The sequence below is a fragment of the Anolis carolinensis genome, chromosome 2 (assembly GCF_035594765.1).
Source record: "Anolis carolinensis isolate JA03-04 chromosome 2, rAnoCar3.1.pri, whole genome shotgun sequence".
NCBI classification, from domain to species: Eukaryota; Metazoa; Chordata; class Lepidosauria; order Squamata; family Dactyloidae; genus Anolis; species Anolis carolinensis.
In genome coordinates this window covers 230,892,061-231,180,418 of record NC_085842.1, presented here as the reverse complement: position 1 = coordinate 231,180,418, position 288,358 = coordinate 230,892,061, and the positions used below count along the sequence as shown (strand labels likewise).

Sequence of the window (288,358 nt, the reverse complement as noted above, 5' to 3'; positions counted from 1 at the left end):
TCTCCATTTCAGGTAACCTAGTTAGCCCGGGTGGCAAAGTGCATTAAAGCACTGAGCTGGAGACCGAAAGGTCCCAGGTTCAAACCCCAGGAGCGGCGTGAGCAGCCACTGTTAACTCAAGCTCCTGGCAACCTAGCAGTTCAAAAACATGCCAATGTGAGTAGATCAATAGGTACCGCTCCGGCGGGAAGGTAACAGCACTCCATGCAGTCATGCTGGCCACATGACCTTGGAGGGGCCTACAGACAATGCCGGCTCTTCGGCGTAGAAATGGAGATGAGCACCAACCCCCAGAGTCAGACATGACTGGACTTAACGTCAGGGGAAACCTTTACCTTTACTATTTAGCTTCTAGATGATATGAATGTTGACTCAGAAGGGAATTTTATAACTAGCTCAGTAGAAGAGTTTGCTCTCTGGATGAAAAAGCACCTGGGTTCAGTTTGTGTCCTGACAAAGCAATTGGAATGTGTATCTCACATATTGGAGAAATAATGAATAGACTCCATGTTTCAAGTCTGTGCCAAAGTACTGAAGCTACTGCTGGAGAGTAGGGTTTAACACCTTCTATAATTTCCTTAATATATGAATTAAAAGCCAGAATAGATTCACTATCCTGCTGACCTGTGAGACAATAGTTACCACTCCATTAAAGGGATTGTGGGGAGGGGAAACAGATGATGGGAAAGATCACTGCCTGAGACTTGCTGCCTGCCCACAGAAACAATACAGTTTGATTCCTGTGTCTGCAAGGGATACACTCCCAGGCTTTTCATGGATACATTTTTTTTATGTCAGGAGCGACTTGAGAAACTGCAAGTTGCTTCTGGTGTGAGAGAATTGACTGTCTGCAAGGATATTGCCCAGGGAACAATGGGATGTTTTGATGTTTTTACCATCCTTGTGGGAGGCTTCTCTCATGTCCCCACATGGAACTGGAGCTGATAAACAGAGCTCATCCGTGCTCTCCTGAGTTGAATTTGAACTGGCAACTTTCAGGTCAGCAACCCAGCCTCAAGTCATCAGTCCTGCTGGCACAATACATGAAACAATGGATGATACATGAAACCATGGATGATACATTGATTATTTTCAATGGGACAGATCATGGAGGCACTGAGAAAACAGTGTACCTTGTACAGAGACCCTAAGCGAATAGGTAAAACCACATTTGTCAATTCCATGAATGTAGGGGCCATACAGTATTTTGAAAGATGGACAAGGAACCTGAGCTAGTAGCATAACAGATCCTATGCTCCCCATTAGGGCTGGCCAAAGATATTTTGCTCTCTCAGTCAGAGCAGCAAATGGTACTCCCTCCTCCCCATGAACCCAAGTCATGGGTTTCAACTCATTTTTACAACATGGAACAGAGTATCCCCAGGGTGTTTCTCCCTCTCAGTGACATTAAAAACCACGACAATATAAAAAAAATTTAAAGTAACAATTGGTTTGTTGTGTGTTTTCTGGGCTGTATGGCCATGTTCCAGAAGCATGGGAGAGAAGGCTTCTGGAAAATGGACATACAGCCCGGAAAAAACACAACAGCCCTGTGATTCTGGCCTTGAAAACCTTCGACAACACAAAGTAACAATTTGTTGCACTTTTAAAACATCCAAAACCTCCCACCTGAGATGGCCACTGCACTGCACTCTAACTCTCATGCTGACCCCATTCTCCATGAAACTTAGTTCAAAGGAAGTGCGCAAAAGAGGCAGGAGCCCGGTCTGCCCCTGCTTCCCTCTCTTCTACACCGCTTTTTGAGAGCTGCAATTTAGCCCTTAATCTGAAATGGCAGACTAAGGATAATTAAGGAGCTTTCTTCTATTTTTATTCAATCATCAGGTAATTCAGAGGGGAATCTCCAACCCTTTCCCCATTACCAGTTAAACGAAATCCCTTTGTCTCAAAGATCAGCTTCCTTTCAGTAAATGACGAGGGGGAGTGCTTAGTCCAAAACAATACCTTTCCCTTCTGAGCCACAGGCAATTATATTTGCCTTCTTATGTGGAATTCAGATTATTCCCATTTCCATGTGAGATCCACAGTACGGTGTAAGAAAACAGACTGTTCGCTGAACCTGTTTCATTGCAACTTCCCATCTGTCACAAAGCAGACTCACCCCTGCTGTTCAGCATCTCAGTAATTTGCTCTTACCGCTAACAAAAAACAACCTTTTAGAAATGTGAAGCTTATACACATATTTAACACTTATTATTTGCATCAATTCTTGGGTAGGCAGTGTGGGGTGGGGGTGAGGAACAATTCCTATGTATGCTGCTAAAAGAGGTGACAATAATAGTGATAAAATACAATGGAAAACCTCTTCCTTCAATGTCTCCTATTATGTCTTAATTACTATAGCTACTATTGGAAAATGAGGATTTGTGAGCCATTATCATACAATATCAATGGATTGAAAAGACTTAACTGCTTCTATAAGATTCACAAGAGGTCGATTTCATTACTGGCTTCTCCTACACATAATTTCCAGATAGTTTGATGATCACTATAATCTAGGTTTTGTCAAACACAGCTCTATTTTCCAAAATGTACACCTTTTTCAAGAGCTATTTAAAAACAGAAAGAGAATAGGAATTATTGGTGATGTATTAGAACATCACTAACTTCCTGGAAACTTCCTAGATACTCGTTTACCTGCATAAAACTTTTTTTCCTTGCTATATTTATGAGCAGATTCTATTTATGATTCTCACAGGTAGGAAATTGGGCACTTTCTTGTTTTGTGATATAAGTATCATACTGTTTCAATATTATCCACATTCCATGCCAAATCTACTCAAAATACAAGTATAAAAGCAATTTTCTTTTTAAAAGATATCTTTTTTATTCCAAAATGACTTGCTCACATATATCTGAACCTAGAAACATCCTTTCCAGAAAACAGACATGGCATAACTTTTAAACACCTATGTAATAACCTGTTAAATACCTTGCCAGGCCTTCCATATGGGCTTTCAGTTTGAAGCTAAGAGAGTCATGAAGCATTCTACAAAGTTAGACTTGAAGAAGTATTTAGTTAAGTACAGATCTCTTGCCAATGATTTTAGTCACATAACTGTTATTCATAGGTATATTGTGTAACTTCCATTCTCAGTTTGCCCTCATTTTAATTTGGCTTTACAATAATCAAGGGTTTTAAAATTTAAAAAGACATATATTTAAAAGGATGCTAGAAATGGTTTCAATACATATATGCTTCACTATTGTGATCTAATTTTCATGGCACAGAGGATATCAAATCCATTGTCTTCACCCTAAGAGATTCTATAGTTGGCCTATTTGTGACCCCAAAGCTTGATATTTTCTGCTCCAGAAAATCAATTGCAAAAATATATGAGAGATATTTCTACACACTAACACTACATGCAATTTGGCATGGAAGTGATAGAGAAGCTGAGTCCCCAGTTGAGAAAACGGGTGGGAAACATATCACCATGCTAAGTACAGGGATGGGCAACCATGCACATTGATGGCGCCCCAGAAATTATGATTTTTGTTTAAGTTGATTCAAAAGATTATTTTCAAATTTGAGAAGGTTGGGAGGAATGATGAAGATGGCTGTGTCTGTGGACACTTTTTGTTGTATCTCAGGTATCTGAGGATTTCCTGCAAATGGAGCAGTGAGCCACCTTGAATCCCACATCAGGAGAAGATATAATATAAGCTCAATAAACAAAACAAAAAAGGTTGAAAGAGTACCATAGAGCTTTGGGAACCACGCTTTTGGGACATTTTCACCACTCCTGCTATTTTAATGTTTGTATTTCTTTTGAATTGTAAAATTATTTGAGTCCCAAATTGCCGTTTTGTTGGTCTATGCCAGTGGTTCTCAACCTGTAGGTCTCCAGATGTTTTGGCCTTCAACTCCCAGAAATCCTAACAGCTGGTAAACTGGCTGGGATTTCTGGGAGTTGTAGGCCAAAACACCTGGGGACACATAAGTTGAGAACCACTGGTCTATGCAATATTCACCCAAGCTTCTCCATCATTATATATGCACCATTCCTCTCAGGAGAATGTAGGTACCACACATTGTCTTATTTATTACAGTATTTCTACCCTGCCCTTCTCACCCAATAAGGGGACTCAGGGCGGCTTACAAATATAAAACACACATATAAACAATTACAATAACATTCCAAGTCAATTTAAAATTAAGTTACATTAAAACTTCATAAAATACGCATATAAATATACATTTAGGTGCATTTTACGTGATGGGGAAGAGATGCAGAAATTCTACAAATTGGCTGCAAATCAATGTATATACAAAAGTAAAGACAAACTCTTATCTGAGCAAAAGCCAATTTTATTTAATCTTGATACACATCAAAGACCCCTACACAGTCAAGGAACAGATGAAAGCGATGCTAAAGCACAGTATGTTGTGATGAGTAATTGTCCTTTACTTTGCAGAGGACAGAGAGGCCAGTAATTTAATTACTACTCCTCTTCTTTGCATGAATAATACAACTATAAAGAGGAAGACTGGTGGGAAAATATGAGATATGCATATTTAAAAGGAGCATGCTTATCCTATCATGTAGTTTTGCATTTATATATTGTTAGCATGGGAAAACATTGCAATGACCCAACCCATTCTTGCATAAACAAAATTAGAACCATCCAGATGTTACTGTTTTATTGCATAAGCTAAACATATTGTCTAATAATTTATATATGATATTCAAATTGAAATTACATTCATTGGTTTTAGGATTCAGTTGTCAGTTAAGCCTTGATTATGGAATGCACTTTTGGCCAGTTTTTGGTGTGTCAATAGCTAGATCTGACTGTGATCAAATCAAACCATGTCCATTAAGCATAGTGAATGATTGGAACAGTGCTGTGATTAAGGAGCATGTGAATATGGTGTATGAACAAAGTTTTAAAGTGTGAGATGTGGTACATGGTTGCATTTACCATCAAGATTAGTATGTTATCAATTTGAGCCAATATTGTTGGGAATGGACGAGCCATTAAGCTCTAATCACCCTCTTATGAGGTAAATTCCCATTAAAATAGCAGAGTAAAAATTGCAGCAGTGGTGAGACTTACGCAGTGTGAGTTTGGAAAGCCTCTGTGTCATCAGGAAGGCAAAGGGATGCAAAGTTAGCTTTAAAGTTTAAAAGCATTTATTGAGGTAAAAAGAAATCCATTGATGGATAGAAAAGGTTTGGAGCTAATTATCTAATCTATCCTGTTCTGATACACATAGACGGATTAAAATAACAAAGCTCTAGATAGCTACATCTTGACTAATAGAGGACAGAGGTGCATCCTCTCTGGAACAAAGCAGGAAGCTGGAATGGCAACCAACCTCGTGGGTCGCTTCTTCTCTAGGGCCATAAACATTCCAAAGGCCAAACTGGGGAAGTTACGTCAAAGCCCTAGGAGAGATCACATTTCTAGAAACATCAAAAGGTGGGCTGACCTAAATAGGACGGGAAGCAGGAAACAATGGTGAATCCTATCTAGGCATGCTTTGGAAATGGGGAAAGGATTCCCTCAATCTAACTCTATCATCTATCTGACTACATTTAGACTTGAGAAGTCCAGGATGAATCCCAACAAATATATTATATGAAACAGTTTTTAATAGTAAAATCTATAATGATATATTTTAAAATTACCTTCTCTCTTATATTCTGCCTTTACATTGGATTCCTGAAATCAGCCATCCAAGGGGCTGCTCAGCTGCAGATTTCCTTAGAACCAGCCATAACTTCTTCAGTTAACATCTTCATCTACACCAGGGGTTCTCAAACTGTGCTCCGTGGAGCCCTTTGGGCTCCATGAGTGATATTGAGGGGTTCGGCAGCGTCATCCTCCTTCCCGCCTCCTCCTCCTCCTGAGAAATGCGGGGAAATTAAAATTTGGAGCTGTCCAAACAGCAGCTTAGCATCCTCCTGGGCCACAGAAGCTTTCTCCCCCATCTTGCTCATTGCCTACATTATTTCCCAGACCCTTCCCCTCCTCGCCTTCTTTGCTTCAAAAACCCTATTTTCCTCCCACCACTCTGGGAATGCTTTGATTGTGTTTTTTCCTGCATGGCAGAAGGGAACTGAACTGGATGGCCCCTGGGGTTTCTGCTATTATTAGTATTACTAGTATTACAAAGGCTGATTGGAGGTACTTTGGTTGTGCTTTTCCTACATGGCTGAATAAAGGGGCTTGAACTGGATGGGTCCTGAGGTTGCTTCTGTTGTTGTTGTTACAAAGGCTTGATGGGCATCTTTTTTTTGGGGGGGGGGAGGTTATTGTGCTTTTACTGGATGGCAGAAGGGAGTTGGACTGGATGTCCCAATGAGTCTTCCACTGAAATACTGTTAAATTTATGTTGGTTAAATTGTTTATTCATTTTAAATATTATATTGTTCTTTCTTTGCACTACAAATGAGATATGAACAATGTCCATAGGAATTTGTTCATTTTTTCCAATTAGTTCACTCAAATACTCTCCATTTATCTGAAACTGGCCCAGCCTGGCTGCCAAATTATAAAACACAGTGTGCCCCTTGTGTTCAAAAGTTTGCTCTCTCTCTCTCTCTCTCTCTGTATATATATACACACACACACACACACACACACACACATACACACATACACACACACACACATTTCTTGGGGCTCCATGAGAAACCTCTGTTTCAAAAGAGGTCTGTGCTGAGAAAGTTTGAGAACCCCTGGTGTAGACCATAGCAAGCAAGGAGAATGTTGAGCATGTCACATCTGCCATATGTATTCGTAAATAAGTTCACTTTGTGTATAAACTGAGGGCAGGTTTTGGGGCCATAATTTATGGATTTTGATATATGTCGAGGGCCATTGCACAGAAGGGGGAAGCACCAAAGAGTCTCCACCACCACCATTTTCCACCCAATCATTCAATAAGACCAGAAGTGGTGTTGCTGTTGTAAGCAAAAAAATCCCAAAACTCTCACTTTCTGGGAGTTTTACCCCAAAAAAGTAAAATCCTCAAGCTCTGCCTCATCCAATGCATTGTTACCACCTTCCCTATCTCTCACACATAGACAGGAGACCCTGGTGGAGCAGTGGGTTAAAGCCTTGTGACTTGAAGGTTGGGTTGCTGACCTGAATGCTGCCGGTTCAAATCCAACCCGGGGAGAGCGTGGAGGAGCTCACTTTATCAGCTCCAGCTTCATGTGGGGACATGAGAGAAGCTGCCCACAAGGATAGTAAAAACTTCAAAACATCTGGGCTTCCCCTGGACTATGTCCTTGCAGACGGCAAATTCTCTCACACCAGAAGCAACTTGCAGTTTCTCAAGTCACTCCTGACAGAAAAGAAGAAGTAGTAGTAGAAGAAGAAGAAGCACATACATACATGCTGCTGACACAACTTCATTTCAAAAACATGTTTATAAGGTAGTATATCTATTAAATGTTTCAAAAATCCATACTCCCATTAGGAAAAATGTTGGTGGTAAATAGAGATGAGAACGAAGTCAAGCAAAACATTGCAATTCTCTTTTGTCCCAGAGATCACTGCATCTGCATAGTTTTAAGATGTGCTTTGCTGTGAGAAGCAGGGGAGGATGTATCACAGTGACAGCATGCCTGATGGTGGATAGAGGTGTCATCCGTTCTCCTCTTACAATGTTTCCCCCCAGGATATAATCTCTCATCTTTTGAAATGCATTTAAATGCAGAGCTGAAACTGTGACATGGTGTACCAGCTTGTCATCTCTCTCCTGCCTGTTTCCCCCATTACTGTATTTTACAAATACATCAGCCTCCAGTTCCACAACCCTGGCAAGCTTATTATGTCCCACTTTGCGTGAGAAATTAACGTGAGCATGGCACTGTGGCAATAATGTGTGCTTTCTGAAAATTCCTTATCAAAAAACAAACTGCCACTCATTTTCACCAACCAGAATTAGTATTTTCCCAAACAATGGAAGGTGATATGTTGATTTTACCTCTGTTAAAGGCAAAGAGTGGGGAAAACAAAATGGCAACAAGAACCATCAACATGGCTGAATACCTTAGGATTCAAAGCCAGATTTTGAAGAGGTAAGAGCTCAAATTCATCCACCTGGATAAATGAATCTGTTTGTGTTACTTTCTTTCACATTCATGTAAAAAAAAAATCTCAGATTTTTCCTATCAATTTTAAAAAGCAATTTCACCATTTTGGTAGGTTTGTGCCAAGAAAGAAAGGAAAGGAGGAAATAAAAAGAAGAAGGAACAACTACAGATAAGCTCTACCTATAACTGTGCCCATTCTTCAAAAAGCCACATCTAGTTACAGTGACACATGCTGTTTGGACATCTGTAACATGCTCTATGTGCAGCTGCCTTTGGAAACTGTTTGAAAACTTCAGCATGCTCAAAATTCTGTCATCTGGCAGAAGTGGTTTCGAGGATTATGTGACACCCCAGCCATTTAAAACAACTTCACTGGCTACCAGTGCATTTCTAGGCACAATCCAAAATGCTGGTTTGTCCTTTAAAGCTCTACATGGCTTGGGTACAGACTATACCCAAGACTGTATGTTCCCCATCCGATGGATGTAGGGCTCTGGATGTAGGGCTCTGTTTCCATGTGCTATGGAAAGGGAGCCCCACAGAGACCATTACATGAGTGTTACCTGACTCCAAACAGCCTTAAGACAGGAAAAAGTGGGGGAAAGAAGGATAAGCTTATGGGATGGCTGACCATCTCTCAAGACAGAGAAAGACGGGAGGAAATGGGGTAAGACACTTCCCTCCACTTTCCCTCACTTTTCCCCATTCCATTTGATGAAGTCCAATGTCTGTGTACTAGCCAACTCCAGTTTTAAGATCTTCATGGGAGGGCTTTGTCTTGTTCCTACCATTTTTGGTTAGACCACAGTGACAGTTTTCTCTGTCACTGCTCTCAGGTTTTAGAATACCCTTCCATAGGAAATTGGACTGGTCCCCACCTACTGTTTCTTAGATTTTAGGGACATTTGTATACCTTTTGGTAAAAATTGGTGACAGTATTTTTTAAAGAAAATAATATGGGAAGCATGGCACTTCAAGAAGTATTTCACCTCATTTTGACTTTAAACTCTTCTCAGTGAAGAGTTTAACATCGAGACAGGATCACTAGGGATGAAAACAGCGACATATGACAGTTCTCTTATGGTTTTATGAAAGGAGGTGGAATATAGCTTAAAAGAAAGCAAAGTTTCTAAAAAGAAAAATGTAATTCTCCCCATCTTTGTGGAACCCTCACTCTAATATGGGAGAAAATGAAACTGATAGATTTATCCATCCAGGCAGGAACTGTTCCTCAGATCATCAGTCTGGGTTTGAAACTCTGTAATTCAAGGAGGGCTGTCAGGCTGAACTGGGGCTACCATCTATATTTTTCTGAGTAGTTTCTCATTTTTAATTGCTGTTTAGAAGGCAGTTGCAACATACTTGTCTCCATGCTATGGAAATGAATTTAGCCAGCACAGATGGGTGGGAATATTCCTTGGTTATGGTTGTTGTTGTTAAGGGCTCACCAAGAATTGCAAATTCCTTCAGAAGTGAGTTGGAAAGACCTTAAGTTCTTTTTCTTCTTCTTATGCCAATGGTAGTAGCAGGGCCGGTCCAACATGGGAAGCCAATTACGCCTTGGCGTTGGGCACACGTCGACGGAGGGCGCTCTTGAGCCTCGTCACCTTCTCGGGCAAAACATGTGCCTTGGCAGCCCTCTGTGCGCTCCGTACCCTCCCATGCCTTTTTCCAGCTGATTTTGACATTTTTGTCCCTGAGCAGGATTCGAACTCGCAGCCTCCTGGTTCTGAGTGTGGTGTGCTCTCTCTGGGAGCCACTAACCGCTCTGTAACAATAGCAATTCGGAACTTATACTTATTCACTCTCTTGCAATCAGTTCCTTTTCCCTCTATCTTCCAAGAATGATAATAATAAAACTTTATTTATTTATTTATTATTACGATATAATACTGATAATAATACAATTTAATAATATTAATTATATATTATATATTAAATGTAATATTACTAATAATATTAAAATGTAATGATTTAGTACAATATAGTAATTTAATACTATTTTTTACTATGCTAATAATATAATGTATTGTATGTGAATGTAATTTGTAAGCCGCTCTGAGTACCCTTTGGGGTGAGAAGGGCAGCATATAAATGTAGTAAATAAATAAATAAATAAATAAATAAATCGAGCTGCCTAGCCTCATCGCCTTCTCTGGCAAAACATGTGCCTTGGCAGCACACCATGCTGGTCAGGTTGTACAGCTAAGGAATGTCTTATTCGAGCTAGGAAAATTTACATCTTGGCTGGAAAATTCTAGGGATTGAGAAAATGGATTTTTCTCACCTCAGGGTCTCATACACATCCAGAGATCAACTTGAAAGCATGCTAGAAGGTAATACTATATTCCTTTGATTTGAAGATGCACTTTCTCCCATATAAACATCCCTAAAATGGGATGCATCTTAGAGTCACAGGTTATATATATATATATATATATATGTGTGTGTGTGTGTGTGTGTGTGTGTGTGTGTGTGTGTATATATAATCAATCACACACATATATAGAACATACACACACAAATAAAGTTTTTTTCTGTTGGCGGTACTGAAATTAGTATGCTTCTCACAATTGATAGCATCTTAGAATCAAGGAAATACAGTATTATACAGCATGCAGGCATTTCTTTACAAAGCCATCTCTCATTCTTACAACAGTTGGGCCTTGTAAGCTAATAGTTACAAAGAAGGGGGTCCAAACCATTCATGGCACCTTCTGCCATCTACAGTGTCTTTGCCTGCGGATGTGCTGGAAGTGCCACACATCAGTTGCAAGTGGGTTGGTTCTTCACTCTCTGCTCAAGGGCTCTCGAGTTCCACACTTGGGCTCCAGCAGGCAGGCATCCTTCCCATATGCGTTTCAAGTGCATTCATAAAAGCAAACACATATCAGAAGTCACGGAGAAAAAGTCGCTCTTTTCATGGAGTGTTATTGCCTGACCTAAATCAGTCTTTGCCTTTGAATCAGTTTATGTTGCTAGTTATTTAGTAGATTGATTGCTGCTATGGCAACTGCACATCCCGCTTGGCAGACATAAGCATTAGTCCTTGATGCGTTCCTGGTGAACGATTCCCTCTCCAAGTGCATTTTGCATTCGCTCAAAATTAGAAAATATTTGGGGAATTAATTTGCTTTGACGTCGCTGATATCAAGCTCATATTGTTTTGCAAAGATAAAAATGAGCCTTGAGGTGTTAACAAAAAAAGAAAGAAAAAGGGGGAAAGCAAGGAGGGGGGGGAGGACTGCTTTTCTTTCCAAACAGCAGCAAGCTATCTGGGTGGAATTGAAAACAAACACTGCCACATCAATTCTCCTTATCTTAGGTTTGCAAAAATTCCAACCAACTGCCAAACTGGGAGTACACTTCAGAGAATCTGGATGAGACAACACTGCTTCTAAAATATCATAAGCAAATACATGTTTCTCTCTCTTTTTTCTCACACTGGGGAAAGCTAATCCAGTTCTCTGCTCCCCTGCACAAGTCCTGCTAATAATTCCGGGTTGTTGTTGCTGATTGGGAAAGTATTTCTAATTGAAGGACTTCAAAACATAAGTTGAAGAAGTCCACTGGCAGGGACCTTAGAAAGCTGTTCCCAACCAGCAATATTGGTCTAGTCTAGAGCTTGGAAAAGTTGGACTCCATGACTGTTCATTCTGGGAAATTACTGGAGTTGTATTCCAAAAGGGCAATTTCTCCAATCTCTGTCCTAATTGAACCAAATGCCCAAGGCAGTGTAAGATGTCCTTGAATGAGAGAACATGGTTCTTCCTAACTTCACAAAAATTCAAAGTCATGCCAGAAGGTCAAATGATAGCTTAGTGAGCTTTTCTCTTTCTAAGAAAGGACATACATAAAGTCGCAGAAGCTACTGAGAATAATGTGAAACATAACCCCATGAAACCTTGGCTAAATATAGGCATTCCCTGATGATTTCGCTGCTGAGATATATCCTTTCCAGATATAGAATGCACATGGATGTCACAATTGGGCTGAAAAGCAAATTTCCCAGTCTGCCTTCCTCTGGCCAGGCTTTGAGCTTCATAAGTGCTGAACAAAGCTTGAGGGAGACTAACGTGAAGTGAGATTCCTGCTGCAAATAGCAAACATTGAGATATTGTGTGTGTGTGTGTGTGTGTGTGTGTGTGTTCTTCAAATTGCCTGTCAACATATGGCAATCTCATGCATTCCATAGGGTTTTCTTAGGTAAGGAATACTCAAAGATAGTTTTTCCAGTTTCTTCTTCTGAAATATAGTCCAACCCACTTAATATTTATTGGTGGTCTCCCATTCAAGTATGTATGTGTTGGTCCTGCTTAGTTTCCAGGATCAGTTGGGATATGTTGCAGTATTTAGGCATGAGATACAGGTTGAGCATCCTTTAGCTGGAATTCCAAAATATTCCAAAATCCAAAATTCTCCAAGTGGCTGGCTGAGAAAGTGACACTTTTGATCTCTCACTTTTGCTTCACACACAAATTGTATGAAATCGCTTTCAGACTATTTGTACAAGATCTAAAATAAATGAATTTCTTGTCCCATCTCCAAGTTATTCCTTTATATGCATCTATGCAAATACAGAAATTTCAAATTTTCAAAACTCTTCTGGTCGCAAGCATTTTGGATAACAGATACTCAACCTGTGAGGTTAAAGGTTAAAGTTTTCCCTTGACATTTAGTCTAGTTGTGTCCAACTCTGGGGGTTGGTGCTCATTTCCATTTCTAAGCCGAAGAACCAGCGTTGTCCTTAGACACCTCCCAGGTCATGTGGCCAGCATGACTGCATGGATATCCTGTATTGGATAGCAAAAGCTAGATCATGCTCTGCAGGATGTTGGAGAGCTCCTTAGTGTGGCTCCCAAGGAAAAAAATATAGTGCTACTGCAGATAGGCAAATTCAGCATGGCAAAACATTTCCATGGCAAATATTTCACCTGCAGGATCTATAAGAAATACAGTATCACCAGCACCATCAGTGAGCTGAGACTAGGCATAGGAACTATGTCTCTGTTACTACGAATGAAGGCTGTACTATCTTATTCTTTGTTTGGAAATATGTGAGCCCAATAGATTCAATAGCAGAGTCAGGCCCTCAGTCCTCTTCCTTGAAGGTGAGAGCTGCATGGGTGTTGCACTTTTATTGAGTAAGCCAATGTGAATATGGAACAGCACATATTATCCCAGTTCATAGATAAAATAGCCCACTGGTGCTGCACAGCCATCATTTATTTTTCCTTCATCTGTCAAGGCCACTAAGGTGAGATGGGAGCAGAAGAAAATGAGATTGAAAAAGGTATGGATAAGCCACGAAGACCGCTGCGTAGTGAGATTATACACTTCATGCATGGCTGTCAGGCTTTTCATCACCGAGTGCAATTTGTTTAGCTCAGAAAACTGCTGTTAATTAAGCTAATTCTAAACACACCTCAAGTGAGCAACACATATGACTAATGGGCGTTTTTCATTATTTCTTTTTCATAAAAATAAATATTCAAGACAAATGGGCTTTCTCCTGCTGCATCAAGAGTTATTTTCAGCAATAACATTTTAAAGTGAGAAGGTCTTTCATTTAGTGTTTTGCTATAAGAAAAAGGATCAGTGCTTATTACAGCTTCCAAAATAGCGCATGAAGAGGAGGGGAGCATCAATTCCCCAAAGGAAGCTGCATTCTGCCTTTTATTTTGATCAAATACACTACATTACACACAGAGAGAGTTGCAAAAACAATGCTTCCGAGAAATGTAATCTCCCAGTAACTTCTGCTCTGTGATTTGTTTTAAGAAGAAAAAGAGAACAAGCTTAGCATGCAACTGCCACATTATAAATAAGCGATGTGGATAATTTCCTAAATAGGATGATGGGACAGGGTGTTCTGTGATCTCTTATTCCTCCATGCAGTTACAGAGGGCTGGATGAAACACACTATGCAAAAATGGCTATGGGTCAATGAGCCTCCCTTAACCCTTGAACTGATACTAGATATGGACTGGGGAGTGGGAGCAGAGGGCAGTTGACCCCAGCACAGTTGAAGACTCTGTTAGGCTTCTGTCAAGGTCCCCTCCCAGCAAAAACCCTCTGGTCATACTGCTTCTCCACATTGTTATGGCATGTTCATTTGTCTTGTCCAAGTGAATAAGTAGGCACAAATCTGACAAGCAGAAACAGCATCTCCTTGTCTAGGTCATTCTACAGGACCCTGTAGAGATTATGCTCAAAGAAAAAAGTGGCCAGAGCTCTGGGGACTGAAGGAACTTTTTATGGGTGAGCGGAATTCTTATTTTTAATTCACTGAGTGGGGGTAATGCCCTCATGTATCCGCCCCCCAGTAGGTAGATTCAATCCCCATATCTTGCTCATTTACACCCACTGTGTGACCTTGGGTAAGTCACACACTCCCATCCCAAGAAAACCCCATGATAGGTTTAAATTAGGTCACCATAGGAGCCCAAGTGGTGAAGTGTGTTAAAGCACTAGCTGCTGAACTTGCAGACCGAAAGGTCCCAGGTTCAAATCCCGGGAGCGGAGTGAGCACCCGCTGTTAGCTCCAGCTTCTGCCAACCTAGCAGTTCGAAAACATGGGAATGTGAGTAGATCAATAGGTACCACTCAGGCGGGAAGTAATGGCACTCCATGCAATTATGCTGGCCACATGACCTTGGAGGTGTCTATGGACAACGCCGGCTCTTCGGCTTAGAAATGGAGATGAGCACCAACCCCCAGAGTCAGACATGACTGGACTTAATGTCAGCGGAAACCTTTACCTTTACTAAGCCAGAAATGGCTTGATGGAACACAGTAATAAAAAGGTATGCCCTTTCCTGGAAGAGACGTGGAATAGTCACCACAGGGAGACCCAACAAGGATCAGTAAGGTGGGGTATACATGTACCCAAATGCTTCTAATGCAGGACATTTACAACTTTGAGAGAAACATATAGAAATGCGGACTGCCTTTCCCCACTTATTATCATTAACTTTTTACCATATGTACCTTTAACAATACAGTATATCTCTGGCAAACTGTAAGATGAAGGCCAAAATACATGACACTTTTAAATCCTCTGTCAGGAGGCAAAATCATCTATCCTTCTGGGAACACCCATCTTTTAGCTTCTTACAGAGGCAGCCATATAGTTGCTTTGCCAGCAGAGCGTGCAAGTGTGCCACAGAATGTGCCTTCAGAGCAAATAGCTTTAGGAGGAGTCAGGCAAGCAAAGATATAAATACTTGTAATATATCAGCTGTCAGATGAGAGTGTGACAGATACAAGACACTGAAATGGCTCAGTTTTGTATACTGGTCTTAGCATTATAGAGTGTTGTGTTTCTACCTGTCTTGCCTTTCTTCCCTTATACCTTATCATCTTAAGGATGCATGCTGTGCAGAGGCAGGTGGTCCTTAGCTATTACATCTGGCAGGTATGGTGGCTGTAATCTCAGTGTGGACCATCATATCCTTGTGGATGAAATTCCGGTTCAAGTTGCCCCAAAAGCATGTCTTATCTCTTAAAGAAGATAGATGCTCTTCTGAGGGCAAACATGGGGGAAACAATAATAGTTCTGATGTGAAAAGACAGGGTTGATCATTTGGCCCACAGCTTCTTGAACACATGTTTAATTTCTACATAAACACACATATAGAGAGGGCTTGAAATTCCTTAATTTAATTTGGATCTTCTGGACCTTAATCTGCACTGCAGTCACAGCTGCTTGAACAAACAACTTTTCAGAGTGATGAGCTACCACCACATTTTTGTCTGAGGCCGCTTATCCCAGCTACTTGGCTCTGCTGAACTACTTGATGGTCAGATATTGCAAGCAGCAAACAAACACCCTTAAGGACACTGCGACAATGTTACAGTGGCACTCCCAAAACTATGAGTTAGAACCACTAGCAAGAACTCTTGCCTGTACTCCTCAGAGGAAGGCCCACTATCACACATGTTAGTAATAACTTGTATACACTGATAGGAACCAATTACAATATATTAAGCAATCAATTAAGTGAGATATTTCATAACAAAATGGGCAACGTAATTCAACATATTTTTAAAACTTGATTGACAAGTTGGACTTTTCAGCATTAAATTAATTGGAAAATTCAGTTATTAATTAAGTTGTTAATTAATTAAATGAGGGACCAAGACATTTTACATTTCTCTGCTGATTCTTTAATATTTATAAATGGCTCTAGGACTGTTCCATTATTTTTGTTCAGAACTGGCGTATGGTAGTTTAGTTAATGCCAAAGTTGAACATTATTTAAACAAACAAGTAATAAGAGCCACTTGAAAAGGATTGTTGTCTTCTTTGCAACCCAGTGGTCCTTCTGTATTCTACATGTGACACCCCAAAGAGGTGGTATCCTAAAAAAAAAAAGGATGTTTAAACTATTAACCCTGGAATACAATTTGGAATCATTCATTATATCAAAATGTGTGGAAGATAAGATGAGATTGTAAGGAACAATGTGGAATAGCAAAGCAAAGCCAAAGTCTTTGGTGGGGTGGGTAGAAAATAACATTAAAAAATTGATATAGCTACTTCCTTCTCCATAAAGCACAAAACAGAGATCGGGTGATGGTGACAAAGCAAATCAAATACAGATTCTTTTAGTTTCATCCTTCTAGAGTTTTTAATGCAAGTATCTAACCCAAACAGAAATTTAGAATCAATAATTCCCACTTAAAAGTATTTGCATTCGATTTTTTATTCAACATCTTAACCTTTTCTTACTAACTTTCCTGTTTCTCCTTAGTATAAAAATGCAGTTATCCACTTCTGAAGAAAGGTAATTTTTTTTTTAACTTCCCTTAAACTTCTTATGAATCTGCTTATTGGGCATATAGCCTGTGGGAGAAGCCTAACTTTGGTTTTGGCAAGGGAATCAAATCAACTCCCAATTCAATTTACTAGCAGGGTGAGTAAGTAATAGAATAATTAAGAATAGTAAGCTGCTTTTGAAATATAACAAGCCAAATATAACAAGCCAGAAGAAAGGAGCAGAATTCAAAACGATCTTGACAATGAAACTACCCTAGTAGCTGATTAAACCCAACAGGGACCTATGAATAACTCAACACAATAAAGTCGTACTTAAGTACTAGTCAAATATCAACCAGAAAAATCTGGATTGAATCATAGAATCATAGAATCATAGAATCATAGAATCATAGAATCATAGAATCATAGAATCATAGAATAGTAGAGTTGGAAGAGACCACATGGGCCATCTAGTCCAACCCCCTGCTAAGAAGCAGGAAATCGCATTCAAAGCACCCCCGACAGATGGCCATCCAGCCTCTGCTTAAAAGCCTCCAAGGAAGGAGCCTCCACCACGGCCCCGGGGAGAGAGTCCCACTGTCGAACAGCTCTCACAGTGAGGAAGTTCTTCCTGATGTTCAGGTGGAATCTCCTTTCCTGTAGTTTGAAGCCATTGTTCCGTGTCCTAGTCTGCAGGGCAGCAGAAAACAAGCTTGCTCCCTCCTCCCTATGACTTCCCCTCACGTATTTGTACATGGCTATCATGTCTCCTCTCAGCCTTCTCTTCTGCAGGCTAAACATGCCCAGCTCTTTAAGCCGCTCCTCATAGGGCTTGTTCTCCAGACCCTTAATCATTTTAGTCGCCCTCCTCTGGACGCTTTCCAGCTTGTCAACATCTCCCTTCAACTGTGGTGCCCAAAGTTGGACACAGTATTCCAGGTGTGGTCTGACCAAGGCAGAATAGAGGGGGAGCATAACTTCCCTGGATCTAGACGCTATTCCCCTATTGATGCAGGCCAGAATCCCGTTGGCTTTTTTAGCAGCCGCATCACATTGTTGGCTCATGTTTAACTTGTTGTCCACGAGGATTCCAAGGTCTTTTTCGCACACACTGCTGTCAAGCCAGGCGTCCCCCATTCTGTATCTTTGATTTCCATTTTTTCTGCCGAAGTGAAGTATCTTGCATTTGTCCCTGTTGAACTTCATTTTGTTAATTTTGGCCCATCTCTCTAGTCTGTCAAGATCGTTTTGAATTCTGCTCCTGTCTTCTGGAGTGTTAGCTATCCCTCCCAGTTTTGTGTCGTCTGCAAACTTGATGATCGTGCCTTCTAACCCTTCGTCTAAGTCGTTAATAAAGATGTTGAACAGAACCGGGCCCAGGACGGAGCCCTGCGGCACTCCACTTGTCACTTCTTTCCATGATGAAGACGACGCATTGGTGAGCACCCTTTGGGTTCGTTCGCTTAGCCAATTACAGATCCACCTAACCGTAGTTTTGTCTAGCCCACATTTTACTAGTTTGTTTGCCAGAAGGTCGTGGGGGACTTTGTCGAAGGCCTTACTGAAATCCAGGTACGCTACATCCACAGCATTCCCTGTATCGACCCAACTCGTAACTCTATCGAAAAAAGAGATCAGATTAGTCTGGCATGACTTGTTTTTGGTAAATCCGTGTTGACTATTAGCAATGACCGCATTTGTTTCTAAGTGTTCGCAGACCACTTCCTTAATGATCTTTTCCAGAATTTTGCCTGGTATTGATGTGAGGCTGACCGGACGGTAATTGTTTGGGTCGTTCTTTTTTCCCTTCTTGAAGATAGGGACCACATTCGCCCTCCTCCAATCTGCTGGGACTTCTCCCGTTCTCCAAGAACTCTCGAAGATAATTGCCAGTGGTTCTGAAATAACTTCCGCTAGTTCCTTCAGTACTCTTGGGTGTAGCTGATCTGGCCCTGGGGACTTGAATTCGTTTAGAGAGGCCAAGTGTTCCTGGACAACTTGTTTCCCTATTTGGGGTTGGATTTCCCCCAATCCTTCGTCCATTCCGTGTTGCTGAGGTTGAAGATGGCTTTCTTTTTCTGAGAAGACCGAGGCAAAGAAGGCATTAAGTAGTTCTGCCTTTTCCCTGTCACCTGTCGCCATCACCCCATCTTCTCCTTGCAATGGCCCTATCGCCTCCTTTTTCTTCCTTTTTCTACCAACGTAAGCAAAAAAGCCTTTTTTGTTGTTTTTTATGTCCCTGGCAAGCCTGAGCTCATTTTGTGCTTTAGCCTTGCGAACCTTTTCCCTACAGGTGTTGGCTATACGTTTGAATTCTTCTTTGGTGATTTCTCCCCTTTTCCACTTCTTGTGCATGTCACTTTTGAGCTTTAGCTCAGTTAGAAGTTCTTTGGACATCCATTCTGGCTTCTTTGCACTTGTCTTATTTTTCTTCTTTGTTGGCACTGTTTGCATTTGCGCCTTGAGTATTTCACTTTTGAAAAACTCCCATCCATCCTTAACTCCCTTGTTTTTTAATATCGGTGTCCATGGAATGGCGCTCAGTAATTCCTTCATTTTTTGGAAGTCAGCTCTCTTAAAGTCCAGAATGCGTGTTTGACTTGTCTTAGTTTCAGCATTCCTTTGTATTGCAAACTGCAGGAGCACATGGTCACTTGCCCCTAAGGATCCAACTACTTCAACTGTATTGATCAGGTCTTCCACATTTGTTAAGATTAGATCAAGAGTTGCTGATCCCCTTGTTGCCTCTTCTACCTTCTGGACCATAAAATTATCTGCAAGGCAAGTGAGGAATTTGTTGGACTTTGTACTCTTGGCTGAGTTTGTTTTCCAGCAGATATCGGGATAATTGAAATCACCCATGACTACTATATCTCTTCTTTGTGCCTGTTTGGTCAGCTGTTGACAGAAGGCTTCATCAAGTCCTTCATCCTGACTTGGAGGTCTGTAGTAGACACCCACGACAAGATCTTTTTGAGTCCCGGTTCCCTTGATTCTTATCCAGATGCTTTCAAGCTGGTTTCCCGGATTACAGTCTTGCATTTCTTCTGCAACGTAACTGTTTTTGACATATAAAGCTACTCCCCCTCCTCTCCCCTTTGTTCTATTTCTGTGAAAGAGGTTATAGCCCTCAATGGTTAAATTCCAGTGATGGGAGTCATCCCACCAGGTTTCAGTGATGCCTATGACATCGTATGTGTGGTGCTGCGCTAGGAGTTGGAGTTCATCTTGCTTATTTCCCATGCTCTGAGCATTAGTGTAAAGACATGTAAGCCCCTGTGACCTCCCCTCGAACTGTTTATTTGGGATTATTGTGCTCTCTGTACTTGGTCCTTGCTGTGTTTGTGCAGCCCTCCGTTTAGCCTTTCGACGGTTCCCTGTGGTCGTGGGTAATATAGTGTTCGCCAGGCTGTTGTTCCCCTCCCCCAGTGGATCTAGTTTAAAGTGCGCCTGATGAGGTTTGTGAGTCTGTGTGCAAAAAGATGTTTTCCTACTTGTGTGAGATGCACCCCATCGCTTGCTAGTAGTCCATCCTCTTGGAAGAGTAGACCATGGTCAAGGAAGCCAAAATGCTCCTCTTGACACCATTTTCTGAGCCAGTTATTGACCTGTACTATTTTTCCGGCCCTTGTAGAGCCGTGTCCTACAACAGGGAGGAGGGATGAAAAGATCACATGTACATTATACAGTTTTAGCTTTGTTCCCAGAGCTCGAAAATCATTTGTGATCTTTTGAAAAGTATGCCTAGCGGTGTCATTGGTACCTACATGAATCAACATAATTGACCTATCCATTGATCAATGTAAGCTCTGTATTTTGACACTTTTATTGTAAAAATGATATAATCTCTGTGAAAGTACAGTCTGTCCCCGGAGACTCTAAAATACCCCAAAAGAAGCACCAACCTCTGTTGTGGTGCCATTTTTGAAAGCCTGGGTGGAAAAATGGCAGCAATGCCATCCAAGGGCAGCTGGTTCCAGTGCCGGCGTTTCTCTCTCTCTGTGGAATGACCCTTGATGTTTCTACAAGTCATATCAAAATCCATAATTTTGACCCCACAGGCTGCCATCAACACAGGTTTGCCATTTTGGTATCCATGTGAAAACAAAGGAATCATTTTATAATCAAAGCTACTCTAGTAAGGGCTCAACAAGTCAAATACCATTCCATTTTGCTCAAAAGATCTGTGGATTTCTATATTAAATGCAAGCGTAAGCCATTCTTCTTACTTGCTTTCTCCAAAACATGTGCATATCTCATGACTCCAATAAACACAAAAAACCCACATTAGCTAACGCAATGAAAAAGCCTTAAGAAGCATAAAGTAATGGAAATGTGGGCAAGTTTAGGACATGCCTGCTGAATTCCATCGAACTCATCATTTGATTAAACATAATAAAATTGAGGATGCAAGATGCGAAAATGTTAATGAAATGCCCTTGCTTTCCCAGTCTTTGCCATCTAATAAAGTTGGCTTGGTCTGTTTGCAAAATAAAGTCAGATTACTTGGGACTCAAGGGTAGTCTTTTGGCTGCAGGAGGTAATCATATTCTAATTTAATAGCAAAATGGCATGCACAGCTAAAATATCTATTATACCAGCTCTCCAGCTTCAAGAAAATTGCATATTGCAAAGGGATGGAGGCATGTCAGAGCTTGTTAAACCGTTGGAATTAACATTTCTAAACTTCATTTACAGTATATGCAATTTGATTCATTCTCTGAGAGCCCATTAACAGAAATAGCTTTTAATGAACACCTTAAATATGTTTCTGGAGAGGAAGGAGAATCTACCAGCCTCCCCTGATGCATATGAAAAATAGAAAGCTCTATAAGTCAATAAGTGATCAGAAGAAATGTATCAACACTGAAGCAATGCTTCTTGACATTTCCAAAATTAAAAATAAAACAAATGCTTCTTTAGACACTCCTACGGTACATCAACTTTGCACTTCAGAGACCATAGGTGCTTCCAAGCAGAGGGCTCTTAATGATACTAAATGGCAACTTTTCTACTTTCTCCTCCTTGACAGATGTCAAGAAAAAACAAAAAACAAAGGAGGATGACAATGGAAGCTAAGATGTCTGGGCATTTTCCATTTCAACTGAAATAAGGAAAGTAATTGATAGTATAAGTCTTGCCTCAAGCAGCCTATGTATGCTTGCTTGTGGAATAACCACACTGGGATTTACCAAGTGAGTAGCTACACTGAGCAGAACATTACATAATCATCCCTAAATGTTTGTGGGAACTAGGGACACGGGTGTGTGTGTGTGTGTGTGTGTGTGTGTGTGTGGGAAACATGAATTATCTAGCTCCTCCTCCAATCATAACCTAAACTCAGGCAGGTAGAGATGGAAGGGGATGGGATGAGGTTATGGGAAGAGAAAGGGCATGTATGAGGGGGGGGGAGGCAATGGAAATGAGGAGGGGGAGAAAAGAATGTGGTTGATGCATCGGTCTTCAGGGCAGATGAAGAGAGCAGGATGTGGGAGAGAAGGAGGAAAGAGCTGGGGTGGGCAGATAGGATGGCAGTGGTAGTGGGAGTAGGGAAGGGAATGGGAAGGGGCTGTGGTAGTTGCTCTTACAGTGGCAGCACTCCTTGCACTAACACCAGCCTGCAGAGATCCACATACCACCCACCTCCTGACTCCCACTCCCATGTCCCATCTCCCCACCCCTGAGTGAGTGAGTGAGTGAAGAAATTTGCATGCAATTTGCATGCAAGGAAGTGGTCTGCAAACACTTAGAAACAGATGCAGTCATTGCTAACAGTCAACACGGATTTACCAAAAACAAGTCATGCCAGACTAATCTGATCTCTTTTTTCGACAGAGTTACGAGTTGGGTTGATACAGGGAATGCCGTGGATGTAGCCTACCTAGATTTCAGTAAGGCCTTCGACAAAGTCCCTCACAACCTTCTGGCAAACAAACTAGTAAAATGTGGGCTAGACAAAACTAGGTGGATCTGTAATTGGCTAAGCAAACGAACCCAAAGGGTGCTCACCAATGCATCGTCTTCATCTTGGAAAGAAGTCACGAGTGGAGTGCCGCAGGGTTCCGTCCTGGGCCCGGTTCTGTTCAACATCTTTATTAACGACTTAGACGAAGGGTTAGAAGGCACGATCATCAAGTTTGCAGACGACACCAAACTGGCAGGGATAGCCAACACTCCAGAAGAAAGGAGCAGAATTCAAAACGATCTTGACAGACTAGAGAGATGGGCTGAAACTAACAAAATGAAGTTCAACAGGGACAAATGCAAGATACTTCACTTCGGCAGAAAAAATGGAATGCAAAGATACAGAATGGGGGACGCCTGGCTCGACAGCAGTACATGTGAAAAAGATCTTGGAGTCCTTGTGGACAACAAGTTAAACATGAGCCAGCAATGTGATGCGGCTGCTAAGAAATCCAACGGGATTCTGGCCTGCATAAATAGGGGTATAGCATCTAGATCCAGGGAAGTCATGCTCCCCCTCTATTCTGCCTTGGTCAGACCACACCTGGAATACTGTGTCCAATTTTGGGCACCGCAGTTGAAGGGAGATGTTGACAAGCTGGAAAGCGTCCAGAGGAGGGCGACTAAAATGATCAAAGGTCTGGAGAACAAGCACTATGAGGAGAGGCTTAAAGAACTGGGTATGTTTCACCTGCAGAAGAGAAGGCTAAGAGGAGACATGATAGCCATGTACAAATATGTGAGGGGAAGTCATAGGGAGGAGGGAGCAAGCTTGTTTTCTAATGCCCTGCAGACTAGGACATGGAACAATGGCTTCAAACTACAGGAAAGGAGATTCCACCTGAACATCAGGAAGAACTTCCTCACTGTGAGAGCTGTTCGACAGTGGAACTCTCTCCCCCGGACTGTGGTGGAGGCTCCTTCTTTGGAGGCTTTTAAACAGAGGCTGGATGGCCATCTGTCGGGGGTGCTTTGAATGCGATTTCCTGCTTCTTGGCAGGGGGTTGGACTGGATGGCCCATGAGGTCTCTTCCAACTCTACGATTCTGTGATTCTATGATTCTATGATTCAAACAGCCATCCATCAATTTCATTTCCTTTCAGTGAGTGCCAGGATTGGTGCTGAAGACAACAATGAAGGTCCTCTCTGCCTGGCGTCGGAGTCTGCAACAGAGTTGGAGCAGCAATCTGATTCTGGAAATACTAGCTCTGCAGAGGTTATTCAGGAGTCTCAAGAGCAGTGGCTCTCAGTCTGTGGATTCCCAGATGTTTTGGCCTTTAACTCCCAGAAATCCTAACAGCTGGTAAACTGTCTGGAATTTCTGGAATTTGTAGGCCAAAACACCTGGGGACCCACAGGTTGAGAACCACTGCTTAAGAGAATAAGAAGGATGAGTCAGAGCAGGATCAAGAACTCTCAGTAGACAAGCTGGAGTTAAGTATCCCAGCTTGGCTGCAGTTGAGGGACAAGGGCATTCAACTGAGAAGATCTTGTTGGTTGGCTCTCAGAGAATCAACAGGTGAGACACTTGGCAAAATGGCATAAAGAGCTGAAGGCTGGACTGGTTCTTTGCTGGGAGTAACTTTTCTTTACTGAACAGCCTGAATTCTTGACGGTGAACTCTTGCCTTGAAACTTGACTCTTGTTGGATTGACTATGATTTGGAAGATGGTTTGGATTTGTTGACGCTGTTTGGCTTGAACCCTGGACTGAACTCTTGACTATTCTTGAGCTTTGCTTCTGCTAAACTGATTAATGTATATGAACCTGGACTGACTGACATTGAAATGGGTGAGCAGCAGTGTTGGCAGGGATTCCTTATACAGATCTTTGACAGTGAGGAAATCAAATATTAAAATATTTTCCCTCCATGATATTTACAAAGATCTCAGAGTGGTCTAGCATAGGCAAAGCCCCAGATGGGTCCAATGACAAGGAGAAATAGAATTGTGGGTAATCGACATACTGATAGTATGTATCCCCCAAATTTCTAATTACATCACCCAGAAATTTAAGCAGTATGGGAAGCAAGACAGAATTTCATGACACCCCACAACTTAATGGCCATGGAACTGAACAGGAATCCTCCAGTGCCCATCTCCGGAACTGTCTTCACAGATAGGATAGGAACCAGTATAACACAGCATGTCCCAATTCCACCTGTCCATTAAGATGACATAATCTATGATCTTGAAAACCAATGAGAGGTCCTAGAAGATCTCTCAGCTGGCATTCAACATCATTGACCCAGAAAAAATTCACAGGGAAACCAAGGTCATTTCGATGTTCGATTCTTTGTTGAAAACAGGCTGAAATGAATGTAGATACAGTAGAGTCTCACTTATCCAAGCCTTGCTTATCCAAGTCTCTTGATTATCCAAGCCATTTTTGTAGTCAATGTTTTCAATATATCGTGATACTTTGGTGCTAAATTCGTAAATACAGTAATTACATCATAACATTACTGCATATTGAACTACTTTTTCTGTCAAATTTGTTGTATAACATGATGTTTTGGTGCTTAATTTGTAAAATCATAACCTAATTCGATATTTAATAGGCTTTTCCTTAATCTCTCCTTATTATCCAAGATATTCGCTTATCCAAGACTCTGCTGGCCCGTTTAGCTTGGATAAGTGAGACTCTACTGTAATCTGTTTTCAAAAACATCTGCCCAGACACCAAAGCTTGTACCAAAGATGATAGTGCAAAGGTCGTCTTTCAAGTCAGCATACACCTCTCCATTATATATTGAGGAATTTATCTACACAAGCAACCCAACTCTGGTAGATTTTACCCAAATCAAGCTTACATGTGGTAGGACAGAGTCAAGTGTTATTCACATAATTAGACTGCACCAACTGAAATTGATTTTTAAAAAAACCCAGACCAAGTACAGCACTGGATATCTCAGTGGGTCTTCAATAACTGTGCTATCAAGTTCCAATTTGTAGTTAAATTTAACTATATAAAAGAAGAATACGGGTAAAGAAGAATAAGATAGCAACATCTCTTCCTCCTTTTTATGCAGAAGATTAACACCCTTTTAAAGATACACACAATATGGTTAGTAAAAGGAAGGTTTGTGGACATTGCCCCTCAATTTTGTTCAGAGACCAATTTAATAATCTTTCTCTGTCTTGATATATACATGGCTAGATAATGTAATCAATACAAATAGAAACCTATAAGAATAATCTCCTTACATAATTCTTCATAATATGATAAAGACACAACACTACTCCAAATACCAATCTACAAAAATGAAGCCAATGTGTCCAATTTCCTGATCTACTATGCAGTTTGCTAGACAAAGATGGGATGATGCCACAATCAACTTAGATGGCTTTAAAAGGGGATATAGGTTAATCCTTGGAGCAAAAGGGTATCAGCTGGTAAACTAGGACCCAAGGCAGTCTGCCTCTGAATACCAGCTAGACAGCAATGGGAGATGGTTATTGAGCTTAACACTGTAAAATACTCAGTTTTTTCCATAAGGTGACTACCTGACTTCCATCTCTTTCTTTCAAGGCCTAGACTGGAGTATTACATGATCCTACCTATGATGAAGCCCTACTAAAGGGTTTCATCCCTTTTGTGGGCTTCATAAAAGACATCCCTCTGTGAGTCAATATGATTATATTTGCAATATCTTTATAAGCTAACCTGCAGCAAGGAGATGATTTCATTTTCACTGTGTTTAAAAGAAAAAGGATAGCCACCCTTGTCAGCATTAATAAATTAACTGCCATTTCCATGTCATTAAGAAATGCGGCAAATCTTATAAAACAAAATAATATGACTAATGCACTCAGTGGTAAGACATAATCTGTCATGTACTTAATTTGATCACAAATTTATTTCCCAACATTTCTAACCCTGGGGCATGCCCAACAAACACCGAATAATTTTGCTCTAAGAAGGGCAGATCTCTTAAAGCAATAATTGACACCTGCATAAATTACATTTAACCTAAGTGGAGTCAAATGCCGTCTACATAGAACCGTATACTAATATGCTGCAAAAATGAATGTGTTAGGTTGACTAAGAAATGTATTACAAAATCCATCCCTCCGTTCCTTTAGGTATTCCCTTTCAATGTTCCATTTGATATTTCTCTCACTGCAACAGAAAAACAAGATGCAGAAACCTCTAATTTCAACCAAACCTGTGTGAATAAATCCTTTAGATGATTCAGCATTGCTTCATAACAACATCGCTTTTTAAACAGCGGATAGAAAAAAATAAAAATAAAACTACTTGCTCTATTTAATTTATATAAGTGCTAGCTCCCACTCTTTCTAACGTTTTCCCATACATTAAGATGCATATGACTCCCTTCTGAATAATGAGGAAGATGCCTGTAATGGAATGTTCAGGAACAAACTCAAAATTCAAGACAATATATCCATTTTCAATGCTGAAATTGCTCCAGCTATGGGAATTTCAATGCATCCATTTAACTAAATCTTGTTTCATTTTTCTCAGATATTTGTTGTGATTCAATGGCACTAAACGCTCCCCCGTTTGGACTACTGAATTCCCAAGATAACAATTGAAGCTTCTCTCCAAGGAATTGAACTGATGTCAGCTTCTATGTTTTAAGCAACTCTATACATATTAGCTATTAGCTCCAGCAGTTCAAAAACATGTCAATGTGAGTAGATCAATAGGTACCGCTCCAGCAGGAAGGTAACGGCGCTCCATGCAGTCATGCCAGCCACATAACCTTGGAGGTGTCTACGGATAACGTTGGCTCATCGGCTTAGAAATGGAGATGAGCACCAACCCCCAGAGTCAGACATGACTGGACTTAACGTCTGGGGAAACCTTTACCTTTTATGCATATTTAAACCTATCCAATCAGATTTGGTAAAGTTTATCATGTGCCCTGAAATATAGGAAAAGATATAAGCATTGACAGTTTAGAGATCTCTGTCATCACTAATAAACTACCAAGGTAGCACCTATTTCTCCAGCTATATGTTCACAAGTGAAAAATGAATAGTGTTTCAGGATGGCTTGGGACTGGCAAGTCTATCTCCCTTTCTATATTTCTTGTTTTTGTCAACCCTAACTTAATTCACATGAGTTTAATGTTTAGTGTGCATGATTTGGAGAGTTTTGAAATGAAAAGTCTTTTATAAATGCTAGAAATAATTTTCAGAAATTCAAGCCGGAGACTTTTTCTTTTCAGACCTACATTGAAGTGGAAGTTAGAGTATAAGAAAAGTCCATCAGAATATCTTTTCCCTTCAGAACTGGTTTTTGATTCCTGCTATCATTTGATTTCTATTTTGCGAGTTACAGTATTGGAATTCCACATGCTCCAGTTGCATCCTATGGAGCCCCTAATGGCAAAATGAGTTAAACGTCTTGTGCTGGCAGGACTGCTGACTTTCATTTCAAAATATATGATGTATTAATTATTTCACATAGACTCAGAGGTTTCTTATTACAGTCATTTGACACACCTACCTACTGCAGCTGATGCACTAATACGTTATGACACGAGAATCAACATACAATTCGTTTTTGGAAAAAGGTATTTAGAAAAATGGGGAGGAACATGAATAGCTCAATTCAACTCTCCCTCCCTGAATCACATTTCATATTTACCTTACAGAATCAACATAAAATGTGTTCAGCTAACCCCCCAAACTCACCCCTTCTTCAATAATGCTTGCATTGCAATTATTTCAGACCAATTAAAATGCATAATTGAGCTGGGGGTAGCATGAATTATTGGTCAAGCAGCTAGCATATCGTTAAATTTTATAGTTAAATTCAGGATTACAGTCCCGCCATAAATATTCATGATTAAACTATACTAGTTAATTTTCATGCATAGTCAGGCTTGGAAACAAGGCAAAAATTTGTGAATCTTTAAGGATGAAAAATGCTACATGACCATGTTGATATTCTCTGCATCATCTCACTAAACAGTATGTCGTTTAAAGGAATATATTCATTCCTACAGTGGGGAACTGATGAAACCAGAATATAATACAAAAAATAGAGATTCATGTATCAATAAAAATAGAGCAGGGACATCCCAAAACATCTTGCTGCCTGAAGTAAAGTACTTGGTAGCAATTTTACCATATCATATAAAAAAGCAGACCAGGCTATTAATTGGATCTTTATTTCAGCACTGGACAGCGTTTTCCACTGATTGAGTTGAGAAGGGGCAATGCAGCTCAGCATCTTCCAATAATCTGTTTCCCTGAACATCTGCCTGCGGTGAATACTTTTCTTAGCCTCATTGTAAAGCCAAACCTAGAGGTGTGCTTGAGGTGGCAGTGAATAGTAAACGTCAACAGCCAAGGACTAAAACAGAATCATTATTAAGGATCTCACCTGCAGTTTTCATGTTGAGCTTCTCTATCTTTTTCTTGTGCACCTTCAAGTTGTGTCCGACTTACGGCAGCCCGAAGGTGAATCTGTCAAGGGGGTTTCAAAGCAAGATCTCTTCCAAGGAAGTCTGCCTTTACATTCACATCTATTACTCTTCATTTTAAAATAAATCCATGAATGGCCTAACCTATCTCCAGTTTTCATAGTATTTTCTCCTCATTGAATATTTCATTTTTACACAAATTGCATTTGCCTTCTTCTCTGGCTGAGGGGATATGACTTGCCCAAGGTCACTTAGTGCACATCCACTCTTGAGTGGGGATTTGAACACTGATCTCTGGAGCTGTAGTTCAGTAGTTGTTATGTGGTAGCCTGAGTTGCACCATGGTACAGTTATGGAGAATGGATAAAATGACCTTGTGGGAGTGACTCTCTTGAATATCCATTGAGTTTTGGTTCCAGGAACCTAAGTAGATACCAAAATCTGTGGATATGAAAGTCCCACTAGATATAATTGGGTAGCAAAATGGTGTCCCTTATATAAAATGTCAAAATAAGGGTTTGTTTTTGGAAATGTTTTTTGAAATATTTTCAAAGCATGGATGTTTAATCCATGGATACAAAGGGCCAACTATACTTCATTTCAAAGAGTGGAATCCATGGCTATCAAATTTTTCCACTCATTCTCCTGAATTGAGACACTACTGATTAGAGGCCCTTCCACACAGCCATATAACCCAGAATATCAAGGTAGAAATCCCACAATATCTGCATTGAACTGGACTATCTGAGTCCACACTGCCATATATCCCAGTTAAAGTAGAAAATGTGGGATTTTATTCAACTGTGTGGAAGGGGCCTAAGTGACAAGGATGACTAAGTTTTCAGAAATCCCACAACCATCCAAACCAATTATTAATCTTAAAAACTGCTGCTCCCTCAACCACTAGGTTTTGAGACTGACTCGAGAGACCATCAGGATTTTGTTTTTCCATTATTTCCATCAGACTGAATCAATGTGTGGTTTCATCCCCACTGGTTGAGTTCCAAAGATGGAAGCCATTATGAATTACTTGATCCACCTTTAGCACAAATTGCCTCCTACTTTGGGTAGGTGGAGGCAGCTAGCAATCCAGTTAGAGATGGAATAAGAACACCAGAGGGCTGTTTCTGAAACTCACTTTCTAGCCAAATCTAAAGGCATTTATTTAGCATTAATGTGCTAAGATGCCTTTACGTATGTTGCACAGAGCTTCAGTAAACTCTGTTTATATTGCAATACTTCCAGCAGCAATATTTGTGGCCTTTAGAAATAATCATATCTGACAAGTGTAGCAGAAATATATGTTCTCTAGTATCAAGCTGCCAACAGCCGTCTGCAAAGTGCGCTTGACCTGAAAAGTTAAATATAAGCTCTTTGGAAACAAAATGCAAGCACAGAGCTTGTGCTTTTGCTCTATTCAAGAAGGCCTCCTGTACATTATAGGAAGAATTGGCACACAGTGAATGATAGAAAGACTTCAGCACATATATTGGAAAACTGATGAACCTATAGGCTGGCTAAAGGATTTGCTAACTTCACTGCCTATCCATAGGACCTAACAAGATCTTTTCACAACATCACTTTTACATAGACAGAATATTTTGAGTACCATGGAAGGGAGCACATAATTTGGTAATAAAATTGTCATGGCTATGCGGTTATTCATTTGCTCATTTTTGTTTTTTTCCCCACTGCCACAAATGGGGAAAATCATTGGTGGGATCTTCTGCCTGAGACACGAAAATAACATGGTTGGCTTGGGGGCTGAGTTGTGTGGGAAGGGGAAACATCTGCTGGTGTGCCTCAGTATCAAAATGTTTGGGGCTAAGCCTGCTTCACTCATGTTAATACATATAGCAATATTGATTTTTAAAAGGTACGAGGGATTTCACAGAAATCAATGGTAGTTAATCCAACTGTGAGGAAAAGTATGGGATTTGTATGCAGAACACCCCAGATCCATGTTGTACCATTTTCAGGCAGAGCTGGGAAAGGTTGGAACCAGAACTTTGGGGGGAGGGGGGACTATGTTTACAAGTCCATAATCTCCCAGGAATCAAGAATGGCTGTTGCCTAGAGAACTCTGGTATAGCCACAAAAGTACGTTTTCCAAGAATTCTGCCTCCACAAATGAAATGTTCATTCAATGCTAACATATTTAGTATTGCAGAGAGAAATAATGAAAACCATGCATATCCAACACTTGTATATTTGCTGTGATTGCATTTTCTTGGCAATTTGGCCTGCTGCTTTTTATTTGGACTATAGTTCCAAATGCTCATCTAATGCTGTAAGTTACTTCAGTGCTAGAAATTTGGGTGTGAAATAAAATTTTATGTGGTGGTGAGCAGAGTTTTTTTAAAGGCAGTGCTCCCACTTTGCCCCACCCTACAGTTACATTCCTAGTCAGTCTTGATATAAAGTCAGCTTACTATACATCTAAGCCACAGTGAGCACTCCTATATTTCAGTGTAGACACAGAGTGAACTTGTGGGTGCAACCATACAAAAGTAGCACGGATCAGAACTCAATCTGGCCATTCTTCCCAGTAGGTATTGTTGGGTTGCAAGTACCAATAGCCCTAGTTACATAGCCAATCTTTAGAAAGGCAAGGAGGTGAAATTTAAGCCACACTTGGAGGTCACTTGATGCCTGGGATGTATGATATGTCCTCCACATACATATTTGTGATTGATCCATTTTGTTTTCTTTTTTAACTCTCCTTCAAATGGGACACTATGGTACATTACTGATAAAACAAAATCAATAGAGTACATTAATTTCACAAACTTACTGAAGCCATTATCACTCCAGAACAGAACCATTCCATTCTTTCAGAAAGTAACAAAGAGCAGGCCTGATAAGCCTCCTAAAAACCATGGAAAAACAGAGGGAGCCTTGTGCCATGAAGGAATGCAAACTCTGAGGATGGCAGCATGAAGATCAAGGCTTCAATCTACATTCAATTACCAGGGAAATGTACTCTCTAGATTCACATGCTGCTTTCTTTTATGTTCAAGTCTATCGAACAAGCATGGTTTCTGTAACTGCTTTCTGAATCTGAATAAGATGTATAACAAAGCTAAACTCAACTCTGCCCTGATGATTGCATTGTGACCTTGTTCTCCTTGCTTAAGACCTTCACAGCCTTGGAAAGATTGATACAACTGTAGTTGATGGGATTTTCATGGAACCTTGGGATTTTCATGGAACCTTGGGATATTTGGTGTACTACTTATAATTCTCTGCTAGAGAGCACTAATTCAGTACATCAACATGCTGTTAGTGGTTTTAGCCTTGGACTACAACTCTTCAAATCCTCAACTTGGCCATAGAAACCCATTGGATGACCTTAGGTAAGTTGCACTCTCTCAGTCTCAGAGAAAGGCAACAGCAAACTTCCTCTGAATAAATCTTGCCAAGAAAACTATCATAGATTGATCTTAGAGTCCTATAAGCTAGAAATGACTGGAAGGCACACAACAACAATAACAACAATGAATTATAGTAAGCAGTAGAACTAATTAGAAAAGAATTCCAAGTACCTCTTAATACCTCAAATCCCAGCATTCCATTGAACAAAACTATAGCATTTAAAGTCATATCCAATTGTCAAAACTACATGGTTCAGATACTCTCCCAGATCTATGGAGCATGCGTTTAGGGTATATAGGAAGGAGAGGATTCATTAAGGAAAACTGCAGAGTTTTTGTCCCCTTTATTTTACTGATGGAAACAACTTCTGTCAAGAATGTGTCCTCACTGGGTAAAGGGAAAATTATAGCCCCATGAAGTCATTGGAAGGCTCCAAAAGTCACTGACACTATGTTTTCCTTCTGGATTAACAGCAGGACATCTTCATTACTGTAAATCTGGTTCAGATATAGGGATGAACAACTACTGACCATTGTTTGTTTCTTGGTTGAGAAAGAGGTTTCCTCATTCTTGAGAAAACCCATTGGAAAGAACACAGGCAACAGATAATAGAGATACAGTTAGTAGAAGTGCAATAAAAAGACTATTAAAGCATCTGATTATATCTATTATATCTCCCTGTAGTGCAGTGTTTCTCAAACTGTGCTCCCCAGGTGTTTTGGACTTCAACTCCCAGAAACCCCAGTCAGCTTACCAGTTGTTAGGAATTGTGGGAGCTGAAGTCCGAAACATCTGGAGGAGCACAGTTTGAGAAACTCTGCTGTAGTGTATTGCGGTATTTGTACTAAGTAATCTGTAAGGTTTATATACGTAGGTTTCTGTTACTGTTATTTTATATACATGACACCTATAGTGTCAAGGAATATAGGCAGTTATAGGGCACCTGCAAGCTTCTTTACATTTCAGCAATATAGGTGTGCCCCGAAACAATGCACAAGGTTCTATGATGAGAACATGTTTTTGCAAAGAAAATATTCTTTCTGCATTTAAAAAACCCTGAATTTTGCACAGAAAATACTGAAACACTTTTTTTTAGCACATTAAAATGTGTTTTCTATAAAAAGAAACCAGGGGTATGTTCAGACTTCAGAAGTATTGTATAGCATTATTCTAATTTAATTACCATAATTCTACTGAATGGCACATTGGGTTAAACCCTTGTGTTGGCTGGACTGCTGATCTGAAGGTTGGGTTGCTGACCTAATGCTGCCAGTTCAAATCTGCAAGATGGGGTGAGCGCTCGTCTGTCAGCTCTAGCTTGCGGGGACATGAGAGAAGTCTCCTGGGCATCCCCTGAACAATGTCTCTATAGATGGCCAATTCTCTCACACAAACTTGCAGTATTGTTCTCAAGTCACTTCTGACACATCATTCTATGGTATCCTGGGGTTTGTAGTCTGATGAAGCGCTAGAGCTCTCTGGCTGAAAATTCAACATGCTCTTGCCTAAACTGCCAATACCAAGATTCCGTAGGATGGAGCTGTGACTGTTAAATCATTACATAATTCTATACCGTGAATGGACACCAGGTGAATGTTTATCTTCTCATTCAGTGGGGAAAACAGAGGAAGAACTATTCATTATTTGTTACAAGGATGATGATTATGAAAATATATATCCCTGTTCAAATCTCACTTCAGAAACTTAAGCCATTCCAAAGAAGGGCAGCTCCAAAGAGTAGTGGGCAAATACTCTACCCCATCTTAAAAGTAAGAAACTTGTTCCCCTATTTACCACCATCAACCGGGAACTAAACTCCAATAACAACAACTACTACTACTACTACTACTACTACTTTATTTTTGTATCCCGCCACTATCTTCCCGGAGGGACTTGGGGCAGCTTACATGGGGATAAGCAAAGACAACACAATAAAATTTACAAATAACAAACATGATAAAAACACAATTATCAGCAAACAATCCACAGCCTAACATAGTGAGCACTTACTCAACTAAAGAGCTAGGCAGGAGCTTGTGGAAAATAGTTGCAAGAACAGTGCTGATGGGAAAGTGCAAAAGCCAGATGATAAGTTTGGGTTAGATGGGCCAAGACATTTTGAGCAAAACAGCTATAGGGCAGGGACAATGGTAAAGTGACTTATGGCTGGAGGGACCACAATTTTCTTGCGAACAGCTTAATCAAAAGCAGAGTAGAACATCCACTTCTTTAATTCTTTATGGAAAATGGACAGGGTGAGTGTTAATCTAATCTCCCTGGGGAGAGAGTTCCAGAGTTGGGGGACCACCACCGATAAGACCCTCTCCATCGTCCCCACCAACTGCACTTGTGACAGGGGCGGGAGCAAGAGAAGATATTAGAGCCCCCACGCGTTCATTGGGGAAAATGCGATCGTGAAGACAGGCAGGACCCGAACCATTTAGGGCTTTGGAGGTAATAACCTGCACCTTGAATTGGGACTGGAAGCTTATCGGCAGCCAGTGGATCTGTTTTAACAGGGGGGTAGACCGCTCCCTGTAATTTGCTCCAGTTAGCAATTCTTCTCATTGCTTGAAGAACAATTTTCACATGTATGAACACATTCTTATATATTAGCTGTGGAGGTTAGGATAGCAGTCCTTACACTACAAGCATCCACCAACCCCTATTCTGCATGTCCCTCTTTTTTTTTTTAAATAATGCTGCAATTTGTCACCAATGTGACAATGCAGCCCATACATCCAGAAATATATCCCTCCTATATCCCATTATTTTTGGTCCTTTTCTCATCAGTGGCTCAAGCCACTCTTTCTTAGCAATCTCCCCGTCTTTCTCACCTCCATGACACACAAAGATAATTATTTCATGCTTTGAAGTACCATGGGATGCTTTCAATGATAGCTCCTATCAACATAGCCAATAGTCTTGGTTAGTGAGCACTATAGTACACATGGGGTGCTGGATGGGGAAGGATTACTGAGTTAAGCTGAAATGCTTTGACTCCTCTTACGCATCATGAGGATATTGGTGTATTTAGTTTCAGTTTAATTTGTGTATTTGCAGCAGCAGAAACAACAATAACAGCATTTATGGAGAAACAGCATTTATGGGGAATGATCACTTATATTTACCACCGGGGAAAAAAACACAGTCCAACAACAACAACAAAATGTCTTGGTAATTTAAGTGTATAACTGGGGTTATTTGGGGGACCGATTCAGAAAAATGCATTTGATAGATCACATTAGCTCTAGTTTCTTAGATAGTTTCTTAGGTATAGTAATCATGATTCTTTATGGGAGAGGAGATGGCTACTGGTATATAGCATATGTTCTGTGTCTCAAAAACTAGAGTTGCTAGGGGAAAAGTGGTGCCATTTTTGGAATCAGCAGGTCAAATATACTCAGAACATGTTCTAACATTTGAAGCAGCAAAATGTGTATTGGCCAGGGACATCTTTCTTGAGGTTGTTCACTCCCTGCCATCCACTAAATAAGAAGAAAAAGCCAGTACTTTTAAAAGCTTAAACTGAGCATACAGCATTTAACACACAAATTCAATTATTCATAAAACCTTGTCAGAATTCAAATTTTTACAGTTTTTAATGTTGGAAGAAAGAGAACTCCATCCAAATACAAGAGCAACTGAGATTTGGACTCATTTTTGAAGAGAAAGAGAAGAAAGAACTCCCACTAGGAATCAAGACAACAAAATGCTTTCTTCAATGCTGAGATTTTCCATTAAACATCATCTACTAGTCTTCAAAGGCAAAAACAATATGGACATGTGAATGGTTGAGTAGAATCTCCTTGGTGTTTTAAATTTTTTAGAGGAGCACAGAATATCATTCTATTACTCCCAACAGTCTCATTTGCACAAGAATTTTGCAGCATGCTGCCAGCAATACTGTGCCCTGAGCTTCTTTATTTGGGATAAGACAAAATTCCAGAATCAATGGATTTCTTCATGTTACTTTAGAATCCCTCATTTCACAGATGCTATTTAGTTCATTTCAAAGCCCCAACAGTTGATCCCTGTTTTGATGCAGTTGATTAACAATTTTGGTATAATGTCTGCTGATTCAATTAACTGGTCCAAGTAAGAAACACTGCCAATGGGAGACAAGATGGAGTACAAAATATTTAAAGCATGGAAGTTTCAATATTGCACAAATTCTATTATTTGGTTATAATTGTCCCAAGGAATTTATCTGAGATGATTAAGTTTAACATACGTAAACTGACAACACCTATTGCACTAAATTTAGAGAAATGCATGAGCTTGAAGATAAATCTGTGTGATAAAATGAACATGATTAAAATTAATGTCATATTTAGAATTGTTTATTATTTATGAAATTCCTTTATCTTGCAAATATTGTCAAAAACTAAATGCCTTATTTTGAAGTTTTTGGGGTGTGGTGGGGCTCATCGTCTTCTCAAATTTCAATGAAAAGTATGCAAATTACAATCAAAGAGAGAGGGTCAATCTTCCAGATCTACTTATAAATCAGCAAGCATTTGCTACGGTCACACTGCTTTGACCCACCTGGAACTATGGGGGAACTATGTAAGGATGCCTTTTGCACACTTTAGTTCTGCGTTCAGTACCATCCTCCCAACAGACTGGTGTCTAAACTCAGATCTGGGATTGTCATATTCAAACTGTTCTTGGATTATGGACTTCTCGTCTGGACGATTCCCTGGATATTAGGTAATCATACCTCTTCAGCTCTCAACCTCAACAGTGGGACACCACAGGGCTGTGTGTTGAGTACTCTCTTTACACTTTGTACACATATAATTGTATTCCTGTCCACCATAGCAATATAATTACCAAATTCACAGATGATACAACTGTGGTGGGGCTTATCTCTGAAGGGGATAAGTCTGCCTGTTGGGATGAGATGGATCAGTTGTTCTCGTGGTGCAGGGACAATAATCTGGTTCTTAACATCAATAAAACCAAGGGGCTCGTAGAGGACTACAGAAAGAATAGACCAGAAATTCAGCCCTTGGTCATAAATGGGGACCAAGTGGAGCAGGTGGCTAGTTTTAAATTCCTGGGTGTCACTGTTAAGGAGGATTTGACCTAGGGCACCCATACAGCAGTGTTGGTTAAGAGGGCCCAGCAGAGACTGCACTACCTGAGACTTCTAAGGAACCAACAGCTGAATGAAAAACTGCTGGTGACTTTCTACACAGTGGCATCGAGTGTGTCCTAACCTACTGCAACTGTGCATGGTTTGGTAACTGCACAGTGACGGATAGTAAGGTACTCCAAAGAGGTCACCACTTCTACGCAGAGAATCATTGGTTGCCCTCCCTCCTCTTTGGGAGAACTTTATAGGTCCCACAGTCTAAAGAGAGCTCAGACTATTCTTGGGAATCCATCTCACCCAACATATTTTGAATTATTACCATCTGGTAGATGATACAGGATGATAAAGGCAAGGACAAACAGACCGAGAGACAGCTTTTATCCTAAAGCTGTAACTACAGTAGAGTCTCACTTATCCAAGCTAAACGGGCAGGCAGAAGCTTGGATAAGCGAATATCTTGGATAATAAGGAGGGATTAAGGAAAAGCCTATTAAACATAAAATTAGGTTATGATTTTACAAATTAAGCACCAAAACATCATGTTATACAACAAATTTGGCAGAAAAAGTAGTTCAATACACAGTAATGTTATGTTGTAAATACTGTATTTATGAATTTAGCACCAAAATATCACACTATATTGAAAACATTGACTACAAAAATGGCTTGGATTATCCAGAAGCTTGGATAAGTGAGGCTTGGATAAGTGAGACTCTACTGTATATTGAACTCCATGGCTTCACATTGATGTGGCATTGGGGGTTGTGTGGTGGTGGTGGGAGTAGAGAGGGATAGGTATGTTGTTTTGTGATGTGTGCTGGGGAAAGCATTTCATTTCATTATAATTCTATCTTGTATTAATTTTTGAATACATTTGCTTAAATTAAGTAATTCACCATGGTCAGCCTAGTAGCCTTTATTTCTGGCACCTCTACTCAATATTTTTGTTAACAAGGACATTGTTTGGCCAACAATTTCAGGAGTTAGAAGCATTTGCAATTTCCAAACTTAGCAGCGGTTCCAAATTTGATCCATACTCTCATGACAAACTGACTTTATGAGAAAGGCAAAGGCAACCCCATTCTGAGAAAATTTGTCAAGGAAACACTGCAAAAGTGTCAACTTAGGGTTGCCATATGTCAGAATTGATTTGAAGGCACACAACAAAAACAACAGAGCTGCTGAGCTATATTTTCTTTCTCATACCAACATGAGTGCACAGAGTCCTGATTCAGCTTAGAATCACCAAAGGAGACACAAACCTTTATCATTCTTTAATTTGTCCCCTTCCGTATCCCAGGACTTTAATAAATTCCACCACCATTGGCAGCAATGGAACTTGCTATCATTGGAAGGGCCTTGATAAAGTATGTGAGGAAAGTGAGAATTTGGGTGTTAGAAACTCTTACTGGCATTGGTGTTTCAGTTCAGGTTGGGCTTACTTCATCTTGAAGGAATGTTAGGTTTCAGACTAGCTTCACAGACTATGTGAAGGGTAAAGAATATATTAGAACCCCTCTCCCTCTAAATATATATCAGGATGTTTTCCTAGGTTTGGAATATTATTATTCGACTTATTGTGCATAAAATATTTCACACTGCTCTCTGTTACTATGTACAGGAAGAACTGAGTTCATCATTCAGGCACTGCACGATCTCACATTTTAGCAGGGCTGCTACATCTGTTAACAGCACATTTGGTTCCTCTCCCCTTGTCACTGCTTTGAAACAGCAATGAAAAAGAAACAAAGATCCTCAGGGCAAAACCCGAAACCAAGGTGCAAATGAGAATCACACCTCCCTGTCTCATTCTGGTATCACTTCCTGTTTTGATAAACAACACTTGGTTTCACTTTCCAACTTGTGGCAAGTAGCTATAGCTAACACTTGCATTTGGGATCAGTCACAACAAATTACAGTTAAATTTCTATGCGTCAGGCAGAGCAAACAAGGAGGCCTCAGCTGGTCTGTGGATTTGGATAAACAGTATTTCTTTTAAGATAGAGAATTTGTCCCTACATGCAACAAGTTGATCTGAAGAGTGATTCTGTAACAAGGAACAGTTTATTATTCTTAACAGCTTTTTTGAGAGGGGAGAATCCTGAGAGCAAATGCTATTTTTAGAGTTTTGCAAACAAAACAGCAAAACCAAGGCCTGAAGTCATCACCGGTGATAAAAACACCTTAAAGGGAAATATATTCACTGTGGCATAAGTTTTTGAGTACCAAAGTAACTGCAAAGTTCATGCAACAATAAATTATTTGGCCTTAAGGATGCCACAACATTTTTGATTGCCTGCAGACACACAGATATTCCCTCACTAACATGGAAGGCACACTGAAGCCACTGATGCACAAATGCTGACAAAGATGGTAAGAAATGGTAAAAAAATAATATTGTCAAGGAAAGACGTGAACTATTGGTTTTCAAACATTAACATTTTAAAATCTGTGCTGATGTAGAAAAAAGCCTGATGTATAAAAAGAAGTTAAGAATTAGATTTGAAACAATATTGTTTTGCAATTCAATCATATAACACTACCTGAACCAAGGAAATGTAAGTCTTAAACATGCTGAAAATAAGTTGTCATCTTGTGGTTCAAACCATAATGCATTAAAATGTAGAGAGTAGAGAAAAATTGTGAGTTCTCACAATGGGGGAATTTAAACTGTAGTGTTTTCCTAGGATCTATATTGGGACTAGTACTTTTTCATGTATGATCTGGAAATGGGCTGGTTAAAATCAAAGCAGATTTCGAAATGATTCGAAACAAACTCCCCAAACTGGGAGAATAGGCATTAAAATAGCAATTATGGTTTATGTGAGATAAGAGAAAAATTACAGAATTTTACACATAAACTCATGGCATCTGAACTACCAATGACCTCCTAGGAAGAGATGCTGACCCAGTCAAAAGTAGTTCCAGAAAGGGAAGCTCGCTGTTGGGATTTATTAGAAAAAAAAATTAAAAATGAATCTGCTAATATTACAGTGCCTTCTGCAAAATGAGAGATGAAACCATACTTGTAATACTGTATAAAGTTCTGTTTGTCACATATTAGTTCAACATGGGAAATAACTTTGTCATTGGTCTATACCAAATTTTTAAAAAACTGACCTGTTGCCATGGTAAGACCACTTTCTGAAATTACTGCATGATTTCTCCCTACATACATATGGAGAAAGGGAAAAAAAGATTCAGATTATCTCCTCCATCAGATTAAAGGAACCCCAGAGTGTTGACTTGTGTGTGGATTTTTTTTGGGTCGTTTGCCTTTAGTTTCTTTGGGTTGTTCGGATGCCCATAACAGCAAGGGCTCAGACGCTGGGTTTTTTTCAACTGAGCCGGACCACGTGGCTGCTGGTTGCAGCTCTTTCTGCTCTATTTGGGAGCATGTGTTGCATGGAGAGGCTGCCATGTGCTTGCACACGATTTCCCTGTGTGAGCCCTACCTGTTGGGCCAGTCAGAATCGAAGAAAGCTGTGACGTGTCCTACGCAAACTGTGTCTATATCTCTAGTGAGAGGTGCTTCAGTCCAATTGCCTTGCCACTCGCTCTCAGCTTTAGCTTTTGGCTTGGCTTGACCTCTCTGTAGAATTGAATCTTTTTGTTTTCCTTTATTTTCTTGATTCTTTACATAGTGGGACTGTGAGTTGAAAAGCGCAGGTTGTGCTTTCCTTTTAGGGAGGCTCTGAGCTTTGAGTCACCCTTTAGCATCTACTATTCCTTTCCCACCTCAACATGAGGGCAGGGAAGCACTTTTCTCCCTTCCAAGTGAAGGGAGAGGCGAGAAAATAGTCCCGTCCGGGACTGTTGTGCGCGGGGTCAGCCAGAGTGTGCTCCTCGTCCACTTCATTCTTTTCTCATCACAAGTTCTCTCTGTTTATATTTCTCTCTATGTTCTCTGCCTTAATTTCATTTAAAAATAATAATTTGGCTGTTGCCACCTAATAATAAAAATGGGCTTCTGTGAAAGCTTTGCCAAGAAGCCAACAGAGCCCATTGTTTCACTCTAACTCCAACCTCCATCAGTACATAAAAGATTATTGTTATTATTACTAATTGTACGATATTCGTAAGAATTGTACCAGCAATATACCACCACCAACCCAGGTCCCATCAGATTTCCACTAATAACAATCCTACCTATTACAATCTGTCTGCCTTCTTAATTTCATACACTTTGGTAGTTGCTTCCTAATAATAACAATAATAATAGAATTTGGCTTTTTAAATTATTTAATTATTAATTTTTTTATTTAATTATTAAAGACAGCTTAATAGTGAGCTGTGTGATGTGGAAATGCATCTTAGATAGTTGGCAGGAAGGAATTATGCCCTGTTGCTGTTCCTGGAGAAGTTACATGGTAGGGCCTTTCCAGGAATTTTTTAAAGGAGATATTATTTAGAGAAAGAAAATAAATTCTAAAAAATCAGGAGATGGCCTAAACGTTATGAAACTTGGTGGGCCAGCAGTGGTAGATGTGCCCTCCAAGTGTGGCAAATTTCATGCTGATAGCCCTAAAAATGACTGTGAAGCCTGTGAAGCCCCCCTCATTTTTGCCAATAGGCCGGATCTAGCCACATTTTCTGGATGCAGACCAAAAATGTCCTTTTCGATACCCGCCCATTTTCGGGAGGGATGTGAAAAGGGATACAGTCTTCCCCCATAACCAGATAGCAGAAATGGCTTGAGGTTCAGCCGAAATGCACAATACAAAGTTGTTTCTATGAAATGGAAGTTTAGATAGCACTGAGAACTTATTTTGCACCCCCTCATAGGACTGTCAAGGCCAGATCTTTGGGATGCTTGGATGTTATTATTTCCTCAAGCAAATGAATCTTTGAGGAACCACTATGACCTTTTTGCAAAGTATTTCAAGGTTAAAATGAGTTGTGTCTACCAAGTTGTGTCTACACTGTCACTCTGGCTGAAGTTGTCAATCTCTCCAACACGATTGAATCTGTTTCAGTACTTGCAGACATAGGTCTGAATATACTTTTGATTGCTGTGTCTTATGCTTATGCAAATGTGTGTTAGAGAGAGGGAGGGAGAGAGGAGGAGGGATTGGTCCATAGTTTATGCAAAAGGCTGGTACCTGCTTCTTTCTAGGAGCGCAGTCCCACCTGAAGAAACTCACGTTGGATCCCAGGGCTCTTGATAGTTCTGCTGTGTCTCCTCTACGAAGAGAATAGAGTCAAGATGGTTATGACAAGATACTTCAAATACTTGTGGAGGGGAGTAATTAATTAGTGATTAACTAGAGACCAATGATGGGAAACAGGGTGCCTTCCACATGTTGCTGGACCACGACATCCAACATTTCTCACAATTGTTCTTGTGTAGAATACTGATTTTCCAGGGTTCTACACAGAATTATACCACAGAGAATTATTTGTCTCCTTTCTTTGGAGTTCAGAGACCTTCTTTGCCACACACACACATACAGAATGAGTGGATTGGATACAAACCTGACTTGCTTATTCATATACTCTCTCCATGTGTTCATCATCATGATAGAATTAATACATTAATACACTTTAACTGCCATGGCTCCATGCCATGGAATCCCAGGAGTTGTCATTTTACCAGTTCTTCAGCCTTCTCTGTCAAAAGAATGGCGGTGCCTCCCCAAATTACAAATCCCAGGATTTTATAGCCATGGCTGTTAATGCTATGGTGTAGATGCAACTCTTGTTTAGCAGTAAGTTTTAGAACACCTCGACAAGGAATAATTTCCACTGAATCTGTCCCTGATTTAAGGATATAAAGAATATTTACAGATTTCTTTCTCATCCTCAATGAGAAATGTTTCAACATATCAAGATACTCTGACCAAAACAATGTCAGCTAATTGCAATATTTATTTACGTAATTACTCCTTTGCTGAAAACTTTATAAAAGAGGGTTTTCTGCAAACATCACTGTACTTTGAACAAAGTAAATTTTCTGCTAATAAAACCTTGTGTTTGTACAAAACACCATTTTTCCATGCACAAAACTGTTTTGCAGACTATATTCAAAACGAATCTCAAAATGTGAAAAGTCATTCCCAAATTAGCAAGAATTCTCAACAATGTTGCCCAGTGAAAAGAAAACATTCATTTATGGTTCTGATATGCAAGAAGAAAATAAATGCCTAGGTTGTATTTAATTTCTGTGGGCTATAATCGCAAAACAAAATGATCAATATAGAAAAACATATATAAAGGGGAAATATTTTCAGCCCATCTTTTTCCCTGAAATGTACACCCTTTCCCCTGGCACAGTCCCTCAAGTTTGAAGTAAAAACGCATGAATTAAGCTAAAGTGAAGAGAGTAAGATTTGGATAGGAAATCTCAGGTAAGGCACTCGTGTTCATGGTTCAGCTGAAATTCCCAGGGTTCTAGAGCTCATAGTTTATATTCAGAATTCCTTTGCTATGCCACCCAATTGTTGTGCACCTACCGAGATAATCATTGATTTTATTTAACCCACTCGTCTTTTATTTGACTGATGGGCAAAGTGTAACAGTGGCAGGGTGGGGAGAAAGGAGTTACTAAAAAGCTAAGTTTCTAGCAATGACTCATTTAAGGTTAGAGGCAAAAGAATTAGCTCTCTGTAAGAAGCCACACAGAGGTTATTTCAGCACATAGCTCAGCAAGTACAACAGCAGGCTTCAAATCTCTAGAAATGTTCACTGAGCTGATGGACCAAGCTGTGTATTTATTTCCAACACATTTGCCAACTGCCAAGCACTTTTCTTATGTTATCTTGAAGACATCCCAGTTTAGAAAACTTCATCTTTTCTTTGTCTTTATGCATACATATGTACATATGTTGAAACAACACACACAATGTCACAATTGCACCTAAGGGTACACTATGTTATAGTTGCAACTGGAACTGTTCCAATGAATTGCTCTCAGCTACAAAAAAAGAACATTCACTACAAGGAGATGCTTTAACAGTGAAATATTAATGCGTCCTTCAGCCATTATAGACTTACTTTTTAAAGTCATTTGCCAACACAACAGAAAGATCCAGGGAAAAGGAAGCTCTTTCGTCCCCATTATTCATCCAAAAATAACCACTCTCTGAGTTCTGTCAGCTCTTAGTAAAAAAGGATGATACAGAGAATTTAACAATGGCCAGATTTCAAATTTCAATTGACCCTATAAAGTACAAACTCCTGAGACGTAGCCACGTTGGTCCGCTTAAAGCAGAAAACACAAGGAGGTAGTCCTGTGATCATTTCCAGTCTTTAAAGGATTTTGAATATGATGTTTTTTCTTCAACATTTCTTAGAGAGGTAGCAAGGATTTGTGACATGCTCATCATCCTTACTTTTTCTGTTTGGTCTCTCATCTCTTATATATTGTGTCTAGTCATGCAAGCATGTGGCTTATTGAGTGGAATCTAAAATACACAATTTGGAATAAAATCCTCTGAACACATGTGTATTTCTGCCTAAATATGCACAGAACCCATGTAGTCCATGTAAAAGATTGCAACAACTGATGGTGAAGAAAATCTGCCAGATCCAGCACATAATGTAGTAGTAGTAGTATCTGGAGTTATGACCATTCTATTCATCATGAGGAAAAGGCTTCAGGCTCTTACACCTGACATTGCATGTTACTCAGACAAAGTTAATTTGGATACAAATTTCATGGTAAACTTGTTAAAATCTTACCTTTGTTAGGAAGGTTGAAGACATTGTTTCTCTTCAGCTTTACACTTTTCTTAATACCTCTATTTTAAGGTTGTCCAAAGTGTTCTGTGAGGGTAGTGAAGTACAGACTCTGCTCTGTAATTATGGCTATTTATTTATGTTTTTTCTATCCCACCAGTCTTCCAAACTACAAGGCTCTCCTAAAATTGTACAGTGTTCACTCCCTTTGATTGTGACTTGTTATCCGACAATTATGGGACTTGGTAGATTGTTGCGCTTGAAGCTTTCTTGTTTCTTTATACCAGAGATATCACGGGAAGTGAGCATAAGCCACTCCTCATTATTAAGATTTTCCTGAACAGTCAGCATACCGGTAGGATTCCACATCTTTATTTTCCTTATGTACGAGACAAATAAGAAAAGTTGAAAATGTGGATGAAGTTGATTCAACATGCCCAAACCAGACGAGGCTGATTTAATGATGACTGACTGCTCGTCTGACATCTGTCAAAGGTATTCACTGGTGTTCCTTGCGTTGCAGTACAGTGCCTGGATTCACAGCTGGCCAAATAAATTTTTTAAATGCTCTCTCAATGTTAAAATACTCACTGCTTGAAAGTAAGATGGATCCAGATTCTGAGCAAAATTTACAATGTTTAGACATTCCTTTTTACTTCACACAGAGAGAATCTGGCTGTCATACCAACTCATGGTTTCTGCTAACCGTGTTAAGAACCTACACAATGATTTGAGCTTTGAGCTGTTTGGGGGGCAAACCCTGGATTAGACCATTTTGGTTACTTTGTCGGGTTTTCTGGCAAGCTCTTTGTTTCAATGAAAAATCTTATTGTCTTACAATAGCACTTTATTTGTTGACAAACAGCAGAATCAACCATCGTATGATATTCTGTTGTCAGAATTGAAAATCCCTAGTTGCTTGTGAGGTAATAAATCATAACCACAACCCTTTATATCACTGTGGGAAGAGGTTCTATTTCCCAGTGATATCAAATCCTGAACAATAAACTTTTATTATTTTCTTCGATTTTCTTTTTATGGTCCCAGCCAAATGGGCCCCTGTATACAGTAATTTGACCTTTGCTCACGTTGACCTTTGTAACATGACTTAAAAGGGGCCACAACATATCATCTGCTCAGGATCTAGCTTCACAAATACAATTCCATTGTCATAGTAAAGCCACATCAAGACCAACGGTCCTTACTGTGGGTAATCAAGTCATATATAACAGAAAACCACAATTAGTGCAAACTTTGATTTGCAACCAGCTTAAAATGGCAAAAGCTACACATTCCAACCAGGGCTTTGAAAATGACATAGTATCAGCCATAACATAAAACCATCTGAGGGTGTTTTTGTCTAGACTGTCACAGACTGGCTTCAGTAGTTCATCTCTTGGAGAATCTAAGTCATTCAAATACACTTCACTTGTTATTCACAATATAGGCAGTCCTGAGTTGTGAAGATCTGACTTACAAATGAATTATGGTTAAGAATGGGGGTTCAACAACAAAGAGTGAGAGACATTACCCCTAGAAGGGGAAATTAACTCCTGAAGGAGTTATTATGGGGAAAATGTGTCTCCACTTAAGCTTTCTCACAAATCCTTGTTTCCATAACAAGCCAAATTTTAAAAATCTAATTATCACAGTGACAGAAAGTGCAGCAAAATCTTCTGAACAGGGGCAGAGACAGCAAAACAAACATCACAGGGGTGTTAACCCTTTCCTATGATATGTATCTTTTCTAACCTACATACAATTTCAACTTAAGAACAAATCTACACAACCTATCTTACTCGTAACCTGTGCCTTTACTTGCATTTTCAGATTACCACTTTTGGACTTTATATATGGAGAAATAAGATGACAGTTCATATACCGGTGGCAGAAACTATATCTGCACTATATGAGGTCATTGTAGAGAAAGAGATGTTTCCCATCACAGGAATATTAAAGCAGCATTCCTTTTTCCATACCTAGTTCAAAGGAAAAGATCTATGTCAACTTTCATAATTTTAAAAATGATTGGAAGATATGGTTAACCATAGGGAAATCCAAACAAGGGGTATATTGGAATGATAATAATTTTCGTAGGATGGGACATATTTTGTACAAAATTCCAATTTTTATGTAGAAAATAACATAAAAATATACATCTGTGTAGCAACAGAATTTCCCATGAGAAAGTCTCAGAAATTCGGTTCAATAAACAGGCAATAAGAGAAAGAGGATCTTCAGGGCTTTTCTGAGTACTACTTTCCCAATGATTTACTCCACAGATTCAGGACTAGTATTGAAAAGGCCCTATTTAATTTACCTATTGACCTGTCAGTCCTTGTAGAGGGAGAAGAGAGAATGATTTTCTTGGAATACCTCAGAGTACACCATAGGTAGAGTTGACCTATACCTTAATAGAAAGCTCTTTATGAATTGCCTGCCATTATATCCAGCTTTGTAGATCAGGCTTAGTGAGTCAGTGTGATGTACTGGTTTGAGCATTTCATTACAGCTTTAGAGCCAGGGTTTGAATCCCTATGGAAACTCACTGGGTGACTTTGGGCAAGTAACATCCTCTCAGCCTCAGAGGAAGTCAAAGGCAAATTTCATCTGGATAAATCTTGCAGAGAAAACCATCTACTCGGTTGTCTAAAGTTGGAAACGACTTGAAGGCAGATCACAAGGTCAGGTCTCCACTAATAGGGTTAAAATGGAGGAGACACTCTGGATTCCCCCATCCAAATACTCTTATGTTGCCTACAATTTGACCACAGTAGAATTCTGGAATGTCCCAAGAATATGAAATAACTTTGAAGTTTTCTCTTAGAAGAATACATTTTTTTTTTTTTGCTAAGTGAAAGCAGAGTCATTATTTCCTGTTACAATTCAACAGCATTTTGTATAAGGCACAAAATGCTGTGTTCCAGTTCCCGAGAAACCAGGATTAAGTGGTTGTGGTTCAAAAGGTTCCAGATAATGAGTTACCTCACACACACACAAATAAAAACTACTAACAGCCACCTTTCTTCCAAAAAAAGGGCAAATGGATCAGAAAAATTAACAGATTTCCTTAAATGTGTGTCATGGAACTAAGGCAGGAAAAAGAAAAATGATGATCCAGTTTTAAGCATGTACCTTTTAAAAAAAACCAATTCTCAATCATTCAGAATTTTCATAAAAAGTTGGATCTAGTAAGAGCACTGTCTTTCATGTGTCCAAGATAGAGGATACACACACACATTAAAAAGTGCCACCTCGATACTTTCCTTCCCTTATGCCCCAACAAAACTCTTCTCCCTTGCTTATCTTTATTTCCACTCATTCTTCTTCTGCTCTCAAAAGGAGTATCCATCTTTCTTTTCCTTGTTCTTTCTCTTTTAAAAGATAAAAAGCATAATGTGGAAGAACTATAGGCCATGATCTACCTACCTCCAAGGACTGAAAAAAGTTACTACTCCTGATTAGATAACACTTGACACCTAGTGGGTGAAAATGCTATTGCAGGCTCTAACATAGTTTTTTAAAAAGTAAAATAAATAATTTTAAATATCAAAAGACCCCAAGATACATGTTTCAATATCTCCTTGGCATCTAAGGCAGGTTTGGTGTCTAGGTTTCATGAGTTTGGAGCTATGGCAGAGATGGACACAATACATTCTTTCACTATTGCAGATTCAAATAGCAAACATTTTTCATTTCATGGAAAAACTCTTTGCTTTATAACCTTCTATTCCTTTCTCCTAGCAATTTACAAACTTATGGTAGAGTCTAATACTAGGCAAGTTTGCTTCCAACAAAGTTCCACTTTTCTCAGTGGGGCTGGACAGTCGATCAGCTGTAGACTTTAGATGTGGCTTCCAAAATAAAGCTTCTTCCATAATCGGGATCTGAGAGTTCCAGCCTTTTGTCCGCACATTGGAATGATATATACTTTCTACATCCTAGATAATCTGCGAAACAAAAACCTTTGTACATCCTGTTGGTTAATTGGTGGAGTTAAAAAAATGTTTAGAGACAGTTTAGATCCAATTCCCACTAAGTCATGAATGTCACTGGAAATCCATGAGTGAGTCACTCTAATGTAGTGATTCCCAAAGTGGGCGCTACCGCCCCCTGGTCGGCACTGCAGCAATCCAGGGGAGCGGTGATGGCTACAGGTACATATATCTTTTTGTTTAATAGCTACTGAATTTTTTTAAAAAATTAATTTCCAGGGTGCTGAGTAATATTTTTTCTGGAAAGGGAGTGGTAATGCATCTCACAGGGTTGTTATGAGACTATACAATGGAAAGGCGTGTCACGTACACCCCTCAGATCACTGAAACATGGGTTATAAAGATAACCAATTACAAATAGATGAAAACCATTCAGGTCTATAGTATACGTGTTATGGGATTATACTGCCCTATCAATTCGGAGGATCGTGAATCCAGGCTACACAAAAAGCTTCAAACAGAAACATTTCCAATATTTAGTAGAGCATGAAGGTGGACAAAGTACATGTCAATGCCTTTAGATGATCACACTGGCTATTTTTGTAACCCTTTAGGCATATGGTTCCATTCTGGGAATTGTAGACCCCCTCTCTTAAATTTCCATGGCAGAATCTTGCAGAGAATTCAAATTACCTCACCAAGATACAGGAGTCTGCAAGACAGTTAACGAAGGAGTAAACTGTTATAATGTTGTAGAACAAATTCTCTCCCAGTCTGCAATTTTAAATCAGATTTTTCCTTCACCAGGATTCTTCAGGGAGGTCTGTAAATTAACCTACCTTGGGTTGGGTTTAGTGTTTCTTCACTCTCTCCCTAAGAGAGCTGCAGTCTAAAGTATAAATTGTGTGTGTGTGTGTGTTCGAGGGTGAGGAACAGACAAAGATTCCAGTTTTCCACTGGCAACTGTCCTCCATAAGTGCTTTTCCCCAATGGGCATAAAAAGCAGCTTGCAGATAATCTTTCTGCCATCCCAATAATTAGATCATTAGAAGGCTGTCTAAACTAATATTTATAAAAAGGAAAATATGCTTTTGCCAAGCACTAGTGAGCAGGGAAAAGAGAGGAAAAGCAAGACTTTTATACCCATAAAAACCATCCAAGTATTCTAGCACTTCAATGTGTCACCTCTTTTTTTCTGCTTGTCCAGTTTCATGGTTTTAACAAATTTATGGCAGTGGTTTCCACAAATAATAATTCTGTGAAAATAGTCACAAAAAAATTGTCACACAGCACCTAAAATGAAAAGTACAGTAAGCCTTCCAAATTTGCTGGGATTAGGGGCACAGGGACCTTGTGAAAATAGAAAAAAAAACACAATAAAGAAAATTGTATTTTTTTATCTGAGGGAACACTTCTTTAGGAATTTCTAGATTATCTGATTTAAGGTGAACCTATCTCAGCGAGATTTGTTTCCAGAGGTGTTTGCCTCTGAAACATTGAGATTTGGCCAGGGCCAACCAGTGGGTTTCCATGGCCAAGCAGAGTTGAACACTGGCCTACTACAGAGCTGGAATCCAATGCTCAAACCACTAGGCCACACTGGCTCTCTCAGCATGTTACTGAATCATAAATACCCTCAACTTCCTTTCTGAGTTTGTCTGAAGGATAAAATTGGATGACATGACATGCCTTACTGTATTTGTTTGTTTGTTTGTTTCTGCCCCATGGGGGACTCAAGGTGGCTTACAGGTTCTGTAAGATTCAATGCCGCTTAAAAACATAATAAAAACACATCCTATCAGTAAAAATCAATTAACATAGTAAGACAATAAAACAAAGAACAACACAGAGTAAAAACAAACGAGGGTTGAATGACAAGTAATGCCTCCAGCTTCGTAACTCCTCAACAGATGGCAGTACTGATATGCGGCAGGTACTGGCTTGTTCAGTAGACTCTCCTCTACAGTTCCATTTGGTGGGAAGCTTTAGCATTGAATGGTTGTTATTAAAGTGCAAAGTATGGAACCCTGCTCAGACAGTCAATGCGACTTAAACAACGTGCAGTCATTGAATTGTTGACAGCAGAAGGTGTCACCCCAAAGGAGATTCATCAGAGAATGCAAGCTGTTTATGGTGATTGTGTTGATGTGAGTACTGTGCGTCGTTAGGTGAGTAAGTTTAAAGATGTTGAGGTGGAAACATCTGACTTGCATGACAAACAAAGAGTTGGACGTCCTGTGATAGCAACCACCGAGTTTCACAAGCAAAAGGTTGACAGATTGATTCAGGACGATCGTCATAATACTCAAAGAAATTTCAAGAATAATTGGCATTTCAAAAGAATGTGTGGGTCACATTATTGCTTTGCTTAGCTATCAGAAGATCTGTGCATGATGGGTACTGTGAGATGTTGGTTGCAGAAACAGAGTGTTGACTTCTTCTGTGATGGCTTCAGAAAACTTGTTCATTGTTGGCAGAAATGTATCCAATTGTCTGATGATTATGTGGAAAAATGAATAGTGGTAACTAAAGAGCACATTCTAAGGATTATTTCTGCGTTTGATTTATTAAAATATTCCAATCTAAACCCAAGTAACAAAGGTGGAGGCATTACTTTTCATTCAACCCTCGTATAAAGTGCATTAATTCAATTTCCATAATCTTTGCTCGTAATTCTTATTCAGATTGTGTCAAAATCCGTAATAGTTTATTCTTCAAATGCTTGAGTGCAAAGCCAAGTTTTTAGTTTTTTCCTAAAAACCAGAAGGGATGGGGCCTGCCCCATGTCGCTGGAGAGGGAGTTCCACAGCCAAGGGGCCACCGCTGAGAAGGCCCTGTCCCTCGTCCCCACCAACCGCACTTGTGAAGGGTGGGATCGAGAGCAAGGCCTCCCCAGCTGATCTTAAAACTCTTGTTGGCTCATAAGAGAAGATGCATTCGGACAGGTAAGTTGGACCAGAGCCATTTAGGGCTTTATAGGTTAAGACCAGCACTTTGAATTTGGCTCAGTAGCAGATGGGCAGCCAGTGGAGCTGATGTAACAGAGGAGTAGTATGCTCTTTGTACGCCACTCCAATTAGAAATCTGACTGCCGCCCATGGGACTAATTTAAGCTTCCAGGCCGTCTTCAGAGGAAACCCCACATAGAGATCTTCAGATATATTATACAACTGTATAATACATCTGAAGTGTTGTAAGCCGCCCTGAGTCCCTTTGGGTGAGAAGGATGGGATATAAATATTGGAAATAAATAAATATGTTAATAAAACTGTGGTCAAATTTCTGAAAAGGTTATCTGTAGCTACTACTGATCTTTCAATCAGTAAGGTTAGCTGATGAACACCTACTGTCATAATCTGTCACCATGGACCAGGCTGGAAGAGGTTCATGAAAAATGAAGATTACAGAAGGCCAAGTTCTCCTTAAATAAAACATATATCAAGATGAGTTATTTATTTTGATCACAGCTGTCTGGTGCCATATCAAAAATATCTTTCAAGATGTGTTGGTCTTGTTGTGTGCCTTCAAGCCATTTCCAATTTATGGCAACCCTAAGGTGAACCTATAATGGAATTTTCCTGAAAATATTTGTTCAGAGGGAATTTGCCTTTACCTTCTCCTGAAGGTTCAAGAGGGTGAATTGTCCATGGTCACCCAGTGGGGATTCAAATCCTGGTCTTCAGATTTATAGTCCAATATAAAATCATTACATAACACTGGTTCTTAAGATATACTGGCAAATGTTTGAGAAGCATAAAGTTGAGTACTGTGTAGGTTGAGGACAGATTCTGAGGGCAAAATGAAGGATTTTGATATGAGGGCAAAGCACCAATGGCAACTCGTATGGACAGCTCCCCTACCTACTACAGTACTTTCCATTTCTCTACATTCAAAAAAGCCAGAAGTGGTACCATAGTGGATATAGTAGATGGGGTTGGTGCTCCTATCAGGTTCTCCTAAAAGGTTTTCCCTAGGTGAAGACTAAGCTCTTCCCTTTCATTACTCAGAGAAGGGGATGGTTACTTTTTTTTGTAGGAGTTAATGTTAACTCATATTAACATTTGGAGAAGTCAATCCAGGTTTTGGGGGTTCATTTTTTTTACTAAAATTTCAAGACTTATATGTGAGTATATAGGGCATTTGAAAGGAATTGAGAGACTGGTACTTTTATTATTTTATGTTTCATTTTATTTGACTAATTTTATATTTAATTTGTATTTAGTTAGGAATTTGAAACAGACAAGGTATAGATAAACATTAAATTCTGCTCTTCCAGCTGTTTTTGATGTGTGTTGAAAAAATTGCTAGGAGAAGACCAAAGATTAATAGCAGAGCAGATCTTCACTTTTATAGGGCTAAATAGAGTAACAATTAAATTATGTGCAAGGCAGATGTACATATTCCCCAAACTGAAAGAAACATACTAATTATGAAGGCTATGCCTATAAGACCAGAAGCCTTTTCACAAAGATTCTTCAAATTATCAATTTTTGTATTCATACATGTATACTGGGAAGTATTTAAAACTGAATCCATGCTTAAATCTAGGACAGATTGAACATATTTTATTCAAAATTCCAAAATCTGGAATACCCCCAAATCCTGAATTATCAACATGGGTGGCTGAGATAGTAACACATTTTGCTTTCTGATGGTTCAATATGCATAGCTTCATGCACATTTGTTAAAAATGTTGCATAATATTATCTGTAGGCTATTATGTATAAGGTGTATATAAAACATAAAACAAATGTTGTGTTTAGACTTGGGTTTCATGTTTGAAATATCTTCACTATGTATGTATATGCAAATACAGTTTTTCATAATTCAAAAAAAATCACAAAATACCTATAAATCCAAACATTTTGAATAGGAGATATTTAATCTCTAATACCCGTTTCTATACAGGAAACAAATCGTTGTAGAAAGCAGTTCACAAATTCATACTTTACAATCTGAATCTACAATCAAGTTTATGATTTGTAACTCGGAAAAATAGTATTCTCACTTATCCAACATAAATGGGCCGGCAGAACGTTGGATAAGCAAAAATGTTGGATAATAAGGGGGATTAAGGAAAAGCCTATTAAATGTCAAATTACGCTATGATTTTACAAATTTAGCACCAAAAACATCATGTTTTACAATGAATTGACAGAAAAAGTAGTCCAAAACACAGTAACGTTATGTAGTAATTACTGCATGAATTTAGCACCAAAACATCATAATATTTGGCTACTAACAAATTGACTACAATAAAGATAGAATTGCATAAAATGAACTTAGAGTAGCAACATTGTTGGAAATTATTCCATAAAAAGTTCAATCCTTGCTGTCTAGAGAAACAGCTGTGGATCAGGGCGGGAGGCAAACTGCATTGCATAATCCAGAAAGTTGGATAAGCAAATATTGGATAAGTGAGACTCTACTGTACCAAGAAAGACTCCACACACAAAGCATGCTGCCCTCTTCAGACTACTGCTCTTTAGATGAAGAGTGATGATAAAGCCAACATGATTAGCTCATTCCCATTTCTCACATATTAATTTAATGGTTATCTTGAATATCACCTCTGGAATCTTTTTAAAGATACCAAATAAGGTGCATGACAACTTTCTATTTTCTAAGTAAAAGCTACCATCAATAGTTGGGAAAACATATTTAGAAGGTCATTCCTGTCACATGTCCGGAACAAAAATATCCGTAGTGTTCATTGTAATTAAAACCAGTCCCTACTAATTAACTAAAGCTTTATATATTAACCTACTGATTAAATGTTGCAGTCCTATTTTCAGAATGTTGCTCAGGGAATTATGTTAAATTGCAAGGAATAGTAGAAAAGGATAAATTCAAGAACTACTCAGATGTCTGAATTCAAGGAGGACACAATAACTGTTTTAATTTAGCACCTTTCTGGAAATGTGTATTATGGTCAAATGTTTATGTTTCAGCATTGCTACCAGTGGCATGTACACAAGCAGAAAGTTCATGTATTTGCTATCCCCTTACAGGGGATCTCCGGCAGAATTTTCAGAGGTGATTATCAGTTTATGCAGGCAATCCTCAACTATATGGACTAATGTTCCGACTTGATATAATGCAGCATTCCATGTCTATAATTACCTTGGATTTTTATGTTACTATGGAGGGGGACAATGCTACCTCACCCCGAAGTACAGTTTGAATATTCCTTATCCAAAATACTTAAGACCTGCTAATGTTTTGGATATCAGGTTTATCTTTGCATTTTGGAATACCTGTACATGCGTACATAATGAGATATTTTGGAGATGGGACCCAAGTATAAATATGAAATTCATTTGTTTCATATACACCTTATATCCACAGCCTGAAGGTACAATATTTTGATAATTTTATGCATGATAAAGAGGAAAGTATCTCAGCCACTCATGTAAACAATTTTGATTTTAGAGTATTTTGGATTTTGGAATTCTTGATTAGGGATATGCACTCTGTCATTGTTTACATCCTTCTTCATTCCACTTTTAACAATACCTTCACATCTAAGAGCCTGGTGAGTTCAGATCTTGGGACATTATTAAGGACTATTCATGCAATGACATGCAGAAGCAACCATCACAAAGCAGTGATGCTCAGACTTTCCACAGCATCATCCTACCACTGCTTAGTGACAGATGACTTTAGTATACTTCTTTAAACTACAGTAGAGTCTCACTTATCCAAGCCTCGCTTATCCAAGCCTCTGGATAATCCAAGCCATTTTTGTAGTCAATGTTTTCAATATATCGTGATATTTTGGTGCTAAATTAGTAAATACAGTAATTACAACAAAGCATTACTGCGTATTGAACTATTTTTTCTGTCAAATTTGTTGTATAACATGAAGTTTTGGTGCTTAATTTGTAAAATCATAACCTAATTTGATGTTCAATATGCTTTTCCTTAATCCCTCCTTATTATCCAAGTTATTCGCTTATCCAAGCTTCTGCCGGCCCATTTAGCTTGGATAAGTGAGACTCTACTGTATTTAGATTTCCAGTCTCTGAAACTCAAGACAGCAATGCCTCAAGCTTCTTCTTTTCTTCCCCAAACTCTTCACACAGACGTAAGGAAGTGAAATGATGGGAGATTTAAGACAGTTAAAAGGAAGTACTTCTTCATACAATATCTAGTTAAAACAGTGAAATTTTTTCTCCTATCCTGCTTGTAGGATTCCTCTGTTCCTGGTTGGCTGTTATGAGAATAGAGTGCTTGATTTCTATGTGTTTCCCTTAAACACAAAAGCACAAGGAAGTGCCAAAAGCCACCCATTTATCATCCGTGCATAAGATTATACCCATCTTTATTTTAAGAAAGGTCAAAGGACATTATATTGAAGAGAGACAGAACCAAGTAGTCTAAAATGGGTACAATTCCCTTCTCCCTAGATGATCATATGCCAAGGTCTACTTTTTACAGAAATCATCAAGCAAGTGGACATTTTTATATTCAGGGCAATTACTGCTACCCTGCAGAAAATGAATGAATTTGTCCTTTCGATCCAATTATTATAAACTCAAATCAGCACTGAATAAATCCACACCCAACTTCTATTAACCTCTGCTATCTAGAAGCTACTCCTCCAGCCACTTTAATACATAGAATGAGATACTGAATAGATATTAAAGAAAAACATCCAATGGACAGCTAGGGAAATTACAAAGGGGGAAATGTAAGCTAGCCATTTCTTTCCTTTCCTATACAAATTGTTCACTTGAGGCCAGAAGTTGCCAGAAAGTTTCATACAGAAAATACAGTTAAACCATATAGTTGGTACTATTGGTTGCCATTGTCAAGATAAGTAAAATATTGTATGTTACCTCTTGCATTTATTGATTTGAATGGTCTGGAACAGGGGTCCTCAAACTTTTTAAGCAGGGGGCTGCTTCACAGTACCTCTGACTGTTGGGGGGTCAGACTATAGTTTGGGGGGGAAAAGCATGAACTGATTCATATCTTATCTGTAGTGCAAAAAAAAAACCCATGAAAGGCAATACAATACAGTAGAGTCTCACTTATCCAACACTCGCTTATCCAACGTTCTGGATTATCCAACACATTTTTGTAGTCAATGTTTTCAATATATCGTGATATTTTGGTGCTAAATTCGTAAATACAGTAATTACTACATAGCATTACTGTGTATTGAACTACTTTTTCTGTCAAATTTGTTGTTAAACATCATGTTTTGGTGCTTAATTTGTAAAATCATAACCTAAATTGATGTTTAATAGACCTTTCCTTAATCTCTCCTTATTATCCAACATATTCGCTTATCCAATGTTCTGCCGGCCCGATTATGTTGGATAAGTGAGACTCTACTGTATTTAAAATGAAGAACAATTTTCACTAACATAAACTTACTCATCTTTCAATGGGAAATGTGGGCTTGCTTTTGGATGATGAAGTTAATTAGGATTGTTGTTGTTGTATGCCTTCAAGTCGTTTCAGACTTAGGACAACTCTAAGTCTAAAGTTTAGGACAGGGGCCAGAAGGGCCACATCTGGCCCACGGGCCTTAGTTTGGAGACCCCTGGTCTGGACGAAATGCTTTAAGAAAATTCTTGGTCAATGGATATCTGGATTAATACAAAACCAATGTCAAAATTTGACAAGCGGAGAGGATAGGGAGAATTTGAGACCACAGGATGACAGTCATGGTTTGTATCCTTTAATTTAAATCACTTTATGATGCTTAAACTGCTTTATAAAAAGCATTATGAATTTATGCCAGAAAGGAAGTGCACTTTTGAGTTTTCAGTCCTAATTTGCAGGGAGGCAGCATTACATAAGCACTTGGCCTAAAAGATAATTATAGAGATGCAGACTGCACACAGTAGAGCTCCTGGCAAAACCCACCTAAATCCAAGTTCACAGTCTGATCCAATGGAAGAAGCATGTCTGGGGAACTATGTAATAATCAAGGCTGGCAAAAGTACTTGGCTAAAGGAAACTCACTGGTCCAACTCTAAGCCAGCCAGTGACTGAGGAACCATGATGTTTTTGAGAATCACTAATTCATGTTACTGTATATTCTCAGGGAAGCACAATGCTAGTGTCTCAGAAATCACCAAACTCAACTCTTTAGCAGCAACATCTCGAACTTTGAAGTTTATTCTGTTTAGTCAGGACAGAGGGGCTTGAATTTAGATACAAGGCTTGTGGATATGATGTCTGGCTTTAAAATTTCCTTTAACCTTTCCCTAACCTCAGCCCCAAGTATTTTTGGATTTCAATTCCCATGATCCCCAGTCTGTACGGTGGATAATCAAAATTGATGGAAGTTGTTCAACAACATCTGGGGACCCAAACTGGATAAAAACTAAAGAGCACGGACAACTACAGTGTTCCCTCACTAATCGCGGGGGTTAGGTTCCAGGACCACCCGCAATAAGCGAAAATCTGTGAAGTAGGGATGCTATATATTTATACATTATTTTAGAAGTTATACACTATTTTAAGTCTTTATCAACAAATCGTGTGTTGATAAATCACCTCCCTCTCCTCCCATAGCAGCTTGGGCTCCCTTTCTCTCCCTTCGGCTTCTCCTTCCTTAGGCTGTAATTTTTTTATGATTTATAGTATTCTTTTAGAGTTTATTGAAAACTGTGAAACAGTGGATCCGCAAAAAGCAAACCACAAAGTAATGAGGAAACACTGTATTTTAGCTCTCTGTCTCCACGGATTCTCCATGCATTGATGATTTTGGCACCTTTGAGGTAATGGAATCAATCAGAGTTAACAAATTTAAATTGGTTGGAAAATGCCTATTGCTACCCTGCTTCAGTATATGTACAGTTACGTACAGAGACTCCAGATTAATAAACAAGAGAATAGACAGAAGCTGTAGTGCACACAGTCACCAAGAGATCTGGAGATCATTTTCTTACTGAAACGAGTCCAGTTTCTGGCATTATACGAGATACAAATTGTTTGCACATTGTATTAAAGACAGAACCATCTTGGTTAAAATTCTATGGGTAAAGTTCTCCATAGCAGAAGTCAAACTGGGATGGCGGAAATGTAGTTTCCTCGGTCTGTTTTATGGCCCCAGGAATAAAACAATTGCCCCAAAATGCTCTCTAGGAGGGCTTTGGAGCCTGTTTGTAATGTTAAGTGGCAGGGAATGCCTTTCTTAAAACCAGGCGTAAACTGGAAGCAACTTTCTGTTTTTAAAAAAAGAGTCCATTGCACTTCCCAACATTTTGCAATAGAGATCTCAGTACAAAACGGTGCAAAAATAGTTTACTATGAAATGTGTATCAAAAAAGCATTAAAATTGTATTCAGTATAATATGATTTTTATAGAGTTAAAAAAACTTTTGATGCATAATGGATTTGTGAAATAACTTATTCAAAACTAATACGGGCCAGAAAGGATTGCGATCAAGTCAAGGTTAAGTTGTTCAACTGCCACATTATTCCTTTAGATTGTACTACAAAATCTTAAAAACAAAATTGAAGTAGCCACATATAATCCATACTTATCCACACTGAAGTCTGTACTAAAAACAGTGTAGATGTTGCTCAAAAACAGAACTTAAATTACAAAAATTAGTATGATACCAAACCCTATGGAATGACAGGTTTAAAAAAGAAATATATGGTGTTCATTTGTCAATCTAAAGGCCCACAGAAGGCTTGTATTATTTGGCCAAAAAGCATGGCCTTTCAGGGTCCATTTCAGCTAACCCCTCATTCTGTTTACTGGGAAATTAGTCGAATTGGGAGGAGGTGTTGCAGTTTTCATTTGGTAAAGATTTGGCCCATTGGCTACAGTGGGAAACTTTAAAGGCTCAATCCTCAATCATTTTATGGCCTGCATGAAACCTACCTCAGTTTTACACCATTTACAACTGCAGGCCTGCCAAGTTTCAGAACAATTAACCAATCTACTGATCATTTAGAATTATTTTAACTTATTACCATAACATTTTTAAAGTAAGACAAACCGTAAGAGAGAGTTCTGGGAATTGTAGTCGTTGGTTGTGTCCATTCTCAGGTAATCAGAGCATGGACACAACCAGGCATTTTATTGGCTGAGAAACAGAGAGAAAAACTTCAACTTCAACCCATGCAAGTGCTGCTGGGAAAGCGAGTTCCCAGCAGGGCCCTCTCTGGAGGAGCAGCCTAGGAAACTTTTCCAAAAGAAATTGACACTGCACTGCTGGGGAGTGAGAAAAAACACTGTGGGTAATCCCATCTTCTCCAGGAGTCCTGCAGCAGACCCCTGCCTCATGTATATTGCAGACTTATCTCCATCTTCTAGCTCTTTTAATCCATTTTGCCCAGCTTCTTGGTTCTCTCTTCCCCATTCTGTTTTCGGGGAGATTACACAAACCGTACCACCAAATATTACAATTCACTTTCGGTCAAACTGATTCAGGCCCAAGCCTCAACCACAGTGTTGTCCCATAGACAGCAACTCACAAGTAAGTAAGTTAAACAGGAATCTCATAACATTAACTTTAATCTGTTTCAGGGTATACACGTGAGTATTGCTGGTGAGATTGAGCATAACTAAATGCTGGTGGATTGCCAAGACTAGCCGTAACTTGTACAAACTTCCTACAAATAATTGTGCCCCACCTGTAGCTTTCTACAATTTCTTTAAACATTGGTCACATACAACACTCAGAAATGTAAGAATTATTTTTTTTCTTTTCTAAATGAAAACCAAGATTTCCAGTAAATACAATTCTGAAAGCATACCTTGCATGTTTTGAAATTTTATAGTGTCACATACCTATCACAAAGGTTTATACCTCAAAGAAGGCCAGAGTTGAAACTTACCTGGAAGAGGTTAGGAAGCAGCTGGGAGGTGAAGAAATCAACAAAGTTGTCTTTTTCTGCCATCTCTTTGTGCTTCGTCCAACCAGGATAAGGGCTTCAAAAACAATACTTAATAATTTATGCTAGATTCAGTTTAAGTGAGCTTCCAGAAAAATATTTGCTGCTTTACCTAAATAGCACATTTTAAATTCCGTAGACCGCATGTTTCCTTTAGTTCCATCTTTAAAAATTCTGATCCATGTGATCACTTCAGACGAGGTCTTCTTATGACCACTCAACTCATAATAAAATCACTTTTTTAATACAGTAAACAAAGGTAAAATAGATATATTTCTATTTCATTGGTTCAACACTATTGGAGTTGCATGCAAATTTTGAATGTTACACAATACCAAATAGAATTGAATTGTCTATGTATTCAGTTAAAAAAAATTCCAAAAAACCAGAAGCTTCCATACATTTTACATTAACATTTTACTTTTCCTTCAAATATCCTGATCATACTTTATACAGTTTGGGACCAATATAGCAAATGGTACATATATTAAGATGAAGAACAATACTTCTCTCTTAATCAAAGCCTCACTTCTGTAAACTACGTAACCCAATAATTTATAGTAAGAAGGCAGATAAGACAGGAAAGGAGGTCACTGCACTGAGGTCACTGAGAGTTCTCTGTGTTAAATGCACAACAAATGAATAACAACAGTTCAAGTGGCAATGAAGTTGGGGTTTAGAGAAGGGTAGGCAACCTTTGGGCTCAATGCAGACTGAGGCAAAAAGGGGATTACTGCAGTCTTTTCCTAGCTTGTATGTTTTCTTTCCCAATATTTTTTTCTCATCTTGACCAGAATCCCCTGTTGCTTAACCACGTGTCCCAGTTTTCATCTCTGAAATGTTGAAGGATATGGCTTATGACCTTCTAGGACAGCACAGAAATTTCAGGTTCAAAAAAATAGCTTCTATGATATGGAGCTACGCATCTGCCATTGGTTTTGGTAAGTATTCCCTGCTGTGAATATGCTCGCCTGTGTAAACCATCAGTGTTATAGCCTTCACATTTTAAAAACCTAACATGGGACCCTTTCGCATAATATAATTACAGAATTTTGAATCCACTTTAACTGCCATGGAAATATCCAATGGAATCATGGGATATGCAATTTTATGGAGGGTGAGGACTAGTACCTCACCAAACGACAATGTTCAGAATTCTATAGGATGCAGCCATGGAAGTTAAAGTGTAATCATGGTGATATCATTGTGTAAATGTGAGAGCACTCCTTATTTAAATGCAAACTTTTAATATAGGGATAGTGAGACTCTAAACACTGTAGGATCATATCTTCCTTCCATTCTAGCACTACCAATGACGAGGGATGCTAGGAACTGCAATACAACAATGACTGGAGGGGTCATAGTTGGTGACTTGTAACTTATAATTTCTTATTGTCATGAGAGTGCTAAATATCAATGCTGATGCATGTAGGTGTACTATCAGGCTTATTTCACACCATAAAACCTGCATGCAAAACTGACATCATGTGACAGAACCTGGATATGGATGGATAATACGCAAATCAAAGTATTTTGTGTTGAGGCAAATCTTGTTTTTGCAATAGGTACCAAGTTTGAACCCATATTTAAAATCTGTAGGGGGAAATATCTCACATCCAAAAAAACGTATTTCAAAAATAAACCAAAGTGCTAAAAGAGCTCTGCACCACACTGTTCTTTCCCTTCAACTTTTGTTTATTGATGTACTGAACATGAAAAAGTACAAAGGATCCAAACACAAAAGAAAACATGTACAGCCTCTTTTAAATACTCAACAGAATATATTTTTTCTACTCCAACAGATGTGAATTAAGTCATACTGTACAACTTCAAATAAATACCAGCCTTACATTTTATTAAGTGCTCTGAGAAACAGTGTAAAGTGAAGCCCAATAGTCATGCCTTCTCATCAATGCCTTTTTTTGTTTGTCTTGCTACAATAGCATATAGTAGCAAAGAATGTAGCTGCTGTTTCCCTGCCCGCACCCCTTCACCGCAATGGATTCTCGTTTTGTTTTCCAATACATAGAAAATTTGTGTTAACCCAAAACAGTTGCTCAACACCAAAAGACAAGTGTTTTCTCTAGGAGGCCAATTGATTTGAGTAGCATTGAATGGGTCTAGCATGAAAAGTCGCTTGACACTTTAGCACACTTTATTCTTCCACAGTATTATGTACTGTACTATACTGAAAATTTATAACTACAGTTTCGTTTAAAAAATAAGAATCAAAAAGCAACTGCAAAGATCATGTACAAGTATGTTATGCATAGCACACTGCTTGTTCTAAGGGGAAGCATTATGAGCATCTCAGTTTATACAAAAAGCAGGACGTAACTATATAGTTGTCAGTGCATCCTGTTGAAGGCACTGCAGCCTTCAGCTTTTTAAAAATTTATTATAAGCTAGATGCTAATCAGAAAATAGTAGTATTTTTTGACCTTAGATTTCTTCCATACATGGTAAAGACTTTATTATTTCCCCAAATAAGTGATTTAAGCATCATACAAAGTTAAATTTCAATAGCATACAGGTATTTATGATTCTGGTATGAAAAATGTAAGGAGTTTGTTCAAAACCTATGGTTATACTCATTTTTTACCACAAACATATTTATAAACAAAAATGTAGCATCACCATAAACAGCTGAAGCTAGACTATCTACAGACAAAATTTGCAACATATCTGATACACTGTAAATTCAAGTCCTCAGGACAACAAAAATGAATAAGCAGACCTCAAGTAACAATCTTAATGCCATTTACAAAGGAAAAAAGGAACATACAAAAACATTCAAAATTTGAACATCACTTGGCATGTTAAGTAAAGGAAACGAAAAATCAGAGGAAAACTCAAAAGTATTAGCTGAAAAGAGGTTCATAAACTAAAGATCTTATTTACATTACACAAAGCTCAGGTGTTAGCCTTAAACGTAACTTTCAAAATACCTTCAAATATATCCAACGCAAGACTGCTTCTTCCCGGTCTGCCACTGTGCAAACCATGTGCAAACATCTTTGTTTTCTTTAAGACAAAACAATTCTTCAAACAATACTGCAAGTACATCACTAAACACCATGAGCTCTATCTGAAGGGAATTCTATAGGAAGAACAGATTTTCCCCCCCATCTCAGTTAATTTAAATTTCTTGCCTGCTCTTAATATACTTTTAATTTTTTTCTTTTGTTTCAAAATCACAAGTTAACGTGAGCCACCTATCACATAGTAACCAGGATGTTCAGAGACTGCACCAACGATTACAAAATCAAAACCAGCAGTGTTTTCCCAGTGATTCCACTTCTTGAGTAACAAAGATCTCTAAAGAATTTCTACATCATAAATCTCTCTAAAGTGTTTTTCCCCCCAACCACTGCAAATTTCCTGGTAAGTTTTAAAAGCTCACTAGGTGTCATATGAAGAGATTTCTCAAAGTATTCAAGTCAAAATATTTGTTCCAGGACCTGTAAAAAGTTTCTCCAAATTTTCTCTTTTTTATAAAAATAGATGCTTTGTTTTTTTAAACCCACATCAAAGAGGCTCTTATCTCTTTGGCAAGGTACTGCTTTACGAAAAGTTCTCCATTAATCTTACAATAAGCTTTTATAATGCACCACCCCCCTTCCCCAACCCAAATAATAATTACAAAATAAATATTTTTAAACTTTATAAATAAAAATGTAAACTTCAAAACACTTTTCTCAAACGGACTAAACAGCAAGGCATTAAATTGTAAATCAAACACAACATAAGACTAATCAACTCAAGAATTGTAACACAAAGCCTCAATATCTACTCACAGGTTCAAGGCAGTCGTGTAAAAGAAATTTCTTCCCTTAGCTCAAACATTTTAAAAGGTCCGCCTTCTTCAAAGAAGGCAATAGAATGCATTGTGACAGGTAAAAACCCTGTACCTTTGTCCATATTCAAACATAAGATATTTAAGAAGTTTTAATTCAAATACTAGCAATAAAAAATCTCGCATATTTCTTAGGATGCTAGTCTGTTATTTCCCCCCCTCCCCATCTCAACACTGACTTACAAAGACATTTACTAATGTATAAAGTTTCTTTTAACTTGCCTTTGTTGAATAGTTTTCAAATATAAATTGGGCTGAGGGCAACTCATTAGGCTTTGTGCGTTTTGTTTGTTTTAAACGAGACCTGCAAAACTCTGTCTCCAAGGCGGTATCCATTCAGGCTGGCTATTGCCATGGCGGCCTCATCATAGTTTGTCATAGTCACAAATCCAAAACCTTTGCACTTGTTTGTGTTGAAGTCGCGGATAACTTTCACATTGGTGACTGCTCCGAAGGGTCCGAACATTTGCCACAGGATGCTCTCGTCCGCATCGGGAGCTAAATTGTACACAAAAATGCACCATCCGGTTCCCGCATGTCCCGGGATATTGATCCCAGCCAAACTGGTCATTCCATCAATAGTCATTGGAGAAAACCTACTGCCCAGCGCAGAAGAAAAAACAAAAACAAGAAAGTTATGTTTAGGAAAAGACTGGATCAGAGTCAGGATTTTAGAATGCAATCTATTTGCACATAATAATTAATGAATGAATTAAACCAAAAGCTCTTCTGCCTAGCTTCTGTATGCATTTGTGGTTAATGTGTTTGTTTCTTCCTTCAAAGTTTGTGGTTTTAGCCAGAGCTACATTATGTTTCTAAGCATACAAAGCCCACATTGCAAATGCCATAGTGCAGTGATTTTCATATAACATGCCAGAATTATTGTTGTGCCTTGTGCTATTGTTGTGCCTAGCAATGCGCTGTGAGCATTGGTGATAGTCCATGCTCATATAACTCTCTCTGTATATTATCTCTTCTCTGACTCTTCTGAAGTCTGACGAGCATGCTGTGTGTGTCCCCAGAATTGGGTATGACTGTTATGTAGACCACTGCTTAATCTGTGGATCTCAAACCCAAATGGGGTCCCTCTAAGTAAATGTTGAGGTCACAAAATATTTCGTAATTGTAAAAGGTTTCTGAATGCCACCCATTTACACTAATGTTAGCAGCAATGTGCAATGTTTACACTGTAGAAAATGTTTTAGCTCTACTCCACAAAAAGGAAAATAAGCCTGTTTAGCAATGCTGATTTCTATACCTATTTCATATACCAATATACTTGGGGTCATGTAAAAAAAAAACTGGGTGGAAAGGGGTTTTCTATCTCCATTGTACCTGAGTAATTACAACTACAAAGGGTTGAAACTCATCAGAACAAACTGCCTAAAAAATCTTCTACTGTATCACAATAGTAGAGTTTTCTGGATGGGTTGTATTCTTGCTTTCCTACCTCAAAAAGGTGTGTTTCCAATTGTAATTAATCATTGCGTTATTTTTTAAAAAATTAAAATATTTTAAAAAGGACAAAATGTAAGCCTTTATTAAAAATATTGTGGGGATGAAATTGGCCAAACATTGGAAGTATTTTACTAATTCCTTTTTGTGATACAGACAAAATTAAGCCACATTGAAAAGTTACTGTTACAAGTTTAGCACAGGTATTCTCTTCTCTCTCACATGCAAACACCTTGCCCCTGTCTTTTTCAAGCAGGCAAGTGTTACAATGCAATGCTAGCCTTCAATTTGAGATTTCTTTTCTGGTTTAGATCCTTTTTTAAACCTTTATAAAATATCAATTGTAATACTTCCTCTGTCTTACAATGTAGTGACAATCTAATCAGGTTCCTCCTACCACTAACCTAGAAAGCCATTAGCAGTGGCACATCTACTGTAATATGTAATTGTTTCAAACACATTCATTTTTAGTTATTCATATCCTGATTTTCTGCAAGAATAATTTAAAACCTCACTGAGGCATACTCAAAAAATGCTTTCATGCAATGGGAAATATATGGTCTGGATTCCTACTTTCTTTCAATTTGATTTCATTTTAAAGAAATGGCTGCATTTTTGCCACATTATCTAAATGATGACCAGTTTCCTATATCAAAAGCAAGAGTAGGCAATGAGACCCTTCTGATGTTACTAATGTGTAAGTCCCCATATTCCTCACCATTGGCAATACTGGCTTGGGTTCATAATAGTTGCATTTCAGCAACAACTTACTAGAGGTTCACATTTTGCCTGTTCTTAAGACTGTATTGTTATTGTTACTGGGTGCCTTCAAATTGTTTCTGACCTTTAGTGATCCTAAGGGCAAACATATCCTGTGTCTGAGAGAATGTGACTTGCACCCAAGCCTGTCTATGGCTGAGTAAGGATATAAATCCTGGTCTCCAGAGTCATAGTCCAAGGCTCAAATCACTACACAATGCTAATTCTTGTATCATTATTAGGCTGCCGTTATCCCTGTATTAAGTTTGTTTCCCCTCACTATCTCCAATACTATTGGCACTGGAAAATGACTTGCTGTGGTACCTCAGTGGCTAAATTGAGCCTTAGTCACCCTAGAACAAAAAGGTCCTAAAATTATTCCAAAACACATAATTCTGACTAAGGAGGCCATACAACATTAAAAGCCAAGAAAACAGTGCACAAGCTACACAGATGAGCAATATTAAAATGCTGGAAACTGATGAACTCATAAAAGTGGTGACATGACAGGTAGTGGTGAATAGATGCACTGAAATAAAACGATGCTAATGTATTCACATGCAAATTAACATAACATCATCTACAGATATTTAAAAGGTACCAATACTCCAAAATGAATTCGAGAGCTATTACAATATTAGCAACGTTAATTATTAGGAACCAAACAATATTCCTCATTACCTCTTCACTCCATAAGCCATATTGAGCAGATTGTCCAACCTGAAAAACACATTTAGTGAAATGTTCAGTCTTTGGATCTTTTACCTTCAAGGGAAAGTTGCTACTTTTGTCTGGGAACGTTTCTCGTCGAAGAGGTTTACAAGGGCTTCTGATGTATGACTAATATATATTACCTGTACTCACCCTGTCCCCCACTTTGCTAGAGAGAGAAGGGAAACTGTACAAGTATTTTCACAAAGCCAACCTTGATTAAATTTCCATTAGGTATTTATGTAAAAGAGCAGCTCAGCCTCAGGAGGATATAAAACAAGACTTTCAATTCAACACTATCAAGACAATTAGGCATTTTTAAAGCAAAAGAACACCTGAATTAGAATAGTTCAGAGAATCAATTTTATACAGAGATGCTTTTCAGAAATCCTTACCCAGCAAGGACTACATTTTGCCTACACTCTCACTCCATTACCAAAAAGCCTATCAGGTTGAAAAAGAATCTCAGTTACTCTGTGTTTTTTCTGTTACTCAGTGGGAAATCCATTCTCTACTCCATTTCTGATAGCAAATTAGATTGGCCTGAATACAGATTTAAATATATTTTGAGCAGACCCGTTGAAATAAAAAAAAAACACATTAGTCACGACCAAATTCAATTCAATGGTCTGTCAAAAGTGTGACTATAATAGGATCCAACCTGTAACCTTCGAATCCATGTTAATTATCTGTGCCACCATTGCAAACACTTATCGTTTTCAAGAAGTAGTCGTGTTAGTCTGTTACAATATGCATTTTATACTACACTAGCTGTGCCCGGCCACGCGTTGCTGTGGCGAAGTATGGTGGTATGGGAAATAAAGTATTGAGGAATTGGTGGTAGTTAAGGTAAAGGGTAAAGGTTTTCCCCAGACATTAAGTCCAGTCATGTCTGACTCTGGGGGTTGGTGCTCATCTCCATTTCTAAGCCGAAGAGCCAGCGTTGTCCGTAGACTCCTCCAAGGTCATGTGGGATGACTACATGGAGCGGCGTTACCTTCCCGCAGGAGCAGTACCTATTGATGCACTCACATTTGCATGTTTTCGAACTTCTGGTTTGGCAGAAGCTGGGGCTAACAGTGGGGGCTCTCTCCGCTCCCCCAATTCAAACCTGTGGCCTTTCGGTCCAGAAGTTCAGCAGCTCAGTGCTTTAACACGCTGCGCCATCAGGGGATATTATTTCCTAAAGGTTGTGAATATACAATATTTCTGATTGGTTTTTTTTGTTTGTTGGAGGCAAGTATGAATGCTGCAATTAGGAAAAATGATTAGGATGTAATGGCCTTGCAGCTTTAAAGCCTGGCTGTTTCCTCCCTAAGTGAATTTTTTGTTGGGAGGTGTTAGCTGGCCCTGATTGTTTCCTGTCTGGAATTCCCTTGTTTTCAGAGTGGTGTTGTTTGCGATATTTTATGTGCTTCTACTGTCTGTGACCCTGAGAAAACAGGATTTGCCAGACTTTGATGATGGGAATACTTCGTTGGGAGGTGTTAGCTGGCCCCGATTGTTTCCTGTGTGGAATTCCCCTGTTTATTTACTGTCCTGGTTTTAGAGATTATATTGTTCTGCATTATTCTATCCCAGTAATTATTTCATATTAAAGAAGAATCTCACTTATCCAACATTCGCTTATACAATGTTCTGGATTATCCAACGCAGACTGCTTTTCATAATCAATGTTTTTGTAGTCAGTGTTTTAAATTCATTGTGATATTTTAGTGGTAAATTTGTAAATACAGTACAATAGAGTCTCACTTATCCAACATAAACGGGCCGGCAGAACGTTGGATAAGCGAATATGTTGGATAATGAGGAATTAAGGATAACCCTATTAAACATCAAATTAAGTTATGATTTTACAAATTAAGCACCAAAACAACATGTTAGACAATAAATTTGTCAGAAAAAGTAGTTCAGTACACAGTAATGCTATATAGTAATTACTGTATTTATGAATTTAGCACCAAAATATCATGATATATTGAAAGCATTGACTACAAAAATGCGTTGGATAATCCAGAACGTTGGATAAGCGAGTGTTGGATAAATGAGACTCTACTGTAAATACTACATAGCATTACTGCGCATAAAACTACTTTTTCTGTCAAATTTGTTGTATAACATGATGTTTTGGTGCTTAATTTGTATAACGATTACCTAATTTGATGTTTAATTGGCTTTTCCTGAATCCCTTCTTATTATCCAACATATTCACTTATCCTGCCGGCCTGTTTATGTTGGATAAGTGAGACTCTACTGTATATTGATAATCTTAAATTATCTGCTTAGAACTGGATTATATGAGGCCCCTTCTTCACAGCTGTATAAAATGCACACTGAAGTGGATTATATGGCAGTGTGGAGTCAAGATAATCCAGTGCAAAGCAGATAATATAAGATTATAAATGGGTTATATAGCTGTGTTGAAGGGCCATGAGTCTACACTGCCATATAATCCAGTGCAAATTAGATAATCTGTGGAAGAAGTCTAAGTGAGGCCTAAATCTGCCTGTCCCCTAACTGAAACCTGGCTGTCCCTTGGTTGCTAGGCAACGAAGTGGGCAGAGATTAGCCCTCTAAACTGGCAGCAATTGGATAAAAACAATTATTGCTCTCCCTCTAATTAGGACTTTATTTTTCTTTTCTTTTTGTTGTATCAACCTTGAGGCGTGGATGATGGGTTGTGTTGTCAAATTTTGAGGTTGGGGGGCCTGTACTTTTGTTGTTTTGTGAATTGCCGTGATGCCATCACTCTTTTATATATATAGATCTATTCTTAATTAAATGTCAGAGGTAAATGGGCAAACTGCAAGTACTTATCAAAATTCTTCCATGTCAGCATATTCTGACCACACAAACCCAAACCTGAACTTAATGCAAAGGTAAAAACTTACATGAAGCAAATAGTTTTCTGCTTGCCCAGATTTTTGGAGTTCCTCACTAACTGTTGTCTAGGAAACAGAATTCAAACTCAAGAACACCATTTCCATCCCATCCAATGTAAACTTAAGTAAAGCATCTTAATCAATGTTAACTGTGATAAACTTTATATAGAAATGTGATTACCACTTTGATCTGTTCTCAAGTTGGAATAGGTTAAGCAGATGAAGCAAATACTTCTAAGACCTCATCTACACTGACCATTTAATGCAGTTCAAAGCTAGCTTCAAACTGCAGTGGCCAGACAACAAACGCCGAGAAAAGCATGCAAAAGAAAACCTCTAATGTGCATCAGCCCTCTGTGGTTTGTATAATCACCATCTGGGCCTCAAACTGTTTCTGGGATTTCCTGTGTAATCATCTGCACAGCAAAAACGTTTTCTCCGATACCGGTTTTGAAACTACTGTAAAAGCTCAGTGTAGATGGGGCCTAATTTTTAAAATCCAAATTAAGAATGAAACAGCACTACTAGTATCCTGTATTAAATTCAAATGGCAGTCAACACAGATTGGACACAACATACACAAACATAGAACAAATATAATACAGGATGAGTATTCCTTATCCAGAATTAAATACTCCAAAATTGTCTACATGGGTGGATGAGGTAGTGCCATTGTTGCTTCCTAATGATTCAGAGAACACAATATTGTGTATAAAATTACTTTCAGGCAACGTGTGTGTGTATGTGATTTCTGTGAAATTTTCCATTTAAGCAACATCTCATTATGTGTATGTAAAGATTCCAAAATCCCCCAAAAATGTAAACTATGGAACATTTCTGATTCCAAGCATTTTGGATACTCAACCCATATTTTTTTCTCATGGAAAGTAATAAAATGTGAACTGTTATCTGGTTACATCCCTTAGCCATTACCAATTCTTTTAGGGAGATCCAGCAAAGATAAGCAAAAAACACCCATCGTTTCAGAATAACAATTTGACCAAAAGCACCTGATAGGATATTGACAACATGAATTAAAATAATTTTGTGAACTGAAACCTTTTCTTCTTTTTGAGTTTTGATTCTTCTGAACAAGGTACTGTATCCATACTATGTAAGTCTAGAGATTTTAGTCCAAAAATCGACTCTTAAAAACCTGGGTCAACTTAACCACGGGTCAATGTTCTGTACATTAATTCTTATAATAAAAAGAACCATCGCCTTCTCAGAGTAGAGCAGTGAAGGGAAAGAGCTTAATTCATCCCAGGAGATTTTGAAAAAGCACAACTTTTGGCCTTTTTGAATGCCTTACTGGGAAAAAGGCAGTGGTAGTCAGGCACAGCTGGCCCCAAGGCAGCTCTGGTGCTTTTTCCTCTCCACAGAATAGCCCTCACTTGATCCATGGATCATATCAAAATCCATAATCTTGACAAGGAAATCTTCCCTCAACTTCTACCTGAGTATACATGGTACCTATGGTGGCTAAATGTACCATCCAGATCATGAAAATCAGAAATAGGAAACTTGCTTACTCTGCCCTGATGCACAAATGATCACAAAATGCTTTAATGTTGAAAGGGTTTTTAATTTGCCTTTGATTTTTGACTGAAATTTATCTGAAAGATAGAGGTTATAAAATTTTATAAAACTAACTGAAAGATGCATTTATGCTGTGGAAGCCCTTTAAACCAAAAAGGCAATAGAGATACATGCACACACTTATACAGAAATAGGATGTGCTATAACAAATGATAACAAAGTGCACCAAATACAATAGAACATGCAGGGCAACACAGATAGCAAGAATGCATTTGACTTCTTAAATCAAAAAGCCTCACTTTGAGTTTTTGTCTTTAATTGTCAAGACGAAAGACAGATTTTTCAACTCAATCATTCTGGAAAACCCGAGGGGAACCATTTCTGCTACATTACAAATCCTTGAAGAGGAAATAATTCATTCATAAATATTGCTTTGGTGGCATTATTAAAAGAGACGTGTTGGTTCCCAATATATGAAGTCATCTCTCCACATTCACTGGGTAGGGGCAGAAAATGCCAGTGAAAGTGAATAACGAATCTACGAATTTTTTAGGTTTTCCAGGATAATTGTATGATCAAATTCTTCTGGAAACTGAATGCAGAATTGTACTGGAGGACCTAGAGATTCCAAGAGAGCTTTCTCTCTAGAAATCTTTAGGTCCTCCAGCATGACTAGATAAAATTAACCATAGTCATAATAGGATCTAGAAATTCTTAGAGAATATTTGTAATCAAATCCGTGAATAATCAAAGTCACAAAAGTCAACGTGGGCCTCAAGATCTTCCGGGGAGGCCCTTCTCTCGCTCCCACCTCTATTCCAAGAGCAGTTGGTGGGGATGAGGGAGAGGGCCTTCTTGGTGGTGGCCCCTCGACTCTGGAACTCTCTCCCCAGAGAGATCAGACTGGCACCTTCATTATCCACCTTCTGGAAGGATTTAAAAACTTGGATGTTCTGATGCGCATTTGAGTGAACAGTCCCGCCAGTTAGGCAGTTTGTTTACAATTTTCAACACACTTTATCTCTGCTCCCATTCTTTTTAGGTTTCCAGTGTCTTGATGAGTTTACTGCTCTTGCCCCTATCCTTGAGTATCCCTGTACCTCCCACGAACACTACTTACAGTCCTGCACTAGTTGCCCTCCACATATGCTGTACTTGCAGCCAGGTTTTAAAGTAATTGCTGTTTTATGTGTTTTATGCTGTTGTATAATTATTGTTTATATTGGTTTAATTCATGTACTGTGTTTTTAACCTATGTTTTGTTGGGCTCGTCCCATGTGAGCCGCCCCGAGTCCCTTTGGGGAGATGGTGGCGGGATATAAGGTGGTGGTTGTTATTATTATCATTATTATTATACCAAAGCAGAGTTCTCTCCTATCTATCTATCTATCTATCTATCTATCTATCTATCTATCTATCTATTTTTCTCCATTATTTTCAATACAATTCTACTTTACAATGAATACAGAATAAAGCAGTCCTTTTTTTTTTTTTAACATTTCTTCACCCACAGTCTTTAATAAGAAATGCTCTATTTTAGGCACAGCTCCCACAATTTTCAAATATCTGCGAGTAATTATGTATGATCAAATTTGCACAATTATAGAAGCAATTTGAATACTATGTTAAACACTTGATGTTATCAGCCTTTGGAATAATTTATTTAATTACAAAAATTATTCCAATGAAAAGAAGCTGTCAATAGGAGGGAAAGAAACCCTTCTTAGCTCCTGAATTTCTGAACATTAGAGGTAGATCTAGTAGTATTACCTTCCATTTGCATACTATGGAAAAAAAGTCTCTGTGGAGGGATTGAGACCAAACATTTTCGAAGAGAACTGAAAATAGCGTAAGAAAATCCTTGATTCCCATGGCCTTACTGTTGCCTATGGTCAAATCAAGTTTTGCAAATCTCTGGACCACACTAAACAGTCTGAGCTTTTCTTATGTTGCCATTGCCACTGGTAAACAAGTTTTAATGTGTTTCCCCCCCAAAAGGAAACGAATAGCAAAACAGGTTTTACCAGAGGCAACCATGGCATAAATGATGTACATCAAGGGCAGCAATACATATTTCAAACAATCTCTTGCAACTCTCATAGATTATTCCCAACGTTTTTCTCTGTGAGGATGTATTTCAGCAAGTATATATGTTATCACTAATGTCCATATAAGGAAAAACTATCGCCAAAAGAATTGTTTGAATGGCCAAAATCATTTACGCATTGAAGTACATAAGATTTCATTATTTGTATAGGCTTCTGATACTGATATTGTAATCTTCAATATTTTTGGTTTGAATTTACATTCAGATATCCACAAAATTCACCTGGGTTTGTCGGTGTGTGAATGACAGCAAGCTCCAGTCTTGGGCATTCTTGGACAACCGAGCAAACGTTTACCAGGAGAATATATAAGGGGAAAATATGCACAAGACTAAGCATTGAATTTGAATTCTTATCCTCTCACAACCACTTTCGTGTCATTTATTTTAAGTCTTACCACCACCACTTTTCTAGAATTGACATAGATGTTTCTTAGCTACACCACATATGTACAGTGCTTGTTTCTTATGCTTTAATTCAAAGCAAGCAATTCATAACAAAAATACAGCTTCTTGCCAATGTCAAATAAAGGATATGGAGGATAAATTCATATATGGAGAACTACTCATCTCTTTTTTGAGTGAACAGCCAATATTCTGAACTCCAGGATTTAGATGAACATGATATCTCAGATTTGTCATGTGATATTTTTATAAACTAGCAAGTAATAATTGAACCCATCAGTGGTGGAAGATTGCCATCAATGTTTTTGATATATATACAGTGAAGTTCTACTAAAAAAACAGGTGACGGTTCCACTTTAATTTATCCTTTATATATTGGAACGACGTACAAGGCAGGGATTACTTGTACCCCATTTCAACCTTTAGCATGTGCCATTAGACCAAATGCCAGGCTCAATAGATTTGTGTATATTGATTTAGAATTTAAAAACATTCTTTTTACAGATGATCTTTTGTTATTCATTTCAAAAGCCCCACCAGTAAATCTCGGTTTTGATGCAGTTGGTTAAAAATTTTAGTAAAATATTTGAGTATTCAATTAACTGGTTAAAGTCAGATTGAATCCATGGACAGAGAACCTAAGGAGACAGAGGGTCAACTATAATTTTTTTACATAGTGGCCAATGGCCAGTTTGGGTCTCGAGATGAACAATTCCCATCACTTTTGATTATCCGCTATGCGGACTGGGGATAACGGGAATTGTAGCCTCATAGAAACTGCAGTTGCAGAAAGGTTAAAGGACATTTTAAATTTAGTCATCATACCCACATGCCTTTTATCTAAATTCAAAGCCCCCTTTGCTGAATAAACAGAACACACAGAAGCCTTCCAGCTGAAACTGTATCATAGCTCCCATCAGCCCTAGTCATGATGTCTAGTAATGAGGAATACAGAAGCTGTAGTCCAGCATCTGGAGGGCCACATGAAGTGACACGGTTGGCCAGATTTGGCCCGTGGGTCTAGAGATTGACACATGTGATCTAGGTTGATCCTGAACAAAAGTAAACAAGCTCAGTCACCTGTAGATGGAAATCTATGGACATATCTACATTGACCATTTAATGTGGTTTGAATAAGGCTTGTCAATGTGGTGGTTATATATGCGTATTCCAACAAAGGAGTTGAAACAAATCCATAGTCTCCATAGCTGTCAAGATGTGGATACTGAGATCCTGGATTCATCTCAAGGCCAGCCTCTGCAGTGGCATGTAAGCACCATCCAGCCCCTGAACTGGTTCCAGGGCTTTCAATGTAATTATCAGCATAAAAATCTTCCTTCTATGCTGGTTTCACCTGGGATTAAGTGGTCCTTTCATTTAACATGCGGCTACAGTGGATCACTTTTGGGCAAACAAATCAGTTGAGATTCATAAGGTTGGGGCTGAAAATATTATACATTAATAGGGGTCAGCATCTTAGTCAAGAAATGTTGTGGGAGTCAGGCAGGAGAAAGACAAAAAGAACACAGTAAAACAGTTAGTTTAGTAAAAGACAGGTCAAGAAAGGATGGGAGCTTTTTCTGTGCGAATTCCAGTATGTATACTGCATCTTCCTTCCCCGTCAAGATTAATCTACTGTCATCAAAACAGTGCATATCATGTAATTTATAAGCTTGTAGGTAATATAGGGGAGAGCTGAAGCACTGTACTTTGAATAAAGATTGCTCAGGGATTTCAAAAAGCCAACCCTGGCATTAGCCATTTCTACAGATGTTTATTTACCTCTTTTCATGCCAGTGCAGCAATTCCCCAATGACCTTACTTCAGGCACAGAATATTCTGGGATTCCTCTTCAGAGCAGTGCTACCTCTGCTCCGGCACTCAGTACTGGAGCAGGCAGTCTGCCTATGGAGAAAGGGCAAGTCTACTTTTATTCAATATTCAGCGGCTCAACAGTTACCTTTTGAAAATAAAACAAAACAACAAAAACCAAAAATTCTCTAAAAAGGTTAGAAAATCCACTGAATACTGAATAAAAACAGCTGCCTCTTCACGGTCTGGGAGAATGGCTTACAAGAGTAAAAATTTTGAGAGAGAATAAGTTACTTGCATAACGTTCAAACAACTTGTTTCAGTTCAATTGCTTAGTTATTCCTGCCACTGGTCACATACCTGAAATGAAAAAATTAACACCCCCCTCTAGTTTTGTTTTTTTTAAAAAAACAAAACTTCTACTTCAGCATTTTTTTGTTTTAAAAGTACCACCAGTCTTTTTGATTTGGCTATTATTCTGCTTTGTACAATTATACCTGTTACCTTCTGTCTTTAAAAAAAAGTAACTTCTTAAAATGGCCTAAACAACAACAGCATCACGTTTAGAGCAAATATACAAGCGCAAGCCTGCAAACACATGCACACACATACAAGCTTTCACAAAACAGCACAAAACTTATATAAAGCTCCAAGGAGTTAACAAATGCAGATCAACACAGTGTTTGTTTCAATTCACACCATCTGTCCTTTTCAGTACACTAAAATATCACAGAGGAAAGCATATGGCTGCAAGCTCTGTGTCACAGGAACAAAGACCCACTCAGAGAAACAGCAAATGTCTCCCCCTCTTTCTCTCTCTCTATGTGTGTATGTGTGTGTATACATACACACACAAGGTTTTTTCAATTGTAAAAAATTGCAGGGTGAACAGTATGATCCAGAACGGCTAACTACAAGGTAGAAGTGAATGTGCACTTCCATGCAGTTAAAAAATTGGTCTGATCTGAAACTACATATCCTACATAACAAAATTAATCCCAAAATCACGATGTAGATTGGAAAGTGTATTTCCTATTGTTCATGTGTTACTAATTAACTGCTTTAACTCCCTCAGTTTACAGCTGCCAACAGATGGCAGTGCCTTTAAAAAGTATTTACTGTTGTTCCTTACAGACACAAAACGTTTCAAAACCCAACAACATATGACAAAACCCAATCCTCCTACAAGGAAAGGATAACCTAGTTCAAAGAAGATTTCAGATTGAAGAGCTCCTTTTGAGACATTATACCATTCCCACTTACCTAAAACGTTGAGCCTGCTGAGCTAGAGGTCCTGGATACCTTCTGTTTGGAGACTGGTACAGTTGAGAAAGGATGGCCTGATTTGTTTTTTGGCTTGGATTGTTGGCAAACTTTACAGTGATTGGCTCCGTGGCACCTGGAGGTTTCTGCCCATTCAAGCCTTTGATCGCTTCTTCTGCCTCAATCCGCTTGTCAAATCGAATGAAGCCCACACCCCTTGATACTCCTGCACAAAAGTAGAAGGCACAGGGCTAATTCACTGTTCACTTCTAAGGCTTGCATGCCAATTTCATCACTCTTCATAAAAAGATTCAATTTTGACAGCGGTACACAAGCAAGTTCATAAGGAAGCAATGTTTCAGCAGTTAAGCTGTGTATATAAGTTGACTTCATGTATAAATCAAGGACAGGTTTGTGGGCCAAAATTACACATTTTGATATGACCTCTGGACATGTTGGAGTTCATTCCATAGAGGGGAAAGCACCAATATTTCAATTTCATTGCAGAATCATTTTAAAAAAGAAAGAAAACCCAGACGTAGTGTCAAGTGAAGATAGATGATCTACTCGTGTTTCTTTTAAGTTCTTCCGGGATATGCTCTTGCTTTTTGCCACTTTACTCAGAGAAGGGGATAGTTCCTTTGTTCTTAAGAGTTAAGAGCACTCACCAATAAGCCATGGCTTAGTCAACCTGGGTTGCTTTTTTTTTTTTTTTACTACAATTGTATGTAGGGTGAGAAATCCCCAAGTTACAAATAACTCATAGTTAGAATGGGGCTGAGACAACACTCGCTTGGAGCCATGTTTGTCTTGTCTTTGTTCTATGTTAAAAGGCATTGAATGTTTGCCTATATGCGTAATGTGATCCGCCCTGAGTCCCCTTCGGGGTGAGAAGGGCGGAATATATATGCTGTAAAAAAATAAAAAATAAAAAAAACAGGCAGTGAGAGAAATCTACCTCTCAGAAAGGAAATTCACACTTGAAAGATCGTGGGGGGAAAGGTGTTACCAATGAAGCTTTCTCACCAATCATTGTTTCCACAACAAACTAATTTTTCTCAAAATCCAATGATTACAGGGGACAGAAAGTGAGGTGAAATCTTCTGAACAGGAGCACAGACAGCAAATCCAACTCGACTGGAGTGTTAACCCTTCCCTATGCTATTCAAAGCTTTGAACAAACCTATAGGACCGATCTTGTTCATAACTTGGGGACTGCCTGTATATGGTTTTTATTTTTTAATAACTCAAATACTAGTTTATAGAAAATGTGTAACAAGGAAGGAATTCAGAGCCAGGTCCAACAAGTGAATGCCAAAATGCTTGTAGATCTAGTAACAAGTGAGTCAGTGTGTTGGTAGTCAGAATGAAGAGCAACACTATTAAACAACATAAGGTAGAAGTGATCAGATGACATTCAATGTATCACTAGTCTTTCTGATTAGGCTACTAGTGGGAAACACGTAACCTTCAGATTATTTTGGTAATTTATATTCCTTGGCCCCTGCAACAACAGCAAAAGGTTTCTGGGAAGAAAAGCAAAAATACTCAGGACCAAAAATTCCTAGATAAAAGACCAAGAAGTGGCATAGTTCACTATTCAAATATATACCTACTTTATATACAGAGGTTCTAAATTTAAGGCCTGGCCTTTGTTAAAGAAGGTAAAGGCTTTCCTCTGACATTAAGTCTAGTTGTGTCCGACTTTGAGGGTTGGTGCTCATCTCCATTTCTAAGATGAAGAGCCGGCGTTGTCGACAGACACCTCCAAGGTCATGTGGCCATGGTCATGATTGCATGGAGGCATTTGTTAGCAAAGCAAGAAAAACGTGTATTTAAAATTTTAATGTATTCCAACCTTACATCCTCTCAAAAAATAACAAGAAGCAGTCTTTAAAAATCATAAATCACACCCAGATATACAATTCCTGTTAAGTAGATCTACTTTTGGGAGTCAAATATTTCCCTTTTGAAACAGAAGGGGAAGATGGAGGAGATACAACCTAAAAAGTATGAGGAGAGGGTCCAGGTCCCTCAAAACTGACCATCTTAACTCTAGAATCAGGGTAGATGGTACTAAACTAGATGGGCTGATGACCTCACTCATTATTATACAAATGTTAGATTGCAGTATGCCACCCACCTACCCTGGCATTTCCAACTTTCTTATATGCATTCATCCTCTCATCATTTAACAGTGCATAGTTAGATCCATTAAAAAATAACCCAAACAGGAAAGGTGGTTTTCAGTATAGCATACTAATAACATGCCAAAGTCACAAGAGTATGGAATTTGAAAGTCTTCTTCAACCTGGTGCAGTCCATATGTTTCTGCTCATAATTCCCATCAACCCCGGTTTATATGGTTAACAGGAATTACTGCAGTTGTAATTACAAACATTAAAAGACACAGAAAAACACAACTGAATTCTTTTTTGGCTTTATCTACTGTGTTCAATATACAATGGAAGAGTACAGTATATCTTTGGAAATTAAGGTTGGGAAATCAGTGGCAGCAATTGCTAACATCTGGTGCAGTGTGTCATATATGTCCCTGCAATGCCACAGAAAATTTCTTCCTTTTGTGTCTACTCCTGGAACCAGTTAGCATTTATAAATGGTTCGAGGCTATTCATCAACTGGATGCGTATCTGCAAAGTATGCTGGAGCTGCTGCTTGAACTACAAAGAAAGAAGCAAGATTGTCACTGTTGACCCCCTTTTGCTGCACCACATATAAGGTGCAAACAGGATACTTCGTGAAAAAGAGGTGTGAGAGAAAGGCTTTTTTTTAAAAACAAAAAGAAGATGCCCATAAGTCCACAACGTTATTTTTGAAGTTTTGTCCAACTCATGAAAGACAAAGTGATCAGGTCTGTGAAGTCCAAAAATTAAACGAGATTCAAATCAGAAACATAAGCTGGGAATACACTTCAGATTTTAAATATGTAAACTCCTGTTTCAAAAGGATGGTCCACACTCCATCCCTTTTAACAGATCTCATTCATACTGATTTTTTACACTGTAGAAAAAAAGTAGAGATGTGTTTGCTAAGTTGGCAGGGCTTGGAAAGCTAAGAATGAGTTTAATAAAAAAGAAACTGTTCAATATTTATGTCTCAAATCAATATGTCTTTCACACCTTCTTTTATTTTTTTAAAACCCTGGAGATTTGTTTCCCTTTGAATCTCACAGTTCATAATTCTTCAGTAGTAGGATAATGCAACTTGTCAAAGTCCTAGTAACAATTTCCAATTTGAGCTTCATCCAGTCTTAGCCTAAGAGAACAGCTGAGCATTTCTGTGTTATATTTTTCTTTTCTTTTTTACCCCTCCCCTTTTTATTAACATTTTTTAAGGAACACGGGGACTATTTTCACTCAGTAGCTTGGAAATGAAGATTATAGTAGCTGTAAATTTATTACAAGGCATGAAACAGGCTTCAAACCTGCACCTTCAAGGTGGAAATGACTCAGGCTGGCTGACTACATTCCACAATCTATTTTTGTCCATGCATATTTATGAACAATTCCAGCAGAAAATTGTATTTTCTGGCCCACATATACCTTTGATATGTTCTGGAAGCAAAACTGCTGTATTGGAAGGTAGAGTATTTCACAATCTGGTGGGTTGAAAAAGTGAAAAACTATGCAGAGCAGCTTTTTACTTACCAGTGACTTGGTCAACTAGAATACGAGAAGTTATAATTCGTCCATACTGGGAGAATAGTTGTTCCAGTTCTTTCTGTGTCATAGTTTTTGGGAGACCGCTGACATATAGATTTGCATCTCTAATGGAAGCTGAGCTTGGTCGAGCATAGGAAACCTGTAGAGTAAGAAAATAAAACATTTTCAGTTCTTCACGCAGATAGCCTTATGAACAAACAGGCTGCTTCAAGCACAGATGGTTGCCTTTGTTTCAAAAATCATGAAGATGTGCAACCAGAATTAAAGATTTTCTCTTAGCAGAACGCTTTGTTTGCACCACAGAAAGGTCCAATCTGCTTAATTTCATTACTATTGCTACATATAAAACTCAAAATATCCTGGTTGTGTTTTCAGCTGAAAGCCACTAATACATTTCTCTTATACTTTTAAGGTCTCCAAACACAATTGTCCATATGGCAGTCATAGGGAAATCTCACAAGCAGCTTCATGAAAACCTTACAAACCATTTCCCAGCTCATGGATGCCCAGGAAATCATGCAAAGCCACTACAAACTATGTGCAACCAGCTGGTCACTGTGTGAGAGAAGGATTTTTATTGTCGTTTTCTAATTACTACTCTATATATGAACAGCTGTGTGAAACCACTTTCCAACTTGGTTGTTTTTCCACAGTAACATCCCTTTGATATATGAAAGATGTCATCAAAACATAACCAGCTAACCAGAAAGCAATGTTACAGCAAGAGAACTGCATATTTCTATGTATAAATTAATAGAAAAATGCTACTTCATCAATAAATAGTTGCCTCTAACTCCTCATTTTAAATCCTTCCGGGTTTTATTATTAACAAACATCACATCAAGCTCTTCTTCAACTATTTTAACAATTGCCTGGCAAGTTCTATCTTGTAGTATTTTATTTATCTTCACTGAAAAGTGTAAGATTAATATAGGAACAGGGCTTGGCATTGCTTGGGTCTCTCTGAAAAGAGTTCTTACCTCATCAAAATTTTATTTACACAGTTACACAACACACTTATACAATACACCAAGGACATGCCATCTTTAGAACACAACTTTGCTTCCACAGCCAAGAGTTTCTTTTTTAAATTGTCCAACATTTCAATCAATATCAAGCCTCAGATTTAAAATTTTGAGCTGTGCAATATACATTGCTATTTCCCCCCTGGCAAACCACAGCCCCTTAAAAACGAGCTCCAAGGAGCTAAAAACCATGCTACTCATTCCGATGGATTGTTGGATATAAAAAGGATCTCCCAAACCAGGACCCACAGCTAGAAAATAATTGGGGAGTAGTCAAGTCAAGTCAACTTGATTTGTATTCCATCCCATCTCCCCTTGGGGACTCTGGGTGGCTAACAACATGTATGGTAGCCCTTCAATGCCACACAAATACACAAAAATACAAATACATAATAAATTAAAAGTAAACAATTAATACAACAATGTATCATAACTAAGACATAATAGCAATCAACGAAACACAGCAGATGTGTAAAAGATAGAGATGATAAAGAAAAAACACAATTTAGTGTGTGACTAGTCTAATAACTAATGGTTAGTTGATCCTCTGTAAGAACATGCTCTCCTATAACCTTTTTATACCTTTACTAAAATTTGAAAATAGGGTACTGTTCTATTATCCGGGTAGACTCCAAAAGAGGATCTAGACCGAGAAGGATAGTACGTTTTAACAGGGGAGGAGTTGTTGAAGGAGGAAAATCACTTCCTCCATTTTGGCTGGTTATTCCCCCTCCCCTCCCCCAATATCACAAATGACAGTTGTTGCGACAACGGTGACATGGGTGGGGGGAATAACAGGAAGATAGGGGAAAATAGTTTTACTCCTTCAACCACCTCCCCCCGAAAGAAAAAGAAAAAAAAACCTGGGGAAAAATGCTCATCCTGGTTTGTGGTTTTGTTTTGGCATTATTGGACTTTTTCTTGGCTTTTGTATCACTAGAAGAGTTACAATCTCTAATCTAGAAAACAGGAGTGTTGTGAAAATGAAGTAAACCATGAACATTTTACTAAACTCTTTTAGGGAAGTAGTTAATAGAAACACAGCCTATCTTTATAACTGTCAGCCTGTGACAAACTATTGATGTGATTGTTCTGCGTGTGCAGAGGAGAAATCTTCAAAGTTCTCCCTTCTCAAGCGGAAGGTTGCATAGAATAACTGAAAAGGTCGGTGCTGGAAGATAAACAGGCATGCTTATAATCACGGCCTCTTCTGTCCTCTTTCTTAACAAACTATTCCAGTTTCAATCCTTTCAGGTTTCTTCTATCTCCATTACTCCACCTTCCATGGCTCAGAGGCAGTCAATCTTCACGGAATGTTTGGGGAAGTCTTTCCATCTCTATCAAAACTCTCCATAGCACTAGAAATACTGAAAAGCTGAAGTTTTGCAATGTAGCAGTACATTCTAAATTGGTTGCTTTCCTTCCTATCAGCATTTTTCACTGTCTTCTATAATCATACATCAAAATTGGAAATACCATGGTCCTCCATTTTGTATTCAGGTATATACCAGGATGTTGTCTAGTTCCTTCATACCTGCCCTTCCAAGTCCTAAGGTGCATCTACACTGCAGTTTGGCACTACCTTAACTGTCTCAGTTCAACTGTATGGAATCATGGGAGTGGTCATTTCGTAAGATGTTTGACCTTCTTTGCCAAAGAGTGCTGGTGCCTCACCAAACTACAACTCCCATGATTCCATGGCATTGGGCCATGGCAATTAAAGTGGTGTCAAACATTATTAATTCTACAGTGTAGATGAATCCCTAGTCTTCTTCTAATTTCCTGATTAATAGCTGAGCCAAAGTATGAAATGTCTTGTTTTAAAGTTCTATAAATAATCTGTCATAATTATATTTGTTTTCTTTGTGTTTAACAGTAATTCCTTGACTTTTCTCAATATTTGTTTCAAGTCCTCGCTGTTTTCTTATAGTAGTATGGTGTCCCATGTACATCTTAAATTGATGGTGTTTATTTTTCACATTTTCATAGCTTCATCCTCCAAGTTTAATCCTGCTTTACATATTATTACATTCCATGAATAAATTAGATAGGATGATAAAATGTTGCCTTGTTTGGCCTCCTTACCAACTGGAAACCATTACATTTAAAATTATTCTGTCCTGGCAATAGCTTCTTGTTCTGGGTACAGATTATGGATCAGAATAATCAAATGTTATGGCATACACATTTCATTAAGAGCACAATAAGTGTACTGCAAAGCATGAATTTTAAATACGCGTCTTGTGTTTAAACTCTGTTCTGTGTGTGTGTGTGTGTGTGTGTGTATATATATTAGAAATATGTTTTTATATGTATTTTTATAGAAATACATTTTAATATGCGTATTTATAGAATTTGTACAATGTTTATGTGTTTTAATTATACTGTAACCTGCCTCGAGCCACGAGAAGAGGAGGGTAAGAAATAAAGTTGTTGTTGTTGTTGTTGTTATTACTACAACCCCATACCCACAAAAGATTTTCTGGATTTACCACAGAAAAAATGAGATCTCTGAAAACAGTGACCCACGGAAATGAACAATTTCCCATAGATGCATACCACAAAATCATGTTGGAGGACCTAGAAAATGCCAAGAGAGAACACTACTTTAGCATTTCTAGGTCCTCCAGAACAACTCTATGGTTAACTTCCAGTTGAGGCATGCTATAAGAGCATCCTAAAAATTGCCTAGGTAGAACATTTTTATCCAGATATGGTTAAGTGAAACCATGGTAATGGTCTGGCAGATTGGGGGGGGGGGGGGGCTATACTGTGATATATTTGGTCCACATGAAAATGCAAAGAAAAAAATATCTAAAATGGTAGTGAGGGTGGGGTATTTTATTTATTTATATTTAAAAAGGACCAAATGAGAAAGAATTATGTTTTTTTCTGATAGCAAGGTGGCTTGGATGCTAAGCTGAAACATTACACAACCAAAGGTGTTATTGCAAATGATGCTGATTGGTGATGTAGAATAGATGAGCATAATATAGTATCACATATAGGAAAAATTAGAAAGAAATACATTAATTTAATTGATTTTATTGCATGCTATGAAATCTTTTGATATTGGGCAAGGTATAAAAATATTTTATTTAAATAATAAATAAATAAATATTAAAATAATGATTTGGCAAATGCACATTATGGTTTAGAATCCAAGGAACACAATTTATTCATGCTGAATGAAAAACAAACCAAGTTTTATGTCCATATGAAATTACATAAACAGAACAGTATTTTTGTGGTTATGTTCACTGACTTAAAACAGTATGTGCCCTGTTGCATATAGATTGAGTGTAGCATCGGATTTTGAGCATCAGTTGAACATTTGCACCAATTACCAGCTACTCTCAGCCTGAACAGAAGTGGAGCATTTTTCTTGCAATGAAAGAACAGCATTATATGCTTGTCTTAATAAATAAATGTATGAGAATGCCATGAGATGGTATAGCAAATATGCCCCCACATTTGTTTTAGCCAGTGCAGCATAACATTTGCCATTCAACAAGAAAGAGTTCTTCTGATAAACAAATCAACTCTGGAAAAGGGAAAGAAAGCTATATTCTTCAATACATGTTATTTTTAAATTAACGAGACTTGTAAAACTTCTTTTGAATCAGGGCCTTTAAGTTATCTAAACAGTGGACAGTTTTCACTATATTTATTAGAATCAGAAATACAATTAACATTATATCCCCCTCGATGGATTGTCACCTTGATGTGGTGAGGGGGCTTGCGTGTTCCAATGTACCTGCGGGCACAACCACAGGAGTCACACACTCCCAGGAGTGGCCACAGGGGAGGTTCCAGACCAAGCACAATCCAAAGACCCAAAGACCTCAACGGCGGAGCAGGCGGAGGATAACATGATACATGTTACAACGGCTGTGAAGGCGGAAGAAGGCTGCAACAGATTGAGAAGCCACTCTCGTTGTGTTAATCACACCATTGCTGGGACCTCAATCTGTGAAGACTGTGTGTTGACCGGCCATGCACCGACCTCCACACATTAAAATAAATCATACACAGGCGTGTTCCGAAGTGGAAGACCATCGTCCTCGAACTACGAGGGATCGCATAAGAGAGAGTAACATTATATATTGCTTTACATGTCAATACATTTTAGGATACCTTATTAAGTATTAAAACAGGGGATTACATTAATTACTTACACAAGACCTAAAACCTATGGTCCTTGAGGTGTTTTTTTCTTCAGCTCCCAGAATTCCTGGCTATTCGAAGAGCTGGCTAGAACTTATGGAAGTTGTAGGCACTGGAGGGCAGCAGCTTGTACAGGCCTGACCTACACTTTCAATTTATGCCACTTGCATGGTATATGTTGTGTTGAGTCCCTGTTTTGCAAGCCCTCACAGCTATGAAAGTAAGCCAAACAAAGAAAATCAATTATTACTGAATAGATCTAAGTACTCCATGACATTCTAGGTTTATTTTTAGAATTTATAAATGAAATGAAAACTAAATGTTTAATTTTTTTAACAACACCACCACCACTGAGAAAGACCTTTTCTTATTCATGGCTAATCAGAAAGATTTTACTGACTTCTCATGTACACAAATCTCCTTCAAAGCTAGAAAGTTGAGATTGCCATTTTGCAGTTCCAGCCACTAAGACTGGATGAGGAAAAACTAATTGAGACTAAATCCAGACAAAGCAGAGGTGCTTGCCATCAAGGGTCCTAATCAGGTGATGGAGGTGTGTCAACCAGTTCTGGATGGGGTTACACTCTCCCGAAAGACTGTGTTCGCAGCTTGGGAGTGCTCCTGGATCCGTCCCTCCAATGTCAGCCCAGGTAGATGCAATGGTTAAGAGTGCTTAAGTCACTATCAACTTCGGCTGATCCGCCAGCTGCACCCCTTTCTAGATTTGGAGGACCTAAATATGGTAGTGCACGCACTGGTAATCTCAAAGTTGGATTTCTGCAATGCGCTTTACATTGGGCTACCGTTGTACCAAGTTCAGAAACTACATTTGGTTCAAAATACGGCAGCCATGATGAAGAAAAAAAGAATTACAGTTCACAATTGCTGGTGGCTTGTGAACAGATTGTGAAACAGTGAAAATAAGCAGATAATTCAGGTGTATTTCAAGGGATTCTGGACCTTGTGCATAATAGAAAACTAACTGAGCATATTTATGGAGAAATTGTTATATTCCTGGCAATATCTGAATAAGCATGGAGATCTCTGGGATATCTTACTGGAGTGCTTTACTGGAAAAATAGGGAGCTAGACTGTTTAATTGATGACCTCTAGAACAATAGTATAATTAGAACAGGATGGACTCAACACTGGTATTTTCATTAAGACATCCTAGTCTATTTATTTGTAGAAATGCTCTGACTCACTGCCTGCATATTATAATTTATTATGCTTTATTTTATTTAATAAAAGAACATTCCTAAAATAAAAAAGCGATACAACAGACCATAGGATAATTCTGCCTGAAATGCAGGCATTTATATTCTACCATCTAAGGAAATACATGAAAAATATTCTTAATGTACTAAAAAGCAAAAATATACTATTCTAGGAGTAAGAACATGATTTATTACTAGCCTTTAATGAAATATAGACTTATCATAAATGCACGTTATATTATTCTTCTATATCTCTCTGTTAACCAAATGATGACATACTGCTTGGAAATCCTGACTATTAGTATTACTACTACTACTATTATTATTATTATTTTATTTTCCAGTTGTCGTACTGGAACAACAATGATTGTTTAGTTTAACTATAATAGTTTTTGGCAGTTCTCTGTTAGAACATTACCAATGTCAGCGGCCTCTAACCTAGTGATTTTATTTGAAGTGTTTAATGCCAGTGTTAATGCTTTTTGCTTTTTGGTGTATTTCTTTGCCAAGTACTTTTGCATTTTTATATCGCAATTTGTTCAGATTTTTTTCTTTTTTATATAAATATGGACATTTTAGCTTTGTTTTTGGTTTTTTTTTCTCTCTCTCCCTCTCAGTTTTCCTACTTTCTATACAATCAAATGTTCTCACTCTTTCGATGTTAATTTACTCTATCTTATGAGGTAAAACTTCAATAAAAATATATTTTAAAAAAAGAAAAAAAAGAAAAAAAAGAATAGTAAAAAACATCATAAACATCCTTGCCCATGGCCAATGTTCTCACACCAAAAGCAACTTGCAGTTTCTAAAGTCACTCCTGACATGAAAAAATGGCATTCATGATATTCAAGGATATGTTTTTGACCTTGAATACACACAGATTTAAGTTACTGCAATAGAAAAAAAAATACGGCAGCCTACAGCAGTGGTTCTCAACCTGTGGGTCCCCAGATGTTTTGGCCTAGAACTCCCAGAAATCCCAGCCAGTTTACCAGCTGTTAGGATTTCTAGGAGTTGGAGGCCAAAGCATCTGGAGATCCACAGGTTGTGAACCACTAGGTTACAGGAACATCCAGGAGTGAGCATATTACAGTATAGCTATCCTAAAGTCACTCCACTAGCTGCCAATTAGTTTCTGGGCAAAGTATAAGGTGTTGGTTTTGACCTTTAAAGACCTACATGGATTGTGTCCAGGTTACCTACAGGATTGGGTGACTGAGATAGTGACACCTTTATGTTCTAAAATTCTGTTTATTAAAATATTGTTTATAAAATTATCTTCACATTACGTACGTAAGATATATATTAAACATAAATAACCTGTGTTTAGACTTGAATTCTATCTACAAGCTATTATACATATATTACATACACCTTAACTTAAGTGTTTAATTTATTCTGTGACTTGAGCTCTTAACTCAAAACACACTTTATCTCAAAGCAAATTTTCCCACTGAAATGCTATTACTCCATTCTGGGCTGCCAACTCGCATCCCCCCCCCCGCCCGCCAATTTCTTTGTTGTGTGTTTTTAAATAAGAAAATGTACTTTATAAATAACAAATAATGTACAAAAGCACATTCAAATGGAACAATAAAAATGAAAGATCAACTTGAAAATGGTAGAAGCACAGTTATAGCAAGGCAAAGTGAATAGCTAAAGACATCTTTTTTTATATACTAGGCTCATTTCAGCCTCCCTCCTTCTCTTGTTATCTTCTCTCTCTCTCTCTCTCTCTCTCTCTCTCTCTCTCTCTCTCTCTCTCTCTCTCTCTCTCTCTCATCATTAAGCCAAACATACAAGGAACAAAAACCACATAAAAGCAACTAACCCAAAGTTCCTCAAAGTGGACATGAGCAAAGCAGACAGTAATCTCCCAATGTGGACAAGGGCATGAGACACGGAGGCTGCTCCCTTGAAGCCTTAAATCCCTGCTCTTAAGCAGAGGTTTCCACTGTATATATGTATACACGCACATGCATACACACACACACACACACAAATGTAGGTATTCCAAAAAAAAAATAATTAAAAATCTGAAATCCAAAACATTTTGGATAGTAATACGCAATCTGTATCTTGAACTCTAATAGAAATGTCTATTACGGAAGTGTACAAATTTGAGCTCTGTAGCTTTCTTAGATAATAACACTACTCACTGAAAAGTTATAGGCGCCCCCGATGGCACAGTGGGTTAAACCTTTGTGCTGGTAGGACTGAAAGGTTGGTGGGGTGAGCTCCTGTCTGTCTGCTCCAGCATCCCATGTGGGGACATGAGATAAGCCTCCCACAGAAACATCTGGGTGTCCCCTGGACAACGTCTTTGCAGACAGCCAATTCTCTCACACCAGAAGCAACTTGCAGTTTCTCAAGTCGCTCCTGACATGGAAAAAAAACTGAAAAGTTGGACACATTTTTTAATTTAAAGATATGGTAAGACAACCTATTCTGTTTGCCTTTTTTTTTAAAAAAAAGAAGACTATGGAAGAATTTAACATGAACGATAAAACATGGAAAAGACATGAATACACAACCTTAAATATTTTTGTACAATTAGAAAGTCTGACCAAAAGATTTATTCTAAATCTTTTCTATTCTGTTGTTCAAATAAGACTTCACAGCGATTTAATAAAGTTAACACAATATCCACAAAGTCAACCAATAAAACAACAAATAACATGTTCCTTTTTCCCTTTAAAAATAATCCTCTGTAGACATTTTTAAAAGGGAAAGCACCTTTCTTTTGTCCCAACACAAATTGTTATTCTACCTCACATCTGCAGAAGCACTTCACTTTATCTTGAGAGTACAGTCCTGTGGTATTTAATTACCCTGTCAAGAGCACTAAATGGTTTGGCACCAAGCCCTTTCCTTCAATCTCTGCTGATTGATAGCATCAATAAAATCCACTCACTTTAATTAAACCTCCAAATAGGATCTCCTTTTGCCACTCACTAGGATCAATGTTCTTTAATATGGAAAGAACAGAACACAGAGGTTGTGAGGGTACTTCTTCCTCACCTTCACAGTTCATTTCCTTCAGATGTTCTAAAGGGATTTTACACAATGCATACATATTTTGCAGTTCTCTTGACATGTTAGCTAATGGGAAAGATCACTATTAAAAACTGTCGTTTGGAAAATATTGCTTCCTACAGATATGGAGACTTTTTTGCAAATATATATGCTAAAACAGAAAGTATCCTTTCTTTCATTTTTGCAAAACCATTTGTAGAGATTTTACCCCACTTATCCCATTCTATAAAAATGTTCATATACAGGTAGATTGAAAATTTCAATAAATATGATTGCTTTTTTAAAAAGTTATATGATCATATTCATTTTGAACTAACTGCTGCTCTACACCTAGTGATGCTAAAGAATTGACTGATATGGTGTATTTTAAGACAGAATGTCTAAGCGATTCCCAAACTTTTTAAACCATGGAACCTTCAGAAGACTCCCACCACCACCCCTGGAACCTTAACTCTGTCCTTTATTTTCTTGCAGAACCATAACTCTGTCCCAAAGCATTGTGAATCCACAAAGTTCTTCTTTTTTTTCTTCTACTCCTTGTTGCCTTCTGTTTTGAATAATGTAGGTTTTGAAATTTTGTTTTTAAAACAGAGGTACATTGAATTTCAAAAAGGTCTTCATATTGTGTTTCACTTTGGCTCCATTTCTTCCTAGAGGAGTATCCCAGAAGGTGGTGCTAGAGGACTCCTATTTGAACTCTTGGCCATTGTCCTGTGGGGTTCCTCAGGGTTCCGTTTTTTCCCCTATGCTGTTTAACATATACATAAAACCGCTGGGAGAGGTCATTCTGAGTTTTGGAGTTTGGTGCCACCTATATGCAGATGACCCCCAACTCTACTACTCTTTCCCACCTAAAGCCAAGGAAGCTGTCCTAAACCAGTGTCTGTCATCAGTAATAGACTGAATGAGGGTAAATTAATTTAAACTTAACCCAGACAAGAGAGAGGTACTCCTGGACAGTCAGAAAGCAGATCAGGGAATAGGGTACCAGCCCCACTGAAGACACAGGGCTGCAGTTTGGGGATACTCTAGAAGTCAGAGTTGAATCTAGAGGGCCAGGTATCTGCAGAGGTCAGGAGGACCTTTGCACAACTAAAACTTGTGTCCCAGCCGTGCCCATTCCTTGAGAAGCTGGATCTGGCCATGATGGTACATACCTTAGTTACATTCCCTCTGCAGTACTGTATCATGCTCTGCATGGGGCTGCCTTTAAAGAGTATTTAGAAACTTCAGCTGGTACAAAGAGTTGCGGTCAGGTTGCTCACTGGGGCTGGCTACAGGGAGCAGACAATCCCCTTGTTGCAACCCTGTTGCAGCGGCTCTACTGGCTGCCAGTTTCGTTCTGGGCACAATTCAAAGTGCTGTTTTTGACATTTAAAGTCCTATGACTGAGGTGCAGGCTATTTGGCTGACCACATCTCATATAAGCCTGCCTTGGCCCTGAGATCTTCAGGAGAGAACTTTATCTCAGTTCCACTTCCATCACAAGCTTACAGTAGTTGGTGGAATGAGAGAGTGGGTCTCCTCTTTCAGCGGCTGCCCCTTGAATCTGGAACTCTCTTCGTCACAGGGAAGCCAGAATGACCTTTTCCCTGTTGTCCGTCCATCCATTGGAAAACTAAAATGTTTTTATTCAAGGCAGGCTTTTGAATAAGGTTTTAAAGACCAAGTCAGGGGGTGGGTGCTGTGGTTTTCAGCTTTGATTATGTTTTTATGGATTTTAATACCATTTATGTTTAACTCTATTTTAATGTTTGTGAATTTGTAGATTTTAAATTGTATTTAAATGCTTTTAATGTAAGCCTCTTTGAGTCTCCTTGTGGAGAAAAAAACGGGGTATAAACAAACATAATAATAATACTCTGCCACAGGCTTTTAAAATAAGTTTTAGGGGTTTTTTTTGTTTTGTTTTTTTGCAGAACCCATACTATGCTTTTGTGGAACTCTAGGGTTTTGCAGAACACCGTTTAGGAACCAGTGGTCCAAGTATCATGCAATCATGTATAAGTGACCCCATGTATAAGGTGAGGGTAGGTTTAGGGAAAAACATTTTCGATTTTGAAATGACACTGGATAAGTCAAGGGTCATTCTGTAGAGTGGGGCAAACATCAATGCCATCTCAGAGCACCAGCTGTCTCTGACCACTGGTCCCATTTCTCCACATTCAATAAGGTCAGAAGTAGTGTCACAGAAAAGAGGAGACAGGGCAGGTGCTTCTTTTAGGTTCTTTCAAGATGGACTTGCCACTCAGAGCGTTACTTTTTTAAGAGCTGAGGTATAGTACTCACACTGACTTGTAGATAAGTCAACACAGCTTATTTGGGCTGAATGTTGGGCTACAATTTCTAGACTTACACATAAATATATAGGGTATGTGTGTTCTTTTATGTTCCTTATTTTTTTAACTTCACTTCAAAATAAGGTTGCATGTTGAGTAAAATAGGTCATATTTATTTATTTAGGTGATTTCTATGCTGCCTTTCTACACTTAAGGACCCAAGGCAGCTAACAGCATTAATAAAATAAAATACAAACATTAAAAACAATAAATAACAAAACCAAATATTTTACATTGCTGAAGAACGTTAAAACTTGTATAATAAAATAAACTATAAAATCCTAAAATCAAGGGTTCCTAGAAGCCATCCAGGTGTCAACATCTAATTTCAATAGATCCAATCAGCTTTCTTGGAAAAGAATGTTTTAAGACGTTTTCTGAAGCCCAGCAATGTATGGGCAGATCTGATCTCCCCTGGGAGGGTATTCCACTTTAGGGGTGCAGCCCCAGCAAAGGAACCTTCCCTCGAAAGCCTGATGTGAACATTGGAAGAGGCTATTGTCAACACCAGAATCTCCTTGCTGGACCTAAGAGATCTCCTAGGGATGTAACGGGGAACATGCTGTCTCAGGTAGCCTGGACCGAGGCCGTGTAGGGCTTTAAAGATTAAAACCAGAACTCTGAATTGGGCCCAGAAACTGATGGGCAGCCAGTAGAAATGTTTTAGCAGCCGAATAGTGAGATCTCTTACATCTGCTCTGTTAACTGCTTGTCTGCTGTTTTCTGAATGAATTGTAGTTTCCAAACTGCCTTGAAGGGCAGCCCCATGTACAGTGTGTTACAGTCGTCCAATCAGGATGTCACCAAAGCATGTATCACAGTGGCCAGGCCTGATTTCTCCAGGAATGGGTACAGTTGGCGATCATGTTTTAATTGGACAAAGGCGGTCCTAATCACCTCTGCCACCTGAGCTTCCAGATTTAAGGAGGAGTCCAGGATCACCCCCAAACTGCGGACCTGGACTTTCAGGAGGAGTGTAAAACCGTCTAGCTCAAGTTGTGACCCTATTCCCGGATTCATTCTACGCGAGACCTGTAGTACTTCCGTTTTATCTGGATTAAGTTTCAATTTGTTCACCGTCATCTAGCCCATTACTGCCTCCATGCAATGGTTCAGACGTGAAGCAGCTTCCTTGGAGTCTGGTGCAAAGGAGTAGTAGAGTTGGACATCACCTGCATACAGGCAATATCAAACCCCAAAACTCTGGATGATTTCTCCCAGCGGTTTCATGTAGATGTCAAATAACATCAGGGACAGTGATGAGCCCTGCAGGACTCCACACTCTAGTGGCCATAGGGTAGAGCAGGACTCCCCCAACACCTTCTGACTATGACTAGAGAGAAAGGACCAGAACTACAGCAAAATCATGCCTGTCAACCCCATACCTTTGAGATACTCCAGGAGGATACCATGATCGACGGTATCAAAAGCTGAGAGATTCAAGAGAACCTAGAGGTAACACTTCCTCTATCTACTTCTCGGCGTAGATCATCCACCAAGGTGACCAAAGCTGTTTCTGTTCCATGACCCGGCCTGAAGTCAGATTGAAATGGATCTAGAAAATCAGCTTCATCCAGAAACATTTCATCCACAGAAACTTTTTAAATGTAAAAGTGACTTGCCTCAACTGCTGCATTTTTTAAAAAGTCTATAAATTTCTAATCTGAATTTAATTCTTTACATTAGGGTGCTAAATTAAGAAAACCTGGATTGTTTTCTAAGAAGGTATAGGAATTATAACTTTTTATAATTAGACAATCCTAATAAATAGAACTTATTAACTCTTTGAAGTGGAAGGAGACGATGCAAAAAATTTTGAACTCCTGCTGCTAATTCCTTCACAATGACAAATCATCTATAACTTTTCAATATTACAGAGTACAAAGAAAATCTAAAAGCTTAATTTGAATATTTTTTTAGAAAAAAATCTATACTCCCCTGACAGGTAATAATTATACATAAACACATTAACAGTCAACTTAAAAGTGACAGGTTAAGGAATTATCTATACAAAAAAGAAGGCATACTTAGCCACTGTTTGCTCTGGGAAAAAGAAAGGAGCATGCAATATGAATTGAAAAACATGGTGTGGTATTTGTATTGGCTCACATACACATGTACGTACAGGAAGATCTATACGAAAGATATGGGGAACTTCAAGTCTATACCTTCCACTAAATAAGGTTTCCACAAGTTTATGCTATGGGCATTACATCAATTTATGGAAATTTCCAACCTGATTTTCATATTTATTGCATGTTGTTTGTTTTATTTAAAACTGATTACTAGGGGTGTACAATTTGGTTAAATCTTGTTCTGTTTTCGTTATACGGATTTCAGCAGACCCCCAGATTAGTTTTTCGGGAGCCTCCCAAGTTTGGTTGGGAAAAGAAAATCTGTTTTTCGATCCGGTGAGTGAAAGATCCGGGAATATCCGGCCAATTGGTGGCAATTGAGAACTTACGAGGCTCCCTTTTCTTGATTTGAGAGATGATTGGCAAGGTTACATGTAGTATGACAAAGGGAAAGTGAATGTGGATTTTAAAAATCATTAAGTTAGACACACTCTATTATGAATATGGGAGAGAAATAAATTATTCCTATGTCCAAAGATGCCAATGTGGTTATCTGCGCAAGAAGAATTTTGTAGAAAAAAAGACACAAGGCAAGAAGAAATGGATATCAAGATCTCCTAGAAAATGTACAAGGAGAACATAGAATTAAAACAGGAGAACAATTTATTGCAGAGGGTTTTGGTTTTCAGTGATTTTCTTATTTATAGTTACTGGAGAGATTTAGGCAAGCAATTAGTTGGTTTTGAACTGAATAAATCAGAATTTGAGTTACAATTATGTGTTAATGATGAACATTTAATTATTAAAATGTATAATACATTGCCCTCTTGGTGCAGCGGGTTGAACTGCTGAGCTTGCTAACCGAAAGGTTGGTGGTTCAAATCTGAGGAGCGGGGTGAGCTCCTGTTGTTAGACCCAGCTTCTGCCAACCTAGCAGTTCAAAAACATGCAAATGTAAGTAATCAATAAGTACCGCTTCTGTGGGAAGGTAAAGGCACTCCATGCAGTCATTCTGGCCACATGACCTTGGAGTTGTCTACAGACAACGCTGGCTCTTTGGCTTAGAAATGGAGATGAGCACCAACCCCGAGTCGGACACGACTAGACTTAATAACTAAGGAAACCTTCACCTTTTTTATAATACATAATTGAAATTGAAATGGTAAATGGCAGACAAACATGTTAAAGATTGCTCTGCATGCAAAAATGAAAGAATTCAGCAGCACCAACAACAGAGGATTGGATGGTAAAAATGAAGGGCTTAAATGGACAAATTAACCTGTTTACTAAAAGAAGAGACTATGGGGTTGTTGGGTTTTTTGTTTTGTTTTTTTTGGGGGGGGGTTGAAATACTGGAAGCCTTTTGTTCACTTTTTGCACCAGGATGAGGACTTGCCAATTTTGTGATTTGAAGAATAATTTAAGGGGAGGTTTGTGGTTTGAGAAAGGAGTCAACATTGGGAGGCCTAGAGGGTGAGGGACAGGTTGCTTACCTGTAACTGTGTCATGCCTCCCTGTTCTTTCACACCTGAAATGTGAAAGCCTGGCAATGGGAGCAAGAGCCTACTATGTGGTCTTACAGACCAGACATTTAGAATGTCTGTCTGAGTCTGTTATTTGCTATTGCACTGAGTGCACTGCTTAAACCTCATGTTCAACATGTTGAAGAGATGTCAGCAAAGTTGTGGAGAATCACGAAAAACACGCAGTGGAAGCTAATCAAAAGAGTTACTAACTAAATATAAAGAATTGGAAATAAAATTCTTATTAAAATGGTATAGGACCCCAGCTCAACTTTCATATATGATAAAGGAAATAAGTGTTGGCATTGTGGCGTATACCCATTTGTGGTGAAAATGTTCAAAAGTCAATTTTTTGGAAAAAGAATTTAAATTTTTTTTTTAAAAAAAAAACTATTTAAAATACCACTAAAAGTAAACGTAGAATTTATATGAATGGGAGTGTTAGAGAATAACAAGATTAAAACAAAAGGACAAGAACTGTTCAAAACGATGATTCAAGCAGGACAAGCTGTAATAGCCTGGGGTTGGAAAAACAAAAGAAAATGGACTATAGTAAATTGGAATAATTGTATTTACGATCTGGTCCAATCTGAAATTATAGCATATGGGTACACAGAACAAGAAAAAAGAAGAAATTAAAAATAAATGGAAGACATATATAGAATGTATAGAAAGAGGCGAAGTCAATGTAAATATTGTACAGAAATTGAAGAAGATAAAGATATAGGTAAATATGTGGTTGGGGGGAAGGGTGATGGGGGTGGGGATGAAGGGTGTTAACAATAAAAATGTTACTGAAGAGAAGGATGTATTAAAAAAGAAGGTTCAGACAAAAAATGTTACATGAAAATGCAGTGTGTAGATGTATGAGCACCAATGGAAACTTAGTGTAAGCAAGATTTTGTAACAAGAAAAATATTGAGGAAAAAAAGAAGAGCTACTAACTGCAGGGGGAAAGGAACCGAGGAGCCTGCCAGCGAGAGGGGACCTTTATGCTTGTGGGAGAGCGGTGGGGTTACTGTCAAAATTCAAAACACGCAAGTTTTTGGAAATTCTGTTAGGGTACTGCACAGGTGAAGTATAACCCAGCTGTGTGATCACGGAGACCATGAAGAAGCAGCTTATGTTGTATTCTTTTGGCCAGATGAAGATACTTTTTATTTTCTTCTTTCTTTTTATTTTCTTTCTCTTTTTTCTTGGCATTTTTGTGTTTCTATTCTACGTTTCTTTTCTTGATTCGCTTTTTAGACTTTTAATGTAACTTTTAAAACTTTTAAAAAAATAAAGTTAATAAAACTCAGAACAGCTGGGCACCATCCCACATATTCTTCTCCACTGCCCCCTCTACCAGGAACTAAGATCAAACTTGCTACTGCATAGATTTTATGAAACACCAATCAGAGCCAGACAAAGTAATCATGCTTTTAAAATTCCGGAGATTTTAACTGCTACCTCACAGTGGCAAGGTTTCTAAACAAAGTCTGCAAATTGAATGTTTGACAAACGTTAAGTTTTTCTATTGTTTTTCTATTATATAATATACTCTGCATTTTACACTGTCTTGATATACATATTTGCCAATAAAGGCTTATTGGAAATTGAAAAAATAAATAATAAATAAATAAACCACATGTAGTTTGTCTCTAACAATGTGACAAGCTTGAATCTTAAATTAACTTGGCTAAAAGAAACCTAATTTCCTATTATTTAGTCCACTCACTATACAGAGCTCTGAAAAACTGAGTTTCTACAGAACTTCTTCAGTGAACGTTTTTCACACAACTCAAACACATTTGGCTCCAAAGTCATAAGGGAACATTTTCCAGAAAACCAATTGAGAATAATGACACACATTTATGGAGGACGCACCTTAGACTAACATAATGTAAAACGCCAAAAATTATTTTAGTATGCTTGCAAATATCTATTCATCATGGAGTTCAATTCTTTCCTTATACAAACCTGTAGTATAATCCCAAAGATTCAAAGCCCATAGCTTCTAAATAGTCAAAAGCTGGGCCTAAATACTCTAAAGGCAACAGATCCTGTCTGATCTTGGAAAATAAGATAGGGTGGCCCCAGTTAATTTTTGGATGGGAGACTTTAAGGAATACCAGGTGCTGTAGGCTATATTTCAGAGGAATGTACTGACAAAACCACCTCTGACTATTCCATGCGTAAGAAAACTCAGTGAAATTCATGGTGCTACCATAAATGAACTGATAATATGAAGACACCTACACACACATTTCAAAATTTAGACAATCTCTGAAAATAAGACTGAATATTCATAACCAGCTACTTCAATAAAATGCTTGCATTTTTTTTCCTTTTAAATATCTACCTACTTTTATAGTTTTGGTTTGGAGTCTCAATCCATTCAGTGTATTAATAGCCTTTTCAGCATCTTTAGGGTCAATGTAGTTCACAAATCCATATCCCAAGCTCTGCCCTGATGAGAAAAAAGAGAAAGTATTAATAAAACAGCAAAGAAAGCTAAAATATTTTGACTTAACATTTTATTAATGGAAGCTCATTCGATTATTTTGCATTGAAAAAAGAGCCAGTCACTAATGTGATTTTCAGTTATTTGCACACTGAATCGCTCTATTAGATGCATCCTGAAAATAGTAAGAACACGATATTTTAATATTATAAGCAATTGTATGACAATTTGGAGAACAACTATTAAGCAACTATAAAGCTCCCAACATTTAATAAATTTACTTTGATTCAGAGGATGAATATAGACTACGTAGCTCTCTACTACTCAGTAAAGGCCAAGTTGAGGGAAGAATGGGATTGCATTTCAACAACACCTAGAGGACCCTATATTCTTCATCCCTATTCAACCGAGTCAGTTTTTGATATTTCATTCAGGGGGCCTTCCTAAGAGTTGGCAGGAATGCTTAAGTTTTTTTAAAAAAAAATCATTGACTAAAATATGCTGTTTTAAAGTTACTCCTCAGATGCAGCTGCTCTTGCCAACTTCATAAGAATTTGGATACTAACTTCCTCCAGATTAAACAAAGCAGATAGATAATTTACATCTATTATCATTTTCCCCTGAACAATCTGCTCCAAAACATCAAGGGGGGCTCTTCTGAATAGTACAGGGGATTTAAAGAGAGGAATGTGCCCCCCTTTATCCTCTGTTGGATTACAAGTCACTTCCATGAACAGAAGATATACATTTGCAAATCACGATGCATGTGAAAGGACAAGAACGTAACATCAAATTTAGTAGTACAGTATTATGAAAGTTGGATATATAAAATAATTTATGTAAAAATAAAGCATTTTCAATGTGATGAATACAGAGATAAAAGTCCTGTAGACTCCCATCCCACAAAACCAATACCACAGTTCACCTACCCACAAAGTATGTCCTCTTTGGGAATTTTTTCTATGATATGCATCCACCAAAAGGTACCGCAAAATTATGCTAGCAAATTCATAGACTCTCTAGGAATTTTCCAGGTCCTCCAGCACAACTGTTTGGTAACTTCCAGTGGAAGTCATTATTTCTACAAGGTTGACTGTCATCTGGTTTCGTGATAGTAAGTTCAGGAACATATCTACTACAAATGCTAGGGTTGTACTGTATGGTTAGCAATAGTGTCATTATATTTTGTATAGTTTGTTCTAACATCTGCTGAGGTAACCAAAACAGTAAGCAAGTTCTAGTAGTGCAAGGAGGTAAAAATGGAACAGGTGGATTGACACTACATTCCACTCATACTCCTCATGAAAAAGCATCAATGTAATATCATAGCGTTCAAGATGAGATGTAAAGCATTTTCATTCCTGCTTGCTGCCACGATTATTATTCCCACCCTCTCTTCTGAAAAAGCTGAAATACTTCTAATCTTGCGAAATGGCTGTACATAGTGGCTAAAGCAAAGTCCCTGGAATGACGCTCAACTGCACTCATTACACAAGCCCACAAAGACAAGGTCTGGGACAAGAAAAATGACTTTTGAAAATTCGAGTAGACAAAGTTTGAAATCTAAAGCAAGTTAAAAGCTTCTTCAAAGAGAACAAGAATGAAGCAGTCAGGTAATCTTCCCTTATACGATTAAAGGATTTTAACCATTGAGAGGATTTTGATTAAATTTAATCATTGCCATGTGAAGTCTGAATTTAGAGTCTTTAATCCTACTGTAGAATCAATCCTTTTTCAAGGAATCACAGATAAGAATGAATAAGGATAGTGTAAAGCAAAGTCTCAAAAGTAGTTGATCTTTTGCAAACTTCTTGATCTTTTGCTTTTACTAGCTAGAGTATTCCTAGAGCGAATTCATCCAAGGATGGCTCCAAGCAGTTCTCCTTTCTTCCTTCATATTCAGCTCTCAAATCATACGACTTTCTCCTTCTTGGCTGCACGCCGCAAATCAAGCCAGCAACCTGTATTAGTGTGGAGATCAAAACCCAAATGCACTGGCATTTTTACAAGGAATCTCAGAAGAATAGACACAGCAGTGCAACCGGAAAGTGTACATCATTTTGAAATATACCTAGAATAAATTTGCTTGCCATAAATCTTAACTAGGTTTTATTTAAATTTGCAATAAATTGTATTTTCTAAGAAATTACATCTTGTTGTAATTATAAAAATATAGTAAAATGTAATCAGATACACTAAAATAAAAACCAAATAAAAATAGCAGGTAAATATTAATAAATAGAAAAACAACCAAGTAAAATAAATTACCTAAGATTTACCATCTTAGGGAACCAGAAGCCAGTCAAAACAAAATGACTTTGCTTGTCAACAGAAGGTCATGAGAAACAGAGATATTCTCTCTTGGCAGGGAATGCAGTAACAGTTTCTAAGACACTCCCCCACAAAATCATTTAGCTTCACAAGTTACTTCACAAGTTAGTGCACAGAAAGGACCTCTCTTAAAATCCACTTAGACTTGCTTGGGGCTGAGATAACTGAGTTTTTCATATAATCTGTCCCCAAGATCTGACTGAAGCATTCTGTATCATATACTCTCTCACACAGAGTATATTACAGCTGCTTAGACAAAACGTAATTAATGTGTAAATCAAGATTATCATGTTCAACATTTCCAAAGGCAATATATGAGCGTGCTAGTGTTACCACCCTTAGTACTGCCAAAATCAATCTTCTGAGTACAGCTTTTAATTCCAAAGTATACTCAAGCTATGAGCTTGGTATTCAAGGAAAGTGCAATCTAAGATAAATTAAACTGCTATTCTCTGATTGCCTTAAATTAGGATGATCTACCTCACTTGTATTAAAATTGTGCTTACTGATCCCCTTCGAAGTCCATTATAAAAACCTGAAATGGAGTCAGGTGGCACTTGCGGAGAACAATGAAAATTTGGAAGTAATGGCAAGAGTACAGCAGACATGTCATGCACATGAGTTTATTGAACATGGAACAAGAATACGAAGAAAGAGGCAAGCAATATGTGGAAAGAAAATGCCCATAAATCCTGTACTGCAAGAGTTTGCCTTCCCTAATTCTTCTAATATTTGACAGCTTTAGTATACTCAGGAATTGAAGTTTTGTGTCTTTTGTAGTAAGGCTATACTTTTTTATGTATTCTCCTATTTTTGCCGCTTTTTGAAGTAGACACAATACATTCTACAGAGGACTATATGGACAGAATGAGATGTTTGATATAGTATAGTAGAGTCTCAATTATCCAACATTCACTTATCCAACATTCTGGATTACCCAACTAAGTCTGCCTCCCACCTGGATCCACAGCTGTGTCTCTGGGCACCATGGAGTGAACTTTTTTACTTTTTATTTGTTACTGTAAGCTCATTTTATGCACTTCTATCTTTATTTGTAGTCAATTTGTAAGCAGCCAATGTTTTTGTAGTCAATGTTTTCAATACATTGCGATGTTTTGGTGCTAAATTTGTAAATACAGTAATTACAGTGGAATCTCACTTATCCAAGCCTCGCTTATCCAAGCTTCTGGATTATCCAAGCCATTTTTGTAGTCAGTGTTTTCAATATATCATGATATTTTGGTGCTAAATTCGTAAATATAGTAATTACAACATAACTGCGTATTGAACTACTTTTTCTGTCAAATTTGTTGAATAACATGTTTTGGTGCTTAATTTGTAAAATCATATCCTAATTTGATGTTTAATAGGCTTTTCTTTAATCCCTCTTTAATATCCAAGATAGTCGCTTATCCCAAGCTTCTGCCGGCCCTTTTAGCTTGGATAAGTGAGACTCTACTGTACTACATAACGATACCATGTATTGAACTGCCTTTTCTGTTGATATGTTGTAAAACATGTTTTGGTGCTTAATTTTTAAAATCATAGCGTAATTCGGCGTTTATGCTTTTCCTTAATCTATCCTTATTATCCAACATTTTCGATTATCCAACGTTCTGTTGGCCCATTTATGTTGGATATATGAAACTCTACTGTATGTAGAAATCAATAGGATAGTATTTTGATGCCTGGACAATTACAGCCAGATTTATGTTTTCAGAAACCATTGTTTCTTTTTCTCAAAATCCTAGACATAATCCAAACATTAAATTACTATCTCTGACAATTTCATCCAGTCCGCTATCCCCAATTGATAATGGATTTAAAATAAAGACCATGTGGCAGCATATTACTAATTTTTGGACCGTTCAAACATGTCCTGGTTTTTATAGCTCATACCATGATTAATTTCTGGCCAATTTTAAATTTTACACACTTTTCCGACATACAGTAGAGTCTCACTTATCCAACATAAACAGGCCGACAGAACGTTGGATAAGCAAAAATGTTGGATAATAAGGAGAGATTAAGGAAAAGCCTATTAAACATCAAATTACATTATGATTTTACAAATTAAGCACCAAAACATTGGGTTTTACAACAAATTGACAGAAAAAGCAGTTCAATACACAGTAATTACTATATATATAATTACTGTATTTACGAATTTAGCACCAAAACTTCACAATGTATTGAAAAATTGACTGCAAAAACACTGACTACTAAAAGGTAAACTGCGTTGGATAATACAGAATGTTGGATAAGCGAATGTTGGATAAGCGAGACTCTACTGTATTGGTATTCCATATTTAAAAGAAGCATTATCTAATTATGAATATTGATTTTCCGACTCTTAGACTACCACATCTATGTTTGCTGTTGTTCAAAAGAAGGACTGGAAATTGGAAGCCACCAGCAAGTGTGATTCTATTATTTTTAGGAAAAAAACTATTTTCATCACATACAGCTGTATCACTTATTGTTTTTGGGAATGACCAAAATTGTTACTTTTTATATATTTAAGCTTTAGTCAGAATGTCAGAGAATTTTATGACCATTTCGGTCACACACATGAACTGAGTTCAGTATTTCATGCATCTGATGAAATGATTGGCAGCTCATATAAAAGCTAAAGCAATAATGAACCTTTATATTGCCTTTAGGTCTTTAAAATGACATAAGAATTTCTGCCACATTTGCTGCAACAAGCTAATATGGATACTGCTCTGGAAGTTAGGGTAATAAGATACTAACAGAAGAGACAAACTAGAGAAGATGTCATAGAATTAAAATATTAGGAACATAAACAAAAGGGGAGAATTGTGTACCATATAAAAATTAGAGTAATTATAAGAAAAAGAGAAAAGAAAACTGAAGCAAGAATTATTGTTCGATAAAAATACAAAACCAGCATTTGCTCAGCCGTAAGGGAAAAGTCAGAGACATAATGCCAGTGAAAATATCTGCTATTGTAAGTGAAATTGTCTACTGACAGGGGAAGACTACTTGCAGCATTCAGAGGACAATGCAGCTTGAGGCAAGGCATTATTGTATATTCAAGGAGCTTAATTAAAACGACAAATGCTCTGCTTTGCACCCATGGGCAACAAATGACATTAGAAACACTGAAAGGATTTTTCTAAAAACCAATATTGAGCCCATTACTCACATAACTCCACCCATGGAAGAAGCAGATGGTAGAGATACTGTAAAGGTAAATTGGCGCATATGTAAAACTGGAACATTTGTTTAGCATGTTATTGAACTTAGTTTATATACAGAAGTAACCAAGGCAAGCAACCATTGGCAGGTTTCTCATCAACTTTTTAAAATGCTGAGTTCAAATTAACTTTCAATTTTGATAGAATAATCTTATACATACATAGTATTTTGCTCCATGATGGAAGGCTTCTTACCCAACACAAACACTACACAAGTGTCAACACTTTCTAATTTCCTCTGTTCAAAAAATGAAAAAAAAGAAGAGGTGTTGCCCTTTAGCAGAAACAAGATTAGAAAATCGGAAGCCCTCCCACCTAGGCTTTATGGACTCACAAAAATCCATAAGGACTCCACCCCGCTCAGACCCATTGTGAGTGCCATTGTATCCCCCACACACGACCTGGCAAAATTTCTGGCTGCACAGCTACAAACCCATATTTGGCTCACCACACACTACATCAAGGACTCATTCCACTTCATAGAAACAATCAGCAACCTCAAGCTCAGAACCAATAACATACTGATCAGCTTCGATGTGGTGTCCTTATTTACTAAGGTCCCGGTAACAAACACCATCTCACTAATCAAACAGAATTTCCCAGAAAACATCACAGCCCAGTTTCACCATTGCCTCACCACAAGCTACTTTCACTGGGACAATGAATTCTATGAACAGAAAGATGGAGTAGCCATGGGGAGACCTCTCAGCCCAGTCAAAACAAGCCCTAGAAACAGCACCAAAAAAGCCCACTATATGGTTCAGATATGTGGATGACACCTTTACCGTTTGGAGCCATGGAGAAGAAAAACTCAACAAGTTCCTGGACCACTTCAAAAGCATCCACCCAAACATCCAATTCACCATGGAAAAAGAAAACGAAGGAAAACTGCCATTTCTAGATGTTCTAGTCATCCGCAAACCCAATCAACAATTGGGCCACACAGTTTACAGAAAACCTACACACACAGATAGATACCTCCATAAGAACTCCATCCATTACCCAAGTCAAAAAAGAAACACAAAGCCCTGACAAACCGTACACAAAGAATCTGCGAACCCCACCTCCTCTAAGGTGAACTGAACCACTCCATCACAGACATCAGAAAAGCTGTAAGGCCAAGAACAAGCCATGAAACTAAAGACAAAGAACCACCCAGAGGAAAAGTATTTTTACCATACATCAAGGGAACCACTGACTGCATAGGCAAGCTTATGAAGAAACACAACCTACAAACTATCTACAGACTCACTAAGAAAATCCAACAAATCCTACCTTCAGCAAAGGACAAGAGGGATCCTCTCACCTCTCCAGGAGTCTACCATATACCATGTAGCTGTGGACAAGGACCACCAAACACAGCATTGCCCGACACGAATCAAGAAACATGAAAGGAACTGCAGACTAACTCAACCAGAGAAGTCAGCCATAGCAGAGCATTTGAAGAAGCAACCTGGACACAGTATATTATTTGAGAACACAGAAATGTTGGACCACTATAACCACTATCATGTAAGACTACACAGAGAAGCCATTGAAATCCACAAGCATGTGGACTATTTCAACAGAAAGGTGGAAACCATGAAAATGAACAAAATCTGGCTACCAGTAATAAAAAAAACTCTAGAATCAGAACAGTAAATAAGGAACAGCACTCTGAAAACAAAGGAATTCCAGACATGAATCAATCTGGGGCAGCTAACACCTCCGAACAAAGAATTCCCCCAGGCAAGAAGAAGCCATGATATGAAGCTGGCAAGGCTATTAATGTTAATCAAGGTGAATAATTACAACATTCAACACTGCCCTCCACCAGACAAAAATTCTTTCTCCCATCCTGGACCTTCCACAGATAAATAAACCTTGCTTAGTTTTTCCAATATACCTCACAACCTCTGAGGATGCCTGCCACAGATGTGGGCGAAACGTCAGGAGAGAATGCTTCTGGAACATAGCCATACAGCCTGGAAAACAATCCTAAGTTTAGAAAATACATGTATAAAACACAAGGATGAAAAAGCCTTACAAATAGAACAAGTATAATAATGCATCAGTAATAAGACACAGGAGCCCCCGGTGGCACAGTGGGTTAAATCACTGACGTACAGAACTTGCTGACCAAAAGGTTGGCTGTTTGAATTCGGGGAGCAGGGTGAGCTCCCGCTGTTACCCCCAGCTTCTGCCAACCTAGCCGTTCGAAAACATGAAAATGTGAATAGATCAATAGGTACCGCTCTGGTGGGAAGGTAATGGTGCTCCATGTAATCATGCTGGCCACATGACCTTGGAGATGTCTACGGACAACGCCAGCTCTTTGGCTTAGAAATGGAGATGAGCACCAGCCCCGAGAGTTGGACATGACTAGACTTAATGTCAGAGGAAAACCTTTACCAATAACACACAAGACAAAGAGCAACATTAAACTCATACACAAATGCCTAACAAAATAAAAATGTACTGAATATTTTTCAAAAGGCTAAGAAGGACAAAGAGGAGCAAGTCAACTGAGCAGGATTTGGCCATAATCTTGGTGTCACTACTACAAAGATGTTACTTTGTGCTCCCAGCCAAGCTTGTGGATGATGGCAAATGAAGAGAAGAGCCTCAGGCAGTAATTTCAATGTGTGAGCAGACTCCTATACAAAAAGATTATCTTTCAAATAACCCAGCCCCAAACCATAAGTGACTTCAAAATGAAAAGGAGTGCAACCTAATTTATTGTTTTGATTAACCACTATTTCAAAGTTTTCAACGTTCTTTTTCTCCCACTACACAAAGCACTAGAGAACAGGCATAGCCACAAGCAGTCAACATCTTCTGAGCTGTGGTTTACATTTTCTACATAGATTTCATCTAAAAGAATTTCTTATTTCAGCCAATCAAGGTCTGCATTCTGTGTTGTGTGTTCAGGGCAAATTCCCCTTCACAATACTAAGAATTCAACATACACAACATAAAAAGTGGGGAGACCACTACTTCATTTGTTACAGCTGTAAATAGGGTTAACGCAATGACATGAGTCCTGGAACCATGCACTGACCAACCAGGCTGTTGACTGATGAACCCGATATCGCAGCCCACTGCTGAAACCTCTAGGATGACAGGAAAAAAACCATGTAGACCTAAGCCCCCCTGCGATAGCTTCCCCTGCCAACAAGGGGTCTGTTTAAAGGCACCTGCCCCCGACACCATGCAAACCTACCTCCACCAAACACTCCCAGAGTCCTATAAGGCACAAGTCAAACGCAAGGTCCTGTGGACCAAATCCAGTAGTCTCCACATGTTCATAGAGATTCACATTTGCCAAATGGATATGACATCATATTTTTCATTTCCAATAAGGTTATGATTGCCATTTTCCCCCCAAAAGGTTATGTGCCCAAAGAGTGGGTGCAGTTATTTCCAAAAGATCTGGGACTCCAACTTCAAGAGGATATGAAGTCCACAACCCTTTCCTTCCAAGTAAAAACACTGCAATAGCATTTAATATTTTAGAAGTGCACTGTGTCAAGGTATCTTATCTACATGTTTCTCTGGTTACTGCCTTTAAATATGAAAAATATCCTCAGGACTCATGCATATTAGAAATCTAGTGTAGATCAAGAAACATTTTCTAATATTGGATTCTCAATTTCAAAATTTAACACAAAGTAGTCTGCAAGGGTATTTCCAGAACTGAATAAAAGACAAAGAAAATATTACTTGGCAAAGAAGTGTTAATCTGTTGCTGCCTACTCTTTTCTACATAAATCATGTCTTGTCAGCCAATTTTACCCTCACTTTCATTCACACAAATCATAATAAAGATATCCTCTTTTCAGAAATGGTTACATGGTTTAAAAATAGAATATATTACAGAATAACTTTAGTATCCCTAATATGTTTTTTTTAAACATCCTAACAACATGCAATAAAATTTATTCCTTAGATCACAAATTCAATTCTACATTTCACAACTATTGAGATAAAGCCTAGTCTGTCTAATCAGATACTCTAACCTTTTTTCAAACTATGCATCGCCAAATATTTTTGGTAGGAGAAATTATGGTAAGAGACTTGTTTGGATCTTAAGATGGCACTTAATTTCACCTCCAGTAACCAATTGAAGGAGCTCCTGGTGGTGCAACAGATTAAACTACTGAGCTTCTAAACTTGCTGACCAAAAGGTGGCGGTTTGAATCCGGGGAGCGGGGCGAGTTCCCATTTTTAGCCCCAGCTTCTACCAACCTCGTAGTTCGAAAACATGCAAATGTGAGTAGATCAATAGGTACCACTCCGGCAGGAAGATAACGGTGTTCCATGTAGTCACTTCAAATGAGGAGAACCCTGATGCTTGGAAAAATGTAACATTTAGAAAGAGGAAGAGAACCAGGCATCATTCTGTGAATTCTTCTATTAATCTGGAGTTACACAATCGATTTCAAGTTCTCTCATCGGTAACAGATGGTGAGGAAATACAACACCTTGGGAAATATAAGAGGGTCTTAGATACAACTGAGTGGACTGTCCTTGATAAATGCATGGGGGATGTCTTTGGGGAGAAGGACAATTCACAAACATGGAATTTGCAGTCACACAATGAAGCAGAGGCTCTTTTCCCAATCATAGATGAGGCAGAGGAAGAACACATTAGGCAGAATGAGTGACTTTTGGACATATCTGACTGGATTGTCTTTTGAGAATGCAGGAAGGGGGTGTCTCTGAGGAGGCCAGTTTACAGCTACACAATCCAGTTCAAGATCACGGTCAGTTTTCAGGAGATCTACAGAACACCCTAGAGCAGTGGTTCTCAACCAGTAGTCCCCAGATGTTTACCAGCTGTTACAATTTTTGGGAGTTGAAGACCAAAAACATCTGGGGGTCCCAGGTTGAGAACCGCTGCCCTAGAGGGAAGGGTCAGTCCTCAAAGGAGATGGGTGTTGGTCATAGGCAACCCCCTCCTGAAAGGAACAGAAGTGGTGATTTGTAAACCTGATAGGATGCCTAGAAAAATATATTGCCTCCCTGGGGCAAAAATCCACCACATAATTCAGCAGCTAACAAGACTCATCAAGCCCATTGACCCTTCTCCCTTTCATGTTGGTTCATGTGGGAACCAACAATAATGCAAGACATAGCCTTCAAAAGATCAGAAAGAATTTTCAAACTCTTGGAAGAAAGCTAAAAGATCTTAATGCACAGGTGGTCTTTTCCTCTCTCCTCCCCATTGTACAATGGGGGCCAGGAAGAGTAAGATAAATAGTAGTGATGAATAACTGGCTCTATAGATGGTGTCAGGAAGAACAATTTGGCTTCCTGGACCATGGTCTGCTTTTCCAAGAAGATGGCCTATTGCCACGGGGTGGGGGTTGCATCTCACAGAAGTAGGAAGGAATGTTTTTGCTCAGAAACTGAAAATCCTGATCAGATGGGCTTTAAATTAGGTTGTATGGGGGAGGGTGACATCATCCTTGGGAACAGTAGTTTATCAAGGCCCAGAGTGAATGAAGAAAAGGCTAATAAGAGGGTTGGACAAACACAACAAGTACCAAGCAGTGGGGGGACAATAATCTCAAACAAATAGCTAAGGTGAATGTCCTAAAGGCTAAGATGTCTTTACACTAATGTCCAAAGCATGGGAAATAAACAAGATGAGCTGGTACGCTTAGTACAACAAAACAGTTACACTGTAATAGGCATAACTGGATCCAGGTGGACAGAATCCTATGATTGAAATGTAGCAATTGAGGGGTATAACCTATTTCAGAGAAATAGACCAATCAGGAGAAGGAGTGGAGTAGCATTACATGCCAAAAATATTTACACATGTGAAGAGATGCAAAACTTCTGGATAAGAATTAAGGGAACAAGGACTGTAAAAGATGTAATTGTGGGGGTTTACTAAAGACCTCCAAGCCAGACAGAAGAACTGGATGAAGTCTTCCTTGACCAAACATGCAGAAAGAAGAGATATAGTAATAATGGGGGATTTCAACTACTCCGATATTTGTTGGAACTTTGCCAAGAGTACAAGGTCCAATAAATTCCTCACTTGCCTTGCAGACAATTTTATTGTCCAGAAGCTAGAAAAAGCAACAAGGGGGATCAGCTGTTCTGGATCTGATCCTATCCTATGCAAGAGTGAGGATCTGGTCAATGTAGTGGAAATGGTGGGATCCTTAGGTGGGAGTGACCATATGCTCTTGGAATTTGTGATAGAAAGGAAGGGTCAGACAAAGAGAAGGCAAACATGCATTCTAAATTTTAGGAGATGACTTCGGGAAATTAAAAGAAATACTGAGTGTTATTCCATGGACAGGAGTACTAAAAGAGAAGGGAGATAATGATGGATTGGTGTTTCTTAAAACACAATTGCACAATTGCAAACAGTGCCAGCAAGGAGAAAAAATAAGAGAAGTGTAAAACATCCAGAATGGGTGTCCAAAGAACATTTAACTGAGTTTAGAATTTAAAAAGACATGCACAAGAAATGGAAGAGGGGGAAATCACTAAAGAGGAGTTCAAACAAATAAGCAACCCATGCAGGGAAAAGATTCATAAGGTGAAGGCACAAAATGAGCTCAGGCTTGCCAGAGAGATTGCTGTTATTTATTCGTTCAGTCGCTTCCAACTCTTCGTGACCTCATGGACCAGCCCACGCCAGAGCTTCCTGTCAGTGGTCACCACCCCCAGTTCCTTCAAGGTCAAGCCAGTCACTTCAAGGATACCATCCATCCATCATGCCCTTGGCCAGCCACTCTTCCTTTTTCCTTCCATTTTCCCCAGCATAAATCTCTTCTCTAAGCTTTCCTGTCTTCTCATTATGTGGCCAAAGTACTTTATCTTTGCCTCTAATATCCTTCCCTCCAGTAAGCAGCCAGGCATTATTTCCTGGAGTATGGACTGGCTGGATCTTCTTGCGGTCCAAGGCACTCTCAGAATTTTCCTCTAACACCACAGTTCAAAAGTATCTATCTTTCTTCGCGCAGCCTTCCTTATGGTCCAGCTCTCACATCCATAGGTTACTATTGGGAATACCATTGCTTTCATTATGCGGACCTTCATTGCCAGTGTAATGTCTCTACTCTTCACAATTTTATCGAGGTGCTAGAGAGATTAAAAACAATTAAAAGGAGTTATTTGGTTATATCAGTAGAAAAAGGGGGGAAAGGAAACAGTAGGGCCTCTGTGTTCAGAAGGTAGTGAAATCCTAAGAGCGGATAAGCAAAAAGCAGAGACTCTGACTCAGTCTTCTCCCAAATGGAGATTGGTGTTCAACCTGAACAGAATGAAGCCAAAGAGGTAATAGGGAAAAATGCAGTAAAGAAGGTAAAGAAGTAGTCCAGGAATACTGACTTCTCTAAATGAATTCAAGTCTCAGGGGCCAGATGAACTACATCCAAGAGTACTGAAGGAACTAGCAGAAGTCATTTCAGAATCACTATCAGTAATTTTTGAGAATTATTGGAGAACAGAAATAGTTCCAGCAAATTGGAGGAGGGGAAATGTTGTCCCTATATTCAAGAAGGGGAAAAAAGAACTCAAACCATTACGGTACTGTCAGCCTGACATCAATACAACGAAAGATTCTGAAGCAGGTTATTAAGGAGGTAGTCAAAACTAACAAAGTGAATGTCAACAAAGACAAATGTAAAATACTACACTTGGGTAGAAAAAAGGAAATGCAAAGATACAAAATGGGTGATGCCTGGCTCGACAACAGTCCATGTGAAAAAGATCTTGGAATCTTCCTGGACAAGAAGTTAAACATGAGCCAATAGTGTGATGCAGCAGCTAAATCAGCCAATGGGATTTTGGGCTGCATCAAAAGGAGTATTGTGTCTAGATACAAAGAAGTAATGGTACCTCTCGATTCTGCTTTAGTTAGACCTCACCTAGAATACTGTGTCCAACTCTGGGCACCACAGATCAAAAGAGATCTTGATAAGCTGGAAGGTATCCAGAGGAGGGAAACTAAAATGATCAAAGGTCTGGAGACCATGCCCTATGAGGAGTATCTTAAAGAGTTCTTAAAGAGGTGGCCATGTTTAGTCTGCAGAAGAGAAGTTTGAGGAAACATGATGACCATGTATATAAATATGTGAAAGGATGCCATAAGGAAGAGGGAGCAGGCTTGTTTTCTGCTGCTCTGGAAACTAGGACTCAGAGCAATGGGTTCAATTACATGAAAGGAGATTCTACCTGAACATTAGGAAGAAATTCCTGACTGTAAGAGCTTTTCAGCAGTGGAACTCTCTGCCTCGGAGTGTGGTGGAAGCTTTTAAAAAGAGGCTGGATGGCCATCTGTCAGGGGTACTTTAATTGTGCTTTTCCTGCATGGCAGGGGGTTGGACTCGATAGCCTACGTCAGGGGGTTGGACTAGATGGCCCTCTTCCAACTCTATTATTCTATGACTCTATGACCACTAACAAAAGATCCTTCTGTATTTCTCTCCATATTAAAGCCTGGTACAATCTAGCAAGAAACATTAAAGCCTTTCCTACATGTAGGAAAAGAATTGTTGTACGGCTTCCATATTCAAATGTACCTCAAGATGACATGTTCAAGATGTGCATGGCATCTTGAGGCCCCTCAAGCCACCCTGCTTGTATAAAGCAAATACCCACTACAGAATCAACCTACACTTTTCAGGGTTGAAACAGACCTTAGAACATTAAGATTGAAATTCATTTTTAGTGTTAAATACTAGATTGGAAAATTAGTTAACTGTCTTAAATACCAATATTTGTAATTTAAGCATTTGAATTATAGTTAATTAATTCACTGATCTATAATACTGTGCCAGGCCAGTATAAACAATGTTATGGATGTTGGAAATGTAGAATTTAGGAGGAAGCACATCTTTTTGATTCATAGCTTCTTTTTGAAAAGTTGCTCTTCTTCAACCTGCGTATTTCTTTCCAAATGGGCAACAAAATCCATACTATGACTGTTGCTTGAGAATGGCTAAATTTAAACATGTCTTCAAACTCCCATGTTGTCCCAAAGCATAGAATCTCATCTTACAACCTTTTCAATTACATATGTCAATCACCTGCATCTCTTTTCTTTTCACTTTCACCAACATGTACACAGCTTATTCTTCAAATGCCTTTTTTGTTACAGTTTAATAAGAAGGTATTCACTTCAATTAAAAATATGTATTGCAAGTAATGCAATAAATTGATATTTTCAAAGATTAGTCACTGATTCAAGGGAAGAAAATTCACATTTTGTTAAGTCACTCAGTAAATTGATGGTAAGCATCTACTGACGATAACAAATACTATAGAACTTTATCTAAATTGACCAAACCAAATTGAACGTTTTAGTATATTTCTCTATTTTCACACTTCATGGAAAAATTACAAATCAGCATTTACTCACGTTTGCTTCTTTAAATTAATATTTCCCCATTCAGAAACAATTCTATTTTTATTATTTGTGATATCAATTTATTATTTGCCATTTTTGAGCTCTGTCACAGTACCCTATATACTCATGTATAAATCTAGAAATTTCACTCAAAAATCAATTTTAAAAACATGGGTCGACTTTATTTATTCATACACAGTTCACATGGGCTATACCTTAACTCTAATAAAAATGGAATCATTCCTTTCTCTAAGCTCTTGTGAAAGGCAAGAGTTTAGTGTGTCCCAGAAGAACCTTTATAAAATGCCAAAACCTTGTTGGCGAAATGGTGGTAACAGAGGCCGGCGAGGAAAAAGATGACCCTTTTTCCTCTTGCCACCAAATGTTCCTCAACTTATCTGTGGGTCGTATCAAAATCCATAAATAATTTTCTGCTAATTAAATGTTTTGTATTTTGTAATTGCATTGTTACACAATCTATTTCCAGATCTATACTCTAAAATATGCCCTTGACTTATACATGCATATATATGGCAAACAATAAACATAAATGAGTACATGTGCTCTGAGAGGTTACCTTTAACAATATGCATAGAACACACACATCCATGCCAATATCTCACAGATTTGGGAATTAAGAAAATACCAGCCTTTGACAACTAAAAAAACAAGGACATCATTCAGAATGTCAACTATGATGAGTCAAATACATTGATTTAAACAGAAAATAGACGTTTGCATACTGTTAAATGTCACCTTTAAGCATATGTTAACCTAATCTCTCAAGGCAAAGCATAGTTTTTAAATTTCATCTGTGCAATTTGTTTATTCTAAAGGTAAACACCGCCTATATAGGCAACAGGAGGCAGGTAAGATCACAGCAGAAAATTAATGTGTCAAAATGGTGCTGACTGAGAAGTAAGCACAAGCTCTCTGGTTGATCAATTGCCTTCCCCAAGACTGCAAAAAGCTCTTTCTCTGGAAACCCCTTCAAAGGGAACTCAAGCAGAACTCTGAAGCACTACTTTTTAAGTTACTGTGTTAGGCTTAGCACAGAGTAAAAGTAATTTCTTTCTTTCTTTTTTCCTTAGAAGGCATTTTAAAAGCAACATGGTTACAGTTTTTGTTAGTCGCACATCACTTTTAAATTAAATGCCTCCCTATAAAATATAAAAATGAAAAAATACTTATAAAATATCTTCCACAAGACAACATGTTAAAGTAACAACTAATATTTCAAAGCATAATACTGTTGCTGTTGTGACGCTATGAATTGACAAAATTGGCACCTATATTTTAAAAAAGAAGACAGCTCAGTCATTGTGTTACTTTGTGTTGCTTCCAAACTCCATATGGGGAGGAAACGGGAAAGTGAATGCTCAAAGATGAAAAGACATTGTGATCATCCTCTTTTCCCCATGTGTCCAGTGATGATGTTACTCCCATTTTTTTATCTTAATCTGCTCTTGACTAATGACTAATGCAAAGGAAAAAATAAAATTTAATGCACCATAAACGTTAAAGCAACCAAGCTTTATGGGTGGTCTCAACTCTCTTTGGCTGGGCCAGTGGGAGAGAACTCTGAGTGCGAGTGCTAACAGGGGCCAGAGCTCTGTTTGGGGCAAAGGAGGGGGGCAGCCAGCAGGAGAAAGGGGTCGTATATGTATTTGTAGAGGGTTTATGCCTGTGGGACCCCTTACTTAACAACTGTGCTGCATGGACTCAGGTTTTCTGTAAAAGAACCCCACACATGTATAGATATGTATACATAGGAGTTAGATAAATGGATAGGATAATCAAGAGCAGGGGTCCCCAAACTTTTTAAACAGGGGGCCATTTCACTGTCCCTCAGACCTTTGGAGGGCCGGACTATAATTGACCACTGAGCAATAATAATAATAATAATAATAATAATAATAATAATAATAATAATAATAATAATAATAATAATAATATAATGAGGGTTGGAAGAGACCCCTTGGGCCATTTGGTCCAACTGCCTTCTGCCTTTGTGCACCAAAAGCACAAGAAAAGTTCCCCTGACAGATGGCCACCCAGCCTCAATGTTAATAATCATAATAAATTGGGTTGGAAGTGACCCCTTGAACCATTTAGCCCAACCCCGTTCTGCCTGTGTGCACCCAAAGCACAACCAAAGCATCCCTTAATAATTAGTTAATTAATTAAATAAAAATTAAAATATGATAAAAAGCACAAGCAAAGCATTGGAAGGCGCAAACTGGGCACCGCCGCCACGGGGGCCGGATAAATGGTTTCAAGGGGCCACATGTGGCAAGCAGGCCTTAGTTTGGGGACCCCTGATCAAGAGGTTAGGAAGACCTCTTAGTTGTGGAATCCACAATGGACTTTTAGTCCTGTAGTTTGTTTCTAAGTTACAAGGTCTGCAATGATCTTGCTTTCTGTCTCAAAAGTAAAAAGAACCTTAGAGCACATACAGCAAAGACAGTACAGGTATAATTGGGCTTTGACGTTTCAGATGATTGAAATGCTATGATCAAAGTCTTACTGGTTATGCAGATATAACAAGCGTCTTTCTGGACTGGTTGAAGGTTAGGTCCGATGAATTCTAATTAAGTATCACTGAGACTAATAATGTAAAATCGTCTGGAGAAACTGAAATCATAGAATATTTCTTTTTGAGGCTTCTTACACAAGTAAAAAGTCTTTTTCAGAAGATTTGTGGAGAACGTGGCAGTAGTTATCTTTTAAAAACTGGAAATCAACTTATTGCCTTAGGAACATAAAATGTAATTTTAAAAATGCACACCATATAATTTGGTGCAAAACAATCATGTCTGGTCAATTAAAAAAAACAATACAGGCTGGCAATAGTCACAAAATAAACTTTCTTTAAAAACTTTGTTACAAAAGGAGATCTGAAATGTGAGACATCACTTAGGTTTTATTACTTTTACTGATAATAGGGGGGGAAATGAAAACAGAAGAAAATATTAGTAAAACAGAAAATTATTTTATCTCAATTTTGTTTCTAACTTTCTATATTGTCAAGCAGCCATAACATCTTAATTACCATTAAAATGGAAAGGAAAACAAGACCAGGAAATTCAGTGAGTGACCAGGCACTGTCTACTGATTTACAAAGAGCTCTTCTTATCAGAGAGTGATGGAATCATAGAGCTGGAAGAGGCATCATTGAGCCCCGTCTCCTGCTCGATGTAGACTGTCCAACTAAAGCATCACCAGCATGCTGCTCTACAGCATTTTTTTTTCTCAAGTCCAGAGAAGGAGACTCCAACACCTCTCTAGGTAATTGATTCAAGTGATGAGTGTCTCTTACTGTCATGCATTTTCTTCCAATGCTCAATTGAAATCCACTTTACTGTAACTATTAGACCTCTGGGACAACAGAGAACAGATCTGCCTCCCCTCCTCTTTGACAATAAAAGAGCACAAGTCTGTTACCTGTCAGTTTTCTTTTCACCGAGGTCTTATAAATTTAGGCAGGAAATAAAATATATAAACACCTCTTCATAGATATATTATCTGCCATACAAAACAAAAACAAAAAACAGAAGAAAATGAAAATTTTTGTCTTTGATTGCCAAATTTCTGGTGAGAGGGGAAAGGGGAGAAAAGCTGGGGGGGTGCTTTTACAACTGTAATGTAGACAGTTTCTTCTGAACTCACTCATCTTTTTTGGTCTATATGAGTAAAAGGTATCATACTGTCAATGTGAATGAATGCTTTATTCTGCTAGGGACATCAAATAAAAAATTTCGATAACAGCATTAAGTATATGTTCCCTGCTATGAAGGGAATGGACCTATTTGTTTTACATTCTTCAAATATGGAAGGATATAAATAACTGTTCAAACTTTCAAACATTTTGGCTATTGATAGTTCTTTCTTCATTTGCTTAGTTTCAAGTAGGACAGCTTTCGGTATTTTGTCATCAGGTGCTACAAAAGGGGAACTAGATAGTCTAGGTAAAATTCTATGTCTAGGGCCCAGTTTTTAAGCCAGCAAATTCCTAGATTAGAGTTTACACCTTATTTTATTTTATTGGCCTTTTAATATTTAATATTTCTTTTACTTAAATTATATTTGTCTTAACTATTCTGATGTAACACAAATCCTATGTAAAATCATATTACATATTTTTTAACATTAATATTGAAATCTGAAATATATACAGAAAGTCTGTGTGTGTGTGTTTTATTCTAACCACAATCTGGTTTTTTTTCTTTATTTACGTTGGGTTTACACCCAAGGAATAAATTTGTTAGGATGGCTAGAGTCTGCCATTAAAAAAAGAACATAAAATCTGTGCCAACTATGTCTCCACCTAAGACATTCACAGACTCATTCCACTTAAAAGAACATGTAACATCCACTTGTCAATTTCATACTTGCGCCAGGGGATTTCTCTGGTGAAACTTCTGTGCAAATGTGTTACTAAATAAATACAGCATTAGAAATTACATGCCAACAGTTTTCCATTGGAATACTTTTCCTTCTAGAAGTATCAGCCTACAAGTCACCTGGCACTTGTGTGCTAAATTTTATAATAATAATAAGAAGAATATAAAACTTTATTTATATACCGCCCTATCTCCCGGATGGGACTCAGGGCAGTTTACAGTCATAAAAGCAACACAAACATTACATAACAACATAATACACATTATTAAACAAAGTAAAATAATACAATTATAACAATAAATCACACTTTCATGACCAGATCAAGGGGACGGGAACCATAAACCCAATATATTAAAATGTATCATTTTAGGCTAGGGAAATCTTGTGCAATATATTCAGGCTCAGAAATCGGCGGTAGTCCAATATAATTACTCAAAAACCTGCCGACACCACAAGGTCTTCAGTTCCTTATGGAAATTGGATAATGTAGGGGACATAGGAATTCTTTTTATTTGCTATATAGGTGTGTGTGTGTTTTATATTATTTTAATGGTATTAAGAGTTGAATTACATTTTAAGAACAATATTTTGTATGCTCTTTCTAAAAACCTGTGTAATTCCAAAAGCCTTCTTGAGTCCGAGTTCTGAAGGGGAGAGGCGTAATATGACCCATGGATACATCGGACCACTATCTACAGTTTCGTCTACCTGCATCTGGCAAAATATTCCACTTTAGGTATATCCTATGTCCTTCAACATAACTCTATGGCATGTTTCTGCTGGATATTGATCACAAACTCATGCTGGAGGACCTGCAATGTGCTTTCACCAGAAATCATTCATTCAATATTAATTCACTATTAATACGTGATTTTTTCCTAACAACATAAAGTACGGGAATGTATTTACTGTGGATACGGGAGTCATATTGTATAAAGTCAACAACAATAACAACACAATTCCTTTGAAGTATTTGCATTTGATAGAGAAACCGTATCACTTGACAACAAGTGTTGTTGTTTTTAGTGATGTATCGGCATCGAATTGTTGCCAATTGTACGCCGCCCTGAGTCCCTCCGGGTGAGAAGGGCGGGATAGAAATATTTGAAATAAATAAATAAATAAACAACCACAGGGTGACTTTCTACTATGAGCACTCAGAAATAAACACCTTCCAACACGCAGTTGGAGATAGTTTAGTGGAGCACTGTAAAAATAACATAGGCAGCTAGATGAGTCAAGACAAGCTGATGGTTTCGGTGACTTCTTTTAAACCAGCGGAAACACTGAGGACAGGATGTCAAGGAATCAAGGTTCAAATATTTAGCTACAAAACTAAGTAAATACTTCTGCTGTGTCTGCACCCTTAAGTCAACTTTGGGAACAAATATGAAACCAAAACCCAAGATAAAAATCCTTCCTCTCCAATACGTATTTATATAGAGCAGACATTCACGAATTGTTGGAATGTCTATCCTTTCAGATAGACTGGTCTTTACTGGCATGAGTTTTGGGAACAAATGGAACAATACTCTCCCTTTAGTTAGACTTCATCAGGAATACTGTGTCCAATTCTGGACACCACAATTCAAGAAGGATATTTACAAGCTGGGATGTGTCCAGAAAGGAAACCAAGCTTTATGAGGAATAGCTTAAGGAGCTGGGTATGTTTAGATTGGAAAAAAGAAGGCTGAGCCGGTTACATATTTGAAAGGATGTCACATTGAGGGGAGGGCAAGCTTGTTTTCTTCTGCTCTGGACATGGAGCAATGGATTCACATTATAGGAAAAAGATACTGCCAAAACATTGGGAAGAACTTCCTGACAGTAGTGGAATATGCCGTGGAATATGCAGCTTCACCCTGGATAGAGGTTCCTTCTCTGGAGGTTTTTAAGCAGAGGCTGGATGGCCATCAGGGGTGCTTTGATTCTGGGTTCCTGCATGGCAGAATGAGGTTGGACTAGATGGCCTTTATGGCCTCTTCCAACTCTATGATTCTAATATCTGGTGGCCCAGAGGTTCCCAAGCAATTATACAAAGTTATCTGAGGATGAAAAGGCAGGTGGAGAGAGAAGGAGCAGCTATTGTTAAGACTTTCCACCCCTGGTTGCCAGGAGGAAACCTCTACTTGCAATTACCTCCAAGTTTGATCTATGCTAGAAAAATGGGTCATCTGTTTAGTTTTCAGATTATGTATGCACAGGCAGGATTATACAATTTGGACAGTGACCTAGTTAGCTGCCAACATTTGCAAAGGTTCTGCGTACCTGGCTTTCAAATACAGGTCTTGTTCAGTGCTCGGAGGTGGTGGGCAATTTGTATTCCCTGCAAGAATAGCATGTGAGCGAGGATGCATTAATTATCCTGTGCAGGGTTCATTTTGGAGCAAAAACATAAGCTCTATCTGTAGCTATGCTGGGTAATAAATTATCTCCCTCTAATGGTGAACAAAACAGAAATCACTATATTCTCTATAATAAAATTAGATGTAGTTCATAGAATCATACCATATATACTCATGGATAGGTCGACCTCATGTGTAAGGCATCAGGTCAAAAAAAAAAGATTTTGATACAATTAGTGGGTAAGTTGAGAGTCATTCCACAGACAGGGGAAAACACCAATGTTGGTTAGGGGAGCAGTTGCCCCTGGCGCTGCTTCAATTTCCTTGCTTAGGCTTTCAAAAAGGCTAGAAGTATTGCAGGGGAGAGGAGAGGGGGGTCAGCATTTCTTTTAAGTTCTCCCAGGCAGGATGGAATAAATTCTTGCCTTTCGCCCCTCTACTCAGAAATGGGAATGGTTAATTTCTGATAACTGGTGAATTAGTCAACCCAAGTTTTTTGGGTTGGTATTTTTACTAAATTTACTAGACTTATAAATAAGTACATAGAAAAAGCATTCCTGAGAGAGATGACAATTAAACTTCTGCTTAAATGCCTCCTATGAAGGAGAAGCCATCACTTTTGAGGCACTCCATGTCTGGGGAAAAAAATCTAGCTTCTCTAACTTCTGAGAGAGTAACAAACCTTCACATTCAGTTATGGCAAGTGAAATTATTTGGAATGACAGCAACCCAGATTACATACAGTCCATAATGGAATTTCGGACAAGCTGCTTCCCCCACCGCCCTCCATCCCTTTCTAGAGACCTCTGCTGCATTTTCCCCAACAAAGATGCTGCTCCTAAGTGATCTGCTAGTGATCGGAGAAAATGGCTACCAACTGTGCAAACAGGCCGGTGGGCGTAAACTTTACACAATGCCGCACTGCCAGCCAGAACATAACACAGACATTGCCACTTAACAAATGGAAAGGGAAAGAGTTGCCTCTATAAATCTTTATTGTCTCTGTTCCTCAAAATTGAGAGACAGAAATTGTACCGAATTCTTCTAAAAAACAAGTTTTGTAACATAATTTCTTTTTATTCAAATAAGTTCAGCCCTACTGTTTAAGATCCCCAAAAGGCTTGGAAATATCTGTAATAATAAGGCAGCCCCTGCCATCTGGAAATACAATCTAAAAGAAATAATACACAAGAAAAGAAGGACAGAGAAAGGAGAAGACTAAAAATTAAGCTTGGGTATCCATTCTTAAAGATTCTATTCTTGTAACATTTTGGGACATTAACAATACAGGCAACCTTATAGAAAATTATCACTGGACGACTGCAAAGATTTCTTATGTGTCAGCCAGCAACATTCTTCCATACGGGTACTTGTAATGTTTCCTTCCTAACTGGATATTATAGGAACAGTAGTTCCCCCTCTGCCCATTCAATTCATCCTGTGTTTTAAGTTCAACAGGATAAAAGCAGACAATATAAGTACTCCTAATGTTGTGTACAGTTTGGAAAGGAAAGATGAGGAGATGCTGGAGGAAGCTGAGCTGGAGCCCAGCAAACTCCCTCAGCCAAGCTTTGAAGTAGTATTCATGGAAGAAGCTATTACTTCTCAGCCTGCAGAACAAGTGCAAACAAGTTCCTCTGAGTAGGTTAAGGAAGAGTTTACTGTTACAGCTTTCATGGACCTGCAAAGAGAGAAGTCTCAGCTACGCAGGTCCTTGAGATTAGCTGTGAAGCGAGCCAGCAACAAGTAACATCTGTGGATCTAGGATTTAAAGAATCCTGTGTCCCCTGAAGGGTGAGAAGAGCAGGATATAAATGAAGTAAATAAACAAATAAAAATTAAGGAGATCATGGATGGCACCTTGTTGCTGGCTGCAATGTCAGTTCTAAAAGCTACAGCCTCAGACTCTTGCTATCTTGTATTCCTGAACTTTGGACTTCACCTTGGCTTGCAGATTCCAATTTCAACCTTTCACCCTAGACTCTCTGGCATTTGGTTTATGACCTGGAATAGATGCCTGGTTTATCTATGTTATCCCGCTACTAGGCTTGAGCGATCCATGAAAAAATTGATTCTAAACTCGTTTCAAAAGTAGGGGGCGCTAGCGTTTCGTTTCTGATGTCATTTCCGAATTTTGCCCTCAAAAATTTTCAAAATTTAACTAAAATTCGTTAGTTTCAAAAGTAATTCGTTAATGGCGGACGCGCATGCGCAGTAGCAAAAAAACAGCACGAGGGGAGACTTTACAGGACTCTCCCACCCTCATTTTTGAGCTATCTTCTTCAAACTTGGTACAGTGGTAGAACACATTTAACACTGATAGCTCACCAAAATTTGGAAAGTTTCCCTTATCCTCTGATTTTTGGCGAATTTTCATAGCTTTTATAATAAACCATTTTTTAATAATTGCAGAAATCTGTTCCTGGTTTGAAAGTCTTATTTCCTGTTTCATTGGGTTGTCTTTACTGTGAAAGTCATTGTTCTACTTCAGAAACTTTGTTTTTGTGGCTGAACTTTGTTAAATTGGTGGACCAAACCATAATATGTTCCATCCATGTCGCTTGCACAAAGTTCAGGCAGTGTCATAGATTTTGCCATGTTTCTATGACAGAACCAATTAGGAAATGACATTTATCACCCAGGAACAGAAATCATAGTACACCATCAAATCATTCCTGACAGATGGCCATCAGCCTCTGAATAAGGAAATCAGTTCCTGGTTTGAAAGTGCTATTTCCTGTTTCATTGGCTTTTCTGGGCTGAGAGTGTGTGACTTGCCCAAGTGGGTGGCTGAGTGGGGAATCAAGCCACAATTGGAGTCCAAAATTCAAACCTCTCCCTCCCTCCTTCTCTCTAAACTTCTCATACCTTCCAAGAATTCACATACTGTATGAAAGTTTGGTCAAGATGGTCAGAGGAGGGCAACTAAAATGATCTAGGGTCTGGAGAACAAGCCCTATGAGGAGCGGCTTGAAGAACTGGGCATGTTTAGCCTGCAGAAAAGAAGGCTGAGAGGAGACATGGTGTATAAGTATGTGAGGGGAAGTCATAGAGAGGAGGGAGCAAGCTTGTTTTCTGCTGCCCTGCAGACTAGGACACGGAACAATGGCTTCAAACTACAGGAAAGGAGATTTCACCTGAACATTAGGAAGAACTTCCTCACTGTGAGCTGTTCAGCTGTGGAACTCTCTCCCCCGGGCTGTGGTGGAGGCTCCTTCTTTGGAGGCTTTTAAGCAGAGGCTGGATGGCCATCTGTTGGGAGGGATTGGATGGTGTCTTCCTGCCTGGCAGAAGGGGTTGGGCTGGATGGCCCACGAGGTCTCTTCCAACTCTACTGTTCAATGACTCTATGATTCTAAGTGAGGACAAAAGGGGGTGGGGAATGTTAAGAGGAGAGAGGGCCTGGAACACCTGGGAATTGTAGTTTTAAAGTGGGCATAGTACTATTGGAGAAACGTTTGCTTCAGCCCAATGCTTTTATAAATGGTCAAAATTCAGAGGCTTCGTTCTCCTGCATTTTGAAAGCTATTATGATGAAATTTGCCAGAATAGAAGCAAAAATTAACCACTCTTTGCCTATCAAGTTTCATAATGTTTGACCCATCCACTGATTTTTGGGGATTTTTGAAGCAACATTTTTTTAAAATGCTAGCAGATCGATGGCCACGCCTCTCCCTCCCTCTCTCTTCCGCTCTGATTGGCTGAGAGGCATGCCAACATGGCTTCTCCTCTCAGAGGGGCTACAGCTACATCCGAAGACATCAGAAACAAACGAAAAGGTATTTTTTTATTCAAATTCGTAATATTTGTAAGGCAGTGAGCAGATGTTTCAAATATCAATTCAAAAGTACTTTCGAAACAAATTTTTAATGAATTTAACGAACTAACGACAAATTTGCTCAAGCCTACCCGCTATTGTTTGCCTCTCTGTTGAATTAATGGCTTGACTTTGGACTGTTGATTAGTGCTCTGCTAGTATTTGGAGGCTGAAACTTCTAAACCTAACCTATAAGCACACACCTAAGATTCTGCCCCAATCTAGCAAACCAAATACATAGTGTATTAGAGTACACAGGTATCCCAGAATGCACTTCCTCACTTTCTACCATATTTTTTTCGTATCAGGAGCGACCTGAGAAACTGCAAGTCGCTTCTGGTGTGAGAGAATTGGCCATCTGCAAGGATGTTGCCCAGGGGACGCCCAGGTGTTTTTAAAAATGTTTTTACCATCCTTGTGGGAGGCTTCTCTCATGTCCCCGCATGGAACTGGAGCTGATAAAGGGAGCTCATCTGCGCTCTCTCCGCGTTGGATTCGAACCTAGCAGCCTTCGAGTCAGCAGCCCAACCTTCAAGTCACAAGGCTTTAACCCACTAGGCCACCGAGATCTCCTACTTTCTACCATATAAATGTATGCTTCTGCCTGGAGACAGCATTCATTTTATTTGAAAAAGGATTATGCATCAATATTTATAAGCATTTCAAGATGTTGTACAGGCTTAAAAATCAATTCCTGGAGAAAAAAAGCAGCAAAAATATAGGAGATATTACTCAAGATAAATAAGAATGCAATGCTTCAGAAAAATTCAAAACTACTAATCTTATTAGGTTCAGAAACAATATTCTAATGCAGCAGTCTCAAAATAGATGAAGGCTCCTATTGCTTTCCAAAGTTCACTGAAATCTGAAAGCTATAAGACCATGATAGCAGTATGCAGATCTCCTAATCATTCATGAATTGCTGATGTAGAGCATGGGCCAAAATTACATTCCGACTGCTTAGGAACCTTTCAGCATGTTCCCATTTATTGTTATAATACATAACTCTTCATCCTTCATACACACCTGAGAAGTAATCACGGCATGCACTGCGCACGAGCTCATAAAAGTAACTGCAATACTGAGTGAACAGTTTTGCAAATGCATCTGCTGGGTTCACTCAGCTTTGTAGGAATCAACCTTAAAGTTACAAACAGACTAGTAGCTATTGCTTGAGTACGTTTTAATGTATTATATGTTTTATGATTTTATGTTTATATGATTTAAATGTATGTATGTGATTGTATTTTATTGTGTATTGCTGGGCTTGGTCCCCATGTGAGCCGTTGTTGTTGTTGTTGTTGTTGTTATAGCTCTCTGTATCCATGGATTTTGTATGCAGGGATTCAACCATACATGGCTTGAAAATATTCCCCTTCAAAAGTCCAAAAAAACCATGATTTTGTCATTTTATATAAGGGACACCATTCTAATTAGACTTGAATATCTATAGAGTTTTGCTTACACTGGAACACTGGAACCAATCCCAATGGATACCAAGTGAAAATTCAAGTCTCACTTTTCATATATGACTTTAATATCCACAGATGTTGACATCTTTTGGGGGTACTGGAGTCAATCCCCACTGGATACCAAGGGTCACAATATCTTTATAGCCGCTTTGAAAAATGGAGAAGTTAGGAGGCTGTAATTGTGACAAGAATGTTGTTTGATAGGTGTAACTGAGGGGCAAGCAAGACAGCTCAATCTAGAGGCATCTTGTTAGAGAAGGAGTCACTGTTAATTGCATATTCTCTGATATCCTTAAGTAAATGAACTCAGGTAGGAAGATTAAGAAAGATCACGGGCCTTGGAAGAATAGGTACTTTGACTACTTGTAGTACAACTCAGATTAAGACAAGGAAAGCCTTCCAGGTGGTTCCTTGGAAAACCCAATACATGTTTTCAGTTTTTTGAAGGATTATATTTTATAAACAATGAATTGCCACAACTAAGAAGAATTTTCGATGGAAGGTACTTTTCTGCAGGAATAAATCTAGATTCCTTTACTTACCAGATATAATCATGTATAAGAAATTGACCTTACGGTTTAAGTTAAGGGAAGATTTTGGTTCCAAAATTATGGATTTTAATATGACCAATGGATAAGTTGAGGGTTGTTCTGCAGAGATAGGAGAGTACTAATGCTACCTTAGGGAGCCAGCCACCCTTGGCCACTGCCGCTATTTTCCTGCCCAGACATTCAAAAAGGCCAGAAGCAACACCATGACAGAGAGAGTGCTTCTTTTAGGTTCTCCCGAAACAGACCAAAGCTCTTGTCTTTCACCTCTAATCAGAGAAAGAGATGGTTCCCTTTTTGATAAGAGTTAAGGTACAGTACTTACTGACTCCTGAAAAAAACTGACCCAGATATGTTGGGCTAACTTTTTGACTGAAATTTGTCGACTAATGTGTATTAGGATATTAGCATTCAGTAATCACACACGCAGCCCTGCCCACCTCTCTCTCCTGCAGTCCAATGCCAAAGGACATTTCTTTCAATAACAGATATCAACTTGGCTTTGGAAAAGGAATGGGTGTGACCCCGAACATTCCCAATTCTTCTACTACTTATGCATTTCAAATGACTGGACAGATCACTACTTAAAAACATTTTGAAAATGCATCTGTGTAACCATGTGTGATGCAGCTTTAAAATGTAAGAAAGAAACAAAACTGACAGGTTAGAAAGTATCAAATGATTGAGCTGGAAAATGCTTCTTAAAAATCATATGGAACTCTGTTTTTGCCTAAATTGAAAAGCATAAATGTGCTGAGTGTTTAATAAAGAGTGAGCTAAAAAAGAACATCGTACAAATGCTATGAGGATGCAAGCTGAACAAAATACCCTAGATATTTCCTACATATTTTAATTAAAAGATAACAGATTAAGTACAAAAAATTATGTCACCATTTAATTCCTGGCAGGATATAATTACATTTTGGAGAACCAAAAAACAACTATACTTGCTTATTTTAGTTAAGAAAAACAAAAAAAGCCAATTAGAATTTTTTTTTCACTTTTCCTCTAGCTAATACCATAGTATTTTTTTTTAAAAAAATAAGCCAATTATTCCTTGAAGAGCTGTCAACATTTTCTTGATTGAAGGTGGATATTTTGATGCCCTATTAATATTAATGTGATTTGCCACCAATCATGTACAATGTTTAGGATGGGAAAGTTTTTTAAATGAAGTACAAACTTGAATCTAGTGGAGAAGTTCATTTTCCTTTGTTTAAAAAAATCACTTTGCAAAACCAGCTATAGAAACCAAGCAAGACCTAGTCAAAATGCAATAGAAATATTAAAGGCTTTGTCTGGAACGTTAACCATAGTGCATATACGCAAATGTAGAACATACATGTAATGGCAAAATCACCAGGAAAGTCATATTCATAAATCATATTTCATTTCAAAAGAGGAAAATTATTTTAAAATAATATCAAAAATGAATAAAAGTTCATTTAAAGGAACTTGAAAAAAACTTCAAGACTGTACGATATATTGTAAATCAGAAAAGAAGATGCCAGTTGATTCATGAGTAAAATAAACTAAAGAAGCTACTTAGAAGCAAAAAAAAGAGGCTTCCTATAGAAATTCCAGAAGAACAGAAACATTAGCCAAAAAAAAGTGGAAACAGACGAGTTTTTAAAAAAGAATTTGAGAATCATGCTGTTAAAAACATTTGCATCAAAAATACAAAATACTTCAAATATTGTTGAAGGTTTTACTGACCAGAATCACTGGGGTGTTGTACGGTTACCATACATAGCCATAGAGCCCAGAAACCACACAAAACTCCTACTTCAAATATATTAGCACCAAACTAATTGGAGAGACAGTCACATAAGGCAATGAAAAAGTGTATTAACTAAGCCAATGTGATATAGTGGGTTGAGTACTGGACTGTAACTCGAAATCAGAGAATGTAGCCCTACACAACCATTGAAACTCACTGGGTGTAGTCTTGTGTATTTGTATAAAATCGCTACCCATTTCTGTTTGTTCCACTCGTATAGCCCCGTTTCTGTGTCCGTCTGCCGCTTCCAAAACCAGCGCCCATCCGAACAAGTTCTTTCGTTTCACCATCCAAATATACAAATGCATTTGTCCCACTAGCAGCAATCAACAGGCTACCCAGGATCCCCTTCTGCTCAGTTTTAAGGCTAGAGAGGCGAAATCAACACACATGGAGGACATATCTACCACTTTTAGTCCTCCAACTCTTACAAAGTTTGGGCCATCCCCTGCATTTTAGGGATTTTTTTTCTTTCTATAAATAAAATCTCCTTTAAAACATTCTCTCTTTCCCCATGGGTCCCGCCCTTTAACCTAAGTGCTTAAGATAGTAATGATTCTGAGAGATCTCCCTCTTGATCTGCCTGCAGAGGAGACCTGAGGTTCAAGAATAAGCAGGCTGCAAGGCAGGCACTGAGGATGGCAAAGGGCAACAAACACAGCAGGCAGAGGAAGGAACAGCAGCACAGCAAATGGTTTTGTGCTGCTTTCACTTTCGTTTCACTGCTTTATCCGTGTGGAGTGGGGTCTGTCATATCATGCAATATGAATGAACGGTACGGTACAAAAGCGCAAATGAGACAAATGAAACACACACTGGGACCTACTCTAACTGGGTGAACTTGGGCAAATCATGCTCTCCCAGCCCTTGAGGAAAGCAAAGACAAATCCTCCAAGGAAACCCAATGTTGGTGTTACTTTAGGGTTGTCATAAGATGAAAAGACAACCACATCAGTAATGAAAAAAGATTCAAAAGATGAATCAACCTAAACATGTAAAGAAATTTCCCTGGACACAACACTCTCAAACGAAGTGGTATTTTCACAAATCACTGAGATTTTTTTGTTAAGGTAATAGTCAAATTGAGTATTCACACATTTGCAAGGCTGACAGAGGGTTTTCAAAAAGAAAACAGTGTACACAAAACACTGCACATATTTTAAAATTCCAACAGTTAAAATGTTTATGATTAAGAGGGGGAAATACAGTTTAGTTAATGGGTAAAAGTTGCACAAATTAGAAAAGCTGTGCAAATGCATGCATAGGTAAAGTTAATAGCTTCCCCCTGATATTAAGTCTAGTCATGTCCGACTCTGGGGGTTGGTGCTCACCTCCATTTCTAAGCTATGGAGCCTCCGGTGGCGAAATGGGTTAAAGCCTTGTAACTTGAAGGTTGGGTTGCTGACCTGAAGGCTGCCAGGTTCGAATCCCACCCGGGGAGAGCGTGGGTGAGCTCCCTCTATCAGCTCCAGCTCCATGTGGAGACATGAGAGAAGCCTCCCACAAGGATGGTAAAAACATGTAAACATCCGGGCGTCCCCTGGGCAACGTTCTTACAGACGGCCAATTCTCTCACACCAGAAACGACTTGCAGTTTCTCAAGTTGCTACTGATACGGAAAAAAAAAAATCTAAGATGAAAAGCCAGCGTTGTTCGTAGACACTTCCACCCCTGGGGGTTGGTGCTCATCTCCATTTCTAAGGTAAAGAGCCAGCATTGTCCATAGACACTTCCAAGGTTATGTGGCCGGCATGACTGCATGGAGCACCGTTACCTTCCTGCCAGAGCAGTACCTACTGATCTACTCACATTTGCATGTTTTTGAACTGCTAGGTTGGCAGAAGCTGGTGGTAACACCAGGAGCTCACCTCGCTCCCTGGATTCAAACCACCAACGTTTTGGTTCAGCACTTCAGCAGTTTAACCAACTGCACCACCGGAGGCTCCAATGCATACATAAATGAATAAAAATGCATGAGACCTTTTCCACCAATGTCACTCAAGAAAAAAAATGAAATCTCACGACCTGATATAAAAAAAAGACAAAAAAAATGTAAAATTGGAAAAGGGCAACCAAAACAATGAGAGCACTCCCTAAAGTTACAATGCTTACAGTGTCCCAAGGTTAGAATGTTTGGAAGCTTTCAGTTTATAAAAAGGCAAGCATTAAATTTAAAAACTGTTTAGAATAATGATTCATGCAGTAGTATAACCCCAACAAAAGATCCCAGCATTGTCCAATCAAACTGTAAAGTGGAAGAGTCAATGACAAAATTAGACATGTACAATATAGCACATAGTTAAACCATATCTCCTGCTAAAAATTGTGACAATGGCCATCAATTGTTGTGAGCCACTCCGAGTTCCCTCGGGGAGATGGGGCGGGATACAAATAATGTATATTATTAAGTTTATTATCAATGCAATGTCTAAAAGAGGGAATTAAATAAATTCACGGAAGAGAAGGCTTAGTACAAATAAAAGGAATCAAAGGAACTGTATGACACCCAACAGTATTACTCAAATGAAGCATATTAAACAGCTTAGAAAATCAATATATATGGGTGTCCCTGTTCTCTAAATGTCTCCCTGAGGATTAAAATACGTAGGAGTCTTGTGTCCACTAGTTATGGCATGTGGGAGGAAGAGGGTCATCCGCACCTTTGGCATCCATATTGGATAACACTAGTTTCATTACAGCATGAAGTAAAAACATGGCTTTTTATTGGGACTGATCTAAATCTGCACACACAGAAGGATTACAGTTTTGTGTAACAAATCAACTCATTTTTGTCACTGGGGTATATTTTAGCTTCACTCAGTGTAATGTATTGAGACCAAAATGTCACATCAAACCACGATATAGCAAAGCAAAAGTAATGTGCTGATTTCATTCAAGGCAAATTGGGAGAATACTGGATCCCATGGGAACAAGAGATAACCTGACTTCGTATGGAACTAACTGAGTATTTCCTAGATCTGAATATCTGAATAGAACACGATTGCACACATCTGGAAAACCAGAAATAGATTAGAATGTACAACCTAATCTGAAGATACTGTACTCATAAAATACACATTTTTAATGGTAGTGCATGAGGGTCAAGAGAGTGTTTTGTAAAGTATCCACAGTTACTGCCTAACTATTTATGCACATATGCACACTAAAATCATCCCATCACTTGCCACAGCATGCCATTTCTGAATACAGCTGCATTTAAATAAGAGGATATGCATTATTATTTCCTACCCGCATAAATTTTCAGCATGCGAAAATTTCAGATCAGATCTTTTTTAAAAAAAATCCACCAAGTATCTTTAATACTCTGTGCACTATAACACCGTCTGGCTGCCATTTACAACTTGCATCTGTGCAAGCATATGATTTGACATAAATGCATCTGCTGCAACTGAAGTTCAAGTCGAAAGCAGAATATGAGCAATACAAGTACACCACAGCCACAAAAATTTAAACAAGTTGTGCCAGGATGTCTCAGAACAGGATGGCGAGAGTAAATTGCTTTTAGTTAACCTAAAAACAGATTTGTAGTAGTGCTGTATCAAGCATAAACTTGAACAAGGACAAGGAAGCTTTCAATCTCCTAGCAAAATATTGTCTCTAACGTATTGCTCCTTATACATAAGCTGATATAAAAACAGCAGCTGTTCCCTATCATGCTGTGAGTTATTTGAGAAAGCAGTTGTTAGACTGCTAGAAGAAGTAAATGTCCGTTACATCCCAAGCCCACTTCAGCTGACTATTACATGGAAGGATCCAAAGAGGTGATTCGGCACTCCCCCATCATCCTTCTATTAGACTCTGAAGCTTTATTACACACAAAATAACTCTACACCATGCTGGTCAACTGCTTTTTTACCACCAAACCAAAGTGTGACTAGAGTTTTGGAGATCCCTCTGTCCACTAATAAACAAAACCATATTCTTATTAAGTACCGTACTGGCAAGAAAGAATTTAACTCTTTGGGAAGACATTTAAGAAGAACAGAAGTAGTCAGCAGGGGAACTTGGGGGGGGGGGGGGTCAATCTAAAACTACCACAGACTGTTTTATCACAAGGGAAGCACTCAATCTACACAAGTCTTTTGGCTTTACTTATGTAAGCCATCAGATTAACAGTTGTTCCCTACAAGATTCTGATCTGAGTGCTCCAAATGAGAAGGGGAACAAAGGCTTAATCCCTAATTGCTCAACAGACAAGTAAGATATGAATCTGTCCATTTTTTTTCTCTAGAGAAAAGGAGAAAGAGATGTCAGATGTCCATTTTATCAGAGCAGAGCCAAGGCCACACAATCACCTAGCCATAAAGAAAGAGCATGGAGAAAAACAGGGTCTTAACTACATTACTAAAAACACATGAGGATGAAAACTAAAGTGTTTTTCTGCAGGTAACAGAGAGAAAATATAGCCGAGTTCTCCACTCACAGACTTTTTACAAGTTGTGACTTAACAGACAACTTTTCCTGCAGAGGGTCTTATTTTTTAAAAAATCATCAGCATTCACCATTAACACTGATGTTCACGGGTAAGTATTTTGGCCCAACTAGTGAATAAAATACACCATGGCTTCTGTTATGAAATGACTGGCAATACGACTTGGCCATTATAGAAACATCTACAATTCTCCGATTACATTCTCAGGCATCTTCATATAGTATATTCAGGACAAGTTATTATGGTATTTCTGATAAAGGCTCTAGGCCAGTGATTCCCAAAGTGGGCGCTACCGCCCCCCGGTGGGCGCTGGAGAGATCCAGGGGTGCGGTGATTGTACCTATTAGGACACAGGGGCGGGTCCAGAGGAGGGGCGGGGCCTTTTCCCAAGTGCCAGAGACAGGGCTGAGCACCTGAGACGCCTGTTAGGATACACAGGGAGTGGAGCTAGGGAAGGGAGCGGGGCCTCCTTCCAAGAGCCCAAGACAGGGCTGAGCCTCTATACCTCTCCTGAGAGGCCTTTTAGGACTAAAGGGTGGGGCTAAGGGTGAGGGTGGGGCCTCTTTCCAAGAGCGCAAGACAGGGCTGAGCCTCTGTATACCTCCCCTGAGGCGCTTGTTAGAACACGGGGGCGGGGTATAGAGGTTCAGCCCCATCAGGCACTTAGGAAGAGGCCCGGCTCCCTCCTCTAGCCCCACCTCCTGTGTCCTGGCAGGCACCATAGGACAGGGATAGAAGCTCAACCCTTCCTCAGAGCTCGTAACTCTGCCCATCCCAGTCCTGGCCGCCCATTTGTGGCCCCACCCACCTCCCCTCGCAGCCCTGCATCTTGGACTAGGGGAGAGGCTCAGCCCCACTCTCTTGAGCAGGAGCCACACCCACCCCTCTAAGCTATATCCACCTTTCCAGGGGGCGCTGGGTAGTATTTTTTTTAAAGGGGGCGGTAGGCCAAATAAGTTTGGGAACCACTGCTCTAGGCATCTGAGGTTCACAAAACACTAAGGAAAAGGGTAATCAAGACCTAGTACTAAATTACTATGTCAGGTTTACTAAATTTAAAGCTAGTTCTGGTACACATAACAAATCCCTGAGGTCAGTAATCTTCTTTAGTATCTGACTATAATATATCTCAGGGTTCTCACTAGCCTGAAATCTGTCTACCCCAGATGTTTATCAGAGGTATTATAATGTTTTCACTGTATGAAGAATTTTTTTTTTAGAAAAGGGCAAATGCACCTGGATGATCTACCATGTTACCATAGCATTCCATGTGGGAAAGAGGCTATTTCATCACTTTATTTTGCAATGGTCAGCAAGTCTGAGAATTTGGAACACTAAAACAAACTGAACAGATCTTTGGAAAGTGACATTATCTAGGTATGTTAGTGAGTTGTTAGAAGACTGACTCTGTACTATTACAGGCATTTTGGAAAGGCATATCCACCATTCTTAACCACAGAGAGCATTAAGCCAAGCCAAGCCTGAAAACCACTTAAGTAGAGAAACCCACTAATACCTTCTAAATCAGGGGTCCCCAATCTTTTTAAACAGGGGGCCAGTTCACGATCCTTCGGACCGTTGGAGGGCCGGACTATAGTTGGCCACCAAACAATAATAATAACAACAACAACAAAAAGAGCGTTGGAAGAGACCCTTTGGGCCATTTAGCCCGACCCCCTTTTGCCTTTGTGCACCAAAAGCACAAGCAAAGCACCCCTGACAGATGGCCTCCCAGCCTCAATGATAATAATAATAATAATAATAATAATAATAATAATAATAATAATAATAATAGAGGGTTGGAAGAGACCCTTTGGGCCATCGAATCCAATCCCCTTCTGCCTTTGTGCAACGAAAGCACATTCAAAGCACCCCTGACAGATGGCCACCCAGCCTCAATGTTAATAGCAATAATAATAATAATAATAATAATAATAATAATAATAATAATAATAATAAATAGGGCTGGAAGAGACCATTTGGGCCATTGAGTCCAATCCCCTCCTGCCTTTGTGCACCAAAAGCACAAGCAAAGCACCCCCGAAAGATGGCCACCCAGCCTCAATGTTAATGATGATGATGATGATGATGATGATGATGATGGTTGTAAGAGAAGAAGAGACCCCTTGGGTCATTTAGCCCAACCCCCTTCTGCCCTTGTGCTGTGGGGGCCGGGTAAATGGCTTCGATGGGCCGCATCCGGCCCCCGGGCCTTAGTTTGGGGACCCCTGTTCTAAATTGCTAATTATCCAAACTGACTTTCAACCATAAGTGTAATTCAATTGAAGTACTGGGCTTTTTTTTACAACGTTTTAAGATTCTCTATTGCCTTTTAAACCTGAAAGCTTGGGAAAGTTGCCAATATCCAAGTGTCAGTATAGTATCCAGGTTTTGAATAGTGATAAATGAGAACAAAAAAGGGGGCAAGATGAAATGCAGTACTGGGAAGCTGCCAAGGGGATAATGCAAATACAAAAAAAAAAAGAAATCAAACTAAGGCAGAAGAGACTGGCTCCCCTCAGATGACTTAATATGCAAGGTTTATAATATTCTAGAAGTACACAAATTTAGATGTTTTACTGCAGAAGTGCAACTATCAATGACTCCCAAAATTGGACAGATCCCATCTCTAAAATCCAAGATCACTGAAAAAATGATAATTTCAGTGAAAACCATTGATGGAGCAGAAAAGCTTTTCCCTTTAAACACATCATTATCTTGAAAGACTCTGTATTCTTCTTCACTGAGATGAGGGGCCGGGCTGTGGCACAGCTGGCTAGTAACCAGCTGCTATAAATCACTACTGACCGAGACGTCATGAGTTCGAAGCCCGGGTCGGGCTAAGCCTCCGACCATAAAAAAAAAAAAAATAGCCCCGGCTTGCTGTTGACCTAGCAGCCCCGAAAGACAAGTTGCATCTGTCAAGTAGGGAAAATTTAGGTACGCTTTATGTGGGAGGCTAATTTAACTAATCTACAACACCATAAAACTGCTCACGAGGAAAAGAAGAAGAAGAACAGCCACCAATGGACGGTGAAGCAACAGCTCCCCCTGTGGCCGGAATCGTGAAGCTGGAAAGATGTTAAAAATGCCTCTGTGTCTGTCTAAAACTGAATGTTGTTTGTTTGTTGGCATTGAATGTTTGCCATATATATGTTCATTGTAATCCGCCCTGAGTCCCCTTCGGGGTGAGAAGGGCGGAATATAAATACTGTAAATAAATAAATAAATAAATATGTTTATCTCTGGCCTTGATTTCTCCAGCTCATACCAGCTTTAGCTCTTCAACCACAAAAGGATTGTGGTTACCGTTGTTGTTAGTGTTGTTTCAAAGAAACCTATTTCCGCTTCTACACTTTTATGATCTAAAAGACTAAGAGATACAATAAGATTAATATGCAGCCCTATGAACTATTTGCTGGAAGCAAGACCCAGTGAATTCAATGGTCCAAGGCTGCATCCTAAATGTATTAGTTTTGATCTTTTTGCTCATTAAATTTTATGTGAATTGCAAACAATGCCATCAAAAGGGGAGGACAGCCTCAAGTTTGTATTATTTATAAAAATTCACCCTTGTTGTCTTCAATCCTAAAATGAAAATTGAACTAAAACAGGCCATTCTAGAATCCTTGTTGAGTCTCAATATTTCTTTGTGAAAATTAAAAATTAAGTAGATGAATACGATATTTTCAATTAATATATTTTCTCCAAAAGCATCTAAAATATCCATGAGATATTTATATCCTGGAGAACTTATTAAGCCTCTTCTAGGTTGAGAGAAAGGCTGATCCACCTTCCAAACGAATGCCACGTCATCTTTCCGTCATTTGCAAATAATGCTATTCAAACTGTTTAAAATAGTGGCATCCACGTGCTATGAATATATAGGAAAGAGCTTACATACCTGTTATTTTGTCCCTTACAAGTTTGCAGGATTCTATCTCGCCAATGCTCCCAAAAAGACTTTTGAGCTCCTCTTGTGTCATATTCTGAGGAAGATAGTTGACTATTAAATTGGTTTTGCTGTCCTCCGTGTTCCCAGAATCAACTGGCGATGAGCAGTTGTTGTTTATGGTAGTAGGACCATTGGCTGTGTTATTGCAAGTTGGCCCATTAGACAGTTGTGTTTCCATGGCAGCAATTACCTGCTAAAAACAGAGAAAATGAGAAGTGTCAGAATTCATATTTCAGAATGTATTAGTGAATCTAGCCAAGAATGTAAAGCTTTGTCACTATGCAAGCACACCCAATTGTCAGGGCTATAATGATGTTTTTGCAATAAACGCAAAGCAGTTTAATTCTCATGCAATAGAAACTATTAGAAGTTTTAAAATAGCAAAGGTTTTATTGAAAGATTTTCTAAGTCATATATGGGAGAAAAATCCCAGGAAATGTTTTTGATAGCAAGAATTTAAAATATTGCAACTGAGAGCCAAGTAACATCAAATATGAACTATTAATACTAAATTTATGAAAAGCGTCAAAGTTTTTAAACTGAAGAAGTCATATTTAAGAAGAGTTGATAATTACTGCAAAGGCTGAATTGACAATTACAAGTAGTAACAAACTTCATGAAATGCATTAGCAAAAATAATGTACTGTTTTGGTTACTTTTCTGTATTTAAGAGTTGGCCACATTGCTGGCAAAATGCAAATTTTGTTTTTTCAATATGTTTACAGTTGATGAAGATTAAGTAATGTAATGACTATGGGAGACCTTCTTTGTGGTGACTCTAAGGCAAGAAAAGCTTTACCATCAATTACTGTGCCAATATTTTGCTCAATGCTACAAAGTAGAGCATCTAGGACTGCATATATCCATCTCTTGTTGAACTTAACTGATCTAAAGAAATATCTATCAGAAAAACGGAGGTTGCTCAAGTGAAACACCTAACCAAACAACATGGGATATCCTGAACAAAAATCTATTCTTAGTGCAGACATTCATTCCAGCTTGTGTGTGTCACTATGTGGTAGGTGCTAACTACTGCTGAATACAAGATTTATTATTTTTTTCTGACAATTTCCTGATTAAAAGCCAGAGAATCTACATTATAATCAAATTTACCAATACAAAACTCTATCGAGGTATCATCAACTACACCAATGTACCATACTGCACAAATAAAGCTGTTCTCTAAGCTAAACTCATAGGCAGACCTCAACATCAATTCAGCAACTGGCCTATTAGTTAAGATATATTCATTATTTGAAAGTTTCAGAAAGACTACTTTACTATCTTGATGAAAATGTAAGTCAGTACTGGAATTTGCAAGATTTTTACTCCCCTCCAAGAAGAGGAAGAATATTTATTATGGATTACCCAGATGACTGGGTTCCCCCACACCCAAAAAAGTCGAAATCTCGTCAAAATGTGTTTTAAAAGTTCCACGTATCTGTTGATGATCAAACCTTCCATTTCATCCAACCTATGATGACAAATTTGTTTCCTAGGATATTAAAACAAGGCTAGTTGTCCATGCAAAGTGAAGGAAACAACTATTCAGTTTTTTCTTGAAGTACAAAACTGCTGGGATACAATACCAAATCCAAATTGAAGCTCCCTATGAAGACTTCATTTTTAAGAGTTCATTATTGGGGTTTTTTAAGGGGCAACTATAATCCATCTTCACATTTCTTCTCATTTTTTTCATGCTGAGATGGCAAGAGTAAAATCCTAACCAACATTCCAAGGAACAGCTGTAAAAATCTGTATATTTTGGAATTACAGTGTTTCAGTGACAGGACCATCTGCTACTCTGAAAAAGGCAATGCTAATAATCCTGTATTTTAAGCAAACAGTTCCTATCCCATTGATTACAATTTTTAAAAGCAAAGTTAGCCGTTCACCTGATGCCAATCAGGGTTCCCAGCAACTTCTAGAGTTTAATTTTGTTTCTTGGCCAAATGATTCATAACTTGAATGGAATTCTGTGATTTCTTTAGTAACCAAAAAAATACATAATGCAAATTATTTTCCAAAGTTACGGTTATTCAGCATTCAGACCATACCAAAAGAGCTTTTTCTTTTAAAAAAATACATAGTACTAAAGAGATAATGAATTACTATGATGGAAGTCACATAGCATTTCTATGTTTAGAGGCTTTCTTGAGCTCTGCCCCAAACTAGACACATTCTGATTCCTACACCAGAACATATTAAGAAAGTATACAAAATTAAGCTAAATATAATTTTCTAAAGTGTTTGGTATGGCCCGAAAACTACTGTAACAAATTAAAAACAGCCTACAGAATTTAAGAAAAATCCCACAGACCCCAGTCCAAGGCTCTGCTGCCCACGAACCACTTCTAAGCAGAGAAGCCACATCACACAGTCTGACTGCCATGTTAGTTTGGAGTTGCCGTCTGCAATATGGACACAAAAAGTACCGTATGTTAGATTAGCAAGATAACGCAACAAATCAGTTCGTACAAATTTACAGTAATTGTATTTATATTCCCAGCACGTCCATGCAGTGTGGCTTAATAGAATTTCAGGCAATTCCAATCTAATCTTTCCAGATTCATTTAACATGACTTTTTCCCCCTTGTATAAATTAAGACACTTTTTAGAAGCCTGATTTAAAAGGTGCAAGCTAGTTATTCTGCATCCAACCTTAAACCTATCTTGAATGTTTGGTTGCCACTACCAACAAATGTCTGCAAGAACTTTTATCACAGGAAAATGAAAGTCGACATAGCGACACTTGGGGTGAGGTGGTGATGGGTAGAAAAGAACGCATATCAATCATTTAAGATTAAGAAAATGTGCCCATGGATTAATGCACCAATATTCCCTTCATGTTTCCTTAATTACCTGTCATCTGAACTCTAACTCAGATGGACTGTAACCCATTCATAATATCTCAAATATCTATTGCATTTTCTTTGTTCAACTGAATGTTACAACAGCCGTCTCATTCAGAAAATGTTTACAAGAAAAAAATTAAGTGAGTCAGGCAGCTCTACTGTGATGGAATAACCAACATTCCATTTCAATATACAGAAATGGTTTCGATGATGCATTACCCCTAGATATACAGAACATTTAAAGCCACTTACAATTGTAGCCAGAGAATGACAAATACAGTGTATGTGCCATTTACAACTAATTACAGCCCATATTTTAAAAATGAATAGACCATCACCACAATAAATCAAAACAGGCCAGGAATAGTTACTGCAACAAACACACTAAATTACCCTGGTCGTTGCTTCCTGCTATATTTTTGTCAGTCTAACACAGCTATATTAAACCACATATAGATCCATGAATGTGCATGTGCACGTGAGCATGCAAGCACATGTACACAGATTGAGAAGGATATATTTTCAGTGAAAATGTATTCCTAAGCATTATTTTTGTCCTCAACTATATACACAGACTTTAACGCAAGATCTGCAAACATAAATGGCTAAAACTCATAAACGTTTTATTAATACAGTTGCTCCTCCATTCCCATGGATTCCACCATCCATAGTTTAAATAGTTTTCTTTCTCCCTCCCAATTTTTTTTTTTAAAAAACAAACTCTGATTTTGCCATTTTATCTAAGGGATGCCATTTAACTGCCTCATTCTATATAATAGGACTTGAGCAATAGATTTTAGTATTCTTGGAAGGTCATGGAACCAAACCTCAGTAGATACCAAGGGCCAGTGAATGTTGTTCTAGATAGCTCCGCAAGACGTTTCTCGCGAATGTATGAATCTACAAACACCAGTACAGGCAGACGAAGTTACAAACAAGATAGGTTCCGTAGGTTTGTTCTTACGTTGGATTTGTAAAATCAAAACAGGTACTTTTTAAATTGTAACTCCAGCCAAAGTTTCTTTTGCTGTCTATGTCCCTGTTTGGAAGATTTCACCTCATTTTCTATCCCAGTGAGAATTGGATTTTGAAAAAAAATGTCTTGTGGAAACAAATACTGATGAGAAAGCTTCAGTGGAGACACCTTTTCCCCATGATAACTTTTTCAGGAATGAATTTCCCTTCCAAGGGGTAGATTTCACTCACTTCCTCTTGTCTCACCCCCGTTCTTAACTATGAGTCATTTATAAATCGGATGTTTATAACTCAGGGACAGCTTGCAGTTATACGGAAAATAAAACCAAGCCCATTCAGTAGGCTAATACATTTGTGGCATATTAAAATTAAAAAAGTTTATCTTGCCATTAGTAAAATAATTTTCTTGCTAGTATATCTGGCTCACAATGCATATGAACATTTGCAAGGGGGGCTTGGAACTCTCTTTGATCGAAGCTCCAAATATAGCTTTCTAAAGTTAAGTGTATTAATTGGTAGAAGTTCAACAGTACTACTTATAGACTCAAATTAAGTGGTTAAATGCCTAGCTGCAAAATTGTCTCTTTCCATGGCAATGCACACATTCTACTGTAAAACAGTGAATCTCCAAGGACAGAATTATCAAGTTACAAGTTGAATATGAATGAGATAAGCTGGGGAGAAATTCAACATGAGATGGAACACATACTGAACAGGACTGACATTTATTAACTGTTCATGTAATACCTTGACAAATCTGATAAAAGCAGTGGTACAGGATACACTTAGTGTCATGTCACTGTACACATTCACTAGCTGACATACTGTACTTCACTATATCATCAGAACTGTATTTTTCCAGAGGAATAAAAGGTATCAGTAGCTTCATTGCCACTATGATCTTAGCTGCCATGTGAAGCTAGGTAGAGCAATTATGCTTTTACTGAACTTTGACACTTCCAATGGGAGGGGAATCATGTAGAACCTGTTCTTATAACCTGGCAAGTGCTTAAGCCATTGTAACTACCTCTGCCTTTCTGAATGTTTTCCCAACCCACAGTATAAATATGGTATTATTAAAACCTAAGTCTCTGACACACTATATTTCACAGTAAATAAAACCCCTAAAAACCTTACAAGTTTCTTTCACTGCTGTAAAATGGGAAAGATTTGAGACTTCAACAACCTAATCTGACGTACAACCTTTTAATTTAACAAATAGTCTTGAGAATGTTGTTTTGCTGTTAAAAAATCCCCATTATAGCACTCAAATCCTCAAATCCCCCTAATGATGTAGTAAAATCAAAAAGTAACATACTAAGAGTTTTGTGATGTGGTTAAAAATGCATTAGGAAATAAAGCAATAAATAGTTATTGGAAGATGATAGCAGAACTTGAAAATGCATTTGACTGATTAATTAGACTGGCAAACATATTTTGGTGCCTCAAATGTTAATAATATATAATAATAATAATAATAATAATAATAATAATAATAATAATAATAATAAACTTAATTTGCATTCCACTCTATCTCCTCAAGGGGGCTCGGCATGGATACCCACATACAATGGCTAACATTCAAAGCCTCCATAAAACAAACCGATAGTGACCTAAAATCCCGGAAAACCCCACACATGAAAATAATATTAAGATCTAACATCATATTGAAACCTAATATCAGTAAATTAAACCTAACATTAATAATTTAAACTACATGTAGACAAAATTATAGGACATAAAAATCTGAACAAAACGGATGTTAGACCTGTTTCTAGATATATCTGCCCTGCTGATTCCAAAAATGGCACGAGTTCTCTCCTATCAGCTCTAGTTTTTTGAGATACAGAACATATGCCATCTACCAGTCATCATCTGCTCACCCATAGAAAACCATAGTACCTAAGAAACTCGAGCTGAACCCCAAATAACTCTAGAAACAGGCCTAAAAATCAACACACACACACACATACATCTATCTATCTATATACACATTGTAACTAACTTGTTAATGGATAGATGGAATTTATATAATAATAATAATAATAACAACAACAACAACAATAAATTATAATAAAACTTTATTTACATCCTGCCCTATCTCCCCGTGGGGACTCAGGCCAGTTTACAACAAGTTGCAGCAAACATTCAATGTCTTACAATATTAAACAAAAAATAAACTAACCGAAACTACCCAAATCCCAAATCATACCACAAATCCCAAATCATACCCATCTTTCTTTCTCACATTTTATTTCACTATGAATATTTCAGATGTACTTCAAAGAAAAAAGGTGAATAACCCAGGGAAAATCCCTTTTGGATGAAGAAATTAATTTCTTCTTGCTATCGCCATTGCTAATATTTCTCTATTCAACTAGTGATAGTATCCTTCCAAACATTTCTCCCCCCACCTGGCCAATATTTTGTAATCATTGAAGAAATTGTAAGTAGCTTATTAGTGACAAATAATGAGCAGGTTTAAGTTAAAAGAATGTTAGAGCTATGGCTGAAAAATACAACTCACTCATGACAAGGGCCATGTTGTGAATGAGTCTTCTGAGGCTGTGAGTGATAATGGAGAGATCAGGAGAGGAAGGAAGAACCCTCAAGAGGAGGGCTGCTGGAAGATTTACACAGGAAGAGAATCAGGGAGATTGATGGGGAGTCTTCCGAGGAGGATTCATGTGGGGACTTGGGAGGGGATCTTGTGGTGGAAATGGATGCTGAGGAACTGGTGGTGACAGAGGAAGTTGGCATAGATTGTGTTGTGACTGCGCCTTCGGGGATTATGGTTGACGGTGATGGGATTCGAAGAGGAAGAAAAAACCCTCGTGATGAGGGTTCACTGGAGGAGTTGCGCAGGAAGCGACTTAGAGAGCAATATGGGGGATCTTCTGAGGAAGAATCAGATGGGGAGTTTGGGGAAATGGATGCTGAGGAACAAGTGGTGGCTGGGGAAGTGGGCACTGAATGAGCACAGCCACCGGAGATGTCTAGGGATTTGGGGCCTATGGATACTACTGAACCTGAGGTTTCTGCAGGAGCTGATCCCACTTGGGATGCTTGGAGAAGGGAGGATGGTTCTTTAAGTGTTCATGGGGCTAAGTGTGGGCAGGATGATTGGGACTCCGACGAATTGCTAGGTACTCCGGATCCACGAGCTCTAGCTGTGTGGAGTTCGGACTCTGAGTAGATTTGAGACACCTGGTGTTTGGGTGTGAGTGTTTGGTCACCCAGGAGGAAGGGAATAAAATGGGAATGTTTGGCCACTGCACTTTGCGTGTGGCAAGGTGTTGCTGAGGCGCCATTGGGATCTCTGTGTTTCCGTGAAGACTGGACTTGGACTGTGATTCGGATGTAAGTTATCTGGGACTGCTCTGCAGCAGAGGGATGGAACTGTGTGGGTTTCCCTGGACTGCATTCTGATTACTATTTCTAGCTGCTGATACCATCTGGCTTGGCTCTCGCTGTGTCTTATCGTGGACCTGGTTTGGATGACTGCACTCTCTTCGGACTTTGGATTGAATTTGACCTGGCGTCTGTCTACGCCCTCTGACTGACAACTACTCCCGGATTCTGACTACTGGTTTGCCTTTCGTAATTTGCTGCTGCCTCCTGACCTGACCTTGGATTCTCCTGACGACGGCTATTCATCATCTTTGAAGCTTTCGGCTTTATCTGCACCGTGGAAGCAGTTTACTGCTCTTCTAGTTTGTTTTCAAACCAGTTTGCTGTTTTTCTTTTGGGAACTGTCCCTTTAAATCCGTAGAGCCGGCTATCTGTTTTCAGAAACGGTTTGGAGCCAAAAGAGGCTTTTGCACTTTCAGTTATACTCTGCAGCTTCTGGAAGGTTTCTAGCCTTCGTTTATTTTGCATATTTTCTTGCAGTCAACTCTATTTGTTCTCCAAAGCTGAATTGAAGCGTCTTTTAGTTTTTATTGAATGCCAGCATGGGAAAATAGCGTGGCTTGTTTTTGAGTTATTTTTGTCCAAACTACTCTTGAAACACTGATAAGTGAAGTGTTCCAAGGATACTTTCTGTGTTTATGTTATTTTTGGCTTATCTTCGGAATAAACTCTGTTTTGTTAACTGGCGTCTGACTCTTGACAGATTGGGCACGGGCTCCAGAGGATCTTGGGGAGGAATCTGGGTCCATGGATGCTGTAGATGCTGGAGAGGCTTGGGTATCTTCAGAAGCAGATTCCACATGGTCTGCCTTGAGGAATGAGGGTAGTTCCACAGGTGTGGACCGAGTTGGGTGTGGGCAGGATGATGTTGATTCTGATGAGGAGTTTGGGATGGCTGATCCAAGAGTTGGCTGTTTGGAGCTCAGATTCTGATGAGGAACTTGGGACACCTGACCCTAGGAACACCCAAGGAAACCTAAATAAACTGGGGATTTTTGGCCACTATTCTTTGCGTGTGGCAAGGTGTTGCTGGTACGTGATTCTGAAGACTGGCTTGGGACTTTGCAACAGATGTAAGTTTGCTCCGGGTTATTCTTCAATGGAGGGCTGGAATTGTGTGGGTTTTCCTGGACTGCACTGTTATTACTATTTTGCATTAGCTGCTGTTCGCCTTCGTTGTCTTGGCTTTTTGTGCCATCCCTCGATGCGGGCCTTCTTGTGACGACTTCACCCTTTGGACCTTGGACTGAATCTCGACTTGGCTTATCTCTTCGCTCCCTAATTCGGCTTGGCATCATTCTCATCTCTGTGGCTGTCTACCGTTGCTGACTGCTGGCTTCGTTCCCGACCCTGATGCTGTTCCCTTATCCCAACTTCGGATCAGCTTGACTTCGCTACAACACTTTGGCTCCTGGCCTGGCTTCCGTCTCTGCAGCGGCTTGCCGCTAACTCCTCAGCGTTTTTCAGTTGTGTTTGTTTGTGCTGCTTTCAGCGAAGAGCTTTTAACCCGGTTTGGGTTTTTGCCTCAGTTTGGAATCGCTACTGTACTCCTGGGTTTTGGGGCTTTGCGGTGATTTACCTTTGTTTGTTTTGCCATTTTTAGCCCGTTTTGTGTCTTTGGGCTGAGTTTAAGTACTTTATGTTAAATCCGGATTATATCTCTGGTTAATCCGGATTATATGCCAGTTCATGTTTTTGGCGTTTTTTTTTGTTTTGACTGCTTAATAACACTGAAGATTAAGTGTTTTAAGCCTCTGACAATTTACTGAGTTATTTTTGAGTTGTTATTTAAATAAACTATATTTTGCTCTCAGTTGGCATTTGACCTTTGACAGACCATGTATCATAAACTAGGAATACCAAGATTTTTTCAACAGATCCAAACCACAATGTATGCATTGGAAAGTATTATATACTTGTATATACATGTGTTTTTCTCCTACACCAAAAAACATTTCCCATACAGAAAACATGCTTTTTGTACACATGCTTTTAACGAAGAAGCCAATTTAAAATGCATAAAAAACACATGCATTTTTGCACAGATGGGCAGCTCTTGACGTGCAGATCTTCTCCCTGTATTCTTTTGGAGACTTCTTTCACAACCAAAAAATGAATAAATACTGAACATACATGGTAATCCCACAGAAATAATGGGGAATCTCCATCATTATATACTCAATTTTACCTAAACAGGTTCCGACACTCTGTTGACTGATTGACATTGATCAAAGCAGGGAATTGAGAGAACAGCCCAAATCTAATATTGTGCATTATTTAAACCCAAGAATCAGATTTAAAAACACCAGCAAAGAAAAATATTACATATATTACAGATGGAAGAGGGGAGGAATAGCACAATAGCCAATTATGCACTGATCCAATCAAATAAATTGTCTAATATAGCAATCCAAATTGTCATAACAGCCATCTCTAACTATTTTTAACCAGTAAAACATCACTATATCTTTTTATGAATTCTAAACATGTTTATAGCAATGGTAGACTTTAAGATACTGAAAGTCTATTTTCGGAAAACCGAGTGAGAGACAAAGACATGCTGCTACAGCTATTTTGTTTTAAGCATGATGCTTCCCAGGCGACAGCTAATATATAAGGCAGTAGCTCAGTGGAAGAGTGCATGCAATGGATGGAAAAATCCCAGTTACAACCTCCCTGTAGTACTGAGAGGCTTATCTGAAAAAAGTTTCACTTAGTAAAAGGCAGGTTCCTCTGTCCACAAGATACTACTTAAAATTGACAAAGATATAACATGTTTGAATCTGTATGAAAACCTACAAATCTTCTATTTCTTACTTATATTCATCCTCCATACATATCACTAAAGATACAATAAGAGAAGAAACAGTATTTTACGTATTCCAGGTGTCTTATCTTATTTTGAGTTGTAGTCTTCCAACTACATGCGGATTATGCTTCAAGTCCTGACATTTTAAACGAGGGTAAGGAACCACATACAGACCATCGACATGGGCAACCTACCAACAGGTCCCCATTCTTCAAAGAAAAATGTACACAGAATGACCTCTATCAACTTCTAGAACATGTAAGAATCAAAATCATCAGATTTTAGCCGCTGGGATGCTTTGAGACTAGGTAGAACTCTCCCACCCCATTCCAAACTGGGATGTTGTGTAAAGTCATTTCCAGTTTTTTTTAAAAGCGAGCTTCTTTTTTTATTCAAAAAAAATTATTTAAGATACTGTTTTGGTATGGGAGGGCCACATTCCACCTATCCCTGCTTTAAACCTTATCAAAAAGCTTGCTGTTGCTACATAAGAAAACCCTGAACTATCATCATGACAACTCCACCAATGAGTATACAGTACAACAGGCATTCACGGTTTCATTGAGCCATATGTAACAAAATATAACCTCTCTAGGCCTTTTAGGTGCTCTAGCATTACTCCATGATATTTCTGGGCCACAGGTTCTTCATTCTATAGGGTTTACCTTTATAACTTGTTTCACATATCCACACAAAGGATCCAAGGGTTGCACTGCATTACAAGTTTCAGGGATGTGAGTAACAGCTACAAAATCAAAGACAATGAAGTCTTATATTCCCATATCACAATTACCTCCTCACCTCCACGCCAAAAGGACATTGAAGCTTTCCTTGTCACTAGTGAAACCCGAGGTAGAAAGTGTACCATTAACCAGGATCATTCCCAGACTAAGTGTCACTAACAAATACAAATGTTATTTTATGACAGCTGTATACATAATAAATAAACGTTACCAAGGATTTCTGAGCAGCACCCTAGCTACAAGAACTTAAGAAAATAACCTTGGAAGCACTACTAAACCTGCTTATGCAACTAGAGATAGGTAATTCCAATCTCTTCCTCTCCCTCCCCAGCTGCAGAACAAAAATAGTGAAGTGTTATTGTAAAGGTATACTATGAATTCATGAAAACCATTTTAAATATCCATGAAGAGCACTACATGTGGCAGGTATTCTGACTACTATTGTTTGTTTGTTTTCAATATTTATTTTTCATCCTTCAACTAAAAAGGCCCCAGATTTGCTTATAAATTGCTCATACCACAATCCCACAATGTGCTTTCAAGACACTAAATGACAGCAACAGGGATTTTAATTGCTTTTAAGTGCTTGAAAACCTGGCACAGACTGAAAAAGCTTTGAAGATCTACATACAGCAGTCGCGCTTATCCAACATAAACGGGCCAGCAGAATGTTGGATAAGCGAAAATGTTGAATAATAAGGAGGGATTACGGAAAGGTCTATTACACCCCAAATTACGTTATGATTTTACAAATTAAGCACCAAAAAATCATGTTTTACAATAGTTGTTCCCAAATTGGGCGCTACCGCCCCCTGGTGGGCGCTGCAGCGATCCAGGGGAGCAGTGATGGCACCTATTAGGACACTGGGCGGAGCTAGAAGAATGGGTGTGGCTTCTTCCCAAGAGCCCGAGACAGAGCTGAGAATCTATACCTCTCCTGAGGTGCTTGTTGGGACACAGAGGGCGGAGCTAGGGAAAAGGGTGGGCCCTCCTTCCAAGAGCCCGAGACAGGGCTGAGCCTCTGTACCTCTCCTGAGAGGCCTTTTAGGACTAAAGGGCGGGGCTAGGGGTGGGGGTGGGGCCTCTTCCCAAGAGCGCGAGACAGGGCTGACCCTCTGTATACCTCCCCTGAGGTGCTTGTTGGGACACAGAGGGCGGAGCTAGGGAAAAGGGTGGGCCCTCCTTCCAAGAGCCCGAGACAGGGCTGAGCCTCTGTACCTCTCCTGAGAGGCCTTTTAGGACTAAAGGGTGGGGCTAGGGGTGGGGGTGGGGCCTCTTCCCAAGAGCGCGAGACAGGGCTGACCCTCTGTATACCTCCCCTGAGGTGCTTGTTAGAACACGGGGGCGGGGTATAGAGGTTCAGCCCCGTCAGGCACTTGGGAAGAGGGCTTTCCCTCCTCTAGCCCCCTGTGTCCTGGCAGGCGCCGGAGGACAGGGATAGAAGCTCAGCCCTGCCTCAGAGCTCGTAATTCCGCCCATCCCAGTCCTGGCCAACCATTTGTAGCCCCGTCCACATCCCCCTCCCAGCCCTTCATCTTGGACTAGGGGAGAGGCTCAGCCCCGCCCTCTTGAGCAGGAGCCACGCCCCCCTTTCCAGGGAGCTCTGACTAAAAAATTTTCTGGAAAGGGGGCGGTAGGCCAAATAAGTTTGGGAACGACTGTTTTACAACAAATCAACAGAAAAAGCAGTTCAATTACACAGTAACGTTATGTAGTAAGTGTATTTACAAATTTAACACCAAAACATTAAAAACACTGACTACAAAAACACTGACAACTAAAACATTGACTACAAATAAAGATAGAATTGCATAAAATTAACTTACAGTAACATTGTTGGAAGTTAAATCTGTAAAAAGTTCAGCCCTGTGATGATTTTTTAAAAAAAATCTGTGGTTTTTGCCTGCCTAGAGAAACAGCTGTGGATCCGGACGGAAGGCAGACTGCGCTGGATAATACAGAATGTTGGATGAGTGAAGGTTAGATAAGCGAGACTCTATTGTATATGTCACAGAGGCTGGAGAGAGAGATATGATTAGTGGTGTCTCCAAACGGCTACCAAAGCTACTAGAGGTTTGTAATCCACTGACAATGAAAATGAGCTACCCTAAACGTTAAATTTCCTCAGTTAGGAAACAGATGTGCACTGAAAAGAAGTTTCTTACTTCTTCCGTAATATCTCATCGTCTGGATGAGAGGATAGAAAGCTTGGGGGGGGGGGGGGAGAGACACCTTTTCCAAGATGAGTAGTCCAAATTCCATCTGTGCTTTCTCTAGATCAGGCATGCTCAAAGTAAGGGCCGGGGGCCAAATGTGGCCTCCAGGGTGTTTGCCTCACGGCCTCCTCCTTTACCCTGTCCTTTTGGCATAAGGACACAGCAGCCAGCAGCCGTTCAGAGCCCTTTGGAGATCTCTCAGCCACCGTGAGTCTCACCCTCCTCCCAGCATAAAGATGGTGTGAGTGGCCCCATCCTTATGCCAGGAAGACAGCTCAAGGAAGGCATGTGGCAGCTGAGAGCCCTCCGGAACACTCTCAGCCACCGCCTGTCTTGCCTTCCTCCTGGCATAATGTTAAAAGGACAGCCGAAGGATAGGGGAGGAGGATCGGGGCAATCGCCACATGCCCCTTTCCTCCTGGCATAAAGATGGGGCAAGCAGCCCTGTCCTTATGCTGTGAAGACAACCTGAGGATGACCAAGACCCTGTCCTGCCCCCGCCCTCTCCCGGGTCCTAACCCTCATGGGACCGCCCCACCCAACGTGCAAACAACCCCACTCCCTCCTGGCCCGACCCTCTCAGTTGGGCCCACAATGTGGCCCAAGGCAAAAAAGTTTGCCCATGTCTGGTCTAGATCCTGTATAAAATGAACTGCCCAAGCAGGCATGCATAGCATTTCTTACTATTACAGTAGAGTCTCACTTATTCAACATAAACAGGCCAGCAGAACGTTGGATAAGCGAATATATTCGGATAATAAGGAGGGATTAAGGAAAAGCCTATTAAACACAAATTAGGTTATGATTTTACAAATTAAGCACCAAAACATCATGTTATACAACAAATTTGACAGAAAAAGTAGTTCAATACCCGGTGGCGAAGTGCATTAAAGCACTGAGCTGGAGACCGAAAGCTCCCAGGTTCAAACCCCGGGAGCGGAGGGAGCAGCCGCTGTTAGCTCCAGCTCCTGCCAACTTAGCAGTTCAAAAACATGCCAATGTGAGTAGATCAATAGGTACCGCTCCGGCAGGAAGGTAACGGCCTCCATGCAGACATGCCGGCCACATGACCTTGGAGGTGTCTACGGCTTAGAAATGGAGATGAGCACCAACCCCCAGAGTCAGACATGACTGGACTTAACGTCAGGGGAAACCTTTACCTTTACTTACGCAGTAATGCTATGTAGTAATTACGGTATTTACGAATTAAGCACCAAAATATCATGATGTACTGAAAACATTGACCACAAAAATGCGTTGGATAAGCAAGTGTTGGATAAGTGAGACTCTACTGTACATGTAATTGGCATAAAGCAACATACAATTTTTGACTAGATAACAGGTTTCTCAGGTTTGGCAAAAAAGAAAAAAAAAGGAGACTAAAAAGCAAGATTCTAGCATCATATCATAAACTAACATGTGTGTGTCAAATAAAATGAGATGTAGAAATGTTGGACTCTGAGGTCACAAGACACCCTCTCCCACTGCCCTCAGCTAAGGGTCATTGCCTATTTTCGGAATCATGATTTGTAGCAGGGTTCTTTGCACTATTTAGCATTTTAAAATATTTATGTAAAGTAAAAGTGGACTTGTGACTACTTTGGAGTGTTTTGGGGGAGATGACATGGGGGATGGCAGTCTGAAGAGCCCTTAGAGCAGTGGAACTCAACCTTTGGGTCCCCAGGTTACCAGCTGTTAGGATTTCTGGGATTTGGAAGGCTAAAACATCTGGGGACCCACAGGTTGAGAACCACTGCCTTAGAGAATCCCTAGGGAGGAAATTATCCCACCATAGTTGCCCATCTCAACCTCAATAGACAGCAATCATGTGGTAGAAAGAACATTGGAATCCTTCAAGAAAGGAGTAGGTAAGACAGAAATATTCCTTCTAAAACGTGACGTTGTGTAAAAAGATAGCATCGACTATTCACAATGCTTTACTACTACATTCTCTATAAGCCCAGGGACCTTCTTTTTTAAAGAAGAGATTTTAACTAAAACCATTCTTACATATTTAATTATCTAACCAGAAGGGAATTACAGTGAATTTCAGGAAATAAAACTGTTCAATGCCCACAGACATAATAGGATAGGGAAACAGCAGCAAGCTGAGGAGCCAGTTTCCTGATCCTGCTCTGTGGGGCCACACATTGGCCAAAACCAAACCTGAAGATTTTCGATTTTAAGAATTCTGGTATTGTTTATGTTAACTAGAGACGGAAGACGGGTGCAGCAGCTTCTGAAGACTACCAAGGGAAGCAATTCACTTTTTCTCCCTAGCCACAAAAAATACCATTTGGAGGAGTTGAGAGCTCCCCAAAGAGTCTGGAGAGCCATATGAAGACCAAAGCTAGCACTTTGTCAGCACTTGGTGCATAATAACCATTATTATACAATACGCAGACATAAACAGCCCAAAAACATGTGTACACAAGAAGTGGAATATTTGCTTTCCAAAGATGGCAGATACTCTCTTCTGCCAAAAAGAAACAGTCAACATAACTTCTATTTCAGAAAAACAGCATCACTGTTATTTCTAACGATAAAAAACAACAAAAATACATTTGAAAGGCACACAGACATCAACCAGGGAGAAAACAGTTGTATTTATCTTCAGAAGGAGCTAACATGAATGCTATCATAAACATAATTTTCTAACTCAATAATGAAATAGCTGTTGCAGATGAAGATGAAAGAGCATTCTTTGTGACAGCCACTTTTCTGGAAACTAGAGCATTACATTGGGAGGCTGCAGAAGTCGCTGCAAGCAAATTCCACTGATTTTCCTAACAGTGTTCTACTGCAAAAGCAATGGGCAAGGGATATAGCTCATTCTGTTGATTGGTGCTGAAATGACTTAGGTTTTCTCTTTCCAACTTTCTGCTGGTATAAGACCTGCCTTCTACACTTCTTCCAACGTGAAAATGAGGGTCAATTACAGTTGTCCCTCCACATTTGTGGTTTTTACTTTTGTGGTTTTGATTACTTACAGATTTGATTTAAATGGTATGTCTAGAATACACAGGTCTTCCACTGTGATTCTATGGTCAATTTCCTCAGGTAATGCTGGAATACTTAGATTTCCTCTCTATGAATATTTAAGTGCTTCAATGCAATTCTGTGGTCAGTTTTCAGTGGCAGACCATAGAGCTGGGCTGGAAGACCTAGAAATCCCTAGAGATATTCTCACTTTCTCACGGGTCCTGTGCTCAAAACCTCAATGAATGTGAAAGGATGACTAGTGTAATCACTTTCCAACCTAATTAGGCTTCCTGTAACGTACCAGGCTGCCTGACCATGTAAATGTCCCACTGTAGAAGAAGCAATATATTGAACTGGGTGGTACACACTGCAGAAATACAACACATAACATATGGCATACCTGTAAGGCACATACAATTAAAACACCTCTAAATTCATTTGGACGTTCATCATATTTTAATATGATCTTTCTGTATGCATATTTTAATATATTCAGTGAACATGGTACTGGCCTTCACAGTTACGTGCACAAAATGCATTCAGTTTAATTGTTGTTCCAAAGTGGCAACATCCTGAGAATAGAATTCTTCCACGGTTTCATAGTGTACACCAGTGGTTCCCAAACTTATTTGGCCTACTGCTCCCTTTCCAGAAAAAAAATTACTTAGCACCCCCTAGAAAGGAGGGCGTGGCTTAGAGGAGTGGGCGTGGCTCCTGCTCAAGAGGGCGGGGCTGAGCCTCTCCCCTAGTCCAAGATGCAAGGCTGCGAGGGGGAAGGGGGTGGGGCCACAAATGGGTGGCCAGGACTGGGATGGGTGGAGTTACGAGCTCTGAGGCAGGGTTGAGCTTCTATCCCTGTCCTGAGGTGCCTGCTAGGACACATGGGGCAGGGCATCTCCCCAAGTTCCTGACAGGACTGAACCTCTATACCCTGCCCCCATGTTCCAACAAGCACCTCGGGGGAGGTATACAGAGGCTCAGCCCTGTCTCGTGCTCTTGGGAAGAGGCCCAGCCCGTGCTCCTAGCCCCGCCCTTTAGTCCTAAAAGGCCTCTCAGGAGAGGTATACAGGCTCAGCCCTGTCTCGGGCTCTTGGAAGGAGGCCCCACCCCCTTCTCTAGCTCTGCCCTCTGTGTCCTAACAGGCGCCTCAGGACAGGTATAGATTCTCAGCCCTGTCTCTGGCTCTTGGGAAGAAGCCACGCCCACTCCTCTAGCTCCACCCGCTGTGTCCTAACAGGTACCTCAGGTACTCAGCCCTGTCTCCGGCACTTGGAAAGAAGCCCCGCCCCCTCTGGCCCCACCCCCATCTCCTAAAAGGCGCCATCACCGCCCCCCTGGATCGCTGCAGCGCCCACCAGGGGGTGGTAGTGCCCACTTTGGGAATCGCTGGTGTATACAATACACCTCCACTTGTAGCAGTAAATCAACATATGCCTTCAGGTCAGTGATATCATAAGACTGTCACACCTTGGCTTTGGTATGGTTCTCTACTACCATGCTCCAAATAAATAACTTTATATGAGGAGGAGTTCAAACGTTTCTAATATTGTTTCTTTGTTCGTGGTCTTCTTTGGCCCTGGATGCTCCCCCAAAAAAACTCTTAACTGCTCAGTAGATGTCTGTACAAGTGGATTTAAGTTTCCGTCCCTCTCATGATCTCTACTTCCAAGTTGCTTCTCCATAAGTGAAACAATTTTTTGTGCCAATATGCTTTTTAGAAACTAAATGGGATAGATTTCTAATGACATGCTGTCATATTTTAAAGTTTCATAGCCTTTCCATTGATTTTAATGTTTTAATGTCTAGGGTTTTAACTGTATAGATTGATGAATTGCTTTTATAATAACTTTTATATTTATACTTTTATATCAAAAATTTATATAGTTGCTTATCTGCATGGCTTGAGTTTAGCTTTAGACACGTTTTTAGTCACCCATTATTGGGAGAAAGGCAAGATGATGATGATGATGACATATCACGTTTCTACAACAAAATGGTAAGGGACATTTTTCATCACAAAATATTACAATGCGTGGGAAATATGCAATGGATTTGCTGAGATAACCTCCCCCCCCCCCCCCAATGCTCATGATAGGTGGCTAACATTTGAAGGAATTGCTTATAACTCTTTGGATGACGGATAAAATGTCTTCTTTGAATGTCTAATTCTATGTGAATCTTACAACAAAACCAAAATGTTCATCTAAGACCATGAAAGTTGATATCCTGACTTGCGAAATGTATAGCGATTATAAATCCTATTAGGAAATATAGTCAGTGGTGAAGAATGCTGGGAAAAACAGTTCAACAGAAACTGGAGGGTCATACCACCTCACCTCCACTTAAAATGAATCAGACAGAAACCATTTCCTAAATGAATGCTGAGAAAGGAAAATTATTTGAAAGATATTTTCCAAGTATCTCTTATGTGATCTTATCGGCATAAGAGTCATCTGTAATCTATAGTTCAGTACAGTTCATGAATCATAATTTATCATGTCTGTTTTTCTTTCCTTTGACTAATTTAATTTATGAAAAGCCATTTCTTTCCTTCACAATTCTTAAACAAGAATCTAACAAAATAAAGATGCATCAATACTGACTGACTAAAATGCATAGCCACCCTTTTTCCAAAATTCATAAGGCATCCAACTAACAATAAGGCTCTCCCAGTAAGATTTTCAAAAAGCATTTTGATGGCTGCATACAATTCTTTTTGTGCTAAAACAGATTTAAAGCAGTTGGCTCCTATATAAGAAAGAAAATATAATAGAAATTTAGATTCAAGACAAGCCTGACAGTGTACTGGTAATGGCCAAATCTGAAATGTTGCAAGCAACTGAATAAGAAGATGTACTGCCCAACAGAAAAAAAGAAACAGCATATTATTGCCAAATATAACTTAGGTAATGATGGTACATCCATTCATATTGTTGACAGGGAAAGATAGCTTTGCTGCAGGACGAGGAATGCTAACTTAATCTTCTCCTTCCCCAAAATTATACTTGAGAAATTAGCACAGGGGAAAAATCAGCAGCAAGTATTTGGCAAACCTATTTTCAATACTTCAGGACCAGTGCTTTCAAGAACTTGACCTCTTTTAACTGCATGATGCACATACATCTCTAAACTAGTTAGCTAAGGAACAAATTATTAAGAAGCACCAGAACACAACAGTTCTTCTCCCAAAGGGAAGATCCACCCATCAATGTTATCTAAAAATTCTTCTCTCTAGAGTACATTAGCTACAATCTTTCCCGAGTTTCTCCCCCTCTGTGATGACTCATGGGCCATGTAGTCCTGTTCCTAGTACTGTTGTGACAGATGAAGAGGAAAACTTGGGTTTCCCACCGTTTCTGCCAGATTTGGAGCCCTTGCAGCTGCAAGATGTTTGCCCACAAGAAGTCAGCCAAACAAGCCTTGAGCAGAAATCTCCCCCATTTTCTCGCCGGCTTTATTATAATCAAGATAGAAGCGCTCGGGAGGCGACTCGCCGGAGCGCCAGGATAGCTGCCAGACAATTAGATGATTAAGTCTGTTTCCCTTGGGAAAGTTTAAGGAGTCATGCATCTGGACACAGTATAGGTTTCGTTTCTTGTTCCCCAGAGAAAATGTTCCTTGGCGGGAAAACAAGATCCTATATAGGTGTTTGCCCGCAAAGGAATCCTTGCGGAGTCAATTCGTCGGCTTGAGGAGTGAGATCGTGTGTAGACTTCGTACTCCAGTTCCCAGTTCCCAGATAAAGTTACCTGCCCAGCCTTGTACCGTGGACTTCTATGGACCCAGTTCTAGATTCATGTTTGCCTTGTTTCCAGTTTGATCTTGCCAAGTTTCAAGTCTTGCCTTCCCTTGCGTTTTAAACCACGGACCTTGCTTCCCAGTCTCAAGCCTTGTTTTCCAGTTTCCTTCGGATTTACTTTAAGCCTCAAAGACTATGGACAGTTCCCCACACTATTGCTTGCCAAATAGTGTGTGTTTCGGTGAAGTGGATTATAACTTTGGACTTTAATATCACATATTGGACATTGTTTTCCTGGACTATATTTGACCTTTCCTGAAAGGTCTACTTCTGAACTATATTCTACACTTATTTTTATTGACTTTATACATTTCCTTAATAAAGATATTAGATAGATTCTGGTCTCTGCACATGGTTATTGGTGTTCTGCAGCCTGGGTCCTGACACCCTCCAGCATCCTACCATTCAGGCAAACAGATTACTTGTGTAAGCAGTTAAATAAATGAGATCACTAGCTGTGGTAATTATGTGCCAACTGGCTGAAAGTCAAAGGGGAGGCGGAAGAGCAAGGCGTGCTTTTCAGGAGGTAGAAAAAGAGAAAGCGCAGCAGAATACTTGTCAGCTTAAGATCTAGGGTATTTACCAAAGGTGTTCTTAATGTCACCCCACAAAAGGACAGTGGATCTGTGTTCCCTACGCTGTGCCCAATTAACACACAGAAAATGAAACCTAAAAAATGTGAAGTGCAGAGGCAACCCATCTGTGTTTGCAAAGACACCATGCAGATAGGTTTCATGATTATATGTCCTTCGATAACACTGGTCAGGATGGCTTACAAACCCCTAGAACTGAAATAGAAAACCAAAAAAAAAAGGTAACAGCAACAGAATTCCATTATCAAATTTCAAGTTAATTGTCTATTGAAATAATTAAACAAATAAGATTCTGGAACCATATTGCCACTGATCTTAAGATAATCTAAACCACTTAGAAATTCTTGTTGTGTGAGACATGAATATTAAGAAATATGTAGAAATCAAATATCACCTGCCCAATACCTTATAGGTTTTCTTGAGAGCATTCAATGGGGCATCATTCAGATGACATACATCTGTTTCCAATCAGCATTACTCAGGACCTTAGTACTCCAGGAAGACACTGTGAGAATTTTTGTTAACTCCTAAAATTAAATTTTCAGCTTGGTGATTTCAAGAGATGGCCAAGCAATCTTGTGTCTGTGCGTTTGTCTTCCTCCATATTTACCCAAGAGCAAGCTACCACTTTCAGCCCAATGCATCAAGTGTCAATTTTTAAATAGCATTAGGAATACCACTGGCCTAGCAGGGCTCACAACAGTGCTATTTAAGGGTACAATTATTTTGATAGCCACTCATCTTCTCAGGGCAGAGACCTATCCAGATTTGATATTTTAAAACACATGGGGGTGTGTGATTACTTGACCACCTCAAAGTACTCCAATCTGAATTCCTTGCACTAACATGCACATCTCAAGTGCTTACCTACATCTCTATAAATTTTCCACTGTTTCATATTTTGTTAGATTGTTGTCTATATGTCAAGGTGAGATCCCAATACAGTAGAGTCTCACTTAGTCAACATAAACAGGCCAGTGTAATGTTGGATAAGCAAAAATGTTGGATAATAAAGGAGGGATTAAGGAAAAGCCTATTAAACGCCAAATTATGTTATGATTTTACAAATTAAGTACCAAAACATCATATTTTACAACAAATGGACAGAAAAAGCAGTTCAATACATGGTAATGTTATGTAGTAATTATTGTATTTACAAATTTAGCACCAAAACATTGCAATGTATTGAAAACATTGACTACAAAAACATTGACTACTAAAAATTTGATTACAAATGAAGATAGAATTGCATACAATGAACCTGAAGTAACTACCGGTACATTGTTGGAAGTTAAATCCTTGCCTACCTAGAGAAACAGCTGTGGATCCGAGTGGAAGGCAGACTGCGTTGGATAATACAGAATGTTGGATGAACGAAGGGTTGAAAAGCAAGACTCTACTGTATTTACAACCACTTCTGGTTATAATAGATAACTGGGATCCAATTTCCTTTCTGGTGAGAATCTACACTTAGTCCGCTGCATATGTAACATGAATCTGTTACCAACTACATGCAGTAAATGGTTTGCTGCCACTTGAGGCTGCAAACCAAACATGCCAACATAGAATGAAAAATGTTGAAGGTGCTCTATGTCAACTATTGAGCCAAGAGTTAACTCTTTGTGTAAATATAAACAAGCACATCCATCTCAATAATAAGCACATTTGCTTTCATCTTTAATAAATGGTAAATTATAGATACACCAAAGATTTTTAAAAATAAATTTCTTTATTATTTGTTATCAGTAAATGTTTGATTTCGATACCTATTTTATATGCCTATATACCAAGGGTCATGTAAAAATGTCTTGGGCAAAAAGGGATCACAACTGTAAAAAGTTTAGCCATGGAATTTTTTGGCACTTTTATTTCTTGTAGCTCTCTCCCCAATAGACAAAGTAGTTTAGTAGTTTGAGCATTGGACTACAAACTCTTGAGACAAGGATTCAAATCCTTACACAAACATGGAAATCTACAGGGTGACCTTGGGTAAATCTCATCCTTAGACCAAGGCAAGGCACACACACCCTGAACAAATCTTTGCAAAAAAAAAAAAGCCGTTTGTGATAGGCTAATCAAAAGTGGAAAATGATTAAAGGACACGTAACAGCAGTTCTCTTTTTAAGAATTTTGGTATTTCAGTGAGGTTTTTGAAACAGAGAGTGGGTTGTAAGAACTCTTTCTAGGAAATACAAACCCTCTGTTCAGTTAGCTCTTTAACCTACCCGTAAGAGCTCCTCCACTTTTCAGCTCTTATTTTAAAAGCCTCTTGTTTGTGCCAGCATTGAAACAGGCAACATACAATGAGTCTGAATGAAATACAGAAATTATCGGAAGCTATAAAAGCAGAACAGCAATCTGATGGAAAAATGTCAATCATTTAACTCATTTACTGAGATACAGATTTCTCTGAATTAACCAGAATTTATTCCCATATGAACACAAAAGAGCTTGGTGACAAATTTGTTGAGCCAGTGCTGAAAAAATGTTTCCTCCCCAAAGTGGCACTGAAGTTGTGTTTTTAAAAAAACCAAGGACCTAAATAAAATACAACTAAAACACAAAACAAGTTCAAACTATAAAAGTGGTGTCACATTTTAAGAAAAACTTCCATAAATAAAGTATAGCATTTTGAAAAAAGGACTTTCCTACCAAAAGGACTGGCAAAAAGATTATATGTAGAAGATTGACCTAGCTTCCCTCAGAAGAGTGTCCCAGAGCCTAGGAGGAGTCAACAAGAAAAAAAGGTTTGTGAAACAAAGTGCTCAACTCCAAAACCTCATCACAGAGAGAAAGGAATCAATCATCGCCATCCATGGTCTCCATACAGATTCACTTATTAATTTCTTTGAGTTTTACCAACACAAATCTTACATAGGCACTTCTCTGCTTACCTGGACTTAGTACAATAGTTAGTGGTGACCCAAAACCTGTAATTTGCAACTAATTTCCACTACAAGTTTACTTTCCTAAAAACAACTATGAAGTCAAGTTGGATTTCAGTGTCCATGCCCTATGTTTTGTCTTCCTATACAACTAACAGAGGTCCATGAGAATGCTTGTTATTTTTTTTAAATTATTATTATTATTGGGGGGGGGGGGAGGCGACCATCATCTGCTTGCCTTCAATATTAATCGCTGATGAATATCACCTCAATGTTAATTTAATACATGCAAATATGTGCTCATAACAAATAGGATGGTTACAGAGAAAACACATTGAATAGTGTTTCTAAACATTCTTTCTGAAAGATTTGAACTATTCAATACATACTCATATATCAAATTTCTTTACAAGCATTTGAACTGACTGTTGCCAATGAAAATCAGTGGCGAGGATGAGCCTGGAAAGAAATGCTTCAAATAGTAGAATGAAAACCTGAATCCATCGAAAATTAGAACTCTATTCTATCAATATCTGATTAGAGAAGGATGACACATTATCAGTTTGATCGAAAAGAGTGCAGGAGAGTTTTGATCACTAGCAATTAGGGCCATTGAAGTTATAACCCAAGACTACTATTTCAGTTTAACCATAATCTATCTGATATCACAGCTTTTTTAAAAATCACCTGTCCCTTTTTTGTAATTGCTGAGCATAAATGTATGTTCAGATACCCACTCATCCATTACTTTGCTTCAGAAGTAGGAAACATGTTTTCCCCACTGAGGTTATACATCTATGGGAGTTATAAGTAGGAGTAAAGCTTACCCCGCCACTCTATTCTCTAGACCAGTGGTTCTCAACCTGTGAGTCCCCAGGTGTTTTGGTCTACAATTCCCAGAAATCCCAGCCAGTTTACCAGCTGCTGGGACTTTTTGGGAGTTGAAGGCAAAACCATCTGGGGACCAACATGTTGAGAACCACTACCCTAAACAGAGAGAAAATCTGGTAATGATTTCCACTTAAAATTATCATCACCCAAGCACACACATTCATTTAATGACTCAAAGATACCCTGATTTCAATAGAGTCCCACAATCATCCCAAGCACATCTGGTGAGGATATGAAAAAATGCCTTCTTGGTGACTACTCAAAAGTTGTCAAACTACCTTCCCCAGAATGTCTGGCTGACCTCTTTCCTGCTCTTTTTTTTCTGCCAGCAAATAGAAGTCTTATTTAAGAAAACTTTTTAATTACTCACCAGGTAGTTAAGGCATCCACCTGGCAGCCAAAACTGTGTTATTCTGCATGACATTCAAGAAGGACTTAATAAATGATGGAGTAGGAATATCACATTGTTCAAGTGATCTATCTCACTCTAACACAGATGTCAAGGCAATAATGAGGTGACCAGGAAAATGAAGTACTTTGGTTATTTTCCCAACAAATAAGCTAACAAGGAGCTACAAGGAAAGGAAGGTAAGAAATTACATCATCATCATCATCATTAGCATGTGGCAACATTACTTTTGTTACTTTTGAGAAATAGGGAAATGAGGTTTTTATTATATTTTGGAACATTTCTAAATTAATACATATTTACTAGGCTTAGAACTAGAATGGTAGTGGAGAGGCCAACATGAGTGCTGTGTTATGTTTCTTGGAGATCTTGGTTTCAATCTTTGCTTACCCATGAAAACCCACAGGGTGACTTTGTGCAACTTAGACTCCGCCAACCTTAAGAGACAACAACATATTAGAATAAACCGTACCAAGAAAGCCCCATGATAGGTCAGCACAGATCAGAATGGACCTAAAAGCACACAGCAACCCAAACTCTGCTCAATGATCTTCCACACTTTAATTACTAAAAGGTTTCTAAAAATAAGGGTTTAGTTTGTACTTTCCTAAAATATGTGCTTTCCTAAAACAGCTTCAAAGAGCTACAAAAACCACACATAAAGGCAGATCAAGCAATTCAAACTGATTCAGCTTGACTAGCCAGTATGGGCAAGGGTGACAAAAGACTCACCCATGCAAGCTTTCTCCAATTTTGTTGAAGACAAGGCATTCTCTTTACAATACTGCAATTGAAAATTATGTTTTGTACCTACATAATATACTGATTTCGCAAATAAAAAATTTAAAAGACAAAAGCTGATTTCAAGAAATCTCTTTGTGAATACAACCTTAAAAAAACAGACTATCCTACTAGGCAACAATAAGTATTATTCTATAAAGAAAAACATATAAAAGCATTTTGCTATGCCATTTTCTTCTGAAATTTTGTTTGGAAAATATGCCCTTTTCTACTCAGCTTGCATTTGCACTCCATTTTGCTTGCCATCCATCAATTCAGAACTTTTATGTCACTACTATATTTCTCAGGAGTCACATATATAAGCACTGTTTACCACAGTATCAATTTTTGGTGATAAAATACAATTATTGTAACACCAAATTTAAACCATCTTCTACTTTATTTATTTATTTATTTAAAGCATTTATATTCTGCCCTTTTCACCCCAAAGGGGACTCAGGGTGGATCATACTGCATACATAAAGGCAAACATTCAATGCTATAACATAGAACAGAGGCAGAGACAAGACGCAGGCGCGGGCTTGCCTCGAACTCATGACCTCTTGGTCAGAGTGATTTGTTGCAGCTGGCTTGCTATTCAGCCTGCGCCACAGCCCGTGGTTATTGCAGTTGTGTGCTTTCAAAGTCATCTTCTACTTAACATCCAAAAGTTCAAACCACTATAACACAATGATTTTAAATACACCGGCTATATCGTGTATATTTTTACATAATCCTGATATGTAAATTTGGGTATATTACTGAGTATATAATTTGTTTAATAAAAAACCTATAAACAGCTAGTGTTGGAGATTGCAAGCTGATGCAATATGAAATGCTTGCACATTTATCTTTTCAAATGGGGGATGGGATGAGATGAACTCAAGAAGTGACTCAGTATTTACTGAAGAAAAGCTAGATTATTTGGATTTAGAACTACTTCACTACCCATATCTCAAAATGACAAAGGGAAGGGTCCTTTTCAGGTTCTTACTTTTGTTGTTATCAAACAAGTGAAAACCCAAACACTTTTTATGAAGTAATATCTTACAGACCAGAGTGACAGTATTTTGAAACATTAGTATTACAGCCAACTAAACTGATAACTTCCTGTGATTTCAATTTCTGGTTACCCTATGAGTGAGAGACCTCCGTGTCATCTTGTCATCAACAGGCCTCCTCAAGATTTGCAGATGCATTCCCAATTGATACTCAGTTTGCAAGCTTCCTTTTTCCCTACTTCCTTCTACTTTACTAAGAATTATTGTATTTTCAAATGAGTCATGCCTTCTCACGATAAGTTCAAAGTATTGTAAACAGTAGCTAGAACTATATATATATCATTGGACAAGCCCTATTCTGAATTATTTCCTAAATCTGCCTAACAAATAGTAATTTACTTATTCCAGGGACAAATGCAAGATACTTCACTTTGGCAGAAAAAATGGAATGCAAAGATACAGAATGGGGGACGCCTGGCTAGACAGTAGTACATGTGAAAAAGATCTTGGAGTCCTTGTGGACAACAAGTTAAACATGAGCCAGCAATGTGATGTGGCTGCTAAGAAAGCCAACGGGATTTTGGCCTGCATCAATAGGGGTATAGCGTCTAGATCCAGGGAAGTCATGCTACCCCTCTATTCTGCCTTGGTCAGACCACACCTGGAGTACCGTGTCCAATTCTGGGCACCGCCGTTGAAGGGAGATGTTGACAAGCTGGAAAGCGTCCAGAGGAGGGCAACTAAAATTATCAAAGGTCTGGAGAACAAGCCCTATGAGGAGCGGCTTAAAGAACTGGGCATGTTTAGCCTGCAGAAGAGAAGGCTAAGAAGAGACATGATAGCCATGTACAAATATGTGAGGGGGAGTCATAGGGAGGAGGGAGCAAGCTTGTTTTCTGCTGCCCTGCAGACTAGGACATGGAACAATGGCTTCAAACTACAGGAAAGGAGATTCCACCTGAACATCAGGAAGAACTTCCTCACTGTGAGGGCTGTTCGGCAGTGGAACTCTCTGCCCTGGACTGTGGTGGATGCTCCTTCCTTGGAGGCTTTTAAGCAGAGGCTGGACGGCCATTTGTCGGGGGTGCTTTGAATGCGATTTCCTGCTTCTTGGCAGGGGATTGGACTGGATGGCCCATGAGGTCTCTTCCAACTCTACTATTCTACGATTATATGATTATTCCTAGCTAGAAATGCTTCTGACTTCTCAGTTGCCTTTGGATTCATATAAAATGCTGAGAGCTAATGAATGTCTCATAACACATTCTGTAAGGTAGGAGAGATAATCTTTATCTTTCAAAATACTATATATTTTTTTATTTTTCACTTGTTTCTTTTAAAAACAAATGTTATATTAAATCGTATCACAAACACTTGCTAAACCCATGTGGTTCTGTCATACACACAGAGAGATACACTGAGTACCTATACTAATAATGCACCAAACAAGAAAATGTGTATTCCTTCAGTCTATAAATGAAAGTAACAATGAGAGTATGGTAAGTAAGATCTAGCTGTTAAAATGTTTAGAGCGATACAGATTTATCTGCAATTGGAATAAAAAGTAAAAACTTTAAAAGTACAGTGGCCAAATCTTTTAACCTCTAGCCTTCAGGCAATGATCCACTACCATTTATATCAATTTCACTCTAGTTTCTTCTGCAATTGCTGTCATCTCATATACCTATATTGTCCACAGATAGTTGCGTAAGTGCTATTTCAGCATGTATTTGAATTTAATAACATGTATCACCAAGTGATGATATAGTAGCGTATATGAAACCTTTGAGTTGATTACTAACTAGTTGGGAGATATAACTATCTGGCTGGAACAGTGTGTGTATGCCATATACGTAGGAGAGTACAATATGCAGAAAATTGGTTATCATTATTCAGTGAGTCAGAAAGGCTACTGACAGATACACAAAGCTCTGTATTATTTATATATATATATTCATGCATGGGTCTAGAAATTTTATTCAAAAAAGCAATCCCAAAACCCTGGATCAATTCATCTATAGGTCAATGTGAGTACTCTTTATTAAAAAAAAAAACTATCCCCTTCTCTAAGTGGAGTGGCAAAAGCCAAGAGTGGTTCTCAAACTATGCCCCCCCCCCACCCCAGATATTTTGGCCTCCAACTCCCAGAAATCCCAGCCAGTTTATGAGTTAATAAGATTTCTGGAAGTTGCAGGCCAAAACATTTGGGAACCCACAGGTTGGGAACCACTGGCTTAGTTGGTCCCAAGAGGAACTGAAAGAAGACCCAACACACATACGTACACATACACACACTCTGTTCTTTCCACTTTTTCACAATTCCTGGGAAGCGAAGTGGTGGTGGTGACCAGGGACAAGTGACCCCCTTGAGACGGCACTGGTGCTTTCCCCTTTCCATAGAATGATCCTATATATATCCAGGGGTCATATAAAAATGCATAATTTTGGCTACAAAACCTGCCCTCTATTTATACATGAGGAAGATTTATACATGAGTATGTATGGTCATATTCTCGTAACCATTTCCAAAGGCTGTATCAGTCCACTATAGCAAAAACAACCACAAATCCAGTGGCACTTAAAAAACTTAACAAACTTAACATGAACTTTTATCACCAATAGCCCACTTCATCGAAAGTATGTAACATTTACCCAAGATTTCAAGTATAAATACAGGTCACACAGTCTGCTGTGGAATTGGGATTGTGCACAGACAGGTCAGAGGGAAATTAAATGTGTGACGTACTGATGGTGACAGTTTAAATATGAAAAAATGGCTGTTCATAAAAAATTTATAACACAAATCATCCTGACAAAAAGTGAAGATATTAACATATGCACAGAACTGTTAATAGTCTTAGGCGTGCTATAGTATGGGGGAAGAGCCAAAAAAGCAAATACATGTACAAATTTGCATATTTCTTCATGATAAACAGAGGTGTTGGAAAAGGTCAGCAGTCCAGTAGAAAAAGTCTGCCCAATGTTATCCACTCCCCATACTGCTGCTGCCAAGCTAGGAAAGATTTTTCCCAATTCCCCAGTAAAATAGCTTGTATTACTCATGCTGTCTCTTTCCCCTACAGTAGGGATATGTACAAATATGTAAATTCTAGCCCCGGAGAACTTTATTTGAACAAAAACTCAAATCCGAAAAAGTTAATTGTGGAGGGCCAACTGTATCTAGACCGGAACCTGAGTGCTATTGACAATTGATGGAGATTATTTCCTAAAAGGTTAGAATAGTTGATATAGATGTACATCTGACTGCTAATTGTTACTTGTAGACTGGGCAAACCATCTTAAACAGAGATGCTCCATTTGTTTCATCTATAACAGTGGTTCTCAACCTGTGGGTGCCCAGATAAATGTTTTGGTCTTGAAATCCTAACAGTGGCAAACTGGCTGGAATTTCTGGAAGTTGTAGGGCAAAACAACTGGGGATCCATAGGTTGAGAACTACTGTTATAGCTGAAACAAATGGAGTATCTCTGTAGCTATAAGATTACACTACTCCTTAGATTTGTTACTGATTCCGTTATTTTTTCCTAATACCAATTGTAGGAGGACAGACATTACAGACATCTCCAAAGCAACTAGTGCCAGGACCAAAGAACACAATGATCCTGGCTATAAATATGCAGTATACCATTTCAGTTCTAATATATGCCATGGAGGAAACACCCCAATGATATGTTCATTGTTTGTGCTATGTCTCCCCATATTTCTTCTATGTCTTCCCATATTTGTTTAAAGAAAGCAGGAAATTGGTACATTAGAAACTGTAAAATCATGAAATGAAATACATTTCTAAAAAGCGGGGGGGGGGGGGGGGGGGCTCTGTTAAAAGCCCATACACAGTAAAAAACAAAACGATTCTATCCAAGGGGAATCCTTCTTAAACGTTTGTTAGTGAGTACTGTAAAATCAAGTATATTATTTAGGCCAAATGGTCTGCCTCATTAAGTTACATAGAATTGACAAGTCATATAGCCTATGAGTAACAACCCTATTTCCCTGAAAATAAGACAGTGTCTTTTTGCTACCAAAGATGCGCTAGGTCTTATTTTCAGGGGAGGTCTTATTTTTCCATGAAGAAGAATTCACATTTACTGCTGAACAAAAAAAATGAACATTTATTATATACTGTACAGTAGTTGTCATCACAAGCCAGCATGACCAAACTATGAATCCTATCAAGAATTTCTTGTTACTACCATTATTTCCATATGCAACCATCTATAGTACGTACATTTACCAATCCTGCATGCTCTGGTGTTCTGTTCAGCAGGCATGCTTCCAAACAAAAACTCTGCTTGGGGGAGGCCTTATGTTTAGCAATTCAGCAAAACCTCTACTAGGTCTTATTTTCAGGGGATGTCTTATTTTCGGGGAACAAGGTATGTAGGTCACTATACATGCCGATTTCAACTAATGCCTTCCTATGAGAGTCGCCCTGTAAGTCGCCTGTCATCAACAGCCCTTCTCAGATGTTGCAAACTAAGGGCTTTGGCTTCTTTGATTAAGTCTATCCACCTGTATCATCTCTTCCTGCTGCCTTCTACGCTGCTAAGAACTGTGTCTTTTCTATATGTATATGAATTATGTGAATCAGCTACAAATATTATTGGTACTATAAAGGTATGCCTAAAACAAATGGAAAATGGCTGCTTAAGATGAAATGATAGTATCAGTTCAGTTACTTCAGCTTCTAAGGAGAGTTCAGGCTTGATTTGCTCTAGAGCTCATTAATTTCTCCTTCTAGAAGTCCAAGATATCTGCATAATTGTCCTCCAGCACCAGCACGTTTCAAATTAATTATCTCCCCATCTGCTTTTTTTACTGTGTAGTTTTCAAATCTCTTCATACAAATGAGAAATGTCCTGGCATGAACAACCCTTAGAATAGAATGATATATCTTTATACTTCATGATCTTCTCTGGTTCTTTCATAACTGCCCTTCCAAGTCCTGATCTTTTTCTGATTTCTGGACTTTAAATGCCATTTTGATTAATGACTAAGGCAAGATATATGAAAGTTCTGGAAACTTTAATTTTAAGTACATCAGCTATGGTTATTATTTTTGTTTTCTTAATGTTCGGCTGTAAACTTACCTTTGAACTTTCTCCCTTAACTTTCTTTATTGGTCATTCCAAGTCTGTTACTTTCTGTTAGTACTTATGTGTCATCTGAATATCTTAAGTTGATTTTCCATCTTCAGTTTTTTAAAACTCTTTCTCCAAGTGTAATCCACCTTTGCATACAATCTTTTCATATGTCATCCAGTGAGGATTTTATTTCTTTTTTGTCTGCAGTGTCCATAGTTTCAGTCCACAGTGTTTCTGGATTTCGTTCAATTTGTCTTTACATTGCAAGTCAGTTTTTACATTTTATTTTGAATTCTACAGGATGTTCTTTAGGTTGTATTTTGGCAGAATGATTGATTTTAGCTTTTATTTATATTAGTAGTTCATTATTTGTGCTACAATCTACTCCGAATCTTGTTACTACAAAGACAATTGATATTTTCCATCTTCTGCTTCAGTACTTCTTCTGCTCAGAACTAATAACCATTAGCTATGGTGCCACTTTCATTGTCTCTGAGAGATCGCCCACCAGAATCATTCCCCATTACTACTGCTGCCTAGTAGAAGTTAGGCATTTCATCTGGTTCTTCAGCTAAAACTCTTGTCTGCCATGGAAGACTGTATCAGCAGCACGGCTGCCAACACCATAGCTTCTTGCCTTAGAGGAGCATGAAATCCCACTGCCATGAAAAATAGCACAGTTCACTATGGCTAAGACAGGGCCATGGTGATGGCAGGTCAAGCTGGTAAAAGCAACACATTTACTAAGAGTTCAAGTATTCCTTTGCAGTTCAGGTTTTCAGACTCCCATTAATTAAAAAAACCCAATTTTCTAAGAAAAATTTGTATTATTATAAATTTGTACTATTTTCTGGAAAAAAAGTAATACATCAATCTGGACACTCGTATATCAAGCCAGTTCTATATAATGTATTTTATGTTACCAAAGTGACTTCCAATCTATACAAATTGCTAATAATAATTTTAAAAACTTGCATTTTAAAGTAAAAATTAGTTTTTCTGTTGCTTCAAAAAAAATTGAAGTTTTACCATATGCATTCTTTGCTGCACATTTCTGTAACAGTCATAGATGCTCTCCTCTTTCAGTCCTTATATTTAAATTGAATTTGAATAGATCTTATCGTATTCCATAGACTTGACATATTCTAGTACAGTGGACTGCTGGGTGATATTTGGATCCAGGATCCCTTATGGATACCACAATCCATGGGTACTCAAGCTTATTTACATACAATAGTGTAGTAAAATTGTATTCCCTTTTAAACCTTTGATATAAGACATCCTTTTGCTTTTGGGTATTATAATTCTTCCTCCTCTTCTTCCTCCTTTTCCTCCACTTCTTCTTGAACATATTCAGGCTGTAGATGGATGGATGCAGGGATACAGAATTTGTGGCTACACAGGGTTGACACGATACCAAGAGGATTCTTCTGAGCTGCTTAAACATCTACACTCAGCAGTGTATTATCAACCTTCAATCAATTTTAAAAGTTGATTTGAAACCCACAAAGCAATTAATAACAATTAGAAAAAGATCTGTTCTAGGAGCATGCTGACAACCATCTCTCCTACACAAAAAATAATAGACAGCCCTTGTTTTTTGACTGACTACTGGGGCAACTGTTCTCCATGGCCTTCCATTTTATTTCCTCTCTGTATGGGAACATTTTATACTCAGCCAAGCTCACCATAGATCCTTTTCCTTGCCTTACTAGGACAATTCACAATGATGAAGTTAAAGAACCCCTATGCACTATTCTGATCAAACATTTCTTTTCTTCCTTATGTGCAGTCTTCTCCCTCAAGGCTGTTCTCCTGTGACAGTTTCCTTATCAGAAGGAGGCAGGCATGACGCAGCATGTCTCTCCTCAAAAATCTGAAACAGATTCATCATTACAGGAAATAGCTAAAGGATTAGGGGGAACAGATGTTAAAAACACTGCAGCAACACAATCTGGTTTTGCTAGATTGTGAACAGGGAGAGAGAGGGAAGGAGAAGCAATTACCAAGATTCACTTACAAACAGATACCTCGATCATGAGACCCTTAGGATGCTAGTGAACTCCCTAAACTAGGAACAGATTCTGAAGAATAGAAAAGTAGGATTATGGTAGCCAGACTGAATTAAGGTTTCTATAAAAATGGGATTCACATAAACAAACAAAAAAGGTAAGAAAAATGCAAAATAGGAATCTACAGCATCAGTGTGAATCTGGAAAGGCATGTAAACAGGTATTGTCCAATGCTTTTTCTTCCCAAATACTAGCTAAAAGATTAACAGAAAAACCATGAGTGTGGAGTTCTATCTTTATGACACCAATCTAGTTGAAAAATACCTAATTAAACATTCTGCTTTTTGCCCATAGGTAAAGGTAAAGGTTTCCCCTACGTTAAGTCCAGTCATGTCTGACTCTGGAGGTTGGTGCTCATCTCCATTTCTAAGCCGAAGAGCCGGCGTTGTCCGTAGACACCTCCAAGGTCATGTGGCCGGCATGACTGCATGGAGTGCCGTTACCTTCCCGCCGGAGCGGTACCTATTGATCTACTCACATTGGCATGTTTTCGAACTGCTAGGTTGGCAGAAACTGGAGCTCACGGCGGGAGCACACTCCGCTCCGCAGAATCGAACCGCCAACCTTTCTGTCAGCAAGTTCAGCAGCTCAGCGGTTTAACCCACTGCACCACCGGAGGCTCCTTTTTGCCCATGCATCCCATAAATGTAACTAAGAGAGGTTTCAACTCTCGAAAGTCACTGCTTATTAAGTCTTCAAATGTACCACACTCTGAAGTCTTCTATTTTACTCACCAGGACAGGCTCAGCCTTAGAACACATGAACTTGCTTACTTTTTCAGCTAACTTTCCTTTCCAGAATAATCATTTGTGTCCTTAAAAAATAGACATTGGCCTGTAGTTTTTGCAAAGCTTTCTTATATAGATGCCTATAACCAAGTCTTACTTGCCATGGGCAAGTAGATACATGGTTATTTATAGAACAGGTCCTCAGAACGTCCTCTAAGCATTCTCCTTCTCCCTAGTACTCTCCCTTAAATTAATAATTTCTTTAAAAAATTATTGAGTCTCGATGTATTCTGTCATTATACTGTGGCACAAAACAGCAATGCGGAAACTGTTTGGAGACATTATCTTTTGGAGAGCAAAACATAACCAGATGGATACCAAAGGGCACCTTTCCTAGAAAGTGTTAACAGAAGGCAGAAAGAATGTGTCAGCCAATTCAGACATTAACAGCAGAACTTGTTATACAATAAACTTTGAAGGCCAAGGCTAGTGAGTCAGCAATCTGACATTCTACCAGTATTACTGGTTATAGATCAGCATATGGTCTGTGGCAGTGATTAGTAAACCTACATATCTTAAGTCCCACCAATGACTCTGTCGAAGAACTTGGGTTTTAACACAATAGAAACAAAAAGCCCACCTTATCTGAGAAGAACATTTAGAGGTTTACAGGTTATTGATCACTCATGATGATTCTTGAATATATAAAAATGCAGTGCAGTGGAGGGGCTTGGTTCCAGATATCTCTGGATGCTAAAGACCAACTATATAATATATCTCAGTGTAATAAAATTGTTTCTATTATATAAAATGGTCAAATTAAGGTTTGCTTTCTGTGTTTTTAAATGTATTGTCAAGCTATAGCTTATAGATCTATGAATGCAGAATCTGCTGATATGGAGTCTGCTGTATATGCCAACTATTTATTTCATTAGTTGTAAAAAAAGATGTAGTTACATTGTTAAGCATACATTTTACTGCTAAAGTCACTGTAAAACACAAACACAAATAAAATATTACAGTAGTTATCGTTTGGTGTAGTTTTTATTGCTATGACTAAATCCTGTGTCTCACACAGACAAGTTCTATGGCTTGGCTGTTAACCACTAGTTAACAGAGTTGGCAATCTTATTTTTTATAATAAATAACAGCAGCTATTTTTACAATTATGCACTGTATGTGTCTATTTTATTTATTAATTAGCTTTATTTATTTTAGGAAAGCTAGGATACAAGCTTAAGTCTCACACATGGCTTTCTTTCTCCTCACTTTCTCTCCCCAGTGACATTATTGTGTACATCAGTTCTAGACAAGAGACAAGGGTGAACTCAATGAGTTAAATTGCTCTGTAGAGACTAAACCCTGACTCTCCCATTTTCTACCTAACCCATATTGAAAATATCTCAATCATAGACCAAATATTGTCTTGTAAAGGGTAAGTAATCACTAAAGGTTAGAAGGTGTACCAAGGTATAATGCTGTGAACATTAGACTAGAACATTGGTTTTAATCTCTATAGCAAGTCACATTCTCTCAATCCCAGAGGAAAGCAAAGCCAAACTCCTTCTAAAAAAAACTTGCCAAGAAAACCTCGTGATAGATTCACTTTAAGTCAGAAGTGGCTTGAAGGCAGAAAGATAGCAGTCACTGAAAGACTGGGTCACACAACAGAGATTGTGACCCAAACACTTTTTCAAAGACCTTGAATTCTGGTAAAAAAGAAATGAACTATGAAGGATAGGTATATCTTATGTAGTATTAAGAAACAGAAGTAGCAAAAATCCTGGCAAATATTTCAAGATTCAAACAAAGGAACAGCAGATAACAATATTCTCAACTGTGTGCTTGCCTGAGGCTTTTAAGCAACCCAGACAGTTGGCTCCTTGATTTCTAGTACATTGTTATGCCTTAACCTAAGAGAAAGCTTATAACTTTGTCATCACATTGAACTAATGATGAAACCGTTTTGGACTCCAGGTTACCTTGATGATTAAGTACTATAACTGTCCAGCAGAACTGTCATTACTTGAGGCATTTTTACTCTCATCAGTTCACATGACCCGTAAGACATTTTGATTGTCCAAAGACAAAATTCACCTGGAGAGAAGTATAAAAATAATGATATTGCTTCAATAGTCAGCCTGCAGCAGTGGCGACACCTAAGAGTGTCTCCAGATTTGGTTGGTACACCTTTCCTTTAAGGGGGAAAGCATTATTTATGCCATAATAATATCCAGGTATAATTAGTATAACAGAGTCTAAACTGAGTGGCTTTAACAGAATATACAGGAAGTATCTGCTTATCCGAGAGGTTAGGGACCGCAGCAATGTGGAATTGGTTGAAAAGTGAAACCCTGGTGCGTTTTTTTAGCTTACAATTGCATTTTGGCTGCCAAAAAACATAAATAACACACTACAATATATTGTAAAGCGTGTTTAAGATGTTCCAAGTGAATGTCACGAGCAAGAAGAACTGATGAAAAATCAAATCTCTCTTCAATTTAAAGCAGTAGTTCCCAACCTGTGGGTCGTGAGACCTAAAATAAGGTCCACAGCTCTAGATTATTAAATATGGTTTTCTGTGGGCAAGCAGATGGCAACTACTGGACAGAATATGTTTTGTATCAAAAACTAGAGCTGATGTGGTCTATCCAATGCAATTTTCTGAATCAGCACCCCAAACAACCAAACCAAATCTAAAGCTGACCAAAAACTGATTCATAACCCTTTTGATACTAATGTTGGAGAGTGGTCCCTGGTCAAATAAAGATTGGGAACCACTGAGTTAAAGGAATTTGCTTGTCGTTTGCAAGCATTGAAAGAGCAAGTCTTCCAAAAGTGAAGCATTTAAAAGAAGGAAGAAATCTGTACTGGAATCTTGATTGGTTTTAGAATATGGCTGCCCTGTTCTTAAGTGGAGTAAGCAATCATAACATTTTGTATTACACTTGCTACTTAGCAGCTTGCTTCCATACGGAGTACAAAATGATGGTAATAAAGAGCTGTCTCAGATGAATTGTCCATCTAGCCCAGGACTGATAACCAGGATTCTTTCTTAACCCCATTTGGAGACCCCTGGTATTGCCAGGTAGTCTAACATCCAATAATATGTCAGATATGACCCGATTTAGCTTTCAAAATCATGCAAGACAAGGTGTATTATTCAGGTCTGTATGCTTTCCTGTTTTAACTACCCCTTGCCTCCTTACATAACACAAGCACACAGACAAAACTAACCTTCTATCTCACAAAGAGCTTTAAACAGCCTAATATTTTAAGATTCACCTGTTTCCATGTAAATCTTAAGACTGCATATTGGGGACTTATTTGGGAGATAATAGCTTTGAATCCCCACTCAGCCATGAAAATCCACTGAGAGACCTCAGGCAAGTCACAATCTCTTAAGTCTAAGAAAAAGGCAATTGCATACCTGCACAGAATAAATCTTGCAAAGAAAATTCTATGACAGTGTTGCCATAAGTTTCAGTCAATGTGAAAGAACAAACAAGAACACATTTAATCTAAAAATGAAGGAGAAAGATGACAGACATTCCTGCGGATTCTCAAAGCAAAATAATGCCACCTAGCCTCATGATTGCTAGCCTGTAGGCAACCAATGAAGATACTTCTCTTACAACTATTATTTTCATGATTATTTACCGTTTTACTGTTTTCTCAATTCAATTTTTTATAAGCATGTTATTTTAACTCTTGCCTCCTTTCTGAAATATGTTTGTGTGTATGTAAAACTGACAGATAGAAATGCATACATACAGTAGAATGAAAATTTGAAAGACAGTTCTCCACACAGAGAACCAGTGGGGGAAAATTCAAAGTCCTAGATATGGCACCAAATAAAGACTATCCTCTATTAACTGTTTTCCCACAAAGCATCATTGCCCATTCTAGTTCCGAAGCCAAAAAGTATGGAATCAGAACATGTACATCCAGCAGCAAATATACAAATAAGTAGTGATTTTTTCCCCAGTTGCAGATAGATTTGGCTGAAGATGAGCATAATACAGTTCCAAAATCAAAAACTTTATCACCATGTCAAGAAATGCCATTCCTAGAGAAACTAATGCTGCACCCTGGTGATCTCTTCAAAACATTTTCCAATCTATAAAACAACAAACCAGCTCAGCTAGGTACATGGAGACTAATTTAATACAGGAATAAGATTTCTAAAGGGGAATATATGATCTTCACTAGCTGCCGGGCTTGAATCATCCCTCATTTTAATTGGCCCATGCACACTTTCTACACCAAGTCCTATGGTAGCCAAAAAATGCTAAGTGATGCACCAGGTAGAAATTCCTATGCTCTGCATGCAGTCTAAGAGTTCATGCTTCTTTCAGCAGTAAAGTAGATTAGTTGATCCAGGTTGAGAAAATCTGTAGGCCTTGTCTAAAAAAATGGAGATAGCAAAAGGATGTACCAAACATATGTCCCTATCCTTAACAGTTAATGCAATAATCATGGCCAATTATCATGAAGTATGTATACTACAACAGATTATACGACAAATTAGACAAAAAAGAAAAGCAAGTCATGGGACACAAGCTCCTTTAATTTTAGGAGACATATTAATAATGACAGAAAAAACCAATACTGTATATACTCATTTGGAAGTCTAGAAATGTCCATCAAAGATCAACCCCCAAAATCTGGGTTAATTTATCCACAGGTCAATGTAAGTACTATGTATTATGTCTTATCAAAAAATAGCCATTCCCTTCTCTGTGTAAAGTGGGAAAAAGGGAGAACTTAGTCTATCCTGGGAGATCCTAAAAGAAGCAATGATCCCCTCTACTCTCTCCACTATGGAAATGTTTGTAGTCTTTCTTAATATGGGAGAGGGTATGGGTGTGGAGGGGGTAACAACACTAAGCAGGAATGGCTGCCCTTCCTTGATGCAGAGCTAGCGCTTTTTCTTCTCCACATCCTCAGGTCATACCAAAATCTATTTTGGACCCAAAACTTGCCCTTGACTTACATATTCCAGGGGGAAGCTTTATTTAATTAATAATAAGTGAGTACTTTCTAAGCTTATACTCATCTGCCAATGTAGATGCTGTGGGCAAAAAAGGATGAGGGGCAGAGAAAGAAGAGAGAGAAAGAGATGGAAATAAAGGTTTATACACTGGTGGACCACTGCATAAACCAGTGGTTCCCAACCTGTGGGCCGCAGACCACTGGTGGGTCGCGAGATATATGAGGAAAATTGCTGCCATTGGAGGAGAGTGAGAGAGAGGAGAGGGAGAGAAGAATGGCAGGAAGGAAGGGGTGTGTTGCCCTTGCCAGCGCTTCCTTGATCTTGGGAGGCTTTCCAGGCTAGGGTGGGGAAGACTCACCCGGTGGCAATTTTCTGCAATGCAACTTTCTGCATCAACACTCCAAATAACCAAACCGAATCTAAAGTAGACCAAAAACTGATTCATAACCCTTTTGGTACTAGTACTGGAGAATGGTCTCTGATCAAAATAGTCCCTGGTTAAAGTGGTCCCCGGTCAAAAAAAAGTTGGGAACCACTGGCATACACAGACCCATAAAGATGAATGGAGATAGCATATTCTTTTCCTAAGCACAGCAGGTTGTTCATTAATATCACTGTGAATATGCCACACAACCCACTGAAATAAAGACACTCCTGTTATAACCATAGCATTCTTTTTAAAAAACAAATACATTCTCAATCTGATGTCTTTAGTTGCAGACTTGTAATCTGCATTCTCAGTGCAGCAATTCAAGTTCCCTTGTACCCCAACAAATAGCAGCTAACTATGAGAAATTTGAAATTAAACAATGGTAGTATGTATACTAAAACCGAACAGTTAAATAAAGCATCAGCAACAGAGAAGCAGTCAAATCTTGAAGAATATTCATCATGGTAAGTTATAGCAAGAGAAGCTTCCAATCTTCTAGAAAGCACACAATGCTCAAAAGGAGGCAACACTTTAAAGCAGCGTTCTCTAACCCAGTGACCTTCAAATGTCTTTCACTACAACTCTCATCAGCCCCAATCATCAACAGCCACAATGACCTGGAGTAAATGAAACTTCAATATGATAAATATCGAGGGCACTTAATATTGGTTTGGAAAAAACTTATGTGGGAACAGGAAACTCTGACCAAAAATACTTCGCACAGAAGACACTAAGTTTGCAAGAAATGCATTAAAGTGTCTTAAAACCTTCCTGTTCAAAGAGGCCTTTGGGGGATCATAATTCAATGATACTAAATGGATTGGAAGGCCTATGGCAGTGGTTCTCAACCTGTGGGTCCCCAGATTTTTGGCAATCCATGGTTTATAAAATTACTGGGAATCTCTAGGGCATGGAAATAAATGAAAGTCACCTTGTTATTTCAGGAACATATTATGTTTTTAAAAAACAGAGGAAATGCTCAGCACTGATAAAATAAAAGAAATTTTTTGTCTCTTCTAGACCTCCATAATGGACACATGAAGCATTTATTCCCACAAATTAACAGGGAAAAAGGCACAAAGACAAGGAACTGGAATATGATGCTGTACATAGTCTTACATAAACACCTTTCCGCTATATTTTTAAACAAATAATTTTAGGAGATTTCTTGAAAAAAAGGCTTCAATAAAAAAAGGAAAGAAAACAATCTTTCTTCAAAAATCATTTTGGTTCCCTCTAGGCCTCTGTATCTCTTATTATAACTCCTCTCAAAATAAATAAATAAATGTCAGATTGACTGTAAAATGTAAATTACCATTCACTATATTCCTAAGCATCATTACTGCATTTTTACATTTCTTTTCTTCCCTAAAACTAAGCAATGCAGACTCTTGTATGGCTTTCTTAAAGTGCATCAAAGAAAACAGCTTGCACACAGCATTTGCAATAAAAGGCAACCAGTAAAGATATGCATCAATGTTGTCTTACAGATCACCAAATTCCTACATGTGCCTTTGTATATGAAATAACCTTTAAGGATTTAATAAATCCACTTTAAGAAAGCAATCTATGTACATTGGTACTCACTAGGTAAGTCAACTACATCATATGAGAAGTGCCTTGTAGAGATTAAAGCTTGTTAAGACTATTAAAATCATTTCGCCTTGGCTGTGTAACTGAAATGTCATCAGGGTCTACACATCCCACTCTGACAAAGACAAAGATAGCTTCTGTTCAGTATAGCTCTCAACTGAAAATTTTGTTTGTGCTGGAAGAAGAGGCGAAGAAACAATGAAGAGAGCAATACTGTTTGCATGGCAAAGCAGTCAATCACCAATTTTACATACAGAATCAAAAGAGTGTAGTACAGAGCACCAGTTAACAGTCAGGCATTACAATAGGGTCTGCTGGTCTGTTTACTAGTCCACTACATACGCAGATAACAGATAGTCAAGGTATAATGTAAATCCTGAGCCAGCAAGAGATGCTGGTGATATATCATGTAAGTCAGTGGTTCTCAACCTGTGGATCCCCAGATGTTTTGGCCTTCAACTCCGAGAAATCCTAGCAGCTGGTAAACTGGCTGGGATTTCTGCGAGTTGTTGACAAAACACCTGGGGACCCACAGGTTGAGAACCACTGATGTAAGTAGTGCAATCTAAAGAAAAAACTTGAAGACATCAGATACAGCACTTTAAGTAGGAGAACTTATACTTTCTGAGACACTTAGACACATTTATACATGATAAGATCAAAATCAGTACAAACATTTTAGTGCCTGTAATACCAGCCATGTGTTTTATGCCACTCAATGTATATGTAACAAATATGGCTGGGAAATAATAACAAACACAAAAATAATAATAATTTATTTCTTACCAACCTCTTGAGGCAGGGTACACAGTAGTTAAAATATGTAAATATAAACAAAAAAATCATTAAAATGTCTATATTAAAAGTCATAAGACTAAAATACATTAAAGTAATTCATACCAGTAAAATGCCAATTTAAAATTGACTGGATAGGCCAGCTAGAGAGGGCTTTAAATCTGTTTTAAACTCTGACAGCTTCTTTAGTTGCCAAATCTTTTCCAGCAGGTCATTCCACAGTCTTGGAGCAGCCAATAAAAAGGTCCTTTGGGTGACAGTTGCCAATCGAGTTCTGGCTGACTGAAATAAATGTCCCCCAGTGTATCTGAGTGTACAGAGTGGAATACATGTGAGAAGGCAATCTTGGAGGTAACCTTGACACAACATCTTGTGCTACAAATCCCAACATTGCTTAGCACTGAGCCATGGCAATTAAATTACAGATACTGTAGCATCCCTCAAACAGGAGCTCCAGGTGCAGTTCCTGAAATAGCTTCCTCTTTTGCTTTGGCTCAGCGCTAAGATTACCATATTAAGCTAATCTAATGTACAACCTAATTTTGGGGAAGTCGTTTAGCCAAAAAGGGTGAGGAATAGATTTGAGTAAATACAGTTAATAAATTAAATTGAACAGTACTGTATTTATATTATTAGTGGAGCGCTTTATGAAGGCCAACTTTGTGGCTGAAACATTTTGAGCTTTTCAAAACAAAGCAAGAAACCATCGAGCTGTGACTCCTTATTTGCCTTGACTTTTCATATGTGCTCATCAGTTCTTTTATTTGAACTTTTATTAGACACACCACATTCTGCACAATTCTAGCTTACTGAATAGCTTTCCTATTATGAGAAAAGTTCCAAGTACCTATACAACATCAAGTCAATACTGATATGGCAGATTTTGGGACCACAGGGGGCCAGACATTCTTCATCACCTGCTGCCCTTTTCCCATCCAAGGATTCAAAAAGTACAGAAAAAGCACTATGATGAAGAGGGAGGGTGCTTCTTAAGATACATTACTCACATTGACCTGAGGATAACTACACCCAGTTTTTGGAATTGATTTTTTACCAAAAATCCGTGACATACACATATGTATGAAGGGTATCTATCTAGAGTTGGACAACCCTTTTTATCTCCAGAGGCTTTTTCACCTGGGGGATGCATGCTGGCCAACTAAGAGAGAAAACAGACATGAAATACAATGACAATAGTTTGTGTGTACACCTGGAAAATGAGAGTGTTTGAGGGTTTGAAGTTAAGGTTATCATCTCATGATATGCTTGAAATTACACTTACAGAAATGGTTCCCAACCAATCTGGCAGCAAATCTTGCTTCCCAAAATATGTCTGATCAGCATTTATCTGAAGAAGAGGAATGGTTAGCTTTCACTTATTGTTCCTTACACCTATACTCTTTCCTCTGGAAGGCTCTGCAGAATAGTGTGGAAACTACAGTAGAGTCTCACTTATCCAAGCTAAACGGGCCGGCAGAAGCTTGGATAAGCGAATATCTTGGATAAAAAGGATAGAAAAAGTAGTTCAATATGCAGTAATGTTATGTTGTAATTACTGTATTTACGAATTTAGCACCAAAATATCACGATATATTGAAAACATTGACTACAAAAATGGCTTGGATTATCCAGAGGCTTGGATAAGCGAGGCTTGGATAAGTGAGACTCTACTGTATTCGTAAATGACAGTAACAAATTCTATTCTGTGTTGGCTAGAGAAACAGCAGCAAAAACTGTCATTTCTGTACAAAAAAAGTTGGAATTTGCTTGGGGCTTTTTGCACAATTACAAATACTCTTTGCTTTTCAACAAAACATAAAACTATGCCAAAAAATCTTTTAATTTAAAAAAAATTAATTTTAAAACTACTAAAATGTTTTAAAAAAGCACAAAAAGGGAAATCTTGCCTAGCAGAAACAAAACTCAAACTTTTTCATTTAAGTATGGAAGAACAAAATATTTGTAAATGGAAATCCTTAGGCCTAAATCCAATTGTTAGTCCAAAATTCAATTTAAAAAGTAACATGAAAGAAGGGTGACCAAAAGGGCCTTTTCATGTAAAAAAAAACCCTCAACATTTAATATCCATTCAGATTAAAACATTTCTGTTAACTTTCCTTCTAATCTTTTCTCAAGATTTACAAAACCATTTCAATATGAAAGCAAGTATTAGGTAATGCAGATAAAGAAATGCACAACATTAGGACAAGGTGCTTTGCACTTCTTGCTGTGGCTTACTGCCGGTCATTGATGTCATCACCGCATAAGCTGCATTCAAAAAAAAATGTGCTAAAAGGGATGGGAGGGTCTTTTTAAATAGCTGAAACAGTGTAAGCACCAACTATCAGATCTGTGGGGAGAAAGGCAGCAACAGACAAGCTTCTAACCATGCGTTTTGTGCAAGTTGTGGAAATGAATGGGTAGAGGCATCAGACAGGAAAAGGTAATCAACACAAGGGACCTAGCACAGTTTTAAGGCTTTGTGTCATACGGAATCTAGTTTCAAGTAAGGATGAATAACATCCTACAATGGCCTAGTGTTCACTAAGTTCTTTCCAGGAAAACCAAACAACATATACTTTTAATAATATGTATATAAAAAACTAGCAGTATCACCATACTACACATGGTGCACTCAAATAATGGGTCGTCTAAGACCACCTACAAGTTTTAACCAGATACGTTCCTTGCTTTTCTTTTTAATCATGTCAGAAGTGATTTGAGAACATATTGCAAGTTGCTTCTGATGTGAAAGAATTGACCGTCTACAGAGACGTTGCCCAGGGGATGCCCGGATGTGTTACCATCCTGCTGGGAGGCTTCTCTCATGTTCCTGCAAGCTAGAGCTGACAGACGGGACCTCATTCTGTCTCGCAGATTCAAACCGGCAACCTTCAGTTCAACAACCCAACCTTCAGGTCAACAGTCCAGCCAGCACAAAGGCACAAGGGTTTAAAACCCACTGTACCACCACGTCCTTGCTCATGATCTTAAATTGTTAAACTATACCAGATCTCAGCTCCATCCATTTGAATACACCTCATGCATTTCATGGTTTAAAATGTCACAGTAATAAATAGGCTGACGTTGGCTAGTGTTTCAGAGAGAAATTTTCAATTTTTAATTGAAACCAAGTCATCTTGGGAGTCTACATGTATGTGTCTTCAAGTCACCTGCCAACTTATAGCAATCCCATTAATTTAATTGTGTTTTCTCACTCAAGAAATATTCAGAAGTGGTTCTGCCATTGTCTTTTTATGAAACATAGCCTACAGAACCTGGTTTCATTAGTGACCTACCATCCAAACACTAAAGAGGACAGGCTCTGCTTAGCTTCCAAAATCAGAAAGGATCTGGAACCCTTAGGGCATTCAGGTAAATTAAACTTGACCCTCCACATTAGTCTTCTCAATACTTGGTCACCAGTAGCTTCACAATGAGATTCCAGTGTGCCATCTAGTGTCCAAAAATTGAATCTCACCTTTCCTGTAGCAGGTGTTTAAATAATGTGTTGTATAAAAATATTACCAGCCATGGACAAACCGCAGCTTTGAGATTTAAAGTGGATAAACTGGCATGGAGGAAAGAAGATTAAACAGTTTCCAGTCTTGCTTCCTAAACATCTCACACATTGCAAGCCTATGCTATGCCCAGATTTTATTAAAGATATACAAAGCAACACAAGAAACTTCCACAGCAAATCTAGGAAGACACAATAAACATTCTCAGTGTTTATTTTCCATATCCGGTCCCTTTTTCATGGTCAGTATCATTTGTACTACTTTTTCTTCTCCCTCATGTTTCATTTGGAGTTAAACCCATAGGTCAGAAACAGCCTGAAGACACTCAAAAACAATGTAAATCCAGTGCTATATAACCAACCAGTAGTCCCAATTGGAGCACAATAATTCAAGTGAATAAGGCTGACATAAGCACTGAATCCTTTCTATGATATTCCAGTCATCTTCTGGGAATAAAACAGCATGGAGGGGTGAAATTGTTCCCCATGTCCCTAGAAGGTGCAAGCAGACATTTTTTTGTAAAATAAATTCAGAAAGGTTTGACGGTCATAATTCGGCAATTAAAGTATTTCTTTCTTTCTAGTCCCCTAATATCACACTCTGAAAACAGGAAATGGTGAGCCAAGAGACAGGCAAAGTGAGGAAATCAAGAAGCAAGATTTAGAGGACAAAGAAAATGCACAGGCCACACCAGCATCATCCAACCATACATATTTGGCTGAAGTACACCACATACAACTTATGCATCATTAAATATAAAGATTATAAGATGACTTTTCTATTATAGTCTATGTTTGTGTAAAGTGTATATGGAACACCTGGGCAGACACATTCTGGTAAATTAACATCTTGTTAATTACTTATAGTCTGACTTTTTTGTTTGTCTAAGCAGGGGTCCCTAAACTAAGGCCCGTGGCAGGATGCAACCCACCAAGGCCATTTACCCGGGCCCCACCCTAAACCTCAAATTTAGAGTCGCTCTAAGTCTGAAACGACTTGAAGGCACATAGCAACAATTATAATTTACGACTATCTCATCTACCAAAAGCAGGCCCACGCTTTTCATTGAAATACTGGTAAGTTTATGTTGGTTAAAACTGTCATTCATTTCAAATACAGCATTGTTCCTTCCTGCTTTTTTGCGCTACAAATAAAATATGTGCAGTGTGCATAGGAATTTGTTCACTTTTTTTCAAACTATAGTGCCCCCCCCAGTCCGAAGGACGGCAAACTGGCCCTCTATTTAAGAACTTTGAGGACCCCCTGGTCTAAATGTACTATAAAAATGGAAACACTAGACACTTCTTCTGCAGTAAAGGTAAAGGTTTCCCCTTGACATTGAGTCTAGTCATGTCCAACCCTGGGGGTTGGTGCTCATCTCCATTTCTAAGGTAAAAAGCCAGCATTGTCCATAGACACTTCCAAGGTCATGTGGCTGGCATGAATGCATGGAGCACCGTTACCTTCCTGCCAGAGCGGTACCTATTGGTCTACTCACATTTGCATGTTTTCGAACTGCTAGGTTGGCAGAAGCTGGGGCTAACAGCGGGAGCTCGCCCTATTCCCTAGATTCAAACCGGTGACCTTTCAGTCAGAAAGTACAGCAGCTCAGCAGTTTAACCTCCTGCACCAATGAGAGCTCCACACTTCTTCTGTACATAAATGTAAATCCAATTTCATTGCAGATACAAGACTGAATATGGAATATCAAAAAATATTTCCGCTACAATTTCATAAGTTTCCTAAGGTAGTAAAAGGACAGGTCAACAAATCCGAAGTAATTTTATTAATATCATTTTGATCTATCCTAAAAAGAAACTTTTGCATATTAATACATTTTACACAGAACAGGTTGCAAGAAAAAAACTTGTCAACAGTTAATTGCTTTTACCTCTGCTGTTTATAAACATGTCAAAAGCAAGGACTAGATACTGACTGTCTGCATTTCCCCCTGAAGACACTGCCTTCATAGCTGATCATCACTCCAGTCACTGAAATTTTGACAATATAAACAAGACAACATTCAAGAATGACAGCTATGAATACTAGTGAACACATGGCTATTGAATATTAATATCTAAATCCAAAAGAAATCTTCTTAGCGATTTATAGATCAGAAATCAAATGAAGTAATGAGGACAACTTTAAGGTTAAGTTAACTGTCCAAAAACTGCTGATTTGGCCAACTAGGAAAATGTTGCCACTACAGGCAGTCTCCAAGTAACATCTATATATATAAATGAGTGATGGCATCACGGTGACCAACAAAACAAAAAAACTACAGGCCCCCCAACCTCGAAATTTGACAACACAACCCATCATCCACGCCTTTAGGTTGATACAACAAAAAGAAAAGAAAAATAAAGTCCTAATTAGAGGGAAAGGAATAATTGTTTTTATCCAATTGCTGCCAGTTTAGAGGGCTAATCTCTGCCCACTTGGTCTCCTAGCAACCAAATCAGCACAGGGGACAGGCAGACTTAGGCCTCAGGCTTCTTCCACAGATTATCTAATTTGCACTGGATTATATGGCAGTGTAGACTCAAGGCCCTTCCACACAGCTATATAACCCATTTATAATCTTATATTATCTGCTTTGCACTGGATTATCTTGACTCCACACTACCATATAATCCACTTCAGTGTGCATTTTATACAGCTGTGAAGAAGGGGCCTCATATAATCCAGTTCTAAGCAGATAATGTAAGATTATCAATATACAGTAGAGTCTCACTTATCCAACACCACCAATTCCTCAATACTTTATTTCCCATACCACCATACTTCGCCACAGCAACGCGTGGCTGGGCACAGCTAATAGCTTCTATAGGTTTATTCTTAAGTTAAAATTGCTTTGTGCATAAGTAGAAACAGGTACATTTTAAGTGGAAAACCATCCATATATATATAAGCTTTGGATAGCATAGGGAAAGGTTAACATCCCTGTGGTGTTTGTTTTGCTATCTGTGCTCCTGTTCAGAAGATTTCACCTCATTTTCTATCCCTGTGTTCATTGGATGTTTAAAAAATTGGCTTGTTGTGGAAACAAGGATTGGTGAGAAAGCTTCAGTTGGAACATCTTTCCGCCATGATAACTCTTTCAGGACTGAATTTCCCTTCCAAGGATAAGATTTCTCTCACTTTCTGTTGTCTCACCCCCTATGAGTCGTTTGTTAGTCCGGTCTTTGTAACTTGGGGACTGCCTGGATTCTCCCCCTGCCCATGGTTCTTGGATCACATGAACAAAATGAAGAGATGTCTGGCATGGTCTTACACTTCCACAAAAGCTACAGGCTGTATTTTCCCTTCTTTCTTGGTTGTAGGAAAATTATAAAGGGGGTGGGGGGCTCACCTTTCCTCTATGGAGAGCAGAATGTTTGCCTGTGCTTTTGCAGAAAGCATTTGAAGCATACTGAAAAAACAATGGTTCCCAAGCTTTGGTCCTTCAACTGTTTTGGACTTCAACTCCATGAAACCTTAGAAGTCTTGAATAATGAACAAAGATTCTGGGAGCTGAAATCCAAAACATCTGGAGGACCAAAGCTTGGGAAATACTGGTATGATAGAATGATAAGCAATCACCCCTTGGACCCAAATGCCGCCAGAACATAGGAATTGTGTCTTTTCTTTTTTTGTTAGGATTGTGCCGGAGTGGCAACAGTAGTGGCATCAAGGAACTTTAAAATGAATAGAAACCACTTGTCTTTTCTTTCTCATTCTCTGTGAAAAAACCAAAACACATGACTTTGCTTCCACATACTGGATTGAGACACCCCTCATCCCTATCATGCCTTGTCAATGGTTTGTGCAAAACTGAAAAAGAAAAAAACCCAGAGAGGAATCAAAACTCTTCTTTCCTCCACTTTTCCTTTCAAGTTCTTATAGGAAATGGCTATGAAAATGGCAAGTATTTCCATCCAAATTCCAGTTTCGAGAAATAAGCTTTCTCTTCCAGCTATCCCCATTCTGTATAGAGAAATAAAAGAAAACTTCATTTCTAAGAGATGAGTTTTTGGATAAAGCACCATCTTGTGGCTGGTTCCAAACATGACATATCCTCTCCAAGGAAGGGAGTTGCTTCTGCCCCTTCAAATGTTTTTTGGGGACACAAAAAAAAAGGCCAATGTGGGGAAGAGACAATATTCTTCTCATAAAATAGAAAATTAAAACTGACATTATTTAATGCAAGCTAGACTCTGGATGGAAACACAACATTGTGCACCCTATCCAAGAAGGGCCCGTGGCACCAATGGGAAGGCAAGAAGATATGCGTTTGCCTATTGGGATGCACAGTCCAGTTGCATTTTAAAGCACAGACTGGGTTCAGCTGTAACAGGCATCAGAGGAATGGATCTTTCCCATTTCCGTGACATTTCCAATTAAAATGTGCTTAGAACGTCATCCTTGGCATACACTGTTCAAATAGAAGTCTCTCAGAATAGCTGCTTGGCCTGCACTTATGATTCACATCCATTTACCACCGTATTCTTGCTTCTGCTTAAATTTCCCCAGAGGATGCCAAATATTTACCTCTAATCTCACCACAAAGAGCTTTGTGTGCTGTATACTGCTTTGTGTTGACAGCTCGCCCCTGTACACACAAAGCCATTTATGCTCCACACCCTTAACAAGGTCAGACCAAAGCAGTGCCACTTGAGCCAAGGACCCTCTGTGCAGATCTTCACTAGGTCCCAAGGTTGTTTCATCCTTTTAAAGGAGTTGCATTCGTTTATCTAGCTGATCAATACAGCAAGGTCAATAGGTGTTCCTCAGGTTGCCAGCTTGCTAATGCTGCCACCTAGCTTCTTATTCCATTAAGAGTCTGTTTTAGACTATTAGCATAAGAGACTATGATGTGATTTAAGGTTGTTTCAAACATGTAACTGTCTTCCTATAATAAAGACGGTAAAAAAGGAAAACAAGGATACTGTGTGTTAATCTGTTAAATATGAAATGGTTATAAAGTGAATTTGTTGGTCTGTGTTCAATTATCTGATTGTCTTTGTTGCTTGTGTAAATGTAAATTGGGTTTTTAATGTTTGCCTCTGTCTATACGTTGCAAGCCGCCGAGTTCCCAACTGGGAAGATAGGACGGGATAGAAATAAAGTCTCATTCATCATTCATTAGAAGTGAAAACGTAAGCGCTATAGCTTAATCAGTCAAAAATATCTTGCTTTTGTAAAAGTCCAGCTTTTTGTAGAATTAAAAAGGAATAATGTAGCATCCTATTTCCATGCTCTAACATAATTCCAACCACTATTCATTCTTCCTTCAACAGGCAACCCAAACAGCCAGAATTCATGCCTCTCCTTTCCTACTATCTTTGCTTATGACATGCATTCACAGCATATTATAAGATAAAATGATCAAAACAGATTTATTGGAAGGTAGAGTAGGAGGGTCATCTGTATTCTCCCTCAGGAAACAGCAGCTACCCTGTTTCCCCTAAAATAAGACATCCCCAGAAAATAAGACCTAGTAGAGGTTTTGCTGAATTGTTAAATATAAGGCCTCCCCCGAAAGTAAGACCTAGCAAAGTTTTTGTTTGGAATTATGCCCGCCCAACAGAACACCAGAGCATGCAGGATCGGTAAATGTACGTACCATAAAGTGTTGTACATGGAAATATTGGTAGTAACAAGAAATTTTTGATAGGATTCAGTTTGTCTGGTTATGCTGGTTTGTGATGACAACTACTGTACAGTATATCATAAATGTTCATTTTTTTTTTGTTCAACAATAAATGTGACTTCTTCTTTATGGAAAAATAAGACATCCCCTGAAAATAAGACCTAGAGCACCTTTGGGAGCAAAAATTAATATAAGACACTGTCATATTTTCGGGGAAACACGGTATGTGCTGCCCTGCTATATTAGCAAGGCTACTTCCTGTGCATGGTAGTTTAGTCTATTGTTAAAATACCAAAAAGGGGGAACTGGAACTTGCTGAATCCCTAATAGTGACTAGTCTTGTCTATTGTTTATTTGGGGGGGGGGGTGCTGAGCTGATACTATCCTGTGGTTTGTTATCCTTATTTTCTGACATAAATGTGAAATCATAATTAGTTAAAAATAGAAGCAAAACCTTCTGAAAAAGCTTCTGGTTGCTGTGAGTTTTCAGGGCTTCTGATAACCACTTTGCGACTACGCCAGAAGATAGCAGCTTTACATGCAGGACTGACTAAACTTGAAAAGCACAGGTGATCGGCAGGTCAAAAGAAGACTCTTGTTCCAATAGTAGTCTCTTGCTACTTCTAGTAAGCCAGAACAAAAAAAAATGAGCATATCCTTTCCTACTTCATACTGAACTCTGGGGATGGCCCACCTGTCAGTTAGAATAAATCAGAAAGAATTGCTGATCCTTACTAAAAAGTGAAGTGGAAAGCAAGTTGCAATTTTTGCACTTGATTTTGGGAGGATTTCACAGACTCCAGAATATAGTGGTGACTCTCCTTACAAGTTCTGTTTTTACATTAGTATCATCATTAAGTTAATGGTTACTATATAAAATTACAACCGAAGACAAGTGGATTAAAAAGGAAACACTCCTCATGCATTTTAAATCCTCACATTAAAGTAAGAATCTTGTGCTTTCTGAAATTACTTCAGCAAAAGCAGCAAAGGAATGATGGCCCCATGGGAAATAATCACATAGGCTACCACCCCAGTGCAATACTAAAATCTCTAAATTATTAATACAGCATAGGAGACATCTTTGTTGGTATGGCAGGAGCAACTTGGTTATAGGTAACACTTCACACAAGTATCATGTGAAAAAATTATAATTGCTTTTTCTAGGAACCCCTGGTGGTGCAGTGCCGGAAGGACTGCTGACTTGAAGGTTGGGTTGCTGATCTGAAGGTTGCCGATTCGAATCCAACCCAGGGAGAACATGGGTGAGCTCCCTCTATCAGCTTCAGCTCCATGCGGGGACATGAGAGAAGCCTCCCACAAGGATGATAAAATATCAAAACATCTGGGCTTCCCCAAGCAATGTCCTTGTAGACGGCCAATTCTCTCACACCGGAAGCGACTTGCAGTTTCTCAAGTCGCTCCTGACACACACAAAACTTATGGCAGCTTTGGCCATTTACATACTGTTGAACTAAACCTCTGATTATCTTTGAGCATTGGCTATGTCAGCTGAGACTGATGGGAGTTCTAGTGTAATATACCTGGAAGAAGGATGCTTGTGCAGTGCGCCAAAGAAGCACAGATCTACAGGTTTGTTTTTTTTAAAAAGTAAAAAACAATGCTATTTAGGTAATCTCAATATAACTGCATGGTTAAAGGTAGCAAAAGAGAGCACACAGATGCTGCACTAACAATTTATCATTACAGCATCACACAATGAATCTAACACACCTAAGCACCTGTTCACCTATTATAGTAAAGCTCATCACACTTGTGTCTAGCTACAACCTTAGGGGCTTCAAAATACTTGTTTTAAACAGAGAAGAACAGCAGCTTACCGATTTCTTCCCTAGCATAGATTTTCCTTTATACATTCTTACTATACTGAAGTGCCTAGGGACAAAAGAGAACTTCTGAGAAGGGTGCTTGCTTCCACTGGCAATCTCCCTCCTCTCAACCACTTGTTGTCATCAGCTGTAGCAGCCAGCAAAGTGGGTAAAAGGAAAGGGGCAAGGGTGCTTACAAACAGGAGATATAGATGTTAACCAATTCAGATTCACTCAAACAGACAAAGCTATTTTCCAGTTTCTTGGAAAATAGCTTGACTTATATCTGAATCAAAGGGAGGACAGTTTGCAAACATATACATAATGGCAGTCAGGCTTATGCATGCCGAATGCATGGCTAAACCTTTTAATGAACGTTTGTAAAGCCTTCATTAAATAATTCCAACTACTAAAGAATTACGACACATGTACAATTTCTCCTCCTTTAACCATTTCAAAAACTTAATAGATTTAATATTCCTTTATCCAAAATCCTTGGGACCAGAAGTACTTTTGATTTTGGATTTTATTTTTTGAATTTTAGAATATCTATGGTATATTTGCATATACACAAACAAAGAGATATCTCTGAGCAGGAAATTCATTTATCTTTCATATACAACTTGCACACATAGCTTGAAGGTAATGTTATACACAATATTTTAATAATTTTGCACATGAAACGAAGTTTGTGTATACTGAACCATCAGAAAGCAAAAGTGTCCTTTGCTCAGACTAAAACCCCATTGGACAATTTCAGATCTTGGGAGTACTTCCAATTTTGGAACTCCTGATAAAGGATGCTCAAACTACTACAACTCATGGAATTGATTCACTGGGATTCCTTCTATGGTTATCTATATCATCCACTAGCAAAATTAAATGGCATATAGCACTAAAATAAACAACATGTCAAAGATATTTATAGTACAAACAAACTCAGTAGTGCTATTTGTTCAAACAAAATTGCCAACTTGTTTCACTTTTTGAAACCTAAAGCACAAATTCATCGATTTAGCCTCTTGGTTGTTTATTCTATACTAATATAGAGCAAAATATAAAGGAATGCTAGTGATCTTATCAAGTAAATGACAGCAGACTGCAAGAACAACTGCTCATGGCAATAAAACTGAATATTTCAGGCTTGCAGAGTCACTCACCTATATATCAAGCTGAAATTATTGTCAAGCCAGTGCTGATTCAAGTGTCATTTATTCATAACAAATTTAAGTCAAATGTCCAACTCCTTAAAGTAGAAGTAATTAAACTTGTTTGCACATATCCAGAATAGTACTTAAAAGCATTTCTAAGCCAATATAGCATCCTTTCTTTTGTATTATAAATAAAAGCAAATATTTTCCTTTATAATACGAACAATGAGTTTGCGTCCTTGTTGCATTTAAGACTGGGCACATCAAATGAAATTTTCAACTGCAATTGAAAATCAGTAAGTATGACTGAATTCAATAAGTCTTATGACTGAATAGCCATGTCCAGTAACAGAAACTATATAAAATAAACAATTAAGAGTTTGCATTAAAATTCCTCCAAAATAATAGTATTAAGTTACTTCTTAGAGGAGACAGTGCCAACACATTCCATATTTCCAAGAATCATGTCACTGAAGTTCAGTACCAGAGCTATACAAGATGCTATAGGTTTTACCAAAGTTGACATAAACATTTAACAAGATATGTTGGTATGAATCAATTAAGAGCTGTTTTAGTTGTCTTACAAAATTACAATGAAGCTCAATGGGCCGTGGTCCTCAGAGCTCATCCACTTCTACCAGAAACACTTTGAGAGAACAAATTTTCCTATGCCCCCTCCCATATACCCTGCCACTAGTAAATACCCACAGGCCTACAAAGTAGTAGCAAAGTTTCCAAGGCAAACAGCATGCAGAATTTTTGAGCCCTAACATTTTCCTTAGGAATGATGCCCTACCATGAAGTCTAGACTCACAGAATTAGAGTAGAGTCTCACTTATCCAAGCTAAACGGGCCGGCAGAACCTTGGATAAGCGAGTATCTTGGATAATAAGGAGGGATTAAGGAAAAGCCTATTAAACATCAAATTAGGTTATGATTTTACAAATTAAGCACCAAAACATGTTATACAACAAATTTGACAGAAAAAGTAGTTCAATGCGCAGTAATGTTATGTTGTAATTACTGTATTTACGAATTTAGCACCAAAATATCACGACGCATTGAAAACATTGACTACAAAAATGGATTGGATAATCCAGAACCTTGGATAAGTGAGTCTTGGACACGTGAGACTCTACTGTACCTAGGTACAAAGAGAACCATGTATGCCACCTTCAGCTGGCTGGATGAAAGCCTGGGCATAAATTTAAGTAAATATTCTCCAAGTAATGTTTTATTCTTATACAAAGAAATTTAAGGAGGGATGAATAATTGCAAATAGTCTACTCCATCCAATTGGGGATTACAAATTCTACACAACTAGTTATGTAATCCTACATGGCCATGTGCCAAATTAATAATTTCACTATCAGGTGTTCACTAAATGCAAATGCTTATAGGAATCTTGGGTTATTTAAAATAATGTTAAACATATAGCTTAGTTATTTACATATTTGAAATATTTTAAGACAAAGATATTGAGCCAACATGGTGCAGTAGTTTGAGTGTTGGACTGAATTCTGGGAGACCAGGGCTCAAGTCCCCACCTGGCCACGAAAACCCAACAGATGGTATAGGGCAAATTACACTCTCCCAGCCTCAGAGGGAAAGCAATGGCAAAACCTTCTGAGGAAACAACACTTGCAAAAAAAACCATGATGCCCTTGCCTTAGGGATGCCATAGATAGAAACAACTTTAAAGGAAACAGTAAACTACTGTTTCCATGTGGGAAAACAATAAGCTAAAGCACAAAGAGAGCTAAAGCACATGCTTTGCCCTCACAAGGGAGGGCAAAGCATGAAAGGTGTTTTGGGTAGGATGGGTAGAGATTTAGTTTTTCCAAACTGTGCAGCAGGTTCCTTTAAACTGCAAACCTAGCCTGGAGAGGGAATAAACACATAGGCGGAAATTTTCACTTTCCTTCTTAGTGTGACAAAAAGAATTAAATGTCAACTTAAAATAAGCTCATTAAAATGTCCCTTTTTCAGGGTAAATATAATTGAATTAGATAATTCAAGCATTTTGCTGAGAAATATAATAATAGTCCTTCGCACTTTCTTTCTCACCTCTAGACCTATTATCCTGTGAAGCAGCAGTTCCCAAACTTTTTCAGCTATGATACCCTTCGAAAGACTTATCATGGAACCTTAATTCTACCCTAGATTTTCCCATAGAACCAGATTCTTTCACTAAGCATAGGGAATCCACAAAGTTCTTCCTTCTTTCATCTACTTCTATTGCATGGGTGTTTTGTATAATGTAGTAAAGGTTTGGAAATAAAAAGAAGACATTTTAAAAACAACCACAAAGCTTTATTTTGGTACAAGAAAATATTGGATTCACACCTAAAGTGAATGAAATTGTTTCATTTTTGTAGTTTTAAAATTGGAAGTTATGTTTGATAGGTGAATATGTACCAACTTATTCCTAAATTTGGTTTTGGTTTAAGCATAAGTTCAAAAGCCCGATTCACACTGAAAGGTGGACATGAAGGGGAGCATTGCTCTGATCGTTTTTCCAACAGCTGATGTTTCAAGTCCTATCCAATAGGGGTGGAAATATTGTCAAGTCAGGATGGTGGAATCCATGGATACATAGCTGCCTGTTAATAACATAAAACATAAAACATACACAAGCTATATTTTATTGTTATGAAACAGAAACACAGAAAGCCTCAGAACCGTTTGTCCCTACCAAACACAACCTATGTGCCACTTTGGAAGGACTTATTTCCATTTAATCAACATCAACCCATCAAATAAAGTACAGCTGATTATAACTATAGTTTGTTGAAACAAATCAACTTCCGGTTAGGAAATGAAGCTGGCTTGCTTCAATAAACTAAAGTGAAAGTTTGACATAGTTTAGGGTTCAGAGGCAATGTATTATTGTAGAAATAAAGGAGAAAGAAACAGCTTGTTCTCCTAGTGATACAAATGTTAAGTTCTTGTTACGTCTCAATACACTTTCCTAACAGAAACTGAAATGATCTCAGACTAACCCAGGTGTGATCCAATTAACTGAAACACAACTGGGAAGTGTAAAGATCTAGCTATAGATGCCAACCTTCCTTTTAACAACAAGAGTGGACTCTTGAGCACTGGACTGTCTTGTGCTTCCCACACTGCACGTCTATGCATAAAGCTGAAATCTTTAATTCTGTTAACATTTTAGATTTAAGAACCTACCTCTGCGTTTTGAGAGAAACTCAAAAGTAATGGTAGGTATTATCAAAATATGGTGATCTGTTTATGATCTGAATATCAATGTTCCATTTGTACTATTGATGAGAAATCTGAGATGCATTCCAGTTTACCTCTACCAAGCTTCTCTGTCAAGCTGTTCAAACATTCATTTTTCAAATGTGAGCAGAAGCATTTACAATTATCATTTTTGTTCAGTCATTAATATACTTTCTTTGTTTATGCAAGAGCTACAGAACCTTTAAAATTTCTGAAAGGATGATTTGGGATATTAATGTTTACAAAGTTCTGTTTAATAAGGGAAGCTTCCAAATGCTATAATTTAGGAAATGAGAAAATGAACCTATTATTTCTTTGTAATGTGTTAGTTATAAATTATTAACAGGTGCAGACTGTTAATTTGAGCCTGTGGTGATTTAAGATTCTGGGGGGAAAGGCTCTCATTAGCAAAGGTAACAATCCTTGCCTCCTACCTTTGAATTGGATATGTTTTCAGATTCAAAATTCAATGTGATTGGTGCATACAGGGAGGAAAGCAAGCTGATTTTCAGTCTTGTTATTGGAACATTTAAGATGTTTTGTTATTTATTTTTTTAAAAAAACCCCAAAAATATTATTCCACTGCTCACCACTATGTGGCAAACTATTTAACTACTAAAGTAAGCCAGTGACCTTCAGTGGGACTTGATTCCAAGGGAACTTGACAAGATTGGCTTGTCAAACGTTCCACATGCCAAAGCACTTTTGACACAGCTATTATTTTCATGATCTTTACAGGCTATAATGCCAACTAGAGTTTCAATTTCTTTTTCTCCAACTCTAATGGTCTTCTGGCTTAGCTAAGTACACATAAACACAAGATGAAGTGCTTCCCGATCCATCACAGTACAGTATTTAAACCAGACAGAGCCATATTCCTCTGGAATGAGAGCCCTTCTAGTTAGCTTCAATAAGCAAACTATTCTAAGATTTCATCTTTTTTGTGTGTCAGGAGCGACTTGAGAAACTGCAAGTCGCATCTGGTGTGAGAGAACTGGCCGTCTGCAAGGACGTTGCCCAGGGGGACGCCCAGATGTTTTGATGTTTTTATCATCCTTGTGGGAGGCTTCTCTCATGTCCCCGGATAGAGCTGACAGAGGGAGCTCATCCACACTTTCCCCAGTTGGATTCGAACCAGCAACCTTCAAGTCAGCAACCCAATCTTCAAATCATCAGTCCTGCCAGCACAAGGAATCAACCCGCTGCACCACCAGGGCTCCCTTTAGGTGAATGCACTAACACAACAGGACACAGCCTAGTATCGATGTCAAACATATATATGCTCACATTACCCAATGATCTAACGGTTTTTGTTTCATTGTAAATGAGCAAAGAACCACATTAATCAGAGTAATTATAGACAGAAATACTGATTTAGAAATATAAAATTATATATCAACATTCTATAGTTCTAACCAATTCTAGCTTGCATATAAATGTAGACTGAAGTAAGCAACCATGCACATGTACATTTCCAAAAAAAAATCAATGTCAAACAGAAATATTTCTTTGGGAGGGGGTGATCAATACTTATTCATAGCAAGTCTAAGTATTACACTTGAGCATACTAGGTTTCTTCCTTTCAAGAAAATCAGGAAGGTGAACTATAGAAATTACAAGTGACTTTTAAGAGGAAAACAATAATAATGTAATAGTAACTCAAAACTATTTTATTGGAGGACAGTGAAAGGCCTGAGAGCACCAGATGTCCTAGCACTGTTAAAGTAGGAGGAAACTTTCATTATTCCTTTGAACACAAGACGTTTTGGAGACCAATGCAAGAAGAGGATATTAACATTTTTTAAAATGTCTTCATTAATTTATTCTAGAATTCAAAATTTTAACAAGATATTGTTTATGATAAAAAAAAATTCTGAAGAAAAGGTTAATTTTAGCACTAAATTGTTTTAGTTTCAAAAGAAAATTTCATGGCTTTCAAGAATCCTTGCACAATTCAATAATATCTAATCGACTGTTGTAGCTACACAAGAATTGAACTCTTTCCTAGAAGTGAAGATGACAAAACCGCGCCTTTTCATACTTGGGAGATATCATGGAATAACATGGAAAATACAATTATTCTTGATGAAAGTAGTTAAAAAGGGATACACTATAGGTGGATTGACTCCAATTATGGAAACAAGTTTGCAAGAACCGAACAGGGCAGTTGAAGATAGGGGCTCTGCGAGATCTCCCATACATAAGGTCACCATAAATCAAAGTTGACTGGAAGGCAAATATCCACCACGACAAAGCACACAAGATCATCTGCGTAAGATGATTAGTGAATTCTTCTGCAAAATTGGTGCTGCACACAAAGAAAACCCTTAAATCACAGAGACTAGGAAGATGCCATAAGAGTATATACTGTTGTTCAAGAAAAGGAAACAATAGGTTTTTAAGACAAGAACTGCAGCTAGACTGAAAAATCTTAAACAGGGTGTTCAGTTTTGTTCTCACCACTGGTATCTGTCCTGCTTTACAATTCTTTTGAAAATGAGAAAGTCCATGAGGGTTTAAAATTGCTTAACTGTTCGGATGATAACAGCTTGATCTCACTATAGGATTAAAATCTAAGACACTAATAGTTGTCATGAGGTCTTGACTGTGCCTGACAAACCGTATGGTTATCAAGCTAATACAGGTTGAGCATCCCTTATCCAAAATAAATGGCATCAGAAATGCTTCACATTTTGGATTTTGGAATATTTGTATTTGCATATACCTACATAATAAAGGAGCCCTGGTGGCGAAGTGTTAAAGCACTGAGCTGCTGAACTTGCAGACCGAAAGGTCCCAGGTTCAAATCCCAGGAGCGGAGTGAGCGCCCACTGTTGCTCCAGCTTCTGCCAACCTAGCAGTTCAAAAACATGCCAATGTGAGTAGATCAATAGGTACTGCTCCGGCGGGAAGGTAACGGCGCTCCATGCAGTCATGCCGGCCACATGACCTTGGAGGTGTCTACGGACAATGCCAGCTCTTCGGCTTAGAAATGGAGATGAGCACCAACCCCCAGAGTCAGAAATGACTGGACTTAACATCAGGGGAAACCTTTACCTTTTACATAATAAAGTCTCCCAAATCTAAATCCAAATCTAAATACAAAACTCATTTATGTTCCTTATACACATATCTTGAAGGTAATTTTATACTTTATTTTTAATAGTTTAGAGCATGAAACAAAGTTTCTGTACATAGAAAAGCAAAGGTGTTAATTAGCTTAGTCAGCCTCGTGGAAAATTACAGATTTTAGAATTCCAGACAAGGAAGGCTCAACCTGTAGAAATGCCCTATGGTTCATTCACTATCACCTACATGTTTGAAACAAAACACACACACTCACATAAAGGAAAACAAACAAAAACAGGACCTAATTATAAATTTTATTAAACTATGTGACACTACATTTAGAAGTCTTAAACAGCTTGATCCAGGCCATATTTAAGTAAAGGTAAATGTTTTCCCCTGACATTAAGTCCCATCGTGTCCGACATTTCTAAGCCGAAGAGCCGGTTTTATCTATAGACAACTGAAAAGGTCATGTGGACAGCATGACTGCATGGAGCGCCTTTACTTTCCCAACTGAGCGGTATCTATTGATCTACTCATATTTGCATGGTTTCGAATTGCTAGGTTGGCAGAAGCTGAAGCTAACAGCAGATTCAAACAGTCAACAAATTCAGCAGCTCAGCAGTTTAACCCACTACGCCACCAGGGGCCATATTTACTAAAAGGAAAATAACACATTAAAAATATATGTAGGTAGGCTTTGGATGGTCATCTTAGTAGGAATTATCTTGCCAAAAATCTGAGCAAACTTTTAAGAAAAGCTTTTATCAATACAGATGTTTTATTTAGTATCAGCATATTTCAGCATGTACTCTGTGGTTCACAGTTATCACCCACACAGTAACACCGACAATATTGTGTGGGATTCTGACACAGTTCCTTTACTAGCAGCCTTAAGATTAACTCCAATTATAACTTTCACAGACTTGAGCGTTAAAACAATTTTAACACTTCAGTTTTAACATCACATGTCAAAGTGGAAAGAAAAGGGAGAAATGGAATGAGGGGTTTTCAAGGTAATTAATAAAATGTTTCATCTTCTAAAAAAAACAACACTAGTGTAATGATGTACAGAATTTAATACACATGTGCACACACTGCTTTGCAAAATACAAGTCATACTTTATGATTTTGACCACTTTTTAAACCACTGTACCTTTGTACCATGTTAAAGAACATGTAAAAGAACACTTCCAGCTGGATTTTATTATGCTTATATCTCACCTATTCTACAGACTCTTGGCAGCAAATTAAGGGCCTTATTGCCTTTTTATTTAAAAAAAGGTGTCATATTGAGATGAGAGAACATATGTTTGGAATCACATAATAGGTCCACATTCAGAGAAATGGTACTGGCTGCTTTCAGGTGGCTGCCTTTAGGTGTACAACTGAATAACGTGCTGCTTTTAGTTATATACCACCATGAGCATGCTGCCATGTAATATGTTTAAACTGGACCCATTAACACAATGTTGAATGCTTCAAAGCAGTAAAACTCAGGAGAAAAGGATTCAATCTGTGCACTAGGAAAAAAATAGAACTCAACAGAAATGCAGTAAATGTGCCCTGCTTCCTGTTGAAAGGACTATCAAAATGCAATCAAGGCACCAAATTACTTTATCATTTTGAAAATATTCACTTCAATCAGTTGTGAGAACTAATATGAGGTACTAGCAATTCCCCCCTTTGCCTAGCACTCTATTTGTAGCCATTGATAAACATTTTGTTTCTAGGACACTCACAAGGAACAAGGATTGGAATCAACACAGGTTCAGGGATCAATACTTTGAGTAGTGTCAAAATAGCCAGTAATCCTAACTACGGCTGAAAGGAGTGGTGGTCTTCCAATATCCAGGGAGCTGCACATTGCCGCCCCTTGGTAAAGATACCCTAGCACAGAATGGGGGGCACCTGGCTTGAAAGTCCATGCAAAAGGGATCTAGGACTCTTATTAGACCTCAAGCTGAATCTGAGTCAAGAGTTTCACGTGAAGGGGCACCTGCCACAAATGGGATTTGTTGGAGTACCCAAAGAATTATATTAAGAATTAAGCTACCACACACTTGGTCCCATGCTGTTCATGGATTGTATTGAGTAGTTTGAATAATGCCAGGGAATGGACTAGATCGCATCTGTCAAACCCAAGGTCCGCAGGCCAAATCCAATCCACCATGGTATTTTATGTGGCCCTCCATATGCTGAACTACAACTCCAGTATTCCTCATCATTAGACATCATGACTAGAGCTGATAGGAGTTGCAATATAGGAACATCTAGAAGACTGTGGTTTGTTCTGTTTAGTCAGGACAGTGGGATTTGAATGTAGATACAAGGCTTGGATATGGTGCCTGATACTAAAATATCGTTAGAGCCAAAAGTGCTGTTGGGTTGCAATTTCTATCATTCCCAGTCTGTATAGTAACAGGAGTTGTCATTTAATTATATATGCTGACGCAAACTGGGTAAAAACTAAAGAGCATCAACCACTACGTTAAAAAATTATAGTTGGCCCTCTGTATCCTCAGATTCTCTGTCGATGGATTCAACAATCCTCTGAAGGTAACTATAAGGTTGATGTGGCCCTTGATGAAAATGAGTTTGGAAAATGATGGAGTGAGGACAGCAATCTATACTGGTACCAGTAGCATGGGGAAACATGCTGTCTTGAAAGCCAAACTGAAGATTTACGGAGAGGAGACTGAAAGACATAATTAACAAGTTACCTTTCTCTGAAATACTACCATCCACAGATGGTAAACAAGCAGAGCCAAGGTAGAAGAAACAGAGGTACAAGAAAGACGAATTAAGTCTAGTAATCAAAGAACATCCTGGGACTATGGGGTGCTATAGAAGAGACAGAGAGAGCCCGTGAGATGAAGTCGAATTCCACAGAACTGGAATAAAGAAGAGCATATTGCAGATAGTGTTACAGATGGGAGTATCAAACAAACCAGAAATCATAAAAAAAACTGTATTCCTTTAATGAACCTCTTCAGATAAGAATACGATGCCACATCAGTTTGTACAAGAGACATACTACCATTCCCTTGATCAAAATGTTCAGTGATCTTAAACAAAATCAGGGAAGCATCCAAATGAGAAAGTGTTGCATAAAGAGCAATTGCAATCAGACTGACAAAGAATTAATATATTCCGACCACAAAGAGGTAGATAAGACAATCTTGAAGCCCAGAGGAAGAAGATAGGGAGGCAATGTTTTCCCAGACTACAAACATTTTGAGAAAATTGAAACCTGCGCAATTCTGAACAATGGAGCTATTTTGAGTGGTCAGAGGCCTATTACAGACAGGTCCTCAAAAGGAAAATGCTGACCACTCAACAATCCGCTATGAAGAATTTGTACGCACTCCAACATGGATGCTGTTGTTGATACAGTTCCAGCAGATGTAACCTTGGCTCCTGCTTGTCCAATGTTAATTGATACTTTTGAATTTGTGCAGTTTAAGAATATGGACAAAATCCTTAGAGAGGTGAGAGCCATTACATGTGTTCTAGATCCTTGCCTTTCATGGCTGATCAAACAGGCCAGAAGGGGACTGGCAGAGTGGGTGAAGGCAGTGATCAATGCCTCCTTGGAATAAGGTAGAATTCCAACTTGCCTAAAGGAGACAAGTTGTGAAGCCCATATATTAATCTTTAATCTGAATGTTGAACATATCTAATATATGTGCAGGAATTGTCTATTTACGAATTCTGTTGTCTTTCCCACAAATCTTCATGCTATATTTATTTATTTACTGTATTTATATCCCGCCCTTTTCACGCCGAAGGGGATTCACAGCGGCCTTACAAAAGGCAGTAATTTGATGCCATATCAACAACAATAAAATAAACATATATATTAAAACAAAAAATTAAAAGCAATATAAACATTAAAACACATAATTAAATTCACACAAATCAAGGACATAGTCAAAAGACATTCCGGTCATTATTGTATTTAATTCCACTTCACTAATTGCACTGCACTATTGGTCAAAGGCTTGGCCCCCGACCCAAGTGTTTAGTTTCTTTTTAAAGGGCAGGGGGGAGGGGACTGACCTGATTTCGCTGGGGAATGAGTTCCATAGCTGAGGGGCCACCACTAAGAAGGCCCTGTCCCTCATCGCCACCAACCGTGCCTGCGAAGGAGGTGGGACCGAGAGGAGAGCCTCCCCAGATGATCTTAATCCCCAAGACGGTTCGTAGATGGAGATACACTCAGAAAGATAAGCTGGGCCAGAACCATTTAGGGCTATATTGTCTAAAGCAGGGGTCCTCAAACTTTTTAAGTGGAGGGCCGGTTCATGGTCCCTCAGATTGTTGAGGGACCAAATTATCATTTGAAAAAAAAACTGAACAAATTCCTATGCACACTGCACATATCTTATTTGTACTGTAAAGGCCCCCCCCCACAACAATTATTTATTTATTTATTTGCTACATTTATACCCCACCCTTTCTCACCCCGAAGGGGACTCAGAGCAGCTTACAAGTTGTATGTACATACAATATATTATATTATTAGCAAAGTACAATATTAGCATTATATATTAATATACTGTACTATACCACTATACCGTAATATTATTAGTAATATTACATTTAATATATAATATATAATTTATATTATTATACAATATTATTATATTGTATTATTATTATTAGCCGCCCTGAGTCCCCTATTGGGTGAGAAGGGCGGGGGTAGAAATACTGTAATAAATAAATAAATAAGTTATTATCAATATTATATGTATACACAATATATTATATTATTACCATAGCACAATATTAGTAAATGAAAGAATACAATATTTAAAAATAAAAACAGTTTTAACCAACATACTGTAAATCTTTCAGGATTTCAATGGGAAGTGTGGGCCTGCTTCTGGCCAATGAGATAGTCAAGTTAAGTAGGATTTTTGTTGTGTGCCTTCAAGTCATTTCAGACTTTGGGCGAGCCTAAGTCTAAAACTGAGGGCGGGAGCCAGGTAAATGACCTTGGAGGGCCGTATCCGGCCCCCGGGCCTTAGTTTGGGGACCCCTGGTCTAAAGCCAGCTCTTTGAATTGTGCTTGGTAGCAGACGGGCAGCCAGTGGAGCTGACGTAACAGGGGGGGGGTGTGCTCCCTGTACACTGCTCCAGTGAGAAATCTGGCTGCCGCCCACTGGACCACTTGAAGCTTCCAAACAGTCTTCAAAGGCAACCTCATGTAGAGCGCTTTGCAGTAGTCTATTCAGGATGTAACAAGAACATGGACCACACTGGCCAAGTCTATACAGTTCCTGACATTCTGAGTAAAACCTTTTATTTTAGAACGCAGTAATTTATACACAAGTAAATTACTACTCAGGAAGTCCAAAAAATGCAAAATTTCTCATAAAATTTGGGTTTGCTAAAAAGAAAGCAGAAATAAAAAAATACAACAGTGCTCAACAATGCCAAAGTATTAGTATTATCCAAAACCACAAAAGAAACAGTGGTTCTCGGTTTGGTCCTCTTGGTAATATTGGACCTAGCTTCCAAAAGACCCAGCCAATTTGACAAATTGTGGGAGTTGAATTTCAAAACACGTAAGAGGAAAATAACTTTGGGGTCATTAACCTAGAACAGTGTGGTCCGACACGCGGCCCAACAATTCATTTTTGTTGGCCCTTGCCCTTCTTACTAGAAAAATATTTTAATTTAACATTTAGAAAAAAATAGTTTACCCTTTTTACTAATTTAAGTTTTTAAGAATTCGTTTTCTGGAATGTCTCTGGCCCCCACATTCCTATACTAAAGTTTGATTTGGCCCTCGGGTAACTAAAGGTTGGACCACACTGAACTAGAATATATAATACACATCAAAAATGCTAAGAGATTCTGTCTTCAACGCCGAAAATAAGATCACAGCAGATTATCTGATAAATGAAAACCACAGATTACCAAATCCTGTTAATCTCCATTTTAGATTGACAAAAAAAATGCTAGCATAAGGGGCAATCTGGTGAACACAGGACATTATCTGGACATCTATAAGGCTTTTGGCAAATCACCAAAGAGCTGCCTAAATACCCAAATCCTGTCTGATATTAGAAATTAAGCAGGGTGACCTCTACGTAATACTTGAATGGGGTACTACTAACTAATGCCAGGTGCTACAGGCAATACTTCGAAGGAAGGACCTGGCAGAACCTCAGTATTCCTTGCCTAAGAAAACTCCATGGAATTTGTAAGTTGACATATAGATATACACATACAAAGGGTTTTGTGAAAGCCTAGTAATTATGGGTTAAGAAAAAATAAATGCCTTAGCACCTAAACTATACAGGCCACAATTCTAATCAAATTGGCCACTGAATACAAGATATTCCCAACTAAAAAGAGTTCCGATCAAAATGTGTTTCTAGGTAACACAATAAGCAGCCCAAAATATCAGACCTTGCCTCATTTAACATTCCCCTCTATGTAACTTCAGTCAGTCAACCCCCTTAAGTTCAGGTATCCCCTTTCCATACATCTAATCACACTTGTAGGTATACATAATAATCATCTATCTATTCCAGGTATATCCTGCAGAACAAAGGAAGACTAGACTAAAAAACACCAAAAATTATAATTTAAGAACAGTTTTATTGCAATTACATAATAACCCGTAATAACTTCCAAAGCAGACTGGTACGTGAACATTTTGATTGTGAGCTCAACCACTACCTACTTCAATGGGAACTGATATGTCACCTGATCACTTTTTTCGTGTCAGGCGCGACTTCAGAAACTGCAAGTCGCTTTTGGTGTGAGAGAATTGGCCGTCTGCAAGGACATTGCCCAGGGGACGCCTGGATGTTTTGATGTTTTTACCATCCTTGTGGGAGGCTCGTCATGTCGCCACATAGAACTGGAGCTGATAGAGGGAGCTCATCCGCGCCATCCCCGGGTTGGATTCGAACCTGGCAGCCTTCAGGTCAGCAACCCAACCTTCAAGTCACAAGGCTTTAACCCACTACACCACCGGGAGCTCGTACCTGACCACTGAAAGTTGGAATGTCAACAAGTTTCATGTCTTCATACAAACACATATATGTGCCTCAGGAAACTTTAATAACCATTACAGCAGAACCTTTAACTTAACCTAATCAGATGTAACAGCTATCATTTCTTCTGGAACATTATTCAGATACTTGAAACAGAAAATATAAAATGTTAACACATTTTAGGACAAATATCTCTGCAGGAATATCTGCAACTACTTTCTCCACATATAAATGAAACACCTTTAGAGCTTCCAAACTATCTGTAATGATTAATGCTCACCAGCTCCCCCTCCACTGCGCTGTTGACAATGCACACCTACAAGGAAAAGAAATCCTGTTGGGGTTTACTCCAAGCAGCAGCCCAAACCTCAATGTTTAAACCAGCTGTATCGGGCAAAGTAGAATAGTTAATCTGCACTTGTTTTCTACCTGCATAATTTGGCAGATAATAAAGAAAAGCTCCCATTGTAATCCATTAGATGCTGAAGTCCCTGCAATTTGACAGTGCCTGCTGGACTACTAATACTGCCTAATCTTCCAATACTGGCAGCGTTTTCCAAATTTTTATCTGCAAAATGGAGTAAAAATAATCTTTTCCCACTCTACTACGTCCATACCCGCACTTGCCCATCCATTGTTTTTAGTATGGGCAACAGATGTATTTCATATTTAAAAGGGTTTCCCTTTTGCCTCTATTCAGTATTTATTGAGAGAGCTGCAGATCACATTTAGAGCAAACTAAGAACATAATCTAAACCAGCCAGTAAGTAATAATAGATATTTCATTCCATGAAAAATATAGTATCGAATTTATAATATAAGTCCAGGACCTTTCTTTCAAAATACTTTACACAGGATTAAACACACAGAAGGGCATACACAGCTAATACACAGCTAAATTGCAGGAAGCTGTGAAATAGTTCCTTCCACCCCGGAGAATAACAATTCACATTTAATAATTTTGGGCAAATAAAAATATTAATTGGGGGAAAGAGACATATGTACTTTTAAAAGAAGAAAGCAAGTAAAACCATCTGTCAACTGTACTTTCCCCACAAGGAGAGATAGGCAAAGATTTTGAAAAAAAATCATTAGCAGGCAAATCAGCAAAGCATTACTCTATCTACGTGCAATATTTTAGCATCATGATGGATGGCATAGAATGTGCAAACATGATTGCTAGTCCTAGTCCTACAGTTCTGAAGTACAAATGATTATTTTATGAAGAGGCCAAAACAAAGCAGAATCTCCAAGTTCACATGTCATTCTTTCAAACTGAGATCTTAATGGGAGTTGAAGAAATGCTTTTTGATGAATTCTCATTTAAAGGGGGGGGGGGGTGGAAGCCACAACCAAAGAACAATATATGCAACAAATTTCTTACTTGTCACTGTCTCAGAATCGACCTGGCAACTGATATTTCTGGTTATGCTTTACTATGGAGAAATGAGATCACTGTAAATCCAAATACAAGAGCAAAGGTACAAAACAAGGAATCAAGCACAGAAGTTGGCTTCCTGATCACAGCAGGAGACACATTCAGGAGATAGAAATCTGCAAGTGTCCCACTTCTTCCATTTACAAGAGCTATTCCTGGAATGTAGCACTAACTTGAAAGTGTGAGCTACCATACCGTTATTTTTAAGCAGACTAGCAAAAGACTATGTTCTACTTGCAAAGCTGAAACAGAATTAGTCACTGAAATGGCCTGGCGAGCTCATCTCCACTGGCTCTTTTTTTGTATTGGACATTTTTGCCTTTTCAAACTCTACTCCCTGACTGCTCGCTTTCTTTGCAACATGGCATTTTCCATTTTTGCTCACTGCCATGCCAATAACCTCTCCTCTGTGATTCATTTCTCTAAAACAGGACTGTAGGAGTGGTTGAGGGTAATGAGTCAAAGTCTCAGCAGTATGCATTAGCAAAGCTGAGCCACTTAACAGGCAAAGGAAGATATCATTCAGATCTTTCCCCACTTACACTAAAAGTTATAATGGCATTTATTTGGGTTTGTTATGGATATGAATACACTGTCCTGCTGAGCTCTAAAGTTGCAATTAGATATGAATATCCACGAGAAGCCTCAGGAATTGCGCTAAGCAGAGTTAAACCACAAAATAGTTTGCTTCCAGCAATACTCACGCTCCCCATGTTCTACCTCGTCCTTTCTGAGCTTTTCATCTTCTGCTTTCAGGCCTACACCATTTACAGTACACCAATTCAAATGCAGTCCACCAAATGCACTGCCCTGAATCATCAATTATTAGCTTAATAGGGAAAGACCAGCCACCCCTGAAACTATGGGACTGTATTCAGCTCCATTGCTCATAAGCATTATGAGTTATTTTACAGCTTCTTCTCAATGCTGTGGAGACTGCTTGTTATAAATATATAATGCCACCATTTTAAAGTCATATATAGATTTTCATTAAATATACAAGAGGGATTCTATATTCTTTGAATTAATGAACAATGGCCACAGAAAAGCTGTTTCAGATAATTTTATCCTAGCCCATTAAGTGAATATTAGTCCTGTGTGTCAACACTATACCAAAACTTTGATGAAAATGGTATCCACAATATTTCTAACTAATGTTGAGTGCTTTGTCCCCAAGAACTAATGTGCAAAGGGAAAATCTGTTGATTGAAAGACTTAGTTGAAATAAACAACACATACTATACAAAAAGTGAATAAGACCCCAAAAAATTAAGACGAATTCAGCAGCCCAAATTTCTTCTCAATACAAAGGAAGCGTGCAACTGCAAATAGGCAGTAGTTCCTGAGGACCATATACAGCACCACTGAACTCAAATTATGCACCTGCAAGCCCCACTGTTTTCACTGAGAAATTAATGCAGTGCCTGTTTAGCTCAGTAGGACTTAAATATAACTTCTAGCAGGAGTGTGCCCTTCATTTATCTAGTTCTGGAAAAGACAACATCAATTTTGTGTCAATGCATTTTAACACATTTCCACATTCGTGCTGCAGACTTGTAAAGACATACCATTTTTCAAATGCTTCTCCTCATTCTCACTGGCGCCTACACCCACACAACCCTCAGCTTCTGCTGACATTAGGAAAACCAGTCTCTTTCCCCTGCAATCTCAGTCTATCTGCTGCCTTGGGCTTCTGATTTGTATTAAAGTGGATGTCACTCTGCTTTATGGAGAGAAACCTCTGTTCCATGACCATCACTAGGTTTTACACCTTTTATCAAAGCCAAAAACTCAAATGACCCCAGATTCTTGAGTCATTGTTCCTTAAAGTACAAGATTTGTCAGCTGCCTGAGCAATCTTCTGTAACCTCATTAATGTGTATTAATTTGGCTTGAAAGCTAGGTTGGATTCTGGAATACCTTTAGCAAAATGGTACACAGGCAATGGAATAGCAAATGCACAGAAGCAAACGTACTATTAGAAACAGACTACTTGGATCTCCTTCAACCTTCAGCTATTACTTTAAAAGATGGCTCAGTCTTCAAAAGTAAGAGAAATATACAGAGAGTATTTTATCCTTCAGTAAAATGTAACACGGGTCCTGGCTTCCAATATTTATAATCAGTAAAACATAAAAGGTATTGGGATGATGGAGAAGCACTTACTTTGGTATCCTTACGCTGCAATCTCAATGAATATTTATACTCAGACCAGTCCCAAGGAACTGAATAGGACTAACTCCACAAAAATGTGCATGTTACTGCTGTCCTAATGCCATTACGATGCTAAATTATATTTGTGTTCATCCAGATTGAGAATGATATACAGTAGCCTCGCTTATTCAACCTTCACTTATCCAATGTTCTGTATTATCCAACGCAGTCTGCCTCCGACGCAGATCCATAGCTGTTTCTCTAGGCAGCAACGCGCAACAGGCCAACATGCCCAACAACCACAGAAGTTCAGCCATGCTCTCAAACAAGTGACAGACTTGTTGTAAAACATGGTGCTTTGGTGCTTAATTTGTAAAATCATAACGTCATTTGATGTTTAATAGGCTCTTCCTTAATTCCGCCTTATTATCCAACATTTTCGCTTATCCAACGTTCTGCCAGCCCGTTTATGTTGGATAAGCAAGACTCTACTGTACCATACAGAGCTTTCAACCATTTTTTTTATTTTTTGGGGGGGCTATGAACTTGCATTTATACCAGTGGTTCTCAACCTGTGGGTTCCCAGGTGTTTTGGCCTACAGCTCCCAGAAATCCCAGCCAGTTTACCAGCTGTTAGGATTTCTGGGATTTGAAGGCCAAACCATCTGGGGACCCACAAGTTGAGAACCACTGAACTATGCTCTCCACACAGTTACACACATATCCACAGTTACACACATTCAGACCCCTAAACTGGCTCTATTGCACTTTCAATCAAAACCCATTAATTTACTTCCTCACATTCTTGGACAACATGGGAGTCTTAGTTTTCTACGTATCTTCTTTAAAATGATGCTCTCCTTCCAATACAAACAAAACACTTTAAAACAAAGCTTCGGGATCCCTTTTCTGGTATTTTTAAATCTGAAAAATTTCAAAATCGTGCACATGGGGGGGGGCTGATATAGTGACACCTCTGCTTTCTGATGGTCCAATGCATACAAACGTTATTTCAGGTACAAAATTGCTATTAAAAAATTTAAATATTGTACATAAAGCTACAGTAGGCTATGTGTATAAGGTATACAGTGTTCCCCCACTTATCGCAGGGGTTACGTTCCAGGACCACCCGCAATAAGTGAAAATCTGCAAAGTAGAGATGCTAGGCTTGTCCCTAGGAAGTAGAAAGAGAGAGGGAGTGAGGGAGGGAGGTAAGAAAGAGGCAGGGGTACATGGCACCGCCTCCTTCACCCACTGCCATTTGGGCTCCTTCTCCGTCCCACTGCCTGCACCCGACTGAGACCACCACCACTGTAAATCATACTTTTATATGATTTCTATTATTATTTTAGTGTTTTATTTTTTTAAAAAACGCAAAAGAGCAAGTCTGCGAAAAGCAAACCATGAAGTAGTGAGGGAACACTGTATACGAAAAATGAATTTAGTATTTAGACTTGGGTCCCACTCAAAGATATCTCATTGTGTACACATGTAAGAGAATCCCTTATCCAGAATCCAAAATATTCCAAAATCTGAAATTGTCCAAATGGGTGGCTGAAATGGCGACACCTTTGCCTTCTGTAGATATAACTTTCAGGTAAAATTAATTGAAATGTTGTCTATAAAATTATCACAGTGGTATATGTATATGAAACACAGATGAATTTGATGTTTCAACTGAAGTCCTATCTCCATGATATCTCAATATGTATACAGAAGTATTTCAAAATCTTTAAATAATCCAGAACACAGAACACTTCTGGTCTCAAAGTTTTGGATAAGTGATACTCAACCTGTATAAAGAGAAAAACCTAAGCTGTTTTATACCAAAACTAATAATAAATGAACTTACAAGTATCTCCACAATATCTCATAATGCATATATGGGTATTCCAAAATAATTTTTAAAATTCAAAATATAGAATACTTTCTCATTTTGGATAAGGGATAATCAATTTGCATAGTGAGAGAAAGAGAAACACCTGATGAATTTGCTTTCATACTAATTACACCTCAGGCACACCTGCTTTATTTACTAAGCAATTGATGAAGGCCAGTGGAAATGAAATACAGTAGACTCTCAGGGCCCATATATCCTAGAATATCAAGGCAGAAAATCCCACAATATTTGCTTTGATATCTGAGTCCACACTGCCATATATTCTAATTCAAAGTAGAAAATGTGGGATTTTATTCAGCTTTGTGGAAGGGGCCCCAGTTTGTGGTTGTTTAGGAATAATTATTCAAAAGAGGCCTAGGTAAAATTGTACTCCATGCTAAACCACACCTTAAATTCGGTATTGGCTAGATATTAATACTGAAATACAATAATTAAAAGCAAATAAAGACAACTTATTGTAACAGTTTTTACTGTATTATACATGTAATTTTATTTTTATTTACAGTGTTATTTATTTTGGGGGTTTTTACCGGTTGCTTGAGAGTTTTGGTTGCTTGAGAGTCTACTGTCTGTGAATTGTGTGTTTGGACTTTGGTCTTATCTCCTCAATATGTCACTATGTCTATGCGAATATTTTTTTAAAATCCGAAATACAGAACATATCTAGCATTGCATATATGCAAGTCTTCCAAAATAACCACCAAAAAATTCCTAAATTGGTATTGTGTATAAGGGATACTCTAACTGCACCAAGAGAAACACCTGTTTCCATACCAACTATGCCTAAGGAACACCTGGGTTACCAAGCCATTGATGAAGGCTGATCGAAATGGAATACATTAGAGTCTCAGTTAAGTGGAACTCAATCAAGTGGCCATTGTTGGGGTTTTTTTAACAGAATTGCATAAAGTATTCACATAGCTGTTTTTATAACACAGCAAAACTGTGTTATAGTTTTGTCGAAGGCTTTCATGGCAGGAATTACTGGGTTGCTGTGAGTTTTCTGGGCTGTATGGCCATGTTCCAGAAGCATTCTCTCCCAACGTTTCTCCCATATCTATGGCAGGCATTCTCCGAGGTTGTGAGGTCTGTGGGAAACTAGGCCATTCAATGCTAATCAAGCTGGCCAATTGCACCATTCACATTTGCCTCAAACAGTCAAGAGTTCTTTTTCCCAACCTACACTTTCCACAGATATATAAACCCCAGCTTGCTTAGTTTCCAACAGACCTCACAACCTCTGAGGACGCCTGGCATAGATGTGGGCAAAACTTCAGGAGAGAATGATTCAGGAACATGGCCATGCAGCCCAAAAAACTCTCAGAAATCCGGTGTCTAAGTTTGTCAGAATTTGCTTTTTGAGTACTGTATTTCAATATTAATATCAAGCCAATAGTTTATGGCAGTGGTTCACAACCTGTGGGTCCCCAGATGTTTTGGCCTTCAACTCCCAGAAATCCGAACTGCTAGTAAACTGGCTGAGATTTCTGGGAGTTGTGGGCCAAAACATCTGGGGACCCACAGGTTGAGAACCATTGGTTTATGGCAAAGTATGGGTACAAATTAGGCCCATTTTAATAGTAATTCTCAGCACTCTTCCACACAGTCCTTTATCCCAGAATATCAAGGCAGAAAATCCCATATTATCTGAGTGTGGACTCAGATAACCCAGTTCAATGCAGATATTGTGGAATTTTCTGCCTTGATAGTCTGGGATATAGGGCTGTGTGGAAGGACCCCCAAGCAATCAGGAACTATGGTTATCCAACATTCAGCAATTCACATGGGTTCTGGTTAAGTGGGAGCCTATTGTATATAGGAAAGACTTGCTCTCCCATCTTATCTGGAACCTGCTTGCAAAAGGCAGCAGCAAAGGGTCCTTCCACACATCCTAACCCAGAATATCAAGGCAGAAAATCCCACAATATCTGCTTTGAACTGGAATATATGATAATGTGGACTCAGATAACCCAGTTCAAAGCAGATATTGTGGATTATTCTGCCATGATATTCTGGGTTAGGATGGCTGTGTGAAAGGTCCCAAAATTACCCATCTAATCTGGAAAGGTGACAGTAGAGAAGCAATAAATACTGGATGGGGTTTTTTTTTGGGGGGGGGGGGGGTAGATATTCTCTGATCTCTGGACTCCAAGCAGTAACCCGAATGCAAATGACCTTCTTCTGATCTGTTCTGTTCTCTGCAAGCCCTGTTTTAGGCTGCACGCGGCCCAGGAAAGACCACCTGCGCGCGCGGGCAGCAGGGAGCAATCAGCGGCCCCAAGCCCCGCCCACCACAAGCACGCGACCTCCGCGCGCAACTCGGTGCAACTTCCAAGGCCCAGCAACCATACTTTTCGTTCTTTGCCCCTCCCCCCCCCCTTTTTTTTTTTCACACATCAAGAGAAAAAGGCGACTAAGAACTTTTAGGAGCCTTCCTTAAGAACCGAAAAGTGAGAGCACGAGAACTCCCAGGATTGTCATGGCGGGTAAAGTGGTGTCGAACTGCTTTCATTCGTCAGCACAGATAGATGCACCCGAGGTTGCAGGGAAACCAACAGGCCTCCTTTGCAAGGAACTCAACGCGGGCGTTAAAAGTCACACGTTCACAGCTACGTAGCTAAATGCGAGTTTAACTGAGGTCCCTTCCACGCAGCTGAATAAAATCCCACATTTGAACTGGATTATATGGCAGTGTGGACTCAGATAACTCAAGGCCCTTCCACATAGCCATAGAACCCAGAATATCAAAGAAACCCCCACAATGTGCTTTGAACTGAGTCCACACTGCCATAAAATCCAGTTCAAAGCAGAAAATGTAGGATTTTATTCAGCTGTATGGTGGAAGGGGCCTTAATGTCTGTATGCATGTGTTTGCAAGCCAATTTAAGGCGACCCCATGAATTTCATAGGGTTTTCTTGTGCAAGAGGTAGTTTGGCCAGTCTGCAACAGCAGCTTTACATTGACAATCTCCCAATCAATTATATGTGTGTGTGTGTGTGTGTGTGTGTGTGTGTGTGTGTGTGTGTATATAATCAGAAAACTAATCAGGATAGAACCTGTATTTGCAAAATGCTAAAATAAACATTGCAAGCTAAATAAACATAACAGACATACAAACACAGACACCCGGGGAGTCACCAGCTCCCCGTGGGTCAACTGCTTCTTTTGCTTTGCTTGCAATACGCACACCCATGCTATATGCAAGCCAAGATAACAAATATGTGTGTCTCACGGGTCTAGGATGCTATATATCTATAATAGAAGCAAAGTAAAGGTAACACAAACGTAAATACTAACCCCAGGTCAGTCACCAACCAAACTTCCTTCAAAGCAATCCTCTGTCTCCCAGCCAAGTCTTCACCAGAACTCATTCTGCTTAACTTCCCTTATATAGAGATATAGATATACACACACACACATGCTCGCTTTATAGAGATAGCTATATATAGCAAGGTAAGTATATATATATATATATATACTGTATATATACACACACACGCTTAGTTTGCTCTGAGTATATACTGCAAGCTAAGTAAAGATAACATAGGTGCATATACACCTATGTATGTGTGTGTATATATGTGTGTGTATATATACCCACACACACGAATACCTGTGTCTGTGTATGTATGTGTACACACACACACACACATTATGAAACCCAGGGCAGTTACCAACCAAATAAAATTTCTCTTAACTCACTTCACAGCCAAGTAACCAGGGCTCGCTGTACTTAACTTACTATGTGTATACACACATAAACAGTTAACTATAGTATAATGTGTGTGTATATATGTGTGTGTATATATATATATATATTAAACTGTATAAGTGTGTGTATATCTATATGTATATAATACCAAATATTATAGTGTGCATATATTATATAGTAAGCTATGCACAGAAAGCTGTTTTATTACATACATACACGTATGCATATAGTAAACTGTAGTGTATATGTTTTATACATATATATATACACACACACACACATTATAGTATATGTAATACACACACACACGTTATAGTATATGTATATATATTGTAAGCCAATACACTCATATTGCAAGCTAAGTAAAGATAACCTCTCTATATATGTGTATACACACAAATACATATACGCACATTGCAAACTAAGTAGAAATAACCTACCTGCCCCCAATGTACACACACGGCGCCGCGGCCAGTTCCCAACCTCGGCAGATTTTCCCCAAACCCACCTTGCAGAACCCTCCTCCTCTCCGGCCTCGTGGCTTTCAGCCCCTCGCGCACAGCTGCTCTCGGGCCCTCGTCTCCTCGCGCCGCACCGAAGAGTGGCGGGAAACAGAGGAGCCCGCCCCGTCCAACTGTTCCCAGCACAAGGCGCGCCCCAATGCGCCTGCGCGGAGCCAGAAGGGAGGCGGAGTCAAGGGCCCAGGCCAAAGCGAGCCTCCGCCCCTGTTTCGCGTTGAAGGCAGAAACGTTGGGGGGCATTTCCCTTTTTAGACTTCCTCGTACTGCAGAATAATAAATCCAGTTTGGCACCATTTGAACTGCCATAGTTCAATCCCATAGGATTTGTAGTTTAACAAGGGCTTGAGCCTTCTCTGCCCAAGAGTTCTGGTGCCTCACCAAACTATAAAATCCAGACTTCCACTGAACTGAGCCATGACAATTATTATTTACTATTATATTTATTTATACCTAATTTATTATGATTATGCCTTTATCTCCACAAGAAGACCCAAAGGGGTGTCAAAACTGCATTCATTCTGCAGTGTAGATGCATCCCCAAAGACTAGGGCCCTTTCCACACAGCTGAATAAAGTCCCACATTTTCTGCTTTGAACTGGGGGACCTTCCAGACAGGTCCTATATCCCAGGATATGATTCCAGGTTTTCTGTTTATCCCAGATTATCTGGCAGTGCGGACTCAAAGCAGAAGACCTGGGATCATATCTTGGGATATAGGGCCTGTCTGGAAGGGCCCTGGGTTATATGGCAGTGTGGACTCAGAGAACCCAGTTCAAAGCAGATATTGTAGGATCATCTGACTTGATATTTTGGGTTATATGGCTGTATGGAAGGGCCCCAGAGCTCTCCAGGGAGTCAGCATTTCATGTATATAGACTTTCTGAAAGACTCTACAACCCCTTTACACCATGGTTTTGCAAAGTAATTGGTAAATTAAAAGCTGTAGCTTCACCTCTTAGTGAGTGGAATTCAAGCTCCTTCCACACTATATCCCAGGATCTGATCCCAGGATATCTGCTTATCCCAGATTATCTGGCAGTGTAGACTAAGGGCCCTTCCACACAGCCATATAACCCAGACTATCAAGGCAGATATTCCACAATATCTGCTCAGAGGCCCCTTCCTCACAGCTGAATAAAACCCCACATTATCTGCTTTAAACTGGAATATATGACAGTGTGGGATTTCTGGGAAATAGGGCTGTGTGGAAGGGCCCTGGGTTCACACTGCCATATAATACAGTTCAAAGCAGATATTGTGGGGTTTTATACAGCTGTGTGGAGGGGGCCTAAAGCACACATTCTGTTGGCAATTTGGAGCCTAGGTCTGCAGTCCTGGTGCAAACCTAAGCACCCCAATATCACCCAAGTTTTAAAGGAAGTGAATCCCACTGAAATGAGTGTATGTATGGCTGTGGGCCCTTCCACACAGCCCTATATCCCAGAATATCAAGGCAGAAAATCCCATATTATCTGAGTGTGGACTCAGATAACCCAATTCAAAGCAGATTTTGTGGATTTTCTGCCTGGATATTCTGGGATATAGGGCTGTGTGAAAGGGCCCTCTGTCTACATTGTAGAATTAATGCAATTTGACAACACTGTAACTGCCATGGTTCAGTGCTATGGAATCATGGGAGCTGTTGTTTGTTAGGATCTTCTGCCTTTTCTGCCACAGAGTGCTGATGTCTCATCAAACTTCCAGGATTCTGTACCCTTGAGACATGGCAGTTAAAGTGGTGTCAAACTGCATTAATTCTACAGTGTAGTTGCACCCTTTATGTGCCTTCAAGTTGCCTGTTGACTTAGGGCAACCCCATACATTCCACAGGGCTTTCTTAGGCAAGGAATAACTCACAATATGTTTTGCCAGCTTCTTCCTCTGAACTGTTGCTTTGCCTGGTCTTTGTCTTCCATCCAAGTACTAGCCAGGGCTGACCCTGCTTACATCAAAGTTCTTATGGGAACTAGTGTCTTAAGTGTTTTTAAGCCCTACTCAGAAACAATTCCTTTTGCTTTCTTTAGAAATCCTAATACACTGGTAAAACTACCAGAATGGGGGCCTCATCTACACTGACCACTTAAATCAGTTTCAAATTGGTATTGAAGGAGGTTGCTTCCAGATGAGGTCAGTGTGCCCTCCAACTGCGTTGATATTCAGGGACAGTCCCAGTTAATTCTATGTCTTCCTACTTTTCCAGTCTCTTTCAAAATATTGCAGCTTCTCTATTTTATATCTTTGTTCTCTGCTTTCTTCAGTTGCAGCAAACTGCTTTCAAAATGCCAAAAGTAGTACTCTACTAATGGGAGAAGATTATGGGTCAGAATTTTGTGCTTTCCAGTAAGTTCAAGCAAAAGCAAATCACTGCAGCCTCTCCTAGCTTGTGTGGTCCTCCTCATCAATAGGTTTTGCCTTCTTGAGCCCCATCTACATTGACCATTTAATGCAGTTTGAAGCTAGTTCTAAACTGTGCTGGTCAGTCAACAAACTCCCACAAAAGTGCATGAAAGAAAGACCTTAATGCCCACTGGAGCTCTGTGGTTTCTGTCCTCACCATCTGGGCCTCAAACTGGATCCAGAATTTCCCATGTAATCATCTCCACAATTAAACCACTTTCTTCAGTACTGACTTGAAACTGCATTAAATGTAGTTGCTTGGCCACAAGTATCTGCCAGGCATATCTGATTTTGATCTCTAAAATGCTGAAGGATGTGCCATATTAATCCAAATCAAATGCTCACCTTTTTGGGCTATACTGCCCTGCCAAAATTAGAGTGAGCATTACATTAGCATAATAACTTAGTGCTAAGCCAAAGGGAAAGCTGCTTTAGGAGCCCCTGGAACTCCTATTTGAGGGATGTCGTCTGTAATGTAATGGTCATGATTCAATGCTATGCAATACTGGGATGTGTAGTTTGGTGAGGCTTCAGCAATCTTTGGTAAAGAAGGCTCAAGACCTTGTAAAATGACAGCCCATAGCATTGTACCAGAGCAGTTAAAGTGGACTCATTCTACAGCATAGATTCACCACAAGGTTTTCCTTTCCATTGCTGAAAGTTTTAGTGCTCTAAAACTTTTGTGCATTAAAGAAGGAATCCTAAGTAGGCAGCAACTGTAATGGCCCTTATTACAATTAAATGTCTCAGCAAATACTTTTTTTGTGGTTTTGAAAATTGAGATGTGCTTTAGATTTGATGGTGCATTAGACTCAAGTATATGTCTTGGGTAGCAACTCCTATCACTCTTAGCCTACATAGCCAAAGATGTGAGGAATCACAAAAGTTGCAGTCTAACATCTAAAAGGCTATCTTATTCCTCCCTGCTGTTATATGAGGTTTACTCTTGAGTTAGTTCTGCCTGGGATTGCAAGAGCATTATACACAACTACTACAAAGTTAACACCATGAAAAACTAATGGTTTTATATCCTGGGGTGCATCTGCAATGCTGAATTAATGCAGTTTAACACTGCTTTAACTATCATGGCTGAGTGTCATGGGCATTGTAGTTTGGTGAAGCCTCCTGAGCATTATTTGACAGGAAAGGCTACAGCTCTAAGGATTAGATAGCACTGGGTCATGGCAGTTAAAGTCGTGTCAAACTGCCCTTCAGCCTCTTTCTTCCATAAGTTTCTTCTGTCGGAAAAAAGTCTGATTGAACTCAGCAGACCACACCTAGAATATTATGTCCAATTCCACAATTTAAGAGAGATGTTGACAAGCTGGAATGTGTCCAGAGGAGGGCAACTAAAATGATAAAGGGTCTGGAGAACAAGCCCCATGAGGAGCGGCTTAAAGAACTAGGCATGTTTATCCTGTAGAAAAGAAGGTTGAGCAGTAGTAGCCATGTGTGAGGGGAAGTTATAGGGAGGAGGGAGCAAGCTTGTTTTCTGCTGCCTTGGAGACTAGGACACAGAACAATGGCTTCAAAGTACAGGAAAGGAGATTCCACCTGAACATTAATAATAATAATAATAATAATAATAATAATAATAATAATAATAATAATAATTTTATTCTTATACCCCGCTCCATCTCCCCAAAGGGACTGGGGCGGCTTACATGGGGCCATGCCCAAACACAATATAAAAGCAAGCAAAACAATAAAGCAAATCACTCAACAATAAAAACAACAATATCGATAAAACGGTCATAAAAGGTTAGGAAGAACTTAGGAAGAACTTCCTCACTGTAAGACCTGTTCATCAGTGGAACTCTCTGCCCCAGAGTGTGATGTAGCCTCCTTCTTTGAAGGCTTTTAAACAGAGCCTGGATGGCCATTTATGGGCTGCCTTGAATGTGAGTTTCCTACTTCTTGGCAGTGGGTTGGACTGGATGCCCCATGAGGTCTCTTCCAATGCCATAACAGGAAGGGATTGGTTTTTTAGCCTGCCTTGTGGATTGTATCCAGCCCTTAGTAAACATCCAGGTGATTCCATTGGTTTACTCAGAAGGAAATACATTAGAACTTGCTTACAGGTGTGTCTAGTTAGGATTGCTAAAGGGGTGCGCACTCTTGTAACAGTCCTAACCAGACACACCTGCAAGCAAGGCCTAATGAATCCTGAAAGTCAGGAGTTGTAGTTGAAGCTTGACACCAGCTAACTGCCATGGCTTAATGCTAGAGAATACTGGGAGTTGTAGTTTGGTGGGACACCAGCACTCTTTGGTAAAGGAAGCTACACCTTTGCATTGAGCCATGGCAGTAAAAGTGGTGTCAAACTGGATTAAATCTGCAGTGCAGATGTTTCCTTGCTCGGCAGCATTACTGTTTGGAATCCGCTCTAGTTGGCTGTAATCCATAAAGCCTCTTAACTCGGGAAACATTTCGTTAAATATTCATGGCAGAAGAAGGAAATCAGTTCGTGGTGCTCCTCCACCAAACTCTTGTCGTGCCAAAATGTTCCTATTTAAGCGGAATTGCCCCCGTTATTCCAAGCCCCATCTATGCTGACCATTTAATGGAGTTTCAAGCCGGGGCTGAAGGAAGTGGTTTCGCTGTGCAGATGATTCCAGAGGAAATCCTGGAACCAGTTTGAGGACCACACTGCACCGGTGCGCATTAAGGGCTTTCTTGTGTTTTCTGGCCGCAGCAGTTCGGAGCTAGCTTCGAACTGTATTGAATGATCAATGTAGATGGGGCCTGAAAGGGGGGAAAGGGGGAGTCCACTGCCTCCCAATCCACTCTACTGCCTGCGGCTTCAAACAGAATTAAGTGCTTCCTAAAGAGCTACGATTTGGGCCCTTAACTTGCCAACTGCTTCTAAGGAGCGGAGAGGGACGTTTCAACACAACCCTTGCTTCCTTCGGTTGCTGTGAGTTTTCCGGACTGTATGGCCATGTTCCAGAAGCATTCTCTCCTGACGTTTCGCCTACACCTATGGCAGGCATCCTCAGAGGTTGTGGGGTCTGTTGGAAAACTATGCAAGTGAGGTTTATATATCTGTGGAAGGTCCAGGGTGGGAGAAAGAACTCTTGTCTGCTTGAAGCAAGTGTGAATGGTGCAATTCGCCAGCTTGATTAGCATTAAAATGCTTTGCAGCTTCAAGGCCTGGCTGATTCCTGTTGTCGGGTGTTAACTGGCCCTGACTGTTTCATATCTGGAAAGAATTCGTATGTTTCCAGAGTGTTGCTCTTTATTTATTGTCCTGATTCTAGAGGGTTTTTTAAAATCCTGGTAGCCGGAGTTTGTTCATTTTCATGGTTTTCTCCTCTGTTGAAATTGTCCACATGCTTGTGGATTTCAGTGGCTTCTGTGTAGTCTGACGTGGCGGTTGTTAGAGTGGTCCAGCATTTCTGTGTTCTCAGTTAACATGCTGTGTTCATCAGGGGCTCTGCTATAGCTGACTTCTCTAGTTGGATTAGTCTGCAGTGCCTTGCATGTTCCTTAATTCATGTTTGGGCAATGCTGCGTTTGGTGGGCCCTATGCTGACTTGTCCACAGCTTGTACTCTATTGACTCCTGCAGAGGTGAGAGAATCCCTCTTGTCCACCACACGCAGCATTGCCCAGACACGACTCAAGGAACATGAAAGGCACTGCAGACTAATCCAACCAGAGAGGTCAGCCATAGCAGAGCACTTGATGAACCAACCTGGACACAGCATGTTGTTTGAGAACACAGAAATGCTGGACCACTCTAACACAACCACTATGTCAGACTACATAGAGAAGCCATGGAAATCCACAAACATGTGGACAATTTCAACAGAAAGAAGGAAACCATGAAAATGAACCAAATCTGCCTACCAGTATTAAAAAACCTCTAAATCAGGACAGTAGATAAAGAACAACACTCTGAAAACAGAGGAATTCCAGAATAAAACAATCAAGGCCAGCTAACACTCCCAGCAAAGGATTCCCCCAGGCAGGGATCAGCCAGGATTTGAAGCTGCAAGGGCATTCAATGCTAATCAAAGTGGCCAATTGCAACATTCACACTTGCCTAAACAAGACAAGAGATCCTTCCACAGATATATAAACCCCACTTGCCTAGTTTCCAACAGAACTCACAACCTCTGAAGATGCCCGCCATAGATGTGGGCGAAACAACAGGAGAGAATGCTTCTGGAACATGGCCATACAGCCAGGAAAACTCACAGAAACCAACTCACGCTCCCTCCCTCCCTTCCTTCCTTCAAGGGCATTAGAGGTCCTTCTTCAATCTACAACGGCCCGCTTGATTCGGAACAAGCACCACGCCTCAAATCCAGCAAGCCTCAGATGCCATTATCTGAGGTGCATCTAGAAAAAGAGCTTTCCTAACCTTCACACATGTCTAGCATAAGTCATTTGTGGAGTATTAGCAGCTGCCAAAAAAGATAGAGAGCAGTTTTCGGTGTATCAATTTTCGCCTATTGAGAGCGATTCACCTTGGGTGCAGAATGAATGCCGTTTGACGCCACTTTAATTGTCTTGGCTCAATGGGAGTTGTAATTTTACTAGGAATTTAACTTTCTCGCACAAAGAGCGCTGGAGACTCGCCAAAACTACAACTCCCCCCCCCCCCCCCCATTCCATAAGCGTGGTGGCGTCAATCTGTATTCCTTCTACAGTCTAGAATATGTATCCTATGAACAGGACGGCGGGCACAACTGTGAATCCCATCCTGGAGGCAGCTGAAAGCGAAGACTTTGCATTTCCTTCCTCTCCAGACTCTAAAAGAAGCCTCTTTTTCGCTACCTTCACCAAACAATGAGGTTTTGCACAGGAACAAAGACAAGAAGGGGCCGAAGAGAGAGGGAGGGAAACCCAGGAACTGGGGGAAGAGGAAAGGGAGCTTTGCTGCCTACGCCAGTTTTTCAGCGCAAGCAAGGCTCAATACAAGCAAGGCGGCCTCTCCTTAGCCCCAAGGGCAAGAGAGTTTGGGAGGGGGGATCCTCCAGCAGCCTCCTTTTTATTGGTTGCCAAGAGAGGACGCGCAAGAGTGGAGCCTGGTTCACTTAAGAGGGCACTTAAGAGGGGGTTGCTTTGGCGTGGACCCCTCCTTTGCCATCTTCCCATTCTAGCTTGGATCAAAAAGAGGGGCTTTCAACCCTAGGGGAGCCCATAACACAGCACTAAAAAAGAGGGTCCTTCGACTTAGGGATACCCATATCACAGCCCTAAAAAAAAGGTCAATGTGTTCTCGAAGGTTTCATGGCCGGAATCACTGGGTTGCTGTGAGTCTTCCGGGCTCTATGGCCATGTTCCAGAAGCATTCTCTCCTGATGTTACACCTACATCTATGGCAGGCATTCTCGGAGGTTGTGAGGTCTGTTGGAAGCTAGGTAAGTGGGGTTTATATATCTGTGGAATGTCCAGGGTGGGAGAAAGAACTATCTGTCTGTGGCAAGTGTGAATGTTGCAACTGATCAGCTTGATTAGCATTGAATAGCATTGCAGCTTCAAAGCTTGGCTATTTCCTGCCTGGAGGAATCCTTTATTGGGAGGTGTTAGGTGGCTATGATTATTTCATGTCTGTAATTCCCCTATTTTCAGAGTGTTTTTCTTTATTTACTGTCCAAATTTTAGAGTTATTTTTAAAATACTGGTAGCCAGATTTTGTACAGTTTCATAGTTTCCTCTTTTTTTGTTGAAATTGTCTACATCAGTGGTTCTCAACCTGTGGGTCCCCATATGTTTTGGCCTTCCACTCCCAGAAATCCTAACTGCTGGTAAACTGGCTGGGATTTCTGGAGCTGTAGGCCAAAGCACCCAGGGACCCACAGGTTGAGAACCACCGGTCTACATGCTTGGGGATTCCAATGGCTTTTCTGTGTAGTCTGACATGGTGGTTGTGAGAGCCTTGTCCAGCCTTTCTGTGTTCTCCAACAATATGCTGTGTCCAGGTTGGTTCATCAATTGCTCTGCTATGGCTGACTTCTCTGATTGAGTTAGTCTGCAGTGCCTTTCATGTTTCTTGATTTGTATTTGGACTCTACCACTATATCAGACAACACAGAGAAGCCACTGAAATCCACAAGCATGTAGACAATTTCGACAATTTCAACCATGAAAATGAATAAAATCTGGCTACCAGTATTTAAGAACTCTAAAATCAGGACAGAAAATAAAGAACAACATTCTGAATGCATGAGACTTCCAGACAGGAAACAATTAGGGCCAGCTAACACTTCCCAACAAAGGATTCCTCCAGGAGGAAGCAGCCAAGCTTTGAAGCTGCAAGGCTATTCAATGCTAATCAAGGTGATCAGTTGCAATATTCACACTTGCCTCCAACAGGCAAGAGCCCTTTCTCCCACCCTGGACCTTTCACAGTTATATAAACCTCATTTGCTTAGTTTCCCACAAACCTTATAACCTCTGGGGATGCCTGCCATAGATGTGGGCGAAATGTCAGGAAAGAATGCTTCTGGAACATGGCTACACAGCCCGAAAAACTCACAAAAACCCTTCCTTCCTTCCTTTCTGTTGAAATTGTCCACATGCTTGTGGATTTCAATGGCTTCTCTGTGCATTCTGACACAGTCGTTGTTAGATTGGTTCCAAAAAAGAGGGTCCTTCAGCTTTGGGGTGTCGTTATTACAGCATTGAAAAAGAGGGTCTTTCAAACTAGGGGCGCCCGCGTTACCGTAAGAAAAAGGGGTTCTTTCAACCAATATTATATCTTTCACCCTATGGGTGCCCAATGATAAGAGGTTTGTCAACTTAGGGGTGCCCATATTACAGGCACAAGAAGAGGGGCTTTCGATCTGGGGATACTCCTAACACAACGAAGGGACGTGGGGGAGATCCACGCACCCCTCTTAGGAAAGGGCTTTCTCTTAACATCCTCATAATTAAGGATGTCGGCGCCAACAGCCTTGGGAGTTTGGCTTGTGCTGGTGGCGAGAGGAGTGGACAACTTGCCCACTCTGTAGGGAAAGCCTGGCGTGACCCCAAACGGACGAAAAGCCCCCCGAGTTTGCTCAGGAGCGGAGAGGAAACGTGCGTGGCCGCGCTTTTGCCTTTTGGCTCCGCAAGCGCCTTCCTCGCCGCCTCACACGCCCCCTTTCCATTTTCCTCCCAAACGCCGCGCTTGTGAAAAAGGGGGGAATGGCGAAGGGCCCTTCTTTGTCCCTCGGTGGGGAGCAGGACAGTGCCCAGCCCTGATCCAGAGGAATCCCGCGATTCTCTCCGATCCACCCGACGATCACGGGCTCAGGGTTGCAGCCTGACACTTCCTAGGCAAGGATAACCCAGCGCCCTGGCTTTGGGCAGTGCATCTCTCTATAGGATCGACACAGAGCGCCTTAGTTTGGCTTAACCTTGAAAACGATCAACTAGATCTGGGTTGCTGTGAGTTTTCCGGGTGTATAACCGTGTTTCAGAAGCATTCTTTCCTGACGTTTCGCCCACAACTATGGCAGGCATCCTCAGAGGTTAGAAACTAGGCAAGTGAGGTTTTTATATCTGTGGAAGGTCTAGCGTCGGAGAAAGAACTCTGGTCTGTTGGAGGCATGTGTGAATGCTGCAATTAATCACCTTGATCAGCACTGAATAGCCTTTCAGCTTCAAGGTCTGGATGCTTCCTGCCTGGGGGAATCCTTTGTTGGGAGGTATTAGCTGGCCCTGATTGTTTCATGTCTGCAATTCCCCTATTTTCAGAGTGTTGTTCTTTATTTACTGACCTGATTTTAGAGTTTTTTTAGTACTGGTAGCCAGATTTTGTTCAGTTTCATCGTTTCCTCCTTTTTATTGAAATCAGCCAGGCCTTGAAGCTGCAAGGCTTTTCAATGCTGATCAAGGTGATTAATTGCTGCGATCATCCTTGCCTCCAACAGACGAGCGTTCTTTCTCCCACCCTGAACCTTCCACAGATAAACTTGCATAGTTTTCCAACAGACCTGACAACCTCTGAGGATGTCTGCCATAGATGTGGGTAAAACGTCAGGAGATAATGTTTCTGGAAATACAGAAGCAACATGCCATACAGCCCGGAAAACTCACAGCAACGCAGTGATTCCGGCCATGAAAGCCTTGACAACAGATCGACAAGATCCCCAGAAAGAGAACCCCGGAATTAGGTAAGGCTCCCTCTACTTCATCTTAAAGCCACTAACGAGAAAGCTTATTACTCTCCATGCGCGTGGGTTTTTAGGCTCTTTTCTATTCCAAGGAGAGAGAAAGCTTGAGCTAGTCTCCCTCTCTTCCTCTCTCTCTTCACACCCCAAGGCTCCTCAGAGGTGAGTAACGTAATAACGTGCTGAGTATACACGAGGAGGCACCCCAGCAAAGCCTCTCGAAGGATGAGGAGGAAGGCAGGCAGGCAGGCAGGCAGAAAGAGGCGTGCGTCGAAGAGAGGCGATCGCCCGAAACCCACCCGCATTTGCTTCCTTCAAGCTTTTCTTCCCCGAGTTGAAAATCCCCCACCGTAAACACACCTCCCCTGCCTCCCTCCATGTCTCTCATATCGCTTGGAACAAAAGGAGGCGAAGGGTGTGGGTAGCTAGCTAGCCATCCTCTCCAAAAATGCTGACAACAGGGAAACCGGAGGGAGACGGAGACGGGGAAAGGAAAGGACCTCGGTTTAGGATCGCCTCCCTCTCCTCCGCGGGGGAACGATTCCGTTCAAAAATGGGGTTCCGTGGGAGGGCTGGCTGTTGGCTAAGATGAGGCACCGGTTTGGGTTTTGGGGGGATTGATTTTTTCCCAGGCGGTGGGTTTGAACACGCCCCCCCCCATCTGCTCTCGAAAGCGCGCCGCCGTTTTCAGCACCAAGGACAGCGCCTCGGATTCGCCTCCGTTCATCTGCTCTCCAAAGCGGCCCGCCTGTTTCAGCACCAAGGACAGCATCTCGGACTCCCCTTCCTTCTCCAAACACACACTCAAAACAGAAACGCCTGTGTAGCGCGATCTGAAGCCGGGTTTGGGTGGGTTAAAAAACCTCCTCCCCGATCGCTTCCTCAGAACAAAGAAAACGGTGTGTCTGCCGGATATCTATATCTAAAGAAAGAAAGCCTATTGGAAGGAGAGGAAGGTGTTTGGAGGTGGCTGCCAGTCAGCCACCCGCCTCTCCCCCCTTTTGAGATTGAGAAAGGCGTCTCTTCGGGCAACCTTGTGGTTTGTAGACCCGCGTGGAGATAGGTTTCACGCCGCGGCGGCTCCTCTCCTTCCCCACCCGCGGCAGCCAAGCAGGCAGGCAGGCAGGCTCAGCCCAATGCTATTTGGCTAATGCAATTAGAGCGGGCGGGTTGATCCCTTCTGATCCGCAAACGGCGGCGTTAAGCGCTTCAAAGCGGCACTCATCCCCGAGACGCCTTTCCCGGGTGGGTGGGAGAGTGGCTGGTGGGTGTGGGGCCGCGAACTTTGCCCCTCCGGGGTTCCTAATCGGAGCTCATCTGCCTCGTGGTCGGGGAGAAGCCAAGAAAAGCTTTTTCTCTATCATAAGGATCATCATCATACATCTGTATCACCTTTCTGATGCTGAGATAATCCCATTCCCAGGCAGTACTCCTAACCCTGAACCAGTGTCTTCAACTCCATTGCCTCCCGCATGCATGCATTTCCTTCCTCTTTGTACCCCTTCCCACTATAAAAGCCTTCATATATTCATACATATATACATACATACACACATATATTAGAAAGCACACTTACCTTTCTCGCCTCGGTTCAAAAAATAAAAAGAGGGTCTCAATCTTCCCAGAAAGAGCTGCTCAAGAGGATGGTGGTGATGATGGTGAGGTCTCGAGGCAACACCACAACCACCCCCAAAAAAAGAATATGAATATATATATATATATATATATATATATATAAATTGCGGCGGGACAAGTTGCAAGAAAATTAAAAATGGAGAAAAAGGGGATTTTTTTTAAAAAAAATTGATTATTTTGGGGAATTTATTCAAAAATGGGAAAACTTTAAAAATAAATTAAAAATAAGGGACGGTGTCAAGAGAAGGGAGGCAACTCAATAAATAAAAATATATAAAGGGGGAGGGGGAAGAGGAATAAAAAGGTAGGAACAAAGGAAAAGAAAAGGGATGAAAGGAAGGAAGGGTGTTTTTTCTCTCTCTTTCTTTTCTTGCAAGGCAAGCCTCCCGAGCCTCCTCCTGCCGCTTTTTTTTTCTTTTTGCTAGCAGCTCCCAATCGGAGTCAGCTGCAGCAGCATCGCTGGACTGAGGACGGGCAAAAGGGGGGAGGACGCCTTAAATGGGAGGCGAGCGAGCGAGCGGCGGCGCAGATTTATAGCGACCGGATCACCCTCTGCGTCCGCACACGGAGGAGGAGGAGGAGGAGAAGGCAAGGTGCGCGCGCCAGACTCGCGCCAAGCCCCGCCGGCTTCTCCCGCCCAGCCCCAGCGCCACGCGCGGAAGTATACGCCGGAGCCCGGGACAACCTAAACTGCTCGCAGGCTTTTCCCGCGCCGCCATTGGGCCGCGCCGCTTGGTCTCGCCCCACCCCTAAGAAGCAGTCAAATCCGATTGGCTGCCGTGCGGTGTCACTCTCCAGACCGGCTCGATGGAGTGCCTTCCCCTTACCCCTCCCATCCGCGGCGCAAGGTGCGTTGCGCCGCAGCATGCCACAGAAAGGCAGAGGGAGAATAGAAAAGCATTGGCAAGTGGCAGAGAAGTTGCGGAGCATATACAGCAGGCACGGGCAAACTTCGGCCCTCCAGGTGTTGTGGACTCCTACTCCCACAATTCCTAACAGCCGGTAGGCTATTAGGTATTGTGGGAGTTGGAGTCCAAAACACCTGGAGGGCCGAAGTTTGCCCATGCCTGATATATACACACCCTCGCCTCCTTTATAGAATCATAGAGTTGGAAGAGACCTCGTAGGCCATCCAGTCCAACCGTCTGTCAAGAAGCAGGAAAATCGCATTCAAAGCACCCCCGACAGATGGCCACCCAGCCCTTGCTTAAAAGCCTCCCAAGAAGGGGTCTCCAACACTCTCTGGGGCGGAGAGTTCAACTGCTGAACAGTTCCCACAGTGAGAAAGCTCTTCTTAATGTTCAGGTGGAATCTCCTTTCCTGTAGTTTGAAGGCCTTGTTCTGTGTCCTGGTTTCCAGGGCAGCAGAAAACAAGCTTGCTCCCTCCTCCCTATGATTTCCCCTCACATATTGACATATAGTCCCCATCATATCTCCTCTCATCCTTCTCTTCTGCAGGCTAAACATACCCTGCTCTTTAAGCCGCTCCTCATGGGGCTTGTTCTCCAGACCCTTGACCACTGTAGTCGCCCTTTTCTGGACACATTCCAGCTTGTCAACATTTCCTTTCAATTGTGATGTCCAGAATTGGACACAATATTCCAGGTGTGGCCTAACCACAAACACACACACACACACACACTTCTTTAGAGGTTGTTAAGTAGAGGCAGGATGGTGCTTTGTGTGTTTTTCCTGCATGGCAGAATGGGGTTGGACTGTCTGGACCTTGTGTCCCTTCTAACTCTATCATTATATGATTGTATGATGCTATGTTTCTCAGTTTGTTTCTTCCTTCCATCAGATCTTTGCAGATCAGGATTGGCACCTATGGCAAGGTTTCTTAGCTGTTCATTGAAACAACCTCTCTCCTTGGTTGCTGTAAGTTTCCCGGGCTGTTTGGCCATGTTCCAGAAGCATTCTCTCCTGACGTCTCACCCATATTTATGGCAGGCGTCCTCAGAGGTTGTGAGGTCTGTTGGAAACGAGGCAAGTGGGGTTTATACCTCTGTGGATGGCCCAGGGTGGGATTTATATATAAAAACCTTTCGTGCCTAATTTCCAACAAACTTCACAACCTCTGAGGATGCCTGCCATAGATGTGGGTGAAACGCCAGGAGAGAATGCTTCTGGAACATGGCCATACAGCCCGGAAAACTCACAGCAACCCAGGAGAGAGGTTGTTTCAATGAACAGCTAAGAAACCTTGCCATAGCCTCATCTGCCCAGTCCAGCGTAACATGAAACCCTTGGACAACGCAACCTCTCTCCTCATGTTGAGTCTTTTTATGGAACTTTCTTCTACTAGACAACGAGGGAGCTGGGTATATTTAACTTGGAGAAAAGAAAGTTGAGAGAAGTGGACATGAGAGACATGTTGAAAGGATGTCACATTGAGAAGGGGGCGAGTTTGCTTCCTGCTGCTCTAGGACACAATGGAGCAACGGATTCAAGCCGCAGGAAAAGAGACCCCACCCAAACATTAGGAAGATCTTCCTGACAGGGAGAGCTGTTTGCCAGCGGAATAGGCTGCCTCCAGTGAGGTGGAATCTCCCACTCTGGAGGAGTTCAAGCACAGGCTGGGTGGCCATCTGTCGGGAGTGCTTTGATTGTGTGCATTACAGAATGGGTTCAGACTGGATGGCCCTTGGGTGGCGCCTGGGAACTCTTCCAACTCTGGGATTCTGTGGTCCCTTCCACACAGCTGAATAAAATCTCACATTTTCTGCTTTGCACTGGAATATATGTCAGCGTGAACTCAGATAACCCAGATATTGTGGGATTTTCTGCCTTGATATTCTGGGTTATATGGCTGTGTGGAAGGGCCCTATGACAGTTGAAGTCAGGCAAGGGATCCTGGCACACAAACACACACAGAGAGACCCCTTGGTCTACTCCAGGAGAAAGAGGAGGGAAAAGGAAGAGCAAGAAGAAGCAGCAGCGAGGACGAAGTAGGAAACAAAGGTGAAGCATGGAACTATCTTCAGTATTAAGGAAGTAGAAGGGGACATGAAATATCTTCAGTGACAAGGAAATAGAGGGCAATATCAACTATCTCCAGAGCAAGGAGTCAAGGGTTGAGCAGACTCTTACCTAGGGAATTTAAGAGCAAAGAAGTGATCCCCATCCAATGGCAATGGCATGCCCAAAGGCACCAAAATGAACTGCGATGTGTATCATCACCATCACCACCACCACATACATCATCATCATCGTAATCGTCATCACTTATTTATATATTGCGTGCCTCCATTTTTCTCCCCAAGGAGAAAGGCTCTGCCACACTTTAGGGTTGCAGATTTGCTTCCACGACTTCCCATCACGTAGCCATGCTCTCCTCCAAAGTGACTTGCAGTCATCCCAGATCCCAAGGCTGGAGGGGATGAGCGATAGGGATGGGAAGGCAAGGCAAGGCGCTCCTCTTCCCCCTCTCCGATTGCTCTGACTGATTTATGCTCCGGGAAGACAATTAATTCATCAGTGGCGAGGTTTTCCGCGCCCGCCGCCGAGGCTTTCCCTCGCTTTGCCCTTCCCTTGTCCTTCCCGCTTTCTCTCTGGAGTTGGAAACGCTTGGAAGGATATCTTCCGGAGGAGGAGGAGGAGGAGGAGGAGGAGGAGGGAACCGCGGTGTTTTTAAGGTGCCACAAGCAAACTCTCCTCAGTGTACACCCTTTGGATATAATGCCCCCCCCCCCAACCATATCAATTTCCCTTTAGTGGAAGAAGCTGTTTGCATTAGAAGAGGCGGTAAAGGACAGGACAAGCAGTGCCCGGCGTCCAGCTGAGGTCGAGAATTTATAATTTGCTCTGGATTCAAACGGGTGCCACAGCCCAAAAGGGAAAAGCTGGGTGGGAGAGGAATAGCACAGGGCAATATGGGCTTTACAATGCGTTTGTCTATGGGAATAAATGAATCCATAGCTCGCATCTCCTTCTCAAAGGAAATTCTTTGCTGAAATCTCTCGCCGGTTGGCTTCGGTGGCAGGAGTTAGACCCCTTAAACTCACGTGTGGAAAAAGTATGGAGGTGTTGTCGAAGGCTTTTATGGCCAGAATCATTGGGTTGCTGTGAGTTTTCTAGGATTTATGACCATGTTCCAGAAGCATTCTCTCCTGACGTTTCGCCTACATCTATGGCAGGAATCTTCAGAGGTTGTGAGGTCTGTTGGAAACTAGGCAAGTGGGGTTTATATATAGGTGGAATACCCAGGGTGGAAGACAGAAGTCTTGTCTGTTGGAAGCAAGTGTGAATGTTGCAACTGGCCAGCTTGATTAGCATTGAATGCCCTTGCATCTTCAAAGCCTGGCTGCTTTCTACTTGGGGGAATCCTTTTTTTGGGAAGTGTTAGCTGTCCCTGATTGTTTCATGTTTGGAATTCCTCTGTTTTCAGAGTGTTATTCTTTATTTACTGTCCTGATTTTAGAGTTTTTAAATAGAAGTAGCCAGATTTTAGAGGTTTTTTTTAATACTGGTAGGCAGATTTGGTTCATTTTCATGGTTTCCTTCTTTCTGTTGAAATTGCCCACATGCTTGTGGATTTCCATGGCTTCTCTGTGTAGTCTGACATGGTGGTTGTTAGAGTGGTCCAGCATTCCTGTGTTCTCAAATAATAGGCTGTGTCCAGGTTGGTTCATCAAGCACTTTGCTATGGCTGACTTCTCTAGTTGGATTAGTCTGCAGTGCCTTTCATGTTCCTTGGTTCGTGTCTGGGCAATGCTGCATTTGGTGGTCTCACTGTAGACTTGTCCACTGCTGTATGGTATACGGTAGACTCCTGGAGAGGTGAGAGGATTCCTATTGTCCTTTGCTGAAGCTAGGATTTGTTGGATTTTCTTAGAGGGGCTGTAGATAGTTTGTAAGTTGTGTTTCTTCATCAGCTTCCCTATGCGGTCAGTGGTTGTATGGTGAGAACACTTATTGAATGATAAGAACACTTTTCCTCTGGGTGGATCTTTGTCTTTACTCTCCTGGCGTGTTCTTGGCCTTGCAGCTCTTCTGATGACTGGTCTCTACATTGGCCTGTAGAGCCCAGTTTAGCTGGTTCAGTACACCCTGGAGGAGGTGGGGTTGGCCGTTTCTTTTTGCACGGTCTGCCAGGGCTTTAATTGTGCTTTTTTTTTTTTTTTACTTGGGTGATGGATGAAGTTTTTATGTTGGTATGTATTAATGTGTGTAGGTTTTCTTTGCTGTGGACCACAGTGCAGAGGTGTTTTAAAAGCAAGAGATTTCAGCACCAAGGACAGCTGCCCCGAAAGGAAACGCCTATTTCCAAGCATGCCCTAAGCCCCAAGCCCCCCCCCCCCCCGCGCGAACTTGACATTTGAGGCCCCCAATGATGGTGTAAAGAAGAGAGCCCCCTCCCCACCCTTTCTTTCCAGACTTTTCAGGCAATGCCAACCTCAAAAGTTTTGCTTTCAGACGCACATCACAGGAACCCCCTTACCCCTTTCTGTACCTTCTTTTGGATAGTTGTGCCACAAATCCGCCTTTGAAGGCTAAAAGGAGTGAGGAACAGCTAGTCAGACAAAACCAACAGGGAATTCCTTGCTACTAATCTTTTTAGCCCAAAAAGGCTACTTCAGGAGAACTTCTAAGGACCCTCTTTGAAGCCACAAAGGAAAGAGGCTCCAGCCTTGTTTCCAGCCTTTAGCCAACGGTCCTGCCATCTTCAATCATGTGGCTAAAGAAACAACAACAACCAACTTCTAACCAAGTTTTTTTTTATTTTCCTTTATTTTTCCTTTCATTAAAAACAACCCCAAGTATTTTTTCTCTCTCTCCTTTCATTGTCCCACCTCTTCCCCTTTCTTTCCTCTTGGTTTGCTTTGCTTGAAATGAAGACATGACGGTTGTCAACTTTCCCCAGGGACCAAATGGGGGATTTTAGAAATCCTCTAAAGAGAACAAAATGCAAGGACAAGGTCTTATTTTCGGATGACCTGAATAGATTAAAAATAAGACTCCAACACAGAAATGCTGGACCAATCTAACAACCACTATATCAGACAACACAGAGAAGCCACTGAAATCCACAAGCATGTGGACAATTTGAACAGAAAGGAGAAAACCATGAAAATGAACAAAATCTGGTTACCAGTATTTTAAAAATCTAAAATCAGGGCAGTAAATAAAGAACACTCAGAAGACAGGGGAATTCCAATCAGAATCAGCTAACACCTTCCAACAAAGGATTCCCCCAGGCAGGAAGCAGTCAGGCTTTGAAACTGCAAGGCTATTAAATGCTAATCAATGTGATTAATTATAACATTCACACTTGTCTCCAACAGACAAAAGTTCTTTCTCCCACCCTGGACTTTCCACAGATATATAAACCCCACTTGCCTACTCTCCAACAGATCTTACAACCTCTCAGGAAGCCTGCCATAGATGGAGGCGATACTCACGACAGAATGCTTCTGGAACATGGTCATACAGCCCGGAAAACTCACAGCAACCCACTAACATAAAACCTTTTTTTTTTTCAAAATACAATACACATTGTAGCCAATGGTATTAAGCAAGGCGGTTAGCTAAAGTATCCAGGAACGCCTTATTGCTGTCCCTGGATCGTCTTTAGGCGAATGTTTTGAGGATGTTTCTAGGTGTTTGTTCCCCCTCTTTTAACATTTGTGTGGGTTCGGCCTTTTTGCACACCCACTTCCCTCAGGAAATCCCATTCCCAAAAAGAAAGATTCACAGCCACAGATGAAGAAAGCGAGTCTTCTCTCTCAATTCCAGTTAAGAATGTGACAAGTGAAGGGAAAACGTCAAACGGACGGTTCAGGAGAAGCCAAAGCAACCTCTCTGGATACCAGCCACGTGGCTGAGAGCAGAGGGGATTGCTCCACAAACACACATTTGCACAACAATGGAAACAAACGCACCACAATTTCATAGAGCACACTTGCAAAGTGAGGAAAGTAGAGAGGATAGTGGTAAACACACAGAGGTGGAGCAGCAGTCTTGGTTAAAAAGCAGTCTTCCTATTTCAGAGGAAGAAACTGGCCAAAGCAACTTATCCAAGAAAACCCTATGGGGTTCAGTGACTTGTATTTATATATGTGTGTGTGTGTGTGTGTGTGTGTGTGTGTGTGTGTATGTACATATTAGGGAAGACACAAATACAGCCCAAGAAGCAGGCAAACGTTTCACGCTGAGACTATTTCAGGACCCTGGACAGCGGCGCACCCCAACCTTCTCCAAGTAGATTCATTCAACACGCTGCCTTTTTCTTCCCAGCTCTCTTTGCAGACTTCGGAACGCTCAAAAAAGTCTCTCTTATTACTTTTTAAAGTTGAGTTGTTTTTTAAAAAAACAAACTGTTCTTTTCAACAGCAGAATATCGCTTAGTATAAGCCTTCTCTTCGTTCAGATATCTGATATGTAGCTAGCTAAGGATCTAATTGTGTTCTAAAGGCATATTTGGGCAGCAAGCCAAATTCTTTGGAAATTTATCTCTTAAGGTGTTGTCGAAGACTTTTATGGCCGGAAACACTGGGTTGCTGTGAGTTTTCCGGGCTGCATGACCATGTTCCAGAAGCATTCTTTCCTGACATTTCGCCTGCATCTATGGCAGGCATCCTCAGAGGTAATGAGATATAGGGTTTATAATTTATGGGGTTTATATATCTGTGGAACCTTCAGGGTGGGAGAAATAACTCTTGTCTGTTTGAGACAGGTGTGAATGTTTCAACTGGCCACCTTGATTAGCATTGAATAGCTCTTCAGCTTCAAGGTCTGGCTGCTTACTGCCTGGGGGAATCCTTTGTTGGGAACACAGAAATGCTGGACCACTCTAACAGCTACCATGTCAGACTACACAGGGAAACCACTGAAATCCACAAGCATGTGGGCAATTTCAACAGAAAGGATGAAACCATGAAAATGAACAAAATTTGGCTACCAGTATTTTTTTAAAAAAACCTTTAAAATAAGGACAGTAAATAAAGAACAACACTCAATATAGGGGAATTCCAGACAAGAAACAATCAGGGCCAGTTAATACCTCCCAACAAAGGAGTCCCCCAGGCAGGATGCAGACAGTCTTTGAAGCTGCAAGGCCATTCAGTGCTAATCAATGTAGCCAATTGCAACATTCACACTTGTCTCCAACAGACAAGAGTTCTTTCTCCCACCCTGGACCTTCCACAGATGTATAAACCCCACTTGTCTAGTTTCCAACAGACCTCACATTTTCTGAGGATGTCTGCCATAGATGCAGATGAAGCGTCAGGGGAGAATGTTCCTGGAACATGGCCATATAGTACGGAAAAGTCACAGCAACCCACTGGTTAAGAACTGTTCCTAAGTTGAATAAGCTTCCTCTGAGCATGGTGGAGTCTCTTTCTCTGGAGGTTTTTAAGCAGAGGATGGATGGGCCCTCTGTTGGGGATGCTTTGATTGTGTCTTCCTGCATAGCAAGGGGTTGGACTGAATGGCTTCTGGAGTCTCAGTGATTCTACGATTTTGGAGTAATAGTTGAGCATGTTGAATATGGTAATTGGTGGTTGTTAAGCAAATCCTGTAATTTTTTTTGGAGGGGCAAACCCTAAAGCTTAAACTCATGCTTAGACTAAGTCGGATTGAACTCTGTGGGACTTCCCTTCGAATTTCACACCACCCAACAGCTGCAGACAAGTCCTAACCAAAAGGCGTGCAAAGGAAAGCAAGTTGAGGAATTCCGCCTAAGTGAGCCAAGGCTTCCTCTATTTATTTATTTATTTATTTATAAAATGACAAAATATGTCAGGCTCTGAATGAGTCTGGTCTCCACGCTTCCCCTGACCATTGTAATGAATGCCAGACAAGGACAAAATAAAAAGGAGGGGGAGGAGGGGGAGGAGGGGGAAGTCATAGGGAGGAGGAAGCAAGCTTGTTCTTCTGCTCTGGAGACTAGGATGCCTAACAATGGCTTTAAACTACAGGAAAGGAGATTCCACCTGAACATTAGGAAGAACTTCCTCACTGTGAGACCTGTTCGGCAATGAATGGAGGCTTCTTCTTTGGAGGCTTTTAAGCAGAGGCTGGATGGCCATCTGTCGGGGTGCTTTAAATGTGATTTTCCTGCTTCTTGGCAGGGGGTTGGACTGGATGGCCCGTGAGATCTCTTCCAACTCTATAATTCTATGAGAGTAAAGAGGGACGAAAAAAACAGCAGGAAGAGCAGCCAAGGGGTGGCTGCTGAAACCCTTCATTTCCAAGCGAAGACAGGAGAAAAACCCCTGAAAGGAAAGGAAAATGGTCGTTTCTTGGAGTCCGGTCGGAGGAAACCATCTGAGAGATTAAAAGCAATTCGAAGGCGGAGAAGAAAAAGGAGGGTTAAAGGATTTTGCCCCTGCACTCTTGGCGAGGGGGCTCTTTTCCTTTCCAAGAGGGGTTGGAGTGAGTGCCTTCTCTCTCTCTCCCCCTCTCTCTTTCTTCTTTCCACGTCTCTATCAGTTGGGGGATCTGTGAGAGACAGAAGCCTCCCTCCCTCCCTCCTTTCTTTCTTCCCTCCGCTTTGCACACTCACTCACACCAAGCCTCCTGCCCCCTCCGTGCGCTTTTGTGCTCCTCGCCAATGACAGCCCCGGACCCGAGGAACAAAGCCCCGGTTTGTCCCCAAAAGGCCGGCCGAGGCCCGGAGAGACACGGCGGAGGCGCAGCAGCTGCCTTATCAGCGCCCGACAGAGAGCCTGGCCAGGGATGGAGCTCCCCGGCAGATAAGGGCTTTGAATGGGGCCGGCTGCTGGTGGCGCTGGTGGCGGGCGGGTGCCTATTCAGCCACACTTTGGCCTCCAGAAGGTCGAAAGCTCAGGGAACAGCAGCCTTAGGCACAGCCCTATTCTGATTTTTTTTAAAAAATAACACTACTATGTACATTACAAAGCTGAAAGGAGGCAACAGCTTCTAGCTCCTAGCACAAAGGGACTCTGAAAAAACCTAGGGAGGCAGCCCTGCTTCTCACAGCAAAGAAACATTGTTGGAAATCATCCTGGACTCCACAAGTCTCAAGTCCTCAATGAGTAATTAGACTAGAGACCAGGATGAGAATGAGGGAACCCTCTCTCTATTCCCATGCATGCCTAGAAGGGGCCTTCCCTGTCTCTACTCTTCTTTTCTTGTTTACCATCGCGGCCTCCTTTGTTGTTGTAGCAATGTGATCTCTTTGAGGTATGAGGCAACTTCCTCTCTATTGGGATGTTCATTGCCCCAAGGCTTTGACCACATGGTCAGCCCCCATTTTGGTCTCTTCTGCCTTTTGTTTCCTAACTGAGAGGACACATTTTGCCATTCTCCAGGCAAAATGTAGCTATTTAATATATTTTCGTTATTTTTAACCTTTTACCTTTCTTAGAAGCTAGCCTAGAGAGCTAGTTAGCTCCAAGAAACTTTTCTATCTACAATGGACTTCTTTTTATCACAACAAATGTCTTTAATCTATAATTGAGACTCTGCAATCCTTTGCTATCCTAAGGAAGAAAGGCTTCTCCCAGCTCACCACACGTAACTTTCTACTGTTTATGAAGTGTGCTGTATTTTTGTGGAATCACCCCAAGAGAGGGTTTTTTTTTAGTCTAATCGCTCAATAGATTTCCAACAAACAGGCATTCCCCAAAACAGATAGAAAGGTAGATCAAATATAAACTGTGGAAACTCTTGAATCCAAGGCAATAGAGTCTGGAGAGAAACCACAAGAGCCATCCAGCCCAGCCCCCTTCTGCCATGCAGGAATACACAACCAAGCACCCAAGACAGCCTCTGTTCAAACACCTCCAGAGGAGACTCCATTTTATTTATTTATTTATTTGCTATATTTATATCCCGCCTTTCTCAACCCCTGGAGGGATTCAAGTCAGCTTACAAATGGCATAAAACATAGAGCATAAAACATGAGAAAGTTACATTAAAATTAAAATAAGCATACATAAAAACATATTTAAATACAATCCAATGTTTAGACACAGCATCCAAAAAGCAAGATCTAAGGCCAATCCAGAGTTTCAAGTAAACATATTACACAACTACTTCTCAAAGCCAGGTTTTAGCTCTCTTTCTGAAAGCCAGGAGGGAGGAGGCTGACTTGACATCACACTCCATCACATTCCCAAGCAGCATATTCCTCCCTCAAACAGGGTTTGCCATGCTAATATTGTTTGTTTGGTTGCATACCAGTTGCTTCTGGTTAAGAGAGAATCAGCAGTCTACATCAGTGGCTCTCAACCTGTGGGTCCCCAGGTGTTTTGGCCTACAACTCCCAGTTTACCAGCAGTTAGGATTTCTGGGAGTTGAAGGCCAAAACACCTCAGATTGAGAACCACTGGTTACATCTACCTTGCCCAGGAGACATCTGGATGTGCTACAATCCTGCCCCCTCCCCCACCCTGCTTGAAAGGCAGCAGATTATAGGAGCTGTTTTCATAGATCTGTCAGCAGCTTATGACACTGTCAATCATCCCCTTCTCCTGAGAAAAACTTATAATATCACAAAAGACTACCACTTCACCCACTTCATAGGAAATCTGCTACAAAACAGGAGCTTTTTGTTGAATTCTAGGACCAGAGAAGTAGATGGAGAAAACAGAGGAACAATCTGCCTCAGGACAGCGTGCTTGCGCCATCAATGTTTAACATTTACAGAAATGACCAGCCACTGCCAGAAGGAACAGAGAGTTTCATCTATGTTGATGATCGTGCAATCACTACCCAAGCAGGGAGCTTTGAAATGGTTGTACAGAAGCTCTCTGAAGCTTTTAGGTGCTCTTACTGTCTATTACAGGGAAAACCAGCTGAGCCCTAACCCATCTAAAACACAGATATGTGCTTTTCACCTTAAGAACAGACAAGCATCTCAAGCGCTGAGGATTACCTGGGAAGGAATCCCACTGAAACATTGCAGCATACTAAAATACTTGGGAGTTATGCTGAACCGTGTTCTGATTTATAAGAAGCACTGCTTGACTATCAAGCAAAAAGTATGTGCTATAAATAATATCATACGAAAGCTGACTGACACAACCTGGGGATCACAACCAGACACAGTGAAGACATTTGCCCTTGCGCTTTTCTACTCTGCTGCTGAAACGCATGCCCAGTGTGAAACACATCTCACCACATTAAAACAGTCGATGTGGCTCTTAATAAGACATGCTGCATTATATCAGGATGTCTGAGAAGTTATACTGTTTCGCTGGTATTGCACCACCTGACATCCATCGGTAAGTAGCAAGCAGTAATGAAAGGACCAAGACATTGACATCTCTGGCCCATCCTCTGTTTGGATATCAGCAAGCACGCCAATGCCTTAAATCAAGAAATAGTTTTCTAAGATCTACAGAGATACCCACAAGAACATCTGGCAGGCTAAAACTCAAAACCTCAGACCATGGCTGATACTGAATGAGAAACTTCCTTCTGGGCACACAGAGGACTGGGCGACTTGAAAGGAACTGAACAGACTGTGGTCTGGCACCACAAGATGCAGACCCAATCTTAAGAAATTGGGCCACAAGGTGGTGTCTATGACATGTGAGTGTGGAGAAGAGCAAACCACAGACCACCTATTACAATGCAGTCTGAGCCCTGCCACATGCACAATGCAGGGCCTTTTTATAGCAACACCAGAGGAACTCTAAGTGGCCAGCTACTGGTCAAAGGACATTTAGTATAAGGCCAAGTTTTTAACTTTGTTTGTGTTTTTAAATACATTACAACTGTACCCTCAGTTCGCATCTGACATGGTAAATAAATATCTTAATATTTAGGTGGAATCTCTTTTCCTGCAACTGGAATTCCAGAGCAGCAGAAAACAAGCTTGACATTTGACAAACTCCTCAGTATGACATCCTTTCAAATATTTGAACATGGCTTTCATGTCTCCTTTCAACCTTCTCTTCTCCAAGCTAAACATACCCACCTCCCTTAGTCACTCCTCATGGAGCTTGATCTCAACTAGGCTCCATTCCAGCAAGCTGCAAATGCCTACTTTAAACTGTTCTTCCTGCAGAGCCTACCTTTTGCAGCTTGAGAGAATGATGAATACAACAACAACAACAACAACAACAACAACAACAACTTTATTTCTTACTCAACACTGGAAGCAGAATACAACACAAATCCAATATGTAGATTAAAAACATAAGACCATCTAAATACATATATTAAAAGTCATAGACAACACATAAAATAGTTGACAGCTGCCTATTTGTTCTGCTTGGATGAAGTAAATGTCTTTCAGAGGCCCTGAGTGTAACATGGACTCAACCACCTAGACCTTGGTTTGTACTTTGCTCAGAAACCAACTGGCAACCATTGTCGTTTACATAAAATATGTTCACTCCTAAATGTTCCTGTAACCAATCCAGCCCCCATATTTGGAGTTTTTGAACCTGGTACACAAACATATGTACAGACAATTTTCTATGTACCCAGGACTTGGGTTTTGACTTCCCTTCTCTCCTAATTTTTATACCAATCCTATCCAGTAGGTAGGGAAAATTAAAAGTTAGTAACGTATCAATGGCCCCGCTAATAGGTAAATGGACTCAGTGTGCCATTCAGTCACTTTGCACTCTCTCAGACTCTGTGGAAGGCAAAGGTAAGGCGCTTCTTAACAAAGAAGTCAGAAAAACCACGAAGGCCGTGATAAAATAATTGGTACAATCCAGTTCTGCATTTGAGTTCAGGTTGCAGATCTATAACCCAGCATTCTGCCTTCTGGCTGTTTTGGGTTACATCTCACACTCCTATTAAAGACACTGGTTGAATCCTTAGGGAGTTGTAGGGTAAGTCAGGAGGTCAAGCCAGGCTGGAGCAGCAACCTACTGATATCAATGGGATTTATTTCTAAGTAGATGGTGTGGAGGACTGAGCTGTTAGCATTGCTTAAAAAAAAACATAAGGAAATGAAAGAAGGCAGGAAGCTCATGTTTCGTGTCCCTAAATGACACTTATGTTAGGAAGGCAGAATCAGATCCTACGTTCAGCTGGAGAAAAAACTCTTAGTGGCAACAAAATTCATTGCTGCGACTGAGCTGGGAGTCCACACATACACAACTCATTCCTTCAAAAGACAAATGAAATTGCATTTTGAAAAGGCCATCTGTATAAATAAATTGTAAAAGTCCCCCAACGTATGATTGGGGAGAAGACGGCCCCTCTCTGTGTATATCCACACAAACAGACACATATACACACATCCCTTAGAGATCATAAATTAGCAAAGTCATCTCCAAAAGGGGGAGGGGAACCTGACTAATGAGCTTTGGAATAATTACTGAATTGGTGTAAGACAAATGAGCCATCTATTTGCGCAAGCCGCAAATCCTGTTCAAAAGGCTAATGGTGTCAGGGACAGGGTTCCTCCCTGCTTTAGGAGGAAAAGGGTTCCTGTTTGTTTAGTTGAAATGGTGGAAAGGCTTCGAGAGACAGAATGAAACTTGGCATGAGCATGGTGCCAAAGGGAATATCCTACAAGCAAACCAACAAAATAAAATATAATATCTCTACTTCAAACCACAGCCTCTGCTTTTTGCATTTCCCTACAGCTACCAATTATCTTAGAGGCACAAAATCCCATCTGATTTTAGAGTCAAGCATGATCAGCCTAGGTTAGCATTTGGATGGGAGACCACCAGCAATACCAGGTGCTGTACATTATATTTCAGAAAAGGGAACTGGCCAAATCACCTCTGAGTATTCCTTGCCTAAGAAAATCTTATGAAATTAATGGAGTTGTTCTAAGTCATTTTGAAAATGCACACACTCAGACCTGGCTAAAACCCTCTCCCTACTCTTAATAGGTAAGCGGGGATAAAAGGACAGGTGAGTTGTAAGCCTTAGTGAGAAACTTTTATAGAGCATGCCTTACTGATTTGGAACAGAAAAGTAAGATAGGAGGTTAATCAGGTATTCAAGGCAGCTTGTGATTTCTTAGCATTTTTGAGCTTCTGATATTCCCATATTTCTAAACAAAGACGTTAGATGCTCACCAGAAAGCCACTGCGATTTACAGGATGTATATATCTCATCTTTCCTCTATAAGTACTCAAGGTAACAAAGAGCGGCACTCAGATATATGCACATCCACAAACAATACAAATCACCTTAATTAAAATAAAGTGGCAATGTCTCAGCAGTTCAGACCAACGGGATAGGACAAATTAAAAACATATTGGTGGGATTTATGCAGGGGATGAAATTACATTTGTTATCTTCAAAACCTCCCTAAGCAGGATAAAGAGGTAGAAGCCAAGCCTGCTTCTGGAAATAACCTGAGTGTAGCCACTGATGGGCCCCTGGTGGCACAGTGTGTTAAAGCGCTGAGCTGCTGAACTTGCAGACCAAAAGGTCCTGGGTTCAAATCCTGGGAGCGGAATGAGCGCCCGCTGTTAGCCCCCGCTCCTGCCAACCTAGCAGTTCGAAAACATGCAAATGTGAGTAGATCAATAGGTACCACTCCGGTGGGAAGGTAACGGTGCTCTATGCAGTCATGCCGGCTACAGGACCTTGGAGGTGTCTACAGACAACGCCGGCTCTTTGGCTTAGAAATGGAGATGAGCACCAACCCACAGAGTCGGTCACGACTGGACTTAACGTCAGGGGAAACCTTTACCTTTACCTTAGCCACTGAAAAGTTCTTCTCCTGCTTCATATTAGGTGTACTTTTTAGGGATAGTGCAGCACACAGTAAGATAATGTAACCAATCTAATACAATATATGTGGTTTTTCATCTGGTGGTTGGACTAGAGGAATTGCTATCAAAAGATAAAAATCTACTGGTGAGTTTCGCAGCCAGTATCTGGAAGCCATCAAAGTAATGCCTCCTTTTCCATACCACAATGGAGCATTGTGATATAACTTTAACTGCCATGACTGCATCCCATGAAATCCTGGGATCTGGGCTCTCCAGTTTGAATAGTATTTCTCAATGTAAACTAGTTTGGGATTATGAGGCCCTTTTGATTGTATTAAACAATAATTTAGATAATTCTACCAAGCTGACTATGGAGAAAACCAGGCTGAACTACTAGTAGTGGAAGGAAAGATCAAGAATATCCACAAATGTAAAAACAAAACTTATATAAATAATGTTATTGTTATGTGCCTTCAAGTCATTTATGACTTATGACAATCTTAAAGTGACCCTATCACAGGGACTTCTTAGTAAGATTTGTTCAGAAGAGGTTTGATTTGCCTTCCCTTGGGGCTGAGAGTATGTGTCTGACTTGCTCAAGGGCACCCAATGGGTTTCATGGCCAAGCATGGATTTGAACCCTGGTCTCCAGGGTCATAATCCAATATTCAAATCATTACATCATACTGGATCTCTTTATATACAATTATAAGTCCAGTTATATACAAATATGATTTGATTTTTTGGTATATGCCTGATCTTTTCTGATCACTCACTTAAATACAAGGGTGGAATAAATGGTTCATTACATGTGAACAGCTAAAACAGCTAAAACAAATGCTTTGCATTGAGATAGTAAAAGACTCTTGTCCGAAATTCTGGAAAGTCATGTCACTGGGTACAAACAAGAACTGAGAAGAGCTGAGAAAATTACTTTTTTTGAAAGAGAGCTCCCAGAATCCTCCAGCCAGCATGCATTCATGCAATTAGTTAAATAAGAAAAAAGTATGCATTGCCCAAAAGTATCACTCTAATGCAGTAACTGTGCTGTTAGTAATAGAGTGCTTCAAAAATAATGGATATTGTCCATTATTATTATCTTGCTGGTTGGGATATTCTGAGTGCTGTGGTCTAAAAGAGAACATTTAAGGTACTGAGCAGTGAGGTAGACAGATTAGCATGGAGGGGTTTTAAAAGCCAACTTTCTATATACATTTTTTAAATAATTAAAATGCTCAAAGTTAGATTGATATGAGTTATCATTACTTCCAACATCTGCTTAATACTGCTAAGAATTTTCAGAAAATATATTGACACATTCTGAACTTCCTGGCAAGTAGAATCCACACATCTTAATAGTTTGTACCAACTTGTCAACACCTGGGAGAAGTATTGGCATAGGGTATATTGGATATTGCAATAGTTAGAAGGAGTCTATCCTACAAAAAGCCAAAAGGAGTTACAAATGTCACTTTCCAGAATGTGAGTTTTATGTTTTTGTCCTATTTGCTAAGGAAGTCAAAAGAACCAGGTTTGTGTTAAAATATCACTCTTCTGAAATACCCTTTCTAATGGATGTTGACCACATCTGATCACTACCCCTTCTAAGGATGCATCCATACAGTAAAATTAATGCAATTTGATCTTCTTCTTCTTCTTTACTCATTCAGTCGTTTTCGACTCTTCGTGACCTCATGGACCAGTCCACGCCAGAGCTCCCTGTTGGCTGTCGCTGCCCCCAGTTCCTTCAAGGTCAAGCCAGTCACTTCAAGGATACCGTCCATCCATCTTACCCTTGGTTGGCCTCTCTTCCTTTTTTCTTCCATTTTCCCCAGCATCATGATTTTTTCTAATCTTTCCTGTCTTCTCATGATGTGTCAAACCACATTTATTTTACAGCATAAATTCACCCTATGACTTCCTAGACCCCTTCCTAGAATTCCCGCTAAGCTTTCCTGTCTTCTCATGATGTGGCCAAAATACTTCAGCTTTGCCTCTAGTATCCAGTTTGATACCATGGCTCAATGCTATGGACTCATGGAAGTAATGGTTTTTCAAATTATTTTTCTTTCTTTGATGCCACACTAAACTGCAAAACCCAGGATAGAGCGTGTTGCAGTAATCTATAAAAGATGTAACAAGAGCGTAGACCACAGTGACCAAGTTGGAGTAGGATGAGTTTCCCATAGTTGCAGTCATAGATCTTCATATGGCCAAATACATATGCGCATAACAGCAATCCTCAGCAATGACAATATATAACATTCCTATTGCTTTATTATTTGTTATCATATCTTGGAGGTTATGTGCTTGTTCAGATTATATCAGTAATGATATTAAGACAAAAGACGTATAACCTCTAGAAACAAATACAGGTTGGGTATCCCTTATCAAGAATTACAAAATCTGAAATAATCTTAAATCCAAAATTATTCCCATGAGTGGTTGAGTGATAAATAAATAGTCCCATCTCCAAGATATCTCATTATAGGGAACATTTCTGCTCCCAAGCAATTTGAATAAAGGATACTCTATCTGTATCATTTCTGTAATTATCCGATATGATAATGTTGGGTCCTTAAGATTATCTGAAATGCATTCAGATGCTTCAGATTATACTCAGTAATCCATACAGCACTGCTATCAAGAAGAACAGAACGTATTGAATATAATATAATACATAATATAATAGAACGTAGGAAGTGACAAAAAGCTGAGACACAAACCAGATCAATGTATCTTAAGCTATATGTGGAGACCAGCTGGGTTTTTTGGTCACTGAGCCAGAGACTGGCACCCTATTTGTGCCCATTTACTATAACTGTTTATTTCTTTCCTGGGAGCTCACTGAAGGCTGGCAGTCAACAGATCATAAAAGATTCAGAAAAACCCACTATAAGTAACACTCAAGTAGACAAAGGCGAGTATGTACTTCCACTGAATTTTCATGCTTCTGCTAGAATCATCTATTAACTCTTTTCTGCTTTCCTGTTGTCTAGAAACCTGCACTGGAGTGCTGAGAATCTGGCACTGATTACTGTTAGATGTTGGTCCTCCAGACGTCTTTGAGCAACACCGCTGGTTGAGCTGTATGAGGTTATGAGAGTTGTATTTAAACACAATACAGGGTGTTTGAAAGAAAAACCTCTCTAGTTTTAGTATAAATTAAATGGTGACTAGGGAGGTCTTTTTCAAACACCCTATATATCAATGAATACTAAAATTAGGATTGTCCATGTCATTGTATTTCCCATTTCTATGTACGATTGAGATAGCTGGAGAATGAATAAAGCTGATAGGAATAGAATCAACTGATTTGAAATGTGAATCTGGAAGAGAGTTCTAGAGATACTGTGGATTGCAAAAAACAAAACAAAAAAACCCCACCTAAATAAATGGGTCCTATAAAAAACCAAGCCTGAACTCACCCTAGAAGTCAAGAGAACTGAAATTAGGCTACTACATTTTGGCCAGATCATAACTCACTAGAAAAGATAATAAAGGATGGGAAGGTAGAGGGCAGTATGAAAAGAGGAAGACTGCATTCCATGTTGATAAACTCAATGAAGAAAGTCATGGTCTGGAGTCTACAAGACCTGAGCTGGACTATTGAGGGGAGAGTAACATTCATAGATCACTAGTAGTCCATAGGAGTCAAAGTCAAAAAAGTAACTTTTGCAAGGTCTTTTACAGTTTTACCAACAGTGAATTATGGTTGCAATATCTGCTGAAAATGCATAGAAAAATACAGCTGTATAGAAAATTCTATTCTTTATTCCCAGTGTATTTTGGAGATATACACCTTGATTCTCTGTGTATTTATTCAAAAGTAGGTTGCATTTTGTTCAGTGAAGCTTGTTCCTAGGAAAATGTATATGGTGTTTCCAGGGACATAGATTCAGAATAAGGCAGCTGAATTATTTCACATTCTCAATAATGATGGACATATATCTGAAGTTAAAGCTATAAAGTCTTCTTAAACTCAGTTTAATGTGCAGACAGAGACTCATTCTGTCCCATACAATGTATGTTTCTTGCAAACAAGGTAAAGGTAAAGGTTTCCCCCTGACATTAAGTCTAGTCGTGCATGACTCTGAGGGTTGGTGCTCATCTCCATTTCTAAGCCGAAGAGACAGCATTGTCCATAGGCACCTCCAAGGTCATGTGGCTGGCATGACTGCATGGAGCACCATTACCTTCCCGCCGGAGCAGTACCTATCGATCTACTCACATTTGCATGTTTTTGATCTGCTAGGTTAGCAGAAGCTGGGGCTAACAGCTGGAGCTCACCCTGCTCCCTGGATTTGAGCCAGTGACCTTTTGGTCAGCAAGTTCAGTAGCTCAGCAGTTTAAACCACTGTGCCACCGGGGGCTGTTTCTTGCAAACAAAATCCCACTGAAATCAATGGGGGCTGCTTCTGAAAGAGGATAAAGCTTTAAAGTGCAACCAGTATGCATCTGTCGACAAGCAAGCCCCATTTAGCTCAGTGGAACTTATTTTCAGGGACTGCTAAATATTTTTGTGATTAAAGTTAGTACATTGACACGATGCTACACAAACATACTTTTCAGCCCCTCTCTTTGCTTCCCAACAACACAAAATTACTTTTTTTAGATTTTGCAGCAATCAGTTCTGGTTGGAACTCAGCAATTGCAAGGAAAATCCTATTGATTATAAGAGGATATGATTATTATACCAGTCTTCAATAATTATGGTGCAGTGTTGTTTTTGTATCATGTCCCTATGGATTAGACCATCAATTCCAGGGATTAGTGAAGATCCTAGTGGTTTTCACTTTCTTCAGTTTCATGCAACAGTGGCAAAGAAAGGCAAACAAAATCTTCTGACAGAAATGACCTCTTTGCCCCATACCTTACTTCCTTTACATCCTAACATCTCTCTCTGTTCCAATGCAGTGTAGCAGCGCAGTGCACCAACAAGATTCTAAACTCCTCAGGTTGTGCAGTCAAATACTACTTCTGCATTCATGTGCACAACACTCACAATCACCTTTGTAACCTTGGCAGTGGGCAGAATGGAGAATCAAAAACCCAATCTTACATAATTTTGTAACTAGCAATAAAACTTTATTCAACTGTACTCATTATGCACACTCAGCTCACTCTAAGGAAAAAAAACTGCATGAGCAAACCGCCCTTTTAAAAACAGTTGCTGTTAACTTTCTGTGAGTAATTTGCTCATAGGATGGAACACCCTATCATACTAGAGCCAAAGGCGGCTGATTTATATGCAGAAGACATTGTCACCCCATTAACATTATTTGGATGCAAAATTATGATGATGGTGATGAAAATGTGTTTGTTGGTTTCTAAAAGGAGAAGGCATAGCGTATTAAGTAGGTAAGAACAATGACCAAGATCCTGCACTGGAAGATGCATCTACACTGATGTAGCTACCCTGTTTCCCCAAACATACGAGGTTTTGCTGAATTGCTAAATATAAGGCCTCCCCTGAAAGTAAGACCTAGCAAAGTTTTTGTTTGGAAGCATGCCTGCCAAACAGAACACCAGAGTATGCGGGATTGGTAAATCTATAAACCACAGAGTGTTGTACATGGAAATAATGGTAATAACAAGAAATTCTTGATAGGATTCACAGTTTGTTTGGTTATGCTGGTTTGTGATGACAACTATTGTATAGTATATAATATATGTTTTTTTGTTCAACAATAAATGTGAATTCTTCATGGAAAAATAAGACATCCCCTGAAAATAAGACCTAGCACATCTTTGGGAGCAAAAATTAATATAAGACACTGTCATATTTTCGGGGAAACACAGTATAATCCATTTCTTGACAGTATCCCTTAAAACTTTATAAGCCTGACAGCCACAGCAACGGAAGGAGTTCTGTGGCACTGGTGAATAGACTGATGGGGACTGATATGTCCACCAGACCGCTCTCTCCAGCAAGGAGTTATGCACAAAGAAGAGCAGGGGTGCTTCAAAATGTGGGTGTTTCAAAGCACAATATTTCTAGATGGTTGTATTTAGAATCTTTTGTCACATCGTGGCTCAGTAATGGGAGGGCAATATGTGCCATTCTTCAGCACTCTGCTTACCAGCACAGAACTCCTTTGGATGATACAGTTTCTTGGCTTTTAAGGTGGACTTTAGGGGTATTTATTATCATGGTAATTATGCCATGATAATAAATGTGAATATGAGTACATGCAGTCTCCGAGTTACAAACATCTGATCTTACAAACGACTCACAAGAATGGGGGTGAGACAACAGGACGTGAGAGAAATCTACCCCTCAGAAAGGAAATTCACTCCTGAAAGATATCATGGGGAAGAGGTGTTTCAAATGAAGCTTTATTACCAATCCTTGTTTCCACAACAAGCCAGCTTTTTCAAAATCCAATTATCACAGGAACAGAAAGTCACGTGAAATCTTCTGAACAGGTATACAAACAGCAGAACAAACACCACAGGGGTGTTAACCTTTCCCTATGCTATCCAAATACACACACACACACACACACACACAAAACACACAAACACACATACAGTATAAAAGCTTTGGAGTACACTTAAAAATATACATGTTCCAGCTTACATACAATTTAAGTACAAATCTACAGAACCTATTGTGTCCATAATTTCGTGACTGCCTGTACTTAAATTTACGATCATAAGTCCAGCTTATGACATCATAAAATTTGTAAATCTAGTTTATGACATCATAAATGCCAAAAAGGATGGCAGCTAGTTTATCTATGAAAAGAGGTGGTGTTGTGTAGTGGTTAGTATGATAGACTATGTCTTGAAAAATCTAGTTCTTGTTCCCACTGAGTCATGAAACTCACAAGTGTTCCTTTTCAGCCTGATGTACTTCATAAGATTGCCATAAGGATAAAATAGCTTGGGGGGAGAATCACATGTGCTACTTTGATCTCATTAAAGGAAAGTCAAGATATAAATGTAAGCAGCAACAACAAAAACTTGATTATAAAGCTATACTTTCAAGAATAAGAAAACACAAAGATAATTTCAGTGCCAATATTTATAAATGGGTAAATTACATACCATCAAAATATCTAAAAATCAAGTATTTCTAAAATATCACTGCTGTTCATCATTTTGCTACAAGAAATTTCTGAAGATTTTAAATAATCACCCTGGATTTTGTTGTGGCGATAAGGAATCTTGAGAAGAACTAAATGAGATCCACTGAGGAGAATGAAATCTCAGTATGATTAAAATACTTGCTGTTGTTGGACAGTTTGATAGATGTGCAACCATGGGTTGGTGTATTTATGTTTCATTGGCTTCCTAACAAGCAGTGCTCTTCACATCTTAAAACACAGATTTTCAAAATGTCATATTTATAAAGCTAAAAGTTTGTGCTCAGATAAGAAGACATTTTAGCTTTTCTAGTAATAAATAACAGCTAAGCCGACTGGAAATTGTGTCGTCGAATGCTTTCATGGCCAAAATCACAGGGTTATTGTGAGTTTTCCGGGCTGTATGACCATGTTCCAGAAGTATTCTCTCCTGATGTTTCACCCACATCTATGGCAGGCATCCATATGGCTATGCCTGCCATAGATGTGGGCAAAGTGTCAGGAGATAATACTCCAGGGACATGGCCATACAGCCCGGAAAACTCACGACAACCCAGTGATTGAAAATTGTCAAATGAAATTGTTCTCAAATGGCAGACGTCCAGATGCTTGTACTTCAGATCCCAGAACCAAGAGAATGCATCCAATTGTGATGAATTCTAGGAACTGAAGTAAGAAAAAGTGTGGAGGGTCATCTGAGAAACATTGATCAAAGCCCCATTTACATTGACCATTTAATGCAGCTTCAAGTAGACTTCACAATGTGGTGGCTAGACAATGTACACTGAAAGCTCTGAGCAGCATGCTTTAAGGACTTTAAACCAACATAAACAAAGTCAGGATAAAGTCAGAAAGAAAGTCATTAGTGCACATCAGCACATTGTAGTACAAACCACATTGCACAGTGGAAGGGACATCTGAAACATACAGAGGGAGGCGTTTTAAAAATCTGTATTCTCAGTGGTTGACAAGCCATAGATATTGCGCATCCTAGAACTGGTTCAAGTCTGGCTTCTATGATTTTTGTAATCCTCTTCTTCAATGGAGCCCCCGATGGCGTAGTGGATTAAAGCCTTGTGACTTGAAGGTTAGGTTGCTGATCTGAAAGCTGCCAGGTTCGAATCCCACTCAGGGAGAGCGCGGATGAGCTCCCTCTGTCAGCTTCAGCTCCATGCGGGGACATGAGAGAAGCCTCCCACAATGATGATAAAAACATCAAAACATCCGGGAGTCCCCTGGGCAACGTCCTTGCAGACAGCCAATTCTCTCACTCCAGAAGCGACTTGCAGTTTCTCAAGTTGCTCCTGACACAATTTTTTTCATCTTCAAATTAGTTCCAAGATTTGCAAAGTAATCATCTGCAGAGCAAAAACGTTTTCTTCAAAACTGGTTTGAAACTAACCTAAGTGGTCAGTGCAGATGTGCCCCTAGTTTGCAATGCTGCTAATAGAAAATTATGTCCCAGTATATATTTTTTATATTCAGAGCCTCCCTCTTGTACATGTTTGAATGTTTCAGTGAGTGTGTGTTGGGGAGACAAATCTGTACTTACATGTTTAGCTTTTCTGACCTCTGTATAAAAGGTTCTTTGTTACTTGTGGCATTTTTAACTAGACCAGAGATACGCAGGTTGAATCTTATGCCACCAAGATTGCCATTTTTCAAAAACTTCAGATTTTTCAAACTAGAAAATCTGATGCAAATGCGCATTATTAGGATTAAAGAATTCTGAGCCTATGAATTTGTACTGAATAATAAAATGAAACAAAGCTCCCCGGTCTTATACAATTCTCTTCTGGTTTCTCACCCAGTCTCCCCTATTTATTTATTTCAATATGATAGTTATGATAGTATAATTAGGAGAGGGAAAGACTCATTTTGCAGTTTTGTTTAAACAAGCTGGGCCAGAAACCTTTGGCCAGGTGCTGAAAATCACACAGTAGTATAGCTAGCTAGGCAATTTTAGAATCAGAATTAAATGGCCATGTACATTTATCTTTAGAGGGGTATGCTGAAAGACATTCATTTCTTTGCTCCTCCTGCTGTTTCCATCACTACAATTTTAGAGAAGTTTGGGGGATGAAAAAATTGAAAAAATGTGTGCGGTTTGGTTTTTGGGGAGAGGTGTTCAGGATTGCAATTCGGGGACCAAAGGGTGGTTCCCGCCCCCCCCCCCCCCGTGAATTAAACTAGCACTGCCACAACTTTGTGTTAACCACAATGAATGTATATACACATTTTCACAGACCTCTGGAAAGTTATTCCATTTGGACAACAGCTACCACAGTCTGCAATTACTTTGCCACTTTCCAAGCTTTACATTTTAAATGCCTATAAATCACAGCACTTTTACAACAACAAGAATAAAACAGTTTGCTTCTCCAACCAAAAACATTGATTTGGGAATGAGCAACATTTTGTTGCAGAAAAGTTTTTTTTCTAAGTAAATCAAATAAAATGAGCATCTATAACAATTTGGGAATTGGGTTGCAGTGGGTTTCTGGGCATATATGGCCATGTTCCAGAAGCATTCTCTCCTGACATTTCACCCACATCTATGGCAGGCATCCTCAGAGGTTGTGAGGTCTGTTGGAAACTAGGCAAGTGAGGTTTATATATCTGTGGAACGTCTAGGGTGGGAGAAGGAACTCTTGTCTGATTGAGGCAAGTGTGAATGTTGCAATTGGCCAGCTTGATTAGCATTGTATGGCCTTGTAGCTTCCTGCCTGGGGGAATCCTTTGTTGGGAGGTGTTAGCTGACCCTGATTCCTCCCAGCAAAGGATTCCCCCAGTCAAGAATCAGCCAGGCTTTGAAGCTGCAATGCTATTCAATGCTAATCAAGGTGGCCAACTGCAAGATTCACACCTGCCTCAAACAGACTAGTGTTCATTCTCTCATCCTGGGCATTCCACAGATATATAAACCTCACTTGCCTAGTTTCCAACAGACCTCACAACCTCTGAGGATGCCTGCCATAGATGTGGGTGAAACATCAAGAGAGAATGATTCTGGAACATGGCCATACAGCCTGGAAAATTCAAAGCAACCCAGTGATTCTGGCCATGAAAGTCTTTGACAACGCAATTTGGGAATTCACTTTAAAAAATAAGAAGAAAGAACGAAAGTTGGAGTAATCAGTATCAACAAAATCTGCGGATGGCATCAATACTGGACAATTATAGTGCTTTGATACTACTTTCTTTTCTTGCCTTCATCCTACAGAATCCTATGATGTATAGACTGTTAAGTAAGGTTCTTCACTTCTCTAGTGCCCTCCCCTGAACTACAGCAGAGACTACAACTCCCAAATTCCATGAGATAAAGCCATTGACTTTGAAATGGTGTCAAAATGCTATAATTATGCAGTGGATTCACTCCATGTCTAATTGCTGATGCCTGCAGCATCAGCAAACAATATAAAAGAGTAACAGGCACAAAAGCTGAAATGCTAAACAGCAAAGTTTTTTTTAAAAAAAATACCATTGCCTCATGCCTCTGAGCATGTTATAAGGTCTTGTTCTCTACTAATTTCTTGATTAACGGTCACCTTGCCCTCAAAGATGGTGGGGAACAAATCTTCCAGGTAGATTTGTGTTATGAGACTTCTTGTTTTAGACATCAAACCAATTAGAATAACAGCAATTTCAGTACACACCAAAGATAACCATGTGGCAGCTTGTGCTGTGGGCTTGATTACACAAGCAATTGTGATGGCTTTTCAAGTCAATTAGGCACCAGCCAAAAGAGTCTTGTGATTTCAGTATACCAAAACACTGACTGATGTTGACATGAGAGTACTGGAATGGGAGCTGACTTTTTTTAAAAAGGGCTTATCGTGGACATCCAGGATCATAGCTTGTGTGCCTCCAGTAAGCACCTTAAATATGCTGACATGGGTAGTTTGGTTGATGAGCAGTAGTAAAGATGAATCCGTCAAATTCTGTGATATTATTTTTTAAAATTATTTTGCTGTAGTCTCATTTGAGGGCTTTTGAAAGAAGATCGACCTACAACTTGATGGATAAATGATGTATCTATGTACCACTTTTGAGGATACAGAGCAACTGAATTAAGTTGGTGCCATCTGAAACAATGAAAATACAAATACAGGCAGTCCCCAAGTTATGAGCAAGATCAGTTCTGTAGGTTTGTTCTTAAGCTGAATTTGTATGTAAGTTGGAACAGGTAATTTTTAAGTGTGACTCCAGCCAAATATATATATGTGTGTGTGTGAGAGAGAAAGAGATAGCATAAGGAAGGGTTAACACCCCTGTAGTGTTTGTTTTGCCATCTGTGCCCCTGTTGAGAAGATTTCACTTCACTTTCTGTCCCTGTGATGATAGGATTTTGAAAAATTTAGCTTGTTGTGGAAACAAGGATAGGTGAGAAAGCTTCAGTTGAAGCATCTTGTTCCCATGATATCTTTGACCCCTTCTACACAGCTGAATAAAATCCACATTATCTGCTTTGAACTGGATTATATGCAGCAGAACTGCTGAGCTGTTGAACTTGTTGACCAAAAGGTTGGCAGTTCGAATCCAGGGAGCGGGGCGAGCTCCCGCTGTTAGCCCCAGCTTCTGCCAACTTAGCAGTTCGAAAACATGTAAATGTGGGTAGATCAATAGGTACAACTTCAGCAAGAAGGTAACAGCTCTCTATGCAGTCATGCTGGCCACATGACCTTTGAGGCGTCTACGGACAATGCCGGCTCTTTGACTCAGAAATGGAGATGAACACCACCCTCCAGAGTTGGACTCGACTAGACTTAATGTCAAGGGGAAACCTTTACCTTTATCTTAGACTAAGATAATCCAGTATGGATTATCTGCTTTGATAACCTGGCTTATTTGGTAGTGTAGAAGGGTCCTCTTTGTACAAGAGATATACATTTATTTATTGGATTTTTCCTCCTTATGCAACAACTGTGCAGCCTTTGAAGGCCTGAAAAAAATTCCTGGTTAATGGATAGACTATATAAATCTCAATCTTTTTGTTTAAATTCTTAAGAGTTAGAGTTTATAGCTCCAACTTCCATCCATCCTAGCTAAGTATAATATTGGGGGTGGGGGTGGGGGGGTGTTGACATCTATGGAGCTAAATACTGTTGTATATCTAAATCTAAAAGGATTTCAGGTACCAAAATTAAGATGCCACTTAAAGAATAGTGGGGACCACTAAGTTGTTGCTCTCGGATGCCCTCAAATCATATCTGACTTATGGTGGCCCTAATACTAACTTGTCATGTGGGTTTCTTGGCAAGATTTGTTCAGAGCGGGTTTCCATTGCCTTTTTCTGAGGCCAAGAAAGTGTGATTGTCCCAGGCCAACCAATGGGTTTCCATGCCTGAGCAGGGGTTCAAACCCAGGTCTCATATATCCTAGTTCAACACAAAAAATCACTACACTAAGTTGGCTCTTTTTTACCTTTCACTTACTGAAACCTTCACTTTTGTTTAACCTGTGGTGAAATATATACTTGATCCTTTTCAGGATTAAATAGTTCATGCTATTTTGAACTGCTATGCAATGCAGGAGCGGGAACCACAAGGTCCTCCAAATATTGTTGGACTATGATTCCTTATGTTAACCACTACTAGTTGTGATGGCTAGGCCTGTTGGGACTTTACAATACAACATCAGGAGAGCCAGATGCTTCCTAAAGTTGCACTAATACAGTGGTTCTCAACCTGTGGGTCCCAAGATGTTTTGGCCTTCAACTCCCAGAAATCCTAACAGCTGGTTAACTGGCTGGGATTTCTGGGAGTTGTAAGCCAAAAGACCTGGGGATCCACAGGTCAAGAATCACAGCATTAATATGTAAATTCTCCCAAGAGGGAAAGGGAGAGAGAGACATTGAAGAGAAGCAGCTAGGAAGTTTTACTGGTTTGGGATGAGAACTTCCATTCAGGTTGTTCTCATCCCAAAGGTTTGGAGATAGGAAGATAGAGATATATGTGTCTCTATTTTTTGAGTATCTATGGGGATTGGATAGACAGTCAGGGCCCTTCCACACAGCCATATAACTCAAAACATCAAAGCATATAATCCACAATATCTGCTTTGAGCTGGGTTTTCTGAGTCCACACTGCCAAATAATCCAGTTCAATGTGCATTTTATACAATTGTTTGGAAATGGCCTTAGAGTGTCCATATCTTTTGTGGGCCGGAGCTATTGATGCTTCCAAGGAATAACATTAACGGTAGTATTGAGAGTGTAGATCACTGCTCCCTCCTGGCCTATCTACACAGCACCCTTGTTCTGGCTGCATTGTCTTGTGAAATTACTTATTTTCTGTTCTTAAACCCACCTCAGTAAGCCAGTTATGGTATGGCTATTGCCATGTAAGAAAAAAAAATCAGTGAAGGAATAAATCCTTGCTTTACAAAACGGGAGACCATCCTTGTTACAGAACTAACAGGACTTGTCTCCCAGGGAGCTGAAAGCCCTGCTTTACCGATCTCCTTGACAGGCAATCTTGGGCTTATGAAAAGGTAATGCGGCATTAGCCAGTCTGAAGGAGAAAGGTATAAGATAAATGGGAGTGCCCAATGGTATAACTTGTCTACAGTACAGAAAGGATTTGGTAGGGAGAAGGAATGCATACAGAGTGTGTTGTAGCACAAAGATAGAAGAGGCTTTTTATTTAACAGAGCTGGAAATATTTGGAAAGATCTTGCATTCTAGAAGGCACCCAGGTCTCTGCCAATATTAGTTCAATTTAATTAGGATGATGCGGAAGATCCTATATCAATATTACTTTTATGAGCAATATAACACCAGCAGAGCCATAGCCAGAGATTTTGTGATGAGGAAGTCTGATTGGGATTGGGGGTTGGAGAGGAAAGAGAGAAATAATTGCAGAAGAGCCAAACTATTTTTGCGCTGCATAGTTGCATTTAACATGTCCTGCATTCTTTCAATTGTATCTCCAGGAATAGACAAACTATAGAACTACATTGAATGCTTGGTATCCACAGGGATTTGGTCCCAGAACTGCTCTGTAGATACCAAAATCCACCAATGCTTACGTTCCATTATAGTAAAATGATGTCCTTTAAATAAAATTGCAAAATCAAGGTTCACTTGTTGGATTTTTGGGGGAGGAATAGTTTCAAGTTGTGGATGAGGAGATCCATGGATGCAGAATTAATGTACACAGAGGGTCAACTGTAATGCAAAATATTACATATGCCAGACAAAACTCCAGCATGGATTCATTGTCTCGGCCACAGTTGCCACCTGCAGAATATTTCAACCCATGTAGCTTTCCCTAGCCCTGCTATTCAATGTAGCTTTCCTTAGCCCTGCTCTTGGCAGTCCGCCTTCTCTACTCCATGACTATGAAGTCTTAAAAGAATGGCTTATAAGATCACACTCTTGCTTTTTAAAAACAAAACCTCAAGATTCTTTTTAGCGATCCTGGAATGAGGGCAGGAGTTCCTATAGTTATAGCCTCAGACTGCCATAGGGTGATCAGATATAAGGGATGGAGGATTTCTACAGGTACACAACAAATTCTGTAAGTATTGAAGTACTTCCATGGAATTCTCATCTAATACCTTTGAACAGCTGTTGACTGTTCATGGTTTCTTTCAGGGCTTCTAGCCATCATTTTAAATTTCCCATAATCCTTCATGCTGGGGGGATTTAAAATGACAGTTTGTTTTTACTTCCCATTACCACTGCCAGGCAAACTTATAAGCCCATGAACACAACGAATGGGCCCTCAAGTCTAGAAATGAAATTGTAAGTTCCTAGTAACTGGTCATACGTCTGCCATTGTAGTGAGTTTATAGAAGAGAATGTCTGGTGGCTCTAATGTCAGTGGTTTTACTCTGAACATGAAAGGTGATATGCAAGATGCTAAACTATTATCCTTAAAGTAGAATCAAAGAGTTGGAAAAGACCTCAAGGGCCATCCAGTCCAACCCCCATAAATTTGGTTCCTCAGATACCTCCTTTAAGGTTTAGGCTAAAACCCAGTTTAGATTAATTGCCACACTCACAGTTACTGTCTGGAGGATATGTTATTCAGTACAACTTTCCTCATCTGTGTTAACAAAAAATATCTCCTAACAACTCATCCCTTCTTCCACATGAAGTCTCATAGTCCTTATAGGGAACTAGTCACACTGAGCTAGGGAGTTTCAAAGCTTAGTTCTGCAGATGTAATTGTGGTCCATCTCTATGAATCCCTGACCATTGACCATGTTGCTAAGGCATCTGGGAGCTGAAGTCACAACAATATCTGGGGTCCTAAGCTTTGGGGGGCCACAGTGGCTGGAACCAAAGTGGCTGCTTTATCTTATTGCTATGGCTTTGAAACCTTAAATAGAAGTTTGTCATAATAAAGCATAGCATCCAAGGAGTCCCTCCTTGTTGACCTCAACACCACTCCATACTAAGAAAATAATTTGAGTTCTGGTTACCACAATATCTGGAGAGCACAACCAGACACAGTGAAGACATCTACCCATGCGCTTTGCTACTTTGTTGCTGAATACACATGCCCACTGCGGAATACATCTCACCGTGTTAAAACAGTGGATGTGGCTCTTAATGAGACATGTCACATTATCACAGGATGTCTACGCCCCACACCATTGGAGAAATTATACTGTTTAACTGGCATTGCACCACCTTACATCCACTGGGAAGTAGCAGCCAGCAATGAAAGGACCAAGGCATTGACATCTCTGGCTCATCCCCTGTTCGGATATCAGCCAGCATGCCAACATCTTAAAGCAAGAAATAGTTTTCTCAGGTCTAGAGAGATACTTGCAGGAACACCTCAGCAAGCAAGAGTCAGAAAATGGCAGGCTAAAACCCGGAACCTCAATTAGTGGCTGATGCCAGATAAGAGACACACAGAAGACTGGGCGACTTGGAAGGTACTGAACAGACTGTGCTCTGGCACCATGAGATGCAGAATCAACTTTAAGAAATGGGGCTACAAAGTGGAGCCCACGACATGTGAGTGTGGAGAAGAGCAAACCACAGACCACCTACTAGAATGCAGTCTGAGCCCTGCCACATGCACAATGGAGGACGATCTAATAGCAATACCAGAGGCACTCCAAGTGGCCAGCTACTGGTCAAAGGACATTTAGTATAATGCCAAGGTTTTTTTTAAACTTTGTGTTTTCAAATACATTACAACCTGTACCCTCGGATCATTTCTGACACGATAGATAAATAAATAAACCACAATGTCATTTAAACCAGTGGTTCATGGGCTATTGGATGTGAGGAACTCACAGGTTTCTTTTCACAACATGCCAGGGTTCAGGACCATATTTGTGCCTATTGACTTTACCTAGTTCTTCCTATCCTGGAAATTGACAGCTAATAGCTTGTGGACCAGCACTGATCCAGTATCACATTAAAGCACTAGAGCAGAAGTGGCATGAGAAATGGCAACTAGAGCTTAGGGTTTTTTTTTTTGTTTTTTTTTAGCAGGGTGGAACTATAACTAGCATTTCCCCAAAGAAATACCACTGGGAAAATGCTAGCTGTATTTTCCCCACTTCAAATCAAACAAAAAGAAACAAGCAGAAAACAACCCAATAACAAAACAATGTATTAGCCTTAGATAGAGGTGGCTCTTAAGTATCTGAGGTTTGGTGTCACAAAAGGGCAGCAAATTGTGAATAATTTAATCTTTATTGCATTTTATTTTTGCTGACAGAAAATGGGGAGAAGTGCTTTTTGGTTATTATCATATTGCTTTAGTAACTTGCAAAGAATCCTCCTAAAACACACAAAACATAACCCCACCTTGGCTGGCCTTCAGTCCTGTGCAACTTGACTTTGGAACAGGGTGCCAATGGTTGCCCTGCCTCAGGCGGCAAAATGCTTTGGGCCAGTCCCAGGTGTCAGCTATGTCTTTGAAAAATTAAGCAGTAACTGTATTCTCTGCCCATCTGCCGGGCATTTCACGCTGATGAATTATTAAGTTATCACCTCCCTATTTGAAAAAAAGTCTGCCCCCCACTGTACACCCTTCATCAATCCTGGAACTGAAATTTGGCCAGACGGGAACAAGGAAGCATGCTTGTTCTCAACTGTTCTTGAATCAAAGCACTGGCCTTGCCAGCCTCCTCCATTCCTTTTTCTCGGTAGACTCCCGCCCTGAGCTGCTTACTGTAATAATATAACTTCCAGCAGAGCGGATAGGCAGGGAGACATGTTGCGAAACAGCTGTCAGTCGGCTATCACAAACATATCCACCAGGATAGGTTTAACACTTCAGCACTCACTCCTTCCTTCCCTTCCCATCTCTTCCTGAGAGGCTGGAAATGTGTCTGTCTTGCAATATTCGTCACTGCCTATATTCCAAGCTGACTCAGGGTTGCTGGACTTACTCCTGGGAAGATAACTAGGCTATAGGATCCATCCACACCTCTGAATAGCCTCAAAATCCCCGTTAGCTCCATCAAAGCCATGTTTGAATAACCAAACTGCCTTCCCTGAACTACACTTGCCATTTCTCCCCCTTGCTTCATAGCAAGATAAAATAGGGATAATTACGAAGGGGATGAGCAGGTTTAATGAAAGCCAGTTTCTTTTTGGTATATTCCTGAAGCAGCAATCATCATCCGTTTAGCTTTTGAAGAGCAACAATTATAATCACTTAAAACCCCCCAAGGGGAACAAAAATAGAATTTAGATTAGCATATAAAATATACAGCTGGATTGGGCAAGCCTGCTTTTTAAAAAAAGGGGGTGACAAGAAAAAAGGAAACAAGAAATTCGGGAAGATCATTCTCATTTGGGTGCTATTGAATTTCCGAAACAAAACAAGTTCAAAAAGGTTGTACGTGCTTCTTTCTCCTTTTAATAAAAAAAGTACACAAGGTTTGAAAGATTTTCCTTAAAACATACACACCACACACACAGAGGTTCTGCAAACTAGCTGATGCTGCAAAACAGACTTGAAGGCAGCAAGAGCACAGCAAAATAGTTCAGCAATAAATGCTATAAGGTCCAAGGTTCAGTCCTCAACATTTCCAAGCAAGGACTGGGGAAAAAAGAGATTATTCTCTAAACCTTTGACGTCTCCTGGTGAGTGTAGCCCAGAGATGTGGATCATGAATATCACCACATGTGTTTGGACTACAAATCCTATCAGCCCTAATCAGCAATGGCCAAGGATGATGGTAGTTGTAGTCTAATATCATTGGGAAGTCCTCAAGTTCACTACTGTAAAGCTGGGAAACATGCACTGCTCTAGACGTTTGTTTGTTTGTTTGTTTGTTTACAGTATTTATATTCTTCCCTTCTCACCCCGAAGGTGACTCAGGGTAGATCCCAATGCACATATACATGGCAAACATTCAATGCCATTAGCAGACATACGACATTTATAGACAGACACAGAGGCAATTTAACATTCCAGCTTCCGGCTTCATGAGGGTATGCTTGATTCCGGCCATGGGGGGAGCTGCTGCTTCGCCGTAAACTTGTGACACCGATTCCTTGATGACGTACTTCCTCATTCTTCCACATGCTGCTGGAAGGTTTTATGGTGTCACAAATTAGTTAAATTAGCCTCCCCGTATAAAGTGGTACCTAAATTTCCTACTCGAAAGAGGCAACTGTCTTTCGGGCTGCATAGGTCAATAGCAAGCTAGACTATTAATAGTTGGAAGCTTACTCTGACCTGGGCTGGCTTTGAACTCATGACCTCTCGGTCAGTGGTGATTTATTGCAGCTGGCTACTAACCAGCGGCGCCACAGCCCAGTAGACATTGGTTGGCTATGTGTCCTATCACAGACAATGACCAAGAATAATGAAAGCGACAGTCTTAAGAACTTCAAGATACTTGCAGGTTTCCCAGCCAAACCCAACAGGCTATTAGTCTGACCACAGCTGAGCCACAACAGCAGCACTACTCCCGTGTAAATCTATAGTTTTTATAAAGATCATATGGTAAAGTATGTAGGTCTTCACCAAATGCATATTCAGTCTAAAGATGTGATAGGGTTAAAGGCTACTGGTGTAGACAAGACTCAACTAGTTGGACCAAGGATCCACTGGGAATTTTATGTTCTAACTAAATTTCACTGGGGTTTGGGGTGGGGAGATGTATAATATCTCACAGCTACAAAACCTTACAGTCATAATAGACATTGCCATTTCCTCTGGGATAGGAAATAGATGCAGCAGATAGCCTGAGCCAGGAGATGAAATTTGGACGGAAATAGTCCATAGATGAAGCGTATTTTTTGGTTTTTCTTTCTTGATACCAAATATATAAAGCCCTTAGCTTTATAAACTATCTAAGCATGCAGAGATAATATGTGTATGTATAGATACACAAAACTATGTACATATACATACACATAGATACACATATGTTTTAATGATGGTTTACATGTTTTTATGTAGTTGTGCATTTTATGTAAATGTATTTTATGATGTTGTATTTTAATTTTTGTTTCACTGGGCTTGGACCCCATGTAAGCAGCCCCGAGTCCCTATGGGGAGATGGGGCGGGATATAAGAATAAGGTTACTATTGTATTATATTATATTATATATATTTACCTGTGTGCGCACACAAATAAAGTATATACAACTGCATGAAAACCTATTTGCTCATTTAGGGGTCAGATTATGTTTTGTTTCTTTTGTCATAAGATGCCTTTCAATAATACATGCAAGTTCAGCAAGTGGGAGGAAAGCCCTAAGTTCTAAATATTTTAGAAACATTAGGAAGATTCACATTACACTATTGCTCTCGTAGCCAGTTTATGTGTTGATATTCCTACCTATCATTTATCTCCCTGGAAAACTGCAACCTCCTCTTTCCTTCTTAAAGTTGCAAAGGGCTTTTCATAATTTTTTAAAAACATGAAATCCAAATGCTGTGTTTGTGCTTTCAAAATGCCTATTTAAAAAGCACTTAGCCACTGTCTCCTTAACGTTAAGGTCACATTAGAAAGGGCACAGCAGGTTCCCTCTTTCGCTGGGCTCACTTGGCCATCTGCTCCGTATCTTGCGTGCACCGAGCAAGACAATGCACTGGTGTGTGCAAAACCCCATCAATGCTTGTTCCGTTTTAATGTGAGATCTAATTGCCTGCTTGCTCAGAAACAAACAAGGAAGAAAAAAAGAAAGGCAAGAAACATTTGGTGCCAGCAAAGTAGAGATCAAGGAAATTCAGGATATTTATTATATTATATTGTATATTATTATCTAATATATATCAAAAAGCGCATGTCTCCAAACAGCATGATTAACATTGATAACACGGCTTGCGCTTGCTACATTAAAGACACTGATGCATTCTTACAATGCGCCCACCAGGAAGTCAAAGCTGAGCATATTTTTAGAAGGAAATGCTTAACTTGCTAACAAATGGCAGTCTAAAATAGATTTCCCCCTCCTTCCCCTCACAACAAGCCTAACATTCTCACCAGCAAGCAAATCCTTCAGAAGTACAAAGACCCCAATTGACTGATCTGCTTCTCGCATAGGCTGACAGTGACTGGGATCAAGTCTGCCAGGCAGAAGGACTCCTATGTCTTTAAGAGCTAGGAAGAAAAGAGAATTTTGGCCACCTTATATCATGGTGTGTGTGTGAGAGAGTGAAGGAAAACTGGGCCTGCTAACTAGTCTTCTTTGCTACACATTTTTTTTCTTTTGCCTTTAGCTTCCATAATAATTATGCAGACCCCCGGTGGCGTAGTGTGTTAAAGCCCTGAGCTGCTGAACTTGCAGACCGAAAGGTAGCAAGTTCGAATCCAGGGAGCGGAGTGAGTGCCCGCTGTTAGCTCCAGCTTCTGCCAACCTAGCACCTCAAAAACATGCCAATGTGAGTAGAACAATAGGTACCGCTCCGGCGAGAAGGTAACAGTGCTCCATGCAGTCATGCTGGCCACATGACCTTGGAGGTGTCTACGGACAACGCCGGTTCTTCAGCTTAGAAATGGAGATGAGCACCAACCCCCAGAGTCGGACACAACTGGACTTAACGTCAGGGGAAACATTTACCCTTTACCCTACCTAGATCCTTTGGGAGACCTGGGCTTGTGTAGTGGTTTGAGCATTGTACTACTTTTCTGAAGACAAACATTGTATTTGCATCCAGCCATGAAATCCAACTAGGTGATCTTAAGCAAGTCACACACTCTCAGCTTCAGCAGAAGGCAAAGTCCCTCTGAACAAATTGTGTAAAGGAAACACCATGATAGGTTCATCTCCGAGTCGCCATAAGTCAAAACAACATGAAGGCACACAACAACAACAACATATTTTGGTAGACAAGGGGTATCTGCGTGTGACCAGCATGTTCTCCACAAGACCATAGAAGACCACACCAGACTGATGATGTTCATAGGTATATAAGTTTGTTCAATAAACAAGTAAAGGGTAGTGTCTAATCTCCACCTTCCATACATTACTATAATGAAAGGGATGAACAACTTTTCTGAACAACAGTTTGATCTTTGGGTTGCTGTGAGTTTTCCAGGCTGTATGCCACATTCCAGAAGCGTTATCTCTTGACATTTCACCCACATCTATGGCAAGCATCCTCAGAGGTTGCCTGTCATAGATGTGGGCAAAATGTCAGGAGATAATGCTTCTGAAGCATGGCCATACAGCTCAGAAAACTCACAGAAACCCAGTGATTTCAGCAATGAAAGCCTTCAACACGTCAGATCTTTGCTCATTTCTTGTCATACACACTCCAGATAGTAGCCACAAGACATTTCCTTCTATTGAGAAAGTTGACTCAAGTTGAACATCCCTTATCTGAAATATTTGGGACAGGAAGTGTTTTCGATTTGCAGTGTTGTGTGGTTTCTGGGCTGTATGACTGAGTTCTACCAGTACTTTCTCCTGATGTTTCACCTGCATCTGTGGTGAGAATATGCTGCTAGAACATGGCCATGCAACAGAAATTCACAAAACACCCCAGTGATTCTGGCTATGAAAGCCTTCAACAATACATTGTTTTGGATTTGTTCATATTTTGGAGTAACAGTATTTGCATACACATATATAATGAGATGTTTTGAAAATGGGATCCAATTCTAAACATGAAATTCATTTATTTTTGTATACACCTTATGTACAGACTGTAGTTAATTTTATACACAACGTTTTTAATATTTTTGTGCCTGAAACAAAGTTTGTGTACAACGAATGATCAGCCCATGATGGGGACAATTTTGGATTTAGGAATATTTCAGAATTCCGGGTAAAGGGTGCTGAGCCTATATTGGGGCAACATCTAGCAAAAAAAAAAAAAAAAAGTTTGATGTTTCCCCAGTTGCTCAAACATTGCGATTTTTTAACCAAGCAATGATTGCTCATCTAACTGATCAGTCCTAAGTATATCTTGAGGTCAACAAGATTTACATGGTTTGCATTTAAAATGACAGTTCCTGAGAATAGTTTTCAAATTGCAGTCATCTATATAGAATAGTGGAAAAAACAGATCTGAGAGAACACATCTCCAGAAAAACCTAGGTCCTCCAGTGTGACTCCACTGCCAACTTAGATCATAGAGTGGCATTGGAAAACCTAGAAATTCCTAGGGAGGTATTCTCTCCAGGTATCTTTAGATCTTCCAGTGCGACTTTATGGTCAGCTTTCACCAGAAGGACCTGGGGATTTCTAGAGTGAACATTTTAAATCAAATCTGTGAATAATCAAACTCAAAAGTCAAACCCTCAAATGTAGGGACCTGACTACACTTGGGATCTTGTTATTGGGGAAAGTAGTCTGATGCACAGAAAGAGAATCTGCCCATACTTCTATGGGAACCACATGGGACCATTCATAGCCCAATGCTTTCTTTTTTGCCATTTCTTTTTAGATAGGCCTAATTGGTTTAGCTTAGTGGTTCTCAACCTGGGGTCCCCAGATGTTTTTGGCCTATAACTCCCAGAAATCCCAGCCAGTTTACCAGCTGACATCTGGGGACCCCCAGGTTGAGAACCACTGTTTTAGCTAAATCATTCCATTGGCTCTTTTCCTTCTCTTTAAAGCAGGGATGAGGAAATGCAGCCTGCAAATGGATATGGTGGTGTATTGTTGTGGTCCCAAAGGGACATGGCATCCCCATTTGCTAGAAAAACAATTTCATCCCCTTCTCTCCCTCCAAAATTGGCCTTAAGTCACGTCTCTTGAACATGTCCTCCCCTGGGCCTAAAACTTGATACATTTGCTACCCAAGAATTTATTCTTATCAGACCTGTGAGGAGAAAAGTCCTGTGTGGTTCAGATACTCAGGGCACTTCTCAGATTTATGGTAGAACTAGGGGTTGTTTTCAGGTGTCTGCTTTTAACCACAGATTTATCTACAGACACAAGTAGATATATTATCCCGAGAAGAATAAATTTTGATGGTCAAAGGAATGTAAAATTTGTTTTCCCCTGCAACAACACATAGGTAGGTAGAATTGTACAATTTGAACAATTCGGGATTTCCCATTCCTTCATTTATTGGATTTTTTTTCTGATGAAACAACTGTGAAGCCTTTGAAGGCCTAAACAAATTCCTGGTTAATGGATGGATTGTACGAATCTCAATCTTTTCATTTAAATTCTTAAGAGTTAAAGCTTGTAATTATATATATATATATATATATATATATATATATATATATATAATTATATTATTATATAATGCAATGCAATTCTCTCTCTCTTCCACTGAGAGTGCAGCACTTTCCCTGCTCCATCATCCCTTAGTATATTAGCAATAAAGGCATTTGGCAGAGTTTAAAGAGGCACGCCCTGCAGATGCAGTCATTTTCCCCATGATGACTGGAAATGCTCTGAGTTTCCATTCAAACATTAAAGGAGCCATTCATACTTCTGAATCCTAGCCTTCAAGTGGATCCAACACCTTGGACAACTTCTTTACATTTCAGATTTAAAGCCTAACAAATTCACCACTCCGTGACACAAAAGTTCCCATATGCTATCAATTTTTTCACTTCTGAATATATTTCTACTTCTTTGCAGCCATGTCATACATCAGAATGAAAACTCATCTCATGCTTCTTCTCCATCCGGTTCTGTTCAACATCTTTATTAACGACTTAGACGAAGGGTTAGAAGGCACGATCATCAAGTTTGCAGACGACACAAAACTGGGAGGGATAGCTAACACTCCAGAAGACAGGAGCAGAATTCAAAACGATCTTGACAGACTAGAGAGATGGGCCAAAACTAACAAAATGAAGTTCAACAGGGACAAATGCAAGATACTTCACTTCGGCAGAAAAAATGGAAATCAAAGATACAGAATGGGGGACGCCTGGCTTGACAGCAGTGTGTGCGAAAAAGACCTTGGAGTCCTTGTGGACAACAAGTTAAACATGAGCCAACAATGTGATGCGGCTGCTAAAAAAGCCAATGGGATTCTGGCCTGCATCAATAGGGGAATAGCGTCTAGATCCAGGGAAGTTATGCTCCCCCTCTATTCTGCCTTGGTCAGACCACACCTGGAATACTGTGTCCAATTTTGGGCACCACAGTTGAAGGGAGATGTTGACAAGCTGGAAAGCGTCCAGAGGAGGGCGACTAAAATGATTAAGGGTCTGGAGAACAAGCCCTATGAGGAGCGGCTTAAAGAGCTGGGCATGTTTAGCCTGCAGAAGAGAAGGCTGAGAGGAGACATGATAGCCATGTACAAATATGTGAAGGGAAGTCATAGGGAAGAGGGAGCAAGCTTGTTTTCTGCTGCCCTGCAGACTAGGACACGGAACAATGGCTTCAAACTACAGGAAAGGAGATTCCTCCTGAACATCAGGAAGAACTTCCTCACTGTGAGAGCTGTTCGACAGTGGAACTCTCTCCCCCGGACTGTGGTGGAGGCTCCTTCCTTGGAGGCTTTTAAGCAGAGGCTGGATGGCCATCTGTCGGGGGTGCTTTGAATGCGATTTCCTGCTTCTTAGCAGGGGGTTGGACTAGATGGCCCATGTGGTCTCTTCCAACTCTACTATTCTATGATTCTATGATTCTATGATCCCACTTATCAAAGAAACACAAGTCCTATACTACAACTGTTGTGTTCTGAGATTACTGGGTTTCTTCTTCAAATCCTATTAGCTTAATTTACACAAACTCAATTTATTTAGACCTTATGTAGGACAACAGTGAGCAAAATGATGACTGGACCTAATAACTTGGCTCAAGGAAAGGGATTCTTTTGTTATTTTTACTGAACAAATGTCCTGTGGATCTAGGCTGTCTTTGTTATTCAGCATTATCTGTTGCTCCAGAAATAAATAATACTCCCTTCCCTGCCTTTTAGGTCAAAAACTATTTACCTGAAGGACAATAATTGTTTGGATTGGATCCATGTGCAGACAGATCGAAATGGTCTTGCAGAACAAAACACCCAGTCCCCATTCTCTCTATAGCAGCCTCTCGCCGAAATGTTACACACAGGATGAGAGGGATACTCTGACAAACTGGGGTAAGTTGTGGCAAAAGAAGGATGATTTCTCTAAGCAGAAATTAGGCAGTATAGTCAATGACCAGCAGCCTAATATGCAATCTAACTCCTATATATGTGGGACTGGTATTCCCAGGGTCCTTCCACACAGCCCTATATCCCAGAATATCAAGGTAGAAAATGCCACATTATCTGAGTGTGGATTCAGATAACTCAATTTAAAGCAGATATTGTGGGATTTTTTGCCTTGATACTCTGGGATACAGGGCTGTTTGGAAGGGTCCCCAGTCTCATTTATCCATGTGTGACAAAAAATACCCATCCTCTAAAGCCATTTTCTATGTCCTCCATCAAAACTCTATAGTATTTGGAAGTCAGAAGTCCTTCGTTTCAACAATATTTCCTTTTATCTGCAGTTTTGCATATGCCTGCAAAGTCTGGAAAAATATCCCACATGGATAAGGTAATCATACTACATTGTGGAGCCCTTCTAGACAGCCATATAACCCAGAATATCAAGGCAAATAATCCACAATACCTGCTTTGAGTTGGGTTATCCGAGTCCACACTGCCATATAATCCAGTTCAATGTGGATTTTATACAGCTGTGTGGAAGGGGTCATGGTTGTGCTATCGTTCATGCCAGAGCAATTATACATGGAAGCCACTGCTTGATGTTATAATTATCAAGTGAACAAGATCTGTGGCAGAGTAGCCATGCGACATACATGCATTGCACAAGTTCATGTGGACCAGACCATATCCATTAGCTCTTGATGAAATATGTTCTCTTTCTCCTACACTGTTGCATATTCCATCCAGGCTGAATCTACACTGCTCTGTATCCCAGGATCTGATCCCAGATTATCTGATTTGAGCTGGATAATATGAATCTACAATGCCAGATAATCTGGGATAAATCATCTGGGATCATATCCTGGGATATAGGGCAGTGTGGAAGGAGCCTCTGTAGATACTTAAGATACTTCTCTCTCCCCAATCAGTGGGGCTGAAGGGATGCTGTGGCCTAGAGAGGATTTGAACGTCTTTTCTAGACTGGTCAGCTCCACACACATCTACATCTGGATCCAGCCTTCATGCAGTATGACCCTCTGTATCTCTGGAATTAGTATCCACAGTTTTATTTAACTTTGTCCAAGAAAATATGTCCTCTATAAACCTTTTCCAGGTCCTCCAGCATTATTCTATTTTATTCTTGTTTCAGAAATCCTTCATTTCAATAAAGCTTACTATTACCAATGGTTTAATGTGCCCATATAGATACTGGGGTCATACTATGTTTCAAGACTTATAGACTTTGCTTCCTATTTTCTATCTATTTAAAATTTCAAGAGGCACACTATCTCTAACTTGGGAAGATTTGACCAAATTTCCTGTCTCAAGGCATGGCCTCCAGATATCATCAAAATACAATGAGGTGTACCTGTTGGATTTCTGCTTGCCAAGGTTTTCTAAGCTTTCTGTTGGTAACTTACCATGTTCATTTGGAGATTCAGAGTGTATTTCTTCCATCTCATTGACATGCTTTGCCTATCATTTTTGAATGAATATGGCAACAATCTTACTTGAAGTGGTATTTCCACACATATTAGAATTATCTTTACTAAATATTTGTTTTCCGATTTAATGTAGGATTTGCTTCCTATTTATTTGAAATAGGATTGTCGACTTTTTCTTGTAGGTTGTTAATATGGCAGAGGAGTTAACATAGGCCCCATCTACACTGTCATATAATTCAGTTTTTTCTGTGTCAGGAGTGACATGAGAAACTGCAAGTTGCTTCTGGTGTGAGAGAATTGGCCATCTGCAAAGACGTTGCCCAGGGGACGCCCAGATATTTGCTGTTTTACCATCCTTGTGGGAGGCTTCTCTCATGTCCCCACATGGGGAGCTGGAGCTGACAGAGGGAGCTCATCTGCGCTCTCCGGGAATTGGATTCGAACTGTCAGCCTTCAAGTCAGCAACCCAACCTTCAAGATGTCTGCCAGCACAAGGGTTTAACCCATTGCTTCACCGGGGGCTCCATATAATCCAGGTAATCAAAGCAAACAATCCACATTATCTGCTTTAAACTAGATATATATGAGTCTACATTGCCATATAATCCAGTTCAAAGCAGATAATCTGAATTGTATATGGCAGTGTAGAAGTGGCCACAGTTGTGGGAATCATGCAGCTCACCAGATATTTTTGAACTGCAAATCCCAGCATTCCTCACCATTGGCTATGCTGGTTGTGGCTGTCAGGACTTGTAGGCTGGCATTGGCTCTCTAACCACTATGCTATACTGCTTTTATTCATAACCCCTTTGTCTCCAGCCAGATTTCCTGTTAACTTAGATGCTTTCTGAATGCACATTTTTGAGCAACTTGATTTTATTCTATATTTTAATTTCCACCACACATTACATTCATTTCAGTGAGACTCAGGGCATTGGAGAGTGTGAAGATCACTTTGCTGGGTCAAAACACAGCTAATGATTACAACGGAAAGTATTGCCAGTTATCTGCTTTTCACTGAAAATAATTAGGTTTATTAACAGCAGGCTACATTCCTAGAAACAACAATTCAACAATATGTTGTTTTGTTGGTCCAACAAATAAGTCAGAGAGTAGGTTAACAGGATTGCCGTACATTCCTTTCATGTGCAAAGTTCAAAGAGAGGTTAAACAGAGGATTTTATTCTCTACCAACAATGGAGATATCAGACAATGGTGAGGATTAATTTTAGGGCTGTAGCCATAAGCACATTGAACTCCTTAGATTTAGGCTGAAAATCAAGACTGGAAGAAGGGATGTGTTTCGGAAGCAAATATGTTGAAGTGTGTCAATATTGTTAGAAGTTTCCTTCCACACTGAAACGGTTTTAAAATCGTCAACAATCAAATCAGCTGACTGTAAAACCAACAACAATAATTGTGTTAAGTGTGTCACTACAGACCATATAAGTGTATAATCAGAGGCAGACTATCTGATAGAGCTTTGCAGATAGATTATTGCAAAACATGAGTCCAAAACTGGGTTTCCTAGCCTATCTGTTCACACATGTCTGGCACAGTCATTTGTACAGCATCAACAGCTTAAAAAGAAAGAGCAGTTTCCAGAGTGTCAATTTTTGCCTATTGAGAGCTATTTGCAAACCTTGGCTGCATCAACACTGTGGAATGAATGCAGTTTGACACCACTTTAATAAACACCGTGGCTCCATGCGACAAAATAATAGGAGTTGTAGTTTGGTGAGTAACCAACACTCTTTGGCAGAGAACACTAAATACTTTGTAGGATTTCATAACATTAGTCCAGGGCTGTTAAAGTAGTGTCTTGTTTAGCTGCATTAATTCTATAATGTAGAGAAATGGTTCCCAACCTTTTTTTTTGTTTGTTTGTTTTTGACCAGGAACCATTTGACCAGGGAGCACTTTTCAACATTAGTACCAAAAGGGTTACAAATAAGTTTCTGTCCAACTTTAGATTTGGTTTGGTTATTTGGGGTGCTGATTCAGAAAATTGCATTGAATAGCCCACATCAGCTCTAGTTTCTGATACAGAACATATGCCATCCAGTAGTCACCATCTGCTCACTCACAGAAAACTATATTTAATAATCTAGAGCTGATCTTCCCTGCATGTCTCATGGACCTTATTTTAGGTCCCTGGGCTGCGGCCCACAGGTTGGGAACCACTGGTGTAGATGTAACGATGGCGGAGTAAGGAAGGGTGGGACAGTAAGATCAAACCTGGCAGTGACATCCCACTGTAAACCAGTGTAAACATTAGAAGTAATGCGTTACATATAAACACTTGTAACAACTATCTTTTTGAAATAACTAAAAGAGATCAGCTACACCATGATTATAGTTTCATTAGGGATAAATTAAATCTATTGGCGCTGTATCTATAACTTGAAGCTATGGATAGAGCATACTTTACAGCAGTGGTTCCCAAACTTATTTTGCCTGCCGCCCCCTTTCCAGAAAAAATATGACTCAGCGCCTCCTGGAAAGGGGGGGGGGGTGGCTCCTGCTCAAGAGGGCAGGGCTGAGCCTCTCCCCTAGTCCAAGATGCAGGGCCGCGAGGGGAGGGGGGCAGGGCCACAAATGGGCGGCCAGGACTGGGATGGGTGGAGTTAGGAGCTCTGAGGTAGGGCTGAGCTTTTATCCCTGTCCTGTGGTACCTGCCAGGACACAGGAGGCAGGGCTAGAGGAGGGGGCAGGGCCTCTTCCCAAGTGCCTGACGGGGTTGAACCTCTATACCTCGTCCCCATGTTCTAACAAGCGCCTCAGGGGAGGTATACAGAGGCTCAGGCCTGTCTTGCGCTCTTGGAAAGAGGCCCCGCCCCCACCCCTAGCCCCGCCCTTTAGTCCTAAAAGGCCTCTCAGGAGAGGTATAGAGGCTCAGCCCTGTCTCAGGCTCTTGGAAGGAGGCTCCGCCCCCTTCCCTAGCTCTGCCTTCTGTGTCCCAACAAGGCCTCAGGAGAGGAATAGATTCTCAGACCTGTCTCAGGCTCTTGGGACGAAGCCACGCCCACTCCTCTAGCTCCACCTCCTGTGTGTCCTAACAGGCGCCTCAGATGCTCAGCCCTGTCTCTGGCACTTGGGAAGAGGCCCCACCCCTCCTCTGGCCCCGCCCCATGTCCTAATAGGTGCCATCACCGCCCCCCTGGATTGCTCCAGGGCCCACCGGGGGGCGGTAGCGCCCACTTTGGGAATCACTGCTTTACAGGGATAGTTGAGTCTCACTTATCCAACATTCTGGATTATCCAATGCATTTTTGTAGTCAATGTTTTCAATACATCGTAAATTCGTAAATACAGTAATTACTACATAGCATTACTGCATATTGAACTACTTTTTCTGTCAAATTTGTTGTATAACATGATGTTTTGGTGCTTAATTCATAAAATCATAACCTAATTTGATGTTTAATAGGCTTCTCCTTAATCTCTCCTTATTATCCAACATATTCACGTATCCAACATTATGCCAGCCCGTTTATGTTGGATAAGTGAGACTCTACTGTACTTACTAACTGGTGTGGAGAAATATCAAAGTGTGGGCAGAGGCCCTTCAAACTTGAGACACCTCAGGCAAAGTTGGCAAAGTTATGGGATCGCAGGAAGTGGTCTAAAACTTTTGAAGGCTAAGGCTCAGTGCTCCTGTTGTGAAGGTTGTCACCCTGGCATGCTGGGCTATCTGTGACCCCTTCTACACTGCCATATAAAATCAAGAACTGGATTATATGTCAGTGTAGACTAATATAATCCAGTTTAAATCAGATAATGTGGATTATTTGCTTTGATAATCTGGATTATATGGCAGTGTAAAAGGGGCCTGAGATGCGCTGTACTTCTTGTTGTGCGTCTTCAAGTGTTTTCCATCATATGACAACCCTAAGGCAAACCTATAGTGAGGTTTTCTTGGCAAGATTTTTTGAGAGAGGACTTGCCTTTTTTGCTTTCCCCTGAGGTTGAGAATATGTGACTCATCCAAGGTCACCCAGTGGGTTTCCATGGCCATGTATGGATGCAAACCCTGGTCTCCAGGGTAGTAATCCATATTTGGAGTGATATCTCTCTCCAAAACAAAAGGAATTTCTAAATGGGACACTTCCATGGTTAATTGCAGGTATAAAATTAGGAAATTTCAATGTAAAGTCAACCAAGTTGTTTGATGTGTGAACTCAAAACATAAGAAAATTATGCAAATCTCTACCATATGTCATCTCTAAAGAAATAATAGTTGACGTATTTCTGCTATCATCTTAATAAATGTTGGGCTGTGCATTCATAGTTTTTAATAATGCATGTGTTTGAAAAGTTTGGAATAATGGTAGAAAATAGTAGAAAAACATGCCACCACATCATTCAAATGAAGAGGGTTTATTGGTGAGCAAAGTACCAGGTCAAATGGATAAGCCTTTTAATTCAGGCCCCTTCCACACAGCTAAATAAAATCCCACATTTTCTGCTTTGAACTGGAATATATGGCAGTGTGGACACAGATAATCTAGTTCAAAGCAGATATTGTGGGATTTTCTGCTTTGATATTCTGGGTTAGATGGCTGTGTGGAAGGGCCCTGGGATATATGGCTGTGTAGAAGGGCTCTCAGTTTCCAAATATTCAAATGGAAGGAAAGCAGGTTTCACCCCCAAATTTTGTGTATGTAATAGCTGTAGTAGAGGCAGCCATTCAACAGGCAAGGCATTGCCCTCTACTGAAGGCTTGCCTGAAATGAAGCAACTGAAGACACAGGGACTTCTCCGTATGTGTTTTAAAAGCAGAAATCTTATTGTTTGGTCCTCAATTTGGATTGAAAAGCTGTCCATCCTGTGAACACAGAGAGCTTCTTTATTATCTTTTTAAAAAGCAACTCTGGAGGAAAGTCAAGGAAACACACAACGTTGGAAACTAGGCAAGTGAGGTTTACATATCTGTGGAGAGTCCAGAGTGGGAGAAAGAACTCTTGTCTGTTGGAGGCAAGTGGGAATGTTGCAATTAATTGCCTTGATTAGCACTGAAAAGCCTTGTGGCTTTGAGGCCTGGCTGATTCCTGCCTGGGGGAATCCCTTGTTGGGAGGTGTTAGCTGGCCCTGGTTGTTTCCTGTTTGGACTTCCCATGTTTTCAGAGTGTTGTTCTTTATGTACTGTCCTGATTTTAGAGATTTTTTTTTAAATATTGGTAGCCAGATTTTGTTCATTTTCATGGTTCAACAGAAAGGTGAAAACCATGAAAATGAACAAATTCTTGCTGCCAGTATTAAAAAAACCCCTCTAAAATCAGGACAGTAAATAAAGAATACTCTGAAAACAGAGTAATTCTAGACATGAAACAATCAGTGCCAGCTAACACATCCTAACAAAGGACTCTCTCAGGCAGGAATCAGTCAGGCCTTGAAGCTTCAAGGCTGTTCAATGCTAATCAAGGTGATTACTTGGAGCATTTACACTTGCCTCAAGCAGACAAGAGTTCCTTCTCCCACCCTGGACCTTCCACAGATACATAAATCCCACTTGCCTAGTTTCCAATATACCTCACAATCTCTGAGGATGCCTGCCATAGATGTGGTTGAAACGTCAGCTCCTGGGACATGGCCATACAGCCCGGAAAACTCACAGCAACCCAGTGATTCCGGGCCCGTGAAAGCCTTCGACAACACAAGGCTACAGACCTTGCAGGAGGACAACTCCCAATGGTTCTATATAGCCTTGAGACATGAGAGTTGAAGTGGTGCCCAAACTGGATTAATTCCACACCACTTAAGCCAAGACTTGGGAAGGAAAGAGGAGGGTCAAGGGCAGGGCTGTAGTCAAGGGGGGGGGGGGGTTTAGGGGTTCAACCCCCCCCCCCGAAATATTTCAAGTTTTTTTTTTAAAAAACTGGTTTCTCATAAATTTCAAACTAGTTAACTAAATCCCCATGCGTGCCCACTGAAGTTTATCTGTCTTGAGTGTCCAGTGAAGGGACAGATTCAGACGCGTTTCCGAAGGAGAAGCCACTTCCATTGTTCTTGCCGAAGGCGAGAGAGATGGTTACTTTCCTTTCCAATCCATCTCTTCTCTGCTTTGTTTTGTTGTTTTTGGGGAAGGCATTTACAGTGCAACCTGGAAGCGGAGTCTCTGATTCTGGGAAACTTCAGGTCTAGCTTTTCTTGTCAAATGCCCAAGTGACAATAAGTGGTCTACAACGCCGTCTATATTGTTGAACGAATGCAGTTGGATCCCACTTGGACTCGATAGCATCCTGGCAGATTTCGTTTGGCACTGTGAGTTTGCAAACCTACAATGCCCAGGATCCCATGATCTTAAAGTGGTGACAAACTGCAGGGTAGAAGATGCACCCAAGGCGTGAAGTTCCAACTTCCACCTGGTGCCACCTCCTCCCTCTCCTCCCCCAAAATATACGTGGCAATTAATACCGCGACCCAACAAGGGAGGAGGGGTGTGAACCTGCCGGGAGGAGGAGGAGGAAAACCTAAGAAGGTAAAGGCGCTTACTTACCATTGCAAGCGAGTAGCCACGCTTTGCCTCCAGGTTGGCATTCAAAAACCCAAAGCAGCCGCCTTCTGGGTGTTCAGCTCGAGGGATGTTGGGCGTGAGTGAGTGGACCATGGGAAGAAGAAGTCGTGGGGGGAGGCGAGAGATCTGGGCTGGAAAGTCAAGGCTGTGATCGCCTCCAAAACAAAAGGAGGGACGCTTGGCCAATCAGGAGGGGAGAATCAGACCACCCCTCCGGTTTGTCTCCTCTTCGTTCCCTCCCTACTCTGGGAGGGAAGGAAGGAAGGGAAAAAAGAGCTAGCCAAGGAGACCATGGGGAAGACCCACATCCAAGCGGACCCTCATCCTAGGAAAGAAAGGAGGAAAGGCTCGAATTGGGAGAAAGGAGGCATTGCCATGCCCACTCGCTTTGTGTCCATCACCAAAAAGCCCATCTGAGTCCCAGGGCTCTGCCTTGGCTTCCCAGTGATGGATGAGTTGCCATTAGCAAAACCTGTTTCTGCAGGGAAGACTGCCTTCTCATTCTGTCTGGGTAAAAGAAAAAGAGAAAGCTGACAGTCCACTCAGCAGTAGAGTCTGGCTTATCCAACCATCGCTTATCCAACATTCTGTATTATCCAACACAGTCTGCCTTTTAGTAGTCAATGTTTTCAATACATTGCAATGTTTTGATGCTTAATTTGTAAATACAGTAATTACAGTAGAGTCTCACTTATCCAACATAAACAGGCCGGCAGAATGTTGGATAAGCGAATATGTTGGATAATAAGGAGAGATTAAGGAAAAGCCTATTGCACATCAAATTAGGTTATGATTTTACAAATTAACCACCAAAACATCATGTTTAACAACAAATTTGACAGAAAAAGTAGTTCAATAAGCAGTAATACTATGTAGTAATTACTGTATTTACGAATTTAGCACCAAAATATCACGATGTATTGAAAGTATTGACTACAAAAATGTGTTGGATAATCCAGAACGTTGGATAAGCAAGTGTTGGATAAGTGAGACTCTACTGTACTACAGAATGTTATCATGTAGTAAGGTAAAGGTTTCCCCTGACGTTAAGTCCAGTCATGTCTGACTCTGGGGGTTGGTGCTCAGCTCCATTTCTAAGCCGAAGAGCCGGCGTTACCTTCCTACTGGAGCGGTACCTATTGATCTACTCACATTGGCATGTTTTCGAACTGCCATCACCAAAAAGCCCATCTGGGTCCCAGGGCTCTGCCTTGGCTTCCCAGTGATGGATGAGTTGCCATTAGCAAAACCTGTTTCTGCAGGGAAGACTGCCTTCTCATTCTGTCTGGGTAAAAGAAAAAGAGAAAGCTGACAGTCCACTCAGCAGTAGAGTCTCGCTTATCCAACCTTCACTTATCCAACATTCTGTATTATCCAACACAGTCTGCCTTTTAGTAGTCAATGTTTTCAATACATTGCAATGTTTTGATGCTTAATTCGTAAATACAGTAATTACTACATAATGTTATCATGTAGTAAGGTAAAGGTTTCCCCTGACGTTAAGTCCAAAGTCCAGTCGTGTCTGACTCTGGGGGTTGGTGCTCATCTCCATTTCTAGGCGTTGTCTGTAGACACCTCCAAGGTCATGTGGCCAGCATGACTGCATGGAGTGCCGTTACCTTCCCGCTGGAGCGATACATATTGATCTACTCACATTGGCATGTTTTCAGACTGCTAAGTTGGCAGAAGCTAGAGCTAACAGCGGCTGCTCACGCCGCTCCTGGGGTTTGAACCTGGGACCTTTCGGTCTGCAAGTTCAGTAGCTCAGTGCTTTAACACACTTCACCACCAGGGCTCCTTTGTTATCATGTATTGAACTGCTTTTTCTATCAGTTTGTTGTAAAACATGATATTTTGGTGCTTAATTTGTAAAATCATAACGTAATTTGATGTTTAATAGGCTTTTCCTTAATCTCTCCTTATTATCCAACATTTTCACTTATCCAACGTTCTGCCGGCTCGTTTATGTTGGATAACCAAGACTCTACTGTATTTATTTATTGATTGATTGATTTACCATATTTATATCCTTCCCTTCTCAACCCCAAAGAGGACTCAAGGCAGCTTGCACATAGGCAACTATTTGATGCCTTAGACCAGTGGTTCTCAACCTTCCTAAAGCTGCAGCGCCTTGACACAGTTCTTCATGTTATGGTTGTTGGATGTTGTAGATGTAAATGAATACAGTAGAGTCTCGCTTATCCAACCTTCACGCATCCAATGTTGTCTATTATCCAACTCAGTCTGCCTCCCTCCCAGATCCACAGCTGTTTCCCTAGGCAGCAACGCGCAGTGGGCCAACACGCCCAACAACAACACAAGTTCAGCCACGCTCCCAAACAAGTGGCAGACCATGATGATTTGGTGCATGATTTGTAAAATTATAATGTAATTTGATGTCTAATAGGCTTTTCCTTAATCCCTCCAACATTTTCACTTAGCCAGCGTTCTTCCGGCCTCGTTTATATTGGATAAGCGAGACTGTACTGTAGAAGCTTTACCATGGCTTCTGAACCAAAGTGTACCCTGCAGTGTTATAACGTACCACTCAGGTTTGTGAAATAAGTAACAGTAACTTTACTTCAGTTCAATAGGTCAAACAGAGCAATAATAGATACAGTAGTCTCTCTGACTTCTTGCAGAGAACAGAGGGAATAAACAATCCTTTTAAAACAGTCTTTAAATATGTCTTAGAAGTGATCAGGCTTTAGAGAGTCGGCAGCTATTAATTCCCTAGCTGTTACCTCTTCACTCTCTGAGGTAAAAGTGCCTGCTCAAACCATTTTTCTCAGCAGCAAGCCAGAGACAGTAGCCAATCAGAATGTTGGCTCCTGGCATGCTTAGCCAATCAGCTGCTGACACATGTCTTTCCAGTCAACCCATTACATCATGGTGCCTTTTACAAATCTCCACAATGGTGACCCCCAACAATAAAATTATTTTCATTGCTACTTCATAACTGTACAACGCCCCTATTAAAACAGCTTCACTGGCTGCCAATAAGTTACTGGGTAGAAATCAAGGTGCAGGTTTGCATTGAATGAGATTTTCCTGCTTCTTGCAGGGGGTTTGACTGGATGGCCCATGAGGTCTCTTCCAACTCTATGATTCTATGATTCTATAATTCTATGATTCTTATGAGCTTACCTGTCTGAACGTATCTCCTTCTATGTACCATCATGGAGGTTAAGATGTTGTGGGGAGGCCCTGCATGTTCAGCAGCTCAGCAGGTTAATCCACTGCACCACCGGGGGCTCCCAATGCATACATACATGTATATGTGTATAAACAACCATTTTTGTTGCTAAGGGTTTCAATCAATCTCATCTTCCATCTTCCACTCAAGCAAAAAATAAACCAAATAAATAAACAAACAGAAGAGGAAGATGATAGGCTGAAAGACTAAAGAAAAGTTTTCTCCACTCCTGCTATTTAGTCATGTTAACAATCTGTTGGCAATAAAATTGTGCAATTGTCCTAAGGCAAACCTACCATGGGGTTGCCCCGAAAAGAAGGGGTTTACCTTTGCCTCCATCTAAGAATGAGCAAGTGAGACTTCCTGTGGCCACCTGATACATTTCCAGAGTTGGAGCCACCCTCTAAAATTATATAGATATACACACATTTATGTTATTTTTCAAAGGAGCTATTTTATCAGTACATGTTAGTAATGCATTGCAAATACATTTCTTTTTTATTACTAGAATTAATTAATCCAGTAATTTCATTACCCTTAGTTAAAAATATGAAAAATGTGGTTGTCACAACCAATAATTTCCCCAAATCAACATCGTAATTAAACCAGTACATGTCACTTACAATTTCTCCCCAGCAACAACCTTGTAAGTCACTGCCGTATTCTGCTGTAATAACATTGCTGTCCCACATTACCCCCAAAACGAACACTACATATAGCCATCGAAATGCTACCTCATATACATAACTAAATAATCTCTCTACTTGATCACAGAAAACCACTGGGTGACCTTGGGTAAGTCACACACTTTCTGCCCTAGAAAGTCGCATCTTAGCATCAGCATAAGTCAGAAATGACTTGAAGACACACAACAAAAAACACTACATTTTGAATCTGTTACGGCAATACAGAATGCCATTACCTGTACCACATTACTTCCAAGATTGAAGAGTCATTTCTTCCTATATCAATCTAGTGCCAGTTACAAGTGCTAAATCTAGGTGTTTACTTCCATTAGGCCACATTAGGAAGCGAGGTCTGTGAGCAGAACCTTTACCACTTTGGTCCCTTGGTTCAAAAATGTTCTAATCATTAAACGAAAGAAATTCTGTATGCCTTGACTATATGATGACTCTGGTGAGTCTACTCATTATTCCAATGACTGTTATAAGGCTTTATTTTATTTTAATTATTATCATTGTTATGTTGTTGTTATTGTTGTTGTGTGCCTTCAAGTCATTTCTGACTTATGGTGACCTTAAGGTAACTCTATCAGGAGGTCTTGGGGGGCTGAGAGTGGGTGAGTCACCCAGTGAGTTTCCATGGTTGAGCGGGGAATCGAATCTTGGTCTCCAGGGTTGTAGTCTAACGCTCAGATCATTGAACATATTGAAGTTTTGGCCTAGAAGTCTATTGATTTTACCAATTAAATTGCTAATTAACTGGCCAATTAACAAAAATCCCTATTCTACAGGGACTTTACTTGAGTACATATCAGACATTACATCATGGAATCTGGGAAGTAGTGACTAAATTCAAATTACCAATGCTGGTGGTTATGCAAGGCATCTATGTATACATATTGTGGCCTTGAACTCGTTCAAAAGGGCATGCTCTTCATTCTTCATTCAGTGACTGTAGTGTCAAGTGGTCATTTGCATGTGTGAACAGTGAAATGAAACTTTCAAAAATACATATATTGAAAGACACGAATAAAGACAAATCCCATGATACATTGCTGGCTAACATGCCCAGTACGCAAAGTACTCAGGTTTGGCACATGAGGAAGAAAATCCCACAAGCATCTCTCCCCATCCCTGGAAAGCAAAATGCAACAATAAAATTACTTGGTTATATGCGACACAGTAAGTGACAATGCCTTAACCATATGTGTGTTCTACAGAGCCCTGGGACCGTGACTTTCCTTATTAAGGGAACTGCTACCCTCCTCTTGTTTCATACAACTAACTTGCCATTTGCTGCCTTTTATGATACCCCAGATCAGGTGAGATGATCACTTCACCTTGATCTGCCAAATATTTGGGGCAGCTTGAACAAATGTGAACAAATGAATGCATTGGACAAACATGAGAACAAACATATTAAATGCTATACAGACCCATTTTTTAAAATGCCTGGAAAGATTTTTTTGGCTGTAGATATGTAAAATTGTGGGTGCAGGCCTTGTATATATGTACTATATTCTTGCTTGAAATCCTAGAAAACCAATGCCAGTTAGGGTAGGCCAGCAGTGGGAAATCTCGTTTTCTAGCTGTTGATGGATTTCAATTCCATCAATCATGGCTAATGTGATAAGTGTTGAGGATGATGGATGCTATAGCCCAGCAGCATCTGGAGGACCAGAGTTAAGACAATGATTATTCAAATTAAGGATAAAACAGTTAACTCCATATCTAGCCTGCTTTAGGTTGGCCTGTGGGCTCCATGCAGCCCTTGACCCCACTATTGTGGTCCTTGAAACTCCAAATCAGTTCCCGAAAGCCCCCAACCCTATTTTTTAAAAAATCAGAGCAATGTTTGCCTGAATGCCACACAGAAAATCCTTTAAACACTCAAAAATACACATAGATATCTCTACCACACCTCTACACTTTCCAGGAACTTCCCATTACACATGAATAGTATTATCATTTCCCTCTGTAGTTGTTCACATAAGGGCATTTGGAAGTGATGTGGCATCATTTCTAGTCACAATTTTGAGCGGTGAAGTGGTTTGAGCATTGGACTATGACTCTGGAGTACAGAGTTTGAATCCCTGCTCAGATATAAAAATACATTGGACAACTCTCCAGTGGTGCAATGGGTTAAACCCTTGTGCCACCAGGACTGCTGACCAAAAGGTCGTCAGTTCGAATCTGAGGAGCGGGGTGAGTTCCTGTCTGTAAGCCCCAGCTTCCCATGCGGGGATATGAGAGAAGCCTCCCACAGGATTGTAAAGCATCTGGGCTTCCCCTGGGCAATGTTCCTGCAGACGGCCAATTCTCTCACACCAGAAGTGATTTGCAGTTTCTCAAGTCGCTCCTGACACACACACACACACACACACAAAACCCTTAGGCAAATCATACATAGGACACATCGTGATAAGTTTCACCTTGAAATTGTCATAAGTTGGAAATAATTTGAAGACACAGAACAACAAGAAGAGAAAAACCAATGTTTGGGTTCACTGTCTATGTGCCCCCCTGAAGGTCTACAGTGAACTGGCCACTGGCTACTTTGTTGCTTTTCATTGGGGATAGAGAGTAAGGTTGGGAAACCTCCTGAGATATCCATTGAGACCTCTGAGTTTCTTCAAACGACCATGCCCCTTACCCTATGACACTGTTGGTTATCAGCTTCCAGACTTTGGTTTTTTTCCCTGTTCTAAAATATTCTAATAGCTCTCCCAAGGTTCCATTATTGGCAACAAGAGCACAAAGAAAAAATATGTTGGTATGTTTGATCTCATCCTCTGCCTTTGACCCTGCCCACCAAAAACATCCAAACCCACCCACCCTGGGCAAATTCTCTAAAAGTGAATTGGAGCCTTAGGCTGAACTCATTTCTCCACACTTGTGGGAGAGCCTTGCCCTTAGGATTCCAAGGATGAGTCATTAAGCCCCCAGCAGTTCCATTGCCTTAATTTAATTTGGCATAGATACCACATTCTCATGCACTGATAGAAACAACCCTTTTGTTTCCTCACTTGTTGCTCTAGTCTTTGATGCCTAAGCAGAGGTCTTCCCATTCTGCCCATGCTGTACACATCTTTGCTGTTCCTTCTGTTCAGCTAAGCTGGCATTTGGCTGCTCCACATTCCTAGACAGATTTCTCAGGAGACAGGCCCTCGTGGACCATTCCAGCTGGTGCGAAGGGGCTGAGTTTCACACTTTTAAGAATGTACACTCCCTTGCTGTGTTGATAAGCATTCTCTTTCTGTATCTTGCTCCCAATCAGGGAGAGAGAGGATGACGATATTCTTCTGGCACTGTTAAACATGCTGGCTAGAAAATTCTAGGACTTGTAGATTAAAAAAGGAACTTTCCCAAGCTCTGCTTAGACTTGTTTTCAAAACACTGGGCACATTTCATCCAATGAATAAGGCAGCGGGGTGTGCGTGTGTGTATGAGTGACAATTTCTCAGATTGGCAGCAGATGCCAGCTGGTCTACATTGCTCCTGTTTTACACACAGCTTTTAATTGCTGGCACGAGCATTGCTGTTGCTACCAAAAATGACACTGATGATTCAAAGCTGCCCAAGTTCTGCAGTTGTAAGTACTATTTGAGAACTGGGGTGGAAATCATGTGGCCAAGGAGCTGTGTGCAATCTTTATGGGAAGATTGAGGGCAAGTCTTGGCCAACCAGGACCTCCCAATACCTGGCACATTCACTGCTGGGAATAATGCTGAGGATTTGGAGTAAAATAATCCATTTCAGGATTTCTCCTTGATCAGTGATTACGTGGAACAGCAACAGGGATAATAGTTGGATCTACACTGCTATATACTACAATTTCAGAATACAGATTAACTCCTTTGAACGTGTTTATATCAGCCTACACTGCCATATAACCCAGCTCAATGCAGTTAATCTGCATTCAGAAACTGGATTATATAGTTGTATAGATGGGGCCTCAGAGAGCATAGAAGTGGCTTTCAATGGTTCCAATTATCAGAAGAAGGGACTGTGGTAGTGGTGGCCAATTCAATGCTGAGGTGAACAGAAGCGTAGTTATATGGACTTGGCAGAATGTCTCAAGAAGTGTACTGTCGTCTAGGGGTGAATATATATGATGTAAAAGCCAACAGTTCACAGGACTTGTCAAACCCATTGGCCATTATTTCTTCCTTTTGAGCCACATCAGAAAAAAAAATGTTACTGCAAAATATAACCTTAAATATATTGCAAGGGACTTTGAGGCTCTGGGTAGGAAGCTAAAGAACCTTGCAGGACATGGCCCATTAAGACACAAAGCGAAAAAAATTCTGGAAGTAAGCAAGTGGTTCTGAAGATAATGCCAACACAAAAGATCCATCTTCTTGGACATTAATAAAGTTTTCATGAAGAATAACAACTGGCAAGTGATAAGTTGCGCCATGCAGTATTTGATAAAATGAATATCTAGGAGCCTCACAAATCTGATCAGGAGGGCTTTAAATTCAGTTATATAGAATAGGGAAATTGAACAATTGTAATTACCTAGTCTGGTAGATTCAATGATAAAGGTGGAATAGGGACTTCATCCCATGAAATAAGTAAAGCATTTGGGATTGTTGGTTCTCCCTTAAGCTTTGCAATGCCCCGTTTGGAAATTAAACGGATGATTTTCCTACTCTCATCACACCTCCCTTTCTCTGCATTCTTTATCCATTTGATTTGTTATCACACAACAGGGATTTGTTTCCTTCCATTGTCCAGGATTTTTATTATTTATCCTTTTTAACAAAATCACCCCAGATCATAGGAAGTGGTTTAAATTAATCCTAATATTTCCCCAAGCCTCTGCATTGGGATCTCTAGGTAGTGGTTTTAATTAACCCTGATCTTTCATTAAACCTCTGCATTGAGATTGCTAGGAAGTAGATTTAAATTAATTCTGATTTTTCCCAAGCCTCTGCATTGGCTATTGTCCGGGAAATTGACATTTGGGCTCCTCCCCTACATGGAGTCATTGTTTTATTTACAAGTGGGCAACAGGGATTAACATCAAATGGGGAAACTGGCCATTTCCCCCATCTCTATGTGAAGAATTAAAAAGAAGTCGATTGCCAATCAACTTAGGAATCGTTGGAAAAACCCACACTATAGAAATGGCAAAATACCTGGAACCCATGGTAAGAGTTTGCATCATGTGATGGGCACCATTGTAATTTCTTAAATGTCTAGAAATGTTGATTTTATTGCATGTGACAAAGTCCTAGGAGTTACAGTACAAGAACCCACGAAAGGGATGAGGAAGAAACAATAAGGAAGCAGCTGGAGAGAATGTTGTAGAGGTATCTACAACAGTGGTTCTCAACTTGGGGTCCCAAGATGTTTTTGGCCTTCGACCAAAACCTAACAGCTGGTAAACTGGCAGGGATTTCTGGGAGTTGTAGGCCAAAAACTTCCGGGGACCCCTAGTTGCGAATCACTGCTTTACAGTAATCCACAGAGCATGGGGAATAAAGAAGATGAGCTTGAAATCAGGAGTGACTTGAGAAATTGAAAGTCACTTCTGGTGTGAGAGAATTGGCCGTCTGCAAGGACGCTGCCCAGAAGACGCCCAGATGTTTTGATGTTTTTACCATACTTGTGGGAGGCTTCTCTTATGTCCCCACATGAAGCTGGAGCTGATAAAGGGAGCTCATCCACTCTCTCCTCGAGTTGGATTCGAACCAGCAACCTTCAGTTTAACAACGTAACCTTCAAGTCAGCGGTCTTGCCAGCACAAGGGTTTAACCCACTGCACCACTGGTTTCCTGACAAGAATGGATATAACAAATTGTAATGTATTTCTTGTTATAATTGTTTGCTGTTTATGTATGGTCCTTGTATCTTTTCTCTTTTTAACGGTTCCTGAAGAAAGCTGTTGGGATACAAATTGGGATAACTGCAAGAATAAAATAATGTTTTTCAAAACTCTGAGACTTCATCTTTTCACTACATCTTTTAGTACAAGTGACACAATTTAGGATTGCCAGGTTGAAAACTGGAAGCTCCTATACCTTTAATATTTGTGTAGAAGAGGAAATTTCAGCAGGTGTTGTTCGTCACACAACCAGGTAACAAGCGACACCTGCTGAAATTGCCTTTTCTGAACAAACATTAAAGGTACAAGAGTCCTCTAGTTTTCACTTTGTCAACCCTAGGATGCTACAGGATGTGTGAAAGTTAACAAGAAACAAATGGTCGTACATATCTCTGTCTGAAACAAAGGACAACAGGCTCCTGCTGTCGGTCATCTCTCTGTTTCTGTGTGTGTGTGTGTGTTTTTTTGGAAAAATATTTATGATGTTCTGTCTAAAGGCTTGAAGCGATCATTCTCTCAAGAAGAAGAAATAAGCTGTTCTACCCTTTAAATATAGGTTAGATTTTTATAGGGTTCTTTTTTCTCTAAAGCTTGAAATATGCTTGGATTTTTAGAGAAAAAATAATCTGTTTTCCTTTTGTTGTTCTTCATCTTCAGCATTTTAAAAAGTTTTTCCAGAGTATCATAGAATCGTAGAGTTGGAAGAGACCTCATGGGCCATCCAGTCTAACCCCCTGCAAGAAGCAGGAAAATCTCATTTAAAGAAAATGTCCAACTCTTTTTGGACCTTTGCTAAAAACAGTTAAACTCATGGGCTATCTTGGGAAATGTAGATAATTATATCTCCATTTTGGGAGTTTAAAGTGCTTCATTTTGTTAGGCTGGAGTAGATGTTATACCAAGTTGATGCTTAATGTTTTTGTTACATGTTATTTGGTTTTTAGGCCTCTTCCCGGAGTTGTTTGGAGCACTGATTCAAAAACTGCACAGGATACACCATACATGCTTTAGTTTCTTAGACATAGTCATCATGATTTTCTATGGGTGAGCAGATGGAGACTTGAAGATGGCATATATTCTGTATCTCAAAAACTAGAGTTTGATAGGGGAAGACTGGTGCCATGATTGGAATCAGCAGATTAGATATACCCAGAAAGAGGGCTAACATTTGTGGCATCAAAATGTGTTGGCTAATGCTATACATTTAGAGAGACAGTGTGGTATAGTAGTTTGAGCACTGGAATATGAGTCCAGGGCTTATATTCCCATTCAGCCATGGAAACTTACCAGGTTATACTCTTGTAGCCTCAAAGGGAGGCAAACCCTGCTCTGAAAAAAGTTTGCCAAGAAATCCCCATGATAGGCTTCCCTTAGAGTGGCCATGTTTTTATTTTTATTATTATTTTTTTTGGGGGGGGGGGAGGGAAAACTGAAGGAACACAACTATTTCATTTATTGTTTCATTGTAGCCTATTATTCTAGTCATACTGTCATGATTTCAGCAGTTCTGCATTACTCTAGTCATGTTATTCTATATTATTCTAGTTATTCTATATTATTCACTATGTTTATAGTAATATATTGCATTCCACCATTGTGTCTACCATTTCAACAATTTCCTTTTTTTTGGGATGTGATTCTGGTCTATTAATCACTTAACATTAAATTCACTAAAACAAAATACAATAGTTTACACACACATACATACAGAGAGATACACACTTTTGTTCACCTAGAGAAGGATGTCTTAAGGTTGTGTTGCTTGTACTAACAGAGGAATATAATCTATTCCAAATATATAAGCTAAGGAACAAAGTAGGAGGAGATGTATTACAGGTCAAAGACGTGTGAGGAGACCCTAAAGCAGTGGTTCTCAACCTGTGGGTCCCCAGGTGTTTTGGCCTTACAAGCTGTTCGGATTTCTTGCAGTTGAAGACCAAAACATCTGGGGACCCACAGATTGAGAACCACTGCCATAAAGCATGGAAAACAGGCTGAGAGCACATACAGTTGCATTATTGTGAGCATCTACCTCCAAGTGAGACTAAAGACTTGAATGTTGTCTTTCTAGAAAAGATGATCAAATATTCAGAAAGGGGGAAAATAGTAAGGCAAACTGAAAAACATGGATACAACACATTACCCATGTAACTTGCTAATAATGTTTGCAAGAAGAAGGAGGATGCAAGAAAGTAATTGATTATCTGGGACTTGATCTGAACCAAGCACAGGCAGATCCTCCTCATCTGGTTTTAATTTCCTATCAGGTCTCAATTGGAGAAAACAGCTGTAAGCATCTGGGCCCTGAGCTTTGTATGCTCCTCAAGTGACAAACACTGAGACATGTTACCATTATAGCATAAACATTATTGGTGGTAAATGATGCAACAGGTGGTATACAGCAAGAAAGTATTCCAGCCCTGTTACTGATGTGAGCTGGTAGCCTTACAAGCAATGAGAGAATTCTCCCCTTTCAAACTAATTTTATTCATACCATCTTTCTGCTGTGTTCTTTAAAAGTCATTTCCAACTTGTGGCAACCCTAAGGTGAACTTATCAAGGGGTTTCTTGGGAAGAATTGTTTACATGTGGTTTGCTTTTGCCCTATTTAAGGCTGACTATGACTTACCCAAGGTCATCCAGTGGGTTTCCATGGCCAAGCAAGGATTCAAACCCTGGTTTCCAAAATTGTAGTCCAACACACAAACTGCTACTACACCATGCTGGCTCATCTCATCAAATTCTTCATCACTGGCAATCTGAGCATATGAGAAGTGGTGCAGCCCCTCTGTCAGAATCAAACAAGTGTGATGCATCTCTTCCCTCATAACTAACTGTACAAACATGTTACAACAGAGGAAAAAATGCTTTCCCAGTCTGTTTATAGAATCACAGAATCAGAAGAGACTATAGGGGCTATCTAATCCATACCCATTCTGCCATGCAGAAATTC

The 288,358-nt window shown here is 39.7% G+C and overlaps 1 protein-coding gene and 1 non-coding gene across 15 annotated transcripts; both read right to left on the bottom strand.

The window, feature by feature from the left end:
* Positions 1–62,834: 62,834 nt before the first annotated feature.
* On the bottom strand, positions 62,835–275,824 carry elavl2 (ELAV like RNA binding protein 2). Of its 14 annotated transcripts, none has more exons than XM_062971873.1 (8): positions 275,676–275,803; positions 139,459–139,549; positions 137,088–137,328; positions 99,360–99,463; positions 81,615–81,768; positions 77,947–78,172; positions 67,912–67,950; positions 62,835–65,615 (listed from the first exon to the last, which is right to left on the bottom strand). In XM_062971873.1, exons 2-8 carry the CDS (start codon positions 139,528–139,530, stop codon positions 65,285–65,287), a joined length of 1,167 nt encoding a protein of 388 aa, XP_062827943.1. In that variant the 5' UTR covers positions 139,531–139,549; positions 275,676–275,803; the 3' UTR covers positions 62,835–65,284. The 14 variants fall into 14 exon arrangements, with proteins under 14 accessions (XP_062827943.1, XP_008101678.1, XP_062827944.1 ...); XM_008103471.3 differs by having other exon boundaries at positions 137,088–137,331; positions 275,676–275,802; XM_062971874.1 differs by lacking the exon at positions 275,676–275,803 and adding an exon at positions 226,474–227,171 and having other exon boundaries at positions 62,835–65,612.
* A 4,904-nt stretch (positions 275,825–280,728) lies between these two features.
* LOC134297276 (U6atac minor spliceosomal RNA) lies at positions 280,729–280,856 on the bottom strand. Its single transcript, XR_010004005.1, has one exon. It is a non-coding gene; the product is annotated as a U6atac minor spliceosomal RNA (small nuclear RNA).
* Between the last annotated feature and the right edge of the window lie 7,502 nt (positions 280,857–288,358).

Excerpts from the sequence above, each read along its gene's own strand:
- elavl2 (XM_008103466.3), bottom strand. The coding sequence starts at position 275,786 with ATGGTCCACTCACTCACGCCCAACATCCCTCGAGCTGAACACCCAGAA. Across the intron at positions 81,769-99,359 it reads TCCAAACCAAAACTATAAAA|GTTTCCTATGCTCGACCAAG; the intron begins GTAGGTAGATAT and ends CTTACTCTACAG. Across the intron at positions 65,616-67,911 it reads ATGGCTTATGGAGTGAAGAG|TAGGTTTTCTCCAATGACTA; the intron begins GTAATGAGGAAT and ends TGCGCTGGGCAG.